The 288,358-nt window shown below is 41.1% G+C and overlaps 1 protein-coding gene across 1 annotated transcript; it reads right to left on the bottom strand.

The window, feature by feature from the left end:
* Nucleotides 1–1,549: 1,549 nt before the first annotated feature.
* On the bottom strand, nucleotides 1,550–166,810 carry F13A1 (coagulation factor XIII A chain). The gene is made up of 15 exons (XM_026511433.4): nucleotides 165,713–166,810; nucleotides 163,626–163,773; nucleotides 151,880–152,068; nucleotides 118,274–118,525; nucleotides 97,730–97,848; nucleotides 88,671–88,778; nucleotides 68,107–68,281; nucleotides 64,925–65,063; nucleotides 46,159–46,262; nucleotides 44,689–44,777; nucleotides 36,723–36,876; nucleotides 28,939–29,226; nucleotides 22,920–23,080; nucleotides 9,354–9,490; nucleotides 1,550–3,274 (listed from the first exon to the last, which is right to left on the bottom strand). Exons 2-15 carry the CDS (start codon nucleotides 163,753–163,755, stop codon nucleotides 3,121–3,123), a joined length of 2,199 nt encoding a protein of 732 aa, XP_026367218.2. The 5' UTR covers nucleotides 163,756–163,773; nucleotides 165,713–166,810; the 3' UTR covers nucleotides 1,550–3,120.
* Nucleotides 166,811–288,358: the final 121,548 nt, after the last annotated feature.

Consider the following 288,358-nt stretch of genomic DNA (forward strand, 5'->3'; position numbering starts at 1 on the left):
ATATATCTGGTTCCCTCCTCTGGATGTGAGTTCTTTCTGGGTAGGAACCATGGGACTTTTCGTTGTTGAATTCCCAGGCTCTAGGATGATGCCTAATGTTCAATAAATACTAGTTGAATTTGTGCTTGCACAATTAATTAGTGCATGAATGGTTAAATAGATGGTTGGAATAAAGAATGGATAGGTGGTTGGAAGGCTGGCTGGCTGGTTAGCTGGCAGGAGGATGGCTGCACAGTAGAAAAGATGAATGAATGGATGGCTGGGTTGGTTGACAATTAACTTTATAGTAATTTTGGAAGGATGTTCATAAATGACAACCTTACATCTAGAATTTTGTGACTTTTGATTTCACAAACTCCATTTCCTTCTATAATATTGTAAATTTGTACAATTTCTTGTATAAAATTTATACAAATTCTTGTTATACTGCAGCTCTATGAAAAGCCTTGGAGTTGATTTTGACTCAATATTCTTAAAAACTTTGAGAGACAAAAGATTTAAATAAACTAGTAAACTAGGGGTTGATGTCACTGCTTGTTCCCATCTGTAGCTTGATTTGCCATGATGTGTGGTTTCCTAGACTTTTTTAGGTTCTTTATCAACAGGCTTGAAGTAATTACATTTACTTGTTTTACATGATTGATGTAGTGAAATTACTTGGGGATAAAAATGTATTCATACAATCTCTCTCTCTCTTTGTCTCTTTCTCCCTATCGACCTCTCATCTATCTATCTATCTCCCTATCTCATTGTCTATGATCTATCTATCTCTAGGTTTGCATGTGCTGTTGTTCAGTTTTGCTTCACATATCCCCAGAAGAATCTTGTGGAAATGTAAGTATTCTTACTCCTCTTTGGTCACTGAAGCAAATTTGTTCAGAAGCATAGAGGACTAGCCGAGGCAGACACTAGAATTCAGCGTCTCTGGTGCTATCTGAAATTCATTGCTTGTTACCACTGCTAAAATGATTTTTAGAGCTGCAGCATTATTATACAGTGTAGAATCCCAGCTGTCAGAGGGGATGGGCTGGCTCTTAGGCATGATGAATAGGTTTTATTTTGAGTGCCAACTCTAAATCAGTTGGTAATAGCTGCCTGGAGTACTGCGTTGAGGACAATTCTGAGGCCCTCTCTGAGCAGCAATTGTTCAGTGATATTGCCATGAGTGTAGGGTCTCCATACACACTTGCCATATATTTTCTATCTCTATTCTAAGACCACAAAAGGTGTTCATTATGATAGCTGTCCATGCTGGTTTGTCCACTGATTCACTAAGAGATCATTCATGAAAAAGTATCTACAGAGATTCTGCAGTTTCTGGAAGCTGATTTTGAACTGCATACGTACACTTCCTCCTTTGATGACTGTGGTTAATACAATGCAAAAACAGCAGTGAGGAAAGCTAACTATGCATGAATACCTATTAAAGTCATTTCCTTTAAAGGGGAAATGCTTGTTTTCCTAGCCAGGGTAGGTCATCTACTAAGGAAGGGTGGCTTCTTGACCACTTGTGGTTAGTAGTGTTGTATTGAAAATTAAAACTGTTCACTTTTATGCAGATGCAAACATAATCACATTAACTTTATTTGAAGCTTTGATTACATTCTAGTTAATAAGCATATACTACATTAAGCCAATTTAACCATACAGCAAAATGCATTTCATTTCAAAATTGAGTATTGGAAGGCTTAGCAAATGCTGGGATTATTAATTACTTAATACAATTAGGTATGATGCACATACGGAGGTGACCACTAACCCTCATGGATCCCTGGTGCCCAGAACAGTCTCAGAGGCTTAGAAATGTGGTTATAGAGATCAAAAAATTTCATTCTGGCTTTTCCACTTTGTTTTTGCTAAGAATCATGCCCTAGGCATATCGATGGATAATTTTGATCATAAATCAGCCTTGCAAATAAATAGCAGGTAGCCTTGCCTATTGGAACCTTGGAGCATAATACAAATGATGTCAGCATCCTCTATCATTGGGTCTGCTTTAGTATTGGCTACTTGCAAGATGGAGTCTGTATTACCTTTTAGTATCTGAGTCCTGAGCTGAGGTCTCGACATGAGTGATATGAAGGACAACAGGGAATTAGTGGCTGCCCATCCTTCTACATGCCTGGCCACTAAATCTGCCAGATTCTGCAACTCATAGGGCTTATTCTATCTCTAAAAATGTACCTGGGCTTGCACTACTGTGTGAAAGAGAGGATCCCAGAGAGACAGATGAAGTATAATTACTAATAAAAGAGACTAATTCCTCATTTTTCCTGTCCCAAGTCAGTCTTGTTACTTTCTAGTCCTGTGGCCCCAAAAGACTTAAAGTAAAGGATATTGGTTCCTGCTGATGAGGCCACAGTGTGACACCTCCTACAGAATGCACCATAAAACTACATTATTTCATAGATCTGAGTATTGCACCTGCTATGTTATCTCCTCTTAGGTGATTAAGTTTCCCACAAATGCAATTTGTTAATATGGGGCCACATCTTCTCACAAGGTAAATCTGTGAAATTTGGCAGGCAGTTGCTTTGCCACAGGTGCAAGATGAAAGACCTTGCCCTGGCTTTGCCAAGAAGAAAAATGATGCTGTTCTCAATACCTGGGAAAAATATTCTGCACAGAGAGTAGAACCTGATTCCAAAAAAGGGGAATAGAATTCTAGGGCCCAAATCATGTTCTTCTCTCCCTTTGGGGGAGTATATTACCTCCAAAAGGCTGAGTGGGAGATCAGAATCTTATTTTACATGAGGCCAGGTATTGAGCAAATCCCCTTGTTAAGGGAAGTCCTCTGATATTTGGAGCTGCAGCCATTTGTGATGATAAATGATGACTTTTACTCTTATGAGCTATGAGAACTTAATTAGAGCTTAATTAAAGCTAATGCTCAGAATCCTTTGAAAGGTGGAGTGATTAAAAACTAACTTCCACATTGAATAGTCACACTGAAAAGTAGTCTTTGAAACACATAGCATTTCCACTCTGGGGCCCCATGTAGTCCTGGCTGGGTCTTCACATCTAAGTTAAAGCAAGAGCTGACTATTTTTTGCATTAGAATTTCCCTAGCCAAGACTACAAGAGGCCCCGTACCCAGGTCCATCTCAGCCCGCTGAGCATTTATGCAGAAGGTCGTCTCTGAATCTGCAAATCCAGCTCGCCGTACACGTGTCTCAGGGAGTCACTGGTCAAGCTGGCTATCAGCTTCCGATGGCCAGACACCCAGGGTCGACACACTTCTTCCCATTGCACGGTGGAGTTGGGCCGGATTTCCCTGAAAGGACGGAAAAGAGAGGAAAGGTTGTACTCTCCAGAGAGGCATATCCAGTTCCCTACCTTGATCAGGAAGCAGTGAGAACACGTGCCTGAGTCACATGCTCTCTTTCTCTCAGTTGATGATAGTAGAACACAGAAGGGCTGATTTGACCTATTCCAACCCAGATGAGGTCCCTGGATGGGGATGTGCCACTGACAGACCCAATGGGTCATGGTTCCTTCCACTTGGATGCATCAACTGGCATCTACTGCATGGTGAGGAAGGGCTGAGTCTCCTACCGGCCATGAGTCAACTGAAGTCTAGTTTGTCCCCCAGCCACCACAGTAGCCTCATGGATGTGACTGATCTTCCTTGGCTCATTTTGGGCCACTCTAGTTCCCTCCTGAATTAGACTCCTGTCTGAATCCCCAGCTGCCTTTGCTAAGGTCCTGATACCCTAATTAGTTCTTGCCAATCCCTTTGGGATTGTTCCCAGGCCCAAAATCTGGAACGTAACCCTACCTGCTGCCAACTGATGGAGAACTTGCATGCTCTATCATTCATAATCCTGTTTAACCACCAAATTGGGGCTCTTTGCCCATGCACCTCTCTGCTACTCCTTTGTATCCATCCTGATAATGGGAACGACCTTCAATGGTTCTGATATCCACCTCTTCTTCTGCAGCCTATGCTTTGAGGTTTTCCTAAGTTCATGGCCAAGCTCACTCCAGTGAATGACTGAGGTCAATCAGGGTTGGGGAGATTAAGGCTTCTCTGGGGTGTTTCACATATATTACCCTACGGAAGCCTCAGGAGGAAGTTACATGCAGGTTTTACATGCATGATAGTCCCTCGAGGTAGGTACTACATGACACACTGTATAGTTAAGAAAAATGGAGGGATAAACAAATGAAGCAGTTTTTCCAAGATCACACAGCTTTGAATGGACAGAGATGAGGTTTGGATGCAAGTTGTTCTGATTCCCAAAGCCATGCTCTTTCGAGCATGTATTTCATATTATAGCCTCAATGAAGATGACTTTTCTGGCCACTATGCTAGTTTTTTTTTTTTTTTTTAAATAAACAAGACAGATGTCCTTTTATTCTGTACTAAGAGCTTCTTGCAGTATTGTTCATAGAAGATTCCTGGTCTCTGCTCTCTGATCCTCAGGGAGAGCAGGTACTGGGCGGCCTTGCAGGGGATCCCGGGCCAGCACTTCTTGGGGAGATGAAGGGAGACCACCATGAGTGCCTTAGACAGAAAAGGGACCTGTTTTCATGGGATTACTGAAGCCCAGCATGTCAGAATTGGAAAGAACTTAGAAATCACTTAGTCTAGCTACCTCATCTACAGGCGAGGAGGATGGGATCCTAGGAGTCCTTTGGAATCTTCCACAGTCCTTGCCTGATGGCCCAGACCATGGACAAAGAAAAACGTGCTGGGGGACATGAAGAGTGTGCTCGCGCTCAGAAGTGAGGAACATCCTTGTAGAGGAGCTCTGCGAATACTTCCCTAGTGGAGCGTGCTTCCTACTAGCACCATGGAGGGACTGAGGGACCAAAGGAACTGGGGATGATGTGGCTTCAGACTGGGTGGTGATAGGAGGGGTTACAAGGAAGGGGAACTGCCAAAGAAAGTCTGGAGTGGTTCAAAGGCCTCAGCTACATGATCCCCTATTTACCCTTGGGGGCCGGGGCCATAGAACACCACTTTAAACACAGTCAAAGTGCAGGGGGAAATACGGGGACACATACCTGTGCTTGACCTACTCTATGTAAAGTTAGAACCCCCAAATTTCCTCAAATAGAGCTAAAACAATATGTATTTTAGATGGCGGTGGGTGTACATCCTCTGGGATAGAAAGGGGGAAATGCCCCCAAATCTTGGAAATCTAGACACTAAATAAGAAATCCCTTTCAAACTCTCATACCTGTGCTCAGTGAATTAGGACAGGCATCTGAGGCCTTGGGAATGCCTCTCTTTGGAACTGTTCCAGGCATTGACTCTGCCACTACTGGTCTAAATGTCTCAATTAACTTGGTATTTGCTAATTCTTTTCTTTATTTTTGTTCTTTATAAATGTAGTTCTATAAAGTATTTTCACCCATTATATAAAACCCAAATTGGGTGTAAAATGCACACACACCACCTATATAGGTATTTTGCAAACTCAGTAAATTGATTTTATGATTCAAGGTTTGAACAACATTGACCTGACCATGGGTTTCCTCACCTCTAAAAGGCAGACACTGTAGAATATTGACTAGAGTGTGGGGGCGCCTGGGAGGCTCAGTTGGTTAAGAGTCTGCCTTTGCCTCAGGTCATGATCCCAGAGTCCTGGGATCCGGCCATGCATCAGGCTCTCGGCTCAGTGGGGAGCCTGCTTCTCCTCTCCCTCTGCCTGTCACTCTGACTATTTGTGCTCTCTCTCTCTCTCAAATAAATAAATAAATAAAATGCTTTAAAAAATGAATAGAGTGTGGACAGAGTGAGGTGAATTGCTATTTGTACTGCACTTAGAAGCATGGCAAATATGGCAATCGCCAAGTATACTCGTGGGTGATTGGCATTACTGTTGTTGTTGCTATAATTATTAGTATTACCACAATCACCCTTACGGTTGTTGCTTACTCTGCCTGAACTCTCTGCAAAACAACTAGGAAAGTGAGTTCCTCCTGCCTGTATGCAGAGAAACAGTTCTCTATCCTTAATTTACAGTGATTAATTAAATATGAATACATGTTTTAAGATATTTATTTCTCAAGAGCTGGGCTATTTTTACCTTGATCCATTCGTTCTTTCTTTTCTGGTTTCCCCGAGTGATCAATCAGAAACACTTTGCAAAATAGTCGTCTTGCTTGTGGATCTGGCCTGGGGCCATGTAATGCAGGTGACTACATCCATAGAAACTATAATCCCTGAGCTTCACTTGGTAATTGGCTCTTACTCATAAACCTGGCCCCATAATGATATTCAAATATGTATCTCATACATGTATAGATGTCTCCTCAAGACTATCATACAAAGATATTCATACACGAAGATACACATGTGTGTCTAAGTATGCATTTATGTGTAGATAAATATGTACAGAAAGAAAAGAATCACTCACCCACATTGGTAAGTGGAGTAATATTGGAATAATCCTATTTGCCTGGGGTATAGATGTTGTGATAAATGGTTCTCAGTTAATGTGCTGAGCTATCAAGATATGCTGGCCATTTATCATCTTGAACGCATACAGGCAAATGGGATTATTATTACAATAAACTGCGACTATCTATGGGTTGTTCTCAATGTGTCTAGCCCTCAGCTTCTGTCCTACTTGGGAAACTCAAAATTTAAAACAAAATCACAAAGTCAGGGAACTTTTCTCTTGAAATAACTTACTGAACCTGATCATTTTTTAAAGAGAAAAATGAATCTGGAAGATGAATTATTTGATGTTCTGGAAGTATCAAGTGCAGAAACTTGAAAGCTGAGAGTCTGTGGGGGCAGTACTTTCAAGCATCTAAGGTAGGTGGGCGGTGGTGGCAGAAGGCAGGAAGGTAAAGCATCTCGGAGCACAGTTGGCTCATACCCTGAGCAAGGAGTGAAACACCACTGCTTTCCATGTTCCTAGTTCAATTCCCTGTTCTCTAGCTCCTGCCTTCCAGGCCCCTGCTTTGAGCTTGACATCCCTTGCCTTCTAGGGCCCTGGCAGGACTGTGGGTGGGTAGGTGGGGGTAGTGATTCCCTTGACTATTCAAGATGTGTATCCTAGAAAAGAATACAGTCTTGTGAACGATTCTGCTTCTACACAATTGCTCTTTTTAAGGGTCCAAGTTGTTACATGGTCTGCCACTCTTAGATCAGATCTTGGCAGCATAGGGTACCCTGAAGTGCTTGTAATTATCTGACAATATGGATGTGGGTGCTGGCTGGCTCAGGTCTTCGTTGTGAATGTGTGTGCTGGAGTCAGGAGGAGACAGAGAAAGTAGTGCTCTCTCCAAAGTCCCAAACCCTAGACCGTAAATATTTTCCCTCTCAAGTTCTTTCCAATTTTTGACAGTCTCAGAGAAATAAAGCTACTCTTGTGTTGGGGAGATCCACCCCTTGGATCTGGATTCCCACAAGAGATTGAGGACCTCGCTTTCTGTCTGTTACCTATCTGCCATAGACCAATGTGTTGGAATTAACGACCAATAGGACCTTAAGGAAGAGTGTGGGCAGGGCATTTGCCTTGTGTCCATGTAAGGACTGGACTTTTCCATCCCTTCCAAGATTCACTCCACTTTGCCCTACCCCAGTGTCAGATATTAACAATAAGTGCCTGGACACTCAACACACCTAGGGCCTCATGCCTCCCAAATGGTGGGTCATTGCACCGTGTGAGGATTAATCTTTCTTCTAACACACAGATTGCCTCTTTTCATGCGTTGGCCTGTAATCAAGGTGGGATTTTTGGCACAGCCGGGGTGTGTAGGTAGCAGGACGTTCCAGTACCCTGAGATGAGGCTTCCAGGGTTACCGTTTGAAAAGGAAAAATTGGATGCAGCGGGGGGTTGTTTTGAAGAAGAAACGTGTTTCACTTTGCCTGAGTGATTCTTGCATCTGATTCGAGTGGGAAGGTGCGAGAAGGGGTGAGTGAGGCTGTCGTTTCTGACGAAAGCAGGGCTATCACTGCTGACCTCTCTCTCTCGCTAAGGATGATTTCTAATTTAATTCTTTTTTTCCTGCAACTTTCCTATTAGCACAGGAAGGGTTGTTATGTTTTGTGCTTGCATTTTTACAAGAGCACTCAAATTATTTTCCCGGTTGTTTATTGCATTCACGGGCCACAGGAGTCTCTTAGACAATGGGATTGCAGAAGCTGTGAGCATTGTAATTTGAAAGAAATGCAGAGAGCACTTAGTGGGCATCCCAGAAGGGGTGAAGGAGACCCTTGGCCTGGTCCCACAGATTCAGAAGAGGTAGTTTCTAGAAAGGGTGTTAGGGAGATTCCTAACATATCTTGTCACCAGGCACTTTCTGCAGCCCTCCACCTCCCCTTCTGTGCTTCAGAAGTTCACCCCACAGGAAATACGCTAGATTGACTGATGCTGACAGAGACTTATTTGTGGTAGAAATGAAAGTATTAAGCCTCAAAGATTGAGATCCATTCTGGGCATCACACTTTAAGAGGAGCACTGACAGGGAGCCTGGGTAGCGCAGTCGTTAAGCGTCTGCCTTCGGCTCAGGGCGTGATCCCGGCATTCCAGGATCGAGTCCCACATCGGGCTCCTCCGCTGGGAGCCTGCTTCTTCCTCTCCCACTCCCCTGCTGTGTTCCCTCTCTCGCTGGCTGTCTCTCTGTCACATAAATAAATTAAAAAATCTTAAAAAAAAAAAAAAAAAAAAAAAGAGGAGCACTGACAAACTGGAGTATGGGGGAAAGGGTGGCAAGCTAAAGCCACGTTAGGGGTCAGGAGAGGTATAGAGAAGATGCGACAGTTGTTTGCAAACATTTGGAAGGCACCAGATGGAAGAAAGATGGGCTTTATTCTGTGCGGATCCAAATGACAGAATTAGGATCACCGGGTAGGACCGAAAGGTAGAATTGTTTTCTAACAATGAGAGCTACCTGAGTGTGGAATGGGCTGTCTTGTTGGCTGACACTCTGTCAGCAAAAGTAACAGAAGCCGAGAAACTATAGGGCACAATCTGATGGTGTTAGGTGTGAATGAAGCAGTCTCATTCATATTATCACAGAGCTGGAGGTAGTCGTTTGTGCCCTAAATAGAGAATCAAGTCTGCAATTCTTTAGGCTCCCCTTGATTCTACAGAAAGCAACAGTTCTAGAGTGCTTGTGACAGGGAAATCTGGAAGGTGGGCTGGGAAGAAAGATGATAATAGTACCCATCTCGTTAAGGTGGTTTTAAGGATTACATGATGGAAATGCCAGTCAAACTGACCCTACTTGTAGCCTGTGACTCCTAGACATGGCCAAGAAGAAGGTGGCAGCTTCTCAGACATGCTCAGTGGGTGCTAGATGTGAGTTTGGAAAAGACAGAGAACACTAAGCCTTCCCACAGTCCCATGTCACTTGTCACCTTCTCAGTTCCCACCCCACACCTTACCGGAACATCTTCCTCTTTGGCTTCATCACTCCGGGACCATCCAGGTGTATCCACACATTCCGCAGAGTCTCTTTTAGAGGATTGGTGAACTCAACTGTTACCACCATGTCAGAACCAACCATCTTGGCACCCCGGACCTAAGACAGGAGTTGGGGGAGAATGCAGCTTATTAGCAGCACATAGAACCTTTTTGCTCTCCCGTGTCCTTAGCCATCTTCACTTTTGCTGGTTTTACAGAATGGTTATTTTTTTGGCAATGGAACTAGTGTGATGAGGATAGCTGATTGCTTTAACTGGGGGATACCTATTGAGACAAAGATGGAAAATTACTAATTAGGATCACACTCTTTTCCTCATTATAAAAACCACCTAATTAGAGCTCAGGTTAATAGCCGTGACCACCAGCTGCTCTTTCTCAGCAGGAGGTGGAAGTGTATCTGGTGTAGCAACACATTTCCATGGTGAGGGTGGCCAGGCAAACTCTGCTTCTGGACAGGACTCAAGTTTCCTGCCAGTGCACGGGGGATTCCCGAGTTCAAGAGGAAGAAAACGCTCCAGGGGGCCTAAGCCTTCTTCCTTTTAGGCACACTAGAAAGAAATATGGCCAAAGAGGGAGTCATTACTGTGGAACTTGAAGAAAAAGAATCTGGATACTAAAATAGGCCAAAAAAAAAAAAAAAAAAAAAAAGACTTTTTGTCTGCTGTTACAACATCTGAGTCCAGGAGAGTCTAAGGCCCTTTGTTGGCAAGTTGTGTGTGACAAGTCTCAGAAGTATCCAGTATTTGGCAAAGCACCTCATGAGGCAGCCAGAGTTCAATGTCCGTTCAGCACTTACTAGTTGTGGGGCCTTGGGTGACTTAGTTGTGGGGCCTTGGGTGACTTACTCAACCTTTTTGAGACTCAGTTTTCCTGTCTCTAAGACTGGGCTGACATTCCTATGGGGTCATCGATATGAAATGCTCTTAGTATTTGCTCTTAGGCTATGTTTATTGGGTTCCAGGAATGGTATTCTTTCCCAACACCAACACAATGAGCTGGAAAATGGCCACATGGCTCTGGGGTTTGTTTGTTCATTCGTTTGTTTAGGAGATACGTGCGCCGAATGGATGGATCTGAATAAGCTCTACGTAACTTGGGAACAAGATAATCATATAGTTCTTACCTCATAAGAAAAGCATAGAATGGGATAACGCATATAAAGCAACAAACACACGTAGGACACAACGCAAAAGCTCTGTACTTTACAGCTCACACTGGTTTCGGAATAGCGATGCTCAACGTAGTTAGTTTCATTTGTCTTTTTTTTTTTTTTTTTTTAAGATTTCATCTTACAGGCGCCTGGGTGGCACAGCGGTTAAGCGTCTGCCTTCGGCTCAGGGCGTGATCCCGGTGTCATGGGATTGAGCCCCACATCAGGCTCCTCCGCTATGAGCCTGCTTCTTCCTCTCCCACTCCCCCTGCTTGTGTTCCCTCTCTCGCTGGCTGTCTCTATCTCTGTCGAATAAATAAATAAAATCTTTAAAAAAAAAGAAAGAAAGATTTCATCTTAAATTTTAGTGTACTTTCAACTCCAGTATCTACCAGTGCCGAGCAAATATTTGTGAAATTAGATTAACTGCTTAACAATGGAATTTATTGACTGAGTTTCCAATGTAACAACTCGGCCATTATTATACACTATTTCTTTAAGTGGCATATACTAAAGAAAAAATTATATGGAATTGAGCCTTTTTTATGAACAGAGGGAAGGAAGAAGGACAATTTCCAGGGAAAAAGACTCTCACTTACTAACTCTGCAGTAAAGAACAAATCTTCATGGACTTTACTCTTAAGACACAGTTTGTGTCTAAATTTATGTCTATGGAATTTTAAAAATCTATGAGAAAAATGAAAATTGCAGCCAATTCTCCATGTTTCTTACATTCAAATCAACATCTGTAGGTGGGATGGGGGGAGTGCTGGGGTCGGGGGGTCAGGGGTGGAACAGACAATGATCAAGGTGCAGACCACAGCAGGTGTCATCAAGAGAGCACGGATCATATGCCAAACAGTGTGTCTAGCACTTCGCCAGTGGTCTTCGGCCTGCCATGCATACAGAGTCACCTGGGGAACCTTAAAATCATGGAGGTCTAGGCCCACTCCCAAGCAATTAGCTCAGAATATCAGTCAGAGCTTGTCATAAGTTTATTTTAAGCACCCCTATTGATTTCTGAGAGTCAACTTAGAAAACTTCTCCCCAGGTGAAAATCTCTGATGCAGACAAAACATTCAGAAGACAGGCTGAAATCTTCACTTTCTTCCCAGATGTCCTGACTCGATCAGTATATATGTTGAACTACAGAAGTGCATTACTAGAATACTCTAAGTACTCTTGGTTTAATTCTCAAGGGTGGCCAACATATTTTTCCTAAGTTAGAAAAAAATTTCCGAACACTTTTGGATTTTTAAAAATATTAGATAAAAATAATGTTTACAGAAACTTTCTGAATTAGAGAAAGTGAGGCTGCTTCAGAAATGCTATTGGTAAAAGTCTGATCATTTTAATTTTGGGGGGAGGTGAGTATTTTGGAGCCATCTGCTGTCTTCATGGCATGCTATTGCAGGTATGGACAGAAGCCCCTTAACAAAAAATCTGGTAATAGCTATTGGCCCTTCCTCAACAGACACACAGTGACAAATACAAGATACATCTCACATGTGGTTTTAGGGGATTCATTACAGACCCAGAAGATCTACCCATGGACCTCCCCGGGCTCAAGGGCTCCAGGTGAAGAATCATTTCCATATGGCGAGGCTAGCTCTACAGGAAGATTCCTGCACTGTGGAAAGCAACGTGTACCCTTCCAGGTCACTTTTAACAGTGTTGGGGAAATTTAGTGTTTGAAAGACTGGCCCTGTGCTTGGGCCCTCAAGGACAGTCTTTAGATCTGGCCATGATTTGAAGATTAAGACTTCTCACATTAACTTCATGCATCATGCCTAACCAGTTTCCCTTCAGATGTTATCTTTGTAGCCAGCTGCTTCCATGGGCGTGTAAATACTCTCCAGGCTTCCCCCGTCCTGAGTGGGCAGGAGGCCATTGATCCCCTGATCCAGGCCTGGGAGAGGTGGGGAATGAAAGGAGAGGTCTCTTCTCAGGTTGCAGAGTGTTTCTTTTGCAATTAACAAAGACACAGCGTTCCTTTGCAGACATTCATCTCCTGCACCCAGAATGTAAACCTCCTTTGCCTGACTACTGAGATGCTAATGAACCCTAGAGACTCAACCCAAGCCAAATATAAAAGCCTGCCTAACATTTAATATCACTGTTTTCTGTGTAGGGAAACTAAGTGGAGATATTTTCCTCCCTTCCTTTGAGGAAAATGAACATAGTATTTTCACAGGATGTGTTAATTTAAGTGAGGTGCCAGGCTATGATATCTGCCAAATGCTGAGAAGACCATTGTGGATGAAAACGTCCAAATTGAATTCCTTAAGGAATCTGCACTGTTCCCTTTTCTTTAATGCTGTAAAAGTAATTCCATAGCATTGTCATTATATTTCTTATTTGCTTGCTTTTATAAAAAGTTAAATAAAGGGAGCCTTGAGCAATCCAGAGAAGGTTTGGTCAGGAAGGAACTTTTATGTGTACTCACTTCCGAGAAGAGTAACCATTACTCAGGCCAGAGGAAAGGATAAAGTGTATGTCATTTTTCATGACACCAAAGTCTCTTCTGTGTTTGATGGTCCTGATTGTTTTCAATATTCCATTTAAAAGACGCGTTTTTAAATATTGACATCAACTATGATGCTTTCCACGTTAAACATTCACCAATACTGCCATACTGAGTTCTTGTCTTTTGTATGACTTCATGATAACGAGCAACTGTTTTGATTCTTTGGTGAACGATAAAGTTACTGATACACACACACACAGAGGTAAACTTTTGGAAGCAATTACTTTTCGGGAAATCATAAGATCTCTTCGTGGGGTGTACGCTTTGTAATATGCATACCCGTGTTCAAAACTGAAACTGAAATGAAGGAAAAAAGTTGGAGAAAGAATGAATTTCGGTGGCAATATAGTTCACACGACTTACTAGTTCACCTCACAGCCCTTACTTTAAGTGCCATCAATAACGTATTACATGTATTACTGGAAAATAAATTTGTTTCTCCTCTCTGGCCTTGCTGGGAAGAAGTAGTTTCTTATTTGTGAACCGTGCTCACGTACCAGCACCACCACTGCTTCTGGCTAACTCACTAGTGCAGCATTTACTAGGTAATACTAATGGTTTTACCGTAGTCAGGCAATGCTCTCGTCTGCACTGTCCCGCGTGGTAGCCATTGGCCACATGTGGCTACTTAAATTCAAATTAATTAAATTAAATTAAAAATGCAGTCCTTAATTGCAGTAGCTACATCGCAGGTATGCAATAACGACCGGCGGCTGACGGCTATCACGTTGGACAGTGCAGATGTTGAGTGTTGCCATCGTCAGAGGCCATTCTACCGGACAATGCTGTTAAGTGATTTACTGAGATTGACTATTTAATCCTCACACCGTATGAGGTAGATACTATGAGTCTTTGTTTTCCAGAGGAAACTGAGGCACAGGGAAGTAAAGTAACTTGTTCAAGTTCCCAAGGAAAATAAGTAGGGGAAGTAAGATTGAACGCAGACCATGTGGTGACAGGGTCATTGCTTAACCACACCCCCTACGCAGACTCTGATTGGTAGCCGCGATAATAACACCTGGAATTATTTTTAGCGTTTCCTTAGTAATGCAGGCACCCTGCTCCTGTTTTACTTACATTATCTTGTTTCATCCTCCCCACAGCCCTCCTTACGCGCTTGGGGGCGAACATTACCATTATCTTCGTTCAACTGATGTCAATGTGACACTTAGAAGACAATCAAAAGACTCAAGTTAGAGAACTAGTAAACTGGCAGAACCCAGAGAGGAATCTAGGTCTTTCTGACTCCAACAAAACATTCCTATTTCAACACTAGATACACTGTCATCTCTGACAGCAGAGAGGCAAAAATAGTAACCTTTTTCTGATGGAAATAGCTTCTTTATTTTCTGAAATCCACTGATGAAATCATTCGCAGTATTACCTTATGTTACCACTAAACTTCCAGGTAAGCACAATGATTATAACTTGACCCTGAACTAAATTTGAAAATGTATGTATAACCCAACTTTGTTTTTGACTTCATGGGGGAAAGAATCCGATTCCTATGCCAGAGTAAAATGTGACAAGGTAGCCTTGGGGCCTTTATATTACTTGACAATAATAGGATTTTTCTATTTAAGGTAAAGATAGAAATATCATTTAAGAAAATAACCAGTAGCCTAAACAGAGTGGGATTACATGAAGGCAGATAAGATTCATTATTCTTGATGTTTTACTTTGTGTATGTGGTTTATTTTTTTAGGATTAAAAATAGCAAACGGGAAATACATAGATAAAATGATGTTTTAGGCACCCCAGTTAGCGGTGGTTTCTCATTTTCATTCTCAAATACAGATTGTTCGGCAGCTGTGCTGAGCAGGGAGATGCAAACGCACACTTTATAGTGGCAGGGCTCACTCAGAGACATCGTCTAGGACGTGCTGTCCTGGCTGATGGAGCATATCCACTGTCTGCTCCTCTGTGACGAACCGCCATGAACGGGCAGAGACTCAGCTCCCCGAACATGTAAAGCCTTGGCTGGTAATGATCCACCAGGGACCCTTTGGGGATACACAGGCTACCCCTGCTCAGAGCCCCTCAGGATGGGATCCCATAGACTGATGTCTTTGTTTTTCTCCACAGATTGAGAAGACGTGCCAAAGGGGACAATTGCAGTAGGTGGGACACAGAAAGTGACCATAGTCGGGGGGAGGTGAGGGAGTGCTGGACTCAGGATGTAAAGACCAGGGGCTGCCACTGTGTTTCCTCGGACCAAGTCCGTTAAAATCTCTGGGCCTTGGTTCCCCATGTGGTTATTGGGAGGATATGTGAAATCATCTGGCAGAGCTTCTGAAACGTAGCATTTATTGAATCTAAAGGCAACTGATGTTTAAAGGGAGAATCTTATGTTGCCAGCATGACCATGAGAACTCCTCACTCATTAAGTTCTCTTCTGCAGATGACATGGATATGGTTTCTCAGGTACTGGAGTAAAGAGCCATAAGGAGAGAAGCTGCCAGCCTCCACCCACACTTGAAAAAGAAGTGGAGAAGCCCAGGTCCCCATGGCCCTGTCTCAGCCTCCCTGGTGACCCATGGTCCTGGTGGTCCAGACATGCGACAGAGTCATGGAGAACCCAAGGGAGGCTGGAAGGGACAAATGTGCTCGGTTGAAGACATGGGAGGGCTCTATGGGTCAGGGTTCAGAGACGGTTAGAACACAGAGTCTTCGTTTTCATTTTTTGCCTGGCTGGAAAGTTCCAGATGTTTAGGCTGTCACAGAACAAAATAGTTTACCCAGTTGCTGTCACGGGGACACTCATTCCTCAGGTGGTCTCCTAGTGTCTCCTCCCCTCCAGGATAGAGGCATATGAATTAGGATGTTGGAGGAGCAAGGCTCAGGCACTCCTCACGGCAACCCTCTGCTTTGCTCTACTATGGTTAGAATAGGGGCTTTGGGGGCTCGAGCAGAGGGGGAATGAAGAGGATTCTACGCTTAACCTCAGTAAGACCGATGAGCTCCAGTAAAGAACTGCTAGTGTTTCAAGTCAGAGGAGATGTGGATATGGAGCCAGCGCTGGGGTTAATCTGTGCAAGTTAGGCAAGGGCACCCCTTTTTCCAGGGTGGATGCTGCTCCCTACATGGTGTGGCAGGTGGTGAGTGGGCTGGATCTGGTCCCTTCCCTGTCTCCCCCATCCCCAGGCTGGGTGCCATCTGCACCAGTGCAGGTGTTGGCCTGGAGTGGGGCCTGCCCAGAGGAAGGTCCCGGTACCCTCCCGCGGTGGGGGTGGGGGATAGCAGGAACATTTCCCGTGTGACCTGTGTGGTCTTCAAGGCTGCAAGTCCGGAGGACATTCTGCCTGTTGATTTCTATGAATCACCTCCCTTCGTAGGCCCTGCATGCACTGTAGCCAACCCATGCTAGAATAGAGAGACAGCACTTCTGGAGCTGACCGAGGGCAGCCACTGCTAGAAGGGAAATCAGCGGTCTCCCCCCATTTCAGAGAAAAAGTCAATAAAAATGTTCTCAGTGTTGAGTTTTTCTCTGGTATTTTTTTTTTAAAGCATTTGCTACAACATATTTGCGGAGTAGGCACCAAATATCTGTTGAATGAATTGAATACATGAATGTATAAATGAGTGAGTGGCTAAAAGGAAGGAATCAAAGAGAAGAAAACGCTTTCAGCCAACAGAACAAAGAAGCAAGGGGCACATGTATGGTATCATCTTGGCCGACGCCTAGTGGGGACTGCGCCCAACTCGGGGTGAGAGGAGGCAGTGACGCATGTCAAAATACTATATAAAAAAAGCTGGGAAACTGTCAATTCTTCCCATTTTAAATGTTTAAATGCCTTTTTTTTTTTTTAATTTGGGGACACCTGTGTGTTCATGGTTGTAATTAAAATTTTTTAATTTTAAGTTTTTATTCTAATTCCAGTTAGTTAACCTACAGCATGGTATTAGTTTCAGGTGTACAATATAGTGATTCGACACTTCGGTGCATCACCCAGTGCTCATCACGACAAGTGCCCTCCTTAATCCCCATCCCGTTTCACCCATCCCCCCACGTCCCCTCTGATAACCAGCAGTTTGTTCTCTAGAGCTAAGACCCTGTTTCTAGGTTTGTCTCTCCTTCTCTCTCTTATTTTTTTCTTTGCTTGTTTGTTTTGTTTCCTAAATTTGTTTCCTAAATATGAGTGAAATCATGTTATTTGTTTTTCTCTGATTTATTTCCCTTGTATTCTCTAGCTCCATCCATGTCGTTGCCAATGGCAAGACTTCCTTCTTCTTACGGCTGAATAATATTCCATGACACACACACACACACACACACACACACACACACACACACACACACATCTTCTTTATCCATTCATCAGTTGATGGATACTCGGGCTGCTTCCATATTTTGACTATTGTAAATCATGCTTCTATAAACATCGGGATCATGGTTGTAATTTTTTTTAAGCACACACATAGAGGTGGTTATGTTTTCTTCTAGCAAAATTGTCCCTGGTTCATATGAGAAAATTAGATCTGTTGCTGTCTCGTGGTTCTCTGTAAAGGCTGCAGGACATGTTCCACATGCCAATACTACAGAGCTGTTTTAGAATGGCACTGGGAAGAGTTTATCTCCCAGATCCTGAATGGCGGTCATCTGAGGAACACGTGAATGCCTCTTCTCTCTCAGTCTCACACCAGGTACTTATAGAGTGGCCTCCCTCCCATGAAGGTTCCACAGTGAACAGTGCACACACTGCATACCCAGTCGTCAGAGTCGATTCCATCAGGTGAGGTTACGTTTGCTATAGACCAGAGGGCCATGTGCTACCCTAAATAATTCTCCGGATTTGCAGGCACAGATGGGGCCAGGCAGGGAGGGAGGAAGGGGACATTTATCAGCAACTACCAGGTCCTGGCGTGGGCTAAGCATTCTCACGAGCATCCCTGATGTTAATGCTCACAACTTTGAGTTTTGCATATGGTTGTATTGAATATTAAGAGTAATAATTATTAGTGTGTTATTCATTCTGCAAAAGGGGATGCAGAAGTTCAGAGAGAGGATGTGTGTGAGACAGACGGAGAGAAAGAAAGAGGAGGGAGAGGAGGAGGAGGAGAGAAAGATGGTGGCCAGGTATGAGTGGGTGAGTACATACTATGATTACCATAGGTTCTTGCTAGGTTCTTTATGACGATTATTTCAATGATCCCTCCCAGACACCCAACCAGGCCAGTACTCTTACTGGATCCACTTTACATAGGAGGAGGTTGAGTAGTTTGCCCAAAGCAGCTCACATAGGATTATGAACACAGAGGTCCGGCTCTCTACAGAAGGGACTGCCAGTGTCCCCTCCTGATGTTCTCACTCTAGTTGGCCAGAGAACCTGAAACCTGAAGCCTTAACTGCCAACTGGGACTGAGAGAAACCCAGAACGCTGCTTCTATGTTACACACCACGGACTGCAAGCAAACCAGTCTCTAGCCTGGAGACCAGCCAGATTCCCTCCACATCCCCATCCTCTCCAAAAAGTAGCTGTTCACTAAAAATCAAAATGGTGAAGTCTTTTCTTGACTTACGGCATCTTACAACGATCAACACATGAGAAAAACTCAATGTCTGATTTTAATAAAACGTACTTTTCTCATCAAAATATTTTGATAGCACAGATAAAGAGATGTGTGCTTATTAAAGTTTAATGAGTATCTCTCCCTGCCATTTTCCACATGAAGATCATACACTATGACTCACGCATGGTGGGTGCTGGGAATAGTTAACTGGGAGCACAATTTAACCCAGTCCCAATCTTTATTTTCACGGGAACAAATGCAGCCCCAGACAGGGTCCATTAGGGTGCAAGTACATGTCCCCTGACCTAACTGCTTTGGTTGACAGTGACATGGGTTCAGACAGGTGGGTCCAATATTGCTCCTGGTTGATCTTTCTTTGCTTTAAAAAGGAGAGAGAGGTAAGGACGGGGCACACTGGCTGCCAGGCCACTCCAGTCCCAAGGCTAAGGTGGGGACTCCCAGAAGAGGGCAGTGCCTTGAACTAGTCTCTGGTTTCCTGCCTCAACTCCAGCCAAGGAAGGCTTTCTAGCTCTTTCTGCAGGCTGTCTACCTCTCTCCTTGCCTTTGCTCCCGCTTTCTCCTGGTCTCTGCACCCATGTCTGCAACTCGAGATGTCATCCATTCATGGAGGATCGTCTACTGTTCTGACGCCTTGAGTTTGGTGCCTCAACCTCATGTGATCTCTCCTCCCATCAACAGCACACACCCTCTGTTAAGGCTGGCACTTTCCATGGAAGTTCCCATGTGAGAGCAATGTAGCTTAGGGGTTATCTGCACCGACTTCCAGTCAGAAAGCCTCCACTCTTGCCCTGACCAGCACGTGATCACAAGCAAGTCCCTCATGGACAGAACAGCGACCATACTAACAATGGCCACCCGACGCTCAGTGTTTAGTGTGTATTGGGCATTAGGTACCCACCAGCTCATCATATACTCACAACAACCTATGAAATGAGTATGGCGATTTTGTAGACGAGAAAACAGAAGCTACGAGAGGTTCAGTGATGTGTCCAGGCTCACACGCATGAGAAAGCAGGCTTTGATCTCAGAGCGTTTGTTCCCAGAGCCCATGTTTTTGATTGTGATATTACCACGCACTCAGGGCCTCTGTTTTCTCATCTGTAAAATGGGGACTGCAACAATACCCACCTCTAGGATGGTCATAAGGACTAGCCAAGGTAATACAAGAGAAGTACAATAATCTAGAGCTCAGTGGCTCCTAGCTGCTGTCATTGTCATCACCACGTGCTGGTCTCATCCCTCTCCTGCCCCCCAGTGAAGGGTGGGATGGTCACGTCCTCCTAACCCTTTATCTCTCACACAGGGTCACCCTGTGCCCAGCACATTCCTTACAGTGACCTTGAGAGGGTCTGTCTGCTGTGGGCTTGACCAAGGCTCAAAGAGATTGACAAAGGGTTCTAGCATCTTCCTAGAATTTGGGGACATGCATCCCAGGTAACTGTGGACCCCTGAGCCATTGTGCTTTTGTGCTTTCATGGCCTTTACCCCCTTGCCAACTCCTGCTTTAGACAAGTTATTCAACCCTTCTCCCTGAGGTCTCCTGAACCAAGGTTCATCATAAACTTCTCTTTCTCTACTCCTCTAGCTTTCCCCTTCCCTTCCCTTCCCTTCCCTTCTCTTCCCTTCCCTTCCCTTCCCTTCCCTTCCCTTCCCTTCCCTTCCCTCCTCTCCCCTCTGTTCCTCCCTTCCCTCTCCCCTTCTACTTCTTCCTCCTCTCCTCTCCTCCCTCCCCTGCTCCTCTCTCCTCCCTCCTCTTCTCTCCTCTCCCCTTCCTTCCCCCCTTCTCTACCCTTCCCCTCTCTTTTCCTTCCCTTCCCACTTCCCTTCCCTTCTCTCCCTCCCTCCTCTTCCCTCCTCTCGCTCCCTCTTCTTCCCTCCTCTCCTCCACTCTCTTCTCTCCTCCCTCCATCCCTCCCCACTCCTCCCCTCCATTTCCTTCCTCTCCTCTCCTTCTCCTTCTCCTTCTCCTTCTCCTTCTCCTTCTCCTTCTCCTTCTCCTTCTCCTTCTCCTTCTCCTCCTCCTTCTCCTCCTTTTCCTCTCCCCTGTTCCTCCCTTCCATCTTTTTTCTGTGTCCTCTTTCTCTCTCTCAGTCACTGTCAGTATGATCATGTCTCCAGTAGGCCAAGCAGCATCCCAGGTCCCCAGCCCCGAGCCAGAGTTTCTGGAACCAGGGTCCCTCACAGCTCAGTGACATCTGGGTGGTTTTTAGGGTGTGAGGTGCTTTATCCAGGAGCACCTCTTCCCTTGCTTGGATTTAGTTCATCCGACATTAGTGATTTAGGGGCCGCTGAGGTGGGGATGCTCCTGTCTCCGTTCCTGAACAAACAGCACTGAGCAGAAGCCAGGATTTCCATCTCACTTAGGCTGCAGTCCTGGTCAAATGGCCCTACCTCTAAATAAGTTTCTGCCAGGAACAGCATCCCCCATACCTTCATGGAAATAAAACAAAAACAAAAACAAAAACAAAAACAAAAACAAAAAACCTGTAACTCTTTTAAAGGACACTTGCCCTGACCAGGCCACTCAACTTACGGCAGAGGGCATTTATATTCTGCCCCGTGGGAATTTCACTGCTCTTTAAGTAAACCCAGAAGACAACCAACAAATAATCCTTCACATTAATAATGTCTAAAAGGTGAAAGGTATCCGTTTCCTTTATACATCTGGTTTATTATCAGTGGTGCAATTAAATTCTATCTTATGCCGTGGCTGGAGCACCTGCAGCTTGCAGGGGGCTCTCTCCTGAGCCCTTCACAGGGACAGGGCATCAGTTCACCCCCACCCCTGGAGGGAGCGGTCTCCCAGGGAGCACCTGCCATTGTGGAGGGGCTCTGGTTCTGCTACAGCACTTAGGCTGCCGAACGCACATTCTCGCAGCCCTGATGGCCCTACTGGAGGAGCCCTATGCCACCCCCCATTTGCAGCTCTTTCCTGTTCTGCCTACAGACCCCGCACGACCTCATTTTTCGATTATCTTCTCAGGCCTCTTGTGTGGATGGTGCTGTGATGGGCCGTGGGCGGGGCCTGAGGGGGAAGGCCTCGTGATGACTTCAGCCTTTCTCAAAATGAAGGACCTGGGCTCTCTGTCTCGGCAGACACGACCTGTCTGTTTGGGTGAACCTCAGCCTCGGGTGACTCATCACGTGGCAGTCCTCAAGTGCCATGTGCACAGCCCTAGACCCATTGACAGCTGCCCTGCTGAATGCGACAGGACAGTCATTAGCTTTACAAATGATTCACAGCAAATGATTCAGAAGACCCAAGGCTTACAGTCCCCCACCCCTGTCACCTCTAGGGGCATTTAAAATATGCGCACCTTGGTAAACTTTGATCATCACTTTAGAAGAATGAAGCTTAAGATCTGGACTGATACTTCTAATCACTTCTGGAAAAAAAGTTCTCCAGCAACTTGGGAAGGCCTCTAATCCCTGGGTAAGGCTGACGTAAGTTGTCAGACCCTAAGGACCTGGACGGAGGCCTGGGTGTCTGCTGATAGGACAGGAAGGTGTCTCAGGATGTGGCTACAGATGCTGTCAGTGTTCCTGAAAAGAGGCAGCGAACAGGTTGCCATATTTGTCTGCCATTTCCATCCATCCTCAGCCTTCCTCTGCCAAGTTTCTTTGAACCATTTGGGCAGAGAATTCTGGTGGTAAATGGAAAGAGAACATAAAAACTACTAGCCAAATGGGCAAAATAGCCCTATGGTGATAGAAATCAGAAAGGCGGTTTTTGGTGATGGGGGAAGGGATTACTGACTGGAAAAAGCATGAGGGACCTTTCTGGAGTGTTGGGAATCCTCTATGTCTTCATCTGGCTTGTGGTTGCAAGATGTCTACATATATACAAACTCACTGTCACCAAGCTGACATCTCAGGGAGTGCATCCTACTGTATACAGTTATGTCTCAATGACCCACAGTACAGTCCCAAATGCAGGCAGGAGATGATTCCAGTGGTTTCCATTTCATGCCATGCCTGACCCACTTTACTCTGGAGACACTGAATTCTATCTGTATCCATTACACATCTTTATCTTCCTCCACAAGTATGTTTATACCCACAGGTTATATTTATATCTGCAGCCACATCTATATATTTAAATCTGGAGAGGAGAGAAAAGTGTTATATGTGTGTGTCTATATATAGGGCAGTTTACTTCTTTCAAAGAACAGGAGGATCTTAGCTCCCCCGCCCCTTTTTTGTTGAGCAGGACACACACACACACACACACACACACACACACACACACACAAAGTATGGCTGGGTGCCTAATTAACAACCTTGCCTTTCTCCCTTGTCTGAGATGGTAAGACTAACCTTGATGATGAGCTGGGGGATGGTCAGCATGGTGGACTTCTGCTTGGCCAGAACATCCTTGGTCTCGTTGACACGCGCCGTGACAAAGAAGTGCAGGTACGCTTGCTCCAGCAGCTGGCCCATGTACTCTCCCGCTCTGATCAGTACCTCCTCTTTCTTGACTGGCAGGAGGAGAAACAAACATGCAGGGCGTCAGGACCTGAGTCAGATCTGCTTGACTTTGCCCAAGGGCCCCACCCACTTCTCCAACAGGATTTAAGGGAGGAACAGGACCTCAGCATCCGCCAGAAGAGCAGCCAAGACGAAGGGTGAAGACTCAATCAAGGACAAAGTCTCCTGCTTCTTGGATAAAACAAGAATGTGCTAGAAATTTAATATTCCATAAAGCCTTACTAGAGAACATGTGTCAATTTTTCCAAACGGTGCTTTTGCTGTTGTAAAAATGCAAAGCCATGACAAGGATGTTTTAGATCAAGGACCAAGGGGTTTTAACTGTGGCTGTTTTGAGTTGACCAGGGACAATCCCAAGATGACAGATAACAGAGCCGTGAAACCCAAGGCCATCAGTCCATGTACTACCCCCTTGTGCAACAATAAACTTCTCTCCCAGGCCATAGGCCACCCTTGAACAGAACTGTCAACTATCTAAATCTTTTCCTTATAGCACTTCACATTTTCTTTCCAGCTTTTTCTGTACCAATCTTACATGATTTTTCTATTTAAGAGAAAGAAGCCTTTGAAACCAGTTTTTACCCTAGGCATTCAGCTCTCTCCCACCCTGTTCCTATTTGCAACTTAAACGACCTCTGTGCCAAATGCCTGTTTTCTCAAGTCACTGATGTTAGCTTTTAGGTGTTGAGGACAGGCCAGTGAGGCTGGCATTTGGAGGCTGGGGAGTGGTCCGGCTCCCCTCCGTTCACCATCTGGGCTCAAGGTGGGGATGCTATCTTGTGGCTTTGAGTATAACAACAAGGTTCTGTTCAGCTGCACTGCCCACTTTCTCTGTCACTCTCATTTCCCACTGCTCAGGATTCAAGAGAACAAAGGGCACTTCTGTCGGCTGAGCCCGGGCCATGGTGTAGACTCTGCCGCACCTGTTCAGAGCCAGGTGCTAGTGCTGCATTGGCAACCGGCCTGACGGGGAAATGGGTGGCGATGCCTCCATCCCCATGCTCAGAACACAGGCTCTGCAAATGCTCATGGAATGGAATATCTCCACCACTGCTCCCCTGACCAATGTCTGTCTTTTGCCAGGGATTCCTCCTCCCTGTGGAAGTTATTGGAGGGGATGATTCTCAGGGTCCGTCGCTTTACGTGCAGGGGATAGCCAGTCCCCAGTGAGCAGCTCCTGAAATGAGCACGGGATACTGTGTAAGGCAAGCTAGGGCACGAGGGAGGCCCCCTGACTTGTCGGCCCCCAAACAAAGGTGCATCAGGCCACGCTCGTCACCTTCACAGATGATTGGGTGCCGTGACCTCCTCTAACCCTCTGACTGAAGAGTTCTTAATCCTGGTTGTATGTCATAATCACTCAGGGACATTTAAAAACCATCCCTGTTGAATCCCACCACAGACCAATGAAATCAGAGTTTTGGAGCTCGGGGCCCAGACATTATTTTACAGGCTCCTGGCTGACTTTAATGTGTAGCTGGGGTGGAGGGCATTGCTCCAACAACCAGGAGGATCCCCACAGGATCAGCTCTGTAGAAGCCTCGGGTCATGTGGAAGGCATGGCGCTTCCGGTCCAGGTGCCTGCCGCTCAGGGTGTGGTCTGCAGGCCATCACCTGTGAGCTCATAAGAGACGCAGGTTCTCAGACCTCCCCACCTCCACCCCACCCCCAACTTACTGAATTAAGATCTGTTTTTGAATAAGATGCCCACATGATGCATATTCAACTTTGAGAAGCTTCCAGAGTTAGGAGGACCTTGGCTTGATCTTGGCCCTTGAATTCTGCTTTTTTGAACGACCCACTTATGCTGTTTCTTTGGGCCCAAGCCTGGACCCTACTTCCTCCATGGCTCCCCTGGAAATTAATTGTCCAGACACATAAGACTCCATCGCTTGACTGGCTACAAACTCAGATGAGCCCAAGGGGCCTGTTTTTCACACTCCCAGCTCTGGATGGATGGAGTGGCAAAGGGTATGCCTTGAAGAACATGTGTTTTGTCTCTAACTGCCTCCAGCAATAATAAAAAAACAGACTTCCTCTGGTTATTGCTGGGGGGGGGGTGGGCTGTGTGTGAGGGTTCCTTGAGGCCAGCGAGAAATGCCTGACTTCTTTCTACCAATCTTAACGGAGGCTTTTGCTACCTTTATAATGTTGGCACCAGGACATTATTCTCTGGGGTGGAACATTCTCTAAATCATAGCACTAAGGAAACTGGGCTGTGCTTCCAAGCCCAAGAGAACAGTGCTCCTGAAATAGTATGTTATGTAAGTGCTGTGTTTTGCCACTGCACAAGAAATTGTTCTAGATAAAGTTTATTAAACGTGGCAAGAGAAAGAAGAATAGGTTTTCACTCTGTGAGTGGTGGAGCTGGGCTCCTGCCAACATCATTCACTGTGTCTGGGGAAAGCCGAGGGAGACACGGACAGGAGCTGCCTCATCTCTTTTTCCAAAAAGCAAAGAAAACTAAATATAGCCAAGTGGAAACGATAGCACCTTTGACGGTACTGGAAGGTTTAAGTTATTCAAATCTTCCAAGCTGATTCTAGCCCACACATTCTCTTTAATCATCAATCTGGAAAGTGTGCCTCCCATTCTATTTGGAAAACTTCCTTTGCAATCGAGCCTCTTAGGAGTGTACTCTGACCTACTTGATCAAGGTCTAGAATCAAGTGGCTTTTTGCAACACGCTGCAATGTATTTTATTTCATTTTATTTTATTTTTTGCGATGTATTTTAGATTGCAGTTTGCAATCTATTGCATACAGTTGATCCACCTGGTCAGCTGTCCCTAGATCAGTGACCTGGAGGGTTAATGTATCATGCCATTCCAGCCCACTAACTCACAGAAGCTCATTTTCTTATTGGATTAGGGAGAAAAGGGGAAGGAGATGGAGGGATGGGACTCTTGTGAGGTGGGAAAGGATGGTGCGTAGTTAAACCTAAGTTAGATCATGCCTCATTTCTGCTCAAAATCCTCTAATGGCTCCTCTGCTCACTTGGAATCAAAGCCGAAGTCCTTACAAGGGCTCACAGTTCTTTATGTGGTGTACACCATCCACTCTCCCTTGCCACCTTTGCTCCCCGCTCTGGTTTCCTTGCTACTCATTGAACACACCAAACATGCTCTGGCCTCAGGGCCTTTGCATTTCATTTCTCCTGGCTGCAAAGGTTGCTCCTTTCCTTCTGTCAGGTTTCTGTTAAATGTCACCCTGTTAGAGAGGTTTTCCCTGATCACCCCACCCCCACAACATTCCCTCCCTCCCTTACCCTATTTTATATTTTCTTATTATGTGCATAACTGTACTATACTAAATATACTTTATTGTCCAGCCCCCGCCCCTTAAGACCACAAACCCCATGAGGGTTGGCACCTCTGTTGTGTTCATTGCTGTGTCTCCAGCACAAAACAGCATCTAGACATTCAGCATGAAATAAAGGTTTGGGGAACAAATCTACAACCCTGTGATGTGGGTGGTATCACTCCCATGTACGGAAGAGCTCAGATTACTTAAGTAACTTGCCTAGGGACACACAGCTGGTGGGTGACTTAGTCACACCTAAAATCCCCATTTGTTTAATTCTAAGGCTCAGTTTCTTTAAACTCCACTGTGTCTGCCTGTTCCCTTGAGTCCTTTATACCAACTACTCTTGTCTTTAAGAATTACCTTTCCTACCTTAAGGGATAGGACAAGTGGTAGATCTCTCAGTTTCCAAAAAAAAATATACCATGACGATTTCCTAATTGTTAGTCACATTACTACATCTCTGGAGATTTGTTCCCCTAAGGTTGGGTAGGTTTCTTAGAATTAGGACTTTAGGAATATTCCCCATTTTTCTGGGAATATCTTCCTAAAGCCTCACAAGGGTACTCACTGTGGCTTGGGACAGCCACCGAATCCAGAAATCTTGAAAACAACTGGGACGTGTGAGTTGGTCAACCCCGTGGGGCATATTAGTCTTGCTTGCCTTCATGCTGTAAAGCTTATTATTTGTACATCTTTAAAATTTTTTTCTTTTTCTTTGCCACATGTCAGGCCAACAGAAATCCAGCGCCCTGAAGGGTTCAGGTCCTTTCCAACCTGCTCTCACTCAACATGCTTGGCCTGGAGACCGGTTTCTCCCGGTTAACTCATTTTACCAGTTATGTGACCAACCTTTGTGCACCCTAAATACTAGCACCCCAAGAAACGAGATTGCTCAAAACTGCAATCCCCAGTGTAAGCTGAAGCCTGTGGAGCCCAAGCCTGTTTAAAATATTCTGAATTTTTATAGTGAAGGAGATGCTTTGGAAGGGCATGTATTCGAGGGAGGCTGGGCTGGATCAAGGCTGAGAAAGAGGTGGAAGAGAGAACAAAGCCCTTCTGAGGCTCCTGGACAGCACATTTCCGAGTCTCCAGTCTCCTCTCCCAAGGGCGGGCTCTCCCCTGTCCCAATGTATCAGCAGATGAGTTTTCAGAAACAGCCTGTCTGCAGAGCTTAGATCTCTTACCTTCTAAATGGTAAAGCAAAACACATCATTCCTGCTAGGGCAGTCCCCCAAAATGTTACCTGACTTGGGGAGAGAGATACCAATGAGGGGAGGGGTTGCTTTCTGACAATGTGCTTCACAAACTTTCCTGGGCACTAAAATTCCCTTAGGATCTTGTTACAATGTAGATCCTTGTTCAACAGCTCTGGGGTGGGGCCTGACAGTCTGCATTCCTACCAGCTCCCTGGGGATGCTGATACTTCAGGTCCTTGTGATGAGGGAACAGAAGGCAAGCTGAGGGCAAAGCAGAAACTGACACCCCAGGACCGCCCTCCCCCCCCCACCATGGGATGTACGTGACATTCCTCAGGCCTTCCTGGCTGCCCTAAAGGACAAAGAAATAGTTAACCTTAGAGAAACCACAATCCTGCAAGACCTGAGTCTCCCTCAGTTTGCAAATGTCTTAGCAATTTACAAGAACAAAGCATTTCTATCAATAACCTAGCTTCCGGAAGGGAATGTAGATACAAGTAAATGTCCTTATAATCTGCAGCCTCTGGGAAGTTCCCAACCATCTTCATGTTAACGCCTTGCTAGAGGGAAAAACAACCTTAACTTGACAATGGCAAGGCCTCCCTTATCCTGTGAATCTTCTTTAACATATGAAAGTACTTTCTCAACCTCCCTTTTTCCTTACCTCCCCCAACCCCATGGTATATAATCAGCCACCCCTCACAACCCGGGGCAGCAGATCTTTCTGCCCACGGGTCCTATCCCTGTGCTTTAAGAAACCACCAATTTTGCGCCAAAGACGCCTCAAGAATTCTTTCTTGGTCGTCAGCTCCGGACTCCACCCTACTGAACCTCACCTATATCCCACAACCTCATCACTTGGCCCACACTTTGAGTAGCAAGAAGTTACATTTTATTTTCATGACTCATGGGGCTCTAGGCTTTGAAAATTTCAGTGTTCACTTCTATGCATGAGAGGTGAGGCCGAAATCTGAGGCCCCTCTGGAAGAAGGGGGTTCTCCAATGGGGTTCACGCTCCTGAGCTCTGCAGCAGAAATTTAACTTTGACAGGAAGTTATTCTTTTTTTTTTTTTTTAAGATTTACTTATTTATTTGAGGGGGGAAGGGGCAGAGGGAGAGGGATTGAGAATCTCAAGCAGACTCCCCGCTGAGCACAAAACCCGACATGGGGCTCCATCCCAGGACCCTGAGATCATGACCTAATCTGAAATCAAGAGTCAGATGCTTAACCAACTGAGCCACCCAGGCACCCCTAAAGTTATTAATGAGTAACAGCACCAAGCCAGACAGGGAGGTAGAGAACAAGTCCCGAAGAGAAGAGCCCCCCCCCCCCCCCAGTTGGCTTACAAGACAAGGGCTCCAGCGTCACTTCGAATGTCTCCTTCTTGAATTCTGTCTTGGAGACCCCCGTGTAGAAGACAATGTTGCCCGAGAGATAGGCTGAGAGGGTGTAACGATTGGGGCTGTTGTTCTGGAAGGTGATGGTGAGCTTGAAGTCTCTTCCCAGCACGGCATTTTCCACTTCAAAATTCATGACCACGTCAGACCTGGGTTTAAGGATGCCCTCCGTGTTGATGGGCTTTTTAGCCCCATACATCAGGGCAGTTTCCAGGGCCAGCCTCTCTTCTTCTTGGCCTGGGAGAGATGCAGAGATCATGACAGGGGAAAAGAAATGCAATCCATCAAAGAGAAATTAATAAACACGCTGAGTTCTGGGCACTGTACTTGTCCAGTTGTCTCTGTAAGCCGCACAACTGCCCTTCGAGACAGGTGCGATCATTATTCCGGTGTTACCACATCTGCAAAATCAGGTTTCCGGAGAGCTATGACCTTCCTGGGCTGCCGAGTTAGGTGGCATTGCTGGGGCTTATCTGAAAGAGGGGTGCTAAGGGGCTTGCTCTCAGGGCTGTTTCTCCAGTGCTGCTACTTCAGGGTTCTTCGGGCAGAGTTGGCCCAGTCAAACTCTTCTCAAATAGTGGCGCCAATTTGTTTCCATTCGCCCCACCCACCAAATCCTAGCTTGAATTGGAGGATCTCTAAGCAAATATTTTGGTGATAATTGCATCTTGCTATTCTGCACCTTGTGCTGAGTTTTCCCCTATTCACTGATCTTTCTGATAAGACCTGTCTTCCTCCTCTTTCTTTCCACGTAGGCTTGTCCCACTTTCTCCTGCTGAGCTGACCCCTGGGCAGCTGCCATCTTGCCCTCTACTCCTTCCTCTGTTGCCATATCCCCCCCGGCATCGTGCAGAGATCATCTTTTTCACAAATAGTGCGCAGCCCCATACACTCAGATCTAGCAAGTCATTAACAAGCCTTCCCTGCCAAAGGGCTCTAAGGCCGAACTCCCTTGGGGAGCACCGGGTTGTCTAGGGCCTCCAGATGTTCATTGTTTTGATTGCAGCCTATCACAGGTTCTGAGCTTGAGTCCTACAGTGAGGAGACGTAGTTAACATAAGACTTCCCAAACTCATCTGACACCAAAACATTTTTTTCTGAGGGATACCTATTGACATCTGGGGGTACACCAAAGTTCTAATGCAGTTGGAGATGTGTGTGCTGTTTTTAGGAAAACGTCTTCTGTGGGATGGTGCTGGAGGAGATGACGGTAGGGACAGGAGGAGAAGGGGTGAGCTCTGGAAGTATCAAACAATAGCTTTGTGCAGGCGTGGAAGCAAGAAATACAGGTACAAGTCAGACCTCAGAGCTGGCCCCTCCTGGCTCCGAGCTGGGCTGACGTTCCTTACAGAGCCCTGGACAAAATGCTCAGCTTGAGGGGACAGGGCTGCGGGAGGTGCGGAGTGGTAGTCTCTATTCTCTTTACCACCCAAATACCTTTGGGTACATCTTAGTGCATGGAAGGTACAGAGGCAAATTCTTTGACTTGTAAAAACTAGTTATGGGCATGGCTAGCAATAAATAAATAAATAAATAAATAAATAAATAAATAAATCGCGAGCTTTTAAATTCATTACTTTTAAGATAATGTCTTCTACTTAGCGATGAAATGCAACGCCGATGAAGTCAATAGCAACAGCTATCGCTGAGAGCCAACTCTGTGGCAGGTATTGTGGTGAAGTGTGTACTGGGCATTGTCTCATTTAGTCCTCAGAGAACTCTACAAGGCAGGCGCTATTGTTCCCATCCATGTCCTTGCTTGTAAATAAAGGGGCAGGGCACCGACATCAGAGGGTTGTTCGGAGGTTTGGAGGCATGCGTAAGAACTGGCAGCTACTAGTACTTTGCAAAGCCAGAAAATGCCAGTAGGTGTTGTAAGCAAACGTGAACTGCGTGCACGTGTGCTAACGATTTCTCTGATTGTCAAGATTGCAAGAACGTGCCAGGAAGTATTGGTCCAGGACAAGCATTGGAGAGAGCACATGTTTACAGATCAATAGGGGAGATGTCATCTCCCTACAAAAGGAAGAAGGGGCTATGACAAGGAAAGTTTAGTGAAATACTTTAGCAGAAAGCACCTGGCTGACAGCTCCTCGGGAGAGCATTACTGCTGATCGCTTTGGATGGACACCAGATATGCATTTAGACAAAATGCAGGAGGAGAACACCAGCAGTAGGGACCTACCTGTTAGAGAGGTGCCGTCTGGGGGGAGAGAGGCTGAACTGGCCCAGATGAGGGGAAGGGGCAGTGGAAGGCTTGTGGCGAGCCACGCGAGACTTAATGTGACATTATAGACAGAGAAGCCTCTGGCTCCCCTCTGGGGATCAGCCTGCCTGTGAGCGGGAGCTGCAGGGCAGTCATTCCAGGAAACACAGGCCCAGGTAGGAGGCAGGACATCAGGGTTTCCCCAGAGCTCTGCAGAATTCCGGTCTCTCTGCAGCTGTGCTTTATGCTGACATCTTACATAATTCAGGGCCATGAATTTAGTGCTGTGGGAGAATGATCTAAAGCCAGATTATATTTTCTGAGATTCCTCTGTGGCCTCCAGGGGCAAGGGCAAAAGCATCTTTCCGTTAACTCGGATGTAATGAAAGTGCCCTTCTATGCTTGTTAAGCTTCTTCTCATTGTTCAGGTGTTAGCTCAAATGTCACCTTCTCAGAGAGCACCCCCTTCCATCACCCTGTGTAATGTGTCCTCAAGCCCAGTCCTCTCATCTCTCACTAACTCATTACCTGGTTTTCTGTGCTTTTCCCAGCACTCGATGCTGCATAACACTATTTTCCCCACTGGAGCCCATCTCCCCATCCCCAGGACCTACTACGACCCAGCCTGGCACAGAGGCGTTGAAGGATCAAGGTTTGGAAAAGCACTTTGCTTTCATCCAGAGACAAAACTTTCATCTTTATAATAGATACTAAATAGTCCAGTTTGGGATATGTGATGTGCATTTAAATTCACCTGTGAAAGTGTTACCTGTGTTACCATTTATTTGACTATTTGGTGCTACTTGAACCACTGATATCCAGGCACTGTGCTAGGCTCAGATGAGAAGCACAGCCCTTCCTTCAGGGGTCTCAGGGACAAGTGCAGAAGGATCACTATACGTATGTCCATCACAGACACTGGGGAGACGTTTGCATGTACGGCAGGGAATGGGGGAGAGACTCAACACTACCTGGGGGCAGGGAAGACTTCTTGGAGAGGTTTTCTCTCTGCAGCGAGAGCAAAGGCATGAAGAAAGTGGCAGCCTGACTCTGTGGAGGTCTGTCAGCAGCTCTCCTGGCTGCCACCTGGGATGCCTGTTGGTGTGGTCAGAAGGTGCAGCGAGGGGGCCCAAAAGTCAAATAGCAGAGGCTTGGTGAACTCTGATTGAAATGCCCTTCAAGGCAACAGAGGAGAGCAAGGGCTTTTAAGCAGTGTCATGACAGGCTCGAATATATATTTTAAATATGTCGCTTTGGCAGTAATGCACAGGTTAGACAAAGGGAAAGAGAGGATGTGGTAGGAAGATGGAATTGGGAAGTGACAGCAGGTAGCCAGGAGAAAAATGCTCATGCCCTGACTAATAGTAGTAGTATTGTAGTAAGAACAGAATTACTATCGGGAGCAGAAACTAACTTTATTGGACACTTATTCTGTATCAGGCATTATGCTAAGGGCTTTCCACATTTGATACCACTGATTTCTCAGAGAGTGGCCACAATGTAGACGAGAGATAAATTTGAACTATTCCAAAGGGAACATTTAGAGGGTTTGCTGCTCGATTGAGTCTCGAGTTGCTAAATTTGGCGGGACTGTGGTTCCCTTCAGTGGGGTGTGAAGTGAGGGAAACATCCAGGGAAGAGAGGGAGTGAGAGAAGACAGCATTCTGGAAGGGTCGGTTTCAGGTTTCTATGGGAGACTTAGGGGAATGTGGAGCTGAACAGAGAATTTGGCCCAGAGACACCGACTGAGGGGTGATCAGTAGATGTGTGAATATAATGCCAGCCATGGAGAAAGAACATACAGTGGGTAGGAATGAAGCCTGAGGATTGAGCCGAAAATAAGTGCCATTCAGAGGTGAGGGGGGATAAAGGAGCTTAGAGTTGCAGAGGAGATAGAGAAAAGAATCAAGTAGGTTCGGATGGAACCAGGAGAAATGGTGTCATAGGAACAAAGAGGAGAGAGAATTTCAAGATTCGGGGCTGAGCAGTACCATCAGAAGGCGTGGGAAGCTCAGGCACGCGGAGATCTGCAAACATTTATTCCACATGGCAATCAGGTGGTCCTGGTTGAGAAGAGGAGCTTCAAGGGGCACCTGGGTGGCTCAGTCGTTAAGCGTCTGCCTACGGCTCAGGTCATGATCCCAGGGTCCCAGGATCAAGGTCCTATTGGGCTCCCTGGTCAGTGGGGAGTCTGCTTCTCCCTCTGCTCTTCACCCCACTTGTGCACTCTCTCTCTGTCTCTCTCAAATAATGAAAATAAATAAAATCTTCCAAAAAAAAAAAAAAAAGAGGAGCTTCAAGAATCTGTGGCTGGCAGCAGAACTCAGTGGATGGTAAGTGAGAAAGGAAAGGAAAAGGTGATGGGACACCAAGGACAGGCAATTCTTTCAAGATGCCTGGCTGCGGAGGCCAGTGGGAAGAAAGAACGGGACATGTTTGGTGGGGCATATATTGCTGAAAAAAGAGCTCTGTAATTTTTTTTTAAACACAGGTGACACTGGATCCTGCTTAAATGCGAATGGGAAGGAGATAATAGAGAAGGAGGGATGGAAATACAAGTGACAGAGGGAATGATTGATGGAACAAAGAGGAAATGGAATCCAGACACCATCATAAAAGAAGACAGATGGCCACAGAAGTTTTAAGAATTCTGGTTTTCAAAATTTTATAGTTTCCTAATCTTACATATTTGAAAAAAGTTATAAAATTAATATTAAGCTTTAGTTCATCCATGTGAAAAATGATCTTTCCACAATTTAGTTAATTAAAATAGTTAATTCCTGAATCTGGTAATAATTCCTTCTCTATGTTTTTATTCATCTCTACATTTTAGTGGCCACATTTTAGCATTTATGGATAGAGAAATTACATGGGAGATTCAATAATGAGAATCAGAGTGACAAATGCATGACCACGGATGCCAGCAGCCTCTCCTAGAGGCCCGTGGCACGTCTATAATCACTCAGTCGGTCCCGCTAGATTCAGGCGCGGTCTCTGCCACCTTCCGTAAATAACACCCCACTTGGTCATTCCTAAAGTCAGAATTTAACATGCAGCTGCCATTCTTGATTAAGAGGCTAATTAACCTCCTGGGATCAAACTCCAGCCCAGAAGCCAGATGGGGTGTCTCATAACCATGCAGATTTAGGGGTTCTTCTGCTTGGATCAGACCCTCACACTGTCCACCTCCCTGAGCCTTGACTTCTGGAAGACTGAACCTCAGCTATCTTCCTCATCCAGAATTGGCACATTTTATTTTTTTTAATCTGGTGTCCACCTCTGGTCAGGCTCCGACTCTTCTGTTGGACTGGCTTTTGGTCCTTCCTCTTTTGACATCCGGCCCTGATTTGGCCTTCACTGCCACCTCCATGGATGGCAGCTAATGACAATGGCGTTCTGCTGTGTGGTTTAGAAGAGACAGCTGGTTGTCTGGATGGCTCCCTGTAGGGTCACTGCTTTTCCTCTACACTGTCTGTTCAGGACTTCTTCCACAATCCCTGGTGGGCTGCCTTTTCCTGGAGAACTCTCTCCTCATGCTTCACCTGGCCAATTCCGGTTTCTCTGTCTGTCTCAGTGAGACCATCACTAATGTCCTTCAGGATCCTGAGTCTGATTTGGAAGTCCCTTCTCTGTGCTCTGTTCTGGGCACCTGCTGCACAGCGTGGGGAGGGCTTGCTTCCTGGCTCATCTCCCCAGCTAGACTCCGGGAAGACAGGACTGTGCATCTCATCCCTATGCAACAGTGCTGGGAATGTGGTGGGCGGTTAAGAGCAAGTTGTTGAATGGATGAATGAATAAATGAGTGAGTGTTGCAGCTAGGTCCTTTTCTTTCTTTCTTTCTTTCTTTCTTTCTTTCTTTCTTTCTTTCTTTCTTTCTTTCTTTCTTCTTTAAAAGATTTTATTTGTTTATTTGTCAGAGAGAGACAGAGAGTACTCGCACAAACAGGGAGAGCAGCAGGCAGAGGGAGAAGCAGACTCCCCGCTGACCAGGGAGCCCAATGTGGGACTCGATCCCAGGACCCTGAGATCATGACCTGAGCCAAAGGCAGATGCTTAACTGACTGAGCCACCCAGGTGTCCCTCTTTCTCTTTCTCTATGGACTTTTATTTTTCCTTTGCAAACCTTTTTGCCTATAACTCTGTGACAAGAGGGCATTACTTGTTTGTTTTGTTTTATTGTACTTTCGGTTTTTTAAAACTCTCCCTTTAGGAAAAAGCCAAAAAGAAAAAAAAACCACATTTGTTTCTATGTTGTGCAAGGGATGATAACTAACAGAAAAAAAGAATGAACCATTTCAGAATATAGCAAAAATTCCCTACTGCAGGTGACAAAAATCCTGAATTTCTAATACAATGCATGAGAATTCTCAATTCAGCAAACTTTCTCTTTATAGTGCAAATTGCTTTTTTAAATAAGAGCAGAGAGACTGTCTAAAATACTTAAAACAAATTCTGCACTCCTTAGCACTTCAGGAATACTGATGAATATTTAGGTATATGCTAATGACTTGTCATTTCTCTCCATTCACTAGAATAAATGCCACTCCTAAGAACCTCCGCTGGTGAATCATTTGCAAAATATACTCCACGTTCCCCATCAAGAAACCCAAGCTCCTCTACCTCCTGTCCACTACTGACCTTGGGCAGCTTTGTCTCTAGCCACCGGCACTCTGAGCTTGATGTGTTCAGGACCCTAAACACACTGACTAACTCACACCTCCAGGATGCCTTTGGTCATGTTCCCACTGCCCGAAAGCCCCTATTTAGATTTCTTTAACTGTGGTCTGTGACTTAAGAGAAGACTCTACTTTTTCTGAATCTCCTGGTTGGACTGACTGTCTTTCTTCTTTGTTCCCCAAACCCTCTGCGTGATGATCCTACCACTTTTCCAGGAACAGAAACTGGGTCCTGCTCACCGTGGGGATGCCTGGCACCAAATGCAATCCCAGACATAGAGTAGGCACCTGGTACTGACCGAAATGGGCTTGAACTCAACAGCTCCATTTGAAACTGTCCCCACAATAAACATGATTAACATTAACATTATTTTATAATTGAAATAGGCCTTCAACCTAATTGGCCTGAATTAGTGAGAACGCACTGTCCCGTTAATATTGTATTCTCTCTCTCAAGGGACTTCCGTGATAATTCAGTGGAACGATGTATGTGAAAATAGTTTGTAAAGCACTAACCAACTGTGAACAGTTGTTTAAATTTCTACTATTGAACTAAAATTACATTAGTTATACAGTGTTTTCTGTTATTGAAAGGTAAGATTCTTCCATATTTTTGTGAGCAAGAACTATATTGTGTTAAAATAGACATGACTTTAAACCAAATCATTTTCACAAGAGATGTGAAGGGGAATTCTACTCAAAGCAAAAAAGAAAACTACAAGGAGAAATTGTGGGTGTGAGGTGTCTCCGTCATGAGAATTTATGGTGTATTCTCTGGAACACGTTTCATAGTGACAGCCAGTAAGTACTAAACAAACTTGGGCAAATCTTCTTTGGTGGCAGTAAGTTACCTTCTTGGAATTTGTAGGTATCGGTAATATCCTTTATACCATCTCCTCCAACTTCTTTGGTCACAATCAATTTCCCAATGTGGGTGGTATCAACATTTTCAACCACATGCGTGCCATCTTTCTTGGCTGTAATGTAAATGAGATCACTGTTGACCTAAAAACAGGAGAAGAGAGCATTAGCTACTATCTGAAGTCCTTGTCATCAGAATCTCTCTCAGTGATGTAGCCATCTGGGATCCCTAGTGCTGACATATTCCTTTCTTCAACAACGTTGGATTCATATGGCTGAACTTGTTTTAAAACAAATTTGAAGGATTACCTACCTTATTTTAATCATCAGGTGTTATAAATGAAGAGTATTTGGACTACTGATTGTTTAAACATCAACCACATCTTTCTCCCCTTTTCCTTGCTGGTGAATTCTACCTCCTCAGAAAGAGCCCAAACCATCACACCTGTTACTCACTTTCCCAGGCTGCTTTTAATCCAGCAGTGGCTGTGTGACCTACTTCTGGGAAGAAGAGGAAGTCTGCTGGGTAGCTTCTGGGAAGGATTCTTTTCTGTTAAAAAAGGAGAGAGTTTGCCCTTCTCTTCCTGCTTTTGAATGTTTTCACGAAAGTGAGGTGATGCTTGGAGCTTCTGTAGCCACCCTGGGACAGTGAATAGAAACGCTGCCAACAACACAAAGATGACCAAGTAGAGAGATAAGAAGTACGAGAGGACTTAACAATGCTGTTAAACGGCTGAGTCAGCCTTGGGAGCACCTACTTTGGATTATCTACTTGAGAAAAATTATAGGTAAACTCTTCATGTTTAAGTCATCTTAATTCTGTTACTTGCAGCCAAAAGCATTTTAATTGAAAAATTATATTAGACTATCAGGAAAAATTCAGGCAATTTTGTGGTGGTTCAGCAATGAAACCATGTTCTTTGTGATATTTGGAAACAGCATCTTGGGGCCATGCTGGCTGATTCCAAGCTCTTCTGACATTCTGCCTTATCATTCTACTTTCTAGAGACAATGTCTAAATCTGTACCTGAAGGCTGACTTCCCCAGTCTCTTATTATACGCTTTACGACAACTTTCTTGGGATCCCATTTATTAGCAAGGGAGCAGGTAGGAAACATGAACTACAGTGCATCATCAGAAGCTCCAGCTGAAAACAGTCTCTGATGTGTTCATGAATTGTTTTCCGAACTACACATCCCGACTCTTTCAAATAAGGTGATAATAGTGTCTTCCTCGTGGTGGTTGGCAGAATTAACTGAAATAGATGTCTGTCAATTACCTATCATAGTGCCTGGCATAGATCAAACATTCAATAAACAATAATAATATCATAAATTAATAGTATTGCGAAGACGCTGTAGTGCGATAGTCCTAAAGATGGACAAGATGCATTTGGTGATGGCTCTTGTAGGATTTACACTCTAGTAAGGGAGATTCTGTGCATGAAAATCACCTGGGGAACTTAAAAAAAAAATATGCCCAATCAATGAGGTCTTGGGTGGGACCCTAAGTCTATTATTTTTAAAAGAAGGTCTCAAATAGTTCTATCGGATACCCAGACCTGAGACCCTGGCAATACAGTACAATAAGTACCCAAGGTGGGGGGCATGCTTAAGATACCATGAGAGCACCTGGGACGGGTGGGTAGGGCAGGGTGGGGCAGGAGGGTGGCTAGGAAAATAGCCAAGTTGAAAGCTGGAAGATGTATAGGAGTTAGTGCACTAAACGATCTCATATTACATGTTCTCACCAACCAACCAGCCCACCAACAAAAGCTCACAAGAGAACACAAGGAAATTTTTGGAGGCCATGGCCATGTATTTCCTTCATTGTGGGGAAGATGTCGCAGGTACGTATGCATATGTCCAAACTCATCAAGATGTATCTATTAAATGTGTACAATATTTTAAGCTTATCATACCCCAATAAAGCTAAAAAGAATAAAGCAAAAAAAAAAAAAAAAAATGGAGAGAGGAAGGCTATGACAGGCAGAGGGACTGCCATGGCCACAGTTCTGAGAGGGTGGGTCAGAGACACTCTGGATTAGCTGCAAGAATTTTGAGTTCTGATCTTAAATGTGTACTTTTGGAAAGCTACCTTATCCTCTCTGAACTTCAGTTCCCGTTTCTATAAAATGAAAATAGTCATACTTGTTTTGCCAATTTCATAGTAACGCTTTAGTGAGACAGCACTGAGTGAGATCGGATCTATGTGAGTATGACTTGTAAACTTTAAAACTGAGTAAAAATGTAATGGATTTTATTAGGTAATGGGGGAACTTGATGATAAAGCCCTAACTTTCAAAGTTAAGGTTAAACAGAGCAACTTTTCTCTACCTTCTCACAAAATGTTCTGAATTTACATGGACTCTGACCTCTACTAAGGTGAAAGCAAGTAGCCAGCATTTGTTCAACAGCCACAAGGTTTCAAGGACGCTTACAAATTATTTAATCTAAACCTCACAACAACCACCACCTGTGAGGTCTGTATTCTTCTCCCTATTTTACAGATGAGGGTGCCAAGTGGGTTAAGAAGGGTCGGCAAAGTGTTTGTGGTCACATAGCCAGGAGCTGCTAGAGAATGAAACCCTGGGCTGGCCCATAGCCCACTCCCTGACCTTCACCTTGGGCTGGTCCGTAGCCTGTTCCTTGACCTTCACCCTGGGCTGACCCACAGACCATTCCCCGACCTTCACCCTGTGCTGCCCCATAGCCTGTTCCCTGACCTTCACCCTGGGCTGGCCCATTTCCCGACCTTCACCTGCATTGCCTCTCTCACACAACCCTGCCACACCCCGAGAACCGCCATGAGGGGGTGAGATGGTTTCATGCTTGGGATGCAAGTGGTTCCAGGCACTAGCCTCAGATATCTGAGGGGTGATAAATGGTGACCTCATTCTTTAGCAGAATAATCACAGCTTTGTGGCACTAGCCATAAGATGTGCAAGACCAAAATATGAATTCAGGAATCAGGATAGGCCATGACAGGGCAGACACCAGGGATATTTGTCATTTTGGCAAAAAAAAAAAAAAAAAAAAAAAAAAAAGTTAAGGAAATTTTAAATGAGTTTCCTAAGAATTTTGGCTTTCCCTTTGGAGGAGGCTATGAGAACATAAACAGCCTCCTTCTCCACTTGCAAATTATAGCAACAATGCCAATAAATAACCTCTTAATAACAGCCCTTATTACAACAGTTTTCAGTTTTCCAGGGAGACAAGGCTAAATATGAAAGTGGCTAAATCATTGTCTCCTCTTGAGCATAGAGCTTAGGAAATTTATGTGGCCTAAAATCTCAGGCCAGCCCAACGGCTCTGTCCCTTGTGGAGAGAGGAGAGGAGAAACCCACATATGAAATGGCTATTGCATATGTATGTTGTGGGGGTGTAGAGAGAAAGTATTCTTATCAATCAACATTAGCAAGCTTTCTTTTCGGTTTCAGCCATCAGGGCGATGGTCCACCATCCTGGCTGCATATGAGCCACTGAGGGCTTAAAAGAGTAATGGTGATAGGTCTCCACCCAAGGCCAACTGCGTGTCTATGGTAGACAGTTGTAAGTGCAGGTGATGCTGGAAAGAATATTGGATCTATACTGTGTGACTTTGGGCAAGTTACTCACTGTCTCTCAGATCAGGTTTAATAATGCCATTCTTGCAGGGGAGAAAGCTAGATCAGTACTGCTGGAGAAAGCCCTATGTCGAAAGTTAATTTCTTTTGAATGAAAAGGAGTCTCAGTGGCCATCTAGTCCTACCCCCACATCTGATGGCTCAGTGGTCGCACAGAGCCTGCGCATCCCAACGTGAAATCTGGTGCTGGTTCAGCACACCACACCTTTGCCTCTTTGTCAGACACGGGCACTTCTACTCAGCCTCTGCTGAGGTGCTTACTGAGCCCCAGGAGCTCAGCAAATGGGGGCTGGGGCTGCAAGCTGAGGGTCCCCCCTCTACAAAGTTCTGCATGTGCCGCTGGAATGTGAGCATATGTCTACTGCTGGCAGAAGCTACGCTCTTTACCACTAAGGATGGAAACTCTTCTTTTTTTTTTTTTTTTAAAGATTTTATTTATTTATTTGACAGAGAGACAGCCAGCGAGAGAGGGAACACAGGCAGGGGGAGTGGGAGAGGAAGAAGCAGGCTCCTAGCGGAGGAGCCCGACGTGGGGCTCGATCCCAGAACGACTGGGATCACGCCCTGAGCCCAAGGCAGATGCTTAATGACTGCGCCACCCAGGCGCCCCAGGATGTAAACTCTTTTTTTCAGGATGCAGGAAGACTTCTTTTGTTCATTGGTTCCTAAGTAGAGATAACTACAAAACAGGCTATGCAGAGAAAGTGGCCCAGAGCAAGGGAAAGTATATGTAGCTTCTGAGCAATGGACCAGTTACTGTGGTCCTGGGGGACCAGTCATCATTGCTGCAAAAATCAGCTCAGTGACAGGGAGGGAAGGAGGAGTGGGCATGTGTGTGAATACACATTGTGTATGAATACACATTGTGTGTGCAGGTTTGGGGTGTGCTGGTATGAAGGGGAGGACAGAGCCAACGAGAGGAAGCTAAGATGGAAGAGAAGCAGCAGCTCCCAAGTGCTCAGTGAACACGGGAACTCAGGAGACGACTCCAGACCTTAGTGCTGTTCTGTTCTCTCCTCCCCCCTTTAGAAGCCGTAGGTCACCATTAGTTGAGGAGAGAAAAGGCAGATGGGCTTCCAGAATGGAGGTCCTCACCATGGCACTGAGGGCATGAGAAGGGAGGAGGGTAGAGAAATAAGCTTCAAGCCCTGGAAGCAATCTAGAAATGTGAAGAATACATTTCTAAAATGGAGGAGAAGAGGAAAAGGGGCAGAGTTAGGGTGCTTCCCATGTACATGCCTCTTTTTTAAATTTTTTAATTTGAGTCTAGTTGATACACAATGTTACATAAGTTTCAGGTGCACAACAGTGATTTAACTTCTCTATGCTATGCTCACGGCCAGTGTAGCTCCCATCTGTCACCATACAGCACTATTACAACATCATTGACTATATTCCCTATGCTGTGCCTTTCATCCCCGTGGCTTATTCTATAACTGGAAGCCTGTATCCTCTGCTCCCCTTCACTTCTTATTTTGGATTCTGCTTTCACTAGAGGAGACCACGGCTCTGAGATCAAAAAACGTCAGTGAACATGATGTTTAATCCAGCCCGGAAATGAGTAAGGAATGACCAAGAAAGTCAGTGAGAGGCAAGAAAAGGCACACTGGGCTGCCTGTCTGGGGTGCGATAGGCAGGCTTACACAGCCAGGGGATGGAGAAGGAAAGGGAGGGTGCAGTCTGAACCTGAGTCATGGACACTCTCATTAAAGTTAAATACGATGCCCCCATGTGGTCCTACTTTGGGCACCCTTGAGAAAAGATTCCTCATACACTTTCAACAGCCTGAGCATCTCTTATAAATGGCTCAGCCCTGGGGCTCAGCCCGTGCCAAAGCAGCAAATCGTAGGCTCTGTCAGACAAGTCTGCAGTGGCTGAGAGAGGAGTAATTATAATCTGCGAATCCCAATGACACGCATAACACCCCGATCTATATTTAATAATAGCAAAAAGCGTTTGCATTAACAGCTATTAGGCAATTCGCTCTTGGAGGGAGGTTGCTCCCTCTGTCTTTCTTTGCAGCAACAAAGCATAATAAAAATATAAAAACAAGGCTCTGTGAATATTAGAGTGATTTCCCATTAAGAGGTTCTCCTAGCATCCTAAACTATCGTTGGCAGCTGGGGGGGGGGGGGTTCGGATAAATCTCCAAATCTCGAAGTGACATCGAGGGGGATGAAATCCGAAATGCACTCTGCCTGTTTCCCCCAGGCTTCTAGAACTGTAATGGTAGTCTCGTGGAAGAAATACTGTCCCCTTTGTATATTTCAAATTCCGGATGATCTTGCTGCCTGAATATTCACGCTTATTTTACTTCCTAAACATTTCCGGATGCTCCCTCTTCCTTCCTGCTTCTTGCCACTTGGGGAGCTCAGGCCCCGCCCTTTCGGGGAGGGTGTGGAGCAAACACAGCCTTCCCGCTGACCTCCCCTTTCCGGGGCCACCCCTTTCAAGTCCCAGCTCCATGGGGCTCAAGTCTCCCCTATGGAGACTCCTTTACAGGAGGCAGTGCCCATTTCTCAGGACATAAAGTCCCTATGTGCATTTCCTTCGGCCCTCATCTTCTACACTCTCCACAGGTCACTTTTGGCGAGCCTGCACAGCTTGTAATTTCCCACACACACCATTCTGATGCTCAGATTGTCCCCTCTGCCTAAGATTCTTTCCTTCCTCTATCCCTCAAGACGCAGCTCAGGCGCTAATCCCTCCAGGGAGCCTCCCTGCCCCTCCCTCCGTGTGCTCCCGCGATGCGCTGCCCATCCCCTGTGGCTATCACACAGGTGTCATTATCTTCTGTCCTCATGTCACCCCCCCCCCCCGACAGCATCTTATGGCCTTTACTGCCCTACTCAGTTCCTGACCCGTGTTTCTCAATGAACGAATCTGTATGCATTAAATGCAGATCATTTATCACCCACATTGCTCATCTGACAATTAGTTCCACAGTCTCTTGCAGTACCGCTATTTGACTTTTGATGTACTATGTATCGCCACCTCCATCAAGAACCAATTTTTTTTTTAAGATTTATTTATTTATTTTTTTGAGAGAAAGAAGCATGCACATTTGAAAGCATGAGTGGGAGGGGCAGAGGGAGAGAGAGACTCTCAAGCAGACTCCTGTTGAGCAGGGAGCCTACCCAGGGGCTCCATCTCAGGACCCTGAGATCCCGACCTGAACCAAAAGCAAGAGTCGGAGGTTTAACGGACTAGGCCACCCAGGCGCCCCAAGAATCTAGTTTCGTAAGGGCATAGGCTTCTGAGTTCTACACAGGACAGTGCCTGCCACATATTTATCCCAGAATAGTCATAGAGTGTGCTGGTTACTGGCATGAGCTCCAGGACCTGCCTGGCTTTAGATCTTAGCATGACTGTTCGTAGTTCAATGAACGTGGAAAGGTTATTAACCACGCTGCCTCAATTTTCCTTTCTGTAAAATGAGAAGAATCATAATACCGATCTTAAAGGGTGGCCAAGAGCCTCAAATGGTAGCCACAGTGATTACCTAGTAAGAACTGTGTATACAAAGCACATTTCTTCAGTGTGCTTATTGGTGAAACTATACCCTGGATAAATCCTGCCTCTTAGCCTCTCATAGATTTCTCTGCTCTCCATCCCCTGCCTCCAGCCTCCCAGCCTTCTCCTTTAACATTACCTTTTATATTTAATTTGATTTTTAGAGATCTCCTTGGAGGATTCTCTAACAGCGTCATCTGCTCCTAGTCCCCATGCAAATCTTTCAGAATTTCAGACCCTGCACCAAAGTGTCCCCATCAACCCATGAAGCGTGCTGCCTTCTGGCTGCCATTCCCTCCCCTCCCTATTTCAGCAGCTCTGCTTTCCCTCCCCGATGACGGATGATGGCCTGGAGTGGCAGGAAATGGTTTGCAGTTCCCAGACTAAGACCATGGCTGGGGTGTGTCTGGATCCTGTTTTACGTGAACTGCAAGGTTAGTGTCGGAGTAAGTAGTCTGCTCTGAAATTTCAATTCATGGACTGTCTCCACCAATTTTTAGTTGAGGAATTCATTTAGTCACTTAATTTCTCAGGAGCAGTTGATACCTATTTCATGGGTGCGAAGAACTCAACTAAGGTTAGTAACACAATTGCTTTTCAAGGAGAAAAATCTCAAAACATCAAGGAAAGAAAAATGTTAAGTAAGAACTACATTTAGAATTAAGAGCTAGAGGTTGGAATGATGTTTAGTCGACTTTGTAGACAAGAAACACATGCCACGGACTTGGGAAATTTAGAAGCAACAGCCTGGTGTCTTATTTTTCAAGTGTTGAGAGGTTGGGGAAGAAAGCGGAACTGCTCTCCCGCTTACTACTTACCTCTGCAAAAACAAAGGGTGCATCGAACTGGAAGCAAATATGGCCATGCTTAATGGCTTGCACGGAGGCCGGGCCGCACCGATACATCCCTGCATCACAAGGAGGAAAGGGAAGCATGAGTTTGTCGTCTTCAACTCTGTCCAGATACAGATACAGGCTCTGTGGAGGGTAAGTGTTTTCAACTTGATCATTGATTTAGCCCAAATGCTTCTCATGGCCAGAGACGGCGAATGACCAACGTGTGTGATCAAGAAGGCTTTGTTGGAAACGCCTTCTCAAAACAAAATCTGAAGCCGGGAGAAGAATACAGGGCGTCACTATGTCTGTGTCTGTTCTCCCGCTGAGAACACATACTCCAGAGGTTTGTGTTGAGACTGAGCTGTTTGCTTACAGGGGATGGATCCATTTACAGCCGGTCTCCGGAATGTTGGAGATGGTAACGTGTCCCCAGTGGTTGTGTCGTTGTTTGTTTTGACTTTTGTGTTTTGTTTTTGGACATCATGGATGTATGTCAAGGGTTCAGTTAGGGAATCTGGACATTAACCACACATTGATCAATGCCCAGCATGCATTCTGGAAGTCAGTAGGCACATGATTACTTTTACAAACTTCCTTACGTTTTAACCAGCTATCTTTGGTTAATAAGAAATTAACTGCCATTAGTCATCTCTGACGTCTCCTCATGATACATAATTGAGAACACCAGAAAATGTTGAACATTCTCCCTCAAAATCCAGCATAAATAAAGCATGAGTCTCTTATGAATAAGTTATGAATGTTTATGGATATATGCATATATATACACACACACACACGTCAATATCTCATATCAATACCTGAGGAAGTAAACATAATGTCCCCAGGCCACCGATTTTTATCATCATATTAAAGAGAAATAGAGGCCTACGATGTGATTTTATAAAAATCTGGGGGAGGTCATAGCTGCCACTCATCGCTTAGCATAGATGGCAAGTTGGATGATAAATACCCACATACTTAGATTTTGGAAGAAATCATACAATGTGAAAAGAAATCAGGTTCTGGGAAAACAACATTTTAAAGGATGATCTGTAACTATTTTTTGAGTTCTTTATTTTCTCTACTGCCTTATATCTTATCACTGTGTATCACAGAGGGCAGAGGTATATTTTAGAGCCTAGTAAAAGTGCCTACACAGATATTTTTTCTCTTGTCTTCAAAACTACTTATCAAAGCAAGAGTAGATGAATTATATATGTTAAGTTTTATGCCTTTTTTTTTTTTTTTACCAGTTGTAGAATAATCAGGGGAAAGCCGACCATTGAACTGAATTTAAACTGATTGACAGGCCGTTAATACTGTACATGGGCCCAGGAAGCACACTTTTGATGTTGGTTCCCAGTGGGAGTGTTGCCCACACATCAAATGCAACCCTAACAGCAAAATAAAGATCGCAGTGAAACGAGTCCCTGAGGGAGGATGCAGTTTTACCATCGCTGTTTTCTTGGGGGGTGCTGTCCACGGCTTGCCACCCTCCAAAGCCAACGGGAAGATCAGGCCTTTTCATCCAGGCTTCATTCCAGCAGTGGTAGTTCCTGAGAAAACACCACCCCAGTAAGATTAAACTTCCCATTCCATTCGACGTCCCAAGAAATCAAAAGGTGTCCAGAATTCCTGTGAGTATGGTATCTACAAGATGCTGGAATGGAATAAACCAAATTGAAGACTCCCAAGAGATACCCTGGACTTGAGTTCGCTGGGCAGATGCATTCCCATTGGCACCCCTGGGGGGCCATCAGGTGGCTGGCCATTTCTCTTCCCTGTTAATATCAGTTTCAAGGCCACCCAGTGCATGAAACAGTTTTGGTCTTAACCATCCTCTGCTGCCTAATGAAACAGAATGTACTATGTGCTAAAAGGGTAGGGAAAAAAAGATAATTGAAACTGAGATACATATATCTTTGAATTTCTTTTATATTTATGTTTACATTTATGCATATTAGATTTATAAGAAGCAGATCTCTTGTAACAATTAAGCAATAAAATGCTTGTGTTTATGGGCTTAGGCCGTTGCCATAGAAACTATAACATTAACTCCTGACTATAATTGTCTCTAATATGTGGCAATTTTCCATTTCGTGTCCAACGAGAAGAAAAGGGTGTCAGGGTGAGTGTCTCTTTACCCTTTATCAAAGGTGGGCAACCCATGAGCTGAGGGCCACGCAAAACTTTTCAGAACTTTGCATATGACCCTTGAGGCAAGAGCATGGAATAAAATGTCATTATGAATTGTATTACTATGTCCTTGGAAAGACCTGAAATTATATGACAGTACAGAAACCAATGAGAGCACATTAACCCGTCTGTGCTATAGAAAATATTCATGCAGTAATAACGATTTAACAGTGGGGGGAGGTAGTCATAGCAGTCTTTGTTTATAGCACTGATGAATTTCAGATCCAACTACCATTCATCCTTTGCTTAAATGTCCTTCAATGTCAGGAATTCGTACATGTTCCCATCTCTGAGTTTGGCTCATCTTTGATTGGCTCAATTTGGAAGTATTAATTTCACTATGTACCCTTTGCACACCAGGCTAGGTGCTGGGGACACGGCGATGACCAGCACATAGGTTCTTGCCCACAGAGCCCCTCATGATCTAGGAGGAATGATGAACAGGTAAACCCATTGTTACAATATTTTATAGGTTTGCTGTGAGGCTTAAACAAGATAATGGGTGTAAAGCACTTAGAATAGGGCCTGACATGTGATAAGTGCTCAAAAACAGTAAGTCTGGGACTTTTGAAAATAATTCATAGACGTGATGCAGTGGAAATTCATTTGGGGTACAGTGGGGTCTCAGTGGGGAGACCCTTAGGGTATGAAGAAAAGTTTCACAGCAGAAGTGATATTTGAGCTAAGTGCTGAGAAATGTGGGAGTTTAGAAAGTCAATACGAGAAGTAAGAACAAAATTGTGGAGGCATGAAATAGCCCACACAGTGTGTTTGGGGGACTGCATGCTGTTTGTTGTGGCGTGAGGGCAGCATGCTTGCGTATTTGTGTGTATGGGGGAGAGGGATGGCATGTGAGGGTAGGCAGGGAATCACAAAACTGACAAATACTCACAGCACTTACTGTGTGCCAGGCTCTGTTCTAAAAATTTATGTATATTAGCACATCTGATGTTTCCATCCCCTATTAGGAAGGTACTACTATCTCCAGTTTTCACAGGAAGCACAGAGAGGTTAAGAATCTTGCTTGAGGTCACACAGCTGGTTAGTGATAGAGCTCCAGAGTCCATGCTCTTAAACAAAGAGCTACGCTGTAGGGAAGAATGAGACTGTGAGATCCTTTTATCCCAAACCAAATGATTGAGCTCTATTCTTGGGCAAGTTAAATTTGCAAATCTGTCTTTGTGGAAGATGGGTGGGGAGGCAGGATGGGCCATGGAGCTGAGTTGACCTCCATCCCTGTGGGGAGGACCAGGAGCCATTGGTGGATACGGGCTTCTGGAGGTGAGACAGCTGGATGAGTGGACGAAGACTTTCATGTTTCCAGAGAGTATGATGGTTCCATTTACCAAGACTGAACGAAGGAGGAAGAAAAGATGGTTTGTGTTGGGGGGTGTGTGTTGGGTGGCTGACAAGTTCAATATCGGATGTGATGAACTTGAGAGCCTGTGAGAAACCCAGGAGACAAAACCCTAGAGACATTTTTATATACACATGAGACACTCAGAATTGGACGAGTTGCTGGCATCTTCACGGACTGTGGAGGAGAATGGGAGCAGAGCCAGACAAGGAGAATATGGAAACAGAGGGTTGCAGTGTAGGTTTCTCTCCTCAGAGTGATCTAGGTTATGAAGGGAAAAAGAGAAGATAGGGCCGTGGCTAGAAGGTAATGCAACACAGGCAAGAGTGTTTTGATTATTTTCACATTAGGAGAGATTGTCACACTTACAGAGGAAGAACCAGTGCAGGGAGTGGGAATAGAGAATAGGGAGATGGAGTGAAAGGACACTCAACTCCCAAGATTGCAGGAGGATGAGGCTGACAGCCACACCATGCCTGGGTGTGGGGAGTAGGCACTGTTTTCAGGGGCAGGGAGTTGTAGGTGTAGATCAGGGTCAAGGTAGGAAGGTGTTGGACAGGAACATGAGTTTGCTTCCCGCGTGAGAGCCTGTATCTTTCCTCTGAAGCTGGAAAGGTCACTGTGAGTTTAAACATGACTGCTAGCCTCCCCCCCGAACAGTGAAAGTTGCATCATTAGGCAGAGAGATCCAGGAAAACAGCAAGGAAACATCTGCAATCCAAATGGACATAGTCCTGCTTCCTACACAATCTGTGTAGGCAACTGTGGTTAGCAATCCTGGCTCTAGCTAGGATTTCACTGTTATGCCACCACCCTAGATTAATAGGCACCAGAACCTCCTTATTTAAATTCAAATATCCTGGACAAGGTTAGCCTCTTACAAGATAAACAAGCTTTGCGTTTCAGATCTCAGAGGGAGAACCAAGGTTGGGGTTGGGCCTTAGTCAACGGGTAGAAAGCCAATGGCTGGGCTCCCAGGCTCGTCGTGAATAGAGTGGGAGGATGCCATAGGTTTTTTTTTTTTTTTTTTTTTAAATCATGCTATTCTCTCTGCTCAAGAATGGCCAGATAAAATGTGTCCTGGACCACTCATGCCATGAGGCTTCCCTTTTGGCTGGGTGTTAAGTATTTCTGGGTACACATGCTTGTCTTTGATTTCAAGGTCCCCTGTGAAAGGGGCTAGTATTTACAGACATTACTGAATACCATTTACCACAAGGTTGTCTGCAGGTTGGGAAATATATATGCTTCCTGAAAGGTTATTTCAAAGTTTCTTTATCTAGATCTGTCATAGTCTTTCTGTTTTCATCTTGTAATTTTATTATGAAATTTGTCGAGGGAGTGATTCACTTCTGGGGCCCTGTCTTGTTCACCATCATATTCCCAGCACTACAGCTAGGCCTTAGGAAGTGCTCAGAAAGTATTGCTCGATTGAAAGGCAAGGACAACTCCTTGCAAGTGTAGGACCTCTCCTCGGCAGGTGTAATTAAACTTTCGTTTGTTTGTTTGTTATTAAGATTCACGGTTTTATATTTTCTCAGAGCCTTCATTTGAAACTTGACTTCCCACTCTACAATCAACATGTACAGTGTCACTTTAAAGGTAAAAGAAAGTTAGAAACCTTCAAAGTGATCTAGTTTTCTTGTTGCCTCTTTTTAAAGAAGTAGTGTAGAAATGAAAATAAAGCCCCCATTTCATTGAGAGTTATTTAATCAAGTCGAAAATAACTTTTTTGCGGGAGAATAACGATGGAATGACAAGTGAAGAACCCATCTTTGCTTTATGTTACTTTTTGTAGGTTTCGTGCAGTGACAGCTAGTGATGTCTAGAACTCCTTTCAAGGATGCTAATAACTCAGCAGAACTGGTACAAAGGATCTTCAGAATCTTCGCCAAACGCAGAGCCTCCCTAGAAAAATAGCCCCATGCATTGCTAAGGGACCTTGGGAGGAACGTCACAGCATTGATTTGGTTTATCCTTTGAATAACCTCTTTCCTTGGAATTTATGTGCAGCAAATGAACACAGATGCAAAGACAAGTACTCAGAGTATTCATCCTTGCATAATTTGCAAGAAGGAAAAATCAGAAACAGTCTGTCCAATACGTGATTGTTTTGAAACACAAAACAGAATATTATTCAGCCATAAAAATGCAGATCTACATTTATTTGGCAGGAAAGATACTTATGGAATATTACATTTTAAAGATCATACTACAGAACACACACAGTGTATGTGTTCATTGTGTCTGTAGATATGTGTGGAACGCAGAATTTTAAATGGCCTTCAACTTTGTATAATTTCCTCCCCTTGAATGTGGGTGAAATCAATGAATAGGATGGTGTATCACTCCTGTGATTATGTTACTTTACGTGGCCAAGAGGATTTTGCACATGTAATTAAGATAATTAATCCGTGGACTCTGATTTGATTAAAAGAGAGCTAGGAAGGTGGGCCTGACCTAATCAGGTAAGCCATTTACATGGAGCAAGCTGGAAACTGGAAGCAGCAGAGACATTCTCCTACTGGGCCTGAAAAGATGGAAGGTTCCACGAGTTCTACAGCTGTAAGGAACGGAATCCCTGCAAGAACGTAAATGAGTTTCAAAGAGAGCCCTGAACGTCAGATGGGGCCACAGCCTCAGCTAACATTTTGATTGCCATTATTTGAGACCCTGAGCAGAGGACCCACTTAACCTGTGCCCAAACTTCTGACCCAGAGAAATTGATAATAAACTTGCATTGTTCTAGCTTGCTAAGCGTTTAGTAATTTCTTATGCAGGAATAAAAAATGAGTACAATATGCAAAGAGACATATGAAAGGAAACTTAAGGAGATGTTGGAAATGTTCTGAGCAGTTAGAAGATGGGTAACTCTGACTTTTGTATTTTTTTCTGCAAAGTTTGCAATTTTTATAATAAACATGCACTAATTTCTATGTAAGTGGACTATTTTTTATTAAAAGAAAATACAGCACAGTTGAAAATCTGCCCTGGTTTTAACCACTGGCTAAAGTCACATCTGGAGTAGCAAGGGCCTGTGGGACGATGGAGAAGTGGACAGAGAACACAGCTGAGATCAAGATGGGCTTTGGGGCTCTGCGCGCTAGATGTTCAAAGACAATAAAGTGGACAAGTTAAGCAAGGAGTCCTTTACTGCCTTTAACCCGGCTAACTGCTTAAATGCTCCATGGGGTCATCTCATTTACAATTTTTCCAGGAATGTTTCCTACAAGGGAAGAAAGAGATGTGGGCTTGTAACCCTGATTCTGCAGCTTTATTATGGCTCAAGGGAAAGCACAAATAAGACTGAGTGAACGCCCTCAAGGAGATGTGTTGGACCAGCTTCGAGTGTAAACAAATCTTTGAATTCGTTTATTTTAAAAATGGCAGGGGGTGGAAGAAATGTACTTAGCTACCTTGCAAATTGTGTATTTGTGGCAAATGGGCGCAGCCCCATTTCCTGGGGTCTTTTGATATACTCTTAATACAGGCGATGCTATTGGTGACAAAAATGACAGCACACCTTGAAATTGTTGAGTTTTGGCCATTCCAATGATGACAGGTATGGGATGGGGTGGGCGCTGTTGAAAGAAGTGGAGACACGTTGGTGGATTTTGATGCTTGCCTAGCAAGACATTCCAAAGCGGAAATGAAAGCTTGGACCAAGAAAAAATTTGTCAGTTAGGAAAGGTAATAAAGCAAAACAACAAAAAGGAATTATTCAGAGAAAGGGAGGCATGCTGGAGGAATCTTTTATGGAGCTGGGAGCCAGTTGTGGGAGCACTAGACTACTTCAGAATGCAGCTGTTCATTGTTAGGGGCTGTTGGAATGCTAAAACCAGGAAGGAGCATTTAAAGTCTCTTTGGGGTTCTCAGAGGTTGGAAGTCCAATCAGGTGGAGACCAGGCCCCGCTGTAGAAACCAGCTGCCCACCAAGAAAAAAGAGAAGTAATGAAGGTGTTTGTTTTTGCTTGTCCTTTGCAGGGAAGGGGTCCTCCAATGCTAGTTGAGGAATCAGCTTAAGCACGGTCTTCTGTAGCATGAGAGACCACAGTCAGTGGGGTTGAAGATAAGGGAGTGGGTTTGGGGATGTGCTGTTATTTCCAGAACGAAACTATGAGGTGCATTTATAGAAGGGATGATAATCAAAATAATTAATAACTGCTCAGACACAGTCATGAGCCAATTGGAAATCATGACCAATCAGAAAGGATACTCAGTCTAAATGCTATATGTTCCGACCAGTAGGTACTGGATAAATGCCAGCCCAGATGTATTCAATTACATATACTATACTATAATACCTAAGAAGTTTGTTTCTATTTATAAAATTTTCCGGAAGTGTGTCTTTCCTTAGTCCTGAGCCTTTCTACTCTCTTCTTAAGCTTCCACGTACTGATTTCTTGAATATTTATTAAGATCATTTTATAGCAGCTTTATTACAATGATTTTTTTTAATTTTATTTTTTTCTCTTCCTTTGATAACTTCACCTCTTTTGATTATCTGTTTTACTTTTTTATTGTGGCACCAGGAAATGGATAAGATAGAGAATGAAACTAAATTTGACAAAAGCAAAGCAAAAACAAAACAAATAATCCTTAACATGCTCAGGAAGTAGATACCACCCATCCATATGAACCACATCTGCCATTACTTCTTAGCAGAAAGCTCTCTGTAACTCTTCTGGGTTCCCTGTGCTAGATTCATTTGAAAAATAAGACCCTGTCCCCCTTTACTACTCTCTCTGGCATAGCAAATTAGGGATTGATCTCATACCTGAAAATGAAGAAAAAGTCAGATTTTGAGAATATTTGTTTTGGATAACTCTAACGTATTAAAAAATGTCTATAAAAAATTCTGGCCAAGTTTATCCATAATTATTGAAGGGATTTAAAAAATATATAGCCAATAGTTTAAATAGTTACCAAAATCACCATTTTGTATTATAAAGCTATTTATGAGTATAATATTCTAAGGTTGATAGCTCTTATTTATATAAGGTTTTTCTAGAGGTCTTATTAATCATCAAAAGAAATTAATACATTCAATATAGCCTATGTGGTGTATATTTTATTAGCTTCTAATTATTCAAAAACTGGCAAATTTTGAATGGTATATATCATGACACTTAGGCAGAGCTTATGATTAACCAAAACACGATAATTTTCTTATTATGGAAAATACCTTGGTATTTTCTGTGTGGTTTATCAGATGGCTCCCACTTTCTTTTCCATTTTAATTTCCTGAGAGGTATTTGTAGTAACCTCTGATTTTTTTTTTAACCTCTCAAACTCCCTCTCTGTTTTCTTTCAAGTGGGTCTTGAGTAGAATAGGGACTTCAGGCCCTCTTTGGAGATATTCTCTTATAGGACTATGATAGGAATGGGAAGAGAGTCAGTAAAGGGAGTTTCAACCTTCAAAAAACAATGCCCCTTCCTAGTTTTAAAACAAATATTTGATAACATCCCTTTATTGGGTTGAAATGAAATCCACAGGAAGCTTTTTATACACAATTTCTAAAAGAGCAATATAATGCCCTACAACATACAAAAGAAATAGAGAAGTAAAAGGATATACATAAAATAATATGTTTTTCAACAGGATGTCAGAAAGATGATACTATGTACTAAAATATTACTACAAAATGTAAAACTGTCAAGGAGTGTGGTAGACTCCGAATTTGGAACTACTTGTGTACCGGTAAAGAGCGTGCTCTAAGGAAACATTTCTAAAATGACAGAATAAGGACTTCCAAGAAACTTTTCCTTCATAAAAACAATGAGAATTCTAGCAAACATGATCAAAACCAACTTATCGACAAAAACAAATGGATCTCATTAAGAAGAGTGAGTTTTGTAGCATTGGAATTTGCCTTATTCTCACTCCCCCTCTCCACAGCTCCATGATAGTCATGAAAGCCAAGAGCCTCACAACTATGGTATAAAAACTTGCAACCTAGCAACCAATAAAGGGGAGAAAATTGGGTTTGGAACTCTCTAAAAGCCCCATCTCCAAAGAATTACTACTAACTTGTTGGCAGTTCTCTGAAAACTCTATTCTCAGGATATCTTTTTATTTGCTTTGATTCAGAATTCACTCTGTGCAAATAGCCTTTCCCAAAGGATGTTTTTCAAAAATAATTAGAAGTGACTGCTTAACATCACAGGGATGCTAAGGGATGACACCAACTGGTGATAATAAAAGGCTGTCCACCAAAAAAAACTTAAAAGGAAAACCTAAGGACTGAGATGTCCATAGGGGTTTTGAACAATTCTGACATATTCTTGAGTGTCTAGATGGCCACACAGATGTGCAGGGTTGTAAGCACGGCCAGGAAGGCCCTAAGAGGGTTCTAATCTCTCACCTCTGAACTTGAGATACCGTGCATACTTTTGATACTGTGGGATACTTTTACTTCCTAGTTAAAGCTATAGCAGAATTGCAAATTTACTGGTGGAGCATTGAAGACATTCCCCCCAACACACAGAGAGCTCCTGGGTAAGGCTGAGGACTTGTTAGTTCAAGGTACTTAAGGAAATTTCTGTCCCATTGTTAACTGGACCATTAAACTAACCCAGCAGAGACTTCAGTGGCCACACATGATAAAAAATATAAACCTTACAGAATTAGTTCAGGAAAGTCACTAAACAAACAGTAAGCAGCAGCAACAACACAAACATCTACAACAGACTCTGGGGAGCAGGAAATCTGATTTACAGTGTTGTCACATCATATAATTTAAAATGTCTAGCACTTTTTTAAAATGGAAGACACACAAAGAAACAGAAAAGTATGGCCCATATGCAAAAAAAAAAAAAAAAAAAGCAGTCAAGAGAAATTGTCACTAAGGAAGACAAGACCCTGGTTTTACTAGACAAAGATTATAAATCAGGTATTATAAACATGTTCAAATAACTAAAGAAAACCATGTGAGTAATGTCTAATCAAACAGGATATCAATGAAAAGGAATCAAACGGAAATTCTGGAGCTGAAATATACAATAACTAGAATGAAAAACTCAAAAATTTCACTAGTGGGTCTCAAAAGCAGATTGGAGTAGATGCAGAGAAGAAAGAATTAGTGAACTTGAAGATAAGTAAATTGAAATAAAAAAAAAAAGAAAAAGAAGAAGAAGAAGAAAAATGAACAGAGCCCCAGAGACATGTGGGATACAATCAAGAGTACCAACATACTCATGTGAAGGTCCCTGAGAAAAAGGAAAGAGAGAAAGGATCAGAAAGAATATCTGAAAATCATAATAGCTAAAAACTTTCCAAAGTTGATGAGACATTGATATATACATCTGAGAAGTTAAATTTCAAAAAGGATAAACTCAAAGAGATATATGTACATCTAAATACCTCAGAGCCAAACTGTCGAAAGCTGAAAACAAAGAGGGAATTATGAATACAGTATGAGAAAAGTGATTGATTATGTACAGGAGTTCATCAATAGGATTAAAACTGACTACTCATCAGAAACCATGGAAGCCAGAAGCCAGTGGGATGAGGTTTTCAAATTGCTGAAAGGAAAAGTTAAATAAGAACTGTGTATCTAGCAAAAACTAACCTTCAAAAAAGAAGGCAAAGGTAACTTACATAGAGAAATAGGCAAAACAGTATAAATGTATATTTGTTTGAATTCTTTTCCTCTCTGATTTTAAAGACAACTTCATAAAGCAGTAATTTAGAATTGTATTGATGGGCTTATAATGTAGAGAGATGCAATCTGTATTATAGTAACAGAACAAAGGCAAGGGGAATGGGATGTTTTTGTATGCTATTGAAATTACTTGGTATTAATTTGAAACAACTAAGTTGTTTCAAATGATGGTTTTAAATTATAATCTGCAGGGAAACTACTAAGGAAAAACCTGAAAAATATATTGTCAAAAGAAACAGAAAAAGAATTAAAATAGTATACTACAAAATATCTTTTTATACTAATGGAGGAATGGGGGAGAAAAAAGGCATAATGCATACAGAAAGGAAATAGCAAAATTGTGGATATAAACCCTATTTATCAGTAATTACATTAAACATTAGTAGACTAAACACTAAAATCAAAAGGCAGAGGTCGGATAGATGGATAACAAAACTGTATGTTGCATCTAAGAGATACACTTTATATTCAAAGGTGCAAATAGGTTGAAAGTAAAAAGATGGAAAAACATAAACTGTGCAAATAGAACCAAAGATAGCTGGAGCAGCCATATTTATATCAGACAAAATAGACTTCATGACAAATATTGTCACTAGAGACAAAGGACTTTTTAAATTTAAATTCAATCAGCAAAGATATAGTACATCATTAGTTTTTGATATAATGTTTGATCGTTCATTAGTTGAGTATATCACCCAGAAGGACATTTTATAATGGTTAAAAGGTAATGCTATTAGGAAAACAATAATCATTAACATACCTGTATCTAATAAGAGAACCCCAAAATACACAAAAGGCAAAACTGACAAAATTAAAGGGAAAAATAGATGATTTAACAATTCAACCAGAGGTGGGGAGTAGGAGTTAAGTAAAATGGGTGAAGGGGGTCAAAAGGTACAAATTTCTAGTTATTTGGAAGTTGGTAGGTGAGATCTTAAAAGTCCTCATCATAAACACACACACACACACACACACGCACACACACACACACACACACATTTTGTAACTATGTATGGCAACCAATATTAGCTAGACTTACTGTGGTGATTATTTTGCAATATCCACAAATAATCATTATAGTGCACACCTGAAATTAATATAATATGTCAAGTATACTCAATAAAAACAAACAAGCAAGCAAACAAAAATAATTTGACAAATAAAAGTTGGAGACTTCAATACTGTGCTTTCAATAACAGACAGAAGAAGCAGGTGGAAGATTAGCAAAGAAATAGAAGACTAGAACAACACAATAAACTAACCAGACCTAATGGATGTGTATAAAATATCCCACCCAACAACAACAAAATACTCATCTCTCAAGGGGAAATGGAACATTCTTTGGAACAGACTATATGTTAGGCCATAAAACAAATCTTAATATTTGCTCCATTAACATTCAATGTTAATTAATTGTTAATGTAATTAATTAACTCCATTAATTACCAATGGAGTAATTAATCTAATTACTGATAAGTAGGACTTACATCTGCCATTTTGCAAATTCCTTGCTATACATGTTTTTTTTTTTATTCTTCTATTCCTCATTACTTCCTTTAATGTAATTACTGATAAGATATTTTAATGTAATTACTGATAAGATATTTTCTAATATACCATTTTAATTCTTTTTCTGTTTCTTTTTACTATATATTTTTCAGTTCTTCCTTAGTGGTTTCTCTGGCGATTATAACTAACATTCTAACTGAGAACTCTAGTTCAGATTAACACAAACTTATTTTCAACTGGATGCAAAAACTTTGTTCCATCCCCCGCCCTTTGTGCTATTATTGTAATCCAGATTGCATCATTCTACCTTATTAGCCCAGCCACACAATTTTATAATTAGTGCTATATGAATTATATATCAATAAAGGTGTTATAACAAAAGTGAGCTCTTGGGTCAGCCTCCCTGGGTTGTAAGTCAGGCTCTACCACTTATTGGCTGGAGACTATGGTTAGGTTACTGTGTGCCTCAGTTTCTTCATCTATAAATGAGGACAATAATAGTAAGTACCCGAACAGGTTGTTGAAAAGGTTAAATGAGTTACTACACGTCACCCACTTAGATCAGGACCTGGCACAATGAAAGCATTCCATAAGCATGAGCTATTTTGATTCTTTGGCGGCGGCAAATAACTTTTCCCATCCTTTCTTCAAGACTCTGGTGTACATTCAGAGTGTACATTCTTAGTTCTCTAGCGGCAGGGCTCATGACCTTGTTCTAGGGGATTTCGTCAAAAACAATTTGGCTGACAGTAATGCGGTTAACAAGATAATCTACTGGTAACCTAGATGCAGCACTGGTTAAGTTTACAAGCCCTTAAACATCTTCAAGCAGTTGGGTTTATATTCGGAAAATTTTCTCTACCTTTTTCTTTGGAATTTATTTTTGTATAATTCTTTCTTGCACTATGTGCAGTAATTAAAACTTAGTATAATATAAGGCACATGAAAGTCTAACTAGTCGAAACACACTGAGCATTTACAGCAAGGCACAAGATAGATGGATCTAAATTTCAAAAACACGCCTACGGTGGTCAAACCCCTATGCCGAGTGCAGAGACTGCAGTGAGAATTAGGATCAGTATTGTACCCAGCACTGGCTTCTAGGTGTGAAGGCTGTTTAATTTCTGCTCTAAAACTTGCTTCAAAAGAGCTTTGTTTATAGATTCAATACTACCCATTGCAGCAGAGTTTTTTGCATTTGGAATGAAGAAAATAAAACAATAACAACTGTACTCTTTCCAACAAGGACTGAAGGAAGTTGGATTTTCTTTTTTTTTTTTAAAGAACCAGATCCACGGAGGCCAGAAATTACAACTACAAAAGTTTTCTGTGGTGTGTGTTTGTTTTTTGGGTTTTTGTTTGTTTGTTTGTTTTTGTTCTTTCCTTGGGAGCTGATGTGAAGTCAATTTGCAAAGCAACACCTGTATGTAAGTGGGTGGCTCCTAGCTGGCCCTGTGCAGGTGAGCAGATCTTCACACAGAGCATGGGAGGACCTGCTGCAGATGGCAAGAAAGGCCTGGAAGAACAGTGAAATGTATTTAAAAAATTTTTGGGAGCTAGAAATGACCCTGGAGCTCATTAAGACCGAACTCATACATTTACATAAGAGAAAATTAAGGTCCAGAGAAATCAAGCAACTTGCCCAAAGTGACCCAGCTAATTAGTGGCAGAACTAATCACACTGCCTTGCACCATGGAGAGAGGGAGGGCAAAATTACAAGATAGTTTGACTTGATTGAGTGTTTTTTCCATGATGCCCCGGGGAAAAACAAAATAAAATGGTGATTACTTTCCAGGGGATCACTGACTAATTCTTAGATTGTTGCAACATTGAGCTGAAAGTGAGAAATACAAATCTGCTAGTTCCCAATTATTTTAAAAAATTAAATTGTAAAAGCCAGTTTAATCAACCCTACTTAATCTCAAATGAAAAGGCAATAAAAGGAAATAAAGACTTGTTAATTGTTGCAGTACGCACGGTTTTTACAATTATCTTTGATACCATATAAAATGTCTAAAACTCTGAGTTAGGATGTATTCTACATCTGCCAATTGGCTAATCAACCAGAATCTGAGAAGCAGACCAGTCAGCTATGGGCCTGGGTGTACACATATGTGTTCAGCCCCCTTTTCTTCACATCCTGAGTGCATGGACAGCACATGCCTCTGCCCACCCCACTTGAAGTTCCATTGTCAGGAGATGAACAACTTCCCTGGGAGTGTGAGCAGGATGGAAAGGGACACAGGAGGGAGGGGCTTAGAAGCTGGACAAAAAGGAGTCACAGGGTCTCAAAGCTGTTGGCTCCAAGAGGAAATCTGGAGCACTGTTGGCTGTTGGACCCACTAAAACTAAGAGAGGGGTGGGTTTGTCGTAAAGGACTCAGGGATTAGACAATGCCTAGAGGGTAGAGAAGTAGGAGAGGTGGTGATAGGTGGGGAACACAGAAGGACCGAAGGATGCATCCCCACCCCTAAATAGTATTAACTCTGTCTGCTTCTCATTGAATGCACAGCCTGGGGATATTAGCTCCTTCTGGAAGGCGGGCAAAGAGCCAGGTGTTCTTGATGTTGTAAAGGAAGGAGTGGAAAGGGGCTGAAAGGTGCATTAGAACGAGTTTTGATATCCAACAACTGTGGTCGTAAGAATACAGGCTAACTTTGCATGAGCTTTCATTCCTTCCTGCCGGGTCCTTGAAGCAGACTGATCTCTGGTTGTCTCATCTCAGTGCTTTTGACTTTTATAGACATATCCCTGAGTTTCATCTGTGGGCTAAGGTCATTTCCTGGGCATTCCATCTGTGAACAGCACAGCCAGAAGATTGCAGGGGGGATAATGGCTTTGAGTCCATGGCCACTCCCATGTGAACAGCCTTTCCCTTTGCTCCCCTGGGCTTAGGATGGAAGCCCCTTCCCCTCATCTCCGTGTCTCCTGGCTCATGTTACAACCTACCTTACATTTTTTATAGAGTTCTATATGTCATTGTCTCACCTGCAAACATTGGATCAAGCTCCTCGGGGGTAGTGACTCTAATTTCTCTCTGAATCCTCAGAATCTGGTATTTGGACGTAACAGTGCACAATGGTGTTTGTTGAATGAATTAAATGACATTTATGCAGTTAAATGAGCATGAGAAATTTCCTCCAACCAATTCTACGTATGAAGTCCTTGCGCCATGCCCTGCACCCTGTTACACGCTGGCAAAACGAAGGAAAACAAATTAGATCAGACGTTGTTCTCCCCCATGGAGGTTGCAATCTGGTGGGCGCCAGCCAAGAGGTGGGCATACTTCTTTCACCCAGAATCATCACATCTGACTACATCCTCTCCAGCAAATAGGACACAGGATAATGCTTTCATTTAGAAGGAGAAGAGCCTTTCACTGAAATGCCTTCATGACACTAATAAGTGCCACCATCCCACCTTCCCTTTAAAATTGTTTCCATTTCCACGGTGATAGTCCTATAACGAGGTGATCAAACTGAGCTGTCGCAAGGTGAGGCCACACCGTCACGGCCCATGGCGTGAGCCCTGTTCTCCCTCCTCAGGGAACCTTCGTCTCCCTAGTCACTGTTTGCACTGCAGCTAAACACTGTGCACGCGTCTTCATTAAACTGTCCGCAGTGATTCATAGTTGCCTTCCTCCAGAGGTTACGCATCATTCAAAACCCATCGGCACGCGGGGGACAGGCGGCTTAAATTGCTCCTTCCAGGATATGTTACCTTGCGTTGGTCCACTCAGAATTTCATTTGCTACGGAGAGGTCCAATTACTCTGCCCAGCGGTGCCCTTCTAGGGTTCCTTGGGCCCTCCCTCTCCTGAATTGCCAAGAAGCAGACTGCTGCCTCTGTGGGCATCGACAGTGTGTCCACTGCAGAACTGCGGCTCTCGGTGTGGGGAGGCACTCTCGGAGGGGAAATCCACCACGGAGGGAGCTGAGGTGCCAGACCAGGAAGCAGGCACATAGTCAGCCCTCCATGGTCTGTGGTGCTAAAGGGAGAAGCAGGAGTTGGAGAATGGGCTGAAATCCATGCTTTGGCCTGCCCCCCTTGGCCTGGGGGAGTGCCACGCATAATATGCCCTTGACTGTATTCTTGTGCTGGCTCTCTGAGCCCTTTGTACTGACTTTGGCCACGCTGGACCTGGCTGAGTCATGGGGAAGAGGACACCTTTGGTCATGGAGACCCAGTTGGACAAATTAATTCGCCACAAACTGTGTATCATCAGCATACCTCAGTGTTAAAGAGAAGGTGGAGGCACAAGACAGAGAAACCAGAAGTCATTCTCACGGTTGCCTTTAGAAAGAGGAGGAAAAAGAGGAGGAGGAAGAGAGGAGGGGGCAGGGCAGGGAGGGCAAGAGCCATGCACAAACCAGGAGGGGGTTGGGGCGAGTTTGTCTGACTGGAGCCTCTGTAGGGAAGTGAGTCTGGGGGTTTGGGGGAGGCCACTTGTTCCTGAGACCCCTGCTAAGAAATTCATTAAGCCATGTGTTACCAGCCATGCTGTGCTGGCTTCTCAATGGTCAGCTGATGCCCTCCAAATCCTCCCTGCCCTCATCTCAGCCTCTGTCAGCCTTCTGCCCCGCCCCCTCCCTTGTTCACCAACCTACAGCTCAGGCTGCTCCTGCTTCTTACCAGGGACCCTTACTAATCTGATTAGCAGGCAAGGAGGAGCGCTCCCTCTGGGCCTAGCACTACGGCAAACACTTTACCTGTGTTACCTCATTTAATTGTCACAGCTACCCCATCAAGAAATGGTTACCCTCATTCTACTGATGAAGAAACCAAAGCTCAGAGAGGTGAAGTCATTTTCTCAAGGTCCCACAGCAAGTAACTGTCAAAGCCAGAGCTTGTGTGGCAGTGTGGCTGTGGTGACCACGTACTGATTGATATATCCAGGGAAGACACCGCCGGTTTTCTCAATCAGGGAGGGTCCTAGAGATTCTTTGGGTTTCATGGAACATCTATAGTTTGTAGGGTCCACTAGTGTTTGCACTGTGTGTGGGGGAGACACAAATTTCTGCTTTTGTTTTAAAAATACCCCAAAGGTACAGAAATGGCACAGTCATCTTAGGACATGGGACACCCCCCCTTATTTTTGTGACTGCTTCAATGTGCTTAGGCTGATAGCAACATATTGCCTCCAAGAAATTCCAGCTGTGTGACTAATAATGAAGACAATGACAGCTAACATTCATTAGGCACCTGTTATGCTCTACTCTGAGCTGAGTGAAATAGGAAGTTCTGTCATCTCTACTTTAGAAGAGGAAAGAGGCACAGAGAGATGGTGCCTTGCCCAAGGTCACACAGCTGGTCAGTGGCAGAGCCAGGCTTTAGACTCAGACCTGACTGAGCCCTTTAATCTTTTTGCTCCATGGTCAGATGTGTCCTTAGTTGGGTTCACATCGGCCAGTTAGTGAGACATCACTCACCATATGTTGAAAACCCACCATGAGCCAAGCAAGGGGAAGGAAAACGAGCATAAGGCAGTCGTCTGGTGGTGGAGGATGGGCGAGGTTCCCAGACCAGGGAACATAGTCCCAGGGTGATGGGACATTTGTGGAAGGCAATGAGGGAGCAAAGGTTGACAGGGACAGGGAAAGGAATTCAGAGGAGGAAGCCGAAAGAGGAGAGGGTTACCAAGAGCAAGATCTATCAGCTTCAATTTGGTATCAATTTTGTTTAGGGCCTTATGGGGTTATCTGTTAGGGTGCCCATGAGGATTCATGGTGGAGGCATTTAGATCAAGGAATAGGGAGGAATAATTTTGACCTGCAGTTGGCTACCAAGGCATAAAGTGTGTGTGTGTGTGTGTGTGTGTGTGTGTAAGGAAAGGTGCACAGTACAGAATACCAAATAATTCTCATTTTGCCATTTTCTACTGTCACAAACAGGCTTTTGGGGCAGCTATTTTGGTCTGTTTTTGTTCTTCCATATACATGCAGGGCTGCTATACTGTAATTCCAAGGGCTTAAATGATGCTTTAAATTGCTGTTCAATTTGCAGAGGTGAGGTTTTGTCTTGCCTGTACACTCTCGCTTACCATCGCTCAGCTCATTCCCTTCAAATGAACTGCACTATTTTTTATTCATAGTACCACTCTGCTACTAGTTCCCCGACTTCCTTCTTTCCACATCCTCCAACGAGTGCTTACCAGTACTGACAAGTTAATACTGCTCCTACCACCGTGATCCATTCCTGTAACACAGGGGAGTTAAGGCACTTCTAACTTTTAATTTCTCTTCAAATGAGCTCATAACTTCCTCCCACCCCCATTTGGATGCTTTTACAACTGACAGTGTTTTCGTTTTATTACTTGTAAAGAAAAACCATAGGAGACACATTTTTGGCTTGGGTATTCCAACTGGTTCAATGCCAGCAATTTCCCCCATACACACCTTCATAAATATCCTTTACGTTTGGGTTTTCCCCCTCTTTTTAGAATATTGTTTTGGACTGAGTGGGTCCCAGGGACCTAGGAAATTTCTTTGGGATCTTAAACCCCCCGTAGCCAGCTTGTGGTGCGGCTGCTTGGGGCAGTGAAAGAAAGATGTGGTTGGTATTAGTGACAATTTCAACTTTACTCTCATTCCTATTCTGTTTGAAAGATGAGGTCACAAATCACGGAGAACCACATCTTTACATGCAAAGACTAATCCCAAGGGCACTTGGTGTCTCACTCGGTTGAGCATCTGACTCTTGACTTTGGCTCAGGTCGTGATCTCAGGTTTGTGAGATGGAGCCCCAGGTCAGGCTCCACGCTCAGCAGGGAGTCTGCTTGAGATTCTCTCTTCCGCTGCCCCTCCCCTCACTTGTGCACTCTCTCTCTCCCTCTCTTTCTAAGATAAATAAGTAAATCTTAAAAAAAAAAAAAAAGAGCAATCTCATACTGCAAAGGCAAAAAAAATCATGGTTAAGGGTCAGATGCACTTGGATTTTATTCTCAGCTTATCGGATGTGTGAACTTGAGCAAATTACTTTAACCTCTCTGGGCCTCAGTTTCCTCCTCTCTAAGTGGAGATACTAATAAGCACCCACACGATACAGCTGTTAAAAGAATAAGATGCAATCACATACACGCAGACACTGGTACATAGCAAGTGCTTAATAAATGTTAGCTGTATTACTCCTGGAGTATTGACTTAGAGAATACTCGGCTCCAATCTCTCTGCCATTCACCATAATATTCTCATACTAAAGTTGAGAGGAACTAATGGGTTTTAGCCTAAAGGCATAGCAAAACTATGACCTTTTTCAGTGGTTACTGTTGTAATGCAATGATTGATCTTTATTACTAGAAAAGCAAACTGCCTGTTCAGTAACAATTCTCATTCATTAGCTAAAAACAATCTCTACCAATCAGACATTTCTGCGTATGGTATTGAACAGTCCTTAAAATAGAAGGGAAGAAACATTAGACCCGGTCTGTCTTGTGGTTAATGTGTAACGTCACTCTAATTTGATATCAGCAAGTGCCCTTGTAAGTCAAACTCACCACACTGAATCCTTGGTGAGTTTGGAGTTCACGTTCCCATCTTCTTCCAGGAAGATGTCCATTTGCAAATTGGCATCATTATCATGGGCTGAGAAGTAATTTGTAACGACTCTTGCAGGTATCCCAAGGCATCGCAAAACTGCAGGAAAGGACAGACCACAACTAAACTCATCACCAAAATTTAATAAATACATAGTGAACAATTCCTTCTCATAAGGGACTTCCTTCTTTACCAAAAAGAAAAGCCCTTTGCACGTATTAACCTCAAACGTTCATACTGAAGAAGGGGGACTATTTTCAAGCTTCGAGACTATGGAGAGAAACCTTGCTATGTGATTATTCAGAATAAATGGAATAAAAGGAATAAAATCCCAATAATGGGGTTCTAATTGGTTAGTTGCTAATAATACAATCATTAAAGTAGTATTATTTTAGTCCATTTAATAGGATTATGTTCCTGATAATAATTTTTTTTTTAAAAACTTGCCTAGATTTTATTTACTTATTTGAGAGAGAGACAAAGCACAAACAGGGGGAGGGACAGAGGGAGAAAGAGAGGGACAAGCAGACTCCCTGCTGAGTGGGGAGCCTGATGCGGGGCTTGATCCCAGGACCCTGAGATCATGACCTGAGCCAAAGTCAGAGGCTTAACTGACTAAGCCACCCAGTTGCCCCGGAGTAGGACAAATACCATATGATTTCACTCATATATGGAATTTAAGAAATAAAGCAGATGAACATAGGGGAAGGGAAGGAAAAATAAAATAAGATGAAATCAGACAGGGAGACAAGCCATAAGAAACACTGAACTCTAGGAAACAAACTGAGGGCTGCTGGAGGGGAGGTGGGTGGGGGGAAGGGATAACTGAGTGCTGGGCATTACGGAGGACACCTGATGTCATGAGCACTGGGTGTTACATGCAACTGATGAATCACTAAATTCTACCTCTGAAACTAATAAAAAAAATTTTTAACTGGAAATAAACAACAACAACAACAAAGCCCTCAGCTGATAGGACCTTATAACAGAGGTCCTCAGCGGGGTTTGCTCTCCTGGCTAGAATTTGTTCTTGTGACACTTGGTGGAGGGTGACACCACAGATTCATTTTAATTGCTAGAAAATAAATTACCTGGATGCATCTCTTGCCATATGTACCTATTGATTAAACTCAATCCAAATGCCCTCCCTGGTTCCCAGGATGCCAGACATCAGGGCTCATTGAAAATAATTCAGCTGACAATTTTAAGATTAATGGCTTGGCTTGCCTTTTTTTCTCAGAATAGTTTAGCATTTTTAACCAAATGCTATCCACCTCCTTCAACAGAACAACCTTGAAAGTCCAAACTTGAGTCTGGTAGCATTCAAGTGTCCTCATCAACTGACTTAATCTTAATACGCCAAACAAAAATGATGGCAGCCACCACCTGCTTCCTGCTTCCATCTTCCTGTATCGATTCACAGACCCTATTCAAGCTCCAGTTTTATCAGTAAGATGACTGGCACTCTAGCTCTATTTCAGGCTTAAACACTAATTCACAGAATAAGAATTGTTTCAGAGTTTGCCTGACCTTTTAATTTTAATACAGGTGAAGAATGACACTGGGACACCTGTGCCTCCTTCCTTCCAACTTCCTTCTTGGGGTTTATTCTTACTTGTGACTTCCCCACATGTGCTTCTGTCTTTCCTTAGCTTACCACCAAAGCCTGTTTTCAGGAATAGATCTGATGACCCTTTCATACAAAAGGCATAAATGGATGGAAGGTGTTCACTATTTTATCTGGTTCTAAGCCCAGAGAAATTACACTAGGATAGTAAAATCGTAGACAGCAGGAAGAAAGGCAGAGGGTCCTTTCTGTTTTCCTGGAAACCTTTCCTAAGAGTGGTTGCTCCCATCGGGCACCCTTTACATAGTCTGGGCTTGGGAACAGCGAGGGTGGGGGGCTACCTCTAATCATTAGCCCATCATGAAGTTCAGCTTCTATCTAGAATCTTAGAGACCAGCACACCTAGGAAACTGATACACTGGCCTTTATTGCTCTCAGGAAATATATTCCTTTAGCCTTTGGGTATACTTAACTGGCTAGGAAAATAATATTATTCCGTTTAACACCATAGAAAAACAAAAGCACGAGATGAACACTTTCTTCCCACTTGATCACTGACTCATCTTGGACGGTCACAACTTTGAGATAAGACTGCGAGGCTTCGTGATCATTTATAAAAAAATGGCCTCATCCTGGCTTCCAGCCTCCAGCCCCTCCTTGACTTTTCTGATTAAAAGAAAAATGCTAACTAGGTAAAACATTCTTTATTAACGAGCAAGCAGAAAAAACACTCCAACTTGAGCTTAATGTTTTCTCCAAGGCTGTAGAAATGGCAAGTGAATGAAAATCATTACTAATGATGAAGACATGCTGCAATAAATGTATTTTTAAAAATATTCACTGAATTAACAATCATATTGTCTGGGCCTAGACAGGCAAATGGCATTTCAAAAAATGATGTGTGAAGCTGAAGAGAATAATTCTGCTCCCATATGTTTTCCTCTATAGATTAGATGTTGGGTAGATTAAAAACCAGAAGGGAAAGTGGGGAGTAAAGGCTGTTCATGAAGTTCTGATATCTAATTGCTCAGGGGCATTGAGATTCCCATGTAAAAATGGGGATGAGATCACCTATCACAATCTCTCCCACAGCTAGGGCAAAAATTAAGTGCATATATTTATAAAACTTCTCAGTGGTAAACAAGAAGCTAATAAACATATTTATAACACTTTTCAATAACAAAGAAGCAGTATATATCTATTATTATTTACCATTTAAAATTTCGTTAATATAATCTTTTTAAAATGTGGGGGGTTACAAAAAAGAAAATAGCATATCCTTTCCCTCGCATCATTTCTTGGCCCCTGGGACCCCCATCTCTCTGGGTGTTGAATGATGGATTATGTAGGAAATAGTCTGTCATTCTTTCTATAAAGATTCTGCAGTCAAAGAGAAACTATGAGCATATTTGGCCCAGTACAATTTAATTATGCATTGACTACATCCCAGAATAGCCATCTATAAAATCTAGAGAGCTAACAGGGTTGCTAGGTCTCTTTGCCAGTTTATAGATAAAATGTCTTGAAGTAAAATTCCCTTTACATTAAAAAAATGTTACTCAATTGGCTACTTACATGTGTTAAAGACACCAGCAAAAACCCAGCACTGACCATACCGGACTGGACTCTTTGTACTCTGGTATTCCAACAGAATGTCAACACTTCCAGTCCAGGCTGATGGGGGGACACCATAGGCATAGATATTGTCCCAGGATCCAACAAGGACACCTTCATCATCTTTGGCATTAACCTAAATGAGACCATGAGCGGTAAGAAGGAAGAAAGAACATTTAGAATAGTTCTCTTCAGACTCTGACATCAAGCAAGCTAAGGCATCCAGTGCCTTCCAAATGTCCTGTATGACAAAAATAATTCTACTTCTGTTTCATTTACTGTTGTGTTGTCAGGGAAAGTGATGCAATAACTAACTATGTAAGAGAAAACCAAATAACCAAGACTGCTTCTCAAATAACATATTATTGTAGTTAAGGTGATGTTGAATAGCAGCTAAGAAGAGTTGTGATGTCTTCTCTACACGCTTAGGAAAACATGTGCACAGGACACTTGGTCTGGTTGGAGTCGTGAGGAAAAGAGGAAGGACACCTGCAAAAGAAGATAGCTCAAGCTGCAATCAAATAGGGATCTCGCCTTTGTGGAAGAATTCAAAACTGACACATGATAAAAATGTATAGGTGGGGGGGGCAAAGTCTCATGGTCTAGTGAGTTTCGACTGTGATGATGAATTGCAGGTTCTGACAAACTGAAAAAGTAAATAGGTGTCATAGGAAACGTTAAGAGTTAATAAGAAACTAGATTTCCATGGATACCTCACAATGCTTATTTTAAGCAAGTTGCATTAAAAAAATGTTTCCTTTACGGTTGTTGAAGGTGATTAAGGTTTTGTAGTTTTGTTAAAAGGTATCTCCATTTACAGGACGGGCCTGGGTGTTATAGTGTAAGTATGGGGGAGATTTAAAAACGGCAATTTTGAAGATTTGGGAAAATCTTGCTACACATTCAGACCATGGTCTTCTGGTAGCAACAGACCTCAAGTGCAGGAACAAAGACCTCTTGTGTTTAGACATTAAAAAAACCATTTCAAGCCATCAGTTTTTGGGAGTGGGGCACTATTGAATCTTGCCTCTCTTGGTGTAACATTCATCATGTTTAATTATACTTAGAAGACAGTCTAGGTAAGAAACAGTGGGAGCTTTTCCAAAAACTGGTGCCACTTCAACAATGTTTATATGCTGACATGACAAGGGTTTAGGAGCCTTGATCCTCAAAAATGTGGTCTATGGACCAGGAGCAGTGGCATCCCCTGGGAGCTTGTTAGGAATGCAGAATCCCAGTCCCTGCCACAGCATACTGAATCAGAGGCTGCATTTTAACAAAATCCCGGGGTGATTTCTGTGAATGTTAATTTGAGAAGCATAGGTTTAGACTATGCCAAGAAGACATTAGCAAGCAATGTGAAACATATGATTGAAGCAGGTGTGTTTGGATTATGAAAACCATAGAAGATATATTAAAACATGGGACTTGATGTGTTCACTGTCTAGCCAATTAACAGCTCAGCCTCAGCACCTGCCCAGACCCTTCATTCTTAGGCTTGTTGTGTTTAGTTGTATAGGAGTCTATTCTCCCCCACTGGGTCATGAATTCATTGAGAATGGAGATTTTTAAAAATCTATGTCTTTTTTACTTCTCCCAAGTATGGGCAAAGAGCAGGTGCTCAATAGTGGTTGAATAATCACTTGTGTATTCAACAAGCATATAGTTATTGTTTATCTGAATAGGAATAAAACCTTCTCCCTGGGGAGAGAAGAACAAGAAACCAATCAAGAGGAAGTGAAGGTTACTAATGGTAAGACAGAAAGATGTACAGGTAAGGTGGAGGCTCAAAGGAGGTGGTAATCCATTTCGTCAGGTTGGAGGGTGGTGATGGTAGTGGGCTGAATAGGGGAAATTGCATGAAAGCTGGGTCTTGAGTGGTTGAGGGCCAGACAAGGCCATCTACATAGTGGAAACAGTTTGAATAAATGCTTGGTGCCATGAAACAATATGGCAGGTTCAGGGACCTGCCAGGAGCTCTGCATGGGTATCATGTAAGTAGACCATATTGGGTGAAATAGAAAATACCAAAAGGAAACACTTAAAATGTGCTTCTACTGTGAATGACAAATCCTCCACTGAAATATGAGATTTACTCTAGCACTGAGTGGCATTTCCCAAAGAGGGTCCTTCTGGAAAGTGTTCTCTAGATCACCCTTCAATTTGATTTAGACTATTTCTCCCCCTTGATTCTGTCCATTCAGGTTAAAGTAAAATTAACTATTCAGTTGATTTGTTTAATGTAGAAAAAGTAATTCTTTGGAGATTTCTGAAGGATCTTGTTCAGCTAATTGAAAACTCATGCTTTTGATGTAAACTTCAACTTTATCCTGTAACTATATGAAAATGACTGGAGTGCAACAGGGTTTAGTCAACCATTTTGGCTCTATTCATGATTAATACTTCTCCTTGCAGTTGAATTGATTATTTAAAAATCAGAATCTGTTATAATGAAGCCTGAAGAGCACCCTGGTAGGCTATAATGTGGTTTGGTCTTTGTGGGTAGATAGATTCAGTGTTAACTCACATCACCATCGCCTTATCCTTACCATTGAGAAATAGAATAGAGCCTATGAATCTCAGAGGTAAAAGTTCCTAATCTATGGTTCTAATGACTGACTTTCAACAGAGAGCCATTAACTAGAAGGCTATTTATAGCATCTGGCTGAACCCAATCATCTAAGGAGAAGAGAAAAAAAAAAAGCTCTCTTCTCTACAGACCTTTTAATTGTTAATGCTGAGCTGTTGCCCTGTTGCTAGATAAATCACAACTCTCATTTATTAGCATTTGGTCGGATTAGCTACTGTTTTCTAATTAGAATATTGATTTCTGAGGGGCCCAGACACTGAAAGAGGTTAAGTCTTTAGTGACACATGTAAAGGGTTAAAGTAACATCTTCCTCCGTAGACAACAAGGTATGTTTGGGGGACACTTCAAGGGCATGCTGGTTCTTTTTCATGCCACAACGGACTGTTTTAATACCCTGTCATGAACTCAGAGTTTGACCAGTGTCAGAATGAAATGTTTTGGACTTGCTTCACTGACCAGTGAGTGTCTAGGAGACAATATGAGCCCAGAACTTTGGACAGGGGGTGATATTCAACTACATTAAGTTTGCACTAAATTTTCTTCCCATAATACCTACAATATGGGAAAAGTGAAAAACCAGGTCCCCCAAAAGTCATTAACAGCAACCTCAATGGCATAATATAATTCAGCAAACTTCAAAATCTGGTTCCAAGAAAAAAATGGGATTACAGATTAGAATAGAGAGGTAGCATGGCTCGGCTCCTGACCCTCATCACTAGTTCTCAGAAGCCCTACTGTCAAGTCCACAAAATCATAAGACTTCTCATTTGTATTTCAAAATCTGGAAAGAAACTAATGGAATTAAAAATGCCAATGTTATTCTTGTTTTGACAAGAAGAGTGGAAACAATGACTGTGGAGAAATGGGTGAGAATGGGTCTGCATCTCTAAAGAGGTAGACATTCTGGGACTAGAGTAGGGAAGTGACGTAAAGTTTGAGAGTTACCCACCCACCCCCATGGAAATGAGATACAACACCTCCAATTAGGTGGGGTGGATTATTAGATGAGAAATTTAGTAGAACCTTAAAAGAAAGAGCAGAGCCAGAGTATTCTAACAGACATTGCCATCTCTTCAACTCCCCCCCCCCAACCTTTCTTAGGGTACTTAAGAGTAGATGGAATGAAAAACATTGTCTCAAACTGTAGTTCAGAGGAAAAAACAAACTAATCTTAATTGGAAAGTGTCAAGATGTCACCTACACTATATTAGAGTAAACAGGACACTTAGAGAAGAATTATGCAAGTATGAACATGAATAAAAAGAAAAGAAGCAGTGAGGAGGGAGGGACAAAGAGAGAGAGAGGGAGGGAGAGGGAAAGGAAGAGAAGGAGGGGAAAGAGAGGGAGACAGAATATGAAAAAGTAATACTTAGAAGAATATAAAATTAAGAAACATAAGGAATTTTCTCACAATCTCTTAGGAGATCACAGACTTAAAGGACCAAATTGAGGACCAAATCACATGATCATGGAACTAAAAATAAAGTATGAACTATAAGAAACAGAGTAGATATTGGTAAAAAATAAAATCAATGACATGTACTAGGTGTTGGCTAATTGAATTTAAATAATAATAAAAAAAATTAATGACATAGAAGAAAAGCTTGAGATAAAGGAAATACTATGAAAATATAAAGAGATGAAATTATTTGGAGATGAGGTAATGGTTATGGAAAAAAGGATGATACAACATAAGGCTAATTAGTATCCTTAAAATAGAGAACCCAACAATGCGGTAGCTGATGGTTCAGTCAGTTAAATGTCAGGCTCTTGATTTCTGCCCAAGTCAGGATCTCAGCGTCGTGGGATCAAGCCCTGCATCGGGCTCTGTGCTTAGCGGGGAGTCTGCTTGAGATTCTCTCTCTTTTCCTCTGCCCCTCCCCCTGTTCATATGCTAAATAAATAAATAATAAAATCTTTAAAAAATTGAGAACCTAACAAATGAGGCAGAAGATATATTTATGACATAATATAAGAAAATTTTACCTAACTGTGGAAAAATTGAATCTATACTTTGAAGGAACAATCTGTGCTCCAGCGTGATTTCATGCAGAATTCTCATTACTTAGGAACTTTAATTAGTTAAGCTATTTGAACTTAAGAATAAAGAAATAATTGTTCAGTCATGCAGGCAGAAAGTGCAAATTAGCAGCAAGGAAGGAAATAAGGCTGCCTTTAGACTATTCCGCAGCACCATTCAATGGCAAAACACAGTCGATCAATATTTGCACAGTCCTGAGAAAAAGAAAGGTTGACCAAAGAATCTTATGCACGGCTAAGAGGTTCTGCAAGTATAAAGGCAGCCAGCACTCATTCTCAAACATGAAGAATATCAGGGAATTTAGTACCCATTAAAACCAAACTACTTAAAAGTGATATCAAGGGGCGCCTGGGTGGCACAGCGGTTAAGCGTCTGCCTTTGGCTCAGGGCGTGATCCCGGCGTTATGGGATCGAGTCCCACATCAGGCTCCTCCGCTATGAGCCTGCTTCTTCCTCTCCCACTCCCCCTGCTTGTGTTCCCTCTCTCGCTGGCTGTCTCTATCTCTGTCGAATAAATAAATAAAATCTTTAAAAAAAAAGTGATATCAAGATAATTCTGGGCTGAATCAAACCAAGAACCCATGAACAAAGACACTGCGGCAAAATGATGAGAGAAAGTGATGAGAAAAACCCATATAAGTTTAAAGACCTTTGGGAATTATAGTATCAGAATGACTATGAATTTTAAAACTTGATAATATGATAAGAACAATCTTAAAAAAATTAGACATGAAGGGGGAGAAAAGAGAGGGAGAATGGAAGCGCTGATGTTTTAATGTGTTGGGCACTCTTAGTTAATTGGCATCATCTAAAATTAAAATGTAATCTAAAAATATATAATTAATCTATTCTTTTAATGGTTTTTAAATAATCTTGGAAGGATCTGTTAAGAAATAGTATTTCTTGTAGTGAAGAAACATTTATTTGACATTTAACAATGTCTTCTGAGGCAATTCAGATTTTTATTTCTGTGAAAGCAAAATTTAATAAGATTAAATAAAACTTAAAATTAAATAGAATTTGAGTACAAGTAAACATAATGCTTTTGAATTAAGTAGCATGACACCATTTGGCATAAAGGCAAACAAACAGACCAATGGAACACAATAGAGAACACAGAAATAGATTCCAGAAATATAGTTAACTAATTTTTGACAAAATCCTAAAGATAATTTTACGATCAAAAGATAATTTTTACAACAAATGGTGTTGGAATCATTGGATATTCATACACAGAAATGAACTTTGATTCATACTTTATGCCATATAAAATACCTCAAAATGGATCATATGCCTCAATATAAAACCTAAAACTATAAAACTTCCAGGAGAAAACAGGAAAAAATTTGTATACCCTTTGGTTAGGCAAAGATGTCTTAGATATAATACCGAAAAGAAAAGAAAAGAAAAAAATGATTCATAAGGAATATATCTATAAATTGGAATTCATCAAGTTATGAACTCTGCTCTTTAAAAGCCATCATTAAGAGAGTGCAAAGTTAAGTCCAGAGTGAGGGAAAAGGTTTGCAAATCACGTGATAAAGGACTTATATTCAGAATATGTAAAGAACACTAGAAAACTCAGTAATAAGAAAATGAGAAGAATTTAAAATCATAGGCAAAACAGACACCACATCAAAGAAGATACATGGATGGCAAACAGAATGAAAGATGCTCAACATCATTAGTCAGAGGGAGATGCAGGTTAAAGCTATAATGAGATAACATTATACACCCATTAAAAAGTCAAAAATTAAAAAGACTGACCATATCAAGTGTTGGGGAAGATGTGAATATGTGGGACTTTCACATGCTCCTGGTGGTGGGTGGTGATGTAAAATGGTACAACTGGCAGTTAAACATTCTGCCAAAATTCTTAAAAATTAAACATACACCTATCATATGACCCAGCTGTCCCACTCCTAGGTATTTCAGAAAAATAAAAGCTTATGTCTATACAACGGCTTTTGCACGAATAATCCTAGCTTTATTTGTAAGAGGGAAAAAAACCTGGAAACAGCCCAAATGTCCATCAACAAGTAAGTGGGTAAACAAATTGTGATTCTTCTATATAATGGAACACTACTCAGCAATAAGAACAAATACAAACAATAATATGAATGAAGCTCAAAATGAGATAAAGAAGACTGAAAGAAGCTAAACAAAAAAGAGTACATACTGCATGATTCCATTTACGTAAAATTCTAGAAAATATAAATCAATGTGTAATGATGGAAAGCAGGGCAATGATTGCCTGGGGATGGTGGACAAAGCAGAGACTAGTCAAAAGGAGAAATTACAAAGGAAACTTCTGGGGAATGATAGATATGTTCATTATTTTCATTTTGGTGATTGTTTCAGAGGTGCATTAAACTTATTAAAACATATTCTTTCAATATGTGTGTTTTATTGTATGTTAATTATATCTTAACAAAGCTGTAAAAAGTAAGTGTAATACTTTAAAAATTAGCATCTATAGTATAATATCATTTATGATTTTAAAACAACATTTACGTACTTAAGTATCTATGTATCCAGTTGAAATGATGTACATCAAATATTAATAATAGTTGTCGCTTGGTGGTACAATTTGGGTTGATTTTTTTTTGAGGAAAGATTTTTTTAAAGGTTTTCATCTTTTAATTTTTCTGAATTGTCTAAATTCTTTTTAGAGAGCATTATCATTTTTTGAAAGATTTTATTTATTTATTTGAGAGAGAGAGTGAGGGAGAGAGCATGAACAGGGGGAGAGGCAGAGGGATTGGGAGAAGCAGACTCCACGCTGAGCAGGGATCCTGATGAAGGGCTCGATCCCAGAACCCCAGGATCATGACCTGAGCTGAAGGCAGACGCTTAACCAGCTGAGCCATCCAGGAGCTCCAAGCATTATAATTTTTTTAACCAAAACATAGAAAAAGATCTTTCATAAAAAGAGACTGGAAGCATATATGAAAGATGCTACTGTGTTCAATTCTTGAAGCAGGGCTATATATATATATTTTTTTTTCTTTATAGTTTTTTAAATGTTTAGGAATTTCTCGCATAGGTACCTTAGGGGAGAGAAGAGTTAAAATTTATTCTGTGCTCAGTGGGGTGGGGTATCTCTGAATTCCAGGCTTAGGCCCTTGGGGAGTGATTCTACTGGGTTTGTTCAGATATGGGGAAAGGCAGAGGCAATGCTCTTTGAGGACAATGATTCAGGAATTGAGCAATTATGGACTGTGGGAAGTCCAGTCAGGATATAGCGCTTTTGGGGTGAGAAGCCCTTTGAATGGGATGACTGTAGGAGGACTAGCCTGTGCTTGGTTCTGTGATGTTAGGGTCTGGTGCTGGGGTCATGCTGGGTAGACCTCCACCCCAGGGTCAGAATAAGGCCCGGGTTCCTGTACAGTTCAAAGGACAGGGAGGGCCTTAAAGCATAACCAATACTGGACCTCTCTCCAATTTTGGTATTGGGGAATTGGACAGATTTTCACCTGATATTGAAAAATAGAGAAAAGTGACATTTCTTGATTCTCCAATTTCCTGAAACATATATGTTTACATTTTATATAATTACAGTTTTTTCCTGCTTCTTTAAGTATGTAAAGGTATTTTTCTTATACTGTGTGCACATTGTATATGACTATGATGAAATAACTTTTGTTATATTCTGTTAAATTTCATTGTTAAAAGTTATGTTCTCATAAAGGCTAGGATTTCTGTAACTCTTGTAGAATTTAATTTTATGTCTAACCCTGTTTATAATAGTGTCTTGAAGACCACTGGATATAAATTTTGGGTAACGTGAACTAGCCTCAAAGATGGAGAGTTAAATTTGGGAAGGAAAATAATTATTTCTTGAGTAAAATTCTTTCCAGGTTTTATGAACCACAAGCCCCCAGCTACAATCTGGAGGTGATCAATCTTAGCTGTAGATGGAACTGGTGTAGTGGTGTCAAATTGTGCCATGACACTCTAGGGATTTGCAAAAGCAGCTCAGCCGTCACTGTGTTGGGGGGTGGAGGAAATGATTGAGTGGTGGTGGTCGTAGCTTCAGGCACCAAGTCCCTTCAATGACAACAGCTTTTTCTTTCTTTCTTTCTTTCTTTCTTTCTTTCTTTCTTTCTTTCTTTCTTTCTTTCTTTCGTATTTGGGCTCAAGTGATATTTGCTTGGAAAAAATGGTTCCAAAAAGTAAAATGTGAAAATGCATTGATCTGGGAATGTAGAGATCTGTTTCTTGTGTCTTCCCCGTCATTTGTCAAGTGATGTGGCAAGTACAAGGGAGATGAACAAATGCATGGGAGGAAGAAATAGGGTAGCAAGAGCTCTATTTCCTCCCTTGCCTGGATCCTCATCTTTGATCCTTTTGGGGCTTTCATAACACCTCTAACAGTTAGGATTTTGATCCAAAGAGTAAGAAAGCCATGTATTATCTCGTAGGCTTTTCATAGTGGTGGGCTTAACAAGCTTTTTTCTGCCTTGATGCTTTTAGAAATATCATTCTCTCTTCCTGGAATGCCCTTCCATACTCAAACCCTTTCTTTATATGGTGCATGCCTACTGATTCTTTGCAACTCAGCTGATTTCATTCTGGAAATCTTTACCTATCACTTTGATTTGGATGTCCTCTCTGCTCACATAGTATTCTTTGCTTTGTAATGCTCTCCTATTTACCATATTGTTTGTGTCATTGGTTGATTGTCTTTGCTCTCATTGTGAGGAAGGAAGATACAATGCTGTTTGGCTTTGTAACCTCAGTACCAGCACAGAGTAAACAGTCAATAAGTTCTACCTAATGAATGAATATGGTATCAGTGGAAGGTGGGTGTATGTCACTTTTTAATATTTCTTAGACATAGGCAAATGGGTTAATCAGAATGTAACAGACATTTTGTTGAAACTGAGAAGTTGTTTCTAGAATTTATACAGAAATGCAAAGGATATAGAATGACCAAAACAAAGTTGAAAATGAAGAACAAAGTAGAAGTACTGCCTGATTTGAAGATTTACTGTAACACTACGGGAATCTAGATAGTATGGGACAGTATAGTATAGTGTAGTATAGTATATACAGTATATATAAGGACAGACAAATAGACCAATGGTAGACCAGTGTCTAGAAATAGATCCACATTTATATAGTTATTTGATTTTCAACGGTCATCAAAGCAATTCAATGGGAGAAAAGATAGTCTTTTCAACAAATGAAAGTTTTCCCAACAGGCTTTTCAACAAATGGTACTGGAATAAATGGACAAACCAGGAAACAAATTAAACCTTGACCCCTACCTCACCCCACACCGAATGGTAACTCAAGATGGATCATAGACCTAAATGTAAAGCTAAAACTATAAAGTTCCCCCCAAAATATAGAATTTCTTCATGACCTTGTGGAAATAACATTATTTCCTAGGGAAGATTCTTTTTAAAAAAAGTTTAAAATTGAATTTCATAAAATTTTAAAACTTCTGTTCCTTAAAATATACTATTAAGAAAATTTAATGACAAATCATATTCTGGGGCAAATATCTTCCGTACTATCTGAGAAAGGACATGTATTCAGATTATATAGACAGCAACTACAAGTCCATAATAAAAAGACAAACAATCCAATTAAGAAATTGGGCAAAGACTTGAAAAGATACCACACCAAAAAAGATAAATGAATAGTCAATAAATGCATGGAAAGGTGCTCAATATCATTAGTCGTCAGAAAAATAAAAATTAAAACCCCAAAGAGATACTACTATATACCCAGCTTAAGAAAGCTGAAACACCAAGAAAAGGTGAAACTATAGAAAAACTGAAACTCTCATGTATTTCTGCCAGGAATGTAAATGGTCCAGTTACTTTGGCGAACTGGCAGATTCTGATAAAGTTAAGCATATAGACCCCATGACCTAAACATGCCACCTTTAGCTACTTGCCCCAGAGATATGAAAACATATGCGTAAAACTTGTATAAGAATGTTCATAGCAGCTTTATTCATAATAACCCCAAATTGGAAATATTCTAAATGGCCATCAACAGGTAGATGGATGGACAAATTATGATAGAGAATACAATGAAATGCTACTTAGCAATAAAAAGGAACGCATTAAAGACACATGCAACAACTGATTGAATAAAATAAGCCAGCCCCCAAAGGTATATACTGTATGAATCCATTTGCAAAATTTAAGAACAGGCGAATATAATGTGTTGCAAGAAATCAGAATAGTGGTTGCCTATGGGGGTGTGGATTGACTACAAGAAAGCACAAGGGAAATTTCTGGGCTGAAGATCGTGTCTATATTTTGGTGATAGTTATTACCTCAGTCAAAACTCACTGAAATTTGCATTTAATATCCATGCATTTCACTGTATGTAAATTTTACTTCAAGAAAGAAACAACCCATGAATCAACCCTAACCTATATTGTGAAGCATATAACCACTGTTATGCAAATAGCCTTTGGTATATACACTCGACACAAGCTCTGACAGGGGTGGGTAATTAGATTCATTTTTCATGGAAACCATTACAACTAGAGATTATTAACCTTGTTCCCTTAGTAACTGAGGATTCTTATTTGGCCAAAACATATTTTACTAATTGATAATCATGAGAGCAAGAACCAAACATGGACCGAGAGAGAGAGAGGCTGGGATTTTAAGCTCTTCAAGTGTCTGCTTTTTTCATTGTTATACCACTGCTGCATGGTATAGGGCTGGTATTAGACAGGCCTCCAAAAATACCTGAATGAAAGGAATAGATGGATGAGAAAGACAAAAAAAAAGCAGGGTAGGAAGAGGAAAGGAGAAGCTTGTCAGGGAGAAGGGAGGGGAAGGAAAGGGCACGAAGGGAATAAAGTGCATAACATTGTGTGGCATTTCCTAAAGGCTTTGCTGCATTGTAGCCGTCTATCCTGGGGTGGCTCTCCCCGAAGAGCACAGCAGCCCCAACTGCACAGCTTGGTGGGGGAGGGTTGCTGAAAAGCATCCCCGTGTTTCAGAAATAGCCTATGTGATTATAAAATAGATGCAGCATTGAAACCTCATTCCGGGAAAGCAATTCAGGGAGAGCAGACATGTAGATTGACTACGATTATCACATTTGAGAGATGGTTGGTAATAAACGTCTGTTTTCCTCCAAAAATATGCGGACAACAGGGATAAGAAATGCAACCTTAATAATTGAGAAATCAAGCTGTTTGCCCACAAATGGAAACTTCATTACATTGCTGACTTTTACCATTAGAGAAAAAAATGATGTCAGTTCATTGTCCTCTTCCCACCACCCCCAGATCTAAAAGAGAAGGACTGAATCAGACAGGGCTTGTAAAAGGCATTATATTTGTATCTGAGGAGCTTATGTGATATAGAAAGAGGACAGGTGGAGAGGACAAATCCAAGGAAATATAACATTGTGTATGGAAGGTTGAGTTTAGGCAACCTGAGATCCTTTTCCAGTTCTCCCAGTGACCTTGGGCAAGTCATTTAACTTCCCGATAGCCAGTCTCTTCATTTGCATGTTGTTTGTTTATGGAATGAATACAATTTATCAGAAGTGGCTATGAAAACAATTCTGCTGGGTAAATTCTATATTCCTGCTGGCTTCCAATGTATTTGTTAACTGTAAAAAATTCTTCAAAAAACAAAAATGATAATCCCTAGTGATTAAGGTGACATTATGGTAGCATGTTTAGTTTAACATCATGATTGGCTTGCTTCGATCATTCCTGAACTATAGAAATGTCTCCCATGCTTAGGGAAAACTGGACTCCAATTTAAAGGGTTTAATTTAGAATTGGTATTTTAGTATTTTATGCTGTTGGACTACAATAACATTTTTCATTAATCCTAATCTGTAGATTCTCCAAAGTCGCCACCACTGATCGAGGTGTGTCATCACTGGAAAAGCTATAACGAGTAGCAGAGGCCTCTTTTTCTGCTGTACCAAAGTGAGGAATGCCATGCCTGACATTCCTGGGCCTGACTCATAGAGAAAGAAAAAAAAATACGAAAGCCAAATCAATTGTCAACCCAGAAACTCCAGGTGGGGACTCAAAGCCATCATGAAGCCTACTTCTGGCAATGGTCACAGCCTGGAAATTTTAACCCCTAAGCATCGGTAAAGTTAGTAATGCAGGTGTGTATGTCATTGCCACTTTTCTAAAACACCAAAAGGAAGTGGTATCTTTACCTTTATAAAGGTGGCACCAATTCGCATTCGGTGAGCTCGTACTGAGTAACATCTGCTGATGGTTATCAGCACTATGGCCACCATTCGGAGTTCTGGTTGGCAATTATAAAAATTTTTGACACGAGAATGGGGAAACAAATTACTATTACATATTCATGCTTTTTTGATAGATGAAAAGTTTCCAAAAATAAGATCCATATGGGGAAATGTGAAAAAGCTTCACAGTGGTGGCATCACTGGGGACAATGGCCATTGAGCACCTGGGTCCTCAGTTCACTCCAATATAATTTTAGTTGCTTATAAACCAAAGGCTTAGCTAGATGGTGCTTTTTAAATTTTTATTTTATCTTTTAAAAATAAAACTGCTAGGGAACTACGCTGTGGTTGGTCTGCATAATTAGGAAATAGACTTCATGTTTTTATCTCTGTCTTCGCAGTTTATTTGGGATGAATGAGGGTGGAATTTCTAACCCAGGTGAATTTTTAAATGTAATCTGAGTACTCATACTAGTTTGCTGCTTGAAGAAGTTTGCTTGATGTGAAGCTTCCAGTAAGATGCCAAAGTCAACAACTGGAGGAAAATAAAAGAGTGGTTTCGTAATAAGTCTCTTATGGAACTGCTTGGCAAGCTATCAAAGGAGTGATGTCAGTACTTTTTTTTTTTTCTTTTTTTCATGCATGGAAAGAAAAAAAAAAACCTTTCTAAATACTAGGACAAAGAGAAGTGGAAGCAAATGGATAAGGTAAAAAAATAGCTCTATTTTCAGTTTATCCATGAGATCGTAGATGCTGGGGGATCAGAAGCCCTGGAGTCCATCTTTTCTGCAAGTTCTGCAGTCATTCATCGTGTATTGGGCCCTACAAATCTCCGGGACCTACCTCCAGCTGTGGTCAGTTTGATTTACTAGCTGGAGTTCAAGATTTTTGTATAACGCTAAAGAGTACACCAAACATCGATCGGTTAAAAAAAGTTCAATCTTGAGTTAGTTCCCAAAAGGCACAGTCAGAACAGGGTATTAATGGGGATTAATGATGGCACTGTGGTTCGATATTAGCAAAAGACCAGGGTTAAAAATAAATGTGCCTATCTCAAGGGAAGCAGGAAAGTCCAGGCTGGCAACAGTATAAAGACTGGAATTTTAAAATATGAAACTATATTGACATTTTTTCTCCTCTCCCTCCTTCCAAAATTTCCTAATAATGTCACATTATTAATATAAATGTTATGAATATTATTATTGAATTAAGGCCCTAGAGGAACAAATTCCCCCAAACTACATTTTCCTGCAGTTCTTTGGGCAACTGGATCTTTGGGTATAATTTCTACCACCGAGAGGGGGTTTCCATGAATAACGGCATAGTTTATTAATGCTATGGGCCCTCGTCAGCCATTCTTCTACCTCTTTGTCCAATATCCTAACACTTGTGAGATCAGTGCTTAGTCCCAGGGAAACTCCATGCAAAGCTGGAGAGATGTGGTTTCCCATACAACCCTATGCTTATTTCATCCGGGAATATGTTGTGCCGTGTTGACATATTTTACTCATCAGCCTATCTTTTCTATTAGACTGTAAGGTCTTGGAAGGCAGAAATTATGTTTTGTCTACACTGTACCCAAGTATCTAGACTGGTAGATTCTCAACAAATACTTGTTGAATGAGTGAGTTAATATTAAGTGTTTTACTACCATCAGCATCATCATAGCAATCACTACCACCATCACCACCATCACGGTTACCCCCGTGACTGTAATCATCACCACTGCCACCACTAGCACCACCGCCAACTGCCGGTACCACCGTCGAACCATATTTGGTGCCTCATCCTCTTTGGGAACTCTTTCCTCAGGGACCCAATGCCTCTAGCTATTTAGAATTCTCTGATTTACACTTTTTTCCCCCCACTTATTCCGTATTTCAAAATTCACCTGTTCTGGACGCCATTCTCTTGTTTTTGTGTGTGTGTTTTTTTTGTTTTCTCCAGTAGACAGCTACTTAACTTGGTGTCATCATTACGTTATTAGCACTAATGCGCGGGCAGTGATCTTCTAAGATAATATGATCTGACAGCAAGAACACTATCTTCTTCCAGTTCAGCCATTTATTTGCCACATGACTTCAAGTGACATCATTTTCAAGGGCTTCTTCCCCAAAAGACCCCTGGAGAGTCTGGCAGATTTCCTATGCTGGTTCTGTGTGCATTTCACCATAGACTTTCTGATGATAAAGTCTCAACCCAGAAGACGGAACCTACACGGAGGTGAAATATCAGGAGTTTCACAGGGAATAAGTACGTGGTACCCACAACACTGGCCACTCAAGCAGCAGTGTGTATCCCCAGAGAACTTCTCTGCCCAGAGTTGCTGCCAGATCCAATCAGTCATGGGACAGGTAACCACCCAGCTGCCAGGCTATATTGTCATCACCTTTCCCCTGTCCCAGTACCGTGCTGTCTTTGTCACAGATGGCACAGCACAACTGTTCTGATAGTCTGACAGAGGCTCAGATCCGTGCCTGGTTTCTTCACAGTGATTCAGGGCCAGCAATGGAATGCTTTATTGATGCCCTGTGAGCAAAATGGATTTTCAGATGGCACAAAGCATCCTTCTACAAGTTTCCTGGCCCGTTTCCTGGCAATTGTCCTGGTGGGGACTGTCACATCAGATATGAGGTAGAAAGAAAACAACAATCAAGGGATGTAATTTAAAGGAGAAAGTATAACTTTGGGCAAGTTTCTCCTTTTTTCTGATTTCCTCTATTTAAAATCTTTCTCTCTTACATCAGTCTGCAGTGTGGCTTTGGCAAAATGCACCACTCAGTATTTAGAAGAGCCTAAGTAAAGTCAGCTTATGTAAGGGTATAACTTCTCAGACCCGATACCCCAACAATGAGATTACAGGGTTTTTAGACTTTCTTTCTCTTGGGAAAATCCAATAGCCCAGGGCTGCCCGGATTGTCATAAACTTTTCCGGTTTTCACATCAAAGTGAAGAAACAGCAACTCAAAATGAGGACAAAATAAGCTACTGAATTTATAAAGGAAAAAAACAGAAGAAAGAAGAACATTGATCTAAAGAATAAAAGGATATATGTGTTACCACGGGAGTAACAAATGTGGTTTGAGCAGAGAGACAAAATTTTGTTTTAAGGATGAAATGAGGTGTGGAGAGGTTGAGGGATTTGTCCTGAGTCACACAGTAAGTTAGTGGTAGAATCAGAGCTGAGGGATCTGATCTGACAGGGGCCAGAGCTCTTCCCATATGATGCCGTCTCCACTTTTGCTTCAGTAGAGAAATGAAAACCAGCAGGTGTTATTTTTTTTAAGATTTTATTCATTTATTTGAGAGAGAGAGAGAGCATGAGCGGGGGGGAGGTGCAGAGTGAGAGGGAGAAGCAGACTCCCCACCAAGGAGGAAGCCGGATGTGGAGCTCGATACCAGGATTCCAGAATCATGACCTGAGCCGAAGGCAGACACTTAACTGACTGAGCCACTTAGGTGCCCTGAAAACCAGTAGGTTTTGAATGACGTAAGAAGACAGATTCTCTGTGCAGGTGAGAAGAGAGGGTTGTGTCCATTGCAAAAGCTGGGAAACTGAACCACAGAGGGGTTTATTGCTGTGGTCCTCACTGAGGATGTTTTGACCCCCAGGGAGCATTTGGAAATATTTGAAGCCATTCCTGGTTGTCACAACAGGTGGGTGGAAGGTGCTACTGTCATCTCCAGGGTAGAAGCCAGGGATGCTGCTAAAATCCTCTTGTGCACAGACCAGTCCCCACGACAAGGAACCATCCAAGGTCATCGACACCGGACAATAAAGATTTTTATCTGGGGATTATGCACTTAACATCTGGATTTATATTACTATTATTATCATTAGAAAGTTTGCACACCTGAATTATTGCCTGTACACATTTAGCATTGTGCTCCCACCAACTCCCTGTAAATTCCCTGCCAATTTTCAGTGTTAGACTTTGTCATGACCACAGTAGGCAAATTTGTCTCAATCATCTGCTCTTGCCTCTTATAGCTACTGGGCCCTCTTCAGGCTGCTCATTCCCACTCCCTCATGGCAATATTTGATCCCAGGAAATTGAACTGAAGTCAATACATTGCCTCTCCCAGAGAATTTGCATGTCACCATGTCTGGCTGTTCTAGTACTGGTATCCTGTGAAAGGAATTTCCAGCTTTGGTGACCAGGCTGGGGAGATACATAAGAAGAATTCCTAAAACACCCAGCAGCAACCTCTGTTCTTCCCGCCAACGAGGCCAGCCCCCTGAGAAACCAGGCACAGGCATCTCTGCCTCGGGATCAACATTTTGGCTAGACTCATGCAACTTCAGAACATTTTCTTTCTGGGCTTTCTAAATACATCTTCTCATATTTTAAGGCAAATTTTTGAGAAATTTGGGGGGGTGTCTTTGTTTTGTTTTTCTTTTAGTCTCTGTTTAACTTCACTCAACAATTTCAGGATAGATATCCAGAATTTGTGAATAGGAGAGGAACTGCCTCAATGATCAGAAAACAGTTGATGTTTTTTTAAAGTATCATGTTTTTCTGTATGGTGACTAACATAACATAATAAAAAATTTAAAAAAAAGGGTTAAAGTGTCATGTTTTTTATTGATTTTCAGAGGCTCAATATTTCAGTTTCTAAAATCATTATAACTGAATAGATTTTGAAAAGATGTATAGAGCTCTTTTAAGGATTAAAGGAGAAAATAGATATGAAAGGGTTTTGAAAACCATCAAACATATATTTTGTGTATGTAAACAATGGTGGGGGTGAAACCAGAAATAGCGTCCAAAACGACCCAGGGTGAAACAAACAAAAAAATTAAAAGAAACCTTCAGAATGGGAGAAGATATTTTCAAATGACATATCTGATAAAGGACTAGTATCCAAAACCTATAAAGAACTTATGAGACCGAAGAGCCCAAAAAATAATCCAGTTAAGAAATGGGCAGAAGACATGAACAGACGTTTTTCCAAAGAAGACATCCAGATGGCCAACAGACACATGAAAAGATGCTCAACATCACTCATCATCAGGGAAATGCAAATCAAAACTACAATGAGATATCACCTCACACCTGTCAGAATGGCTAAAATCAACAATACAGGAAACAACAGATGTTGGTGAGGATTTGGAGAAAGAGTAACACTCTCACAGTATTGGTGGAAATTCAAACTGGTGCAGTCACTGTGGATAACAGTATGGAGGTTCCTCAAAAGGTTAAAAATAGAACTACCTTATGATCCAGCAATTGTACTACTAGGTATTTATGCAAAGGATACAAAAATACTGATTTGAAGGGACACATGTACCCAGATGTTTACAGCAACATTGTCAACAATAATTGAATTATGGAAAGAGCCCAAATGTCCATTGTCCATTGACTGATAAATCGATACAGAAGTTATATATATATATATATATATATATATATATATATATATATATAATGGAATATTACTCAGTCATCTAAAAGAATGAAATCTTTCCATTTGCAATGACACTGATGGAGCTAGAGTGTATTATGCTAAGGGAAATAAGTCAGTCAGAGAAAGACAAATACCATATGATTTAACTCATATGTGGTATTTAAGAAAAAAAACAGATGAACATAGGGAAAGGAGGAAAAAAAAGAGGGAGGCAAACCATAACAGACTCTTAACTATAGAGAAACAAACTGAGGGTTGATGGAGGGGAGGTAGGAGGGGGATGGGCTAAACGGGTGGTGGGTATTAAAGAGGGCATTTGATGTGATGAACACTGGGTGTTATATGTAAGTAATGAATCATTAAATTCTACTCCTGAAACCAATATTACACGATATATTAACTAACTATAATTTAAATAAAAACTTGAAACAAAAACAAAAACAAAACAAAAATAAATAGCCCAGGGTATGGCCTCTGTCCCCTAATGCCCAAGACCTCTCCCTTCAAGGTAAAGCCAACCCAAACCAAACTATCCCATCCCACCCTTCCCCATAGGTTCTGTCTAGCTCTAAGTCTTATAATTGGGTTATGGATTTTCAAAATTAGAACTCCATAGGCTTTTTGTGACTAATAACACTCAAGGCAATTTGCATTAGGATTGTGTGCTTAACACAGGATTCCACCACTTCCACTTGGCCAGATGCCACTACAGAAAGTATTGGGTTAGCTGCTTCATGTTTACTTCCCTCTTGCATTGGCTTGTGTTAGGCAGTGATTTTTAGATTAGCAAAAATATGCACAATGTGTGAGTAAGCTTAGGCTGGTGAGCATGCCATTTCAGAATGAGCAAGAAGGCATTAGTTCATATTCAACCACTGAGGGTTGTTGCTTCCTTCTCACTGCAAACCTGCAATGGTAACTTCAAAGGAAAAGAAAAATGGGAATCTTGTCTGGGAAACAGGAATAGCAGTGATCACCTACAGGTCTAATATATATTGTTATAAATAGTTGTAAGGAAATTTCTAAGTTCTTTAGAATTAACCATCTTTTCAGTATGCAATATGAACTAACAACAGAAAACAAAACAACCTTAAGAGATTGGTTTTGCCTTCTTTTTATGCCCATGATCTTCTAAATTTACATGTAGCTTAGGTACTAATGAAAAATAACCCTTCTTCTTAAAAGCTAACCAGAAATTATATTTCACATCACTCTCATTCTAATATGTTTACATGAGCAATATTGATTTTATTTAACTCAAACCAAACTCGAAGACAAAACTCTTCCAGAGAGAGAATTTGTTTTTTGGAAAACTTAAGGAAATTGATAAGATAGATTTTTTTTCTCAGTCTTTGTATGAAATAGCACCTCGCTTAATGTTTCTTCAGGAATATTCTGCTCATGAACCAGATTTGGTATGCTTTAATGCACCAAAGGCAGAATCTATGTGCTGTATTTATTAGGACAGTCCAAGACTGCACAGGACCTGGGCATTACATTTAATCCCCTTCACCACCTGACCCCCAACCTTCCTATTCATGATAATTCTATCTCCTCTCCTAGAAGCTGTTCCATTGCAGGATCTCTGCATTCTTGAAGATGTTTCAGGATGTCCTATAGAGAGCAACATGGGAGGAAGAAAATGTCTAGATTGGGAGTCTGCAGACCTGAATTCCAGCTATGGCTCTGTCACTGACAAACTATTATCACCCTGTTTCCTAATTTGTAAAATGGCATGCATAATGTCTGCCCTACTTATCTCATGCAGTTAATGTGATGAATTAACTACAAACTATAAGCTAAACTAACTTTCATAAACTATAAAGCCCTATGGTGAGGTATCATTATAATAAAAGCTAGGATTTAGAGTCATTTATTTCTTTACTCTTACTATGGGTGTGAAAATAGAGAAAAGATGTGTCCTGCTCTTTTTTTCTTTCTTTTTTTGGTGCTCCTTGATGTTTGTTTGTTTGATTGATAGATTATAGTCATTGACATTTTGTCATGGTCACTCCTTAGTCCCTATGCAAGAGATTCTAAGAATAAGTGGTCTATAGTATCATATCATGTTACCTATCACCACTTGTTTGAAGCTAAAGAAACATATAGTACTGACATAAGATTTTGTTTTATAGCACTTGAAAAGTTCAGGGAATTCAAGACTCTTACAAATAAAAGCTTACAAATAAAAATCATCATTTCAACAGCTCTTAATGAACTGGCATCTCTACCAAGGCAAATGACATATGTAATCAACCTAAGTAATCAGTAGTTGCTTACCATTGCAGACCCAACACGGCCGACTTTGATGGGATTCCCTCTACCAGAAAGGTCCATTTCTGCTTTGTCCATCACATACAGGCAAGCGTCAAGGATGCCATCCTCAAACTATATGGGAAAAATTAAAAAATAAAATGAAAAAGATGAAAAAAAGAGAAACGACTTAATGTCTTCTCTGCAAGCCCAATATTCTCTGCCAAAAAACAAAAATGAAAGCACAACCTAATGTTTAGGATCTGTATTTCCTATATAATAATCATCCATAATCTTTAGTATGAAATATTAAAGTAGAAGGAAGAAGACATCCTCTTTTGTTTTTCAGTAAAATGGATAAAAACTTACAAGCAAGCTAGAAACATAAACAGAACTACTGGAGAGCTGGTACACTCAAGGACGATGAACTTACTTGAAGCTCTTCAGAAAACTATATAAGTTAATTTAGAAGATTTCTCCAACATGTGGGCTCTAGTGCCCAAGGCAAAGGGATAAATGATGTACCAAAGTCAGACCAAAGTACTGAGACCTCAAAAGTAACACGAATCCTTGTGCATCTCAAAAATAAATGGCTCTCAGGTGTATCACAGGGAGGTATTTCAGGCCTGTATACCTTGCACTGATATAGGAGGACAAACCTTATCATGAATCCTTGTCCAAGGTTTCCCCTCTTTTAAAACAAGGTAGACTCCAGGGTCAAAGAGAGGACAGGAAGGCCTACAGAAAAATTATATTATCAAGGGAACAACCTGGATGTCAGTTCCATTGTAGGCTCTCTCTGTTCTTAAAGATGTTTCAGGATCTTTTACAGAGAGCAGCACGGGAGGCTGTTCACAGTGCAATTCCCTTAGAAAGAACTCTGGGAGGCCTGGGGAAAAGATGGTGGACGAGTAGGGGACCCTTTCTTCAGCTGGTCCCCTGAGTCGAGCTGGATAGGTACCAGACCATCCTGAACACCCACGAAATCAGCCTGAGACGCAGGAAGATACATCTGGATCTCTACAAACGAACATCTCCAGCCACTAAGTATTGAGGTACGAAGTGGGGAGCCGTGAATCTGCGCACAGATATCGGAAGATAAACGGAAGTGGGAGGGAGCTGCCGAGCTCGGGTGCTGGGAAGCGGTAGCCACTTGAGCTGGGGAGCGGGCGGACTCACAGACCAGCATCCTCGGGAGAGAGATCAGACTGAGACCATGACCCTGGGAACGTGCGCGACCAGTCTGAAAACCGGAGCTCCGGAGCGTTCACTGGGACCGGACTGAAACCAGGTTGCTCGGGAGCACGCAGGCATCCAAACTGAAAACCGGAGCTCCACAGCACACCCTGGAACAAGACTGAAACCGGGAGTTCGGGAGAGCATGCACGACCAGACTGACAACCGGAGCTCTGGAGCACGCGTGAACCGCCCTGAAACAGAGAGCTCAGGAGCACTGGCGGGAATGGAGGTGGCTGGCGGTGTTAGAAACACAAAGGACAGAGAAGTGCCTGCCCGGGAAGTGAGGGCTGGGAGAGTGGCTGTGGGGCCCACAACCCTGGATGCTGCGGGGTTTTTAGCAGCACCGAGGGAAACAGAGTTAGAGTGGCCAGAAGAACTCAGTGGAGAATAGTCTGCGATCTCTCTGTTCTGAGACAGAGGCTGGGATTTGGCCACTGCTGCTCTGACTCTCAGAAGAGTCACAGAAAACCACCAGGGAAAGCCACCAGAGAACAAAAGCCTGGAAATACCGGCTCACGGTGTGCCCATCCCCATCCCCCCTCGCAGGGGACATGGAGACTCTACCCAACCAGGGTTGCCTGAATATCAGTGTGGCAGGCTCCTCCCCCAGAAGGCAGGCTGAAAAAATCAAGAAGCCCACATCCCTAAGGTCCCTATAAAACAAGTGCACACTGCCTGGGTCCTGGTCAATAATTTGGGCTCTGTACATCCCCACAACCTCTCCTCATCAGAATGACAAGGAGGAGAAACCCTCAGCAAAGAAAGGAGACAGAGACTGTGGCCTCTGCCACAGAACTGATGGATACGGATATAACCAAATTGTCAGAAATGGAGTTCAGAGTAACAATGGTCAAGATGGTGTGTAGGCTTGAAAAAAAATATTAAAAATATGAATGAGAATATAGAATCTCTAAGGGTGGAAATGAGAGTGAATCTGGCAGAAATTAAAAATGCTATGAATCAAATGCAGTCTAAACTAAATGCTCTGATGGCCAGGGTAAATGAGGCAGAAGAACGAATTAGTGAATTGGAAGATGGGATGATAGAAGAGAAAGTTAAAACAGAAACTTGCCTCAAAAAAATCCAATCTCAAGAATGTAGATTACGGGAGATTACTGACTTAATGAGATGTTCCAATGTCAGAATCATTGGCATCCCTGAGGGGGTGAAGAAAGAGAGAGATCTAGAAGAGATATTTGAACAAATTGTAGCTGAGAATTTCCCTAATCTGGCAAAGGAAACAAGCATTCATGTCCAAGAGGCAGAGAGGACCCTGCCCAAGATTAATGAGAACAGGCCTACACCACGTCACGTCATAGTACAATTCACAAATATTAGACCCAAGGATACAGTATTGAAAGGGCAAGGGGGAAGAAAATCCCTCTGTATGTAAATACAGAGGGAAAAATATTAGAATAATGTCAGACTTGTCTACAGAGACCTGGCAGGCCAGGAAGGGTTGGCAGGGTATTTTCAAAGCTCTATCTGAGAAGAACATGCAGCCAAGGATCTTTTATCCAGCAAGGCTGTCATTCAGAATGGATGGAGAGATAAGGACCTTCCAAGATTGGCAGAAACTGAAGGAATTCATAACCACCAAACCAGCCCTACATGAGATATTAAGGGGGGGTTCTATAAAAGTAAAAAGGCCCAAGAGTGATACAGAAGAGAAATTTACAATCTACAGAAACAAAGACTTCACAGGCAACATGACATCATTAAAATCATATCTCTCAATAATCACTCTCAATGTGAATGGCCTAAATGCTCCCATTAAATGCCACAGGGTTGCAGATTGGATAAAAAGCCATGACCCATCCATTTGCTGTCTACAAGAGACTCATTTTGAACTGAAGGATACATCCAGACTGAAAGTGAAGGGATGGAAAGCCAGTTTTCAAGCCAATTGACATCAAAAGAAAGTTGGGGTAACAATTCTCATATCAGACAGATTAGATTTTCAACTAAATACTGTAGTTAGAGATACAGAAGGACACTATATTATTCTTAAAGGATGTATCCAACAAGTGGATATGACAGTTATAAATATCTATGCCCCCAACAGGGGAGCAGCTAGATACACAAGCCAACTCTTTTTTTTTTTTTTCACAAGCCAACTCTTAACCAGAATAAAGAGACACATAGATAATAATACGTTAATAGTAGGGGATGTCAACACTCCACTCTCAGCAATAGACAGATCACCTAAGCAGAAAATCAACAAAGAAACAAGAGCTTTGAACGACATCCTGGACCAGATGGACCTCATAGATATATACAGAACACTACACCTCAGAACAACAGAATGGTCATTCTTTTCAAATGCACATGGAACTTTCACCAGAATAGACCATATACTGGGTCACAAAACAGGTCTCAACCAATACCAAAAGACTGAGATTATTCCCTGCATATTCTCAGACCACAATGCTTTGAAACTCAAACTCAATCACAAGGAAAAATTTGGAAGAAATTCAAACACTTGGAAACTAAGAATGGTCCTGCTCAAGAATGATTGGGTAAACCAGGAAATTAAGAAGGAGATCAAACAATTTTTGGAGACCAACGAAAATGAAAACACATCAGTCCCAAACCTATGGGATACTGCAAAGGCGAAGGCAGTCCTAAGGGGAAAATACATAGCCATCCAAGTCTCCCTCAAAAAAATAGAAAAATCTAAAATGCAGTTTTTATATTCTCACCTCAAGAAGCTGGAGCTGGAACAGAACAGGCCTAACTCATGCATGAGAAGGCAGGTGATCAAGATTAGAGCAAGGATCAATGAATTAGACACCAGGAGCACAGTAGAGCAGATCAACAGAACTAGAAGCTGGTTCTTTGAAAGAATAAACAAGATTGATAAGCCACTGGCCAGACTTATTCAAAAGAATAGAGAAAGGACCCAAATTAATAAAATTATGAATGAAAGGGGAGAGATCACAACCAACACCAATGAAATAGGAAGGATCATTAGAAACTTTTATCAACAGCTTTATGCCAATAAATTAAACAACTGGAAGAAATGGATGCCTTCCTGGACATCTATAAACTACCAAGACTGAAACAGGAAGAAATTGATTATTTAAACAGACCGATTAATTATGAAGAGATTGAAGCAGTGATCAAAAACCTCCACAAAAACAAGACTCCAGGGCCTGACGGATTCCCCGGGGAATTCTACCAAACATTCAAAGAAGAAATAATACCTATTCTCCTGAAGCTGCTTCAAAAAATAGAAACAGAAGGAAAACTACCAAGCTCATTCTATGAGGCCAGTATGACCTTGATCCCCAAACCAGGCAAAGACCCCATCAAAAAGGAGAATTACAGACCGATATCCCTGATGAATATGGATGTCAAAATTCTCAACAAGATCCTAGCTAATAGGATCCAACAGTACATTAAAAGGATTATCCATCATGACCAAGTGGGATCATCCCTGGGATGCAAGGGTGGTTCAAAATTTGCAAATCGATCAGTGTGATAGATCATATCAACAAGAACAGAGTCACGAACCATATGATCCTTTCAATTGATGCAGAAAAAGCATTTGACAAAATACAGCCTCCTTTCCTGATTAAAACACTTCAGAGTGTAGGGATAGAGGGTACAATCCTCAATTTCATAAAAACCATGTATGAAAAGCCTACAGTGAGTATCATTCTCAATGGGGAAAAGCTGAAAGCCTTTCCCTTAAGATCAGGAACACGACAAGGATGTCCACTCTCTCCATTATCATCCAAATAGTACTAGAAGTCCTTGCAACAGCAATCAGACAACAAAAAGGGATAAAAGGTATCCAATTTGGCAAAGAAGAAGTCAAACTGTCTCTCTTCACAGATGACATGATACTCTATATGGAAAACCCAAAACACTCCACCCCCAAATTACTAGAACTTATAGAGCAATTCAGTAATGTGGCAGGGTACAAAATCAATGCTCAGAAATCAGTTGCATTTCTATACACAAACAATAAGACTGAAAAAAGAGAAATTAGGGAGTCCGTTCCGTTTACAATAGCACCAAAAATCATGTTATCTCAAAATTAGCTTAACCAGAGACATAAAGGATCAATATTCTAGAAACTACAAATCACTCTTGAAAGACATTGAAGAAGACACAAAAAGATGGAAAAATATTCCATGCTCATGGATCGGAAGAATAAACATAGTTAAAATGTCTATGCTACCCAGAGCAATCTACACTTTCAATGCCATCCCGATCAAAAAATGACATTTTTCAAAAAACTGGAACAAACAGCCCTTAAATTTGTGTGGAACCAGAAAAGGCCCCGAATCGCCAAGGAACTGTTGAAAAGGAAAAACAAAGCTGGGGCATCACATTGCTGGATTCCAAGCTGTACTACAAAGCTGTGATCACAAAGACAGCATGGTACTGGCACAAAAATAGACACATAGACCAATGGGACAGAATAGAGAACCCAATAATGGACCTTCGGCTCTTTGGGCAACTAATCTTTGACAAAGCAGGAAAAAACATCCGGTGGAAAAAAGACAGTCTTTTCAATAAATGGTGCTGGGAAAATTGGACAGCTATATGCAAAAGAATGAAACTTGACCACTCTCTCACACCATACACAAAGATAAACTCCAAATGGATGAAAGACCTCTATGTGAGACAGGAATCCATCAAAATCCTAGAGGAGAACATAGGCTGCAACCTCTTTGACATTGGCCACAGCAACTTTTTTCATGACACATCTCCTAAGGCAAAAGAAACAAAAGAAAAAACGAACTTGTGGGACTTCATCAAGATAAAAATGTTCTGCACAGCCAAGGAAACAGTCAAAAAAACTAAGAGGAAGCCCACAGAATGGGAGAAGATATTTGCAAATGACACTATAGGTAAAAGACTGGTATCCAAGATCTACAAAGAACTTCTCAAACTCAATACGTGAGAAACAAATAATCCAATCAAAAATGGGCAGAAGATATGAACAGACACTTATCCAATGATGACATACAAATGGCTAATAGACATGTGAAAAAATGTTCAAAATCATTAGCTATCAGGGAAATTCAAATCAAAACCACATTGAGATACCACCTTACGCCAGTTAGAATGGCAAAAATGTACAAGGCAAGAAACAACAAATGTTGGAAAGGATATGGAGAAAGGGGATCTCTCTTACACTGTTGGTGAGAATGTAAGTTGGTACAGCCACTTTGGAAAACAGTGTGGAGGTCCTTCAAAAAGTTAAAAATAGAGCTACCCTATGATCCAGCCATTGCACTACTGGGTATTTACCTCAAAGATACAGATGTAGTGAAGAGAAGGGCCATATGCACCCCAATGTTCATAGCAGCATTGCCCACAATAGCTAAATCGTGGAAGGAGCCAAGATGCCCTTCAACAGATGACTGGATTAAGAAGATGTGGTCCATATATACAATGGAATATTACTCAGCCATCAGAAAGAACGATTACCCAACATTTGCAGCAACCTGGACAGGACTGGAGGAGATTATGCTAAGTGAAATAAGTCAAGCAGAGAAAGACAACTATCATACGGTGTTACTCATTTATGGAACATAAGAAATAGGAGGAAGATCAGTAGGAGAAGGAAGGGAAGAATGAAGGAGGGGTAAACAGAAGGAGGATGAACCATGAGAGACTACGGACTCTGGGAAACAAACTGATGGCTTCAGAGGGGAGGGGGATGGGGGACTGGGATAGGCGGGTGATGGGTAGTAAGGAGGGCACATATTGCATGGAGCACTGGGTGTTATAAGCAAACAATGAATCATGGAACACTAAAAAAAAAAAAAAAAAAAAAAAAAAAAAAAAAAAAAAAAAAGAACTCTGGAGCCATGCAACACCAGAATTTTTTTTAAAGAAAGGAACAAGGGCAAAATAGTAATAAAATGGCAAAATGGGGAAATTTCACCTATACTGCACCTCACTGAACAAGAGATTTCCCTGAATACAAACACCTTGTATACCCACCGAAGTACTTGTGAGAGAAACCAGAATCTTAATGGTTAATTACTGTGTATTTCTTTATTAAATCCCGTTAAAATACCAACCTTTTGGGAACCCTAAACTGAAAGGACAGATGCTGTAAAGGAAGGGCACTAGTTCTTCGGATATGTAAAGAACTCATTATTCTGGTTCTCATTAAGCACCATCTCTCAGTCTGTGGGACATGAAAGAGTGAACTGAAGAGGTAAAGAAATAGTCACAGAACTAACTGTTTCCCTGCACCAGTGCAAACTACTGGCTTGGCTGGTTGTTTGGACTGAAAGACCCATATCAATGGACTCTGAATGACAACAGAGACAGATGGTGGCTGTGCTCAAGGGTATCTACCCAAAGGCTATTCAGCATGCTGGCTGAGGAGTACCCTGACCATGCTTGGGACTCTTTCCCACGCCTTCCTGTTACCCACGTTGGTGACTTTTTTCCTTATTAGCTCTCTACATAATGTCACTTTGGGGACATAAATAGAATTACACCTATACATTAGGAATTAGGGCACTGGACTATGAGAAACAAACTGAGGGCCTCAGAGAGGAGGGGGTGGGGGAATGGGATAGACCGGTGATGGGTAGTAAGGAGGGCACATATTGCACGGTGCACTGGGTGTTATACACAACTAATGAATCATCGAAATTTACATCGGAAACTGGGGATGTACTGTATGGTGACTAACATAATATAATAAAAAATCATTTAAAAAAAAAGGAATTAGGGCACTAGACAATAGGCAATATCATGGGTTGTATGTTACTCAGGAAGGGAGGGCTTATAACCAGGGAGCCAGGTGGGGATCCAAAAACAGAAGAGCTCACAGATGATTAGCTTGGCAGGACATCAGATGTATAGATGAGCAAGGCTGAGCACTGGGCACACAATTCTCAGGAGTCCAGGTGAAACAGTGGGTCATAAAGTCAGGCAGACAAGACAAGAACTAGTGATGACATTTGTCCCAACGGCCAGGCTGGAGCAGGGAAAGCTCACATGGAAGTCAAAAGAAGGCATCAGAAACCAAGAAAGTGTCATATGACCTGGTCAGGCCAGATTCCATGAAATCTACCCTCCTGGATACCCAGAACAATGGTGCAAATTCTAATCATCTCAGCCAAACTCTCTGAGAAATGACACACTTATCTTTTCTCATGTTGCTAATGAAGGGTCTTTGCTGACCCAAAGGACATGCATTCTTATGGGAATATGGTAGAAATATCAGTCACTTTTTCCATTGTTAAAGTTATCAAACTGAAATAGTTTGAATTATTGAATATCTTAAATGGAATACCATTTGCTATTTTAAATCCAGACAGTAATGTAAGATTGCATTTGATAAAATGTCTCGAGGTGAAAGTTCAGTGGGCCCTCCTTTGATGAAATGGTGACAGTCTTTTCTAATTCTAATTTCTAATTTTCTAGTATCTTATACTAACAAAAAGGGTGATTTCTTTGAGTTGAGCACACACCTTATGATATCCTTTGCAGCATTATCAAAACACTTTTCCTTATAAGAAAAGGAAAACTTTAGTCCATTCCATGTTGAGGAAAAATGTCGGAGCTAATGAGATTTCACTGTACTGGATGCCAAGCATTTCTCACTAGAATGCCATGTTATCCATAGAATCTCTGATCTCCGTAACCTTGTAATACCCGAAGATACGTGCTTTCAGCAGATAAATGATGTAGTTGCCTTTCTAAGTCTCTGCTCCTGGGCTGTCTGTCTTGGAGTCTCAGATCCTGAAAAGCAGGAAATTGTGCATGTCTAATATCGACATATGGCACCTTGTAGTGATACATGTGACAAAAAAATATTAAGGAAAAATGTCCTTGACAATGACAAATGTTAAATGGCTCACCTGACCATAGCTCCAGCTTCTAGTCTTGATGTCATTGAAGTCTCCATAAAAAATAACCCCGATGTCATTCAGGACATACTCTTCTCTTTCTTTATCATCATCCAGGTACACAGCATCCTCTGCATCAGAATTTAAACATAATGACCATTACCAACCAGACCGTTTTCGTATACTTGCAAGTTTGCTCTGGTCCTAAGCTGCATTTTAATCAACTGAATGAAAAAAATGCCTTTTGTTTCACTAAAGAGAGCTCATTTCCTGATACGTAATTTCAGCAATGGTGAACCTAATCGGTAGCCAAGATAAGCACGCAAAGGATGACGTTTGTCAGCAAAATGACGACAAACTCTGGCTCTTTAAGTTTCAAGTAGCACAATTAAATTGACATGTCTCATTAAACAATTTTAGGATTCTGGGACATCAGTAGTTTCAGAATCAGAATTCTGTGATACACATACAAATCTGTAACAAATCATTTCCAAGCTTTTACCATTAGTAGAAAACTAGCCAAACTGAAATGATTTTTAAAAACAAGTCTGGGATATATTAGAAGAATACGGCATGGTCTGTCCTGCCTGGTGTGTGGCCCATCTCAGACAGGAGGAGGCGGGTTGGGGGTCGTCTCCTATCAATGCACAGTCCTTGCGGATGGGCCGGTAAGTACGGGTGTCCAACCAGCCTCCTGAGTCAGCTTCCTCCACGGCAAGGACTTTTCTTCCCTGTGGCTATAATCTCAGGAAGGCCACGCTCCCCATCTGCCTGCTTAGTAATTAGTCTGATACTTATTCCCAGGCCAGCAAAAGCATTACTAACGAAGGCAGGACCGTACAGGTATAAATCACACTCAGGTAAATTTGCATGTTTGGAACAGGGACACGTTTGATTTTGAGTGGGGACATGGTTTATCATGTTTCTCTGGCTCCCTGTTACCTTTTCAGGGTCATTCCTCATTCCATGATAAAACTCTGACCACTCTCTTTGGAGTAGCTGTCAACCTTGGATGCACGGTAGAATCTTCTGGGTAGATTTAAAAACTTCTGATTTCGCCTGGACTGAACTCTAGATTGATTAAATCAGAATTTCTGGGGCTAGGGACAAGATCCAGATATCAAGTGTTTGTTTTTTCCTTTTTAATTGTAGTTATTTATTTATTTATTTATTTATTTATATTTATTTATTTATAGCTCTCCAGTGATTCTGATATGCAACATTTATTTATTTATATTTATTTATTTATAGCTCTCCAGTGATTCTGATATGCAACCAAAACTGAGAACAAATGCTCTAGCCCTTTGCTATTCAAAAGAATCACTGAAAGACCAGTGGCATCAACATTACCTGGGGATTAGTGAGAAATGCAGAGTCTCAGGCCCCAGCTTAAGACCTTCTGAATCACACTCTGCATGTTAATAAGATCTGCAGGGGATTTATGTATACATTAAGGTTTGCAAAGCACGGCTCAGTCCAACCAGTTTAGATCCCCATTCTGGGCTATTATAGCTGTGATTGAATCGTTTGGAGAGTCCTTGGTCTTTTCTCCTGCCTGGTACTTTGTTATATCTTCCTCTTTCTCTACCTCTTGCCTACTATTTGCCTGGTTTTCTGCAACTGTAAACACACACACACACATACACACACACACACACATTTACATAGATATTAATGTCCAATACACTACACACATTTAAAGTGTGCAATTTCACAGTCAAAATAATAAACATACCCATCACTGCAAAAATTTCTGTGTCCCTTTGTAATTCCTCCCCCTGGATTCTCTCTCTGACCTCCCATTCTTGCCAAGGAACCATTAATCTGCTTTCTGTCACTGTAAATTCATTTGCATTTCCTAGAATTTTAAATAAAAAGAATCCTCCAGCGTGTACTTTTTTGGGGGTCTAGCTTCTTTCACTCGGGCTAGTTACTTGAAACTCATCCATGTCATATCAATATGAGCTCATTCATCCCAAAGCCATTTCATGTTTCCAGGAAAATCAGATGCATGACAAATGTGCGGCAGCCCCCCCTCTGCCCTTGCAGACGTGAGCTCTGATGCTTCTCACTGGCCTTTCAGGGTCCGAGGGCAGAATGTCATAGTTTTACCGGCAGTCTGTGCATAGGCATATGGCCCCTAAACTGAACTGAGAACTTCATTTCCAAGTGGAACAAACCAGAGAAGTGACACTGAGTTCGAGGTCGATGTTTCTGAGTTCTGAGAAAAGAAAATCACACGAGGGTGTATGTGAAGGGGCATGGACCATTTATACGCGTGGTCCTCCACCAGATACAATCAAACATCCTGGGAAGTAAAGGCCACTTTTGTTTTCATCTTTTTATAATAGTGGCTTAACTACTGTGACCATTGTGATAATAAACATCTTAGTCAAGTGGGCTTCAGATGGCTGTTACTGAGATAGAAATCTCCTCTTAAGACCAATGAGGTCTAGAAGTGCCGTTTGGCAATGTGTTTTTAACACGTTTTCATTATAATATGAGATGTTTATAGCCTTGTCCTATAAGATGTTAGAAATTGGATTGCATTATAGAGCTACTATAATTTAAACGATTGGTATAAAAATAGATTAATGGGTCAAAATAGAGAGCTTAGAAATAGATGTTACTGTATGCATGTTTCTATGAAATGAATATACGATAAAGAAAATAAATCAAAGAAGATGGCTGGAGTGTTTATTAAATTCAGCTGAGAAAATTGGCTGTTTGTGAAAAGTAAATTCTCTGTACATCAAAATAAATTGAAAATTAATTTAAAACCTGAATTAAAAACAGAAAGCGTAAGAAATTTAAAATAAAAATAAAAAAATGAATATTTGGTCTCTAGATGGAAAAGTTTTATCTAAACAAAAATAATAGAAAAATTAAAAGTCTTTTAAAAATATTTATGTATGTATATATATATGTATGTATTTTAGAGGAAGAGAGAGAGAGTGAGTCTGAATCGGGGGGTGGTGGTGGATGAGACAGAGAGAGAAGGAGAGAAATAGTCTTAAGCAGGCTCCACACTCAGCGCAGAGCCCAAGGTGGGGCTCAATCCCACAACCCTGAGATCATGACTTGAACTGAACTAAAGAATTCGATGCCCAACCGACTGAGCCACCCAGGTGCCCCACAGTGTTTTTAAAAATACAAACATACAACTTGAATTTCAGATATAATACAATTTAAAAGTGCATAACAAACTAGAGATATATTTGCAACAACAACCTTAGCAAATTTTCCTCATATATATAAAGAATTACAATAAATTGATGAGAAAATCATAAAGTGTATTTAAAAAATCAACAAAAGGAAAACCTGTTCACAGAAAGGAAATGTGAACAGAAAATAAATTTATAAAAACTATTTTAACTGAGCAGTAACCTAAGAACTGCAAAGGTTTACAAGTAAATTTTTACCCACAAAAATACAATTTTTATCTATTTTTATTCTTTTATGGATAATATTTTTTAACTTGACTTTAAGGTTCGGGTTTTTCTTTGAAGTTTTGACATTTAAACAGTTTGCACCTAGGTATGGGTCTTTCTTTCATTTACCAGGTTTGATACACTGTGATCCTTTACAGCTTGACAGTGTGAGTCTTTCTTCAGCTCTGGGAATTTCTTTCTCTTTTGGACGAAATTGTCCAAGTTATTTTTTTCTGTATTTTTCTCTGTATTTTCTTATAATAAAATGCCTTTTAGGCAGATGTTGAACTTTCCAGATGTCCTCCATGTCTCTTATCATACTTTCCTTTCTGTTTCTCTCCCTCTGTCTCTTCATCTCTCTCTCTATATATGTACTATATAAGAAAGTATGTTAAGAAAGAATACCATCAACATCTCCAGAAGAATTGAGGAATTCCTGGAACAAAAAAATGGTTGAACGAAGTATGGTATATAATGAACAGCTGTATAATAGCATTGGGAAGATCTCTGCATACTGCTATGGAAGGATATCCAGGATCTCTTATTGGGCAAAAAAAAAAAAAAAGGGTGCACAAAAAAATGTATATAGTTTACTACCTTTTATTTAAGAAATAAGGGAAGTAAATAGGTAGGCAGATACATATTTATATACATTCACATATATGCTTATATTTTTAAATGTAGAGATAAGCCAAAAATTAATGAAATTATTATCTAAAGTGTAGGAGGGATAGGTGGGAGTTAGACTTTCTCTCTTAAGTATCTTTATTGTTTTGTAATTTGACTTTGGGGTTACATAAATGTTTTGCAAAGTCATAAAACAAAACTAAATAGAAATAAAAGACAAAGCAATTTCTAAATAAATGAAGCCAAAATGAAACAAATGAACATGACTGTATAAATAGATTAGCAGCTTAACCACAGAAAACTATTTCAAGTTACTTTAAAACAGAGTAATTTCACTACATATCCCCAGTAGAATATAATATAAAAAAACTGTAAAATAAACAAACAAAATGAAAGACAAAGTAAACTGTTTTAGTTACCATATTGCTACTAATAATATTGATATTGCTATTTTGAAATGAATATAACATAAGCAATCATGTTAATGACATTAGAAACCAAGATTTGCAGGATAAGAAAAAAGTGCATAAGCAAAATCAAAGGAATAAAATTTGAAACCTTGTATTTTAACTTCAGGCCACTTATTACATAATGTTCCTTTGCAAATCATTTTAGATTTAGTGCTATTTTTCCTCAATATTTTATTATTATTCTTTTAACTGGAGGGAAAGCCATTCTTTCATTTTGCTTTTCCTAATGGCTTGCAGGCATAATATGATAGTACTGTAGCTGCCAGAAATTGGTATTGTAACTCCTGCTGCTACAGACTGAGAGCTGGACTGATTTTGAATAAGAATGAAAACATTTAAAAATCTGACTTCAAAAAGACATTTTTCTTTAAAATTTTTGTAAAATGGGGACATCTGGGAGGCACAATCAGTTAAGAGTCTGACTCTTAACTCTTGATTTTGCCTCAGTTCATGACCTCAGGATTGTGAGATCAAGCCCCACGTCAGGCTCTGCACTGGGTATGGAGCCTGCTTAAGATTCTCTCCCTCCCTCTCCCTCTGCCCCTCCCCTCCAACCCCTCCTCTTCTAAAAATAATAAATAAATAAATAAATAAATAAATAAATAAATAAATAAATAAAATCTTTGTAAAATGGCTGTAAGACTGACTCATCCTTGGAAAGCATCATAACTGAGTGAGGTTTGCATGGTTGCTAGCCCTCCCAGCCCCATACATTTCTGCAAGTTACTTGTGTGCCTGTGATTCCTTTCTTAGTATTATATGCACGCTCGTTTTCTTACTCAAGAGAAAGAAAAACGTATTTAAAAAAAGAAAAATATATTGAATAAATAAACATAATACATAAAATTATTAATTACTTCTTCAAATAGTGTAACTTAGTCATTTATAGCATGTCAAGGATAAATTCAAAGAACTTTTTTTTTTTTTCCTGTGAATGCTGCCTGGAGCCTATTGTGTAAATGTAGGTGTTTTGTAAAATAATCTTGAAACTGTACATTGACGTGTTTTTGGTCAGATTGCATCAGACTTAATTTGTTTGGTTTTGTTTTTTATTTAAAAATGACTTTAGTATTAACTAATTCCATGAGTGCTATATTCTGACATTAAGAGATGTATATCAGTGCAGTAATACTGCAGAAGTCTTAATGAGTATAAACTTTGGGGATAGGCGGCTTCTTTGTTTCTTCTCTATCCTTGTCAATTAAGGTATTTTTTTCTTGACTCACAAATCCTTCGATGCTGTTAGCCAGAAATCAGTCTTATGAAGCTATTTTTGAGTATGGTTCATGTGAAATAAAAATATTTGGCTTTGGTAATAACTTTTCCGAGCTGACCTCACTCTAACAAGATATTTTTCAGTCCTTTTATTTTACTAGACTATGCACTTTTTCTGAAATATTTTGTAACACTTAACTTTTTTGTATTTTTGCCATTTGAAAAGTTGGTATAGTTGGTCTGTAATTAAGTTGCAAATTTCAAACCACTGTTAGTTTCGTAATTCAAAATAGAGTAATTGTTGTCCTACTACATGTCATTCCACCTGCAGCTGTACCTGGAATCCTATTGACCTTCTAGCTACCATTCATTTCTTCGCAGTTCACAAATGAAGAATGTGAGATTCTGTGAATGCAGTTACTAATCTTATTGGGGGATGAATCTCATTTCACCAAAATTAAATTGTATCTGCACTAAAACGATGATACAAGTTGATGATACACTCTGGAGTTGGAAGACCTCCTCACTTAAAACTCCAAACTGGCTTATTCAGCTAAATTCTAGGTTACTACTCTTTATTTTGTTCACCCACTGGGGAGGGTGATTTTTTAAATGTTGAAAGATGACCATTCTAACTATTGTCAGATATCTTTGTTTTAGGAAGATATAACATGAAAAATTTTAAAAACATGTATGAAGCAAGGGACTGGTTATCTCCTCCCATATTATTGTGTTTATTCTCTTACGGCCTACAAATACATTTTTGGAGGTTTGCTTTCACAATGATTTTTCATCAACAAATATTATTAAGAGATTTTTTTTTCCATTTATACTAGTCCTTGCAATACTATGAAGTGTTTCAGTTGGAGCATACTATGATAATCAGAAATCTAATTCCATTATAAGAAAATAAAAACAAAAGAATTTTAGAAAAAATAAATTAAAGTTGAAAATATCAGTAATAGCTTATGATGCATTTTCTTTTTAGGAACCACATTTTCAAGTTCTATCCACTGAAAAGAACTAGAAGAAATAACCAATGTAGTAGCAATGAGTCTCTTGAGCCTGGATTACGGTCTCTAAGTACCATTCCTTTCCCTCCCCCTCCCTTACTAGAAGGTACCCAGGTTTCCTAAGAGAAATGACTCATTACAAATCTGGGTAAGGAAATGTATAAGACCAGCCTGAAATACTTCTTCCTACCAGAAAATAAAAAGACTTAAAGATTCTAGGAGTTATGGCAAAGGAATTAGAAATAAACTTGAAAGGGTCCCCACTGTCCAAGATTAAGACAATTCAAATATCAAAAAAATAAGGCACTGCTAAGGATTAAAACACAAACATTTTGATATTCATACATTTATAGTAATTTTAAAAATTCATTGGTTATCTTTGCAGGGTGCTAAAAACTAACTCATTATTCTGATAACTTAGAAATAAGGAAAGAGACACACATCTAGACTTCTTCTATGAATACGACCTCAAGGCAACAAAATAATTGATGCTGATAAATGCAGAAGGAATGGTAGATTAGAATATCGCCATTTTGCAATCCCTAATGAAATAATGAATCTAGGCTGAAATCATTTGTTAAAAGGCTAGTAGGAAATTTCATAATGGATATAAGACTGACAAAACCTGATCCTATTGATAAAGCTAAACATCACTAAAAGAGTGACAACCAGACATCGTGTATCTCCTGATAGATGCCCTAGGAGGTGTACAACATGACTTACATAGTATTCTCGCTCTACCTTCCCGTGCCTACCACAGAAAGAAAATGATTCTCTTGAAGATAAATCTGATTGAGTCTCAGATCAAACTAACTGCTTAATAGAAAATATAGGGGCTAGAGAAATGTTACACGACATCAGGAGATAGCATAGATGTAGCAAAATCTTGATAACTATTGAATCTGGGAGATACGTAAGTAGAAACTCATTGTACTACTCTTTCTACTTTTGAGTTTGTCTGAAAGTTTTAATAATAAAAATGAACCTTGCCAAAGGACATGAAAGAACTTGAATAAATAAAAACATCCAAAATGTTTCTAATTGCATGTGAAGATTCAATACTGTAAAAATATGAATCCTACCCGAATTAGTTTCTATAGTCAATGAAAACCCAATCAAAATTCCACTCAGATTTTTTTTTCAGAATTCTGCATCCTGATTTAAAAGTGTATCTGAAAAGACAATGTGAAAAATAGCCAAAAAATAAAATATTGAAAATGAAGAAAAATGGAGGGACTTTTCCTATGGTAAATTGAACTTTGGTCCCAATTTATCTGTTCCTGTATCCATGCCTTTGCCATGTAACTCCTCATCCTTCTTTATAAAGGTAGAACATCCCCCTCTTGACTTTGGGGCTTACTTTGGCTAAGAGGGTGTTAGTTGAAGTGATGCAGGCAGGGGTTTGAGATGTGCTTGCACGCTGAGCACATGCTCTTGCATTTCTGCCATCCCCATGAGAAAAACATGCCGTAGCCAGCCCAGTAGTCACAGGAGGATGAGACACACATGGAGCAGAGCATCTCTATAGTTGGTTGGTAAGGGATGGGGCCTCTCTGGCTATTCTCATTCAAAGCAGAGCTGGACAGTCCAGCCCAGTCTACATTAGCCCAATCACAGACAAGCCCCAGATTCATGAGTAACACGCTTGTTGTTGTAGACCAGTGACATTTTCTGGTTCTTTCTTATGTAGCATTACTGTGATTATAGCCAACTAAAACAAAGCTATAATGAAAACTGATTTTGACACAGTAATAGATAAATATATGCATAGAGCTAAATGTATATTAGATCTTAGTAGATGATAAAGATGGCATTTAAACTCAGCAGGAAATGATATATCTGATCAATAAATAATGTTCTGACAACTGGCTATTCCTGTGGGAAAAAATTTTCAGTAAGATGTTTTTCTCCCACTAACACAAAATTTATCAATAGATTTAAAAAGATTCATGTGTGTCTCTTCCTGCCAACACTTAATTCACCTAAATTGTCCCGAATATGAACAGGTCAAGAAATGCAATGCTCAATAAATATATAAAAAATGTTCAACTTCACTAATAATTAGAGATACATGAACTAGACCATGAAATGGTAATGTAATATCATATTTGGCCCATCATATTAGCAAATATTAAAACAAATGGTAATACCTGGTGTCAATGAAGGCATGAAGATATGAATATTCTCCTGTACTGTGGCTGTATTATAAACTACAGCAGCATTTTTAAAAAAGTAATTTGGCAGTACCTATGCAAATTTAAAATGTGAATTGACTTTGACCAAGTATTGCATTTCCAGGTATTCATTCTACAGAAATACATTTGTTTAACATCTATGTGAAATATTTAATATAGCATGGTATGCTATAGTGAAAATGCGAGGCAGTCAAAATATTTGTAAGCAAAAGACCAAATCAGTTATGGTACAACCACACCCAGTAGTCATTAAAAAGAATATGTATGTACTGATACAAACCTCTCCAAGACATATTATGTAAAGAAGTATAGAGTAACATGCATAAACAATGCCACCTATATTTTAGAAAAATCCAAACTCATAGAACTATATATGGAAAATTATAGCAAAGTATCCAGAACAATACACACAGCTAAGGTTTTCTATGGAGGTTCTCAAGGATCAAAGGGTAGGTGAGAAGGAAAGTTCACTTTTTACCATATATATGACTACACGTATTATTTGAAAAGGTCAATGTATTCAATTAATTGTCAGTTAAAAATTAAAACCATTCAAAAATGCATTAAGGGGTGCTGTGGCTTAGTCAGTTAAGCGACCAACTCTTGGTTTCCACTTAGGATAGTGAGATCAAGCCCCACAATGGGGTCCATGCTCAGCATGGAGTCTGCTTGACATTCTCTCCCTCTCCCTCCCCCTCTGCCCTACCCTCTCTGGCCATGCATGTGTGTATGCACTCTCTCTCTCAAATAAATAGACAAATATTTTAAAAAACTTATTAAGTGGATGGAAATACACCATAATGGGAACAGTGTCTGTGATTTGTAGATCTCTGAGTTCCTTTTATGCTTTCATTATTTTCATTCTGTAAGGCTTTCATCATTAGACAAGAGTTAGCTTTAAAATGTTTTTTAAAAGTTTTTAAAAAGTTAGTTTTTTTTTTAAAAAGATTTTATTTATTTACTCGACAGAGAGAGAGACAGCCAGCGAGAGAGGGAACACAAGCAGGGGGAGTGGGAGAGGAAGAAGCAGGCTCATAACGGAAGAGCCTGATGTGGGGCTCGATCCCATAACTCTGGGATCACGCCCTGAGCCGAAGGCAGACGCTTAACCGCTGTGCCACCCAGGCATCCCTAAAAAGTTAGTTTTAAATGTTGCATTTCAGTGAAGCTATCTATCTAATAAGAGGTTATATTCAGCTCTTAAATTTCATTTTTCCCTCCTTAGTAGACATTATCATATAACTGTGCCTTTTAAACATCCTTCAGGTTTCCCTGCACCCTTTTTCCCAGCACAGGTTGGATTAAACCTTGTTTCCTTAGTGTCCTATGGATGCTGTGGTCACATCCATCCATGTGGAGATTGTTCCGTAATTTAGTTATTAATCAAAAATGCATGTTTTTATATATACCATGTGCCAGGAAATTTCTGAGTATGCTAAAAGAAACCCCAATAAACTCATTTAAACTCATAACATCTCTAAGAGGAAGGCATTTATTTCCCTCATTTTATAGATGAGGAAATTAAGGAAAACACAAGTAAAGTATCTTTCCCAAGTCCATAGTGCTAGTAAAACCAGGACTTGAATACTAAGCTGTCTCCCAAGTAGACTGCGACTCTTGAGTCCAAGGGATCAGGTCTCTGTATCCCCAGCACCCAGCACAGAGTGCCTGGAACATGGCACAATAAATGCCTACTGCAGATTGAGAAGAGGGGATGGATGTCTGGAGTTTGGAGAGTGAGAGAAGAAGAAAGTGAAGGATTTACTTTTGGGCTTTGGGTTATTATTGAGGGGAACTTACAAATTTAAATGGCAAACTATGAATAAGGAGGAGTTCTGAGCTTGAGACTAGGCCACCCTTTTCCTTCCAGCAGCTGAATTAAATCTCACTTCACAACCAGCGGGCATAATCATGAATCCACAACAAGGCAAGGAAGTCAAATGGGAAGCCTTGATTTTAATTTTAAATTTATTTATGATTTTAAAAGAAGATTGAGGGTGGAAAGCAGTGCTTTCTTTCTCCTGTTTTTATTCAGATCTGTCACTTTAAAATATAGTTGTCCAAAGCAAGGATAAAAAAAAAAATTATATCACCATGGAAACTCCAAAAAACTCCCTATGTTTGATAGGCTAACAAAGATAGGAAAACTTAATCATTTGCCTCTGGAGATTTTTATTGTTGGTGTTCTGGTGTTTTTGCTTGTTTGTTTGTTTTAATTTTTGGTTTGTGTCAGAGGCATATTGAGGTTTTACTAGATCCGGGGGCAAAAATTGGTTCTCCACCTTAGTAAAATAGAGGAAGTTACTAAAAGTAAAAACAGTGACAAATAACCCACTGCTCTAGATACCCATTAGTTTGGACTGTTAGAATATGTGTGTGTGTGTGTGTGTGTGTGTGTGTGTGTGTGTGTGTGTATAAGTGTAGGGATTGGGAGCTACACCTCTCAAACCCGTGGGAGCTGGTAGGAGGAGCTAAGTCTAAAGAGCTCATTGAGTTAGCAGCAGACCAAGGACCTACTGACAACTTCCTGATACTAAGTGACCTCTGGCATATTGAACTCAAGAGGAAAACAGATTTCACGTGGTGTGGTTGGTGAATGTGGCATGACACCTCCATCTGATTTGCCCACAGCTCTGTCACCAGAACAGACCTTCAACATGTCTTGTAAAGAACTACCTTTTCAGGGTGACTAACAGGAGGCAAGTAGTAAAGAATTATCTCATTATCTTACTATTCCTCTGGTGGCAATAATGGGGTAGTTTAAACAACAACAACAACATTGTGGGCTAAGAATTTTGGGATTCACTTATAGACCTGATTTCAGCCCCCTTGGAAATTACCGCTCGTCTCCCCACACATAAAGAAAGTAAGAATTTATGACAAACATGTAAAAATGAATGCTGAGCCTATTGATTTTAGTATCTGTATAACTTCTTTGGGAGAAGGAGCGCTATTCATCACTGCCTGGGCTGAAAATTTCCTCTTGCTTATTTCCATGCTATTTTAAAGTTAAAGCAAGTCCCATGTCCAAAGTTATTAAAGTCAAGCTCTGCAAAGCAAACCCAGGGATCAAAGAAAACTACAGTGCCAGGAATGCTATCATGTAAGTTCTCTCCATAGAGACTGCCTACCTGCCTAAATCAGAATCTGGTTTTGCTTCTAATCCTTCAAGAGAAATAATAGCTTGATCCCTTCAAAAAGGCAAAATGTGTCACCTCTTTAGAGAAGGGAGAAATTCTGAGTGAGGGGATTAGGAATCACTTTTACTTGCCTCCCCTTTCTATAAAAGCTGAGCATCACTGAAGAAAGAGGGAAGACATGTTGGGTGAATGTAATCACTCTTCAAAAGAGTGGCTTCACATGCAGAGCAAATGTGACCCTGGGTTGATGCCATCATGGTACCGTTTCCATCTCAAAGTAGATCAGAGCGGGTGGTGAACCCCAGTAGGCTATGTGTGCTATAGATATGTTAGGAATCACTTCGTGCCTCTGGGAGTTGGAAAATGGTAGAGCATAGGAAAGACTGGCATTTCTGGAGTCTGTGCTTTTGAGTATTTTCTTTGGAAGGGCCCAAAGCCACTGTCTTCCTAAAATGGTTTAATACAGCCAATCTTGAGGCCCGCCTTTGCACCCATTAACTCTGGAATGAAATGAATCCAAGAAACACAAGCAAGGAGTTCCTCAACAATTGGGTCCATTTCATTCCTTGCAAGCATTGTATTACATTACAGCTCAGACCAGCTTAGGAAGTTCATTTGATTTGTGCTAATTTGCTAGTTTTGCTGGTTAAGGACTTTTCAGGTACTTAAATATCTTCAGAAGATACACTATTATTCATAAGGCAATTCTACAAAGAAAATGCCAGAGATTCTTTACTTAGTACATATCTTCAAAGGGAGCCTGCGCCCTTGTTGGCATGCTTATTATTTTTTTCTTTTTTGCAAAGAAAACTGTTGTTTGATCTTATAGCTATCAACCTGGTTTTATTTTATTTATTTATTTATTTATTTATTTATTTATTTATTTATTTTTAATGGCAGAACTTTCCAATGTTGTAGAACATTATAGAAGCCTCTCAGCTGGCACTTACTTCTTGTTTCTCTAATTACACAAGATGGGATACCAATGGTTCTGGCTTTAAAAATACAAGAGCTTATCTTAACCGAATCAGAATATTCAAGTTTTAGCCCCCACTTGTTTCCTAATTTTCTATATGACCTCGGGAAGTTTATCTAACACCACAGAGCCTGTTTTTTCTCTTGGAATGTGAGGCTCATATTCTCTCTCTGACTCTCAGAGTGATGGTTATCAATTCAATTCAGCATACATTAAATGAGCATTAACTTGGTGCCTGACACCATGCTAGGCTGAATGAGAGAAGAATCCTGCTTTCCAAAATACACAATGCAGAGAGATGCTGGCTTTGAGCATTCTTTGAAGAGTATAAACAACTACACACAGAAGCACACCACATGAATTGGCCGATGAATGTGATTCCAGACCAGACCCTCTCAACTCTGCTCCTACCAGAGCATCTCATAAACAGCTTCGGACCTTGATTCTGGGGTCATCTTCATGTCATTGGAAAGAATGTCTATTGCGAGCTCTCTGAGCTCCCTTCTGATTGCAGTGCCATAGTGAATAATACTCACTTGGTGTGAAAAGAATGAATGAGCCTCTAATGTTTCAGACACTTGTAAGAGTGATATACACTCTTTTACTAAACAGAAGTTTTGAATAAATAAGGGCTTAAAATTTTCACATAAGCTTTTTTAAAACTTCATAAAAATTCAATTAACCAGCTATCTGATTGTTATTTTATGCAAATACTATTCTAGGGGCTGGAGATGGTACGAAGATAAGCCACTGACTCATCTCTCTCCACCCCTTCTCCCCCCAACCCTGGCTAGGCCAAGTGACCCTATTATATGTTCTTGTTGTGTCGTGACTTATTTTAATACTTTTTACAATCGTAATTCAGGTTCATTAGTAATTCATTTGTGAAATCTTTGTGGAAGCTCTATGAGGGCAAACATTGTTTGTCTTTTTCAGTGCCATATTCCCAGTGCCTAATTCAATGCTGACCCTTATTATTTGTGGGTGAATAAGTAATACTGTCATACTACCCATGAGTACTTATGTTGTCACTTGGGGAGATATACCATCAATATTTGTGGATTGATAGATGAATGGCTCTAGTCTGAGGGTATAAATTCTGGCCTGAGCACAAGGGTCTTCAAAAGAAAGGGGTATTGGTCATTGTTACCCCAGACCTGGTACATTACTCCATTCTGTATGAAGGGTCTAAAAGACCGTGTATAATTATAAAGCAAATAGTTTAGAAATGAATGCCATAATAAAAGACAAGCTAATCGTATTTATTTACTGTCTATTAAAGGTATCCAGATATTGGAAACATTGATTTCTTTACATCAAATTTAATTGATTTCTTTGTTTAAAGGAAAATACAAAAGTCATATCGAATAAAAAGTTAGAAATACCAGATGCTAATTTGGTGTCGGATGCTAAGAGAGAGAAATCTACATACAATTTGCCCACAAATTCACTCCCCCACATACCATATATGTTTTTGACTTTTTTCAAGATGGTAAGGTGTGAGATTACATTTACAACTTATCAGTGATGGTAGGTGCAGGGAGCCTAAAAAGCATTTACTTAGAATTATTAAATCAATGCAATAAACATTTATTAAACATTAAGTATGTACCAGGCGCTGTGCTAGGTGCTGGGATACAAGTCTGAATAAGGTAAGGGGAAACCAGCAATGGGGAATGTGGGGGAAACAAGTTAGGAAGAGAAGAAAGACCCCCTGAAAATGATTGATGTCCAACCAAACAGAACAATCAAATATGGACCCAGAGTACTAAGTGCAGGTATGAGACATCTAAATCTTTCAGAATACATTATCTGACACTAATGCTAGACTAACAACCTGGAACACTCTGAATTTAGACAAGGAAATATATTCAATAATCTAGAACTCCTGAGCAGTTAAAAAAATAGGAGGAATTCTCAATAAATGCCCAACTCCTTCCTGCTACCTTTGTGGGTACAGTTTTCTCTCCAACACCCCAGAGAAGGGCTCCCTCATGGAATGCGCCTGAAGCCCAGTTAGCGCTATTAAATTAAAAAACTGACCAATAATTCTCACTGCTTCCACCGCTGCCGTCACTAGTGTGGTATTGCTATTGATCCCCATTAATGATTTAGTGATTAAGGAGGATAAATTGCCTATGAATGCAAAGCAAGCTGAAGGGCTCCCAGGAACCCAGCTGAACATTCTTCCATCAGTAAGCACCGTACATGCCTGTGTAATTTCCAACCCAGTGTCCTAAGCCACCTTGGATGTCACTTACACATCAAGTGTGCAGTATTTTCAGCATCTTGCTCACCTGGCTCTATTCTGGCAACTTCTGATTTCCTCTTTGTTATCTTTTCTGCTTGGGCAATGACTCTCTTTTTACCTGCTATCCAATTACCAGACCGTATCTCTGTGAGTCCCTTGTTATGAATTAGCATAACAGTTGTCAGGCTACAGTGTACTGGGCTGTGTGGGGGGGTCCATCACACAGATTCTGTTTTTGGATTTTATGTCTTAACTTCCAGGCTGGGAAAACCACACAGTGAATGAAATGAGGAGGTGATGTCTTTCTCCCATTTCATAAATGTTCTCTCAGAGATCTCAGTGAGCATTTTTAAAAAGATTTTATTATTTATTTTATTTTAGAGAGAAAGAGTGACAGAGAGTGGGGGGAGGGACAGAGGGAGAGGGAAAGAATCTCAAGCAGACTCCACACTGAGTTCAGAGCCCGATGCAGGGCTCAACTCACAACCCTGAGATCATGATCTGAGCCAAAATCAAGAGTCAGACACTGAACCAACTGAGCCACCCAGGTGCCCCTCAGTGAGTATTTTTTTTTTTTAAGATTTTATTTTATTTATGTGACAGAGACAGCCAGCGAGAGAGGGAACACAAGCAGGGGGAGTGGGAGAGGAAGAAGCAGGCTCCCAGCAGAGGAGCCTGATGTGGGGCTCGATCCCAGAACACCAGGATCACGCCCTGAGACGAAGGCAGATGCTTAACGACTGCGCCACCCAGGCGCCCCTCCTCAGTGAGCATTAATAGAGGAATATAAAAGGGTCTTATACTGAAAACTGGCACCAGCATTTTTCTGGAGGGAATGGTCTTAGAAAAGTGTGTGGTCCCCAAAAGTCTCATTATTGGAGGAAACCGAACAGCAAAATAAAAAAAAAGCTTGCTGAACTGCTCTGCATGAGAGAATAAAGACAGTCTGCTCCTAAGAGAGGTTGCAAGAGGAGCATGGGAACAAGGAGGAATGAAAAGGCTCAGAGAACAGGCATTAAGGTGGAGAGAGACGGGGATTGGGTTTAGGGAGGAGTTGGTGAAATTTGAAGCAAAGTATACTCTCCTATGTTTTGTCAATCCGTTTTTTTGTGTGATTATTATGTAAACCAGTGGTTCTCTAAGTGTGGTCACTGACAGCAGCAGCAGCAGCCCCTGGGAACTGGTTAGAAATGCAATTTCAGGCTCTATCAGACCTACTCCATCTGGGGGTGCTGCCTAGAAATGCTTTCACAGGCCCTCCAGGCCATTCCGACCTGCTCCAAGTTTGAGAAATGGAGTCAGTCTTTCCTCCCCTCACCCTCCACGCCAAATTGCAGCCAATGTCTAGACCACAGATGTTCTGTGTGATCTTTTTTGGTGTTTCAGAGGCAGCACAGCTGTAAGCACTGGAAGAAATTGGATTATGAGAGGTGGAGATGACCATGAAGATATCCCCGAGAAATTGGTAGAAATGTTTGGGACACTCACAGCCCAAGGAATTAGGGGGACTGTGGTGGTTTTCCCTGAGTTCTGGGGAGCAGGGAGGACCCACCTACCATGTTCCTGGAATAAGCCCGCTTCCCACCTCCAAACTTTCAGTCCTCCAACACTCCCCTCCTTGTTTCTGGTTCTCAAGGCTCTCAACAGATGACTTTGCTTTTCACCTCACTGGGAAAAAGAGAATCACAAAATTGAAACAACCTTGTCCTCCTTCCACTGAATCTAGAAAAGCTGCACACTTCACCCATCTTCCACATTGCTCTTCTCACAGTGGACGGTGGACAGCACCACCCATCAAGGGCTCTTCAACTGCTCCCTGAATTCCACCCGCTCAAGGATTTCACTCCCTAAGTCAGTTCTTCCCAACCATGGCTTTAAAAATCACCTGCAGACATTTTAAAAAACCCTAAAGCCCAAGGGCACCTTGGTGGCTCAGTCAGTTAAGAGTCTGACTCCAGATTTTGGCCCAGGTCATGATCTCAGGGTGGTGGAACTCGAGCTCCGCTCCGTGTCGGGCTCTGCACTAGGTGTGGAGCCTGCTTCGGATTGTCTCTCTCCCTCTCCATCTGCCCCTCCCTTCCCGCCCCACGCATGTTATCTCTCTCTCTAAAAAACAAAACAAAACAAAACAAAACAGACAAACCCTAAAGCCCAGGCTACACAGCAGACCAACCAGAATGTCTGAGACAGAAGGGGTTAACTCCCTGGGTGATTCTAATGTGCAGCCAAGTCTGTGGACCACTACCCTCTCTCCGGGCAGTAAACTCACCTTTTCCTGGTTTGTCTCCATCTCCATAAAATCATGCCTACTTTACTCTGTCTTTAAAAAATTCTTCTTTGACCTTCATATCACCATCTCTGTTTTGCAGAAAGTCTTCTTGCAGAAGATGGCAATAGCTGTTATCTCCACGTTCTTATTTCCCATTACACTGTAACTCATGCCCATCTCTCTGGCTTCTGTTGCCATCACTGTGGTAAAACAATCTTTCCAAGTTCCCCAGTGACTTCCATATTTACAGTTTATGGCTGCTTTCTTTCCCTACCCTATTTAACTCATCTGCAGCATTCCAAAGAACCAGTTGCTGTCCTCTTGAATCAATCAACTATCCAGCTCTGTGACACCATGCTCTTCTGATTTCCTTTAACTCCTTCTTCAGTTTCCTTCTCCTTTGTCTAGACTCTAATTGTTGATGATCCTAAATCTATGCTTATTCTTTCTTTAAACTTCCCTGTTAGCTCCTGATGGTGTCCATATTTACATCCCAAACTCAGCCATCTCCTTGGAGCTCTAGAGTCACTGATTCAAGTGACTACTTGATGTTTTCACTTGGAGAGCCCACAGATATCACCAAATTAACATTTCTAAATGTAATTCTTAGTTCTACCCCTAGATCTTCTCCTCCACTTACCCCAGTCTTCCTAGCTCTGAAAATGGCACCACCACCAACCTAGTTGGTCAGATACCAGCCATCTAGTTATTCTTGACTCCTCTCTTTTCTTCACCTCCCATGATCAACCCCTTTGCAATTTCTGTTCTAAATCCAAAGTAGATCTCCAATCCATCCCCTCCTCCTCATCTCCACTGCCATCACCATAGTCCAGTCCATCATCATCTTTGTCCTGGGCCACAGCTTCCAAACTGATCTGTCTAGTTTTACTCTCACCTTCTTCCATTCAGTGATACCTAGGGGAGGGCCCTCTGCTCCCTTTCTGTAATGCAGCTTCAAGTGCCGGGGCCATGTTATCTCTAGACCAGGCCACTCCTGAACAGGGAAACCTGGAAGCTACTCACCATGGATACAAATGAAGACCACAGCAGGGATCAGGTAGTAGAAAGTTATTAGATTATCCACCTCCTGAATGAGTCTCCTATAAGCTCAATATGTCAGACAACATGACTAACCCTTTTCACCTCTGGAAAACTGGCAACATAAGTTGAAATGCATGTAGACACATACCCCATGATATATGATATAATCTTTTTTTGGGATTATACCAAATTTGGGGTAAACCATATCATTTTCTAAATCCCTTGGAGTGCTGGATAGTTACATGAAATTATATTATATGATTTTCTTTTTGTAATGCAAAGAAAGTCAATAACAAATCCCTAGTTTCTTTATTTTACAAATATGAATTTTTAAAATACAATTTTTAATAATAGGCCATGTCCTATGTACTCTTCCTTTTTATTTCTTTGCTAATTCTTTCATTATTAGACCTCCAAATGCTGGTGTTCCTTAGGGTTTGATGCTGTATTTTCTTTCCTCTTTATATTTTCTCTCTAGGTGCAGATGACTCCCAAGTTTACAACCCTGATTCTCATCTCCAGATTCACAGAGTGGAATACCTACTTGTCATCTGTGCTTGGGTATCCATAGTTATCTCCAACTTAACAAATTTAAAATCACAGTGTGTCTCTACGCCTTCATTCCCCTCCGTCTTTCCCACCTCTGTAAATAGCACTGCATCCCCTCAGTCACAGAATGCTTTATGTCTGGTTGACAAGATTATTGTACACAGGAGTGTACCTTTGAACAGCACATGGCCCCATTAACATCTCCTATTACCATCAACCTTGGACATCTGTCTCAGAGATAGGATTATCAGGTGTAAGAGGATGGGGTGGTGAGAGGGGAGTATAGGATTAGCTCAGTGCCATCTGCCAACACTACTGGAACTGATCATTCAAAGAAAAGGTCAGTAGGATCCAGGTTTATGTTATACATGAGTAGACAACATTGTTGTTCACTTATTATCAACATGAGAGTGCAGTTCAACCCTGACTCGAATGCAACTCACAAGCAATGGTCTTTCAAAATCAACAAAAAATGCAGACTCATTTTGGAAGATACTGGAGAGCAATACACAGGAATTAAGATGATGTGAGATATCTCCTGTCCTATGCCAACTTTTATAAGTCTCATTACCTTATTTTTTAAGATCTAAAAGTGCACCCTCTCCCATTAATGCTGTTGCAATGTTTGCTTCTGCCTCCGGAACTGAAAATCAACTCCATACCAAGTATGGGAGCACTGGGCAGATAAAGAAAGGCAGAGATGGGGATGGGGAAAATACTGTGTGTGACTAAGTTTTTAAATGGAGTTGAGAGAAATCCCAGGACTTGACCTATTTTATTTGAATATAACTAGATTAAGCTTCTGTAACAGACAGAAAGGAAAGCCTAGAATAGCAGTGGAGATTAAGTTGTATTATATTAAACTAATGTTACATGTTTGTACATCCAGAGTTACGGCTTATGAAATTTGCACCTACTCGGCTTACACACAAGTTTATGAGATTCTTTCAGCATTCTGTTTTTGAATTAGGGAGATAGAGAAGTTAGTTTTACTATGGGCAGGATCAACTTTATCCTATTTTTCTGAAGCCAGATTATGGAACCTAATAGTCTTGAAAGCCCATTTTGTTTACAGAGTAAGAGCACACACAGAAGTGACGCCGTCAACACCTAGCTCCACAATTAACTAATTGTGCAACTTCAGGCATTCTTCAATTATATCCTGGAATGAATGTATAGCAACATTAACTTCATACACACAGGCTTTGTCCTCATACACATTAAGGACAAATTTCACATTTTTTCCTTTCAACCATGGGAAACAGTGTAGATAGAAAAGGGACATATCTTCTAGAATAATTCTGCTATCCCTCAAAAAGAGATGCATTGGAAAAATATGAACTATTTTTCTTTTAATAAGAAAAATGCTCACTCTTTACCTTCACACCAAGGATTGAAGAGAATGTACGTGTCCGTTTCTGGGTTTCGGCTGGTGCGGAGTATGCCGTAGGGGGTCCAGACAGCAACATACATGCGGAATTTCCCCACAATGCACTCCGGAGAAGACTGGATGGACAGCCGGACAGACCTGTCCTCTCTCACGACAACTTTGGCCCCCCACTTGCCTCTCTGCAACTCCGGGACGACAGGAACTGGAATGTAGGTTCCCTTGTTCTCCTGAGGGTAGCGACCTTTGAGAAGAAAGAAGTATTGAGTCGATTTCACAAACCATTTTTGTTCTCACTCTGTCATCTTGTAGCTGAAGGTTAACATAATGAATTAGACTTGAAATCATAAGACTTGGGTTTGAATTTCATTTCTGCTACCGTATTGATACGTGATGTTAGTTGACTTTCTTCTTTGAAGCTCATATTTGCCATGTCTAGATTTAAAAAATGAATAACCATACTTACAGGAGTGTTTGTTGGTTAGTTAATGAACTCAGATAAGATGTAGAAATCGTAATCTGGTATGCAAAACAAAACAGAGCTTATAGGGTACCGTGAAGTTATCATTCCCCCTGAAATTCTGCTCTCTAAAAGTTAGAATTGCTCTTTTAGGGAGTTAGGCAAATGTGGTTTTGCTTATTCTGAATATGGTTTGTTATATTACCTATAATAGGATTATATTTATAGGTTGTATATGTGACCATTTTCATATTCAACTGAAACACGTGTTTAGTGCCAGTCTCATCAGGGACTTAGGATTATGTCCTGGGCAAGAATTCAGGCTCCAGGGGCGCCTGGGTGGCACAGCGGTTAAGCGTCTGCCTTCGGCTCAGGGTGTGATCCCGGCGATCTGGGATCGAGCCCCACATCAGGCTCTTCTGCTATGAGCCTGCTTCTTCCTCTCCCACTCCCCTGCTTGTGTTCCCTCTCTCGCTGGCTGTCTCTCTCTCTGTCAAATAAGTAAATAAAATCTTAAAAAAAAAAAAAAAAAAAAAAGAATTCAGGCTCCAGAGGCATATTCTCTAGATTTAAATCTTGGCCCTGCTTCTCCCTTACCCTGGCAACTTCTGGCAAATTACTTGAACTTTACAAATCCCTATTTCTTCCTCTTTTTCTTCATCAGTAAATGAGGATAATAATATTACCTGAGGAGGAAATAAAATAACACGTGTAAGATGTTTTGCCTATAATCTTTCATGCATAACAAATTTTAGCTGTTATTTCAATAGAAGATTAAGCAACAGGGAATTTTACCGCATTTCCAGGCTTAGCACACTTTATGTATAAGCTATCTCAGGGTATATTATACTTGCCTTTGTTGCAGTCATTCTAGACCAAATTCTTAATTCATGGGGTTAACCTCAAAACTAAATTTTACCAGTGGGTTCCTGAAAAATAGTCCTCACAGTATCTGTCACTTTCTCTCTCTCTCTCTCTCTCTCTAGATAAATAGATAGATGATAGATAGTTAGATAGATAGATAGATAGATAGATATCTCAAGTCAACCTCATGACATTCTTTTTTGTTTTAAGACTTATTTATTTATTAGAGAGAAAGCATGAGAGCAGGGGCGGGAGGGGCAGAGGGAGACAGAGAATCCCAAGCAGACTCCTTGATGAGCAAGGAGCCTGCTGTGGGGCTTAATCCTAGGACCCCGAGATCACACCTAAACTGAAATCAAGATTCGGACTCTCAACCAACTAAGCCACCCAGGTGACCCTCAACATCACAGAATTCTTTAACGTTTTAGCTTACAGTTTATAGTTTAGTTTACAGGATCATCAAATGTATAGATATTTTTAAATGGAGCAGATCTTTCATTTACAAACTTTTCCAAAATGTGTTAGACATTTAATTCTTCTTGACTTGAGGGCTAATAAGTCTGCAAATTATTCTGACTGCAAGCAGAAGAAACTTCAAGGGAAAAACTTATCTAATTGTTTTATAGAAAACATGTAGAGGATTCTTCATTAAAACTAACAAAAACAATGCTTCATTTGGGCCTCCAATTACATAGTATGTGCTATGAGGTCTTAAAGAATTCTTTGGTAGGCATATTTTCAAAGACAGAGCATTCTAAGGAGGTGGTTGCATAAGTTAACTGCTGTGTAATTTTGTGAGATGCTTAATCTTAATGAAAATAATAATTTACGCAGTGCAAGCCAGGGAGAAAGATTAGAACCCCAGTGCTTTGCTATGTGTTAGGGGTATCAGTTAATCACCACTCAGGATGAATATTATCATAAATCCAATAAAGCCTTAAAAATGGTTTGCTGCCAAGGTGCAACGTTGTCTAGGTGGTGTTTTTGGGAATGCATGGAGCTTAGTCTCTGTGAAAGCTGCACATAAATCCTGCAAGAGCTATTTGTTCCAAAGGCACCTCCATATTTCCTGTGTGTGCTCCTCTTTGTGCTTGTTCAAATTACGCAATGAGGCTGCCCTTTTCTCTGGAGCCCCTGTTGCTCTCTGGAGCCCCCATCACTACTGGAGTGTAGACATCAAACACGATCTCACCGGCTAAATGGGACCATAATTCATTCTTTACAGGGCTCCTGACAGCTGTTGCCACTAAATACTAGCTTGGATTTAGAATACACAGTATTAAATATAATACAAGCTTAGTAAAAATAAATTTTCAGAGATAAAATCTATGTGATAATGACAGATTAGATTTTTTTCAAAAAGGATAAAAGGAATTTTAGAATGCATTGCATAAGAATGCTCCTTTAGGAGCAAGGAAGTAAGAGATTATCTCTGAAGTTACATGTGTGCTATGAGCCTCAGCTTCACCTTTGCACCGACATCCACTTTTGTTAGGACACTGAAATATCTAAGACAATCATTAGTTTCCATTATTACACTCGAAATTATGATTACAAAGACTTATAATAAATTTTACCTATCAAATTCATGGTATACTGTAGAAAGGAAAGAAAAAGGAGAGCCATGTTTATTCATTCTGGCTTTGAGCACAGTCACAACCTAATCTAAAGACTAGTTTGAACATTTTTCATTCACGCAACAATATTGCCTACTACGTGCTAGACATTATTCCAAGTGAACAACAGTGAACAAAATAGTGAACAAAACAGACTCCTGTGCTCATAGAGCTTGGAGTCTGTGGAAAAAGCCAATGCTTGTGCTGTTTATTATGTGCCCGTTACTGCTTTATTCCTTATATTAAACTGTGAGAAGGAAATTATTATCATTGCCCTAAATTTGACAAAACAAGAAACTAACACACATGGCCATTAAGCAATTTGTCCAAAGCGATGCAACTAGTAAGTAGGAAAGTTGAGATCTGAACGCCATCAGTCTGGCTGGAGAGCCTGGCAGTTTAATCACTAAGCTCTATGGCAGTTGTATGTGTAGAAAATGCTTTGGAATTGGTGAGAACTATGTTCAAATTCCAACTCAACAATTCACTATAGTTGTCACTTTGCACAAATTGCTTAGTTGTTTGAGCTTTCATTTCTTTGTTTCTGCAGTTCCAGAAGTGGAAAGAAAATAGGTTTTATACCATACTAAAAGCTTTACACTTGGTGCATGGTAGGGGGTAACTCAGGAGACATTTATTGTTTGTGTTTAAACATAACAGCTATTGGAAAGTAAAGCCAGAAGGAAGAAGAGGTGATTCCTCCCCTCCCCTCGCCCTGAAAGGTCTGGTTCTAAATCTGAAGAAATGTGAGTGTCCCAGTGAAAGCTGGTTACTTTTGTGGAGGGAAGTGTTGTGGCCACAGGGAGAGCAATTCAGTTGGCTCAGACCGTGTGATCATGGTACTTACTTGTTCTCTCTCATTTATTCTGTAAAATGGGATAGTAGTGGTCATGGTTGGTGATGGGGAGGGCAGGTCAATAAATGGCAGTGATTGTTATAATATTTCCCCCATTGTCTTAGGCTTTCTGATTTCTCTAAGTGATACTCTTTCTCTGAGCCAAGAGCAGGAAGCCAGGATGGGTTCCCTGACAAGCCAACTTATAGAACCCAAATCTACTTCAAAGGCCAAGTTCATTCCTGAGTCAAATATATTGAGCTGACAAATTTTTCTGTCAAGAGAACGCACATAGCCCACTTCCACAATCAATAAAAAACATGACATCATTCATTATTAACCCCAAAGCCTTAATAATTCCAGAATTATCATGTAAGAATCACCTGAAACATGTCCCTCACTCATAACTTGTGATTTTCTGCATCATTTATGGTGACTGTCATCTTCATTCATTCATGCCTTAATCAAGAGTTGGCAAGCAATGATCTACAGGCCAAAGGTAGCTTACTGCCTGTTTGTGTAAATAAAGTTTGATTGGCACACACTCATCCACTCAAGTATGATTGTGCTACAACAGCAGAGTAGAGTAGCTGTGACAGGGACCATATGGTCTGCAATGCCTAAAATATTTACTATCTGGAACTTACAGTAATGTTTGCCAACCTGTGCCTTAGAGAATTTTACATTTTATTTATTTAAGGGGTGATTTATTATGGTAACTCCACATCTAAGACTGGGACGTAAGAAGAAAATATTATCACCTGGTTTTTCCTTCCAAAGAGAAATATGTCACTAGACTAAGAACAAGCATCTAAACTACTATTAGGTCAACATTGGTTCCCTTAACACCTCCGAGTTAAATTCCTCACAGTCTTAGATGGAGTTGAAGACATAGGAGGCTGGTTGTAATTTTTTATCGATTTCACTAGACACAGCTAAAATATTCAATTTTATTACTGTACAAGGTGTTTAGAGTTGCCAAGGCAGTTCATATAGCTAGAGATGGAAATAAAGTGGCAGGAATGAAGGGTTATTTCTGGGGTCCTTTCCTGTGAGGAAATTTTTGCAGATGGGAAACAGGCTCCGTGAGGTTGTCGCATGAAGAGCACCCAGATAGCTGGGCAGAGGTAGAGACAGGGCTTAGATCAAGATCTCTGTACTGTGATACCCGTTCTCCTGTTTCTGCATCATGCAGCCTACATGGAGCTATGGGGAAGGATACTGAAGGCATTACAAAATAATAATAATAATAATAATAATAATAATAATAATAATAATGTATCGATGTTTTCATCAGTTATGACAAATGTACCATATCAGCGTATAATGTTAATACTGGGGAAAACTAGATGCAGGGTTTATTTATTTATTTTTTAAAATTTATTTATTTATTTTAGAGAGAGAGAGAGTGCACATACAAGTGGGGGGGGGGAAGAGGGAGAGAGAGAGAGGACCCTATGGTCATGACCTGAGCCCAGGTTAAGAGTTGGATGCTCAACCGACTGAGCCACCCAGGTGTCCCTAAACTGAAAGTACTCTAAAATAAAGTGTTTATTTAAAAACAAAGACGAGGAAAAGAGAAGAACACGGCTGGAACACCTAAGGGGATAATCCTTGGTGGATGAAAGAGGCGTGAAACAAGCATGGATGCGAGAGCTTAATAACCAGTAGTGAGAAAGAAGACCTGCAGGGGGAGCTTGAAAAGCGGAGCTGCGGGCTACAATGGATTTGAGTTGGGAAGTTTTCTAAGGCTGTGTCAATGACTGAAGGGAGAAGGGGAAGCAGCACTGCTGATATGGTCAGGCCACACAGCGCCAGCCCAGTGTATGGAAGCAAATCAAGAGCAGGTAGTGAGTACATTCATTCCAAAGGGAGGAAAAAGAACCCAGATCCACAGATCTTTTCATATTCACCGTATGGAAAAGCTGATTATTAATGGGGAACCTGACATGTCAATAGTACCGCAGGGTCTTGTCGGCTGCTCTGTACACCATGTTTAATTCTGAATGTAATGATTTCAATGACAGCTCTGGGGAAGAATTTTCTATGATTGAGTTGTGAGTGAGGAAGTTGTGACAGAGTAGTATTTCATTTCGCTAAATAGCCCTTCTCACCCCCAGGGGGTAGCATGGGTAAGAGACCACGATCAGGCCGCACTCCAGAACACCCATCCATCAACATCCATGACTGTCCATCAACTATCCTTGGCTGAATCGGGATGTGAACCTCAGCCTTACACAGGGGATCACCATGCACACATTTGCTGAAAGTGTGAAATGCGCAGATAATTGTTTTCCACCCCCTCCAAATTGCGTGACTTTTGTGTTAAAAAATCTGAGCAAGAAAAATAGCAGCAGAAAATATAATATCTCAGAAAGGATTCTTATTTAGTTTTTAATAGCGTGGTCTTTGAATTGGACTACCAACCACGAAAAAATATAATTACTGATTGCATTCTTTCACACTTATCTAAAATTGGTGCCAACTTCCCAACTGATCTAGAAATTAACACATGCTCTTAGTTTAAGTGCTTGTTTTCATTTGTAAATTAGTTTTGAGGCCACAGAAAGACTATTTTTAAGGCAAAATTCACTTGGACCATATGCCTACATTGGGACACCCCTGTGTCTTCTTTAACCTCAGTCTCTCCTTACACATACATGGGTGAATACGGAGATGCACCAACCCTAATACCCTCAGCCTGCAACCAGGAGGAAGTGGATGAACATATTTAGCTGCATAAGATTTTATTTTTTACTAACATTGGCTTGTTGAGCCTGAGCTTTTTACATGGCTTCATCATATTTGTGTCGTTCACATGATAGACAAGAGAAATCCACCTCCAGCTCATACTCTGCCCTGTGTGTCCTTGGAGAAAATTAGCTCTCAACTATTCATTGCACAGACTGGAGAACCCTCTTCATGCAAAGTGCTGCTTAGGTAAAACTCTACAGAGGAACATGTTGCATTTTAAAAATTCATGTTTTTAGTAAGTTGATGGCCTGGGATATTTTTATATCGAAAACACAATGTCCGAAAAAAGGAAAAAGGAAACACAATGTCCTATGTGCTAATTAGGTTCCCAGGTAGTCCAGAAAGGCCACGAATGAGCATATAGTATGGTCAGTATGGTTGAATATTGTTACTAATAGAATTATTCTGACTTCACTTTGCTCATACCTAGAACCTGGAAGGAAATACTCAGCAAGGAGGAGGAGTAAGTAGATACCTGCAACTGAAGAAGACATGCCTGCCAGTCCCTTTTCCTTGGTGCTCTGAAATGAAGACGCTTGTACCTCAGGACACCCTTATTTCCCTCATTTCTTGGGCACGTCATCTGTCAGTCAAGTGATTACAGTTGTGCTCCATGTATGGTAGACTTAGTAACAGTAAGTAGCAAGACACCTCTGGTCGTTCAAGTCTTGATTAATCACCTGAAAAGCCCAAACAAAACTGTTCCTTCTTACTCACTTACATCTCCATTTTTCTTATTAAACTGAAATAAAGATATTATCTCACTTGTCTTTATAGTCCCATAGAATGTCACAATGCCATGCACCAAATATGTGCACAGTAACTGGCAATGGGACTTCACTGTGCTTTTTGCAGATGTCAAGTCCCATTAAGAACATCACAGAGGTTTTAGAAGCTCTGGAATGAGATGTCTGTAGCAAGCCAGTTGTCAATTCCAAGCATCCTTCCTTCACAAGAAATGAAAATTTCCAGTTTGAAACCTTTTCCTTCAGAGGGGTGTTTTCCATTCACATATAAATATGTTTTAAGCTAAGCTCTGACTCCACCTAACTGCAGACTTTGTTTAATAGTGAATTCTTAGAAGAAGATCATCTCTAGGGAACTCATGAATATATCATGTCTCCAGCTGGGAAGGTAAATTTCATGATGTTAATTCATTTTTCCATTTGTTTCATTTGTTTTTCCCAAGACGCACCTTTCATGCTCAAAATAATCAATCTATTGCCAAATGGGCCCTGGAAGTGTTGCTGTGGTAACATGGTGCATGTGGCAGAGCTGGAAGCAGGGGTATGTAGCTTCACAGAGGGAAGCAAACCTGGTTTTACCAGCCTTGGGATGGAACGGGAGTGCACGGGGACCAGGATGCAGTAAGTCCCTGCATAACTTTTAGAAACATCAGGTTACCGACTATAAAAACAAAACACTATCAAAAAACTAAACAAAACAAAACAAGAGGCACAGGAATCTTGGATGCTAACAGCGAAGAGGAGAGAAACCCAAATGTTCAAAAGCAAATCATTTCATCGAGGACCTCAGGAATTTGCCCTATTTCATATCTTGCCAGTGGGAGAGTTTAGACACTTATCTTCAGATGTTTCCTAAGGGAAGAAAGCTTCCTGGCAATGTTTATTCTGTGGCTCCAGCAAACCGGGGAAGGAAAAGGAAGTTTCTTGAGGACAGAGACTGAGTTGTGTTTAATGTTGCATATGCAGTGATGAACAAGATGCTTGGAACATACTAGGTGCTCAATAAATTGAAGATAGAGGGGCGCCTGGATGGCACAGTGGTTGGGCGTCTGCCTTTGGCTCAGGGCGTGATCCCGGCGTTGTGGGATCGAGCCCCATATAGGGCTCCTCTGCTGTGGGCCTGCTTCTTCCTCTCCCACTCCCCCTGCTTGTGTTCCCTCTCTCGCTGGCTGTCTCTGTCAACTAAGTGAATAAAATCTTTAAAAAAAAAATAAATTGAAGATAGAGATACTCTTTAAGGAGTCTTTTTTACCTTAATTTTATTTCACTTTTCTTTCAATCTTTCCTACATCTTTTAAAATCTTTTTTGGAGTAAGGTGAAATTTTGTGAAATAACCAGCACTGTACTAGGCTCTTTGAGTGACTCAAAAAAAAAAATTAATAAAGCTACCTCTTGATGACCATCACATTAAGAAGCACACACCTTCAATAGCCAAGCAAGGCGGTAATCTGGACATGAGGAGACCAGAGCCTGGCCCAGGCTGCTGCTAACAACATAGAGAGGAGGAAAAGGACATGAGGGAAAAAAATCACAGATAATCTCAATGGCATGAGATATAAGAATTTCCTCACCCATGAAGCAGAGCTCCTGCAACAACATTGACACTCATTGCATACATGTGGACAGTTCGCCAGGATAGCTGGGATGATTAGCCCTGAGGAGCAGGGTGTGGCAGGGCTTCTGAAACACAATCGCCACAGTTGTTGGGTGCATTGGAAACCCAGAGGAGGAAGGGTCTAAAGGTGCTATGGAAAGGAGAGAGGATTCCTCAGAGCAGGTGGCTTTGGGATATAATTTTAAAGACGGACAAGGTGGGGAAGAGCCTTCCCAGCAGAGGGAATATAGAAAGCGTGGGGCATAAGGGAACGATGAAATCCCTGTGGCAGTAGAAGCAGTTGGCTTGGGCAGGGTAAAAGCCAAAGGGACCTTTGATGCTGTGCAAAGGCATTAGACTGTGTTCCAGAAGGAGCTGGAGATGGGGCAGGTGCCAGTGAGAGGCTTTAGGTGGCCTTATGAGATTTGCACTTTAGAAAGATCACTTTGGTGGCAGGATTGGAGAATGGTTTGGTGGGGACAAGCATAGAGGAAAGGAGGCAGAGGGCTGCTGAAGTACTCAGGTGAGACATGAGAGTTTGCTCAGAGTGAAAATGACTGGCTCTGGATAATGACCTAAGAGGGAAGGTAAGTGGACAGTTTAGGGTAGAAGCAATAGAGACTTAGATGTGAGATGCTGGTTCTGAGTGAGAAGGGCAGAACCAAGCTAACCCTATGTTTGGTTTATTCTTCACCCATGAGCTTTTGAGTGCCTACTAGGTGCCAGGTACCATATTAGTTGTTAGGTATCCAGCCACAAGTAAGACATCACCCCCATGATCCCTGAGTCGTGACTAAGCTGCAAGCCTTCTTGAGCACGCTGATCTCTAAGGGGTCTGCTCCAAAAATCAGGTCTGGTGTGGTTAGCTGCCATGCAGATTTACTCAATGAAGCTAGTTTTCTGGAAATTCCCTTAACCACATGTATGTGTTGCCTCGTTTGAGAGAAGACAGAATATTTTTAGTTTTTAAAATCTCTATGATTTAGGTGAAGTTGGTTATAGAACATAACACTACACCATAGATTTGTTCATATCGCTTATCCAATTTCTAAGGAACAGGAATAGTAGAAGTCAGAGAATTTGGATTTGAATTCCAGGTTGTCCACTTGGGAAAGCCAACTACTGTTTGTGCTTATCTAATGTGCCTGTTGACCACCTGGTTTTCTCAGACCCAGGGTCCATACCTCTGAGAACCCTCATCCTGGTTCTACGGAATACCCTATGCCCTTTGCCGTCTAGCTTCCAGGTAGGTTTGACCCATGAGAGGCTTTGGAGGCAGATGGGGTACACGCCAGAGTCTGTCTCCTGCTCTCTCTCTGCTTCTGGAGATGCTGAATCTCCTCTAAGGCTCTCAACTCCCACTGGGAACTGGACAGTCCCTGCCATGGCTCCAGCTCTCAGGGATTACTTCTGGGTTCTCGTAAAACCTCCTCCTCCACCATGTGCCTTCAGCTCCAGGTGTGGTAGCAATTTTCTGCTGTGACTAATTCCTGAGTTGCCTCACTGTGGCTTCTTAGTGCACTTCTCAGCAGTGCAACCAATTCCTTTGACTACACTTCCATTGCTTATCCAACCTAGAGAAGTTGTACCCTCTGGACGCTGACTCTGCAGTGTCAGACAGTACTAATACTCTGTATCAGCTCTAACAGTTATATCCATGTAAGATCTGGGGAAACTGGGGCTCAGAGAACTTAAGTAATTAGGTACCAACTGCAGAACAATGATTGGAACCCAGGTCTGTTTGGTCTAGCACTCATGTCTGGGAAAGCCAATCAGCCTCTCAGTCTGTTTTCCACCTGTAAATTGACCTTATAAAGGAAGAGGTTTAAATAATAATGTGTGTGAAGGGCATGGCATGAGCTGAACATATCATTATAATTCTCATTATTATATGGTGTCTGATGGTCACAACGGCAAATAAAACTCATTAAACCTATTTTATTTTTATTTCTGAGCATGACCACATGGGTAGTGAAGAAGGTGGCTGCTGATGTGATATGGTTCAGAGATTTATTCAGCAGGCATTTACCAAGCACCATTTAAATGCTAGGCACTGCTCTAGGTACTGACAATACAGTGACGTCAACACAGATAGGTTTGTGGAGCATACAATTCAGTTGGGATAAACAGACAATAAACAAATAAATATATACATATTAATGGAAGTTAATGCCATGAAAAAGTAAATAAAGCAGCTTAAGGGGACAGAGAATAATGAGGTGGGGGTGCTGATTTGGAGAGAGCGACTAGGTAGGACTCCCTGGTAAGGTGACATTTGTGCAGAGATGTAAAAGAAGATTAAGAAATGAGCCATGCAAACATCGGTAGAAGAGCATTGCAGTAAGTGCAAAGGTCCTGAGGAAGGTGATACCTAGTATACTTGAGGAAGCTGCTGTGTTTGGAGCAGAGGGTACATTGGAGATAGCTGTAGGAGGTGGGGTAAGAGAGAGTCAGGAGATCAAGTAGGGCTTTGTAGGCTGTTGTCAGGACTCTGGAATTTATTCTGACTGAGAAAAGAAATCACTAGAAAAGACACATTGTCTGCCTTAAGTTATTCTTAAAAATCACGTTGGCTGCTGTGTGAAGACTATTAGAGAAAAATCAAGATGACTAGGAGGAACTCTTGATGTCCCAAAATATTCCCACTTTGCTTTTTGATAATAGAAATCCTTCCAATGGAGGATGAATTAGAGATAATGCTAAAATGTTTATATCCCTGGGAAGTTTGCTTAAATTCATTACTCTGTGATATGAAACCTGATTACCATAACTTTCCTAAAAGCTGGTTTCACAGCTGGAAGACAAGTGGACATCAAACACAGGGAAACTTGCTCATGGAAGATGGTACAAAAAATGTGGCCATTTGAAATACAAAGTTTGTCTATGTCATAATTGTTTCTAGAGCAATTTCTAGTTCTTCCTTAGCATGAATTTAAAGGAAGCTCTGTTGTTTTACCAAGTCACTGAAGTTCAAATCCTCCAGATTCCAGCAATGTTAAGGAGAGAGCTAGGATGTTGACGTAACAATGACTAGTTTATTGTATTTTGATGGATTTCATGATTATAAACCAAACTGCATGTCAGTTTTTTGTTGCCTTTCACTCCAACTGTTAGCAACACTTTCAATGGACAGAGGATGATTCCACCTTTCTTGTGGTTCTGCCACCCTCAAGCTGGGCTCTGAAACCCAAGGCAGATTAGGAGAGGGCAGGAAAACACACTTTGGACTGAAAGTGGGCATCACTGCCTGGAGGCATGACAGCTAGCAGCTTTGGTGCCTACCTCCTTCATGTTCTCAATGAGCCTCAGGAAGCATGACATAAGAAATTCCCTCTTACAATAACTTAATTTCCCCAGCAAATGGTAATTGTATGGAGCCAAAGCTCCATTTGTTTGAGTTGTATCCATCATGTAAGCAGACTGAGGCTTGTGGGTCTTATGAGAAAGACTCATTTAGTTAAAATAATAACAACTGGCTTAAAAAGCAGTGTCATTAGCCAACAAGAATAGGATCAAAAGTTTAGCTGAATATCTTCCAAGCAAAGCAGACCTCTGATGAAATTGTCACTGAAACATCCAATTCTTGCTAATAATTTAATGGCAACGCTGATGGGAATAAGGATAAATCATTGGTAATCTAACAAAAATATTTGTCTGTCTTTGGAATGGAAACATATGAATACAATTCATAACAGCAACTATTAAATGAGTTTGTATTGCCAGGAGTTAAACCAATTGCTGATAGAGCAAAAATTAGCATAGAAATACTCTAGGCAATGAGAGGCAGTCCATTTGGTATTAGTCTGTAGGTGGATATCAACAATACATACTCAATAAAGATTTATTTAAACAGATATTTATAAATTGCTGACTATGAGCAAAGTAATATCACTTTACCTGGAAGTGACAAAGGTAATAGATGAGATGTATATGATATGCTTCCTCCATTCAGTAAGTTTATAATCAAACATCAACTTTACACTGTAATTCATGTCAGAAATCTAACGCCACATGAGAATAACAGATCTCTCTGTTCAATGGTGGTCAATGGTGGAATCAGGAATGACTTTATTAAAGACATAACAAAAAACAGAACTTGAGGGGTGGGCAAAAAGAATGAGATGCATGTTGCATTTTATTAGCTTATATGTGCATTTAAGTGTGGATGGCTGTTCACTTGCTTACTATAGATATTCATACTTGCATCATGAGCTATCAGTGCTTACATATAAACGCATCACAAAAAGTACTCAAGCCTGATTTTCATGACAATGACATAATCGACTACATAAGTGACCACGGAGAAGACCCTGTGTACATCCAAGGATGTAAAGGAACCATATCCCAGGTTGGACCAGTGGAGCCCTGCCTAGAGATGCCTGTGGAAGAAGGTGATTATTCTTCTTCGCATCTCCCCAGGGCTCAAGATATTCCAATCTTCTCTCATGTCCTCTGCAAACTTGTTGCTCACTGATGTGCCTAAAATTTTTAAAATAAAGGTAACTTTCATGTATCTCTTTATTTGTGGACTAAAGGTGTACAAGTTGGCCTTCCATGAATGACACCCAACTCCCGTCCTTTGGAAAATGGCACAATGAGGAAATTTTGTTGAAAAAATCTGTCACTACTCTTGAACTCCAAAGTTTAACCCCAAAATGAGGGCCGATGCTCTGAAGTTTCACACTACTGAGTGGCCAAAGAATCTTCACTTTGGGACTTCCTCTGGGCTTGCCTCCTCACCAGCTCTTGGTGACCAAACACCTCCATGCTATACCCAATAAAAAGAGCCATTTGGCTACTCATTCTAAAGGAACTGGTCTCAGCTAACAGTAAATAGCAAGAGTCTAATACATCCACTTTTGCTAAAATTTTAATATCTGGTAAGACTAATACTTCCTTTCACCTCCAAATCCACTCTTTATGGAAATAATTCCCTAACATTTTAAATGAATAAATTGTCATAGCTGAATTCCATTCATGGCACACAATTTGGAGAGAGGGATGGGTTCCTGTCTTCACCTCCCGTTTCGTAGATGCTGTATCCTTCTAAGACCTTTCCAGACACCAGGCCTGGCCTGATCCCTCCCTGAGGGAAGAGACTAGGTATAAGAAACTTGGTTAAAGTATCCTTACACATTGATTGGTCATTATCATTATACCTAATGTCAAAATAATACATTTGTATTATTTTAAGCCACTAAGATTATAATCATTTGTTACAGCAGCAATAGAAATCTAACACAAACACAAAACACACAGTTGTCATGTTGTGAAGATTCGTAAAGTGTCGGTTTATGAGTGATATTATTATCTGTCCTGTATCATACTCACTCAAGTCTCTTTGGGTATAAATTAGAAAAAACCTCAAGGATGAGAAATGCTATGAAGGTCATGGATCAGGGGTCAGGAGTCATCATAGATATAACATGGAAGCAAAAACAATAAGTGAGATAAACCTAGATTAGATTGGGAAATACTGACAGGAGGTAAAATAGCAGTAAGCATATAGGACTCAGATCACGATTTCTAAATATTACTTTCTATTAAAAGGAAGCAGGGCTCCTCAGATAAATGGTTGCTTTCAGGGCTGGAGCAGGGAAAATACAAGAATGAGCATGAAACAACTTGTTGTGCCAGAAAACAAGGAAGGAAGGATACTAAAGCCAGTTGGAGAAGCTTCCAACTGGCAAAATCTAGGATGATTTGAACATCAAAATAATTAATGATAGTAACAGATTTAGGTAACCCATTTAATTAAAAGAGGAAATCATGAATTCATGCAGACATCAATCAATCATTCTATCAGTAAAAATTTTGATGATGAATAGAAAAACTTTCATAGTCTCAAGGTACTTTCTTTTAAAGTACTTATTAACTACAAAGTGAACAAAGAAGAACTCTGCAGTAAGGAACCCTGACAGACACCACTGTGTTGGGTTCTGAGATGTGCTGCCCAGAGTTGCTGGGAGTGATGCCAGAAAATGGTCCTTGGTGATGGGGTGCCTGGGTGGCGCAGTCGTTAAGCATCTGCCTTCGGCTCAGGGCATGATCCTGGAGTTCTGGGTTCCAGCCCCACATCAAACTTCTCCGCTAAGAGCCTGCTTCTTCCTCTCCCACTCCCCCTGCTTGTGTTCCCTCTCTCGCTGGCTGTCTCTCTCTCTGTCAAATAAATAAAATAAAATCTTAAAAAAAAAAAAGAAAAGAAAATTGTCCTTGGTGGGTCAGGTCTCTTAGGAAATTGCCTGAGCTGAAGAAAACTGCCTCTGAAGACCTATTTCGGCTCCATAACTCCCCATGAGATGAGCCACGGCCTTTGTTAGGACTGCTCACAGCTCATCCTCTCCCTCTGCCCAAGTATTCTCAGGAACACTCTGTATTCAACTTCTTTCATACTAATTTCAAAGTCCACTTCCTGTGGAACCCAACTGCTATACATGGAATGCTGGTATCCCCATCAACTCTTCAGTTGAAATCTAACCCCCGATTAGAGGGGGACCTTGGGGAGGTGACTAGTCCATGAAGATGGAGCCTTCATGAATGGGAATAGTGCCCCTATGAAAGAGATCCTGGAGAGCTCCCTTACCCTTTCCACCATGTCAGGACACAGTGAGAAGACAGCTGCCTATGCACCAGGAAGTAGGTTCTCAACGAACACTAAATCTGTTGGCACCTTGATTTTGGACTTTTCAGCCCTCCAGCATTGCGAGAAATAAATGTATATTGTTTATAAGCCACCCAGTCTATGGCATTCTGTAGAGGAGCCTGAACAGACTAAAACACCAACCTATGACACTGCTTTCATCAAGTGATCAAAGTTAATATCATCAGTAACGGGATCTGTAAAAAATATGTGCAACCAGATAAGATTCACTGAGAAGAACACAAACCACCTTTGTGTATTACACCAAGGATACAGAACCAGATTGCAGTCATGAGGAAACATTAGACACATCCAAATTGAGAGGCATTTTACAAAATTAACTGCCTTTGTATGTTTCATAGGTGCCAAGTAATGAAAGTCAAGGAAAGACCAAGAAAGTGTTTCAAATTGAAAAAACATGACAACAAAATGCAACATGTGATTTTGCACTGGACCCTCTTGCTATAAGGGACATTACTGGGACAATTGGTGACACTCAAATAGGCTCTAAAGATTAGATGATCATAAGTTCACAATGTTAATTTCCCAATTTTGACGGTTATATAAGAGAATGTCTTTGCTCATGGGACATCAGATTGACAGCTCTCTAACGGTTCTGAAAAAAAAGCGTTTTGTACTATTCTTGTAAATTTTCTGTACAGTGTAGTTTGTTCCAAAATAAAAAAAAACAAACAAACTTTTGTGGGGCACCTGGGCAGCTCATTTTGTTAAGCGTCTGACTTCTTGATCTCAGTCATGGAATTGAGCCCCAGCTCAGCGCGGAGTCTGCATCTCCCTCTCCCTCTCCCTCGGCCCCTTCCCCTGCTCGTGCACATGTTCTCTCTCTCTCTCAAATAAATAAAGTCTTAAAAAAAAAAAAAAAAAACTTTTGCAACAACAGAACAACATGTGTACCCACAGTTTGTACAATTATCCATGTTCTTCCTTTTTTTTTTTTTTAAATACCATCAATGATGTAGGCCTTCCAGTCTCCTAAGGAGACGTGTGGAGCGCTCTCTCTTTGGAACACCAATATCAAGTCTCCGAAAGTATGTACTGAAGGGCTACCCTCCTGGTTGCCCTGCACTAGGCAACAGTCTATCTTTATCAACAGGCAAAATACAACCTTTCTTTTTTTTTTTTTTAAGATTTTATTTATTTATTTGACAGAGATAGAGACAGCCAGCGAGAGAGGGAACACAAGCAGGGGGAGTGGGGGAGGAAGAAGCAGGCTCATAGCGGGGGAGCCTGATGTGGGGCTCGATCCCATAACGCCGGGATCACGCCCTGAGCTGAAGGCAGACGCTTAACCTCTGTGCCATCCAGTCGCCCCAAAATACAGCCTTTCTCCTCAAGAAGCATCAGCTCTAGGAGAATGCACAACTCAGTGATGAGGAGCAAAATGTCAATGAAGGGCTCAGCCTGTTGCATAATAACGCAAACAGAGTCCAAGTCTGAAGAAATCAATAGGGGGGTGGTTACTTAGTAAATCAATGAAATAAGGATGGTGGAGCACCCAGAAGGCCAGGGTTACAGTGTCATGTAAATCTGGGGGAAATGAAGAAGAGAGAGAAAAAAAAAAAAAAGACTTCTTTCTAACTTCTGAAGATGATTACCTTATAGTTGTGCCCTAAATAATCAGGACTGTGATTTTTTTTTCCTGAAATTTTATCTCGGTGGTTATAAACACAAGTGCTGTCTTTATGAATCATCTTTATTTTTAAAATTTGGCTAACACTCCACTCAAGTGTCTTTGACATGTTTAAAGCAATTTGTTTCACAAATATGAAAGTTAGAAAAAAATGAAATGACGGAAATGAAGTGTAATGGAGACAGTGTGTCATTTTCTATCACTTAGAAATATGTTGCACAAATAAAAAAGTTGTTTGATGGAATATGCCAAACTAGCTGTCTCCACTACTTCATGTCCATCATTTTAGTCATAGAAACTTTGTTTTTGTCTCTTTCTGTGGAATTAATTGCCTCAAATACTAAGGGTTCTTGTCTACCCTGTGCACTGTAAGTTCTGGTGAACTTACAGCATATATGTCAACTCAACTTTGAGATGCTGGACTTCAAACATGGCTTCTCTCTTTGGGAGCCAGTTAGGAGATGGAGAGGGAAAGACATATTGCCTTTGTATTTTCCCAGTCAAGGAAACAGGACTTGAAATAGCATTCATTCTTGTAAGTCCAAATGGAAAGCATAACACCTTTAATGGAAGAGCTGATAGCATTGTGCTGACAGCTGCTTTCCAAAACAATTTTCTGCACATGTGTTTCTCTCTGGACCAATACCACAGCACACACTTCATTAGCCCCTGGACGGCAAGAAGGAGTAGGCCCCAAGGATTTTCATTTGCAACAACAGAACAACATGCGTGTCTGTCTCAGCTGGCTGGGGCTGCTGTAACAAAATGGCGTAGACTAGCTGGCTTAAACAATAGACATTCATTTCTCACTGTTCTGGAAGCTGGAAAGTCCAAGATCAAGGCACAGGCAGATTTGGTTCCTGGTGAGAACCCTCCTCTTACTTTGCAGATGGCATCTGTGTCTTTACATAGCGGTGGGGAGATATAGTTCTGATCTCTCCTCTTCTTCTTAAAAGGGTACAGATCCCATCATGGGGCCCCACCCTCATGACCTCATCTAATCCTAATTATCTCCCAAAGGCCCCAGCTACAAAGACCACCCCATTGGGGGTTAGGGTTTCAATATAGGAATTTGGTGAATGGATGGGGGAACACAAACATTCAGCCTATAGTAATGTCTCACCTCTCTTCTCTATCTCCTCTCCCTTACCAACCCCCTTTGGACTGTCCTGCCAGGACTATACCTTAACCAAGTTCCTCATACCTAGTCTCTTCCCTGAAGGAGGAATCAGTAGAATTCAGATTCTGAATATTGGGTGGTCCTAGCATTTCTCACCTGATGCTGGACCTGGGATCTGGAAAGATCATGGAAGGGTACAGGGTCCACTGAATGGCAAGCAAAGACAGGAATCCATCCCCATCTCCAAACTGTGTGCAATGAATGGAATTCAACCATGGCAATTTTTTCACTTAAAATGATAGGAAATTATTTCCATGAAGAATAAATACAGAGGTGAAAGGAAATATGATTAGTCTTAATGGATATTTGAATTTTATCAAGAATGGATTAATTAAATCTTGTCACTAGCTATTAGCTGGGACCGGTTCCTTCAGAATCAGTTGCCAAAAACTGATTTCGTGGGGTGCAGTGTGGCAATTTTTGATGACCATGTGCTGCCAGGGAAGGCAGGTGCAAAGGAAATGCCAGCATAGAGACTTCTGAGCTGCCCAATGGGCAGTGCAAAATTGTTGATACATTTGCAAGACTACTGTCTCAGTTTCCTCACATGCAAAAGGTAGATTATAATTGTAACTACCTTTTATAACTAGATCACATGCACAGAGAATGATCACAGACCTGACCTGGGATTCCACACTGGTTGAACCACACTCATAGACTTGAACATGTTTATTCCCCTATTTATTCCAAATTTCCATTAATGCTGTTCCTGTCCAGTCTTAGTACTCTCCCAGGTGATCTGATTAAACGTCCAGAGAATTCAAGGTTGCCATCGCCACCCAGAACCCTGAGGGATTATAGAGGACTGTAGCAATACCTTGTACAGCTCCAAAAGAGGTCTGGAGAGAGGTTTAGCTCTCATCTCCTGGGGTGCAAAAGTGGTTGCCTTCCCCCTCAGCTCCCTGGGTAGCTTGGGTCTCTTTGCTCCTACAGTGAGGAAGTGCAAAGGAGCCCACACTATGCCTCAGATGGCTCGCTGGGGCCTGCTCCCAGCGCTGTGCCTGTTTGCCCATCTCCTGTTGTTGGGTCTCCTTTCCTTTCCTCTGCCTCATCTTGAATGGATGTCTCTGCTTGACCTCACCTATGCTGGAGGAACTCACGATCCCAAGTCTGCACTTCCAAAGCCAGGTCAACAGGGCACCACACACAAACCGATGCTCTTGGCTCGTCATGTCTTCCCTATCTGAAATGGTTTTTCTGGGCCCTGTTTGGACACTTATTCCAATTTTTTAACATCACAAGATTGTTCTCTTTTCCTCTCTACATCCCTTTAGTTTTCTAGTAGCTTCCTCTTGCCTCAGCTCTGATTTGGCAATCATATATCCAAGATTTGCCAAGGACAGCCCCAGATTATGCCTATTTTCTTAGCATCTCATTTATTTAGTCGCTCCTTCCCTCTCAAAAGTGTCCTGGCTTGGAGGATCATTATAGGGCCACCCTAGCTGTGTTCCACTGAGCTCTATCAGGCCCTGGGTTGACCTTGTGCAAGAATGTGTTTGAACACTTTATTGGTCATGGGTAGTTTCCAGACCTATAAGACAGTTGGGCAAAGCGATGGCTATGATACTTTCCAGTGCCCAAGTATTTATGATTCTGTGATTCTATGAAAAGCACCAAGCTTTGGACTGCTTCACCTTTAGCAATGAGCAGACACACAGAGTAAAACATTAGAGAGACATGCTTTTCAGAGCAGTCGATCCTGACTGTGTGGTGGGCAGTACTCCTGGGCTCTTCTCCTCCTCCTTCAGCTACTTGCTTCTGCCTTGAATACCAGCTCAGCCCTCCGTCTCTTTCATTCCACACACTTTCAACTTATGGTACCCTATTCTCCGGCATCTCTTCATACCTGATTCCTGATGCTTTTCATCTTTTTCCTCAATATTTATTGTTGGAATATCTTGTTTCCTCAGGACATTGCTCTCTGCAGAGTGTCAGCTAGTTACTCTGCAGAGCCAATTTGTGCAAATTTACAAATGGGTCAGTTGGACAGTATTATCTGTCCTGACAAAGCATTTTCAGTTTTCTAGGGAAGCTTCAGATATTATGCATTAATTTGAAGGAGTAACTACAATGGAGGAATTCAACATGCTGTTGCTGGAATGCCTTTCATGGCTCATCATATAGGTAGCTGCCTCTCTACCTGACTATAGATCTGTCAGGTGGGAGTCATATGTTGGTGAACATAATGCATGAATTAATGAATGAGATTGAAAATCTATTTTTACTATAATCCATTTTATTATCATTCTACACATTCCTCCCTGGAAACCTTGATTTTTAAAGTATATTTGGTTTCCCAGTTCAGAGTGTGAGAAATCAATCATCTCTAGGCTATCAGGAAAACATGGATTACAGATATCACTCTCTCTCCTCCCCCTACAGGCAAATTGGGTGAGTAAAGTAAAGGGACGTGAATATCATTCAAGTCTCTCTTGAGCCTTCATGTGCACAGAGACCTACACCATTTATTGAGCCCCTTTTAAAATGCTCCTGAAAGCTAATGGTGACTTAATTGCATTCGACCATGTTAATGAGATTCTGCTCTTTGACAGAAGATAGTTTTTCAGGGCTCGTGTTTTAATCTGACATGATGAAGTGGATTGCTTAGGGGCGATAATGATTCTGCTGTGTGGAGAATCCAGACGCCCCAGCTCACCTCTACAAACCCTGGGGAAGACCCAGCAGAAGGGCTCTGAATTCTAGTTAGTGCAAACATTCACTAAGCAAATAATAACTGGAGGCTGACTCCATAAAGTGAGCACATCTCTAATGGCTTGTCAGGATGGGTCTCCAGACCACAGCAAGCTTCACGAAACTCCAGGAGCGTCAAGAACCAGTGGTACCCAAGCTAAATATAGCCATGAGATCTGATTCAGTTCAGGATTCCTTTTCTCATTAGAAATATGTGTACATCAGCAGAAAATACATGCTTAGGTTTCCAATAATACCTTCCTCCCAGCCTGGAGGGTACACACTTCCTGTTCCTCTTGTGATACTCCCAATTCCTCAAAATCCATCTCAAGACTTAGTTGCCTTGTCCCAAGACTTCATCCTTCACCTCTAGCCTATGTCCCTCCTATCTGCCCGCCTCTGTCACACATTTCTGGTAAAGAATTGTGTCAGTTCAGCGCTTGATTTATACCACCTGGTTGTGTTTATTGTGGAATTCTCATCCCAACCGTAGTAAGCTCTTTAAGGACAGGGATGGTGTCTTAAAACCCCCATGGCATCTCACACAGTGCCGGACACAGTGGAGGTTTCTGCATCAGAAATTCACTGCACTAGTCATGACATGAGATATTATAAAGACACTTAAACAGAAATGGAAAGGAAATAGGGAGATGAAAGAAGCCGCATCAAGACCCCCTGATGAGCCTCCAACAGTGCAGCCGACCAACCTCTAGGTGGTTATGCTACACTTGAGCCAGAGTTAGGCAAGTGCATTCAGAGCATCCAACCTGACCTCCTGAAGGCTGAAGAAAACCCTATGAACCCCTACACAAATTGCTATACTCACCTCCTGAGGATAACTCTTATTACTCCCTTACTCCCCTAATGGGTAAATACAAAAACATCTACCCACAGGACTATGTGTAGGTGTATACGAGAGAAAGAACAAGAGTGAGAGCAAAAGAAAAACAGAGAGAGACAGAGATGAAAGAGAAATGACAGAAAGGATAGAAAGCATCAGAAGGGCTGAGATATTGAGAAAAAATAAAAGGTGAAAAGGATAGCAAAGGAGAGGTGCAGCTATTTATAGCTTGCCTGTGGTCATCTAACACCTGTCTGGCTCTGGCTGCTGTTATAGTAATGCTTTATGAAGGTTATACTGCCTTAAGGAATACTGTAAGGATTTAGCTTTCCTATGTAGTTGCAATATTCAAAATAAGCCTGGTAATTGGGTCATCTTATTAGCAAGCAACTATCACTAAGGAGTTCCAAGAGCTTTCTAGTCAGTCCCTCGTCGGTCCATGTAACACACTCACAGAGTAATGAGAGGGCATGGATTATGAATAATTAGTCCATTTTTATCCATTCTTCAGTGGGTTTTCATTCCACTTGGACACTGTCTCTCTTTTCACAGATTGGAGACTTAAGAGCAAGGTGTTCACAGTGGACACATTCATTTTCATTAAATGTTTTGCCCCTCCTTTTTTAACTTCACACACTGCAAGAATGTCTTAGAATTTATGTGGAAAAGCCAGGTAATGCCCATGCTGAATAATCCCTGAGTTCAGACCATAGGTTTCTAGTCATGTACAATTTCAATTATGTGGGTGCTAATTAGTCAAGGTTATGAATTCCCACAGGTGAAAGAGGTCAATGTAAGACACAGCATGAAGACAGAAAGAGAGGGCAGTGAGGGCAATGGCAAATTAGGAGAATAAAAAAGAGGGAGAAAGGGGAGGAGAAAGTCAGGCATCTATGTAGGATTCTCATTCTAACCTCCACAGTGTCTTATGAATGTGCCACACAGCATACTTAATGTTACAAAACACACTGGCTTCACTTAGAAACTCGGCTCTGCAGGATGGGATGTGGGTCACAAGGCAGGGCCAAGAGGACTCCCCGCAGGTCTCTCACACTAGAATATGGATGTTGATTTCTACTACTTTGAGACTAAACAGCTTCTGTCACTTCAGCTAGAACTGTAGGCAAATAATTCCCGGCAGAACTTGGCCTGTGGGTTGTCAGGGTTCCTATTTGATTAATTAAGCTGTCAGCATGGATGTTGCAAACATTGGATATTTTTGTTTGGAGGTTCAATGGTCATTATCTTTGTTTTGCTAGCAGGAGAGAAAAGAGAGAGCCATGGCTTCCTAGTTGCCTTTTTGACAGCACGTTCTTACTTAGTAATAGTTCTTCATTGGAGAACCTCACTCAGTGCCACTGGTCCCGACTACAAAGTCTTTGAGGGTTCACCTTGCCATCTTCTCTCTCACTGCCCTCTCTTCAGGCCCAGGGTGGAGGTGGGGCATCACCAGGGAAATAGACAATAGTGGGGAAATTGATCCCATAAAAAGTTGGAGTCATTCATATCTACACTCAGGCTAAGCCAGTGCCTCAGCCAGTCTCCATTTACAGGTAGACAATCAAGGAGCTTAGAGGAGAATAAATGGATTAATCTTCCAAAAAGTGTAACGAGGATTAATTTTACTATTTGATTACAATCTTTGTACTGTGTCTGCCTTCTTTAAAAGATTATTTATTTATTTATTAGAGAGAGAGAGAAAGAGAGTGGGGGGGGCAGAGGGAGAGGGAGAGAGAGAATCTAAAGCAGACTCCAAGCCTAGGGTGGAGCCTGACATGGGGTTGGATCTCACGACCCTGAGGTCATGACCTGAGCCGAAATCAAGAGTTGGATGCTTAACTGACTGAGCCACTCAGGCACCCTGTGTCTGCCTTCCTTTGTAGGTCCAAAGTGGACAGACCACGCTGCTAAGATTCTGATCATCTAAGAGGAAGTTGGGGACAGGGGACTTCCCTTTCCCTGCACAATCCTGGGTCAATCACTCAACCTCTATGCACTCTGGTTTTCAGATTTTCAGTGAAGCTTATTCCTACCCTCCCTGCTTCCCAGTGTTGTTGTGAGAATAAGAAGGCAAGAAGGCGCTTTCTTATACATCATCTCCTTTAATCCGTAAATAGCTGCTAGAAGTAAATATTTTCAGGTGAGGAAATGTAACTCAGGGATCTGTGATTCTATTGGTGCTCTGAGTGGTGGAATGAGGACTCTCACTGGGTCTGCCGGACTCCAAACCCTCCCCATCCACTGCGTTGCTTCCTGGATCCTTTATCAGAGGAGCTGTCATCCCTGAAATGTCTACACGCATGGCAAAGTGTCAGTCACCGTGGCATAAGACTTTTCCTCAGACTATACTGCATTACTTTACTATAAGTGAGTCTTATTTGACCATGGGGAAAAAAAAACCAACAAAAAACAAACCACAATTTCACTACTTCTTGTTGTAAAGGTAAATTTTTTTAAAAAGGGGAAAAATCATACAGAATGATGTATTGCACATTTACCCTGTCATCTATTAGTAAGATTCCTTTCCCTCCCCAACTCTCTTACTGATGTCCCTGACAAGAATCTCAGCCCTCCAATTTATCTTCCATGCTCTGCCACAGTAATCTAAAAAGAAAACACTTAGAGCTTTTTAATATACTCCTTTTAAAAACTCTTCCAGTAGACGCTCCTGGCTGTTTATAGAATAAGACATAAACTTTGAATCAGGGTGTATGAAGCCATCAATATGTTTCCAAGTTTTTTTTCTCCACTGAAATTCACATTCTTTTCTATGACATATATTTTTCCCATTCCATTGGGTCAACTCCTACTTGTTTTCTTCGAGATCCAGCTCTTCCTGGGGGACTCTTCCAACTAGTCGTACAGTCGATCTCTCTCCCCAATATGTTTCCAAGCACTCCACCCAAGAGATTGGCATTCAGCTTAACTTCTAGTGTGCAGGCTGTCTCTTCCAGACTCTTTGAGAGCAGAGGATGAACATATATTAATACTCTAATCCCAATATAGTGCTCTGCCCATGAAAGGTGTTCGGTAAGAGTCTAATAAACACATTCAAAAAAGGAAAGTAAATCGACTTTATGATAATAGAAGCCAAACAAAAATCTGGCAAATAAATACATAAATGTAAAAAAAAAATAATCCTTTATGAAGAGAAAAGTTACTGAGTATAAGTGCCAAATTTATAGTTATTTTAGTGTTGGCACAAAATCTAAAGTATCAAAAAAGAAAAAAAACCCACATAATATACTAAGTTACCATAACACAGAGACTACAGTATTCTGCAGAATTAAAGTAATTTGTAACAGTAATTCAGCATCTCCTAGAGTGAGTTGTGTATTTTACTAAAGAATACAATGAAAATAAAAATATGGTAGAGTAATGTTTGTAGTAAAACAATTTTGAGAAGCATTAGGCTAAAGTTGATTCACTTTTTGACACTGTGCATCCTCAGAGCCTTTAATATACTAAGGTGTGTTGAGATTCTCCAAGAAAAGACACAAAAAACAGCATGACCTAAATGCATTTGACCATGGAACTTTTTTTTTAAGGAGTCTTTCACATGACACGTGTTCATAGAGAACACACTCTGGGAAACACTGTCCTAGTTTCTTAGATGCCATTATTTGTCACTTCACAGAGGCTTAAAAATGAACACACTTATCGTTGATGCAGAAACACACAGAAGGAAAAATTTGAAATGACATCCCATATAAATGCTGCTTCAAAATGATGGAATGGGTAGCCTAGTTTTATTAAAACACAGCATGAAATAGTGGAGAGAGCATAGGCTAAGAAATGTTTTTCTACATCTTACAAGCTGCACAATTTGGGGCAAGAAAGATCTCGGCAGACAAATTGCGCTCTGTCCATGAAAATCACGGGTGGTGATTTTATCTGGACATTCTGAACCAAAAATCTATAGGGGAACAGAAATCTTAAAGGGTCTGGGCTATGCTCTCAGATATAAGAAATGTTTCTTTGCCCTCCTCAGCTCGTGCCACACCTGCTACGTCTTTGAGAAACTTGAGGTCATCAGGCAGGCATGACCTCTCTCTCTACCTAACACATTCACATTCTCTCTTACCTTCTTCCCAGCACCCTCAGAGGACAGGGATTCTTCTCCCTAGACAATCTCTCATCCATGCCTCTTCACTTCCTCCAGGATTCTGCCTCAGCCACCCAATATTTCTCCTGCATCTTCAGGATTCTTCGTCTACTGGCTCCATCCCCCATGCCTCCATACACGTTAAAGTACCTTCAATTCTAAAAAAAACACCCAAACCAAAACACCACCCTTTCTAACCTACGTTCTTCCCACGTTACTATCCAAATTGTCTTTTCTTCTGTTCCAAAAAGATTAGTCCACATTTACTATGTTCACTTTTCATATCTCATTTACCTTCAAACCATTAAAATTTGGTTTCTCCCTGAGTAACCAGTGTCCCCATAACTCCTGAGTCCAGTGGGAAGTCTTACATCACTGCATCTCTTTGTTGTAGTTGAGAAAGCTGGTCACCCTTTCTACTTTAAACACCCAACTCGCTTGGACTTAGTGTCACTGCACTCCCTGATTTCCCTTCTGTGTAACCGACCATGTGCTCTTTGTCTCCTCCAGGGGCTCCAGCTCCTGGACTGATTCCTTAAAAGTTGTTTGCTCTCAGGATTTGAGCCTCAGTCTGCTTCTTACCTGATTTACTTTGTCTGAATGATTACTTTGCCTGTCTATGATGTATGAACTCCAAGCTGATTCCCTAAACTTCAGAGGTTGTCTACTGGACATGTTTATCTGGAAGTCCCTCAAGTACTTCAAACTCAGAAGGCACAAACGAAATCACACGTATGCCTCCACTATTTCACTGGCGGAAGTAGTGTGCACTGTGATTAGGAATGTCCGGTTCAAATTGGAGCCCCAGCACTCTCCAGATGTGACTTCAGGCAAGTCACTTATACCCCTCCAATTTGCATCTCATCTGAAAAATGGAGATGACCATAGTCCCATTCCCAGAGGGGTGGGCAAAGAATTAAACGGGAAGTACCCAGAAGCTCCGCACAGTAATCAGTGCTGGTGAGATAGTGGGAGCCACTAGCATCATTATCATTTCCCACACTCATCTCCCCCCCCCATTTCCCTGCATTCTTTATCTCATTTGGAGTTGCCAGCCTCTATCATCATAGGTATACGACCCAGCAATCTCGAAGCTACCTGACTCTCCTCCCCTCTACCTTCACAGACTATGAATCACAAGTCCTGTGGATTTTGCCATCCAAATGTTCCCCAAATCCCACCCGTCTTCTCCATTGATACAAGAGCTGCCCTCGTCCAGGCTCTAACTCTCTCCAATCTTGAACCTCCAACTGAGAATTGTTAATGTCACTTTCATCCTTAAAACACATCAGAGTCTGACACCCCAGCTGGCTTTTGAGAAATGCTATTCAAGAAATGAGTGAAATAGAAATATTGAAGTGTTGAGGATAATTCAATGTTTTATGTGGTTAAGAATGCAGAATATGTGCAACTGATATCACCCTGTAAATGGCTGGACTCAGGTTGAACGACCTCAGTGTGCCATCAGTAAGGGCTGCCCTTTCAGGCTCACAGGATGGCCAAGCTGGAAGGGATTTCTAGCACACAGCACTGGGTGTCTACCAACATCTGCTCTTAATGCTCCCTCCTCCCCTCCTCTGAAAAGACTGGAAAGATGAAATAATTTCATAGTTTCTCTTATAGATAAGGGTGGCAAGTGAGACGTGAATAGTTTGCTGGGAGCTTCCAGAAACGCTTTTGTTGTCCTGATGGGAGGAGCAGGCTTTGCTGATGCCATCCCTCCCCTTTGCTTTCTGCTATAACCAGAAATGTGAAGCCTGGAGCCATGGGAGCCACGGCAAGACTGAGGAAAAGGCAAGAGAAGCTGCGAGGTGCTGTCCTGCACACGTTGGGTTCCTGAGACTGGGCCCAGGGAGCAAGGAAGTTGCTCATGAACCCTGTCATTTTCTTGGAGGGATCACCGGGTAAGGCTGTGTTGAGGGGGATGGCTGGTAAGGAATCCAGCTCAGAAGTCTCTCCTCAGAATGACTTTCCCTCAACAGAGTTTCAGGTAAGTAGGGGGCCCACGTCAAAGCAGAACAAAGTAACACCACAAACTTCCTGTTTTCACAGCCGCAGCTCCAGGTCAGCAAAACCTATAACGAACACTGCTCCAAATTCCTTCCGTGATTTGTCATGGCTTTAAGCGCAGAGGTACAAAGACAGAAAAGGCCCCACAGAGCACCAGGCACATTTTTCAGCCACACCCACCTACTCAAATTCATGAACAGAGATGTCTGTGCTCTGCCAGCAACTAATGAACGCAGCTATCAAAGCATGGGGACAATCTGTAGCTCATGCGTGGGAAGTCATGGCCGAGGAAATGCACTCATTCCCCTGTTCACCTTCTCTACTGGGAGGACCCAGCAAACAAAGGATAAATCTGGGACCATCTGAGAGTCTATTTACTAAATGTTTAAAAAGAAAGAAAGAAAGAAAAAAACTTGATTTAAAGGCAGGATACCTTGTAAATAAATGCTTTGGTTCTGAAGATAGTAATAAAGGTAACTGCAGTGTTTAGCACATCCCGTCTCATCTGACATGAAGTCACAGGGAAAGAGAAAGGAACAATAACAGAGAACCGAATGCAAACTGCAAACAAGAAGTGGAAAGTGACTTTTTCCCTGTGTTTTAATATGATGATAGCTTGCTCCATGCAATAGTTATATTCTTTAAATTAGTGCGTAAATTGATATTTGTTGATAAATCTATAAACACTTCAAAAGAAATATTTGAAGAGATTCTTTATGTGTTCTTTAGTTTTTACAAAGCATTCTCTTTCCCGTGTTTTAAATCACTCCTACTTTCTAGGTTTGCTGAAATTGAGGTGCACCTGCATGTCTGTATAAGACTTTGTGCTTCATTTCATTTCCATTGCACATTTGATACTCTTGTCTCTTCTCATTATAACAATTACTTTTAAAATCCAATTTTCATGGCTTTAGTCAATCCTATTGAAACACATATTGCATTTTTTCATTTTCTTTTTTTTCTTTTCCTTTTTTTATTTTATTTATTTATTTATTTATTTATTTATTTATTTATTTATTTATTTATTTTTGAGTAGACTCCATGCTGGGCAGGGAGCCCAAGGTGGGGCTTGAACTCAAGACCCTGAGATCAAGACCTGAGCTGAGATCAAGAATCAGAATTAACTGACTGAGCCACCCGTTGCATTTTAAGAGAAAAATCTCTGAGCCCCATGAGTGTCCCATGTGTTCTTCTTCTTCGGCCCTGGTCCTACCACCATCATGAAACCTCAGGCAGTCAAGGCACCCCCTGAATGACATAGATGCACAAAGGACACCAAGTGGGATCAATCCTCTATCATTGGTCTTTTAAAGCCCTTTACAAATGTGTTTGATTTCTCATACACTAAAGAGTAGAATGTGGAATTTTGGTTTTTTTTTTTTTTTCTTTCCTAGTTTCTGCGGGAAATTTGGAAATACAAAATCCTCAAATGTAATAACACCTATTACAGGCTACACATATTGGAATACAGCTTAACTCTAAAAGTACACATCGTGGGCTCTGAGAAGGATTTAGAATACGTGTTGGTTTTTAAAATATACAGATTTTTATCTCAGAGGTAAATTTGCTATGTTTCCCCTCTCCCACCTTTTTACTGGAGGAACAAAGGTAATACAATGCCTTTTGTGGAAAAGAAGGGAGGACTTCACATGCTCTCTGTGGTGATGCTGTGTTCATGGCCCTGACCTTACCGCTCAGGACAAGGCATCCTGCCCCAGGGGCTCACAGCTCTCACTGGGGACCCGATCTGACACTCATCTTGTCCTCTTCCCTAAGACTTCCATTCTTATAACTGTTTTCTGAGTGGTCTGTGGGAAAGAGCCTCAGACCTCAGTCAAGTCCACTTCAGGGACAAATCTTTCCTCCCTCTTCACCACCCTAAATATTTGACTATAAAGGAGATAAAAAAGTTCCTGTGTAGGGGCGCCTGGGTGGCACAGCAGTTAAGCGTCTGCCTTCGGCTCAGGGCGTGATCCTGGCATTCCGGGATCAAGTCCCACGTCCGGCTCCTCTGCTGGGAGCCTGCCTCTTCCTCTCCCACTCCCCCTGCTTGTGTTCCCTCTCTCGCTGGCTGTCTCTATCTCTGTCGAATAAATAAATAAAATCTTTAAAAAAAAAAAAAGTTCCTGTGTAGTTGCAGCAAAACCAGGGACAGAGCCTCAAACACGTATTTGTTGACACACAGGTAGTGATCATTGCACTACAAAGGTGCGAAGGGCAGTTTAATCAAATCTAGTCCAAACAAGTGTGCGTGTATACACACACACACACACACACACCCCACACACATATACACCCAAAAGTGATAAATGAACTTAGGGAAAAAACAAAAGTAAATGTTGATCAGATTTTAAAGTACTCTGAAAAATATTGGCTGTGGGTTCCTTTCTCACCTGAAGTACTCATTATTAAAAAATATCAATAATAATAGTCTGCTCCCTAATATGTAATGAAATCATGGTTATTACATTTCGCCTAACACACAGGAATGGTAGTTTAGTGTTTCTCATCCCACAATTCGGATGGCAAACAGTTCTGTGCAGAACCCCACATTGTCCTGATGCTGTTTATTCTCTCAGTGATCTCTTTCCTCCTCTCCCATTTCCACTCTGGCTTCAACCGATTTTCCCACACTTATGTACAAATTTGTAAATGAAAGGGAATGCACACCATATACCTGAAGTAGTTAGGGGTCAGACATTTTTTTCTAAGGAACTGTTGTTTATTTTTAGCTCTGATGTTATTACTTTTAATTTCTCATGTATAAATATATATATATATACACACATATATATATCCCCACAGAGATCAATAATTTCACCTAGATGCCTACATATAATCATATCATCATGCTTGCTTTTTGTCTCTTCTCGTTGCTAGCTTCCCCTTTCCTTTTGCTTCTCCCTCCCTCATTCTGGCTACTCTCCCACAGAGGAATGCGTGTCATCCCCTATGTTTGCTCTTCTACGCTTTTCTCCACTCACAATATTCTACAGACCTAGGCACAGATACAGTTGCACCATGTAGAGAAGATCATATGTACTCCTCCACTTTTTGTTTCCTCACCACTACTGCACTTGAAATCATCCTGAATAGGTCTAATTCATTCTTTTCTTAAAGTAACCATCCATAATGTGACTATATCACAATATAGTCCACCATTCCACTCCTGAGGGGTGTTTATTTTTATGTCACGATAAACAATGCTGCAGTAAATAATACCCATCTTTATAAACTAGACTTTAAATATCTTTGGCGTAGATTTCCGAGAATGGAGTTACTGGGTCAAAGGCATATGTCTTTTTAATATTAACAGATACTGCCAAACTGGTTTCTAAAAAGGTTATGAAATTGTACACTTATACTGGCAACATATGTCTTTCCCAACATACGTGCCAGCAACAGATATTACAGTTTTTTTTTTTTAACTTTTGTCTGTTGGATAGAAATGACTTTGCTTGGCTTTCCCAGTCTGCTAGTGAATTTGGGCATGTTTTCATAAGGTTACAATTTATTTGGATTTTCTTTATTGTGAATTGTCTCCTCATATACTTGGTCTATTTTTCTATTGCTTGTCTTCAGATTGTCAGTTTGTAAGAGTTTTTTTTCCTACGTTAACCTTTATTTCTGATGTATGTCCTGAATATTTTTCCAGCTCTGTCTTTTATCCATTGACCTCATATGTGATATTTTGTCATATACTTGTATTTTGGTCATTTGATCATATATATGGTCATCTGTAGTATTTTGGCATATATAAACTAAATACATATACATGTAAAATAATATATATATAATTATACATGTACAGATAAATATATGTTAAATACAAGAATATGTTAAATGCACATACTTACATGTAACATACATATACTAAAGTACCAAGATGTAAACTACTAGTTACGTCAACATCATTTAATTTATTAAAACAACAAACAAAAAACCAAAAGCCCACAGATTTTTCTAACTCCATGAAACCAATAACTGTATTAAGTAATCTACATACTGACATCAATTTCTGGATTCTCTATTTTTCACAAAACACTTCTTACAGTATGTTCTGATAGATGCTTCTGATAGAAAATGTTCTATTATTTATTTTCTTTGTATTATTTTCTTGATTATTGCCAAGTGATTACTCTTACAAATGAACTCTGTTATTTTATTCAAGACAAAAAAAAATCCTCCATTGGGATTCCAATTGGAAATGCATTATATTTACATACTAATTTTGGGAGACTTTAAAAAATTAAGATATCATATCCAAAAACATACTTGCCTTTTCAAAGTTTTTTTCAAGTCTTTTATTAAGATTTAGTAGCTGCTTTATCCGTGTTATGCATCTTGTTTTTTAGAATTTATTTTTACATTTCATAGTTTTAGTAAGTTTTATATCTGGAATATTTTTTTTCTAATTTCTATTTCTAGGTTTTCAATGCTAAAGAGAAAGACTATTGACTTTATTTATCTTCTAAATAGCCATCTTACAAAGTTTTATTAATACCGTGCTTTTGTCCTTGAATCTGTTGGGTTTTCTATATATATAATCATAGCATTAGCAAAATATAGGATTTTATTTTCTCAGTATTTATGAGATATTTGCCTTAAATTGTTCATTTGCTAAAATCTTTGAAGCAATGTCTAAAAGAAAGTAATGGTGATAGTAGCCATCTCTGTCTAATTTCTCATTATAGTTAAATTAACTTTTTGTCACTTAGGATATCAAAAGTTGTTGGTTTGGGGTAAATAATTTTTACTGTAATTGAGATTTCTTTTTTGATTTATTTAAAGTCTTTAAAAAAAACAGTTGCTGAATTTCGTCATGCTCCTTTCATTGACTATTGATTTGATTGCCTGATTTTTTCTTTTCCTTTATTTATATATAGGATTATATAGATAGTTTTTCTGATATTGAGCCACCTTTGCTTTTTTTGTGCATGTGTTTACTTGTTATATTTGTAAATTTCCAGGGAAATATTTGCTAAAATGTGTTAAATGATAATGACTATAATTTAAAGGGTTCCAGGATCAAATTAATTTGGGAAACACCCAACCCAACAGAGTTAAATGTAATTCCCAGAACTGTTAAGTTAATGTGTACTATCAACCTACAAAAGGAGATTAGAGTACAAAGTGTTTAGTGAACTGTACCTGACTATTATCATCATGAGCCATCCCACGGAAGTAGATTAGAGCAGAACGAAGTTTGGGAAATGCTTGTATGGAGATTGTATACTAAGAATTGAAAATAGTTTTAGCACATAATACCAATGAAATCATGAAAGTAGAATTGATAAATTAAAAGCCACACGATAGGATGGGGAAAAATAATTAACTAACATTTTGTACCAATTATACTCACTTTTATTATGCAAGATTTTTACCTGGCTAGGCCCAAATTATTGATGTTTGGCATTATACAGACCCATCTTAGAGCATAGGGTTGTCCCGGGGCTGGATGTAGCCCCACCTCCAGCCAATTGTCAAAGTATAATTCTAGGAAATAAACAATTGCACCTGTATCCCTCTCTACTATGCCACCCATGGTATCATGACTATCATGACATGATGACACAGGCAATCATGACATGGCTTGCGCATGGCACTCACCAATGACGTATTCCACTCTGAAGAGATCCCTTCTGGGGTCATATGGGCGATTGAAGTCAATCTGGATGAAGAAAGACTGTCCTCTTCGTATAATCAACTTGTTGTTTTCATACTTGTCAGTGTGGTGGTCCATTTTATTGGTGTCCCATCTCTCCTTGAACAGGTGAACATTTGTGACATGAAGGTAGTCTACACATAAAGAAAATGATTGAGGGACACCACTGAGTAATTTTGATACAACCTCAAACTCAAAAAACAAGATTGTTTTTTCTGATTCTTTAGGTATTGAGGTAAGGTCTGTTGGATAAAACTCTCTACAGGGGGCTGATATATTTAAGAGTCATTCTCTTGTAACATTTTGCCTTCAAAGAGGATTTTAAAGGCTTCCCCCCCCGCCTCTGATCTCACTTCATACCACAGGGCACTCACTTGGGATAGACAGAGCAGTGCTGATGATGCCTCCCTATAGGTCTAGGTACGGAGAAACTAGCACCAGCGTTCAAGTCTTCACATTCCCAGGCTCATGCTGGCTTTCATCATGACTACCACCTCACTATGTCACTAATTAGGAATAAGCAGGGAATAGCCACTTCAATTTTCTTATCTTTAAAAAGGGAGGAGTTAAATCTGACAAAGCCTCAAGAGGATGTTTCAAGGTCCAAAGTTGACCTTTAATCCAAAATTCTCCTCTTACTTCGGGGAGGGTCAAATACCCCTCCTTCTATAATTCTAAAAGTAGATCTGGTCCCTCAAAGTAGGAAAGAAAAGAACAGGTGTGGAGACAGAACACTGACATTTCATTGAGGTAGATACAACTGCTTCCACTTTGAACATGCAGAAAGAAGCTTCACATTCCCACCAATCTGGACGTCAAACCCTGGTCTGATGCAAAAATCTATAGGTTTTTGGAATTGGTAGGGCAAATGTTAGTTATACATTTATTTGAGACATGACAGTACTGGATAAAGGTTAGATTCCCTTTCTCCCATCCCTCTGCAAATGATCGCTGAATATAGAGGTAACTCTACCCATCTACACTGTAGTTTGCAAGACCTAGTCTAGAGATAGATTGCTATATGCACACTTGGAGTTGTAAAGGGGAATTAAGGAGAGAGGCTGGTGGGGGTACACTAAACTTCTGCCTACCCTGACCCAGTGTGCTGCATGGTTTGCCCTCAGAGCTGTGAATACTAAGTGTACGCAGAGCACAGCTGCTGAGCCTGTACCCACACTGCAGCATCACCCTGAAAGACTCCAGTGCCCTCCTTTGTGTTTACACAGGAATCCTGGGCAGGACCCTCTGTCCCCTCTGGTCTCATTTTTTTTCATAGGCAAAACCAAGAAGTTGACTCATTAAGATACTCTCTAGTACTAAAGACCAGGAGTTCCTGAAACACTCTTGATTAATTCAAAGTCCAGGTAATCCTGAGTTTGAATCTCAGATCTCTTAATTACATCGGTAAAGTACGTTGCCTCACAGAAGCTGAGTTTTCTCACCTTTCAAATGAGGAGAATAATACTTTGAGAATTTCTACAAAAATTCAATTATGTAACAAGACAACGGCTCTGGCATGATGCCTGGCACATAGCGGGGCCATAGGCTTACTTATGGCTAGCTTAACTATAAACTCTGATGGAGCCATGGCGTATTTTACATGATGTGGTGGACTATTCCAACTGCAACATTACAGCACACAGAAAGTGCAAGATACAGTTTTATTTTTACCCCATTGCAGAACCCTGAACATGGTCCCCTAAAGGGCACTTTCCTTCCATTATGCTGTGGGCAGAAGACGTTTAATTCTCTAGACCTCTCTCTTCCAAGCTGCCTTTCCCCTAAGTTCTCTGGCCTTATTAAGCTCACAACCCCTAATGTGAAGCCAGCTTCACAAAGAGCTGGAGACTCATAAATATCTTAGTTGAAAAGGACCTTAGTGATCAACTCATCTGGTTCCCTTTGAGCGGTGTGCCTTTCAAAAATGTTTTTGTTTTGTTTAAATGTTTAAAAACAGAATCCTCATAAGTGGTTTTAATCAGGTCTCCTTTCATCGGCACCAGTGGAAGGAATGCACTGATATTATAGCCTCACAGAATCTATAAGGGCAAAGGCACTTTCTAGACCATGTGGTAGACCTGCTATGTACTGCATGAAACATCTTGAAAGTCCAAATGCTTAAGCTTTTTGTCTTCATCTGAACAGGAAACCCACTATCTCACAAGGCAAACAGTCCATTTTTAAACAATTTTAATTATTTGAAAAGCCGTCTTAAGATGAACTGACATCTGCTTCCTTGTAATTTTTCTAACCATGGACCCTGGTTCTGATTTCTGGGTAACTATAGACTACATTCTATTCATTTCATCTGGTACTCCTTAGGTATATAAAGGCTTCTATTCCTTTGACTAAAACATTCTCCATTTCCTCAACTGTTCTTTTCCAGAAATTTAACCCTCTACTCTTTTCTGGAATATATTTCATTTTATAAATTTCTCTCTTGTTGCATTTTTCCTAGAATTAAGTACATTATTCTAGCTATGGTTTTTCCAATGAAAAACAGAGACTGCTACATCTTTCAAAACAAATAGTATATTTCTATTATTTCAGTCAAAGATATCATCAGTATTTTGAACAGATTTACCTTATTATTGATTTAAATTAAACATCCGTTAAAGCAAAACCTTTAAAGATACATTCTGGTGTCATTCCTACCAGTAATGCATAATGATTCAATCAAGACCCCTAGAAGCCAGCCATATCTATGTAAAGCCCAATTTTAAGGCTTTACATGTATTCATATTAATTTTCATCTTATTGAGTTTGGTTAATTTGTTCCAAGCTCTTAATATAATTTTAGACCCTAAGCATATATTCAGTATATTTAATATTCTCCCCAACTTCTTGTCCTCCAGGAATTTTATGTATGTCATTTTATGTTGCCTTTCAAGATGTGAATATAAATGTTGATTAGGTCACTGCCTAATAAATACAAGCTAGATTAATACACAATGGTAGATACTAAAATGTGAACAGGTAGTTATGACATAGCACCATAAATATTCTGATAAAGCAGTATAGGGTATTGGGTGGAGGACGGTAGCTGGGAGGTATAAGGAGCCTATAACTCAGGTTGGGGGAGTGGAATTAAGGAAGTTTTTTGGAGGAAGTGAGGTATATAAACAATGGTCAGAAAGATGAACAGGTTATCCAGCTAGAAAAAGGGGTGGGGAAGGATGTTTCAGGGAGAGGGGAGTGAAGACTGAGGCAAGAGAGTGTGTGGTTTACTTAAGAAATTGAAAGATGATTGGTTGGCTGGAGTGTAGTAGTGGGACCAAAAAGGAGTAGGCGGGAGCTGCTCCTGAAAGCCCTGTAGACCATATTAGGGAATTTGGACTTTAACTGCATTGGGGATCCTGTGAAAAATGTGAAATAGCAAACTGACATGTCTATATGTATGTGTGTGTGTGTGTGCGTGTGTATGTATATATATAAATTTCAACTGCTTCTGGGAACAGAGTAAGAAAGGAATAGATGGTGGCAGCATCGGAGGTGGGAAGGTCAGCTAGGAGGCTGCTACAACATTCCGGGTGAAGGATGGGGTGAGTCTAGTCTGCCTGCCGGTAATGAATGCACTGCTCCTGGAGCACTGCCAGGATTTGTCTCATGTCATCCCACCTCTGCTCCCATGATAATGTGAGCCTGAAAACGAGTATATTAGTTTTATGCTTTGGCTTCCCAAGCAGCTTTGACAAAGGGAAAAATAAAGCTGGAAGGAGAAAGTCAAGTATTTTTTAGTATCTGGTTCTCATTGGTTTTATTCTTATTGCAAATGGAAACTCTGGCTTTCTAGATCCATGAGTGTGTCCAATGAACCTGGTTAATGTCCAGTGAGTCTGGTTAAAGTCAGTCTATCCTCAAAGTAGTGTAATGCAGTGCTACTTTGGAGGAATATTGATATGCACTGCGAGAATAAGAGTTCCATGTTTATTTTTATTTTTTAAGATTTTAATTTATTTGACAGAGAGAGACAGCCAGCGAGAGAGGGAGCACAGGCAGGGGGAGTGGGAGAGGAAGAAGCAGGCTCCCAGTGGAGGAGCCTGATGTGGGGCCAGATCCCAGTACGCCGGGATCACGCGCTGAGCCGAAGGCAGACGCTTAACGACTGAGCCACCCAGGCGCCCCAAGAGTTCCATTTTTAAGCCAGTTTGGGAAAGGCTGACTTAACCAAACTCGGGATTCTTGCAAGATTTATGGGAGACTTTTATTGATGTAGACTATAAATCTTCTACAGGTGCCATGTTTTCCAAACTTAAATGACCATGGGAACTATTTTTTGTAGAGATCAGTGTTTTGCAGAATATGTTCCAAGAGATGCTTCACTATTTACTAATTGTGCAACCTCAGGGAAAGTTATTTAATCTCTCTTCCGTTCTTTATCTTTAAAAAGACGATGAAACACTTGCCTTATAGGGTTAGTGTAAGGATTAGATGAAAAAATACATATGTAAAGTGCCTTAGTACAGTGTCTGGCACCTAGTAAATTCTCACAAATTATTTTTATTATATTAGCATTGTTATTATTAAAAGAGGAAATAGCATAGTGGATGAGAGCATGGATTTCGGAGCCAGACTGCCTGGACTCACATCCCAGCTCTGGCTCTCACTATCACTGTGACTTTGGACAAGTTAAACAAACTTGCTGTGCCTCAGTTTTATCATCTGCAAAATGGCGGTGGTGTGGGGATTAAATGAGAGAATGCTGCATTTCTGGGGTGCCTGGGTGGCTCAGTCAGTTAGGTGTTCCACTCTTGATTTTGGCTCAGGTCATGATCTCAGGGTCATGAGACTGAGTCCCGCCTTGCGCTCCATGGTCAGCTTGGAGCCTGCTTGAGATTCTCTCTTCCCTTTCCCTCTGCTCACCTCCAGTGCCTTCTCTCGAAAGAAAGAAAGAAAGAAAGAAAGAAAGAAAGAAAGAAAGAAAGAAAGAAGAGAAGGAAAGGAAAGGAAAGGAAAGAAAGAAAAGAAAAGAAAAGAAAAGAAAAGAAAAGAAAAGAAAAGAAAAGAAAAGAAAAGAAAAAAGAAAAATGCTGCATTCCCTGTATTCTGGGAAGACAGGCTTGCTTTTCTTTTCTTACATTTCCATAGATGGATGAAAAATTTTCTCCTCTTCATTCCCAAAATATATTTTTCCTTTTTTAAATAAAAATTTATTATAAGTAAGCACTTTGTGTCGTGTTAATATAGGTGATTTTATTTGTGGAACTGTAAGCCCTTTGAGGATAAAACCTCACCTTCACTGTACCCGGGACAATGTGAAAAGAAGCCATAGTAAATATGCCACTTTTCACTTTAAACAAATGTAATGCCTGAATTGGAGCTTGAAGTTGGCTATCCACCATAAAATGGATACTCTATTTATCATAGGATTAACCATACAATCTTTAAATGTCATTTATCAGACAATTTCATTCTTAACGTATACCAGTTTCAGAACCATATATAGTATATTGTTGTGCAGTGTTGAAGACAATGATCTGGGGTTTTATAACATGAGGCCTCCAGACCAGCACTTTTCCAGACTGGAATAAAAATGCCATGCTCTGATAGCACATAACTCATATATTGCTTAATAACAAAAGGTAAGCAAGAGTACTAATAAATTCTTTTGAGTATATAAAACCCAAGCCAAAAAAAAAAAACAACAAAACCAATGGTTCCATAGTGAAAACAAATATATATATGTATGTATATATATTTATATTTTTCACACAAATATATATTAAATAATAATATTATTATATATTACGCAATGATAATATATAAAATAAACATATGTTAATATATACATGAGGAATTTGTTTTAAAATAAGGCAGTCTACAATGTTATCATTTTGATAACACTTCATTCCAAGTATGGAGTTTTTAAAAATGTTATTTTTTTCTAAGTGATCTTTTCATTCTCTACTGCAGTATCTCTCTAACAGGTCAGTGCCTTCAGAAAAAAAGAAAAAAATACATGGAAAGTTACAGTGGTGCCCTATGTAGGGAAAAACCAAGGCGGTGATAAGCAAAATTGCCCTGTGTAATTTCTTAAAATGAAAATCCATATTAAATAATTTAAACCAAGGAAAACATTTCATTTAAAAAAATAAAACTTGAGGGATGCCTGGGTGGCTCAGTCGGTTAAACATCTGACTCTTGGTTTTGGCTCAGGTCACGATCTCGGGGTCGTGAGTTCGAGCCCTTCATTGGGCTCTGCACTCAGCATGGAGTCTGCTTGAGATTTCCCCTCTCTTTGTGCACCTCCTCCTGCTTGTGCTCTCTCTCTCTTTCTAAATAAAGAAAATCTTAAAAAAAAAAAATAAAAACTTGACCAAAATATGGAAGATTAAAAGCAGTGCTTGAGAGTTTGAAGAGCTAATGTTCTAGACTGTAGTCAAATGGACAAGACATATGGAAGGGTAATAGGCAGGGTGCTTTATCCTTTAAAGGTAGAAGGAAATGACAGCCCTATTGCCCTCCTCCTAGTGTAATCTGATAGCTCTCCAGATCTGCTAGGGGGGTGAGTACTAAGGAACAAGGTGAGGTCCTAATACCACTAATTAAACATTTCTTTCATTGCTCAGGGACAGTCACCCACACAGCAACCTTTGTATTTGGTGTTTACAATACCTAATAATAACAAGGGCTCTACAGATGTTGGTCATAAAATATAAGCATAGATATACAAATATCATAGTTCTTTCTATTGTCCATTTTGCTTAGAGTTATCCCTCTTCATGCAGTAAACACTCAGTAAACATTTATTAAGCTGGCATATTGATTTCTGGTTTTTTTTTTATTGGATTAACAAGACATAGTTTAGATTGAAAGAGGCCTTCTCATCATCCAGGCTCCATTTGACACAAACAGGAAATGAATTTGCTTCTCCCTGTCCAAGCCCAGTTCCTGGCAAAATGGAGCCACTCATTGCTAAGCTACTTTTTGTTTTTTGTTTTTTTAGAGATATTGTAGCTGGAAGTTGGCAGCTTGCTCTTTCAAAGTGACAGCTTTCAAAAAGTCTACCTAACACAATTTAGCCTAGTTCCAAACACACCAGAAAATGGACTGTTAAAAAAAAAAATCTCTCCTCATGAGCCAGCTGCCTCCCTGTCCTCCTACCCTTTCCCTAATAGGAAAAAAAGTAGATTATTTTCTCCTTAGGTTGTAAAAATATTCTTCCGAGAATGATTATACCTGTCACAGATGGAATCTTGAAATAAGTTAAATGTTTAGGTTCATATCCTAGGAATTCCCTAGTGAATTGAAATCTCCATGCAATCTTTGGTAATATTATTACCAAACTGTAGGCATACTGTCCATGAGGAAGTAGGTCTGTTTATTGCTAAAACAACAGGATAAAAGTTCCTCTCTCATATTTCCTTTGGATACCCCAAATTTCAAAGTACCATTAATTAGAATGATTAAAAACATTTTCCTAAGCAGCTTATTGTTTTTTAACTGTTGCTATTCAAATGTCCTGTACCGTAAAATGTATAAGAAATGCTCAGCTGTTCAGAGGAAACTAGAATAAGAAGTGAGACCAGCATCTTCTCCAGGGATGGAAATCTGCCTGGTCTACTTCTCCTCTCACCGGAAGTATCTCAACAGCCTCCAAATGTATTTCCTTCTCTCCATTTGCTCCTCATCATTGGAATTACCTTCACAAAACATAATTCTGATTACATCATTTCGCTATTTAGAATCCTTTGCAAGTCCTCCTTTATCTGCAGGAGAAAACTTAAGGTCTCAGGGTACCTGCTATAACAGGTACCTGCCTACTTTTCCCAGGCTAATCCCCTCCTTGTCCCCATTACCTGATATGTACTGTTCCCTCTGCTAGAAATGCTGTTCCCATGCACTTGTCTGCCTGGAAGACTCCTCTTCATCCTCTAAGATGCAAATCAGATGGCTTTTCATCATAAAGCCTTCCTCACCCTCTTTCCCACTGTCCCCAAACCATGTCATTCCTTTCTCTGTTCTTTCACTGCAATTGGCATAATTTCTGTGACAGTATTTGTTGCACTGAATTGCAATTATATTTTCCGTGTCTATTTCATCTAGTAGATGGAGAGCCGCTTGAAGCCAGGGATTGGCTTACTCATCTTTGTGTCCTCAGAGAGAACGTAGCATACTTCCTGACACATAGGTGGCAATCATTAAATGCTTTTACACAAACCAAATGAAAGAATGAATTGGTTCTATACAATATCATTTCTTTGTCATACATTAAATGCCTTTCTAATTCTTTCAAAAACCCTTAATCCAGAGAGGTTAACTCTGCACAAAGGAGAGAGTGATAATTAACTAGTTAATTAGTTGCTTTGGCTCCGACAGGGTTGGAAGGAGGAGAGATGTTCAGAAAGGAACAAGACCTCATTAGGCTGAACGATTCTAGATCTCTCCTGCATTTGACTTTTTTAGAGATCCAGAATTGCTTTCCAGTTTGAATTCATCACATTAGATCTGCCAAATAAGGATTATAATCACTACTGCAAAGGCTCACCTGTGGTTAATAATGCAGACTCAAACCAGACCGAGAATATAAGACTATCTTCCAGAACATTGTGTCTCCTGCTAAAATAACCTTTGAGACCAGGAAAGCTGTAGAGAGATTTCCAGAAACAACCACTGAACATTCAGAACAGTCTATCAGGAAGAGATGCAAATCCAGCAATCTAAGGAGATTGTCACATACTTTAATTGGCTACAGCTGAGTTCAGAAGGAGGCATTAAGACCCTTAAAACACATGAGGATGTCAAACATCACCACTGACTGGCTGGTCCCATTTCTGGGGTCTCATTGTCATCTTAAATATTTCCTTTTTCTTTTTTAATATCATGCTTCTGTATGGGAAGAGCCTTATGTGAGTTTATACATTTGAAATGCAGGCTAAAGTCATTCTTAACCAAATATTTACAAAAGCTGTGAATTAAGGGTACCATACACACTCAGTGTACACTATATATATTGACCGCCACAGGACTATTGGAAATGAAAAATCTGTCATTTATTCTTTTCCTCCTCTTGCCTCCCTGCCTTAATAATTTTGGCAAGAGCAGCTTGCTGAAGGGACACTTTTGGGAAAAGCTTCCATTGAAACAAATGAGGAGAGCTTGACTTAGGGTTTTGTGAGCCAAAGCTGTCCTTAGACAAGGGCTCCAGGAGCTTCAAGCCCTCTTGGACCCCCCCTAGGGGTCACTGCATAAACTGCCAGAAGACAGCAGCTAATCACACGTGACAGCCTTGGCAGGGAATGACTTGGGAGAAACGCATGTATTTTGTGTCAGAAAACCAGCTTTTGGCACAAGTAAAGAGAAATATGAAATGTAAAGGATAAATAGGAGACAGTTCTTGATCACGTGGTTTGTATACTGGTATTTTTCTTCTGTTCTACTCATCTAGGACTTTCTCCATGAGCCTGGGTTCAGAGACCCTATCCTCACGGTGTGTAGTACTTAGCTCACCTGTGGGAGACAGATTAAATAAAGGCATGTTTTTAAAACCTGGAACTGGCTATTAATAATAAGATTATGATGACTCTAGTCCTGATGAGTCATTCAATTCTCAAGTGATTGTTCATTCATTCTACAAATAATCATTGGACACTCACGTTCCTCTGCCAGCGCCTGTAATAGGTATCCCAGAATGTCACTTGGGCTGCGGACACAATGATTGCCAAGCAAATGATGACTGATTTTTCAAAATAATTCCCCACCCGTGCCTCCAAAAATAAATACACAGAATACAGTAATCCTAGATTTTTTAAAAATCAAACTACCTACTGAAGTTCTCTGGTAGTTTTGATTTCTTATTAGCAACATTTTGTTCAGATTTCGGATATACAGCCCCTGTAGGCTGTTATGTGTTCCCCTTAGAAACAAGTGTTCACTGGGGGTGGGCTCCTAACCTTTGTAGGGTATGATAACTTGCACATTCTGAATCAATGAGCATTTGTGGGTGAAATCAGGTGTCTCATAGGTACTAGTCATTTCATCATCACGGCAACTGTGAAGTAAGTATTGATTCCATTTTCTTGATGGAGAAACTGAGGCTCCCCTGGGTGGCAAAGTGAGTAAGGGACAAATCTGGAACAAGAACCCAGTTCTTATGAGTCCTGAACCAAGGGGCTTTTTGTTACATCTCACTGCCTCTGTTCATATTTCTTCTCACTGATCCTATGTCCCTTTCTCTTTCTGTTCTTCCTGCCCACTTTTTCCTAACCTTGGCCCCCATTCCCCAGGGTCAAGAGTCTTCTCTGCCAGAGGGGATTTTGCTAAAAAACTGAATACACCAAGGTATAGTAATTTGCTTATAATTGATAATTTGACGTCTGCATGCTTTCCCATTCTATTTGCATTCTTAGAAAGAAAAGAAAAGGAAAGGAAAGAAAAGAAAGGAAAGGAAAAGAAAAGAAAAGGATAAACCCAAGATTGGGCAGTGAAGGAATGAACATCAACTACTTGCTTTGACCTCAGTTTCCCCACCTTATAACATGGGGATTTAGATGAGTTGATTCGCAAGTCCGTTTTAACTCAGTTCTGTGGCTCTAATGGCAGCGTTGTAAGGAGGGCAGCACCGCAATGGGAGAGAGAGCTCAGAACTACGAGTTCACAAGTCTGTCTGGACCCTTCCACCCAACTGAAGAAGCCCTGCTGTGAGCTCCCCCCTCCAAATTTGGATGGTCCTTAATGCATGGTACTAGATACCTCTCTGTTTTCACAGTTGAATATCAAATCATCTAGACATGATAGTAACACAATCAAACCTGTCCACAAGTTGCAGGCAGTTCTCTGATTTGCTGAACTTGTTAATAATCAGCATTGTTCTTTCCCTTTGCTTTCAACTGCTGATGTCTTTCTGAGGAGGCAGATTAACCATGCACCACAGGGCGATCTGGGCACCTACTCCCAGCAAGTGGGTGTTTACCTCCCAGGGAAACTGAAGGCACAGTACCTTCAGGAGCAGAAGTGGGCTTGCTGCATGAGTGCTACCAGCGAAAAGTGGTCCCTGCAAGATGCCATTCAGGGACATGACTCTGAATGTCCCTGCTGTGGCCCAAGGGAATGGCGTCTGTGTCACCAAGCCATTGCTGGCACCTGGGCCCCATCACAGTTGACAGGGCTGAGTGGAGGTCAGCTGCTGGCTGCTCCTCCCAGAGCAGGTCTCTTGGGATCAGTGGAGGCGAGAGCAGAGAAAGCAGCTCGCCTCACCTGCTCACCAGGCTGCTCTGGAGAGAAATAGAGGGCTTCCATCTCCATTACTGTCAGAGTCTGGCATCTTTTGCCAGCTCTGAAATTCACAGCAATGGAGAGAGGAGGGAGGAGGGAGAGGGAAAGAGGCACAAGCCAGACAATCAAAACAGCCACAATATTTTGGAAGTGGAAACTTCCAGCTAGAGAATATTTTTAAAAACAGAACAGTAGCTCTGGAAGAGGCATCCACTGAGCCAATGCCCTTGTTTTATACAGGAAATAGCTAAGAGGTAGAAAGACAAAGTTACTTCCCTGGGATCACAAAGCTATCAAGTGGCAGAACTGGGACAAGAGTCTGGATCTTGGGGCTTTTTACCACTCAAAAGAAGGCTTGGGAGGCTTTTCTTTAAAACCAGACACTGGCAGGGGAGCCGCTTTTGTGGGAGCCTGCGGAGACAAAGGGTGCTGACCCAGCCAGCACCTGCAGGGAGAAGCAGGTGGCGGACCCTGTACCTTGCAGGTTGACGCCTCGGGGCACCAGCCCCTGCAGCTCCACAGTGGGAAGGTCATCCTCTGCCGCATTGGAGGCATTGCGGGGCAGGGCTCTCCTGCCTCCAAATGCAGGCTCGGAGGTCTCGGACATTCTCAGCTTCACAAGCTCCTTGTGGGGGAGAAAGGGAGACACAGAAAAGGAATGGGAGGCGAGTTACATTTGAGACAAGGATTCAAAAATAGAGAGGCAGACATATCTGTGTGGGATACAACACATTTTGAGTCTCACATAAATAAAACTTGAGAAGTGGCAGTAAGGATTAGTCTAATGATGGAGTATAGTTCCCCAAGGATCTCGGGGAGATTTCTTGTTTGTCAAAACATATGGAAAGCAGAAGAAAAGGGGCTTATGTGAAGAAATGAAAAATGTGAAAGATTTTAGAGAGCAAGGTTTTTTTCCCCCTCATTACCCCTAAAGGCAGTCTCTTTGTAAGAAACGTTTAACGTTGTATGCCTGTGCATATGTCTCTTTCATATAGATTTAGGAAGCCCTAAGTCACTTTTAGGAATAAAGTCATCCAACCACGTCCAGATAAGTGGCATCCTCCAAAGCATTCATTTTTGCAATTTCATTCGACCAATATTTAATGAGGGCCTACTATGTGCCAGGCTGAGATCTGGGTACTCAGGATACATCAGAGAACAAAACAGGGGATTATTGACCTAGAGAGCTTCCAGTCCAGTGAGGGTTAGGGTGGAGGCCACACTTTGCAGAAGTAAACAAAAAAGGGTGTAAGAGTGTGGCAAGTGCTTTGGAGCCAGGACCACACAGAGGAGGAATCTGGGCGGGTGAAGGGGGTACATTGCAATTTTAAATTAGGGCTATAAATAGCCTTTCTCTAAATGTGCCTAGTCAGTGGTGCTTACACTGCCTTTGCTCCAAGCCTGCTTCCCCTTCCTCTGGAGTTTGTGCAGGCGAGGAGCCAGCTTAAACACCACATACCTCACTGTCAGACCCCAATCAGTACTTGTTGACCAACTGACCAAATAAAGGGAGCCCTTGTTTCTGGCCCAAATGGAGCTTTCCCCTTGATCACCTGGGTCACCCAGTCATGACTCTTGGATATTTGGCTCTTTTCAAAAACCAAGCACACCCTCAAAAGATGAAGAGCCTCTACCATAGAGGCAACCAGAGTGCTCAGACTGTTCCAGAAACATGTTGAGCAAAGGCAACACAGCTGGAGACAAGAGAAGCACTTTCTAGGGTATTTGGTCTGGGGAGGAGACAGCAATGTTTGCAAGTATAGAGTCTGAACAGGTTTCCATAAATACCTACAGACATATTTACACAAAGTCTCTAGGGGGCTGAGGGGACAGGGAGAGAGGGTTAATGATGGAGGGAAGGTAAGAGAAAGGAGTCCCCTGAAGATAAATAACCAGGGTGGGCTTAGGACCCCTAAGGGAGGGGAGGGTTTGGGAGAGAACAGAGTAGAGCACTGCGGTAGCCTGTTGGGAGAGAGAACCAGAAAGCAGAGAGCTGGGGAGCCCCAGGTGCTTGCCAAGCAAGACAAGCCTGTTCAGGTGAATGCAGGTGGGCAGAAGCACCCCCTTCTTCACCGGTCTGGGCGGGGGGAGCAAGGGCTCAAGTTCAGCTCTTGCATCAGGGGAGAGGGAAAGGGGTGCACAGGGATGCAGAGCCAAGCCAAGCAGGTATTCTTACCTGGCCCTATATCCCTCTCTCTCTCTAAACTTTTGTCTCATCCCTCCACAGTTTGCTCCCCAGAGGAGAGGGGAACTCCCTTGGGGGAGCACTCCCAAGTCTCTCATTCCTAGCTGGTGGCTTTCTTGCAAGCAGCGGCCATCAGGGAAGCTGGAAGGAGTACCTGAGAAGTCCCCGCTTGGACGGCAGTGGGGCTGGTAGGCGTGGAGATGGGGGCCCTGAAGGGCAGTGGGCAAGTGCGGGCGCCTCTGACCCCTGTCTCCGTACCCGGAGCAGCCGCCTGAGGGATCGCTGGAAAACTCTAGTGCAGGGGGGCGGGCGCAGCGGGGCCCCTCGGCTCCCGGGTGCGGGTTTGCGGCGAGGCCCGGCAGGAGGGGCGGCTGCTTACCTGTGGTCCCCGCAGGAGGGGCCCTATCGCAGGCTGGCTCTGTGCGGCTCAGGGGTACTTCCTCAAAAGGACTCAGGAAAAACGACAGGAAAGTTGGCTCTTAAATAACTTCCTAACAGCCCCCACCCTCCTCCCCGTCCCACAGGGTTTTCTCCTCCCCCTTCTTGACAGCTGGAGCAAACAGAGCAGCTTCTAGGACTTTCTACTTATTTCTGCCATCCTGCCCTGTTATTCTGGCACGAGCCTCTCCTCCCACCCACGCCCCCCCTTACTCCCAAGTTACCAGCCCTGCTTCTCCTCACCATCCCCACCTCCAGTTCTGCCGCCCTTCTCCAGCACCCGCGCACCCTGCCCCCCTCCCTTTCCTCAGAGGGGCTGGAAGGGTCTTCCTCCGCAGGGCAGTGTCCCCCCTGGGGATTCTGAGGTTGACCGCTTGGATGAAGGGTGGGTCTGCCCTCTGGCAGACAGGTCCACAGACAGCTGTGACCATGCATAAAGCAAGAGCAACGTGTCCTTCTTGTGTCAATAAGGCTGAGGGGGGATGGTCTGCGTTCTTGAAACATCCGTGGGAGCGTCAGCCACCACCTAACTGCAAGACTTCCCACAGGAGGGGAGGCCCAGCCCTGGGGAAGATGAGTAAATCACTTTAAGTGTCACAAAAATTAGAAAATAATCACCTTTTCCCCCCCTGAAAACCATTTTGGTTTATCTCCAAATAACTGGAGAAATAGAAAAGAAAATTTTTCTTCTATGTATATATATTTTTTTGAGTCTTTGTATTTCTAAATACTCCTATTTTCAGACATGGCTATTTTTAACCTTCTTTACTATCTTCAAATTTCTAACCTTGCCCCTTGATCTAATTTCATGGCGTGGTGGGGGGGGGGGGAGACACCATTGGTTAGGAATTCTCTAAATTTTCTTCTACCAATCTATGAACTTGTCTGCAAACTTACCCATCTTTTCCCTCTTTCTTCCTCTTACTAAAGTGGAAAAGGCTTCCAGCCACCCCTTGTCCATGGCCAAGTGCACAGGGCCCTGCCTTTCTGCCTGTGGTCCGTGTCACCTTGCTCTCCAGGGCCTTGCCATAGTGCATATCCATTCTTTCTCCTCCGTCTTCACGCTCCCATTCAGGCAGCTGCTCCCCCCACAACATTAACACAACTTCAAGGCAAGTCTCTTCAATACTTGTTAAAACCTTCCCCGAGCCCACATGCTCCCGGCTATTGCTCCCCTCTCTCCTCTTCAGTTCAAGTTTCTGCCATCTGGCATCTGCCCCCATCATTCTATTGAAACTAGCTCAAGGTCACCAATGGCTTGTGCTAAATCCAAAGGACAGGATTCTGTTTTAATTTACTTAGCCTTTGGAGACATTGAACTTGCCCACTCTTGCTTTGAAGGTCTGTCCCCCCAGATTCTGGGGCATTACACTTCTTGGGGGTCTCCTCCAGTGCTGCAAACACCCCCTCGGATAAACTTGGCATTCCCATTGTTCTCATTTCCCATCTGTATCCTGACATGTCCCAAATCTAGGTCTTTAGCCATGATCTTTTCTAGAACTTCAGATTCCCCAATTTAACTGCCTCCCAACCGTCTTCACTTGGCATGTCCCAGTGATAACTCACACTCAACATGTCTAAAATGAGATGTGTAATTTCCCATGAAAACCCGGTCCATCTCAAAAGTTCCCTGTCTCAGTGAATGCCACCACCCTGCATTCTGTTGCCAAGTCAGACATGTGGTGTTGTTCTCGACACTTCCTTCTTTCCCCCCCCCAACCCCCAAATCCAATCCCTCAACATTCTTCCCTTTCTATTCTAATCCCTTTCTATTCTTCCTCTTAAATATCTCTTCAATCTACCCATCCTCCCCCACTCCCACTGTGGAGGTTCAGACCACCACATCATCCTCTATCGTCAAAATCCCCAGAACCACCTACCACTTCCGATCTTGACTCCTCCAATCCGTTCTCCACATTGCAATGAGAAAGAGCTTTGAGGGGCTCAAATCTGAAATCAAATTCATTGCAGAAGCTCTTCTATCACCACTTCCCTTTGCTCTTAGGATACATTCCAAACCTTGGTTGACTGGGTCTCTGCAACGTCAGTCCGACTTTACCCTCCATCCCCATCTCTTTCGCTCTCTCTTGTCTTCTGCCCGGGACCCCCACTCTACCCACCTCCTGCCCCCCAACACCTTGTGCTACACTCCAGCCCCAGTCATTTCCCTACTTGTACCACTTGTACTACTGCTAGCAACACCCTCCTCTCCTCTCGCCTTTTCTCACCACAAGACTATTTCTTATTCGCTCTCCAGATCTCAGCCTAAAGGGCACACATGCCCTGCAGGGAGTTGGCCTTGTCCTGGTGCTTCTCAGGCAATGCAGCCACACTCTGTCTCCTTGTCTGTACTCCCACTAAACTTCCTGAGGGTAGAGACCTGTTAGGGGAACTGGAGTTCCCCAGGGAGAGTCTGCCGACCATTCAATTACTCAAAGTCCATTCTTTCCATATTCCTTGCTGAGCGCTACAGAAGGACCATCCTACTCTAGTCTACTCTAGTAGTTCTCCTGGCAAAAATCCAGCCTGAGTGTCCAAGATTCCTAGAGACCCCTTTGCCCATGTGGGTCTGGGGAAGAGCCGGGCAGCTTTGCACTCTTCGGATTAGGTGGCTCAGCTTCCAGGCCCCCTGGGATTCCTGGCTCTGTTGTGCATTCAGGACAGGTTTGTCACCCTCACAACCACCACCGCAGTGCCACATTTCGCCTGAGACTCCCTGATTATTGTGTGACTATGCACACATATAGTTTAACTTTCTAACTTCCCCAAACCACTGACCCAGAAGTGTTAAAAATGCAATGGCTTTCCTTGTCCCTAAAAACTAGTGTCGACAAGAGGGTGTCTGAGGGCACCAGCACAGCACGTGGTTGAAGCCTGGAGATGTTACAGAGCCTTTCCTCACAGCACTGAGGCTTAGAAGTCAGGACGAAGTTTTCTGACTATACCGTGAACCTTGAGCTGTGTCCAAAAAATGTGACTCTTGTAGAAGCAGCTGGATGAAGAGACTCTGAACTCTGTGGTGTCCTTTGTTTCTGAATGTTTCTTGCCTGGCATGGAGGTGGCACAATATAGGTATTTAAGGAACGTTGCATGTGGGGTCCAGCTGGGACAACAAAAACCACCTTGGATATTTTTAAAAAGAAGGTATTGAACACAGGGGTTTGGTTACACAGGTGACAGAAGAGACCAGAAGCCAAAGAGGGGAAAGCAAGTCAACTTAGCAACAGCAGGGGGGAGTGGCGTCATCACAGCACAAGTGTTGGGGTTATGTGGTGGGGATTAGAACTGCTAGAGATCTGGTCATCACCAGAAACAACTGCCTGTCTGAGGTCAGGAGGGAGGGAAGAATGACCCTGGCTCCTCTCTTCCTTCCCTTTCCACTCTCCCTCCTTTGTCTCTCATTTGCTCATTTAGTGAAAATCAGTTGAGGAAGGAGTCAGGGCAACACAGTCCCCAAAGCTGGCACCACCACACCTGTGTCAAGAGGACTTCCCAAGACCACCCCCAGGTTTGATGATTCACCAGGATGTCATCCTCACAGCTGTGATTTATTATGGTGAAAAGATAAAAATCAAAATCAGCAAAGGAAAAAGCTCATGAAGTGAAGTCCAAAGAAAGCCAGGAGCAAGCTTCCAAGAGTCCCCTCCCAGTGGAGTCAGACACATGCTTACATCCCCCAGCTATGAGTGTGACAACACGTGTGAAATGTTGTCTACCAGAGAAGCTCATTAGAGACCCAGTGCCCAGGGTTGTTATTGGAGGCTGGGCACACAGGTGCTCTGCTGAGCATGTACCAACCTCCAGACTCACAGAAGGAAAGCAGGTGCTCAGCATAAAACCGCACTGTCTGTCCAAACAGCGTGGGCACAGAGAGCCAGGCTCGTCAGTTAGGGAACAGTGGGACTCCCGAATTCCAAGTTCCCAGTTGCCAGCCAAGGGCTAGCCATGCAAAGAAGCCTTTCTGAGGAGAGTACTCTCAGGTGTGCTATGTTGAAACCTTTCTCCATACCCTCCCTGCTTCTCACCCACCCCGCCCCCCCCCACACCCAAAACTGAGTAAAGCAAGGACAAAGTGAGGAGTGGATCTCAGGGCAAACAGTTCCAGTGAGGCTAGTGCCTCACTCTCCCTTCTAGACATTGCTGTCAGGGCCATAGCCATGGCTTGGAGCAAGAGGAAACTCCAAGCGGAAGGTCCTTGACTGGGGTAATACAGGTGCCGCCCCCTCCCCCCAAAACACACACTTTCCTTGCCTAACTGGCTCAGGATAGGACTTCTGAAGAGGCATGCGTTCTCTCGGGGTGCGTGCCTTCTCACTTTCCTGCCACTGAAGGGGCCATGATCCCAGTGCCCTGTTGATTGAAACAGAGCTGTAATTAACCCCTCATTGCCTACTCAAGGGTCAGGACAAGAATACCTACAGCCGTCACTTAGGGATCCTGGCTCCCATCAGAAATATGTAGCAACCTCTGGAAGCTGTAGGTGAACAGAAGGTGGATGGGATGGGAGGAAAGATTCCAAGTTGTCTTGCTTCGACTTCTTCAGTCTGAGTTTTCATTTCTAGGGTAGGGACACTCTTCTCTCTAGATAAAATACCATCTCTCTCCTACTTGGCAATGCCCAGAAGCAGACTATTTGCTCAGGGGATGACTTTTCCAGCAAACTCAATTTGATTTATATGCAAAACATCACATCTCAAACAAACAAACAAACAAACAAACAAACAAACTCACATCTGGACCCTGCTGTTTTTTTCCAGTTGAAACAGGACCTGGATTTTGTTGGTTATAGATGTAATTGCACAGGGAGTGGACATAAATAACAGTGAAGTTGCCAAACCCTCCAACATAAATGATCAAAGTCCATCTCTTGGGGAAGCCTTTCTCCTCCAGTGACCTTGAGTCTTAGGAATTGTTGGGTGGGGGGACCTCTTCTGGATGGGAGGGGGAGTGGGCAGAAAGTTTATAATCACGTTCCAGCCATGGGAGTGAGATGTCGGTAAAGGAGAGTGGGCCTCTGTATCCATTCACGTCTTTATAGAAGCCTCAGGGAGTCTTCACGAAGTCTGACAATGACATTTAAAGCCAGGAGAAGGAATTTATAAAGCACCATCACAGCTGCCTCTGCAACAGGGCTTGGTTCTGAGAAAGGACCGTTCCTCCAAAGGCTCTTTTCCCTCTTCTTCTTTTAGGAGAGATGTAAATCCACACCAGTGACAGTTCCAGATGGCAGATGCTTCTTGTTGTTTCAGCTTCCCTAGGCATGACCCTCTCTTGCCAGCACTCTGCCATCATCCTTAATCTACTTTCCCAGGAACAGCAGATTGCTGGGCTCCATCTCTTCATGGCAGGGTGCTCCAGGAGGACAAATGGAGGAATGCAAGATTTAACTAATGCACTTGTGAGCTTACAGTGAATATCTCCATCTTTATTATTATTGTTATTTTTAATTTTGGTAAAATACATATAACATAAAATTTACTATCTTAACCATTTTCAAGTGTGCAGTTCAATAGTGTTAAGTATATTCACAGTGTTGTGCAACCAACCTTCAGAATTTCTTCATCTTGCAAAACTGAAAAACTCTATACCCAGTAAATAATTGTGTGTGAGTGTGTGTGTAAGGGTATTTGTGAGTGTGTGCCTGTGTGAGTGGGTATGTGTCTGAGAAGACAGCAGTTCTCAGCAGTTCTCAGCTATGTGACTCTTGGAGGTGGGGTTAGCTTCAGGAAACTCTCCATTGGCTTCCTAGTGCCTCCTGAGTTCTGGCTGGACTTAGGGAGACTCTAAGAGCTTTCTACCCTTTAAAAGACTATAAAATATGACAAAAGTTACCTAGAACTACATCTCTTACAGATGAAGCCTTTTAAACTTAAAGGGAGATTTTGTAAAATGTTGATTAATTAGAAACATCCAGAGTGGGGAAGAGATGCCCTTACAAACTATAACCAATCTCACCGGCATACAGCAAGGACACTTGGCAAGACCTTCTTGGTTTTTGTGATTCCTTTCCCCACCCTGGTGGTGACCAGACTCTACTGACCAGAGAAGAAAAGCAAAACACCCCATATTCACCTATCCTGCTTACCTTGCTTTTCAGGAAAAAAAGCATTCAGTAATAACAAAGCATTATGAAAAAAATAGCAATTAAAATGGAAATATAACAATACATATGAACAAAACGACCAGCAGAAGTGAAACCCACAGTAATGCCACAAATTTGTTATAAATGTATTGATTAAAAGAAGTGTTTACCCCAAAGATACAGACGTAGTGAAGAGAAGGGCCATATGCACCCCAATGTTCATAGCAGCATTGTCCACAATAGCTAAATCGTGGAAGGAGCCGAGATGCCCTTCAACAGATGACTGGATTAAGAAGTTGTGGTCCATATATACAATGGAATATTACTCAGCTATCAGAAAGAACGATTTCTTAACATTTGCTGCATCATGGACGGCACTGGAGGAGATAATGCTAAGTGAAATAGTCAAGCAGAGAAAGACAATTATCATATGGTTTCTCTCATCTATGGAACATAAGAACTAGGAAGATCAGTAGGGGAAGAAAGGGATAAAGAAAGGGGGGTAATCAGAAGGGGGAATGAAGCATGAGAGACTATGGACTCTGAGAAACAAACTAAGGGCTTCAGAGGGGAGAGGGGGATTGGGATAGGTTGTGAGGGGTAGTAAGGAGGGCACGTATTGCATGGTGCACTGGGTGTTATACGCAACTAATGAATCATCGAACTTTACATCGGAAACCGGGGATGTACTGTATGGTGACTAACATAATAGAATGAAAAAACATCAAAATTAAAAAAAAAAAAGATGAGTTAAGGTCATCTCTGCTTAGGTTAGTGGTTCTCAAAAGTGTGACCCTTGGCCCAGCAGCATTGGGGAGACTCAGGATCTTGTTAGATACTGTATGGTGACTAACACAACACGATAAAAAACTAAAAAAAGAAAAAAGAAAAAAAGAAACTGGGATTGAGCCCCGCATCGGGCTCCCTGCTCAGCGGGGCTCTTTCCCTCTGCTGTTCTCCCTGCTTGCGTTCTCTCACTCTCTCATGTCAAATAAATAAATAAATAAATAAATAAAATCAAACTGAGGGCTTCAGAGGGGAGCGGGGTGGGGGAATGGGATAGACTGGTGGTGGGTAGTAAGGAGGGCACGTATTGCATGGTGCACTGGGTGTTATACGCAACTAATGAATCATCGAACTTTACATCGGAAACCAGGGATGTACTGTATGGTGACCAACATGATATAATAAAAAAAACATGAAAATAAAAAGAAGAAGAGTAGCAATTGAAAACCACCACCAACCCCCGGATAATAGGAAGACACGACAAACAACCCTTGCTGCATTAAAATTGCCAGAAAGCCAACTACCCGTGTGTGCATGTAAGTTCAGCAGGAACCTTGCAAGTGTCCCCAAGTGTAACATGGCAGCTGGAGTTAAATCTAGGCTTCCTGTCCTGCTATCTATACGACCTTGGCCAAATTACTTCCTTAATATCTCTGTACCTCCGTTCCCTCACCTGTAGAGTGTGATCATAGTAGTGTTTACCTCACAGATTATGAAGGTCAAAGAAGAGGGTACGTGTGAAACACTGTGCAGCCTCTGGCACACAGCCAACATATTACTAATGGTGGCAGGTGTGACCTGAGCAAACCCATCCCATTCATGATGAATATTTTAACTTTTCCTAATAATTGATAGCATCTGTACCTTCTCATTATCTGGCAAGTGAATATATAACTTGCTAATAATTTCAGATATTTGGGAGGAGGTCATAATCAGCACTTATCGAAGCAATTTTCAGTCCAGAAGTTCTTCAGGAGTTTTAGGAGATTGATAATTGGCAGGTTGCAATTTTGTATGCAAGGATACAAGTGGGTCTATTTCTAACTGAAGCGAATGAAAAACCTTCCAACATAGGGAAGATGTCAGGGGAGCAGGTGTTTGTTACAAGTAGTAGATAGCTGAGACACGTTAGTCCAATAAGTATTTATCTAACACCTGCTATTGATGGACTGTGTGATGAATAAGAGAAGGATTTTGGATGGTGTATGCCAAACCAATGAACCAGATTTTGTGTGGTCCCCAGCTCTCCTTGGAAGCTGGCATCCAACTTGGTCAAAGGGCAGACTGGCTGGGCATCTCACCAAACTCTTCTAATGGGGCCCATGGTCGCCAGCGGGCAGGGCCCCAGTCTAGGCAGTCACTATGCCCACGGCCCTGCTGTTCCCTATCATGGTCACACAACAGCATCTTTTTGCTGCTGAGATAAAGCATTAGAACTAGGCAAGCAAGACTATTCTGAAGGGGAGCAAAAGCAGAGATAAACACTGAAACTTGGAAACCGGAAGAGGACCTTCAAGTAAGGGCAGGCCGGAAGTGGAGAGGACGTGGTGTTCTGCAGGGTATTCCCAGCAGCAGAACTTCTGGATAATGATTTATGAATTTCCAAGCAAGCCAAAGCCCATTGCATAATCACATGTGTGGGTGCCAAGATCCAGCCAAAGAAGGGGGCAAGTTCTCTTTTCTTTGGTGCTCACTCGGCAATTTCTGCAGGGAGCCTTGCAGTGAGGTGCAGAGTCCTTCCTGTGAATGTCTTCCTTGTTAATGCATTTCTGCGATCACAATGGTAATGCAAAGTTGTTGAAGTATCATCTGAAATACTAGCTCTACCATAAGGACGTATATCATGATCCACCGAAAATATTTCCCACAGCTTATTTTTAACTTAAATAAAAGCAGTTTATATATATATATGTATATACATATTCATGCAGTCCAGCCACCACGTGGAGGGATCATTTGGAGAGGCCACATGGAGAGGTAGAGGTCCTGAGACTACGTGGACAGAAAGAGGAGCCCGGCTGTCCCGGTGTCCTGAGTCCAGCCTTCACCTGTCCCTGACAGTTCACCACCTGCAGGAGTGAGCCATCTTGAAAATACATCCTCTGGCCCCAGGCAAGCCATTCCAGTGGATACCATGTGGAACAGAGACAAGCTACTCCACTAAGCCCTGCCAAAATCATAAAATTTTGAGCAATTAAGTGAAGTGGCTGTTATTTCAATCCACTAAGCTTTGGGACAGTTTGTTGGTTTTTAACATGGCAATAGATAACTGAGACACGTTAGTCCAACAAGTATTTATCTAACACCTGCTGTTGGCGGACTGTGTGATGAATAAGAAATGTCGCCTTTAAGGCATACACTCCAGACGGGGAAAGTATATTAAAAGCTAGTCTTTTGGAGTTTAGTCAACAAGTCTGTTTCAACAATTTCATAGACTTCCAAATTTCATAGACTTTTTCTTTTGCACTCCCGTGACAAATGTCTTTCATGTGGACCTAGTCTGCCCTATAATATATATTCTCAATTTGTGTTGATTAACTAATGGATTAAAGTCAGTAGACTATCTGATCGATGAAAGCAATATGGGATGCTGACAAAAAATGGGAAGTAAGGGCTTTCAGTAAATTATGTGTGAAGAGCCAGTTTTACTTTGTTTCTTGCCTGAAACAGTCAGCCACTCATTGAAAGTTGGGTTTCCACAGAGAGGCACATAAAAGGAAACGCCAAATAACCGTAAGGGTAAATAATGATTTGTGTTTCCTAAAGAGCTTCACTCATACATAGTAATCCTTATTTAAGTGATAGGTGCCCAATCCCTTCCCCCATAACCAGCTGCCCATTTACATTCTAACCCACAGGGTTTCTCCCCCCCCCCCACACCACTTTTTTAGGGCCATTTATCCCATGTTTTTTATGTTCATCCGATCAAAGTTGCTTTAGTCATGGAAAGAGGACTGAAGGAAGCATAGGGGAGTCCTAGACCACCAGACCTGGGAACCCGTTATGCCTACCATGGCAACAACTGCCATCCTTAGCCTGAGGACATATAGAAAGGGTACCATATACCTTCTGGAGGCCGAGTTTGGAAATATTGGCACAGACACTTGGTATCCATGAATGGTGATAAATCTACTCAGTACCCTGACCCACTTCTGCCAACCTCTTCCCTCCCCACTTGCATTGCTATCAATCGTATGCACTTGAAAACTTCAGGCAAGATCTCATTTTGAGAGGGAGATGGTGCTATAGGAAAAGAAAAATAAAGTATGTCACAGACGAACACAATCAAGCTAATTAAATCAACTTGAGACTAACATAATATGATTTCTTTCAAGTCTTTTGTCCTGTGAGAGTACTAATTTACATAGTTTTCCATAGTACTAAGTTCTCTCTCTATATATGTGTATATATGCACACACATATATAATTTATTGTTACTGAACATATTTTAATTTCCATATCAATGTAATCCTTTTATTATGCAGGAATTCTATGATATATATGTGCATATAATTGCATACATAAAAAGCATGTATGTTTATATATACATAAAACATATATATATGCATTTATGTATAGGCATAATGGGTGTCATAGGGTCAAACAGCCTAGAGAAAGATATAGAAATTAGAAATTATTTTGATTTTTAACATTTGCCTGCAAATTTTTTTTAAAGATTTATTTATTTATTTTGGAGAGAGAGGGTAGCAGAGGGGCAGAAGAAGTGGGAGAGAGAATCCCAAGCAGACTCCACGCTGAACATGGAGCCCAACTCGGGGCTCAATCTCATGACCCTCAGATCATGACTTGAGCCAAAACCAAGAGCTGGGCACTCAACCAACTCCACCACCTGGCACCCCACCTTCAAAATGTCTTCAACTAAAAAGGCAATTGTATCTTCTGTCACTCCTTAAATTGGGATTGATTATAGAAAACACAGTTGTGATATATTGCACAATATTAATGCCTTCTAGTTGCCAGTAACTTATACCATACAAATCATTTCCATGACTGCTATTTCAGTCTCAAAACAACCCTCTGCAGTATCTCTGAACACAAATAAGGAAATCGAGGCTTGACAAGGCAAAGGGACTTGTTCATAATCACACAGCTTGTAAGTTACACATCTGAGATTTGAATGAAAGTTTTGGGGTTTTTTGAGTCAAAATACAATCTCAGCTAAAATACACTTTTGCCAAGCCACTCCCTCTCAGTCAAAATTTCCCTTCAAACCTGCATGTTCCAAGGTCCCTATGGAGTTGGACTCCTGCTACTCCTGGAAGACAACTGCTTACATCTCTCCAAGTCCTCTGAGTGGAGACATAGGCAAGTAGACACCTGCCCAGTGGTTTTTAAGAAGAGTGAGTAGAAGACAATACAGTGAGGCATCTAGCCTGTACCTAGTGGATGCCAACCTGTGGGTGGGGTGCCTCTGAGACACTGCAGGGACTAGACTTGGGTTCCCTCAACCTTGACCACAAAGTGTAGAGTTTGCTGATAACTGAAACTCTATGCCTCTTGAGTAACATTTCCTGCAGAAATGCAGAAGTGGAATGCTTACCTGAAGGAAGGACTCCACTAGAAAGACTGGCGAAAATGGAACCAAACCAAGTCTGCACCAAGGGGGACCCCAGCACGGACCTTTCACCAACTTTCTCCCTCATTATATTAAAAATCATGCCCAGACGTGGAGATTTAACATGATAATGAGACATGCAATGCAAAGAAACATGACCTTTAAGTGCACAAGGCTCCAAGAAATCGCCACCTCCGCACCCTTAAACGTGACTTCTTTCCCACTTCGGTCCCTTTAAAAACTTTCCCAGCCTGTGTTCTGAGAGCCAGCCTGAAGGACAGTTTGCTCTGTGCTGTCTCCCTAAAGCCTCATTGAACTCCCATTTGGCCTCTAGTCAATCTCTATTGCTTAGAATGCCCATGGACCCGAGCTGGTCACACCTCTGCCCACCCTTGTCATTCAACACACTACAATACACTATGGCTTTTATTGGACGTCTGAATGGGCCAGGGATTCCGCGAGTTGCTGTAGGGGATTCAGTGGCGAGCAAGAGAGATTGGCCTTTTCCTCAAGGGCTTACAGTCAGCCCCTATACTCATCAATGAAGGAAAAGAGCAACATATATTATCCATCCTGGACACTTCAACCCTGATGCTCCCACCCTTGAGAGCTCTTTCCCATGGCTCAGCTTTAAGAAATCATGTTCATTGTATTCTGGACCACCTTGGTTCCCCAGAGCAGGTTAGAACCACCCAGTACATCAACCATTATGATCCTTGCTCCAACCCTCACTGCTTCTTCTCTAAGCTAACGATGCCTTCCGGCACAGGCAGGAAATATGACAGAACTTTCCAGTCTAACAAATGATAACGGAAAATGCTTCTGTGGCTGGGATTGGCAATCAAAGTGCATCACACGTGTTCATCAGCTGTAGTTCAGATGGTTTCTATTTTACTCTGCATGAATTTTTTATGAAATCTCTCTAGGACCCGGGGGACCCGTAATTGGCTTTTAGTTCTTTATTCTGTGCGTCGTGTCTAATTGCTGAGATGGTTCCATGATAAGACCCACATTTTAAGGTGGCTTTATATTTACCAGACTTCCCATCTGCAGGCAAGCTCACATCGCTGTGTGGAATGTTAATCACGTTTTTCTCTTGGCGGTGGGATGGAGGAATTATTGGCTATTAATATATTTTCTTTTTATTATCATTTTTTCCCATCAATGGCATTATGTACAGAGCATTGCCAACAACAAACCTCAGACTCTATCTTCTAATTTCAGTTTGATTTTTTAAAAAGATTTTATTTATTTATTTGAGAGAGAGAGCGAGCGAGCATGAGCTGGGGGAGGGGCAGAGGAAGAGGGAGAAGCAGACTCTCCACTGAGCAAGGAGCCCAACGATGCAGGGCTCGATCCCAGGACCCTAGGATCATGACCTGAGCTGAAGGCAGATGCTTAACTGACTGAGCCACCCGGGGGACCCTGTAGTGTGATTCTTAATGAGAGAGTGTGAAATCTGTGTAGTAGAAGCAATGTCTGTTTCAAAGGAAGCCTGTTCTTCATGGGAATACGCTCGTATGGTTAGATGTGTATGATATGAGACCCGTGGGGCCCGAGGGGCATCTTCATACCCCTTCAGAGCAGCAGTCCTGATTTTGTATTAGATTGTCTCTGGATCCTTTAGTACAGCCAGCTAGTGGCTCTCATGGCCCATTCCTGGTCCCCCTTTGCACCTCCATTATGAAAGGACCTCATAGACTATTTAGAAAACACTATCCTATAAAAATGAGAAGAGAGGCCTGGGGAGTTGCTTGTTGCCCAGTGTCTCCATGCAAGGCCAGGACTACAATCTCTTTCTCTAATTTCAGATATTCTTTTTCTTATCGATTTCATATACTTTTAGAAAACCAAGAAGAAAAAAAGTGGTCATCTGGCCTTTCTTCCTTAAAGCAAAGCTACCAGAGGTATACAAGATCTGACTCCTGCCACTGGTTTTCTTCCAGTCGTGATTATAGCTACATGCCCTGGCAGACCGTACGCAAGAGTCCCCTGAAATGCAGTTTCACATCCTTGACTTCTCCCATCGGTTTCAACTTTTTACGAAGTCTAGAGTTTGCATTAGGAGTGATGTTTGCAGAGAAAGAATAAGATTTCATTTTTGGCAATTTTGACTTGATGGTAATTTTCCCGGTTTCCTGACCGCTTCACATGCAAGGGTACCTTGGATTTGTGTGGAAGAGATCCCCTGTCTTGTGCGCTGGCTGCTCCAAGCTCCCGAGACTTCATTCGCTGGAGTGTCTGGCTTTTGATCTGGCCCCTGGTTAGAAATCGCACTCTCCATGGTCATTAGCCTCCTTTCTTCTGCAAAACTTCCCATCTAGGAGGCAGCTTCAGCACCACTGTTAAGTCTGAATTTGCTAGTATTTAACTCACTCATCACAGACCATAAAAACCTCTGCTCCTGGAAGTGTCTCAAGTGTGTGAAAGCCAAATGTGTGGGGAGGAGCTGCCTTTTAATGTGTGTTTTGCCCTGTGTTCTCAGGACAAAGAGGTATCGTTCAGCGGCATTGTTCAGTTCTGGAAGGCGGAAGGCAGTGCCTCCATTAGAAGCTTTGGTTCATTCAAAGGGAAGCAATCAATTCCATTCTGTAAGTATTCTTTAAATTCTTCCTATGACCTAAGAACAGTGCCATAGGCTGTAGGGCAGTGCCCCTCAAATGCTGGTGCAGGAGAATGATCTGGAGAGCTTCTGATTTGATAGGTCTGGGGCAGGTTCCAATTCATTTGCATTTCTAAAAAATACCAAGGGAGGCTGATGTGGTCTGTGGACCCTACTTTGAATAGCCCTGCTGTGAGAGACCCCTTAATGAATTTGTAAGGTTTTGTGGGAAGACAGTCAAATATTTAAATTAGATAATGAGACAATACATAATGCAGGACAAAATAATCCAAGTTCCCAAATGCACACCAGAGAGAGAGAATGCCAAGGACCTTCAGGAAGTGATGGAAACAGGGTGGACCAAAACCATCAAACTAGTTAGTTTCCACTAGCCTGTGGTAGGAGTTGGGAGGTGGCAGGGTTTTGAAGAAAGGGCATGATGTGGATAGGTGGAGAAAGGAGAAGTCTCTCTGGGAGAGAAAAATGAAAGTGGTGTTTGGGGCTTCTGGGTGGCTTAGTTCTTTGAGCATCTGACTCTTGGTTTCGGCTCAGGTCATGATCTCATGGGTCATGATCCCATGGGTTGTGAGATCTAGCCCTGTGTTGGGCTTGCAGCTCAGCAGGGAGTCTTCTTAAGGATTCTCTCTGCCCTCTTCTCTCAAATAAATAAATAAACCTTTTTTTTTAATGATATTTAGTGATAATAAAGGTGATTTTTTAATTGGGAGTTTGCACTGAGAGCTAATGAGATTAGTTTTGAAGAGTACATAGTGTTAAAAAGAAGACCACAAACCCAAAATGGCGTGACTTAGATTAAGGGCCCAAGCCAGTAAACCAAGACTTAATACCTAACCTGACTGCAATCTCACCCCCACACCCCCGAAATGGAACCTTTAACCAGCTAACATGGGAATTTTCTGGGCAGCATAGGAAATTTACTGATAGACCCTTTTCTCCCCTTAGGAGGGAGACCTTGCCTAAAACAATGGATTCTTTGCTAATAATTTCCTTTTTTCCACTCCCTCTCTACCTATAAAAACCTTTCCTTTTCTGTAGCCCTTTAGAGGTCCCCTCTACTTATTTGCTAGTTGGGATGATGCTAGATTCATGAATTGATTAATAAGGCCAACTAGATCTTTAAAATTTACTTGGTTGAATTTGTGTTATTTAACAGATTTGGTGGCAGCAACGGGATTCAAAGTGAACTTCCAACAGCATTTGGGGACAACAAGAAACACAGGCAGGGTACTCCTGAACCCTTTGAGTTCACTGCCTCTCTCGCCATTTCTGAGGGTTGTGGGTGAGTTCCTCTAGGTTCTGAGCTCTGCTCTTTTTGCATTCAAGGTCCCAATTTAATCAGCTTTCCTTAATAGGGCAGGTTAGTGGAGTTGACAGACGGTTATGTCTGGAGCCCAATAGAGCTGGTGTGTTTGCCCCAAGTCCACTCAAACTGGAAGTTTTTCCCAGAGCCCAACCGAGCTGGCAGAAGGGTCTGCCCAGAGCCAAGCCCCTAGCTTTTCAGACCACAATTCCCCAGGTGGAAAACCTCAGCAAGTTTCCACGGGAATTGGTGGTGGTATATGCAGACCCTTCCTGTGGCCAGAGTGCAGTAACATTGCTTGGTTATTGCCGATACATGAAAGTACACTTGTTCATTTGTCTTGTTTTGTATAGACTATTGCTGGGAGGATCTCAGAGGCCAAAAAGCCATGAAAAATTGTGGGCATGGGTAGAATATTTAAAGGATATTAGAGTGCTTGCTACCTCAAGTGTCAAGGTTAGATTGACACTAGGTCACCACCAACCTCAAGAAAGCTTCCGTGCAATGGAGTTCACTATAAAACATGCACCGTCCCCTACCCTGTGGCATTTCCCTTTTAGGTATTAGTTCAGCTCTTAGAAACTCAAAGTCTTAGCTAATGGGATCCTTAAACTCTAGAGTCAAGCAAGCCATCTTATTGCACACCTGCTTATTTTATGTCTAAAGAATATATACAGTCTCAGAAGTTATACAGTTCTAACAAAACCAGCACAAACCCTACTAAGCTTGTTTTGTGTCCTAAGGAACTTGGCTTGGTAACTACCAGGTTGGGGGCCCCAAAATGAGGCCAGACAGAAATGTGAGTTACACCCCATTTGTGGCTAGTTATAGCTGGAAAGACATGTGGGTTCACTCTATTTGTGGCCAAGGTCCTACCAAACCGCTGCCAGCCCTCAGGAGAATTACAACCTAGCAATACAGGTGGCCATTATAGGGAATGTTCCAATTAGATAAGATCACTTAAGAAACGCACTTGAAAGCAAGAATTCCCAAATTAAACAGAATGGGATACCTGTTTTAATTGGCAAGCTGAAGCTTCCAAAAGGTTTCAAAGTTTCAAAGTAGTTTTCCTGCAAAAGGCTAACAAAAAATTAAAGATGTAAAAGGTACCAAAACCAGAAGACTATAAGGCTGGCATACCTCCTACTGTTCCCTTTTCCTTGAGTACTCATTCTGCTGATCCTCTGTCTCAATTATTTTTCCACTCTGAAAAGACTACACAACTGCAAATCAAAGTCTGCCAAGTTAATGGCCTTACAGATACCCCCCATATCTACCTTTAAAAGAGGACTCCCATATGGGCCCCTCCCAGAGTTGTAGAAAGAGAGGGATTTTCCGGGAAACTGCTATGCGATTCTCTTAAACAGCCAAGGGGAACTTGGCAAATACCAGAGCCTCCAGAAGAGATCCTGGAGAAACTGGCAGAAGCAAGCAAAGAGTGAAAAATCTTACCAGAATCAGCGCTTCCAAATCTCTGTCTGTAGTGCCCAGTGGAGAGAGGAAAATAAAATTTAACATTGCCCTTTCCTTTTCAAATCCAGACCCCATGGTTATAGATCCTTCGTCTCCCAGAGATAGCTATTGTCTTCTTGTTTGTCTTGATTGTGTAACTGGGCTTGGCTTTCTACCTGCCTGGGATGTGCAGGTTGTTGGTTCTTTCTTTTGGCTATCACTGCAAGTGACCCTGGATTTGGAGATTATACCCTTTGCACCCTCTTCAAGGACCCCTCTTACACCAGATGGGGTGTTATTCAATACTGCCAGAAATACTTAAAATTAGAACTATGTACTCAGAGGGAAAAAGGCAATTGAATAATGTAGTTGCATAGGTAACTTAACCTGTGATGTCATTTAAGTTACAACCCAATTCTTTCGGGAATTAAAAGCAACTGTCCTTATCTTACAAATCTCTACAAAACTAAATACGGAGCTCTAGAGACAGTTCAAAGATCACCTATTCCTTTACCAATCCCGAAACTTTCCCTATTTATCTCAAATGACTTGTAAATTATTGGCTCTAGGAAACCGTTTTGGAAGGACTTTCTCTGCCCCTTAAAGTCATGTATCTTATCGTGTCTTTAAAATGTAAACATGATGAAGTCCCAAAAGTTCATTTTTGCTTTTGTTTCCCTTGCCTTTGGGGACGTGTCTTGAAAGAAGTTGCTATGGCTGATGTCGAAGAGGTTACTGCCTATGTTCTCTAGGATTTTGATGGATTCCTGTCACATTGAAGTTTTTTATCCATTAAGAGTTTATCTTTGTGTATGGTGTAAGAGAGTGGTTGAGTTTCATTCTTCTGTATGAAGCTGTCCGATTTTCCCAGCACCATTTATTGAAGAGACTGTCTTTTTTCCATTGGATATTTTTTCCTGTTTTGTCAAAGATTAGTTGACCATAGAGTTGAGGGTCCATTTCTGGAGTCTCTATTCTGTTCCCTTGATCTATGCATCTGTTTTTGTGCCAGTACCATGCTGTCTTGGTGATCACAGCTTTGTAATACAGCTTGAAATCAGGCAATGTGATGCCCCCAGCTTTGCTTTTCTTTTTCAACATGTCCTTGGCGATTCGGGGTCTTCTCTGGTTCCATACAAATTTTAGGATTGTTTGTTCCAGCTCTTTGAAAAATGCTATTGGTATTTTGATCGGGATGGCGTTGAAAGTATAGATTGCTCTGGGAAGCATAGGCATTTTAACAATGTTCATTCTTCCAATCCATGAACATGGAACATTTTTCTATCTTTTTGTGTCTTCTTCAACTTCTTTCATAAGTGTTCTGTAGTTTCTAGAGTATAGATCTTTTATGTTTTTGGTTGGGTCTATTCCAAGGTATCTTATGCTTTTTGGTGCTATTGTAAATGGAATCAATTCCCTAATTTCTCTTTCTACAGTTACATTGTTAGTGTATAGAAAAGCAACTGATTTCTGTGCATCGATTGTCTATCCTGCCACATTACTGAGTTCTAGTAATTTGGGGGTGGAGTCTTCTGAGTTTTCCACATAAAGTATCACATCATCTGTGAAGAGAGAGATTTTGACTTCTTCTTTGCCAATTTGAATACCTTTTATTTCTTTTTGTTGTCTGATTTCTGATGAAAAGCTTCTGCATAGCAAATGAAATAGTCAACAAAAGAGGCAACCCACAGAATGGGAGAAGATATTTGCAAATGACATTACAGATAAAGGGATGGTATCTAATATCTATAAAGAACTTCTCAAACTCAACACCCAAAAAACAAATACTCCAGTCAAAAAATGGGCAGAAGACATGAACAGACACTTCACCAAAGAAGACATACAAATGGCTAACAGACACATGAAAAAATGTGCAACACCATTAGCCATCAGGGAAATTCGAATCAAAACCACATTGAGATACCACCTTACACCAGTTAGAATGGCAAAAATTAACAAGGCAGGAAACAACAAATGTTGGAGAGGATGTGGAGACAGGGGAACCCTCTTACACTTACTCCCACTGCTGGTGGGAATGCAAGTTGGTACAGCCACTTTGGAAAACAGTATGGAGGTTCCTCAAACAGTTAAAAATAGAGCTACCCTAAGACCCAGCAATTGCACTATTGGGTATTTACCCCAAAGATACAGATGTAGTGAAAAGAAGGGCCACATGCACCCCAGTGTTCATAGCAGCAACATCCACAATAACCAAACTGTGGAAGAAGCCAAGATGTCCTTCAACAGACAAATGGATAAAGAAGATGTGGTCCATATATACAATGGAATATTACTCAGCCATCAGAAAGGATGAATACCCACCATTTGCATCGACATGGATGGAATAGGAGGGGATTATGCTAAGTGAAAAAAGTCAAGCAGAGAAAGACAATTATCATATGGTTTCACCTACATGTGGAGCATAAGGGATAGCATGGAGGACATTAAGAGAAGGAAGAGAAAAATGAAGAGGAGGAAATCAGAGGGGGAGACAAACCATGAAAGACTATGGACTCCAGGAAACAAACTGAGGGTTTCAGAGGGGAGGGAGGTGGAGGGATGGGTTAGCCTGGTGATGGGTGTTAAGGAGGGCACAAATTGCTCGGAGCACTGGGTGTTATACACAAACAATGAATCATGTCACACTACATGAAAAACTAATGAAATACTGTATGGTGACTAACATAACATAATAAAAAAAAAAAATGTAAACCTGACTCACAATCACCTAAGACTGAAAGGAGAAAAAAAAAGGATAGAAACCTTTTTAAAATGCAAACTGTTCAAAGGGCCCCTATGCCCAAGCTCTAGCACTTTCTCCTTGAGATTAATTTCAGGAACAAATAAAGATCTTAAAAATCTTCTCCACAAATATTGGCAACTATAATAAGGTCTTCCCATCTTTGTGTTTATGTGTATGTTATCAGTGTGAGATATTGTTCTGCCTCTGGGTGGTATTGCCGAAATTAATTTGTTCAGTTGGTTTAAAGAGAAGCACTTGTAAGGAGTGAGCATTCTAAAACTCTTACAAAGATAGAAACTAACTCAATTGTTTTTCAAGTTCAGGTAATCTGGGAGAATGTTTGATTGTTGGTTTAATTTACATAGACGTGTCTCCAGAGTTATTAGCATTAAAGTTTAAACTTTTATCCCACTTAGGCTTCCTAAAGTAAAGTAAGTTGATGTGATCTCTGTCACAAGCTTTTTTATTTATTTATTTATTTATTTATTTATTTATTTATTTATTTATTTATCTATTTATTTATTTTTAAAGCTTGGGAGATTAACTTTGATGTTTTATAAAGTTTTTAGTGGGTAACATAAGAATAATCGTTAAGAACAAGTAAATTAAATAGGTGTAAATAATTTTAAAAATTTTAGGTAAATTTTTGTCTCCCCAATCTATTTGGTAACCTAAAACCTTACGGTTTTGCTGAGTTAGGTTAAATGATAAATTAAGTTAAATTTATTCAGTATTAAGATCATTTCCAAATAAGATAAAATACTGAAACATTAATTACTGAACATGGGTTTATCTACTTTTGCCTTTCTTATTATAGAAAACTGAAGATAAATTTGCATCTGTTAGTAAACATGTTTTGTGCTTTATTAAAAGATTGCCCTTCATAGTTTTTAGAACTTATGGAATGTGTCCATAAATTTGCCAAGCTAAAGAGTGCTGGTGTAACAGACAGTTCACAATAGCTTACTTATTATTTTTCACAAGAAATTAAGGTTTCTAAGAGTTAAGAATTCTAGTAAATTCTGTAATTAAGACTACTGGAAATAATAAGAGAAACAACTCTGTATGCAAGGGATGTAAGATGTGTGTTTTGGTAAGAAATAGTATGAGAAATGGAAATAAATTTTTTGAGGGAAAATAAAGTAATTTTGTCCTAAAGTGAGGCCAGTTATTTAAAGATGGAAAAGAAGTCAGGACAAAATCTGAGAAAAGAAAGAAAGAAGGAAGGAAGGAAGGAAGGAAGGAAGGAAGGAAGGAAGGAAGGAAGGAAGGAAGGGAGAGAAGGAAAGAAAGAGGAGGAAAGAAAGAGAGAAGTAAAGTTGTAGAAGGTTTGTGAAAAAGGAAACTTTGGAAAGGAATTTTGACCTGGAACATTCCAAAGGATTTGTTAAACTAATTAGGCTTATTTGATATGTTAATTACATGGAAAGTATTATCAAATAAGAAGTAATACTATGTTTTCTTCATATTGTATTGTACGATTGTGGCACATATGGATAAAGACTATTCTGATTTTGCAAAAAAATGGCCCCGCATTGACAGGATTTTGCTATCCTGATGTCCCTTGTAACATGGTAACAGTCTGCTCCTGAATCAGAGAAATTAAGATGGGCAAACAATAGTTGAAAATTTAACGAATAGTCCTGGCTATGGGAAGCCCAAAATGGCTACTTGGTTCTTCCCAGCTTCCTGGTAAGTCCCATTTTTTTTTTTTAAGATTATTTATTTATTTATTTGACAGACAGAGACAGCCAGCGAGAGAGGGAACACAAGCAGGGGGAGTGGGAGAGGAAGAAGCAGGCTCCTAGCAGAGGAGCCTGATGTGGGGCTCGATCCCAGAACGCTGGGATCAGGCCCTGAGCCAAAGGCAGACGCTTAACAACTGCACCACCCAGGCATCCCCCATTTTTAAGTTTTTACCTTCCTTCACCCACCACAGTGCATTTAAGATAACTCAGCTTATAAATAACATTGGTGGGGAGACATCCATAATATTGCAAAAATAGTGTACTATCAATGTCTAACCTGTTAGGTCCATAATCCTGGAAAAATTGTTTTTGTCCCCAGAGGCTTCACACCTTCTCCCTCTGGACCCTTTGAACTCCTGCAGCTGGACGTCCTTCAACTCCCAGTCAGCATGAGTTATCAATATATTTTTTTAAGTTTTTATTCAAATTCCAGTTAATATACAGTGTGATATTAGTTTCAGGTGTACAATATAGTGATTCAACACTTCCATACATCACCTGGTGCTCATCGCAACAAGTGCCCTCCCATCACATATTTAACCCATCCCCCCTCCCACCTCCTGCCTGGTAACCATCAGTTTGTTCTCTATAGTTCAGAGTCTGTTACTTGGGGAGCCAGGATGGTTCAGTCAGTTAAGCATCTGCTTTTAACTCAGGTCATGATCCTAGGGTCCTGGGTTGGGGGTCCTGGGATAGAGCCCCACATAGGGCCCCCTGCTTAGAAGGGAGCCTGCTTCTCCCTCTCCCTCTGCAGCTCCTCCTGCTTGTGCTCTCTCTGTCTCTCTCTCTGTGTCAAATAAATAAATAAAATCTTAAAAAAAGAAAGGAAGAGTCTGTTTCTTGGTTCATCTCTCTATCTGTCTTTTTTCCCCTTTGCTTGTTTGTTTTGTTTCTTAAATTCCACATATGAATGAAATCATATAGTTTCTGTCTTTCTCTGACTGACTTACTTCACTTAGCATAATACCCTCTAGTTCCATCCATGCCATTGCAGATGGCAAGAGTTCATTCTTTTATGGCTGATATATATATATATATATATATATATATATATATATATATATATATATATATATATATCTCAAAACAAACAACAACTATATATGTATATATATATGTATATATATAGTTGTTGTTGTTGTTGTTTGTTTTTTTCCTTATGCATTCATCAGTTGATGGACACGTGGGCTGTTTCCATTATTTGGCTATTGTAGATAATGTTGCACTAAACATTGGGGTGCATGTATTCTTTTGAATTAACACTTTCGTATTCTTTGGATAAATACCCAGTAGCGCAATTGCTGGGTCATAGGGTAGCTCTATTTTTAACTTTCTAAGGAAACCCCATACTGTTTGGCAGAGTGACTGCACCAGCACATCATCGCCAGCACTTGTGGTTTCTTGTGTTGTTGATTTTAGCCATTCTGACACGTGTGAGGTGAGATCTCATTGTGCTTTTGAGTTGTATTTCCCTGATGTTTCGTGATGTTGAGCACCTGTTCCTGTGTCTGTTAACCATCTGTATGTCTTCTTTGGAAAAATGTCTATTCATGCATTCTGCCCATTTTTAAATTGGATTCATTTTTGGGATATTGAATTTTTGAAGTTCTTTATCTATCTTGGATACTAACTCTCCATCAGATATGTCATTTGAAAATATCTTCTCCCAATTCCATAGGTTGCCTTTTAGTTTTGTTGATTTTTTCCTTTGCTACGAAGAAGCTTCTTGTTTTAATGAAGTCCCAATACTTAATTTTTGCTTTTGTTTCCATTGCCTTAGGAGACATATCTAGAAAGAAGGGTTATCAATATATTTTTGTTATTTTTCATATGTTTTCCTGATGGGTTAAAGCCTTTTCCTGCCATAAGGATAGTGCCCTCACAATGGAAAAAAAAATGTTAAAAATGTTTTTCCCACTTGGGGTATACCTTTGATAATCTCTGGTGAATAGGACACCCATTTCACTGGGCAAATAACATGAGCCTTAACAAAAACCTTGCAGATTTTTTGGAATTCTACCAGTATATAGCCATCTGCTGATCTTTTGTTGTCTGGTGGTGGTCTAACCAGCTACTATAAGTCTCTATTGTCTTATGCTCAAGCCTACCATCAACAGGCCTACCATCAACAGGCTAATTTGTATCCCCAGATACAAATTCAAAGGATCCTGGTGGTCACAGTGTAGTGTCTATGACTGGGTATTGTGGGAATGTCATCAGAGGAAGACAGCCCTCAAGCTCAGTTGAAAGGAACCTTACCAAGTACCCCTAATGACTAATACTTCTGCAAGACTAGAAGGCATTGAGCCTTGGGTATACATCACACAGCTTAGGTAATCCCAGCCTGACACTTAGTCCTCTATAAATACTGGAGATCTCTGAATCAAATTGGTAAAAAGAGAAGCAGCTTACATCAAAGTAGACTGCTTCCTCCCAAGACAACAGATCAAGACTTCATACATTAACTAAACATGAAAATTTTCTCCTTTTCCTTTCCTTTACTTTGGCATTGGCCTGGAAAGATAACACCCTCGTCTCTATCTCCCAGGCTAAGGAGGATAACCTCTGGAATTTAGAGCAACCTTTTATTTCAGGCTAGGAGAAAATCTAATCGTGCCTTTAACTTTTCATATAAAAATAAGACATCTCGGGGCACCTGGATGGCTCAGTTGGTTAAACGACCTCCTCTTGATTTCAGCTTAGGTGTTGATCTGAGGTTTGTGAGTTCAAACCCCATTTGGGATCCAGGCTGGGTGTGGAGCCTACTTAAAATGAAAAGAAAAGACATTTCTTTGGTCAACTCCCCTAAGTTTACATCATTGATTTAGAAAGGACCTACCAGAAAGCTTTCATGATTTGGGATTCACTCCTTTTGGTAAATTCCTACTTCCCTGGTTAGGAATAAATGTAAATGATGCTTTGATCAGGAACTTTTCTTTAATTCTTGAAATTATTGCAGAATCTACTGCTAAAGCAATAGCTGTCCCACAAAGATCCTTAGACACTCTGGCCAGAATTGTTCTTGATAATAAGATAGTCGTCGATGATCTTTAAGTTGAGTAAAGAGGTGTCTGCTGTGGCCAATACCACCTGCTATACCTGGATTAACACTTCTGGGCAAGTTAAAACTCAATTGCATAAGATCACCAAGCAAGCCACTTGGCTTAAAAAGATGTCTCCATGGGGCTCCTGGGTAGCTCAGTCAGTTAAGTACCAGATTCTTGATTTTGGCTCAGGTCATGATCTCAGGGTCATGAAATCAAGCCCCACACATGGCACACACTGGGTGTGGAGCCTGCTTAAGACTCTCTCCCAGGGGGGCGCCTGGGTGGCGCAGTCATTAAGCGTCTGCCTTCGGCTCAGGGCGTGATCCCAGCGTTCTGGGATCGAGCCCCACATCAGGCTCCTCCGCTAGGAGCCTGCTTCTTCCTCTCCCACTCCCCCTGTTTGTGTTCCCTCTCTCGCTGGTTGTCTCTGTCAAATAAATAAATAAAATCTTAAAAAAAAAAAAAAAAGATTCTCTCCCAGGGCACCTGGGTTAAGTGTTTGACTCTTGGTTTCGGCTCAGGTCATGATCTCAGGGGTGTGAGATCGAGCTCTGCATTGGGCTCCATGCTGAGCACGGAGTCTGCTTGAGATTCTTTCCCCCTCCCTCTCCTTCCCCATCTGCTCCTCTCCCCCACCAAAATAAATAAATAAATAAGCAAATAAATAAATAAACAAACAAAATACGAAAAAAAATATTCTCTTCCTTTCCCTTTCCCCCTCCCCCATCTTGAAAAATGGTGACTCCTTCAGCAGGGTCTTTCTTTGACTCATTTGATTTGATTGGTTTGGGTGTTGGAGATCATGGCTACACAGTGCATTCCAAACACTGAAAATTATCCTGTTTATAGTAACCATGATAATCCCCCTGGTGCATTACAGCCTCTCAAAAACTTTAAATGCATCTTGCAGCCACTAACCACCAAGTAAATGACCTTTCTTACACCAGAACATCCCAGAAAAACAACAACAGCAGCAGCAACAACAACAAAACACCAACTCAAACTATGTGCACCTGACGTCGTAACCTGTGATTATCACAGAGATTAAGCAAACACTTCATGATCTGTGACTACCACACAGAGGAGCAAAAAGAGCTGCAAAACTGCTGAGCATAGCTGAGAGTAGCTCTAATGCCTTGAATTTTGATCACATCTCTCAGTTAAGGTGAGAGTCTGATCAAGAGAGGGGAATTGTTAAAAAGAAAACCACAAACCCGAAATGGTGTCATTTAGGTTAAGGCCCCAAGTCAGTAAACCAAGACTTAATACCTAATTTAACTGCAGTTAGAACCCCCCAGAAATGGAACCTTTAACCAGTCAACACAGGAATTTCCTGGTCAGTACAGGAAATTTGCTGATAGATCCCTTCCATTTCCCTTAGGAGGATGCCTTTGCCCAAACAATGGATTCTTTGCTAATAATTTCCTTTTTTCCCCACTCCTTTTCTCCCTTTAACAATCTTTTCTTCTCTGTAGCCCTTTGGAGCTCCCCTTTATTTGATTACTAGATGGGATGCTGTCTGATACATGCATTGATTAATAAAGTTAGATCTTTAAAATGTAGTCGGTTGAATTTTTATTATTTAACAATAGTTTCTGTGAAAATAAACGAAGACCAACCAAATAAGAACTAGAAAAGTCCACTTATTCTAAAGTTGCTATAATGAGAGAGTCAGCCACAAAGAGACCCAAAGCAGGCAGAGGAGGGGGACAGCTTTATTTTATTTTATTTTTTGGAGGGTAGCTTTATTGTGGAATAAAGGGAAGCTAGCAGGTGTGCCCTGTTTGGAGGTGTTGGCATAAGGAAGTGGTAGGCTAACAAAGTGGTACAGCCTATGTGATTTGTTAGGGGTGCATATTTGGTTTTCCTTTGTTAGTCTTAAATTGGAGGTGGGGACAAAAATTAAAGAAGCTATTGTTATTTAAGTCCTGACCATTTAGGGCTGATTGTTAAAATCATTGCTTTGTGTTCTGGATTATTACTCAAGGCAGCAATCAAAGGGGGAGGGGGGCATCTGGGTGGCTCTGTAGGTTAAGTGTCTGCCTTCTGCTAAGATATGTTCTCAGGATCCTGGGATTGAGACCTGCTTGGGTTCCCCACTTAGTGGGGAGCCTGTTTCTCCCTCTCCCTCTGCAGTTTCCCCTGTTTGTGCTCTCTCTCTCTCTCTCAAATAAATAAATAAATAATCTTAAAAAGAAAAAAAGATAGCAATCAAGTTTCCTGCAAGTTTGACATACAGCAGGCTGGCTTCCTGGACTGGTTACAGGCAGCCCTCATTTTATTGCATTTGGCAGGTATTCGATTTTTTACAAATTAAAGGTATGTGGCGGCCATGCACCGACTAAGTCTTTGGGCACCATTCTTCCACAGCATGTGTTCACTTTATGTCTCTGTGTCACATTTTGGTAATTCTCACTCTTTCATTATTATTATATTTGTTATGATGATCTGTGATCCATGATCTTTGACGTTACCATTGTAATCATTTGGGGGCACCAAGGACCACACCCATATAAGATAAAATTCAATCTATAAATGTGCGTGGTCTGTCTGTTCCACCAACTACTGTTCTTGTTTCCCTCCCTATTTCCTGAGACACAACAAAAATTGAACTTAGGACGATTAATAGCACTGTAGTGGCCCCTAAGTGTTTAAATGAAAGGAAAAGTCACCCATCCTTCACTTTAAATCAAAAGCTAGAAATGATTAAGCTTACTGAGGAAGACATATAAAGGCTGAAAGAGGTCACAATCTAGGCCTCTAGCATGAAACAGTTAGCCAAGTTGTGAATGCAAAGGTAAAGTTCTTGAAGGACATTAAAAGTGCTACTCCGGGGAGAACATGAATAATAAGAAAGCAGCACAGCCCTATTATTGATACAGAGAAAGTTTTAGTGGTCCGGATAGAAGATCACAGCAACCACAATATCCCCTTATGCCAAAGCCTAGTCCAGAGCAAAGCCCTAACTCATTCCAATTCTGTGATGGCTAATAGAGGTGAGGAAGCTGCAGAGAAGAGCCTGAAGCTAGCAGAGGTGGGGTCATGAGGTTTAAAGCAAGAAGCCGTCTCCATAACATCAAAGTGTAAGGTGATGTAAGTGCTGATGCAGAAGCTTCAGCAAATTATCCGGACAATCTAGCTAAGGTCGCTAATGAAGGCAGCTGCACTAAACAACAAATTCTCAACGTGCCCCAACCAGCCTTTCACTGGAAGAAGATGCCATCGAAGACTTGCATAGCTAGAGGGAAGTCAATGCCTACCTCCAAACCTTCGAAGGACAAGTTGACTCTTAATGAAGGGCTAATGCAGCTGGTGACTTTAAGTTGAAGCCAATGCTCATTTACCATCACAAAAATCCTAGGACCTTAAGAATTATGCTAAACCTACTCTGCCTGTGCTCTCTAAATGGAACAATAAAACCTAGATGACAGCACATCTATTTACATCATGGTTTACTGAATATTTTAAACCCACTGTTGAGACTTACTGCTCGGAAAAAAAGATTCTTTTCAAAATATCCCTGCTCATTGACAATGCATCTGGTCACCCAAGAGTTTTGACGGAGATGTACAATGAGATTAATGTTGTTTTTATGCCTGCTAACAGAACATCCATTCTGTGGTTAATGGATCAAGGAGTGATTTCAACTTTCAAGTCTTATTGTTTAAGAAATACATCTTGTAAGGCTAGAACTGCCATAGACTGTGATTCCTCTGATGGATCCTGGCAAAGTAAATTGAAAACCTTCTGGAAAGATTTCACCACGCTAGATGATATTCAGAACATTGGCAACTCATGGGAAAAGGTCAAAATGTCCACATGAGCGGAGTTTGGAAGAAGTTGTTTCCCACTCTCATGAATGACTTTGAAGGGTTTAAAACTTTCATAGAGGAAGTAACTGCAGATGTGGTAGAAACAGCAAGAGAACTAGAATTAGAAATGGAGCCTAAAGATGTGACTGAACTGCTGCTATCTCATGATAAACTTGAACAGATGAGCAATTGCTTCTTATGGACGAGCAAAGAAAGTGGTTTCCTGGGATGGCAACTACTCCTGGTAAAGATGCCATGAAGACCGTTGAAATGACAACAGAGGATTTAGAATATGACAAGACTTAGTTGATAAAGCAGAGGCAGGTTTGAGAGGATGGACTCCAATTTTAAAAGAAGTTCTACTGTGGGCAAAATGTTATCAAGCAACATCACACGCTACAGAAAAATTGCTCATGAAAGGAAGAGTTCATCAACGTGGCAAATTTCATTGTTGTCTTAGCTGGCCCACCCTCAGCAACCACCATCGTGATCAGTCAGCGCCAGCAACATGAAGTTAAGACCCTCCACTAACAAAAAGATTATGCTCACTGGAAGCTCAGATGATTTATTTTTTTGCAATAAAGTATTTTTAAGTAAGGTATGCATATAACTTTTAGACATAATATTATTGCACACTAAATAGACCACAGTATTGTGTAAACATAACTTATATATGCACTAGGAAGCCAAAAAATGAATTTGACTCACTTTACTGCCATATTTGCTTTATTGTGGTGATATGAAACCAAACCTGCCATATCTTTGAGGTATGCCTATACTGCACATAAGACATTGGTCTCCTGGGTAGGTTGCTGATGGCTGTGTCAGAACTCTCTTTTTATATGTGGTCTGGCCATTGTTTGTATATTCAGTCTCTCATTTCTGGTTTAGAGAGAGAGATAGATACTTTTGCGTTTTGTGGGTTGTCCTGATATCATCCATCCCTTCATCTTTTTTTTTTTTTTTTCATTCTTCTTTTGGGAATGTGGGCTTGTAGCCTCAGCCCATTTCATTGTGAATTTTGAGAGCCATTATTCCATAATGCCTCAGATAGATAATGAGTAAACTTCTGAGGGAGAAGATACTGGTCCAGTGGCCCCTAAGTAAAGCCCAAACCTTGGGCTGCATTGCTGTTCATTGGGTGAAAGCTATGACTTATATCACTAAAGAGATGCCAGGGCTGCTGGGGAGGCATCAAGGACTAAAGGTCACAGTTGTCTCCTTGACCTCATGTGAAAGGACAATTGAGTGCTTTCTGCAGAAGTTTCCAAGTCTCCAGCTAGAGGGGAGTCTTGCAGATTCTTGTTAGATACATGTGGCCACAGGCCCCAGTTCCTCTGCTGTTGGAGGGAAATGGAAATTCTGCAGGTGGTGTCCTTTGTTGCCAAAGCTAACATCCTATAGGCCCACAGGCCCCAAGCAATGGGGCGAGGTCCTCTCTTTCTTTGGCAAGCATTTTAAAAGGCTCCACAGCAGCGGTTCCTAGAAACCATGCTGAGGTTTTACGGGAATACCCTCTGCTCTCACCATCTGCCTGCTGCTTTTTTAACCTCAGAATTGGGCTACTAATTTAAATATTCCAGCAGAGATGTCCTTCCTTTAGGTTTCTTGACCAGCTCCGTGATGATGGTCCGTAACCTTTCAGCCATCTCCCTGCTCTGCAGATGGCTCAACACTGGTTTTTTTATCCCATTTTGTTTTACTCTCTGAAACATCTCTTGATGGGATCCCAGGATGTCTAGTGAGCTGTGAGCACCTAATTACATTCCTTAAGTTAAGCACGTGTGTTGGGCCTTCCTTTCTCTTTTTCTCCAAATTGCTAATTTGCTGCTCTTAAATTCATTACTCATGGAAAAATTCAACAGGTAAATCCATCACAAATTAAATTAATTCAGTAAACTAAAATGACCATAAGCACTCAATGTAAAATATTTTAGCACTTAAAAAATCCATAGCAAAAATTTATCATTTATAATAAATATAGATATTATTAATAAAAAATACACCTAGAAATTAGGATTTTTCATCTTTGACTTCAGATATGTTGAGTATATTTGGGCATGTGTGTTTTTTTCTCAACTTCTCTTATAGCTACTTATGGCCAGGTGATAGCACCCTGGAAATGGGAAAGAAATGGAGATGTGTGTAAAATTTCTGCTGTGAGTCCTTAAAGGTGGGGCATGCCCTTTCTTGTTCTAATTTCCCTCATGTTGGCTGGAATGTGAACGTGATGGCTGGAGCTACAGCAGCCTCATGAATCATAAGGCAGAAGGATACTAATAGTGAAAGAAGCAGCAAAAAGCCTGAGCTCCTATGGTTCCTATTCTAGTCCTGGACCACCTTATCAGATCCTAAAGTAAGAGCAAAATAAACAGGTGTCCAGTTCAAAGTACTGTTATTTTTATTGTTTTTTTTAATCACTTGCAACCAAACCCAATTCTAATATACACACCAAAATAATCAAAGAGCAAAGAATAATTTGCACATTGTTCTTTAAAGGATGGGAAGAACATTTATGCCATACAGGACTGCTCTTGCTTTTGTCACTCTAAATCTATCCAGAAACATATTCATTGGAGTTGCAAACAGTAATTCATCATGCTCACAATTTTTAGTGTTAAAGCTGTTTATATACACAAGATGAAACAGAGTTCGTTATATCCAACCACGGATGTTTGCCTTTACGTTATCACCAAGAATAAAATAATGTCATGTCGAGTATGGAAACAGTAATAGTAATAGTATCAGGAAAGCTTCAGGTTAGAAATAATGGAAGGATGAGTTTTCATTAAGAAAAAAAAAAAAAAAAAAAACCCAACCAAGCAACCAAACAAACATACAAATAGAACAGGGTTGACATAAAACATGTGGATGGTAGAAGGCAGGCTTTACAATCCCAATTTCAAATACCTTCAGGAACAAGCCATTTATTTAAACATGGTGTGATTTAAGACGACTGGAGTGGCAGGACTTACTCAAAACCTGAAAGTCCATGTCCTGCCTGAACACATTCAGCTTTTTCTAAAACATGCTTCTGGCCAAATAAAACACACTGGTGAGCTGGTCTTATGTCTGTACCAGCAGTTTGTGCCCCTGGTAAACTTTGATCAGCATTTGCATTAGGATAGCGGCATAGTATATAGCATCTGCATCTGCTATAGTATGGTAGATAGATTTCATTGTTGGGGCAGGACATGCGCAGGCAACAACGGGTTTACAATCAAGGGAAGGAAGGCAAGATGGATCGACACAATTTCTGTCTGCACGATGACGTTTAGAGACTGAAGATTAGGAGTTATAATCTGCGAAGGTTACATTTGAACTATGTATAAGGTATGGAGGCTAAGGAAGTGATCCAGATAAGAAACCAAAACTCCAGTACTAGATAGAAAGGAAAGAAGTGCACAGCCAGGGTTGGGATCCAGAGATATCTAATTTTTCAGAACTAGGGCTTCAAATCCAAACAGTAAACCATCAGTCTTTTTCTTCCTTTCCAGTTTCATTGAGCTATAATACTGTGCAAATTCAAGGTGTACAGTGTACATAGCCATCAGTCTTTGAAACACGTGGCAAAAAGTAACCTGTATTACATACCACAATCAGGGTTAAGTTCAGGAAGGACAATATGCAGAAAACAAAGACTGATAGGCTGATAGTCATTCTTCTCATCTACCCATTCAAAAATACAAGGCTCAAAACTAATTACATAAAATTAGGATTTATTAACAAAGCCTTGAGTTAATGACCTACTTGGTTCAAATCCCCTTTAATTTAAGTAAATGATATGATCTTAGAAATTATTAAAAGTACATCTGTTCCCTTCAATTTCTACTTTGATTATTGACAAATACACAACATTATTTCATAGACTGTGGTTAAGACAGGCTGCATGGTCCACCCCCCCATACGAAAAAAACTGACAGTTCAGAAAATTAAAACACATTTTCCTATAATATTATTTTTTCCAGGCATAACGCTGTACCTGAATTAATTACCGAGCTAGAAAAAAAAATACATAATTTCATTTGAGTTAGTGAAAGAACCAGAATATTAGAGGAAACGATGAGAAATGTGCACTAAAAAAAGAAAGAGAGTGAGCTAGGAATGAATTACAAATCTTAGACTTTACCTTCGTTGTGAGAGATCCTTACTTGAGTGAAGGGAAATAGCACATATGAAAAATTGCCAAAGAAGCTCAGTATACAGGAATCAACACATTGACATCTAAAAGGAGGAAAGCATGGTTCAACAGCATCAGTCCAATTCCTCACATCTACAATGTGGGACAGATGGAGAAACAAATTGACATATAAAAGGTCACTGATTTTGATATTCCTAGGACAGAAATGATTCCAACTGGGAGTAAATCCACAAGTCACTGAAGTGTGAAGGGCTAATCCACTTTATTGCCTTCATCAAATATTTAGAAATGGTACAATACTCACTGAAAAGAACTGAAAGAAGAAGAAAGGAATTTTTCAGTTCTATGGTTTAAACATGCGCAAGTTTGGTCTGCTGGCCCAGTGACTGATTTTTTACATTAAGAATTTGATGTTAAAGATTTACATTGAAGATTCAGTTGCTGGCCTGAAACGGAATACCAGTGAGGCTTCCCACATGCATTGCTTCCTTCCCCAAATTGTTCCAGAGATACGGATTTTAAAATGTCCACTAAACGTATGTGGTTATTTTTAGAATAATTAAGGATAAAACTTTCACTTTATGAGGTTGATCACTAGACTAAGAGTCACCTTGGGATCCCTCCCAAATACGATGAAATAATGCACTAAGCAAAACTTCAACATCAGAAACTTCTTTCTAATATTCTTAAAATTCTGTGCAATGAAACAATGAAACTCGAAGAATCTGCCAGGATAAAACTGGTTCAATAGGATACAAGAGGTTATGAGACAGAACAGTAGTCATCACAAATTACTACAGCTATGCTCGTCAGGTGCTATAGTTCTTTGTAAGAACATTGGATGTCATTTTAAGATTTTATTGATAGGGGTGCCTGGGTGGCACAGCGGTTAAGCGTCTGCCTTCGGTTCAGGGCGTGATCCTGGCGTTATGGGATCGAGCCCCACATCAGGCTCCTCCGCTATGAGCCTGCTTCTATCTCTCTGTCAAATAAATAAATAAAATCTTTAAAAAAAAAGATTTTATTGATAAGGGGCAAAATAACTACACAAGATGGGACTTGTTGAAAGACAATCTATATTCTCCAAAGAAACTAAAAGTTATCGTAAACAAGTTACAGCACATAAACGGTTACCTTTCTCCTCAATCCAAGTTACGGTTCCCACCAGCTGCTGGAATCCCTAAGCAATGGGCAAATAATCAGAATTACGTGCTTTGTTTTTGTTTTTATTAGTTAAGATGGCAGAAAAATAGGCTGGTGTTGAAAGCACGATAGATTTGAAATAATAATGCCTAAATTAGAGTCACAACTGGGCCACCTTTGGCTGGGCAGCCTTGGACAATTCACTTTATTTATTTTGTCTGGAGTTCCTTTTCCAAAGGCTGAGGAATTTAAATAGATTACCTCTAAATGCTTTTCAAGCTCTGACATTTAGTATGTAGTGTGGCTATGTGCATCTATTTTTTTCCTTTAGGAATTCCTGGAAGGTTTTGTTGTGCTTTCTTATGACACCTATTGGAAACACCACTGCTTTCTCCTTCAGTATCTCTCCTAAGTAGATCAGACCTAAGAGTAATCAGATTCCTCTGCTAGTGATTCGTTTGGAAGAGGGCATGAAACTCATGCTGGAAACATTGAAATCAGGAACTCTGAGAAAGTTCATTTTTGTTTTTCTGGTAAAACTGCTTTCTTTCTCTGGACCTGCTGGGCTGAAGAATGTCAAATCTGAGCTGTCATTATCTTTCTACCACTCTAGAGATGACACCAATGTTTTGAGGAAGGCTGAGTCCAAGGATTGTCAGGAAAAATGGACACAGAACCCAGGATGAAGTTTTCCCTGAAGCTGACCCTACTCTGCACTTCCAGTTATGTAAGTCAACACGTTTCCCATTGCTTGAGCCAGTTGGAGTTGGTGCTCTCTGGTTCCTGCTGACAGACATTGGAAATTTTCATTTCATTGTACTTGAAATATTCATTCATGCTAGTCTTTCCTCTGCACTCACACAGCATGCTGTGGAAGAAGTATTAAGAGTGACGCACCCACAATATGTCCATTTGGTCTAGAATCACAGCAGTGGAAAGAACTTAGGCTGTGGGGTTGTTATGTAGAGAAATAGCATTTAATACATATATCATGAATAAATAAGTAAAAAATAATATTGGCAGCTAACATTTACTGAGTGCTTACTACTTGCCAAAACACACAAAGGAATTGTTCCTTTCAGATGTTCACAACCCAATCAGATGCCACTGTGATTATTCCCAATGATCAAATTAAGTGAGAAATTAAGTAACTTGCCCAGGAGCACTCATAGGATTTCAATCAACTCACCCAATTTCAGGGCCCAAGCTCTCCATTTTTATTTTTTTACTGATTTAGGTTTATTTGTGCAAATAGCACAGGAGGACACCAGCCCCATGCAGCAGAAGTCGGGGGTCACAGCAGTACTTCTGTCCCCACATTGGCTAACAGAGGCCTCTACACTGAAGCCTTCATGGGACCCAAAGGCGGAGTGGCAGCTGCAGCCTGGGCTTTGGTCTGAGCCTTGCCCTAGGCCTTTGGCTGGCGGAGCCCGAGGCCCTTGGCAATGTGGCATGAAAAGATGTCTCAAGCTTGGGGTGAGTGAGGTAGGCAAGTTGTTGGAACTGGTGGCTGCCACCCTTTGGGATCTTCGGCTTGAACTCATTGGGCTTGACAAGGGGCCTGGACAGCCTCAGCACGTGCACTTGTGGCCTTGGCGTTGTTGGTCTGCAGCTTCTTCAGGCCCTTCCTGTTGTGCTTCTTGGCAAAGTGCATGTTCCTCAGGAACGTGGGGTCTACCCCCTTAACAGTCTACCCCACCTTTGTGACTGGGCATTCTTGATGCTGTTTTTGTGCATTTTTATGACTGATCATGTGTGGTATGGTCCTTGACCTTGGTCATGTCTATACCAAAACCCACAGTTCTCGAGTACCTAGGACCAGCTAAGTTCTGTATTTTTTATTTCAGCTACTTTAGACGTTTTCTAGTTCAGAGCTACTCGATATGTGGTCCAGGTTCAGCTACAAGTCTGCACCATTTAATTCAGCTGATTTTTTTTTTAATAGTAAGGCTTTCCCAGGGAAGAAAGCATACATTCTATCTGAATAAAGGTTGGTCTTCCTCAAGAAATAAGTTGCCACCATCTCACCAACAATGCAATGTTTGGAATAGTGTGCTGGTTTAGTTCATTACCCAAAAGGAAACTCTCTTCCCATGTGATAATCATATATATGGAGAGTTGGTATAATGGTGTACAACTTTTTTCTTGCTACTCCTTTGAAGTTGCTATCAGCTTATAAAGAACTTCTTTGTGATATGCCCCCTCTCTCTGATATTGCTTCCCCTTCACTCCTCACTTCACCACCCCAAACACTCCGCAGTGCTTCTTCACCTCTGCTCACCTTTCCCAGGCTCCAGCTCCACCCCAGGTGAGCCTCACTAGGTCTCCAAGGTTCTGAACATTGCTTCTGGCTCCAAGGCTAAGTCCTTACTGTGCTTTGAGCGAGGAGGCCTTAGGTCTTTCAGATTCCTCAGAGCGGAGCATCTGCAGAAAAAAATAAATAAAACGCATCAAAACCATCCCTTTTGGGGCGCCTGGGTGGCACAGCGGTTAAGCGTCTGCCTTCGGCTCAGGGTGTGATCCCGGCGTTATGGGATCGAGCCCCACATCAGGCTCCTCCACTATGAGCCTGCTTCTTCCTCTCCCACTCCCCCTGCTTGTGTTCCCTCTCTAGCTGGCTGTCTCTATCCTGTCAAATAAATAAAAAAAGATCTTTAAAAAAAAAAAATCCCTTTTAGCCAATATTGGTCAGCTTCCTATGGAATAGCTTCAGGTGTTATTTTATTAATTAAGAACATCCTGTTCTTTCACAAGGGAAAAAGAAGAGGATGAGAAAGAATAAAAAGTCTACCCTACCAAACATACACCCTCTGGTTGTGCTCAGATTTTTTCTCACATGTTGAGGCATATGGAAAATGATATCCTCTTTGAATGGCATTTGGGACCCACTGGTCTTGATCAAGCACCCATCTGTCAGACACTAGTGCAAAATTGATCTTTCATGCACACAGTATGCACACGGTAAGAGGAGAACATAATGGGTCTTTTTAAAAATGAAGAGAAGATGTTGCCTTCCTCGCTCTTTAGGGTTTCTGACTCTGAGGTCAATTGCTATCTGGTGGATCCATCTATGGAATGAAAAACTTTGTATATTTGTGCATTTTTTTCTGAAGAAAGAGTCTGTGACTCCAGGTAGATTGACTACACGTTCCTGATCTGTTTGCCCAATGCAGGGAGAGCAGTCAACTACATGGCTAACATACTTTTCTTCTTCCCCTTATGGTAGATGGAAATATATATATTTAATCACATTTTTATGAAAATAAGACAAATTAATAAAACTTGTGTGGCATAACCATGAAAATCTATGCCATGGCTTCAGACCATAACATGCTCATGCTTTTTCCATTCATCTCACAAGTACCCTTCATACCTAATGGAGAAAAAAGTAAATGTATGTCTTATTCTATGTAAGTCAGTAAAGGAAGGGGACAGATTTGAATTGCATTTGGAGATGGCTAAGTGGAGAGGACGTGTAATTTAAAACAAAATAAAGCTTGAAGACAATGTCAATTTCGAATTTAGCTTTTTCTGTCATGAGACAATTTGGAGATCTGCAGGAGATGAGTTTTTTTCTACAAAGTGAAAGAAATCTCTTAATTCTTCAGTAATAATGGACACGTTGTCACATGTCTATTCTTAACTTCCAACTTTTACTTTGCTTCTCCTTTGGAACTTAGATCACTCATGAAAATCCAGTAGCATAGACCTTTATCTGTACTTTGCAAACAAATAAGAAAATTATCTTGTTCTACAGTCAACCATACTTTCCAAGAGAGAAAAAGGAAAGTATATAACAAATCTTAATTGAATTAAAAGCCACACTATTTTTGTAGATGTGAGTTAGGTAATTATCATTTAAGAATTTTTATATTCATTTGGAAAGTCTTGTATCTTAATAGAGACTTTTGCAAATAAGCACATTGGATTAAACTCCAATTGGCTCATAAATTAAGCTCTAAACAGTTAAAACCATCTGCCTTCTTTGCTGCAAGTCTTAGATACCAAGAGCTCAACTAAGTCACTCTGAATGCTTCTCAGTGGTCACCCCTGACATTTTCTGACATGCTTCCCAGAACTCAGGGACCAAGGAACATCTGGTACCACATTTATGATTTATCATTACATAAACCAAAGATGCTGAGAATGCCCACATGAAAGAAGCACACTGTAAATAAATTTAGTTTCAATAATAATCAGTCTTTGATTTGTGCTGTTAACTTTTCAAAGAACTTTCATAAACAAATAACATGGAACAACATTTAAATATCACTTTATCGCCTCCAGAACCCCTTTACATGCATTATTTCATTTGTCTTTCACAAGAATTCTGTAGAATAGATGGGCCAAGAACTTATATCCATATTCTTCAGATGAGAAAACCTAGATGAGAAAACCAAGGACTCATATCCACATTCTTCAGTTGAAGGGATCTGATGTGTCACACAACTAGCAAGGAGTAATGTTACAAGTTCTCTAGTGCTCTTTTCACTGTACCTTGACGTAAGTCTCATTTAATGCCTCCTGTTGATCTTACCATTGTCTTTTCAGGCAATTAGAGGTGATACTATGTTAAGTATCATAATTATATCAATATGATAGTTATAATGTTGTCTCAGGTTGGGTAGTAGTTTCTTTGAGGAGTCGCTTCTGTATTCCAAAGAAAAAGAAGTCAGGTCTCATTTGAGCTTTCTGGATACACTATGCCCCTAGACCCTAAGGACAAAACAAAACAAAACAAAAACCACCACACAACAAAGGACAAAACAAAACAAAACAGAAAACCAAAAGAAGCTTTTAAGAGTGTGGAATGTGGAGAGGAAGAGCACTGAATGGTAGAGTCTAAGACCTGCTGGGGCTGGGTCCATTCCCAACTAATTACGTGGCCTTGGTAAAATCACTAAGGATGGGTGCTAGTTTTGTGGACAAGGCACCAAATACTGGTAGATACAATTCCTCATACAGTGCTCTTAAAAATCTGTTTCCTAAATTAGAAAAAAATAACTAACTCTTTCCTAAATGAGAAAAAAATAACTAACTTGCAGGGTAACAAAACAGAAAAGTAGAATTGGGATTTATGGCTCCAAGACCTGCACTGGCCTCAACATCCTCTGATTTTGTTGACTGAAATGACCATTAACAGTCCTGCCATCTCTTAGATTCCAAGTCTATGTTGATATTACAGAGGTTCATTAACAAATCAAACTCTCCCAGTTGACTTCATTCTCCTATGGTTCTTGGACAATAATTTGAAATTTAAACCAGTAAATTGTGATGTACCTTAAAAGGCCATTATGGTTCTATAGTACTAGTTTGCTGTTGTTATTGTCAGTGTTGTTGTTACTATTTTGGTTTTGGGTTTCTCTAATTGTTTACTGACATCTGGTTTAAATTTTATTTATTGCACCAAATCATGTATCTTCCAAGACTACTCATACCTTTCCTGTTTTTCTGCTACCCAAATAAAGCATCGTCTGGCAAGCAGAATAACATTTTTTTATCAAAGTCTAATCTGACAAGGTAGCTTTTCAATACACTTTTTCTCTTATAAAGAAGCAACTGAGTATAGTCTCCAGTAGGAAACATAGTTAAATATTTTGTGATTTTTACCAAATTTAGGGAATTCGAAGTCTCTTTTTCTTCAAAAAAATTTTTTTTATGACTCTTTCTTTCCTTTCCTTTAGGGTTTTCAATTACATGTGTGTTAGGACTTTGAAAGTTATTCCATTGAGGCTCTGTTCATTTTTCCCCAATCTGTTTTCTCTCTGCTCTTTAGACTGGATAATATCAATAGATATTATAATCTGTTTCTGTTGATCTCTTTCTTATGTCATCTCCAATCCATTGTTAAAACTGTCCGTGAATTTATACTTCAGGAAACTTATTTATTTAACAAAACTTTCATTAGGTTTTTTAAATTTAAATTCAAGTTTGTTAACATACAGTGTAGTGGTTTCAGGGGTAAAATTGTGTGATTCATCACTTACATATAACACCCAGTACTCATCACAGCCAGGGGCCCTTCTTAATGCTCATTACCCATCCCCCGCCCACCTCCCCTCCAGCAACCCTCAGTTTGTTCTCTATAGTTAAGAGTCTCTTTTGGTTTTTCTCTCTCTCTGTTTTTATCTTATTTTATTTTTTATTCCTTTCCCCTGTGTTCATCTGTTTGTTTCTTAAATTCCACATATGAGTGAAATTATATGGTGTCTTTCTTTGACTCCCTTTTCTTAGCATAATACACTCTAGTTCCATCTAGTTCATATAAATATATGGTGTGTGTGTGTGTGTATACACACCACATCTTTATCTATGGACATTTGGGCTCTTTCCATAATTTAGCTATTGTTGATAGTGCTGCTATAAACATTGGGGTTAATGTGCCCCTTTGAATCAGCATTTTTGTATCCTTTGGGCAAATACCTAGTAGTGCAATTACTGGGTTGTAGGGTAGTTCTATTTTTAGCTTTTTGAGGAATATCCATACTGTTTTCCACAGTGGCTGTACCAGTTTGCATTCCCACCAACCATGCAAGAAGGTTCCCCTTTCTCTGCATCCTCTCCAACATCCGTTGTTTCCTAATTTTAGCCATTCTGGCAGGTGTGAGGTGGTATTTCATTGTGGTTTTGATTTGTATCTCCCTGATAAACAGTGATGTTGAGTATGTTTTCATGTCTGTTAGCCATCTGGATGTCTTCTTGGAGAAATGTCTGTTCATGTCTTCTGCCCATTTTTAGTTGTATAATTTATTTTTTCTGTGTTGAATCATATGAATTATTCGTAGTTTCTGGATACTAGCCCTTTATCTGACATGCCATTTGCAAATATCTTCTCCCATTCTATAGGCTGCCCTTTAGTTTTGTTGATTGTTTCCTTTGCTGTGCAGAAGCTTTTTATCTTGATGAGGTCCTAATAGTTCATTTTTGCTTCTGTTTCCCTTGCCTCAGGAAACATAGCTAGGAAAATGTTGCTATGGTCAATGTTAGAGAAATTACTGCCTGTGCTCTCTTCTCTCTCTTCTAGGATTTTTGTGGTTTCATGTTCACATTTAGGTCCTTAATCCATTTGAGTTTATTTTTGTGTATGGTTTAAGAAAGTGGTCCAATTTTATTCTTTTGGATGTAGCTGTCTAGTTTTCCCATCATTTGTTGAAGAAACTTTTAATCTATCTTTCTATTCTGACTGATAGCCTTGCTAGATAATTTTTGGCTGCAGGGCTTTTTTTTCTTTCAGCACTTTGAATATACCATGCCATTTTCTTCTAGCTGGCAAAGTTTCTGCTAAAAAATCAACTGATAGCCTTATGAGGTTCCTTTGTGTGTAACTGTTTTCTTTTCTCTTGCTGATTTAAAATTCTCTCTTTATCACTACCTTTTGCCATTTTAGTTACATTGGGTTGATTTTGTTGAGGACTCTCTGCACCTCCTGGATTGGGATTTCTGTTTCCTTCCCCAGATTCAGGAAGTTTTCAGCTATCATTTATTCAAATGAATTTTCTTCCTTCTTTTGTGTCTCTCCTACTGGTATCCCTGTAATGTAAATGTTAGTATGCTAGCTGGTGTTGCTGAGTTTCCTAAGTCTATTTTCATTTTTTTAAATTACTTTTCTCTCTCCTGTTCAGATCGATTGCTTCCCATTACTCTATCCTCCAGGTCACTGATCTTCCACTTCCCCTAGCTTATTATTTATTCCCTCTAGAGTATTTTAAGTTTCAGTTATTGAGCTCTTCATCTCTGACTGGTTCTTTTTTATGATTCCTATCTCTTTGTTAAGGGTCTCACTGAGGTCCTCTACTTTTTTCTCAATTCCAATGAGTATCTTTATGATCATTACTTTAATGATCAGGCATATTGCTTATCTTCATTTCCTTGAGGTGTCTTGCTGTGATTTTGTCCAGTTTTTTCATTTGGAACATATTCCTCTGTCTTTTTATTTTGTCTAACACTCTGTGTCTCTTTCTATGTGTTAGGAAAGTCAGCTATGCCTCCTGCTTTTGAAAGTAGTGGCCCTATGAAGAAGAGGTCCTGTAGTGCCCTGCAATGCAATGTCCCTTGTTCACGGGAACCTGGCCCTTTTGGAGTGTTTCCTATGTGTGTTGTGTGCATCCTACTATTCTGGTTGAGCTGTGTTTGCCTTCAGTCCAGTCATCTGAATGGCTCTCTTTGCATGTTGTGGGCAGGGCTTAGTCCCTGTGTCATTAATGGGCCAGTTTGGGGCCACACTGGGCTTGCATTGAGTCAGAACAGGCATTTGCCAGAGATGCAGTGGTACCAAACTACAGTGCACTTTTGCTGTGCTGTGCCCTGCGAAGCTTTTGTTAGTGGGTGGGGCCTGCAGTCAGACTAGTTGATTGCCACCAGTCCACTGCTGGAGCCTCAGCCTGGTGGTTTTTATCTTTCCCTCTCCATGGGGCAGGGGTCACTGTGGAGTGGTGCTGGCCCCTGTCAGAGCCGTTTGCTCACTACCAGGCTTGTGGCACTGCTTTGGATAGGCTCCAGCCAAGAGCATATTGATAGGGCAGGGCATGTGGTGTTAGCAAGGTTTTTGCTGGTCCACTGCAGGAGGGGACCTGCAGCCACTGGGACCCAGGCAGTCTAGGTTGGAAGGGGCAAATCTGTAGAAGCACATGGGGGTGGGACAGCAGGTAACAATTTTAACAAGTTTTGGTGGGACTGCTGTGGGAAGGTAACTGGAGTGCAGACCTGGCTGGGGGCAGGGGGCAGGTCCACAGGAGAATGTGGGAATAGGGCACACCATTAGTAAGTTAGGTAGTGAGTGTTGGCACTGTGCTGGTTCCTGCAGGTGTCTACGTGTTTATGCTGGGGAGGGAAACAGCATCTGCCAACTCCTTGTTCACGGAGGTCTCCCAATATTCTTGTCCTTCCAGGGCTAAGAATAGTTAACAAATCTCCATCACATATACCTTAGGGACTTTTAAAACTATTGTTTCTAAGCTCTATCTCTGTAGGGCTGTTTGTTGTGTTGTCTCTCTCTTTTTTTATTTTCCATCTTCTGAGAAATATTCAATGATTTCACAATAACATGAATTTAACTAAAGAGAAAACCTCTACAAGTTTGAACATAGAAAGATTTGATTTCACAGCTTCTGACTCATTATGGTATTACTTAGAAAACTCTGTCTTTTGGTCATCAAACTGAAGAATGTATAAATTGATCCTAATAGACTTAAAGGCTAATGATTTTATTTTTAAAAATTTTTAGGCATATCATAATTTTATAGCATAATAAATTGCCACAACCTGAACACCCCAATATAACCACTATCCCAGGAAACAAACTGAGGGTTTCAGAGGGGAGGGGGTGAAGGGATGGGGTAACAAGGTAAAGGGTTTTAAGGAGGGCATGCGTTGTGATGAGCACTGGGTGTTATACGCAACTAACGAATCATTGAACACTACATCAAAAACTAATGGTGTACTGTACAGTGGCTAACTGAACACAATGAAAAAATAAAATTAAAAAAAAGAAAAAGTAAACAGCAGAAAAATGTGTCTTATGATTGTACTTACGTGCAAAAATTATTGAGAAGAGACAGTTGGGAGACCTCTGAGGTGCTGCCAGTGTTTTATTCCTCGATTTGAATGTTGTGTTTCTCTTTAAGGGGAGGGAGGATTCAGTTTTCTCTTGCCCTCCTAGTTCTTCCAGAGCCAAGCTTGCTGAGTTTTAAAGTTCCAGGTGTTAAGCTCCACTGACTGTAAGAATTCATGAGACTCATCCCCTTTGGTTTCCAAAGTCAAATATTATGGGGATTCGTCTCTCCTGTTTGGGTCCCCCATGTGCATTCCATGGTGTGAGAGCCTGTTTCTCTCCCTTCTCTATGCCTGCCTGTGCCATCCGTCCCTCCTATCAACAGTTCCACTGGTCCATTTAGCTCCCAACCGTCTCTCTGCCCTTCCTACACTTTGCAGTGTGCCTCTTCTATACATTTAGCTGTAGAGATTTCACAATAACATGAATTTAACTAAAGAGAAATTCTGTTCTGCCAGTCTTTGGGTCATTTGGGGGGTTATTTACCCTGTTGTGGGTGTTATCTAGTTGTATCCATAGGACAAGGTGAGCTTAGGGTCCTCCTACTCTTCCATTTTCCCCAGAAGTCTCACAAGTCACTTTTATAAAAGCTTTTTTGGCTGGCATACAGTCAGTAAGAATTGTAATTAACCCACACTTAATTTTGCTGGAAATCAAGTAGTTTGGCCTCTTTATAGAGAAGTTTCTACTCATCAGTGCCAGGAAGAATGTAAAATCTCCATGGAAAGGAATTTATACCTCTAAGAATCACTACTCCAGAAACTGATAAAATTTAAACCACTGAACTTGACAGATTACCTAAAGTGTTCTCATCTAACCATTATGTCATTTTATATAAAATCTGGATGTGCAGTATTTAGAACTAAAGAAGAATTTAGTCATCTTCTATCATGTAGTCAAGCCCCTATATCTCCAGACCTGAAACAGAGGTCCAAAGCAGAGATTTGTTTCAACATCTAACTAAACAAGGAGTCCTCAAATCATAGCATAGAGCCTGTGGGAGCCTGTTGTTTTTTGTGTCTCTGTGCAGAGATAGTCAGGATGGAAATTTCCAGATCTTAGTCATCATACCAAGAATAATCCGTGAAAACACATACTCTGCATACTTGAGGCTTGGGTCTCAAATTCCTGTTTGGTTTTCTATCCTGGGAAACTAAGCTAAATAATAGGTAAGCCTCAAAAACTATATTTACCCCATCATCCTAAGGCATAGATTGGAAGCTAGCCGAATAATCTGTTCCTTGTTCCCTCTCCTTGAAACTACACCTTGGGCTTGCCTTCTGGATCTTATTTTTTCTACTGTGGAGAAAGAAGGATGCAAAAAGACAAGACCAGTGATGGAAAATGAGCCCTTCTTTTTCAAACTAGAGACAAGCTGGCCTAAGTTCCTACACCATTTTCACTTTATCTGGGTACCACTTTAATTTGGTTTCTAAGTGTAATGATACTTATTAAGGTAAAGACCCATGCAGGATGGTGGTATCACATAAACTCTATGGGCAAAAATGGAGGGGGGAATAGATATGTAGAAATACCATCACTATTGTCCAGAAATTATGTCCTATAGGGTACAGCTGGGATAGATGATGCCAATGACCAAAGACCTGTAGGAATCCTACTTCTCATAGAAACTTGTGTTATATGCTCATGACTACAGATCAGGTAATTGATGCCCACATGGTGAATAAGCTCCATCTATGGGGAGAAAGAAAGACAAAGAGAGAAGGAAAAACTATAAATCCACTGAATGCTCACCAGAAATAAACTGAATTTATTTTGGAACCCTCCAACTGAATTTGAATTGACTATTTTTTTTCCATTCATAAAAACTGAAGCTCCTTAGCTTAGTAATAGAGAATATTTTTCACTTTTTTGCACACTCATGTGTCTAAAAATGAAATGAATCCCCCTAAACAATCAACCTTTTTGAGTGCCCATTATGTGCTAACCATTAGGTGTTCTGCTGTGTGCTTAAAATTAGCTCACAAAGCAAATTTTTCTGAAATAGATACTGAAAAGAGAAAGTGTAGGATCATGGAGAATAAATATTTCTCACTTTAATAGATTATTTCCATGAAATGGAAATGGCCATGAAAATAACCACACTGACTTATGTTCCAACAGCATTTTATAAGAATACTGGTTTCTCCACAATTTCATCAGAACATATTATCAAACTTAAATTGATTTTAAATCTGAGCAAATTTTAATGTGTTTAATTAAACTTTCTTCCATGAATTATATATTAATATTCTATCCATATCTAACCATCTATTATTGGTCGTTTGTATTTTACCTACTAAGCAATGCAACTCTGTATTTATTGTAGTTATTAATTCCTTAACTGTTATTTATGTTCATCTAATTATGATTTGTCATTTTACTTTTAAATTGCCTTTTTAATAGAGGAGATATTAATTTATGGGTTTGTATCTACAAATCTTTTGTGTTTTGTTTTAAAGGTTTTTACCATTTCCATTACAAAAAAAATTCTCTAATAATTTATGATTTTGATTTTAACAATCAGGACTTTGCATCTGAAATTTACTTTGGCTATGGTGTGAGATGGAATTTTTTTTTCACCAAATGTATGGCCAAGTGTCCCAACATAATTTGTTGAATTTCTTTTCTTCTTTCTCTGTTGATTTGAAGTGACACTGCTCTCACACACCAAATTTCCAGATAGATATGGGGCTGTGCTTCCATTTCATGCTGTTTTTCTTTTCCATTGACCTATTTGCATGTCTCATGTCACATGAGCAGTTCTCATTGTTCTTCTCTTTTAAAATTATTATAGTTATTCCTGTTTCTTTACTTTCACAGGTGACTTTGTTTTAGCATCTAGGTGATTTTTATTTTCTTATTTACATTTTCTCTGTCTTTTTAAAATGACTGTGTGTAATTTTTATAACCTAAAAAATTAGAGTTTGTATTTTTTGTTTTTATAAGGGATATTTTAAAAACAAAATAAAGAGAACATTTCTGGATCCAGCTTTGCTTTCTTTAATTACCTAGTTTGGTGCACATACCCTGATGTTAATTTCAGAGGCTTTCTTTTAACAACTTCTATACCAGTGACATAAAAATAATACTCAGGGGCACAGCAAGACAGCATAGCATAGTGGGAAACACTTGAGCTTTAATATACAAGACCTAGGATCTAGTTTATTTGATAACGGATAGACCAAATGGATTTTTTTATTTGCCTTTAAGACGTTAGATGTATGAATGTATGTATTTTTAGTGAAGTAGAATTGACATATAATGTATTAGTTTCAGGTATACATACAAATGATTTGATATTTGTGTACATTGCAAAATGATCACCACAATAAGCCTAGTCAGCATCTACCACCATGCATAATTACCATTATTTTCTTATGATAAGGACTTTTAAGATTTACTCTTTTAACATCTTCTGAATATACAAACAGTATTTTTAACTAAGTCACCAGGCTGTACATTGCACCCCCGTGACATTATTTTATAGCTGGAACTTTGTACCTATTGACTCCCATTGCCCATTTTAGCCCCTGCCCCAGCAACCCCAAATTTGTTTTCTGTATCTATAAGCTTGGTTTTTTGTTTCTTTGCTTATTTTGCTTGTTTATTTAGTTAGTTAGTTAGTTTTAACGTATAAGTGGGGATATATGGGAGTTGTCTTCCTCTGTCTGACTTATTTCATTTAGTATAATGCCCTTAAGGTCCATTCATGTTTTTACAAAATGGCAAGATTTTATACTTTTTTATGGCTGAATAGATATTCCATTGTGTGGAATTCCAAATGTTTTATCCATTCATCCATCAATGGAGACAGGTTACTTTCATATCTTGGCTACTTTAAATAATGCTGCAATGAACATGGGGTGCATGTATCTTTTCAAATTGCAATCGGTCCTTCAACAAACATGAAAATCCATGTATAACTTTTAACCACCCCCCAAATTAACCAACAATAGCCTACTGTTGACCAGAAGCCTTAGTGATAATACGGTTTTTTAACACATATTTTGTATAAGTATTATACACTGTATTCTTTTTTTTTCTTCAAATTTTCATTTAAATTCTGGTTAGTACAATGTTGGTTTCAGGACTAGAATTGTATTATAATAAGCTAGAGAAGAGAAAATGTTATGAAGAAAATCATAAAATACATTTACAATACTGTATTATAAAAAATCTGTGTGTAAGGGCACCCACACAGTTCAAACCTGTGCTGTTCAAGAACCAACTGTAGAGTTCCATTTTCTTTGGATAAATACCCAGAAGTGAAATTTCTGGATCAAATGATAATTTTATTTTTCATTTTTTGAGGAACCCCCTTCCTGTTTTCCATAGTGGCTGCACCAGTTTGCATTCCTACAGCAGTTGAGAGGGTCCCTTTTTCTCCACATCCTTGCCAACACTTGTTGTTTCTTGTGTTTTTGAAGATAGCCATTCTAGCAAGTAGGAAATGATGTCTCACTGTGGTTTTAATTTGCATTTCCCTGATAATTAGTGAGGCTAAGCATTTTTTCATCTTCCTAGTGTTTATCTGTATGTCTTCTTAGGAAAAATGTCTATTTAGATCCTCTAACCATTTTTGTTTGTTTACTTGTTTTGTTTTGTTTTTTTGAGAGAGAGAGAAAGAGAGAGAGTTGGGAGGTGGAGGGGCAGAGGGAGAGGCAGAGAGAGAGAATCTTAAGCAGGCCCCAACCCCCAGGGCAGAGCCTGACCTGGGGCTGATCTCACGACCCTGAGATCATGACCCGAGCTGAAATCAAGGGTTGGATGCTTAACCAACTGAGCCACCCAGGTGCCCCTGACCATTCTTAATCAGATGGTGATGATGATGATGATGATGATGATGATTTTGCTGTTGAGTTGTATGAATTCTTTATACATTTTGGCTCTTTGCCCCTTACCAGATATATGATTTGCAAACATTTTCTCCCATTCAGTAGATTGTCTTCATTTTATTGATGGTTTAATTTCCTGTAGAGAGGCTTTTAGGTGAATGTAGTCCCATTTGTTTATTTTTACTTTTATTTCCTTTGCATTTGGAGTCAGATCCAAAAACTCATTGCCAAGACTGATGTCAAATGCTTACCACCTATTTTTTTTTCTAGGAATTATATGGTTTTGGGCCTTATATTCAAGTCTTTAATCCATTTTGAGTTAATTTTTGTGTAAATGCAAATACTCGTCTAGTTTTATTCTTTTGTATGTGGCTGTCCTGTCCACATAGTATATTCCTGTCTATTTTGTCATAAACTAATTGGGCATATATGCATGGGTTTATATCTGGGCCCTTCATTTTGTTCTTTGGGTCTATGTGTCTGTTTTTGTATCAATAGAATATTGCTTTGATTACTATAGATTTGTAATATTTTTTGAAATAAGGGAGTGTGATGCCACCAGCTTAGTTTTCTTAAGATTGTTTGGCTATTCTGGATCTTTTGTGGTTCTATACACATTTTAGGAGTGTGTATGTCCTATTTCTCTGAAAAATGTCCTTGAAATTTTGAGAGCATTGAATCTGTAAATTGGACATTTTAACTATTAATTCTTCCAATCTGTGAGCATGAAATAACTTTCCATTCATTTGTGCTTTCTTCAATTTCTTTCATTAATGTCATAGTTTTCAATGTACAGATTTTTTTACCTCTTTAAATGTATTTCTGAATATTCTTTTTGATGCAATTGTGAATGGGATTGTTTTCTTAATTTCTCTTTCTGATAATTATTAGTATATAAAAATGCAACAAATTTTTGTACATTGATTTTATATCCTACTATTCTACTTAATATATTTATTAGTTTTAACATTTTTATTTGGGTTGAGTCTTTAGGATTTTTCTATACATATCATGTCATCTGCACAAAGTGATAGTTTTGCTCCTTTCTTTCCAATTTGGATGTCTTTCATTTCTTTTTCTTGCCTAATTGCTCTGACTGGCACTTCCAGTACTATGTTCAATAATAGTAGTGAGAATGGGCATCTTTGTCTTGTTCCTGACCTTAGAGGAAAAGCTCTCAGCTTTAGCTGAGAGACTTGTTATACTTGGTCTTTGTTACGGTGATGCGGTTCCCTCTATACCCACTTTGTTGAAAGTTTCCTTTTTATCATAAATGGATGTTGAATTTTGTCAAGAGCTTTTTGTGCGTCTATTGAGATGACTATATAATTTGTATCCCTCATTTTGTTAAAGTGGTATATCACATTAATTGGTTTGCAGATGTTGAACTATCCTTGCATCCTTGGAGTAAGTCCTTCTTGATCATGGTATATGATCCTTTTAATATATTGTTGAATTCAGTTTGCTAATATTTTGTAGAAGATTTTTGCATTTATCTTCACCAGGGATACTGTAATTATCTTTTCTTGTGATCCCCTTGTCTGGTTTTGGTTTCAGGGTAATTCTAGCCTCATCAAATAAGTTTAAGAGCTTTCTCTTCTCTTTTATTTTTTTTTTTGAAAAGTCTTTTCCTAGGTTTCTCAGCAACGCATTTTTTAATTGAAGTACAGTTGACACACCATGTTACATTACATTAGTTTCAGGGGTACAACATGGTGATTCCACAAGTCTACATGTAATGCTGTGCTCACCACAGGTGTAGCTCCCATCTGTCACCATACAGCACTATTACAACACCATTGTCTATATTCTCTACGCTGTACCTTTTATCCTCAAGACTTATTCATTCCATAACTGGAAGTCTGTATCTCCTATTTCCCTTCACCCATTTTGCCTATCTCCTCACTCCTGTCCCTTCTGGCAACCATCAGTTTGTTCTCTGTATTTTGGGGTCTCTTTTCTGCTTTTTGTTTGTTTATTCATTTGTTTGTTTTTTAAGTTCCACATATAAATGAAATCATATGGTATTTGTCTTTCTCTCTCTGACTTATTTCACTTAGCATCATACTTTCTAGGTCCATCCACAATGTCACAAATGGCAAGATCTCATCCTATTTATTTATGTATTCATTATGATTTTTTTAATTCCATTATAACTAACATACAGTGTGGTATTAGTTTCAGGTGGCCAATATAGTGATTCAACAATTCTATACATTACTCAGTGCTCATGATAATAAATGTATTCTTAATCCTCTTCATCTATTTCATCCATCCCTCACCCACCACCCGTCTTTCACTTATTATATATATTTTAGCTCCGAGATTTCTGTTTGGCATTTTATTATTTTTTCTATCTCTTCATTGAAGTTTGTACCTTATTCATCCATTCTTCTTCCAAGTCTGGTAAGCAATTCTATGACTATTACCTTGAACTCTTTATTAGGCAAATTACTTATCTCTGTTTCATTAAGCTTTTTTTCTGAAGTTTTATTTTATCTTTTTGTTTGGAACATATTCCTCTGTTTCCTCATTTTGCTTGGCTCTCTCTGTTTGTTTCTATGTATTAGCTAAAACGGTCACCTCTCCCAGCCTTGAAGGAGTGGCCTTGTTTAAAAGATGAACTTTATCATTCAACTTTACCTCAACCATTGGTTGTCTCTTGAACCTTTGTGATTGTCCAAACAGCCTATTTTATTTTGAATAGCTTCCAGTTTTGAGTGTTTGTCAAGATCTGTCAGTGTCCCAAAGTGAGGGGGGAGGAATCTCAGTCAGCACCTAATTTCAGGTTGAAAGGAAGCCAGACCCTCAGGCTGCCACTTTTAAAGTATGCAAATATACACAGTCTTGTGGGACCATAATTATAAACCCTGCTGACCTCTAGATCAGGACATCTAAAGGTGTCTCCTTGGCAAGAATTGAAAAAATCGGCTCCAGGTGAGTGTATAATCTTTCTGGGAGACACCAGCAAGCTGAAATAAGGCACATGGAGAACTCAGAGATGGCATTCCCCAGGCTATGTTCCCTAGAGTGGTTCCATAGGCAAACCTGAAACCTGCCTTTCATGCCAAAGCTCCAGGACAAGTAAATAGGCTTTTTTTTTTTTTTTTTTACAGAAAGACTGGGGGGTATGTTTTGTCCTGCTGTTTTTGCAGTGCCTTGGGGGGCTGTAGCCTGCCAAGAACTCACTTTCCAATTGTCATGGGACCCAGGAACACAAGCCCACTAGAACTAGGAGATCAAGGTGTGTCCCCTGAGTGACAGCCACAAAAACTATGGTACCAGATGTGCACAAAAGTGCCCCTCTGAGAGGATATTAGCACTGTGGTGCATGGCAAAGAGAGAATATGAAGATGACACACTTCACCATCACCAAGGGAAGGAAAAGATGGTGGCTGCCAGCTTAAGCAAGACAGAAGGAAAGCATCAAGATGGTGTCCATATGTTGGAGGGTAAAGATGGTATCCACCAGAAAAAAAAAAAAAAAAAGGTGCCTACCCAATTTAGCAAGGCAGAGGGAGAGCACAAAAGAGCTATCCATCAGTGCCTCTATTTCCAGAGAGTATCCCAATCGGCCCCTTCCCCTCTGGTGAATGCTTTTAGATGAGCAAATAAGTATCCTTCACATAGAGTTTGGACACTTTTCAAACTGCCATTTCTTCACTGGGCTCTAGGATGAATAAGTGCACATAAGTCCTTTAAAAGCAGTTTCTCTGTTCACTACAACCCTTTCATCTTATGGATGGAACCCTATTGATTTCAAAGCTTATTGTTCAGGTCTCAGGTGCAGGTCCTAAAGGTTGAGATGCCTGATGTGGGGTGTGAACATTTTGCTTCTCAGAAGCTCCAAATGTGTGAGTTCCCTCCCAATTGTGAGTTGCCATGCAGGCGGAAGGGTTTATGGCAAGACCACATCTCAGCCTCTGCCACCCACCTTGATGCCACCCTTTTCTTCTTTGCGATGTGAAGGAGCTATTCAGCTACGTTTCAGGTCTTTTTAGAGGAAATTGTTCCATATGTACCTGTAGATTCACTGAGTCCCTGGGAAGAGGTGAGTTCAGGATCTTCCTACATTGCCACCTTGAACCACCTCCCCAGGTGATTTTCTTTCTTTCTTTTTTTTTTTAAAGATTTTATTTATTTATTCGACAGAGATAGAGACAGCCAGCGAGAGAGGGAACACAAGCAGGGGGAGTGGGAGAGGAAGAAGCAGGCTCATAGCGGAGGAGCCTGATGTGGGGCTCGATCCCATAACACCGGGATCACGCCCCGAGCTGAAGGCAGACGCTTAACCGCTGTGCCACCCAGGCGCCCCTCCCAGGTGATTTTCTAAAGCAACTAACCACTTTCCATCAAATAGCCTGCTGTTATGTTAACTAATGTTACATTGTTTATATATTGATTTTGGGAAAATCGCTCTTTAAGATATTGAGTATTCCCTTAAACAAACATAAGCTATCCTTAAATTTGTTAAGATTTTTTTCTGTATTTCATTAAGCTTTATACTTCTTTTGATAAAGATTTTTTATTAGGTTTATTTCTCAGAAGTTTTTTTTTTTTTTTTTTTGCTTCCTCATTTTTATTATTTTTTTATTCTTACTGATAATTTTTTATTTTTTATTCTTATTAATTTAAATTCAGTTAATTAACATATAGTATTTAACAGGTAGTATTTCTTTCAGGGGTACAAATCTGGGTACTATACTAACATATAGTATTTAACATACCGTATTTGTTTCAGGGGTACAAGTCTGTGATTCATCAGTCTTATATAATACCCAGTTCTCATTACAGCACATACCCTCCCCAATGTCCATCACCAAGTTATGCTATCCCTCCACACCCCTCCCCTCTAGCAATCCTCAGTTTGTTTCCTATGACTAAGAGTCTCTTATGGTTTATCTCCCTCTCTGGTTTCATCTATCCACAAAACCAAAAGACAACCAATGGAATGGGAGAAGATATTTGCAAATGACAGCAGGTAAAGGGCTAGTATCCAAAATCTATAAAGAACTTATCAAACTCAACACCCAAAGAACAAATATTCCAATCAAGAAATGGGCAGAGGACATGAACAGATATTTCTCAGGATTTCATTGTTTTTATGTTTACAATAAATTCCTCTGTCTCTTTACATGGTCCATTGGTTATTGGTTATAGAAAATATACTGATTTTTTAATATTGTTCTTATAAGTGATTGATAACTTTGCTAATTCTTTCGTTAGGTCAGATCATTTTTCAGTTGGCTTTCGTACATTTAGATTTTCAAATATACTGGCTTACCATCTGGGAAAAAAACCCTAAATATCTTTATCTTTTTTCCAATATTTAAAACTCATATTTTTTTCTTATTTTATTGTATTGTCCAGAACCTCCAGAACAATGTTGAATAATAACAATAACGACGGGAATCCTTTTCTTATTAGAATAAAGTTCAAGAAGCAGAAATATAGCATCAGTAGGCATGAAAATCTTAAAGACTGTTGTTTCGTATTACTAAGTTCTCATCTGAAAAAAAATGTGGCAAATCTCACTTCGGCCAGTAGTGTATGAAAGTACCTGACCAATTAATCATTAGGCCACATTTTTGCATCCAGTAATTATAAGAAATGGGCCTAATCATCTAAACAATGGCCTGATGTCGAAATGACTATAAAGACATGAAGCACACCTAGTAACTTAGCACATCTTTTTAAATATATTGATCCAAAGTCTATCTTAGTTTTGAAAGATCATACCAGCAAAACATATCTTTGATTGTGGTAGATAAATATGCTCTCAAAATGGCCTAAAAATGCATCTCTTTCTTTTTTTTTCTTTTCTTTTTTTTTTTTTTTTTTTTTTTTTTTTTGCTGTTCACCATTCTGGCTTATTTTTTTTTAAATGTTTTTTTATTATATTATGTTAGTCACCATACAGTACATCCCTGGTTTCTGATGTAAAGTTTGATGATTCATTAGTTGTGTATAACACCCAGTGCACCATGCAATACGTGCCCTCCTTACTACCCATCACCGGTCTATCCCATTCCCCCACCCCCCTCCCCTCTGAAGCCCTCAGTTTGTTTCTCAGAGTCCATAGTCTCTCATGTTTCATTCCCCCTTCTGATTACCCCCTCTTTCTTTATCCCTTTCTTCCCCTACCGATCTTCCTAGTTCTTATGTTCCATAGATGAGAGAAATCATATGATAATTATCTTTCTCTGCATCTCTTTCTAATACAAAATGTACTTTGACAATCACTGTTCTTGTCCAGCTATTGCTACACTTGGGTTTCATTGCTCTATTGTTTTGGACAGTGCATTTTTTTTGCATTCGCATCAGTTAGGTTTGTGAAATTTATGAATTTCATATTTACTGAACTTTTTAAACTTCTCGTCATTTTTGAATAACTGGCTAGGCTAAAGTTGCTGCAGACTACAAAAGGATCTGTGCAGTACAATGCTGGCAGAGGTCTACTAAATGGACATGCCTGATATATTTCATCACTGTATCCCATGATCTGCCACAGGAGTCAGACTTGCTGGATTATAAATGGAGTAACATTTCTCATTTGCTTCTGTCTCTTCCCTCACTTAGATGAAGGATTTACAAATAAAAGCACCTTCTGGGCACCGTTTCCTGCACGAGCTCTACCCATTTTAATCGCAAGGGTTACCCAGTTTTTAGAATCAAGAGCTGGATTCTTATGGGTTCTTTTCACCCTAATGGGTTTTGGGTCTTAAAAGTTTCAGAGCTGACAGAGTCAGAATGTAAAAAGCACTAAGTCATTACTGGACATAATGTTATTCCTCAAGTATTTCTACACCCACTTGTACTCCAGGCAAGCTCCCGCCAAGTGCCTTTTTGACCCAGTAAGATAAAGAAGTGGGTACAGTACGTATTATTAATTTTGATCTTTGGATTATTGTATCATCCTCTTATAATTGCTTCTCTACTATTTCTGCACATCTATGTCGCATCACCTGGTGCACAGTTAGCTCAGATTAGTTTTTGTGAAAATAAAGAGCTGTTTAGTGAGGGTCTGTTGGCTTTTGCTTGTTTTATTACTGCCAGCAGCACAGCATTAAAAAGGACTATTTAACAAAGTAGCCAAGGTCTTTATTCTTTTTAATTAAATATTTTATTTATTTATGTGACAGAGCAACAACCAGCGAGAGAAGGAACACAGCAGGGGAGTGGGAGAGGAAGAAGCAGGCTCCCAGCAGAGGAGCCCGATGTGGGGCTCGATGTGGGGCTCGATGTGGGGCTCGATGTGGGGCTCGATGTGGGGCTCGATCCCAGAACGCGGGATCACGCCCTGAGCCGAAGGCAGAAGCTTAACGACTGCGCCACCCAGGCGCCCCTAGCCAAGGTCTTTAAATGATTGCTCAACAACTATTCAAGTTGATCTAACAGAGCCTCACAGAGTAAACTATCTTTGCATGTTCCCTTCTTTATTATTTGTTGGTCATTAAAAAAGGAACAGCTGCACAGACAAGCCCCCAATAGCAGCAGCTATAAAATGATAAAAGTGGAAAAATAGTAACTGTATAGGGGAGAAATCTGGCAGACACCTCTTTAATCAAGAGATCAAAGTAAATCCAATAATGGAACAAATCAACAGCCTGTGCCTCTTGATATGCTACACTGAGAACACAACACCATTTTTGAGGTATTGCTGCCCCATACGCACAATGTGAATTTCCTTGTGAGGAAACACCAAACAAACCCAAATTGAAGGACATCCTACAAAAACACCTGGCCCATTCTTCAAAAATGTCAAGATCATAAAAATCAAGCAAAGACTAAGGAACCAACTATTGTAGATTAAAGAAGACTACAAGGACAGACAACGGAATATAATACACGATCTGAAATTTTCTTTTGTCGTAAAGCACGACATTGGGACAATTTGCAAAATAGGAGAGTCTGTAGATTAGAATGGATGATAAAATGGCACCAGTGTTACCTTGTTAATTGTAATATTTGTCCTGAAGTTATATAAAAGAATGTCTTTGTTTTACCTTTCCTTATAGCTATAGGGAAAAATGGAAAATTCAGCATATATGCAAGTATAAATGGGCTGGTTAAGAATCAGGGTTCTACTCTGCAAGAAGAGGGAGAGAATAGGTACTAGAATAAAACTAGTGGTCTTAGTCATAAAGACCATGTTCTTGGGAAAGTTGATTGTAAAAAAGACAAGGTCACAGAAAAGGACGACTTACTTTAAGACTATTACAGGTGATCTCACGGATGAGAATGAAACTATACCCTGGTGTGGCCTCATGTAGTGTGCAATGGAAGGATCAAGGGTTGAGCTTCCTCACTATCCTGCTCTCTCATGGGTCACACAATCTCCTTCACCTCCACTTTCACTTTCCTTTTCCCCCACCTACCTGCCTCACATATGATTCCAAATGGCATTCCCAATTCCCAAGTCTATATTACATGGCAGGTCCAGCTTTTACTACCAACTATCGGTGCCCATTATACCCCATTCACATCTGATTGGTCCCACTCATACTCTTGTGAAAGGACAGAAGTTGGCCATAATGTGCATGAAGTGCTTTAGGACAGGTGTTCATCCCAATCTAATCATAGGTAGCTTAAGAGAGAAGAGATAATGTCACATGGTCTCCTGGACTCTCAGATAGGGTCACAGTCAGAGAGTCCCCGAGAAGAATAAATAGTCTGGGGGAGAAATGATTGTGACCTCTCATATAGTACTTTAGATGGACAGGCCGCAAACTGGAATGTACTTCCGAATACTGCCCACCCAGAAAAAAAAAAAAAAAAAGGCCAAAATGGAGATGAAGTAGCCCATTTATTTCCAGAAGTAAAAAAACCTGCTAGGATCCATCGTGAGAACAGCAAATCAAGTAGCCAAAGTGGAAATGTACAGTAAACATGATGACAGAAAATTACTCTCAATAAAAACCGTTATTGGCCTTTTTCAAAGACCCTTCCCCAAGAGCATATGCCTAGATTGGACTGGGCACAGGAGGGGCACCAGGCAGTAAATCCAGGCAATCTGCAGTCAGATGAAAAGAGAACTGAAACCTAAGAGCACCCCCACCCACCCCCAGTAAGCTTTCTGCCTTTACTTGAATCTTTTTCCTAGGCCCAGAAGGTCTTGGCAAATCTGGCAGCTGTCACGAAATACCATCTGTCCTAAGAAAAGGGGTGCAGAGGTGGCTGTAACCCAGGGGATTTTCCAAGCGCTGTCAGCATGCATTTTTGCTGGTAGAGGAGTACAGTCAAGTCCCTGACAAGACAGTAAAAACCCTACAAAGCAAATCCCGGAAGTTGTGCTCACACAGGACTGGATGCAGGTTTGGGTATATGGGGTGGAGGCCACCCGCTCGTGGAAGAAGGGGGAAGTGAGGAGGAGTCCACTGAAGACTGCACACATTCAAGAGAGGCTGAGAGAGAAGGAGGGAATGGCATGGGGACTATATAAAGTGGGTAAAGGGCTGGCCCTCTGAGAATCCCTCAGTATCTGGGTAAGTGCATGGATTCATCAGTATTTCCTGTAACTGCAGCCTACAGTGTAGAGCTGGCTCCTAACTGGAGGCCATGTTGACATTTCAATGCCGTAAGCTCATCAGCTGACAGATTCAAAACCGTCCCCATGAGCTCTCTTTAAGAAAATTAGCCACGCATTTGAAAGGGAACTCTTTGGGTCCTGCGCTGCCAACATTGATAAGAGGAGGTTTTCTCCAAGTCGCTGGGGAAACCACCTCCCTACATTTAGGACAACCCCCCGGGGTGCTGGTTCTTTCAGGTGGGGAGGCACGTATTTGGTTCTGGCACCTCGATTTTCCAGGAGGCTCAGAGCACTGCAATTGTTATCTATCTCCCAGTAAAGCTGTGGCTGTGGGTCCTGTTTGCTTTGCGACCACCCCCTAATGCTTTTTAACTAAGTTCCTGGCCATTGTTCTGAGCCAGTGCTAAGAGGAGAGCAGAGACTCTCAGAGGAATACTTCAAAGCCTGCTATGCGTGCAGTGCAGGGGAGTTTCTCCAAACATGCAGCAATGGTCTGACTGGACCAGATGTTTGAGAGGAATCTGGGAGATGCCTCTGAAAACTAGAACTTCAGCTAGGCAAGAGCCAGATGCAGGCAGATGAGAAAAGCACAGAAATACGTGCAAAGGAAACACACACACACACACACACACGAACGCACACTTTTCAATTCCACAGTAAACCCCAAGCAGCAGTTTGTCAATACTTCTTTCTCACTCATACGAGACAGCATGAAATACATTTCTGGAAAGATGTCTGAGCCATGGGTGGAGTATCGATTTCCCCATTAATGATGAAAGGATTTGCAGACTCCTTAAGTGTCAGGGTCTCAGGGCTTTCCTGCATGGAGGGTGCTGCTGTGACCTCTGGGGGTGGGAGCATGGCCCTTTGCAGAAGTTGCAGAAGCTGTTCATTTGCCTGGAAAGAAAGACAAAGGCTAAGCCGCAGCCTGGTGTTCACTGTGAACGGTACACCTGAGACCCAGCAGGTATGTGCCAGCCTGCGAGGGAGGTTGGCCGTGCCCTGCCTGTGGCATAAGCTTACGTTCGACCATAGTGTGAGGCATTTAGGCTTCACGTCTAGGTAGGTGCTTTGCCCTTCTGGCAATTTTTCCTTATCTTTGTCTGTGTCTACAGTTAGAGGGGTTTCTTTTATAGGCGTTCCAAAAGCCAAAATGCATAGGAATACAGGAATCTCCCTTGTGACACTGGGTTCTGGGTCTCATTAAAACAATTTATAATATATATATACATACTGTATACTGTATATACATACATGTTTATATTGTTTATTTAACTAACACTTATACACCAGTTCCTACCTACACTTATATACCGGCTACCATGTTTAAAACACTCTTTCAAGACCTTCACAAATGAGAATTCATTTAATCTTCAAAACAACTCCAGCACTACAGCTCCTTTTCTTTTTTTTTTTTTTTTAAAGATTTTTATTTATTTATTTGACATAGAGACAGCCAGCGAGAGAGGGAACACAAGCAGGGGAGTGGGAGAGGAAGCAGCAGGCTCCCAGCGGAGGAGTCTGATGCGGGGCTCGAACCCATAACGCCGGGATCACGCCCCGAGCCGAAGGCAGACGCTTAACGACTGAGCCACCCAGGCACCCCTACAGCCCCTTTTCTTACCCCCACTGTATAGCTGGGGAAACTGAGGCATGAGTAGGTTAAGTTCCATGTCCAAGGTTGCACAACTTGCATGTGATGAATCCTGTGTTCAAAGAGACCCTCCGACCCCAGAATCTTGGCATTACTGTTATATTCCACCAACTTGTCCCGCACTAGCTCTGCATTCTCTCTGCTGGTCAAAGACCTGTGAGGGAGAATTTGATAACACCTAGTTACTTGGGCAGTCTGGTGGTAATAGGATTTTTACATGGCTATTTTTTCCAGGCTACAAACTCTCTGGGATGATTTGGGGGGGGGTGTGCATCTACACTTCTGATCATTCAAATTCAGCTTTGCAAAGACTTAGACGTTGTATAAAGAGAGTTCTAGATGATGAATTTGTTCACACTGCAAACAATTGTTAATTGTGGTGCAATTCATAGTAAAGCATGTAAAACGAGGCAAAGTCAGCTTTAACAAAATACCAGTTAAACTATATGTTTATTTATCTCAGAAAAAAATAGGAATAGTCTAAATGCAGTTAAAATAAAACATGCTACGAAATGGTGCAAAGAACAAAATGGAACTATTATAAGCGGAAATGTCTGGCTATTTACCCATTGTAAAATCCTGGACCTTCATTTTATTAGTCCCATTAATTGGTTATTACTAATTGCCACTGGCTTTTTACACTGTTTATACTTGCTTTTATTTTATTCTCATTTTTAGTAAGTTTTACTCATACCTTCAGTTCTACATTGAAACTGTTTCTTAACATTTTTTGAATGTAATCATTGCTTGAACGTAGAAGGTAATCAGAGATATTCAAGCATTAAAGTATTTTTTCATAGCAATAACGGTTGCTTGGGGAGTGTCTTAAGGACATTCTGAGATAAGTAAGAATATGATTTTGAAGCTGAAGACAGGAATTTAGACCCAGTGCTCCTATCACCTTCCCTCGGAGCAAAAATGCCAGTGTGGGAATCAGATGGCACACTGTGCTAAAGGCTTTTAAAGATTACAAACCCCCTCATCCATATAGTGCCTATCACAGACCCCAGAAAAGCCACTAGCCTAATAATGTCTACTATTTCCCTGAAAGATATCAGGAGAACAGACACCAATGTCCAAAGTAGCCCAGGGGCAGGCAGAGTCCAGAACCCCGTGGAGTAGTGTTGCCCAATTGGCAAATAAAAATATAGGAAGGCCAGTTTCTATGAATTCAAATTTTAGATAAACAACAAATAAATTATTTATGGTAAGTGTATCTCAAATATGGCATGGGACATACTATACTAAAAAAAGTCATTCAAATTTAACTGGGCATCCTGTATTTTATCAGGTAACTCTACCAGGGGGGGCAGTGAGACCATAGATGCATCGAGACCATTTACCTCTATCAACAGATGATTGCAATAATCTTTGCATCTGCTTTGCCCAGATGAGTAGTATAAACTGTTTCTGGGCAATCAGGATATGAGTCTAGTTGGGGGAGTCTCTGCCCAGCCACGAAAGAGAAGGAAATGTTAGCAGCAAGTGGATAACACCAGAAGTCAGAGGCACTGAACTCACACCCTTCCTCTGGCACTCTGTGTGTGCCCTCGGACAAGCCAGGGAATCTGTAGGGAAGGGAGAAGGAAGTAAGAAGTTTTTAAGTACAAACTATGGTTCAGCTTCATCTATCAATTGGGATGATATCTACTAACTGGTTATGGTTTGGGGGAGGCTTAAATAATATCACCAACCATAAAAGTGCTTTTTGGACACAAAAATTGTACAGCTAAATATTACACAAAGATGAGATATCATGAGCACATTTACCAACTTTACCTGTTTGGAGAAAAAGAAGGGAGGAGAAGGGGGAGGAGAAACCCTCTTCCTCCTCTAGTCTCTGTCTCCGTCATCTAGAGCCTCTGATGGGTCTTTCATATATTAAGGGTTGTAAAATCATATGACCACCCCAACTCCTAGAAAGTGATTCAATTCAAGCTGTCACCATGGCAATGACTCAGCAAAATTTGGTATTTGTTAAACTTCTTAGCCGAGAGCAGCCAGGCTATTTCACAACTAACCAAATACATGTCAAAAGAGTTAAGGCCTTCCATGCCACAGATCTAGCACAGGTTTCTTGACAAAATAAAGATGTAGGATCCATTGTCACGGAAGCAAAAGGCTGACATACAGAAATTGCTATCTGGTATGAAGCGTGGTTATCCAGTGAACATTCTTGGGAGTCCAAAGGTCTGGATCTGAGGACAAACTGCTTCATACTGTGTGATCTAGGGCCATTTAACCTCTCTGAGCCTCGATGTTGTTATTTATACCATAAAAATAGTAACTATGTCCTATAGACTGCTGTGAGGATTAAGTGAGGCTTACATATGTATGTAACACTTTGGGAAGTGCATTATGTAATAAAATGCAAGTCATAATTCTTATTTATCTATGTTGTGTTTGTGTTATCCTAACTGAAATAGAAGTAAAACCTTCAGAAAACACTGCAAAGTGTCAAAATCCTGGCATTATTTTTGTCATCTAGCTCCTCCATTGATTTTTTTGGACTATATACCTCTCTGAAATAAAATTGTCCTTGGTTTCTTTCAACTAAAATTTGAAGTATTTGGGAGACTTATACACAATTTAGTTCAGCAGTTTGGAAGGATGTTGAATATTTAAAATGTGTCTTCTTAATCTGAGGCTATGAGAACCTCAAGATCATTTTGGTGTCTGCAGATATGCCCTCTGACAACTCAAAGTCAGCTTTATAAAGCTCTCCACCTTTCATACCCAGACAAACTTGTTAACGGTGCCAACAAATGAGAATTACAGTGCAATTCAGACAAAGGGGTGTAATAAGTCAGAGGAAATCTGCTCTGGCAAGAATCATAGTGAATGCAGTGCAGATAGCTCTGAGCTGTAAATGTCACTCCCTACTATGTATAGGTCTCAGCTGAGCAGGTAGGGGTCCGCCTTACCTCGAACCACTGAGCAATTGGGAGCCTGACTAATAGTTATTATTCATAAGAAATGGAGCCAGTGCATTTCAGACATTTGCAAAACGTTGCAGCTGTTAATGAGGTGGGGGAAGCGATCTGTTCCCCAGTGGCCCCCAACTGTGTTTATTTGAATGTGTGATCATTAGACTGCACAAGTCTCTCTGGGGCTCAATGCCCAGAGTGCATTACACCCTGGAGAATGGGAAAATACTTTAATTAACAACAGGAGTGGGCAGGCCTGCTGGGCTCCTTCTGTTCCCATCCTCAGGACCTGAAAAGTCAGCACTCAGTCCTCACCTCCACCATTTTCATTACCAACATAAAACATTAAGCAACAATTTCATTTTGATTTGGAAAGACCACTAAAGATATTTCTCCTCCTTCCTTCCTCTGATTCGATGTTATTAGTAACCAACATACCAACACACCAACGCATATACACATCCACTAGCATTCTCATACACACACACACACACACACACACACGCATGCATGCATGCACAAGGCATGAACTTGATATTCCTGGATATTCCATATGCTCTGCGAACCGTACGGTACCCCAGGGTGCATAGATGGATAACGTGCCAAATTGGCTTTGAGTACGCATTCATTTGAACGTTCAAATTTATGTTAGTCAATTACTCAGATAAATGATTTGGTTTATTAATTTAAATAAAAGCGTGGCAAATTCCTAACACATTATCTAGCTGAGAGATGATATGTGTTTGTTTGTTTGTTTGTTTTTTAAATGTTGAATCAGTGATTTCTCCAGGGTGCCTGCGTGGCTCAGTTGGTTAAGCATCTGCCTTCGGCTCAGGGCATGATCCCAGGGTCCTAGGATCAAACCCCACATTGGGTTCTCTGCTTAGTGGGGAGCCTGGTTCACCTTCTCCCTCTGCCTGCTGCTCCCCCTGCTTGTGCTGTCAAATAAATAAATAAAATCTTTAAGAAAAAAAAAAAAAAAAAAGAACAGTGATTTCTGCCTGAACTGGTTATATCTAAAACCATGTTATACCCAACCAAAATTTGTAGGAGAGAAGCTGCCATGTTCACTGTTTAAAGACAAACTCTCATAATTGAATCTTGTGCTCTATGTCCCAGGCTGATTTCTCACCACATGTGATTATGAGTGTGAGCACAGCTACGCTAACCACTCATGTTGCCCACATGGCTCAGTCTGTGAGCTGACTTCCTGCAGAATAGTTATTTTATGGCAGGAACTCTAGGTTGACCAGAACTCAGAATTCACTCAATGAAGACTCACTCTATCTCAATTGATAAGTATTGATTGAGCATCCATTGGTGTGCCTCATTTATATAGGCCCAAAAAACAGTGGGTAATCCAGGTGGAGAGGCATCAGTGTCTGACACATATTTGGAGAATATTAAATGTTGGTGTATCCAGGTTGGGCTTTTAGCCTTCTGGAAAGCATGCTATTTTCCCCAGGCATGTTAAGGAAGTTTGATCGCTTTTTAGGGTAGTAAGCAGGAATGGAATGGACGGCAATCCAAGGAAACTTAAAAAAAAATAAGCTTACTATTTTAGAATAATTTTAAATATACAGAAAAATTGGGAAAGCAATGCAGAGAATTCCTATATATCTTACAACTAGTTTTCCCTATTACTAACATTTTACATTGGCTTAGTACATGTGTTACAATTAATGAATCAATAATGATACATTATTATTAAAGTTCATACTTAATTTCTTTCCTTTTTGCCTTAGGTCCCCATTTCTCTTCAAGGCTCAAGAGACTATGTTTCACTACAAGATACTGCTCTCAGTCTTCATGTCTCCTGAGGCTTCTCTGGGATGTGACAGTTCCTCAGACTTTATTTTTGATGACCTTGCATGTTTGAGGAGATGATTTTGTAGAATTGGGATTTGTCTAAAGCTGTTCTCATGATTAGATAGAGGTTGTGTTTTTTTCGGGGGAGGGCCACAGAGATAAAGTGCCCCCTTCATCACATGATACCAAGAGTACATGCTATCAACGCGACTTCTTGCAGACGCCATTATCTCCTCCCCCAATAGACTAGTGCCCAAAAATATTTAAGACTCTTCTTGCAAAAGTGGCCCTACAAGGAATCTATTATATCCACAGGCTCCCTGGTCCACTTCCTGGATCATGACTGGCCTCTTATTTCACTTACATGGGTTATAGACCCTCATATTTATCATGCAGCGTGTTCTTTCCCACCATCATCTTCAACATTGACATTAAATATGTAAGATGCACAGAGGCTGTTAACTCTTACATAGAAAATATTGTTTTAATTTCATTCTAGAAAATCAAGTAAATCTTGTATACTTATGCGTGAAAAATTGAGTGTTTGGCAATTGAGTGTTTGGCAATTGAATGTTTCAAGAAAAAGATGAGCCTTTACATTTATTGACTTGTTGGTGATCTTTTTATTTTAAATGTTCCTATCACAGCCGAGTATTTTTGGTATAATTTTTCTTTAACAAAGCTTATGGAGTTAGGAACATGAGTATTTACTAATTATCTACTCTGCATAAGTATTTTACATATTGTACCTAATTTAATATCGCAATAGCCCTATAAGTCAGGTATAATCATGTTCATTTTACAAATGAAGAAGTGGCTCTGGGAGACCAGGTCACATGATTGATAAATGATGAGCCAGAGTGTCTGAATGACCTAGGTTCTTTCTATGATACACAACATTCCTGCTGGAGCTGATAATGGTGTGTGTTGAGAGAGGACAAAGTGGCCTCTCTTACATACCTGAAATGTTCCCATTAGAGTTGTAAGACTTTCTGTCTTGGAGAATTTCCATACTGCGAGAAACTTCTGGGAAAGTGTAAGTTTTTATTCTTATAGACATTTTCACATCCTTTGCATGCTTGCTAAAAAATAGTCTTTATACTTCATTTATTCTATATTTAGGCAATCGTTCTTGTTCCTTTTTGATCTTAATGCAAAAATAAATGTGTTTATTATAACTTCTTATAAAAATTTGGAGGAGTTTCCCAGAAAGTCAAGCAAGGGTGACTTTAATAATAGAGAAGAACAGATAAATACTTCATTGTAACCAATAACTGATCACTATGAAAATAGTTGCAACAATGTAACAAAGCACACTTTCTATGATGTATAAGGAACCCAAATAACTTAATGAGCAAAAGAGCAAGCCAATGGAACTGTGAACAAAACTCATGAAGAGGCAGTTTTCAAACAGATGCAGATTTAAACAATATGTTTTTTCTTTTTTAAAGATTTTATTTATTTATTTGACAGAGATAGAGACAGCCAGCGAGAGAGGGAACACAGCAGGGGGGGTGGGAGAGGAAGAAGCAGGCTCATAGCGGAAGAGTCTGATGTGGGGCTCGATCCCATAACGTCGGGATCATGCCCTGAGCCGAAGGCAGACGCTTAACCACTGTGCCACCCAGGCGCCCCTAAACAATATGGTTTTGACACATCAAACTGGCAAAGATTAAAAATGCTAATACCTAAGAGTTGGCAAGAATGTTAAAAGGAATGATTTTTTTAACAATCATAGCGTTAATGTATGGTTCCTTTGAGCCAAAGATTATAATTATAGAAATTTATCCTATAGAAACATTTGTTCAACTATGCAAACATTCATTTCCCAGTACATTAACTGCATCATTGTTTGCAAATTACAAGAAAGAGGAAACAACTCAAATGTCAATTAATGGGAGAATGTTGAAATAAATTATAGCACATTGGAAAGCTATGCTGTCATTAAAAAGGATGAGATAGAGCTCTGTATATCCACCTTATGTTTGCAAGTGAAAAAAATCAGGTTGCTGAAGAGTTTGTATTTCTTACCCATTTATGTCAACATAGATGGCTTTACCATATATGTTACATACATTTTCACACGTCTTTTGAATGTTGTAGTGACAGGGCTTTACAAAAAAAGAGAATCCAAAGCTCAGCATGCTCTTAGTCCTTGGAATGGGACTGTATCTGCGTCTGCCAACAAAACAGCAATTTAAGAAAACATCTGTAAGTAGAGTGAGGATGTTATAAGCAGGAAGCTCATAAATTCATTGAAAACATGTTAGATTGAAGTCATTGTGTATTATTAACAGAGTCTATGGTGACTAGGAAACAGCTAAATCATGGAAGTTATATAAAGTGACTCTTTAAACATGCAGATTGCATTAATTGAATGGTCACAAATTTAATTAACATTTTCTCTGATTTCCTTATCATGCTATTATAAAATGAAAAAATAAACATGAATATAACATAAAATATTCCTATATTCTTCAACTTTATGTATTTGCTATTCAACTCTAATTAACCCATTTAAGAAAAAAACAAAACAAAAAACATTAGTCTGAAATGTCTACTGCCTTTTTCCCCCCTGCTTAGGGAGAGTCCATTTAAGGAGAGGCTTATCATAGCAATACTCAAATATTTTGATCCCCTAAAATATTTTACTTACGTTACACCAGTGAAGGTAATGAGCTGAATGCAATAACAGCGCCCAGCCCAAGAGGTAAATACACCATCCAGAAAAACATTAATTGACAAAGAAGTAAGAATTCACCCTGCCATGTATAGGCAGACCCACTGGGGGCTTCTGAGGCTTTCAGTGGAAAATGAAGCTTCTTATGGCAAAGGTGGAAGCCACCTGCTTGATGTCTGCAAAACCTAGATAAACTTGCCATGTCTGATACATTTTGAACTGAACCTAGCACAGTGATACCCTCTGGATGTTCTTGTGTAGTTCTAAGGCTTTAAATACATATCATAGGGGGTGCCTGGGTGGCACAGCGGTTAAGCGTCTGCCTTCGGCTCAGGGCGTGATCCCAGCATTATGGGATCAAGCCCCACATCAGGCTCCTCCGCTATGAGCCTGTTTCTTCCTCTCCCACTCCCCCTGCTTGTGTTCCCTCTCTCGCTGGCTGTCTCTATCTCTGTCAAATAAATAAATAAAATCTTTAAAAAAATAAAAATAAATAAATACATATCATATTTTATTGATACTCAGCCTGAGTTTGGCTCAGAAAGTGGTCTGTCCAGCCACTTCTAACATGAAATGGGGAAGACAATTACACAGATCTGGGAAGCTGTCAAAAGGATACCTGGTCATCATCACAAGTGGTGTAGATTCAGGCACAAAAGTGCTCCAGTGTGAATGCATAGAAAGGCCACCTCAAACGACTGCCAATAAAGAACAATAAATGAAACAGCTGAAGGAAATAAATCAAAGAAAGTATGGCGGACTGGTTGGACCCAAGGAGTGCTTTGAATAGCAGCAAGCTCTGTAAAGAATAGCAGAATTTAGGAAAAAAAGATGGCGGAGGAGTAGGGGACCTCATTTTCAGCCGGTCCCCTGAGTCGAGTTGGATAGCTACCAGACCATCCTGAACACCCACGGAATCAGCCTGAGATGCAGGAAGATACATTTGGATCTCTACAAATGAATATCTCCAGCACTGAGTATTGAGGTGCGAAGCGGGGAGCCATGAAACCGTGCACAGATATCGGAAGATAAACAGAAGGGGGAGGGAGCCGCCGCATTAAGGCACTGGGAAGTGGTAGCCACCTGCACAGGGGAGCGGGCGGACTCATGGATGGCACCCGCGAGAGAACAGACTGAGACCGTGAGCCGGGAACGTGTGCCCCCAGACTCCTCATGGAGCTCCGGTGTGCTCACTGGAACCAGACTGAGACCGGGAGCTCCGGGAGCGTGGGGGCGGCTGGTGGTGTTAGAAACACAAAGGACAGAGACGCACCGGACCTGGAAGTGAGGGCTGGGACACCGGGTGTGGGGCGCACATCCCGGGTCGCTGCAGGGTTGAGCAGCACCAACAGAAACAGAGTTAAAGTGGCCAGAACATCAGTGGAGAACAGTCCGCGATCCTTCTGTTCTGAGACAGAGGCTGAGATTTGGCCACTGCTCCTCTGACTCTCAGTAGAGGCACAGCAAACCACCAGAGAAAGCCACCAGAGAACAAAAGCCTGGAAAGACCAGCTCACGGTGTGCCCAGCCCCATCCCCCCTCGCAGGGGACACAGAGACTCTACCCAAACGGGGTTGCCTGAGTATCGGCACAGCAGGCCCCTCCCCCAGAAGGCAGGCTGAAAAATCAAGAAGCCCACATCCCTAAGATCCCTATAAAACAAGGGTGCACGGCCTGGGTCCCGGTCAATAATTTGGGCTCTGGACAACCCCGTAACCTCTCCTCATCAGAATGATGAGAAGGAGAAATCTACCCCAGCAGAGAAAAGACAATGAGTCTGTGGCCTCTGCCACAGATCTAATGGATATGGATATAACCAAATTATCAGAAATGGAACTCAGAGTAACAATGGTCAAGATGATGTGTAGACTTAAAAAAAGTATTAACAAAAATGTTAATGAGAATATAGAATCTCTAAGGGTGGAAATGAGAGTGAATCTGGCAGAAATTAAAAATTCTATGAGCCAAATGCAGTCAAAACTAGAGGCTCTGATGGCCAGGGTGAATGAGGCAGAAGAACGTATCATCGAATTGGAGGATGGGTTAGTAGAAGGAAAAGCTAAAATAGAATCTGGACTTAAAAAAATCCACACTCAGGAATGTAGGCTACGGGAGATTACTGACTCAATGAAACGTTCCAATGTCAGAATCATTGGCATCCCCAAGGGGGTGGAGAAAAACAGAGGTCTAGAAGAGATATTTGAACAAATTGTAGCTGAAAACTTCCCTAATCTAGTGAGGGAAACAAACATTCGTGTCCAAGAGGCAGAGAGGACCCCTCCCAAGCTCAACCACGACAAACCTACACCACGTCATGTCATAGTGCATTTTGCAAATATTAGATCCAAGGATACAGTATTGAAAGCGGCCAGGGCAAAGGAATTTCTCACATACCAAGGCAAAGGTATCAGAATTACATCAGACCTGTCTACACAGACCTGGAATGAGAGAAAGGGTTGGGGGGCATTTTAAAGCTCTTTCAGAGAAAAACATGCAGCCAAGGATCCTTTATCCAGCAAGGCTGTCATTCAGAATTGATGGAGAAATAAAGACCTTCCAGAATCACCAGTCATTGACCAATTTCGTAACCACGAAACCAGCCCTACAGGAGATATTAAGGGGGGTTCTATAAAAGTAAAAAGGCCCCAAGAGTGATACAGAACAGAAAGTCATAATCTATAGAAACAAAGACTTTACTGTCAACATGGCATCATTAAAATCATATCTCTCAATAATCAGTCTCAATGTAAATGGCCTAAATGCTCCCATAAAGTGCCACAGGGTTGCAGAGTGGATAAAAAGACATGACCCATCCATTTGCCGTCTACAAGAGACTCATTTTGAACCTAAAGATACATTCAGACTGAAAGTAAGGGGATGGAATACCATCTTTCATGTCAATGGACCTCAAAAGAAAGCTGGGATAGCAATTCTCATATCATACAGATTGGATTTTAAACTAAAGGCTATAGTTAGAGACACAGAAGGGCACTATATTATTCTTAAAGGATGTATCCAACAAGTGGATATGACAATTATAAATATCTATGCCCCCAACAGGGGAGCAGCAAGATACACAAACCAACTCTCAACTACAATAAAGAGACATATAGATAAAAATACACTAATAGTAGGGGACCTCAACACTCCACTATCAGCAATAGACAGATCACCTAAGCAGAAAATCAACAAAGAAACAAGAGCTTTGAATGCCGTACTCAACAAGTTGGACCTCATAGATATATATAGAACACTACACCCCAGAACCAAAGAATACTCATTCTATTCTAATGCCCATGGAACATTCTCAAGAATAGACCATGTTCCGGGTCACAAAACAGGTCTCAACTGATACCAAAAGACTGAAATTATTCCCTGCATATTCTCAGACCACAACGCTCTGAAATTGGAACTCAACCACAAGGAAAAATTTGGAAGAAACTCAAACACTTGTAGACTAAGAACCATCCTGCTCAGGAATGATTCGATAAACCAGGAAATCAAAAATCAATTTAAACAATTTATGGAGACCAACGAGAATAAAAGCACCACGGTCCAAAACCTATGGGATACTGCAAAGGCAGTCCTAAGGGGGAAATACATAGCCATCCAAGCCTCACTCAAAAGAATAGAAAAATCTAAAATGCAGTTTTTATATTCTCACCTCAAGAAGCTGGAACAGCAACAGAGGGACAGGCCTAATCCATGCACAAGGAAGCAGTTGACGAAGATTAGAGCAGAAATCAATGAATTAGAAACCAGGAGTACAGTAGAGCAGATCAACAGAACTAGAAGCTGGTTCTTTAAGAGAATCAATAAAATTGACAGACCACTGGCAAGACTTATCCAAAAGAATAGAGAAAGGACCCAAATTAATAAAATTATGAATGAAAACGGAGAGGTCACAACCAACACCTATGAAATTGGAAGGATTATTAGAAACTTTTATCAACAGCTATATGCCAATAAATTAAGCAATCTGGAAGAGATGGAGGCCTTCCTGGAAACCTATAACTACCAAGACTGAAACAGGAAGAAAATGATTTTTTAAACAGGCCAATTAATTATGAAGAGATTGAGTCAGTGATAAACAACCTTTCAAAAAACAAAACTCCAGGCCCGGACGGTTTTCCTGGGGAAATCTACCAAACACTCAAAGAAAAAATAGTACCTATTCTCCTAAAGCTATTTCAAAAAATAGAAACAGAAGGAAAGCTACCAGACTCATTCTATGAGGCCAATATTATCTTGATCCCAAAACCAGGCAAAGACCCCATCAAAAAGGAGAATTACAGACCGATTTCCCTAATGAATATGGACACCAAAATCCTCAACAAGTTCCTGGCTGATAGAATCCAACAGTACATTAAAAGGATTATCCATCATGACCAAGTGGGATTCATCCCTGGGATGCAAGGGTGGTTCAACATTCGCAAATCAATCAGTGTCATAGAATTTATTCAGAAAAAAAAATTCAAAAATTATATGATTCTCTCAATAGATGCAGAAAAAGCATTTGACAAAATACAGCATCCTTTCCTGATTAAAACACTTCAGAGTGTAGGGATAGAGGGTACACTCCTCAATCTCATAAAAACCATCTATGAAAAGCCTACAGCAAATATCATTCTCAATGGGGAAAAGCTGGAAGCCTTTCCCTTAAGATCAGGAACACGACAAGGATGCCCACTCTCGCCATTATTATTCAACATAGTACTAGAAGTCCTTGCAACAGCAATCAGACAACAAAAGGTGATAAAAAGTATCCAAGTTGGCAAAGAAGTCAAACTGCCCTCTTCGCAGATGACATGATACTCTATTTGGAAAATCCAAAAGACTCCACCCCCAAATTACTAGAAGTTATAGAGCAATTCAGTAATGTGGTGGGATACAAAATCAATGCTCAGAAACCAGTTGCAATTCTATATACGAATAATAAGACTGAAGAAAGAGAAATTAGGGAATCCATCCCATTTACAACAGCACCAAAAATCATACGTTACCTTGGAATTAACTTAACCAGAGACGTAAAGGATCTATACTCTAGAAACTATAAATCACTCTTGAAAGACATTGAAGAAGACACAAAAAGATGGAAAAATATTCCATGCTCATGGATCAGAAGAATTAACATAGTTAAAATGTCCATGCTACCCAGAGCAATCTACATTTTCAATGCTATCCCGATCAAAATACCAAGGACATTTTTCAAAGAACTGGAACAAACAGTCCTTAAATTTGTATGGAATCAGAAAAGGCCCCAAATCGCCAAGGAACTGTTGAAAAGGAAAAACAAAGTTGGGGACATCGCAATGCCAGATTTCGTGCTGTACTACAAAGCTGTGATCACAAAGACAGCACGGTACTGGCACAAAAACAGACACATAGACCAATGGAACAGAATAGAGAACCCAGAAATGGACCCTCAGCTCTTTGGGCAACTAATCTGACAAAGCCGGAAAAAACATCTGGTGGAAAAAAGAGTCTCTTGAATAAATGGTGCTGGGAAAATTGGACAGCTACATGCAAAAGAATGAAACTTGACCACTCTCTCACACCATACACAAAGATAAACTCCAAATGGATGAAAGACCTCTATGTGAGACAGGAATCCATCAAAATCATAGAGGAAAATATAGGCAGCAACCTCTACGACATCGGCCAAAGCAACTTTTTTCATGACACAACTCCAAAGGCAAGAGAAACAAAAGAAAAATGAATTTGTGGGACTTCATCAAGATAAAAAGCTTCTGCACAGCCAAGGAAACAGTCAAAAAAACTAAGAGGCAGCCCACAGAATGGAAGAATATATTTAAAAATGATACTACAGATAAAAGACTGGTATCCAAGATTTACAAAGAACTTCTCAAACTCAATACACGAGAAACAAATAAACAAATCATAAAATGGGCAGAAGATATGAACAGACACTTTTCCAATGAAGACATACAAATGGCTAAAAGACACATGAAAAAATGTTCAAAATCATTAGCCATCAGGGAAATTGAAATCAAAACCACACTAAGATACCACCTTACGCCAGTTAGAATGGCAAAAATTGACAAGGCAAGAAACAAAATTGCTGGAGAAGATGTGGAGAAAGGGGATCCCTCCTACATTGTTGGTGGGAATGCAAGTTGGTACAGCCACTCTGGAAAACAGTGTGGAGGTCCCTTAAAAAGTTAAAAATTGAGCTACCCTATGACCCAGCCATTGCACTACTGGATATTTACCCCAAAGATACAGACATAGTGAAGAGAAGGGCCATATGCACCCCAGTGTTCATAGCAGCATTGTCCACAATAGCTAAATCGTGGAAGGAACCAGGATGCCCTTCAACAGATGACTGGATTAAGAAGTTGTGGTCCATATATACAATGGAATATTATTCAGCTATCAGAAAGAATGAGCTCTCAACATTTGCTGCAACATGGACAGCACTGGAGGAGATAATGCTAAGTGAAATAAGTCAAGCAGAGAAAGACAATTATCATATGATTTCTCTCATCTATGGAACATAAAAACTAGGAAGATCGGTAGGGGAAGAAAGGGATAAAGAAAGGGGGGTAATCAGAAGGGGGAATGAAGCATGAGAGACTATGGACTCTGAGAAACAAACTGAGGGCTTCAGAGGGGAGAGGGGTGGGGGAATGGGATAGGCTGGTGATGGGTAGTAAGGAGGGCACGTATTGCATGGTGCACTGGGTGTTATACGCAACTAATGAATCATCGAGCCTTACATCAAAAACCAGGGATGTACTGTATGGTGACTAACATAATATAATAAAAAAACATTAAAAAGAAAAGAATAGCAGAATTTAGCTCCATCATACATGCAGTCTGCTCTGCAGGCAGCTGCTCATTCACTGTGGGTTTTGTTTTGTTTTTTTTGTTTTATTTTATTTTTTTTGTAATCACTCCTCACAAAGGTGGGGCTCAGTGGTAAAAGACGCTGTTATTACATCGCTCAATCTGGTCTTCATTTTCAAATTATGACACAATATTTATACAAATTAACACATACCAAGTTTTTAATGGTTACAGACAAGCTTCAAAGGCACCAAGACTTGGATAGGCTTTCAGAAGTCCAGCTCCTTGGTGAATGAATCATAATCCCTTTGATCTAACATCTGGATGGCATCCTCTTGAAGGATCTAATTCCCTACACATTCACTTATCTTCCTCATATCACAAGATCCAGCCTTAGGCATGCAGGCTAAAAGCAGGGAAATGTTTCAGAGTCTAAGCTAAAACAACAATTTGTATTTCTTCCAGCATCATGGTTCAGTCTTTTTTTTTTTCTTACTTAAAAAAATTTAAAACAAATTAGGTATCTTTTATCCTTGTGGTCTCAATATATCACCCAGTGCTTAGCACAGTGTTGACAACAAATAGCTAAGGAATAAGAAAAAAGGAGGAGTTTATTTGAGAGAACTGGGACATAATTATGCAGTTATATCTTCAGTTTCCAGATTTCCTGTAGCATGAGTCAACTACTGGACCAGCAAACACGAGGCAACTTCACAGTATTTAAAGAAAGGAGGTGGGCCAGCACTATTTCTATGGCCAGCAAAACCCAGGGATGGCAAAAGCAGAGAAAGGAATAAAAGTTCCAAGGCTAAGAGTAACCAGTGAAATAAGCTAGAACCCCTAGCTTCAGGGTTGGGAAAGTAGCTCCACAAAGTTTGGCACCAGGTCTGAAATTCCACAGTGCATGGATTTTCAAAGGGAGAAATTTTACATTGAAAGGACATTTTATACATATTTTCCTAGGGTACATGTATGACCCTAACCAAAGCAATCTGGACGTAAAAATATAACTTAAACAGTTGTATGCCCATATTGCTGGGTCTCCATCCCTGCATTCTTGTTGGAATTCTGGCCACCCTAGGACTCTTCATAAAGAGTCACTGATTAATTCAACAAATATCTATTGAGACACAAATATGTACCAGTCATGATATGGAGATACAACTGCAAGCAGGATAATCATGAACCTCACCCTAAGCAGCTGATGACCTTGTGAAAGGTTCTGGGTCTCCTAGGATTTGTCTAACTTGTTTTCTGAGTGTCAGTTATGTTGAATCCCACAACATCCACTGTTCTCCTTTCCCCGTCTCATTTGCCTTGGAGATGACTGCTACCACTAGCTATACCCATCCAACTGTACTGTCAGTGCTCTGCAGAGGGCTCCTCTGATGGTGCCCATTTAATTGCTCTACAGCTGGTAGTGTCCCTGTTAAAGATGGGGGGGACCATGCCTAGGCTGCCATGGGCTGAGGATGCTGAAGCCACTGGTGCCATTTCCCACCATGTTAGAAATTGCTTGCATCCATGTTTCTGACATCTTAAAATCCATTAGGTGATGGTGACCATTGCAAAGAGGAAAACCAAAGTAAGGTAACAAGACAGAGAAATGGTAGGGATATCCTTTTATATAAAGTGATCAGCAAGGGCCACAATGACAAGGTGAGCTTTGAGCTGAGACAGAATAGAGTGAAGGAGGTAATCACATGGATATCTGGAGAAAGAATATCACAGGCAGAGGGACCAAAAAGTGCAAAGGTCCTGAGGAAATATTGCACCTGGTATTTTCAAGCAATCCCAAGGAAGAGTATGTGGTTGGAGCAGAGTGAATAAGGAGGAAATGAGGTCAGGGAGTAGAGGAGTCAGATCACATAGAGTCTTGTAGGCCTTGGGAAGGACTTTGGATTTTCTTCTGAGGTACACAAGAAGCCATTGTGAGGAGTTGCCAAGAAAAGTGGCATGATGTGACTTGGGTTTGAGAATCATCACACTCTGTCTGGGGTGTGGCAAATAGACTGAAAGGAGCCAAAAGGGGAAGGAGGGAGATCATTTGGGGGCTTTGAAATAATACAAGTGAAAAATGATGGTAACTTGGATTGGGGTTGGAGAACATGGTGGACTCTACATTTACCATATATTGGCTGTGAGGCGGGAGGGAAAGAGGATTAGGATGATTCCAGGTTTCTTAGCCTCAGGAACTTGAGAACGATGTTAGTTGATTGGGATGGGAAGTCTAAGGGAGAAGCAGGCTGGTGGGGTAAGGTTCAAACATTAGTTATGGATATGTTGATTTCAAGATGCCTGTTAAATATCCAGGGGAGATTTTGATTAGGAAGCTGAATATACAAGATTAGAATATAGGAAGAGATCTGAATTTGTGATTTAAAATTGGGGGTCTTCATCATATAAATCAGTGGAACTAAGTGAGATCAAATACATTCTAAGCATTAATAGATGAGAGATAAGGTCTAAGGACTAGTTCTGAAGGATTCTGGAGACCTGCAACATCCAGAAGTAAAGAAACAACAAGCAGACAGCAAAAACACTGGAGCAAGGGGCGCCTGGGTGGCACAGCGGTTAAGCGTCTGCCTTCGGCTCAGGGCGTGATCCCGGCGTTATGGGATCAAGCCCCACATCAGGCTCTTCCGCTATGAGCCTGCTTCTTTCTCTCCCACTCCCCCTGCTTGTGTTCCCTCTCTCGCTGGCTGTTTCTATCTCTGTTGAATAAATAAATAAAATCTTTAAAAAAAAAACAAAACACTGGAGCAAGAGCTGCGGTGAGAGTGGTGCCCCAAAGACTCAGTAAAGAAAGCCTATCGGGGGGTGATAGGTATCGAATGTTGTTAACACAAGGAGCAAAATGAGTCTAAGGACTGACTGAGAACATTAAGGTGTCAGTATAGAGGTCCTTTTTAGAGTGAATGAACATTTATTTCCCAAACGGAGACACGTTTGAGAATGAAAAATGATGTGTATTACTAATGTACTACTGTGTAACAAGTTATCTCCAAAACTTAATGACTTAACAGCAAACATTTATTATCTTATATAGTTTATGTGGGTCTAGAATTTGAGAGTATCTTTGCTGTACAGTTCTATCTCAGAACCTCTCAAGAGATGGCACTCACCTATTGGCCAGATCTACAGTCATCTGAAGGCTTGAGTGGGGCTGTAAGATCTGCTTCCAAAATGGCTCACTCACATGGCAAGTTAGTGCCGGTTGTTGCCAGAAGCCCCAGTGTCCTAACAACATGGAATCTGATTTCCTTCAGAGCAAGTGGTCCAAGAAAGCAAGGCTGAAATGATTACACGGTCAGCCCTACTCAGTCTGGGAGGGGCCACAAAACAGTGGGAGTACTTGGAGGCTAGGAAGATTGGGGGTCATCTTAGAGGATGGCTACAACAGGGTGTTACTAATATTTAGGCCCAGATGGGTGCCTGGGTGGCTCAGGCAGTTAGGCATCTGCGTCTTGGTTTTCAGCTCCGGTCATGATCTCAGGGTCACGAGATCGAGCCCTTCATTGGCCTTCGCACTCAGTGCAGAGTCTGCTTGAGACTCTCTCACTCTCCCTCTGCCTCTCCCCTCACTTGCACACATGTGCTCTCTCTCTCTCTCTCTCAGATAAATATATAAATCTTTAAAAAATATATTTTTTTTTAGTTGCCCAGGTAACAGATGTGAGTAGGGACCATCTCAGGCAAACTGAGATGTGTGGTCTCCGTAATCTGGTGATTTTGAGTAGAATGGTTCTGGGAGTGGAGTGATAGAGGTGAGAACCACACTAATGAAATTCAGTCTCAAAACTTTTGCTCTATTACTGGATGAAAAATGAGTTCTTTTTCCATCTCTTTCCATCAGGCTTGAACTAGAGTTGTAAATATGACTGATAGCCAATTTGCCATTAACTTGGTGTCAAAGAATAAAGCCAACAGAAAACCTTCTGTCAAGAGACGGAAATTCTCTGGGCCCCTGGGTGGCTTAGTCAGTCAATCGTCTGCCTTCAGCTCAGGTCATGATCCCAGAGTCTTGGGATTGAGCCCCAAATGGGGCTCCCTGCTCAGTGGGGAGCCTGTTTCTCCCTCTCCCTCTGCTGCTTCCCTGCTTGTGCACTCTCTCTCTCTCTCTCTGTCAAATAAGTAAATAAATAAAATCTTTAAAAAAAGAGTGATGGAAATTCTCAGCAACATTGTCTGAGGACCTGGATCAAGTCAAGCCTAAAGCTCACAGTAGCTGGAACAGTCATCACACTTTCCCCCATCCACTTTTAAAAAAAACAGATTTCTCAAATTTATAACCAAACGAATCCAAATGAATGCCTCTCTTATTTAAGCAAATTCTTGTGGGCCACAATCTACAAGTGTCCCAAACACATCCAGGCATGTCTGAGTGCAGGTAAACATAGCTTAAACTCAGTCTGGTCTCCCTGCCACTCCAAGAAGGTTGTTCAGATCATCTCCTTTAAGGACTTTTACTCATATCAGCATCTTAATTGGCTGCTGGGATTGTATAATGGATTTTATATGTAGGAGTATACATTGACATTGATTTCATATTGGTACTTAAACAACCCATAAAAGTCCATCCTCAAAGACAGGCAATGCCACAAGTCCTTCTTTACAGACAATGTTACTCTATGAAACACTGAGGACTCTTCCTTAAATCTATCCAATAACAAAAGTCTTGCCTAGGAAAATGCTTCCAGCAGAATGGCTGGACCGTCCATCCAAAACCAAACTGAAGTCCATCTCTATATAGGAAAAGAAAATATCTGGGTTTAGATTATACGCTAGTTACTTTCTCTTCTCTTTCTTTCTAACTAACCTCCCTTCAAGATCTTGATTCTTTCAGTCATCCAGCAACAACAAAATTGGATTTTTATATAGCCTATCAGAAATTATTTTGAATTTGAAAAAACAAACAAACAAAAAACCTCTATAGGTAAAAGGACATAGAAGAGAGGTTTAGAGGTGAACAGAAAAAGATGGCCGTGGCTGAAATCAGCCTGCAGGCTCTCCCTTGCAGAAGAGCTGTCCTGGAGCTGCGGAGTAAGGACTTGCAGCCACCTGGAGGTTCCCTAGACCACTGCCTCTTTGGAATGCACTTTGAGAGACAAGAACAGAACAGAGCCGTGCATGCAGAAAATTGAATGTGTCCATTGATCCAGCAAGTCTAAACAAATCCTCATTCTTGTTAGCACAGCAATTAGTCCTCATGGTCACTAGAGCATTGAAACACGGCAGTTTGGGTACCACTTGTCTTAGCTCCCTTGTTTACCCAAACATGGAACACATTCAGATTGAGACAGAACAAACCTCCTTAACTTTCAATCACCATCTGCTTCAATTTAGGCCATGGTTTGAGGAGAGGGAGTGGTATGGAGGTGACATTTAATTTCAAGAGCTCCCCATTGCTGCCACTCAGCATCAACTTGCTCCTTTCAGAGAACACAAACATTTCCTGAGCATCTGCTTTACGTGAGATACTTCCTTACACACCGTCTCATTTCATCTCACAAGTAGGATTTACAGCAGCCTCTCTTGGGAGGCACAGCCTACATGGAACACTGCATGTGGTAGAAACACTGGTCATGAACAATATGTGCTAATGGGTTGAACCTGGAACCAAGAACCCACAGAGCCAATTCATGATCCCAGATCCACTATTGCCCTTGGGATATGACCTCAACGATACTATCTGTACCTCAGTTTCCCTTAAAATGTGATATACAACAGAGGAGTGTTATTGCCATATTGAAAGTAGCACCCTGAACTTCTTTAAAAGTGTTCAAAATGCACGGCATGATAACTCTTGGGTAAATAGGCATTTCACACTTAGACTTACCCAGTGGGGGTGTGGAGGATGATGTGAATTGATCCCACTGCTTTCTCCATGTAGTTCAATGTTTCCAGATGGTGCATTCAATTAGAGTTTATTTCAGCATCTTAAATGAAGTCTATTGAGAAATGATAATTCACTTTAGAAGGGTACACTGTATCGGGGGGGGAAAGTATATCAACACACTATCCCTAACGCTATTTATTCCTCCACAGCTCGTGGCATGGAACCTGCTGTAACTTTCCCCAGCCGGACTTAATAGAGAAAAAGCCAATGTCATCTCCTTTGTTGAGTATCAGATTTTTCCTCTTGAACAAGGTTTCACAACTTTGGTACTACGGACATTTGAAGTTGGATAATTCCTTTTTTCTTTTTTTTTTTTTTTGAAGTAGGCTCCATGCCCAGCATGGAGCCCAATGCAGGGCTTAAATTCACATTCCTGAGATCAAGATCTGAGCTGAGATCAAGAGTTGGACACTCATCTGACTGAGCTGCCCAGGTGCCCCTGGAGTTGGATACTTCTTTATTGTGGGGACTGCCCTGTGCACTGAACGCTGTTTATTAGCATGCTTGGCCTCCACCCATAGATTTCCATAGCAACCCTCCCCACATTGTAACAACCAAAAATATTTCCAGACATTGCCAGCTGTCTCCTGGGGGGTAAAATCACTCCTGTTTGAGAACCAGGTCTTCTGACTACTTCCTGGCCACCATATCTAGTCCTTGGGAATAGCCAAGGAGTTACGTTCTTATTCACCTGATCATAGTAAGAAAGAGAAAATGAATTTCCTCTGAATGAAGTCCATTAAATCTACTAGAGCGATTCTTTCCAGAACTACAGTTATACCTAAATTATTACAGGGCTAATCCAATTTCCTCTGAGGTCTACTGATTTAGGCAAAACAGCCCTTCATCGATTTCTCTCCCACACTCTCTCTTCTGTTCTCTCCTGTGCCGGGAGAGTTTGCACTATTCCCAGAACATACAGCCATAGAGTATCTTGCAAGGTTGGATACCTTTGGATCTTCTAACACACACACACACACACACACACACACACACACACACACACACACACACGCCTAGACAACACAACACATGGCTATATGGTAATGAATAAAGTCAGTTTCCACCACCACGGTTTCCTTACTCAGCTCACCTGACTTTCCTTTCTCTGGCAGTAGAATGTCCCATCCCCTTCCACTCACCAAGCTCTTACCCACCTTCAGCCAAATCCCCCTAAAGTAATCTTCCTGTCAGGAGATCCATGCCCTCTAAGATCCAAAAATTACAACAACAACATACACACACACACACACACACTACATATGTACATACAACATATGTAATATGTTATAAACATATGTATGTAATGTGTACACATGTAATATGTTTGACATATATGTACAATTTATGTATATATTGACCATCTGAAATCTATGCAGTATTACAATAATTGTATAATTTATGGCAGTTACTTATGTAATTATAGTAATACTTATGTATTATGTATCTACAATGATTGTAATACTGCATAGATGTACTGCATAGATGTCAAATGGTCAGTTCTCGTAAATAAATAGAAAATGTTTTTTCCCTTCTGACTCAGCTAAATCTATAGCTTGTATCTATGTTGATGACTTCCCATATACTATCTAGAAATGCTCACCACAGCTGGCATTGCATGCAGGTGCTCACACACAATAAAAAAAATAGATACGCAGGGGCACCTGGGTGGCACAGCGGTTAAGCGTCTGCCTTCGGCTCAGGGCGTGATCCCAGCGTGATGGGATCGAGCCCCACATCAGGCTCTTCCGCTATGAGCCTGCTTCTTCCTCTCCCACTCCCCCTGCTTGTGTTCCCTCTCTCGCTGGCTGTCTCTATCTCTGTCGGATAAATAAATAAAATCTTTTAAAAAAAAATAGATAACGCAGATTTCCCCTGCCTCCTTCCATGTCCACCCTGCTCAGGAGAGAGTTTCCTGTGCCTCCCCACTGTACACCCACCGCTTCTCTACAGCCACGCTCTCGCACTTCCATGCTGAGAGGGCTGAGCAGCTGCTGCTGGAGGGCTGAACTCTGGGGAAACTCTCAAAGAGCGTGAGGGGAGCAAGGACCAAAGGCAGGTAAGCAAGTAATAATATAGGGCAATGTGGGCAGAACTTACAGGGCAAGCTGGCAATCCCATCTTGGGAACTGGGCTCCAAGAAACCTTCCTAAACAAAATGGCATCTAATTTAATTTTTTTCACTGAAACATATATTTTTATTTGTAACAAACAAGTATTAAGCTCTCAAGTATTTTTGTACAAATTTAATACTTTCTTAGCATGGTATTTATCATCTATGAATTGTTTTGGGGAATTCAGAATTGTTGCAAATATTTGTATGGAAAAAACAACCCTGTAACAAACAGTGATTTTAAAAAGCCAAAAAATTATGACATACAGTTTTTTTGGTGCTTTGAATGTATTTCAGTGTTTTAGACTGAGCCCTATACAATGCTTGTTGTTACAGAATTTTCTAAAGGGGAAAGGTTTTACCGTAAACTTGAAAAACAGCATGGAAGAATGGGAAGAATTTGGGTTTTAAAATCAGATCTGGGTCTGAATTTCAGCTCTGGTACTCACTGATAGTATAAAATTTAGTTACTGTGACTCAGTTTCCCTACTGATACTGAAAGTCTTCTCTACACTCCAGGACTGTTGTAAGGACAAAATCCTCCAGACTAATCAGACATTTATTTTAGGTGACAAAGATTTTAAGTCAAGGACCATGACATCTGCCCTCAGAGAACATGGCATATTTCACTGAGTGATGCAGGCCAAGAAAGGCTTGGGAGAGTGTTCTGTGTAGCAGTCTAAGTAATGAAAGATGTCAAGAAAACTCAGAGAGGGCAACTAGTCCTCCTCTGACTCAACACTTTCTATATATCAACAACAGGTTAAAATGGGTTTGCCCTTAGATAAACCTTCAGGACAACATGATTTCAGGACGAAGAGAAAGTCCCCTGAACTCCCAAAATATCTCCCTATCTGTTGAGTAGTGCCTGAAATTAACTGGAAGGAGTATTGTTTCATTCTATAATTAGAAATGAAATGCCCTAGAAGAGGCAACTTCCTAATGTTTATAAACTTTTGGCCAAAGAATACGAATAATGGTGTCAGACCTTTTATAGGCAAGGCTCTAAGGGCAATGGTTCTTACACATTAAAGGGAGTTAAGAATTACCTGGGCTGTCCATTTAAAAAGCAGGTTCGGGGGTGCACGAGTGACACAACTGGTTGAGTGTTTGATTCTCAATTTCATCTCAGGTTGTGATCTCGGAGTCATGGGATAGAGCCCCATTTCAAATGACATGCCCAGCATGGAGTCTGCTTGAGACTGTCTCTCCCTCTACCCCTCCACACCTCTGCTCTCTCTCTGTCTGAAATAAATTTTTAAAAAGAATAAATAAATAAAAAGCAGGTTCAGGTATTTGTATACTCATATACATGGCAGCGTTCAGCACCACAGCCAGAATGTGGAAGCAGCCCAAGTGTCCGTTCGCAGACAAACGGATGAACCAAAGGTGGCGAACACGTACAATTGAGTACTGTGCGGTCTCAGAAAGGAACTTCTGACATATTCCTCAACACGAGTGAACCCTGAGGACCTTATGGTAAATACTGTACGATTCCACTTCTATGACGTCTCCAATGTAGTCAAATTCACGGAGACAGAAAGTAGAAGGGTAGTTGCCAGGGGCTGAGGGTGGGAGAATGGGAAGTTAGGGTTTAATGGGTGCGGAGTTTCCATCCGGGAAGATGACAAGCTCTAGAGGTGGATGGCGGTGAGGGTACAATAATGTGCATGTACTTAATGTCACTGACCTGTACGCTTAACAATAGTTACAACGGTAAATGCCATGTTGTGCATATTGTACCACAATCTAAAATAATAATAACAACACAAAGGGGAAAAAGCAGGTTCCTGGGTCCTGCTGTCAGTAAGTCTAATTTAGTAGGCGTACTTGTTAGGGTCTCATCCATAGACAGAATTCGTCCCAGATGTCTCAGTTGAGGGGACTAAGATGAGGATGTGAACTGGGTCAAGAAGGCCACAGGAGTGTTTAGGCACCCAGAGACCAGTGACAGCAGAATGACGTCACCGCTCCCGGGACTGACTAAGCAATGGTGGAGAGGACAGAGATGACGTTACCCAAGCCCGGTGAGAGCTGGAGCCATGGCGTGGCCTGGCCAGGATGAGGGGCTGTCCAGCAGGAGCAGCCATGAGGAGGCGTGTGCTACAGAGATGTAAAGACGAAGTAGGACGGGGCCTGGAAGAAGTACGCTGAGCCCCGCCCCTCCTCTTTGCTCATCTCCAGCTGGCGCCGTCCAGTCACCAAACCCAACTCAAAGCCAGACAGCAGACTAGGAACCAGGGACCCAGTTAGCGAGGCACAGCTCGGCAGGGTGCAGAGCAAGCAGAGAAATGTGGAGAATAAGTCTGGAGGAGGCAAACAGAATAAGCCACGTAATAGGTCTGAGCGGTGCTCTGGATTCTGTTTTTATTTTTTTTTTTAATTTTTTATTTAACTTCAATTTAGTTAACATATACTATATTATTAGCTTCAGGGGTAGAATTTAGTGATTCATCAGTTGCTTATAACACCCAGGGCTCATTCCATTAAGTGCCCTCCTTAATGCCCATCACCCAGCTACCCCTTCCTCCCACTCACCTCCCCTCCAGCAACCCTCAGTTTGTTTCCTAGAGTTCAGCATCTCTTACGGTTTGCCTCCCTCTCTGTTTTCATCTTATTTTATTTTTCCTTCCTTTCCGCTGTGTGCATTCTGTGTTTTTAAAAAACACCTTAGGAAATCCTTTTGTAGGGGCTCTCAACACATCCTTAGGAGAAAGGACCGGAAGGAAAGAAAGCACTGAGTGGCCGAAGTGTTGATAAAGGTAGACATCGGGTAGACCAAGTCGATAGAAGGGGCGCAAGTCACAATGCCATGACTGTGACCCACAGACCAGTACTATTGTTCCCCTTCAGTTCCCAAACTGAGCCTGCATTGGAGGACACCATCCGTACTACGCCACCTCAGCGGGCTCTGTACCATAACGAACATAGCTATGGTTTCTGTGGACAAGCAGGCACCTGACATAGACTTGCCTGTCTGAGAGAGTGGGCAAGTTCTCGGCGGACTCGAATGTGATATAGAGCCTGCTAAAGCCACAAGCATCACTATTGTAAAGACCGCATCTCCTTTCAAGTAAACTTTCAGATTAAGTAATAAGTCTGCATAATTCTAAGAAAGTTGGATGCAGCCCAAAACACTTTGCAACAAGTGTCAATACAAATAGGTCGCTAACTATGGGCAAAGAAACAGTAGCTATTTCAAGAGATCGTAAGTTATGTAAAAGTTAAGCGTAACACTTCTAATATACAATAAGCATCAGTTATACAATTGCAGGATTCATTCTTATTTTTTTAACTTTCCCTGAATCCCTGGGGTGCAGGCGTGAATCTGAATGCGTGGAACACAACAGATGAGACCTGGTTTCTTGAGCAACTGAAGTAGCTGAAGATGTGGCAACGACTTCTACCACACCACAGATTTTGGGAGGTTAGCAAGACTGAATTACTCCTCACAGGACTTGAGTGAATGTGCTGATGTTTTCCTAAGAGCAGGTGGTAGAGTAAAATTCTAGGCTGTGTCCTATAAATTCTGTCCACCAAACTTGGCACTACAGTTTATTCATTCTCTCTCTCTCCCTTTCTCTTCCTTCCTCCCCTCCCTCCTTCCTTCCCTCCTCCCCTCTCTCCCTCCCTCCCTCTCTCTCCTCCCCCTCCCTCCCTTCCTTCTTTCCTTCCTTCCTTCCTTCCTTCCTTCCTTCCTTCCTTCCTTCCTTCCTTCCCTCCTCCCCTCTCTCCCTCCCTCCCTCCCATCCTCCCTCCCATCCTTCCTTCCTTTGCTTTTCCCCAATCATACCTAAACTGTTATACTAGTTATGCTTTAAAAATTATTACTCCAATATTCAGTCCCAGCCAAATAATTCTGGAACACAACCTTAACCTCCTCCACCACCAAATTCAAGGGGCTTTTAAACGCAAGTCAGAGAACACCCAGAATCGTTCAGTAAATACCCTATTTTGTGTTCCTACAAGCGAAACCAGAGAAAATACTCCTCCTAAGAAACTATCACATCGTTACTCGGTTGTATTTTATTGATCGCTGATGCCCAGTTCTAGCCAGGGTGACCAACTCATTCCGGTTTCAGCGGTAGAGGCTCTTTGTCCCAGGAATGTGCTCAGTCCCGGGGAAGCTGAAATAGTTGGTCATCCTTCCTCTAACACAGTAATGCCTAGCAGATTCTCAATACACGTCTTCTGTAAGAATGAATGAAGAAGCAACCTCATTAAAAAATTTGCAAAACCCACTCTCACACTCCACCAACTCAGTTCTCTCTGAGACATTTTTATGTAAAACCAGAAAAACGTGACTTTCATACAAAAGGCTATTTCCACTTATAATCCTTAAAAATCGGATGTTTTAAGTTTGAACCTTAAAATATTAAAATCCACATAAAAACTCTGTCGATATATTTATTTTAGGATTCTAGGAGAAAAATGTCATGGTCCTTATTCTAGTTAAACGCTCTAACTTTCATTCATTCAGATATAAGTGGGCCAAGCAAATGCATTTAGGAAAATAGATTTTGAAACTCTGATCTTTACAAAACACCCTGATGGCTTTGGGGCAGTCATAAACCTGAGATTATGGCTTACTTCAAGGCAGAAGCAATGAGGCGTGCAGAAATGTGGTTCTCACCTCTCCTTCCCCTAAATGGCCAAAAAGAGCCACGTTACATATGTAACGTCACCTTCGGAGGAGCTGCAGAACCCAAACAAGCTGCATTTGTGTTTCATCATTGACGGCAACCCCTGTCTCCTGACCTCACGCTTCACGAGCCCTCATCCGTACAGTGACATTTCATTGTGCACAGACACTTCCCAGGCCGGCTCATCAGGAGAGGGCTTGCTGCGGGCTCAGTCTCTCCCACTGCAAAGCTTTATTAGCCATTATCCTTTGTGACTTCAAGGTGAGATCTCAGCATGCAGTAAGAACTGCTCATTTTCCACTGTTTCTCACGTAACAGGCAAATTTATTTCCCCTATAAAACAGAAATTGCAGGTGTAAATGCCACCTACACAGCTATTTCACTGCAGGGGCCACCCCCCCCCCCAAAAGAGTTTCTTATCCATGGGATGTGCTTTTCTGTAGTTTAAACCAAGTTAAATAAGAAAGAGCCACAAATTTATTTGACGCTTTCTTTATTCTTTCTTCCCTCATTTCTCTTTTTCTTTCTTTCTTTCTTTCTTTCTTTCTTTCTTTCTTTCTTTCTTTCTTTCTTTCTTTCTTTCTTTCTTTCTTTCTTTCTTTCTTTCTTTCTTTCTTTCTTTCTTTCTTTCTTTCTTTCTTTCTTTCCTTCCCTCCCTCCTTCTTCCTTCCTTCCTTTCTCCTTCCTTCCTCCCTTCCCTTCTTTTCTTTCTTTCCTTCTTTCTTTCTTCCTTTCTTCCTTTCTTACCTTCTTTCCTTTCCTCCCTCCCTCCCCCTTCCTTCCTTCCTCCCTCTGTCTCTTTCTTTCTTTCTTTCTTTCTTTCTTTCTTTCTTTCTTTCTTTCTTCCTTCCTTCCTTCCTTCCTTCCTTCCTTCCTTTCTTTCCTTCATTTTCATTTGTTAAATGGTTTTTATATTTAAGTTGTCTGTTATGGAGCCTAATTTTTTATTGAGTTATAATCAACAAATAAAATTGTAACATATTTAAAGTGTTTAATGTGATGACTTGATATACGTATATGCGGACGTTGGGCCAGGGTTCACAGCATCAGGTTGTGATTAACACATCCATCACCTCACATGTTTACCTTTTTTTAGAGAACACGTATGTTTTACTATCTCAGCGAATTTCAGTTGTATCGTACAGCGTTATCACCTACAGCCACCATGTTATACGCTAGATCTCCAGACCTTATTCATCTTATGACTGAAAATCTGTACCCTTTGACCAACATCTCCCTATTTATCTCCCTCTCCCTAGTCCTTATCAACCATCTATTCTACTCTCTGGTTCTATGGGTTTGACTTTTCTTTCTTTCTTTCTTTTTTTTTTTTTTTTTTTAGATTCTATACATAAGTGATACTATATGTATTGGTCTTTCTTTCTCTGGCTTGTCTCACTTAGCATAATGCCTGTCAGGTGCGTCCATGTTCCCACAAATAACAGGATTTCCTTTTTTAAAAGGCCTATATTCCATTGTACGTATATAGACCACATTTCCTTTAGCCATTCACCTGTTGTCAGACGCTTAGACTGGTTCCATACCTTGGCTGCTGTGAATAACGCTGCAATGAACATGGGGGTATGAATATCTCCTGAAATAGTGATTTCATTTCCTCTGCATCTGTACCCAGAAGTGGACCTGCTGGATCATATGGTGGTTCTATTTTTAATTTCTTGAGGAATCACCATACTCTTTTTCATAGTGGCTGCACCAGTTTACAGGGATTCCCTCTTCTCCGTATCTTGGCCAACACTTGTTCTCTCTTTTTGATAATAACATCCTGGCAAATGTGGGGTAGTAGCTCATTGTGGTTTCAATTTGCATTTCTCGGATGACTGGTGATGTTGAGCATCTTTTCATGTGCTCCTTGGCCATTTGTATGTCTTCTTTGGAAAAATGTTTATTCAAGTTCTTAGCCCATTTTTAATTTTTTTATTGAATTGTATGAATTGTATGAATTCCTTGTATACTTTGGATATACCCCTCATGGCGAATATGTGGTTTGCAAATATTTTCTTCCATTCCACAGGTTGCTTTTTCTTTTTGCTGATGATTTCCTTTGTTGTGAAGAAGTTGTTAGTTTGGTGTAGTCCCGCCCATTTATTTTTCTTTTGTTGCCTTTGCTTTTAGTGTCAAATTCAAAAAATTATTGGTAAGACCAAAGTCAAGGAGCTCATCCCTTATGTTTTCTTCTAGGAATTTTACAGTGTCGAGTCTTACGCTCAAGTACTTAATCCACTTTGAGTTACCTTTCATGTATGGTATAAGATAGGGGTCTAGTTTCATTCTTTTGCATGTTGGTATCCAATTCTCCCAACACTATTTATTAAAGAGACTGCTTTTTCCCTATTGTATATTCTTGGCTCTTTTGTTGAAAGTTAATTGACCATACATGCATGGGTTTAATTTTGGGCTCTATATTCTATATTGATCTGTCTGTTTTTATGCCATCTTTCCTCCTTCTTTCTTTTCTTTTCTTTTCTTTTCTTTTCTTTTCTTTTCTTTTCTTTTCTTCCTTCCTTTTTTCTTCTCTATTTCTTTCTCCTCTCCCTGCAATTTCCTAAATTCATTTGACTGTTGAAACTTTATATCATAAAAAGGCAATCAATAGTGTGAAAGACTAAATGTCCTTTAGAGAACAGTTTAGGAAACACTATCTCAAACTCTGAGTGGACATTGATAATCTCCTGTGTCCTCATTTCCATGGAATATCCCACACCTATCTTATGAACTAAAATGTTCTCACTCTTACATCTGGAGTAGAATGTTGTATAGTGGAAATGCACTGGTCCCAGGCCCAGCTTGGGCCCTAAATCATGTCTGCAATGGGAGTTTGGAATGAGGTATTTTTTAATATCCCTTCAGTTTTAATCATTGTCCATATTAATTGGTACACACACATCCACACAAAGTACCCCTCATTATGAAGGCTGTTAAGGGCTGAATTGTGTGACCCCCAAAAGTCAGTACCTCAGAAGCCCTAACCCTTAGTACCCCATAATGTAACCATATTTGGAGATAAAATCTTTAAAGTGGTGATTAAGTTCAAATGAGGCTGTTTGGTTGGGACCTGATCCAATATGTTTGGTGTCCTTATAAGAAGGGGAAGAGACATCAGCACAGCATGTGCATAGAGACAGGACCAGGTGAGGACGCAGCGAGTCAAGGAGAGAGGCTTATCCAGGAGAAAGCAACTGTGCTGACATCTTGCCTCACGGTCCAGCCTCCAGAGTGGTGTGTTTCCTTTGTTTTGTGCTGGCTGCCCATTTTAGGGGTTTTCTCCTTGGATCCCACCTAACAACCTCCACTAATACCGCAGTGGCCAGAAATGTACCATACAAGCCCCTGTTGAAAGAGAAGGTAAGAAATGATTTTTTTTTTTTTAAACCAGGGCATCTCGCCAACAAACTTGAGAAGGAGAAAAGAAGGGGAGCATGGATTTGGGGTAGGCAGTACAAGTGTAAGGCAAAGAGAAATGCTTTCATCTAGAATGTTCTACTCAATTTTTTAGAGGATATGGGATGTGGGCTAGATTCAGAGGCAAACATGGGGGAAAGGAGAGTCTATGCAGAGGCATCATCACAGCAACGACAGAGGGTCAGAGACCGTAAATCAGGTAAGAGCTAGTGAAGCTAGGGCTTAGGGCAAATAAGCCGGTGAGGAAAGGTACTAGGAGATCAGTCAGAGCACGCGGGTCCGAGGCTAGCTGGGGAGTACATTGGTTTTCTAGGGCTGTCATAGCACATACCGAGTGGCTTAACCAGCAGCAATATATTTCCTCACATTTCTGGATGTTGGAACTTGAAGATCAAGGTGTCAGCAGGGTTGGTTTCTCCTTGGCCTTTCTCCTTGCCTGTAGATGGCTGTTTTCTCCCTGTATCTTCACATGGTCTCTCTGTGTGTCTGCATCTTAGTCTCACGTTTTTATAAGGACACCAATCCTATTGGATTAGGCCCACCCCTAAAGACCCCCCCTAATCACCTCTTTAAAGGTTCTCTCTAAAGACAGTCACAGGCTGAGGTACGGGGCGGGGGGGGGGCGGTTAGGTCTTCAACATACAAACTTGGTGGGGGGGGCACAATTCAGCTCATAACCAAGAAGACCTTAAAATCTTAGTTTAAGAGTTTCTTCTGTCTGTAATAGGGAGACAGTGAGGTTTTTTAGCTGGGAAAAATATTATCCAACTTGTTGTTTTTCAGCAAGCTAGCCTTCTTTTGGTATCATGTAGGATGTATTGGCAGGAGGGAGACTAGAGGGTGACTATTGCTTCATTGTAGGCAAGAGGTAGTAATGATCTGATTTAGGACAATAGAAATAGAAAAGCAAATAGGAGGAAATGGGGCAGGGGGTAAATTCAAGAGAATAACCAGGATCTGGTGATGAACTTAATGTAGGGGTGAGGATAAGGGAGAGGTCAAAGGCCATCTCGAGGTTTCTGAGGCCGGATGATGGAGTGGGTGAGGGCTGCGCTCACTGAGATGGGAATAGAAAAGGAGAAGCAGATGGGGCGATGAGGAGGAGGGCAAGTGCAGTTTTGGGGCCTGATGGTGATTTCGAGATGCATATATGAGACCAGAGTAGAGCTGTTGCAGAAGCAGCTGATGTATCAGTCCAGACCATGGGCCTCACCAAGAGTCATATTTTCAACAGCAGGCTGGCCTGAGGCAAACTTTTGAGAAGGAAAATTTGTCACTGAGGTCTTTCTACCTCCCATCCTATCATCTCCCCTAATCCCTGGGTCCCAGGCCCACATGCTCCCAAATTGCCTTTCTTCCTCCCAAATGCAGATGCCCCTACACTCAGATTCTGTGGATTCTGAGTCATATAGAAAGAGGACAGAATCATGATGCCCAAAGGAGCGCTCATTGGTCCTAAGATACCCACAGCTGGTGGCATTTCAGGCAGTGTCAAGGAAAGGAGGGGGATTTTAGCCCATGCCTGGGAAGTACATTGACTATAAAGACGCCTTCCCAGTGCTCCTGGAATCACAGTGTTCCCTCGGCCTTCTCAAAGGACTCTGAATCTAGAAATCGTACTTTGACTACCTACTGGTGGCCTCTTCTGACAAATCACCTTCAGCTCTAAAATTTGTATTTGAAAATCAAGAATCACATGCGTGGATTTGCATGTAAAATGGGTTTGCATCATACTTGCAAACTTGACTTTCCTGAAGTAGTAGACAGACAGATGGGCCCCTCGTTCTGGGAAAGGGTCATCGATTCCACCATTCCACTAGCTTCATTTAATGGATAAATTACCTCTCTGTTTGCTGCTGAAGAGTTCTCCAGAATGTTCTTCTTAGGATTAGCTGTGGGCCAGTGTCTGTCCAATTTTAGGTTCACGACACCACCCCGAGGAAGTGGTTACCTGTCTATTTCAAGCTTGCCAAGCCCTGTACTTTGGTGAAGAAATGCATGCCTTCTACCCAAAGATGAATTCTTTCTTTTCTCTAGGCCTCTATTCTTTTGGGTAGTGTCACATGGATCAGCCCCTGGGCTGCCCACTCCACTCTTGGTTCTGTCATTGCTGCAGTAATGCCATGCCTTCAACTAACTGAAGGTCTCTCACTGCAGCACTTTGCCCAGTGACTATGCTTGCTGACACACGGGGAACATAGTCATCTCTGCTCTCTTCCGGGTACCCCCTGAGAGATGAGCTTGCTTGAGATCAGTCATCTCTGTCCAGCACATAGCTTGGATTTGGGCCAGAAACATTTTTATTGCTTCAACCGAGAAGGAAGGGAATGAAGAAAGAGCAGGGAACAGAGCTAGAACCAGAGGAACGGGTGCACAGGGCAACCCAGGTACAACAGTGAAGGGCTAGGATGCTTAGTAGGAGGAAGACCCCCTCTTTCTCTCTAGGGCCTCTTTCTTCTTCTCTCCCAAACTGCATTTCTGACATTCTTCATTCACCTCAAACCCGTCGGAGAGACCACTCCTTCTATCATTCTAAAGTCTGACCTGCTGTCTAAGATCTGAATTTTATAAGTTCATCTCTTTTCAGCAATGGATCATCTGCAGTGAAATGATGCCAACTGCCCAGTGATTTCCAGCTGGCAATCACTGACTGGGCCCCGGGACCCACACCCTGGCAAGCAGGTCAATGTCTTAATTCCCTTTTTCTTGTTTCAGATAACATTTGAGTAACCTGGAACTATTATTTTCCCCCTTTTCATTCAGAATTGGGCATTTTAGTGTAAACAGCTCTACTCCTTTCAGCCAGAATGAGAAAAATCCTATGGCTCTGAAGCTCAGATTTGGTGCTAAATTAATATGCCAAGGTGTTTTGTTTTGTTTTGTTTTGTTTTGTTTATAATGGACAACATGATTCTGGGAAAAGATCATGGTATTCTCAGTCTCTGCGCTGTCCAGTACAGTAGCAGTTAGCCTCCTGTTTTAATTTAAATTTAAATTAATTAAAATTAAAAAAATTAAAATCCAGTTCCTCAGTCACTCTAGCCACATATCAAGTACTCAGTGGCCACAGGTGGCTAGCAGCTCCCTTGTTGAACAAGCAACATTGAATATTTCCAACTTTGCAGAAAGTTCTACTGGATTGGTTCTAAATAACCACTGTTTCAATTATTCCCTTGCTGGCCTTTGCTTGTGAAATGTAACTGTTTCTTTGCCCTATGGCCCTTGCCACACACTTGGATTTGGTCTAAGAAGATCAGTGGTTATAGGAAATGTTTCATTTGTATTACTGTCTTAATTGCTATTATTAGGTTGATTCACAGTAATATACCTGCCAGGTTTGTGACTGATTCACTTATTTATTATTTCACAGGCATAATTTGCTTGTCTGATTAATGGAATTTATTTCTAACCTGTATTCTGCTTCACCGTTCTTGATATTCATTAATTTATTCTTCATTCATTCACTGGATACTTGCAGAGGGTGTGTCCTCCATGCTTAAAGAGTGTGGTGTATCAAGTACAGACAATATAACATTACAGTTAAGATCTGGGGCTCTCGTGTCCATCCACTGTCTAATGCCATCCCTCATTTTCCCATAAAGATAATAAACATGTGGACCTTATGGAGTTAAGAAAACGAAATAGTCAAAAACATGTACTGTTATTAACACAGAGACTATCATACAGTAAATGGTCAAAAATGTTATTTTAATAATCGACCTATTTATTTTTTTTCATGGTTATTTTCTTTTTCTTTGTCATTTCTTTTTTTTTTAATTTTTATTATGTTATGTTATTTACTTTCATTATTGTTATTAAGAGGTGACATTTAAGGTTCAAAAATATGAAAGAATCCCAGTCTGACCTTATTCTCAGTGTTGTCTTGTCTTTTCTGAACAATCATTCTGCAAAGGAAATGAAGAGGCAGGACTGGGATTGTGGTTAGTGTGAATGTGTTGCTGCAGTATGGTGAAATTTCCTGTTCTTTGTTCCACGGCTTTCCCTCCATAAATAAAAACTATGAATAAGCTGAATAGTAGCAAGCAAATAAGAAATTAGATTCTGAAAATGCTTGCTCTTCTTTTATAAAAGAATGGAGCCCATGCTAGAACAACATCCCAAGATGAAGATAATTGAGTGTGCCTTGCTCTGTCAGTCTCATTCCTTACTTTTTAAAAAAAGAATTTATTTATTTACTTATTGAGAGAGAGAGCATGAGAGCAGAGAGAGGGGCAGAGGTAGAGGGAGAGAAAGAATCTCAAGCCGACTCCATGCTGAGCACAGAGCCCTATGTGGGGCTCGATCCCAGGACCCTGAGATCATGATCTGAGGAGAAATCAAGCACTGGAAACTTAAGTGGATGAGCCACTCAGGCTCCCCTCATTCCCTACTTTTTAAAGTGATTTCATTGTAACAAGAATAAAATTTATGATGAAAAATAACACCACCTTTATTAATTGGGAGTACTTGAATTTAGGAGAAATTCTTTCAAAGAATTCAAAGCACTTAGAGAACTAGCTTCTGTCTGAAGCCTATAGATATATGTGGCAGGAAGTCAGTTAATAGGGTGGGTTCACATTTAAGGAACTCTTGGGTGCACCAAGATTACCTTCACTTCATCTCTACCTGTTCTTGCCCCTACCCCCTGCAGTGTGAGCCATCTGAGCCACCCATATTCATGAAATTACTCTTTGGACCTTCCCACGCACCTCACAGGTTAACCTTCCTGCTTCCTTTGGCACTGCTAACCACCTCACTCCTTAAAATGTATCCCCAGTATTCACAGCTTTGTTTCTGAGCCTGGCCCTCAGAAGTCTCTAAATTGGAGTATATAGGAATGTAGTCTTTTTAAATTTAATAGTATTTCTGACAAGGACCTTGCTAATATGCTGTTCACATTTTTTGGATGTTGCGAAGTTGAGAAAGTTAGCTAAAGTGATGGATTACACAATGAGGACAACAAGAAATCAACAGATTGGAACAATGAACCAATTGCAAAATCTTCATCTTTGGTGCCTCCAAAACAAAGTCCAGATTGAGGACAGAGAAAAAAAGAAGTGGGTTAAGAGCAATGTAAGATGGTTGTAAGTTTATTAAGGAAAATTACATTAAGTGAAGTTGGGGGTATATTAAGAGAAGTTTGAGATATCGATAGAACAAGAGAATCTAGCTCTTTTCATTGATGATTGAGAAAATGATTAAATTAACAGTCATGAACCATCTAGGGGAGTGTGTGTCTGGCACACACTGTGCTCAATGTCAGACAATTTTCTTCTTTTCCTTCCTGGTTAGGCTAGAGCTAGAGCTTTGTGGACTCTTCTGGGGTGTATGTGTACTTTACAACGGGCATTGACATGAAGAGCTCTCAGAGGGAGGAGGGTGGAGTTAGAAATTCATATGATGTGATGTATGGAGGCACCATGTCTGTCCTCAAATGTGTGAGAACTGTCAAAGGACCATCTGATTTAGTGCCTTCTCAGAATGGGAAGGACTGCTGTTCATCTTGGAAGGGCCAGCTTACAGCTGTGCTACCACTGAGCTGTAATATTAGCGTTAAAATGAGTGGCCTTTGGGCTGTCTTCCACCCCTGGCATGTCCTGATCTTTTCAGTAAGTGTAGACCTCAATTTCCATGAGAAGTGGAGGTTATAACTTTCTTTTGCACCCTGAATCCCACATTTAACACAGCACTTGGCACATAGTTCACACTCAAAGAGTGGCATGTTGAGATGAAGACTATTTCTCTCCATAAATGTGCGTGTTCCCTATGGTTAAGCCCTGGCCCATCTCTCACTGCTCTTTCCCTCTGATATTTCTTTTTTTTTTCTTTTTTTCTTTTTTAAGGTGTATTTATTTATTTGAGAGGGAGATAGAGGGAAAGAAAGCACACACGTGGGTGGGCAAGGGGAGGGGCAAAGGGAGAGGGAGGGAGAGTCTCAAGGAGACTCCCCACTGAGTGCAGATCCCAATGTGGGGCTTGATCCCAGGACCCTGAGATCATGACCTGAGCTAAACTTAAGAGTCAGACACTTAAGCCACCCAGGTGCCCCTCCCTCTGATATTTAATTCATTCGTGGTCTCAACCTTCACTTCTCTATGGAGAAAGTGCCTAAAGGTCTGATACTCCTTGCCAGACCCATATTTCTAATTCCCTGCTGGATATTTCCAATTGGAAATCTCACTGTGTCTTCAATCGCTAAATTACTAAGTTCAAGCTCCTCATCTTACCCTCCAGACAAGCCTTCCCTCTGATTTCCCCGTTTCAGTGCTGATTCAACCATTTATTCAATCACCCAGCTTCTCAATAATGATGCAGAAGCACTTGGGATTGTAAATGAGAGATACATAGTGTAGCTTGTTATCAGCCGAAATGGGGCCAGTCAAAGCTAGTCAGTGAGACTTGTGTAGACCCAAGGCATAGGCCTAGTGTATGAGCCAACTGTTGGGGCAGTTGACCTGACCTGACCTGACATGACATGGAGAAGACATAACCATCAGTTGACCTGTGAGTTGGATGCCAGCAATTAAGGCTCCTCACCCTCTCTCCTGTCCTTGAAATGTGCATTTTGCTTGCCTTTTCCATTCCCAGAAACTACCCCAAGGACATAACCTTGAGATAGTGATGTAGTGTTGAGACCATCTAGATGCTATATATACATGACTGAACCCAGTTAAGACCTCTATGCAAACGTTTCACATTTGGCGGGCTGGTGCAGAGATCTACTCATCTTGCAGCCACCTAAGACAAGCCTCATACATAAGTTCCCTTGCTTATTAAGCCTTCCACCTACCAACCTGGAATGGCCAGCCTCTTTCTTTGGTCTCCCCCTGTCCTCCCCGCACTGAACATTTTTTCAGATTTCACCTAGGAAGCTCCTAAGGAGGTTGTGAACTAACACCATCACAGGCAAAGGAGAAGCTCATTTTGGTCAAATATGAATTTTCTATGTCAACTTAATGAATAAATTCATGATTATCACCTTCTCCTCATTAATAATAAAGAAATGAGATAAAGAAATATAAGCTAGTTCCATCAGTGAACTGGAGACCTAGGAGAGCTAATGGTCAGCTACAGTCCGAATCCAAATGGCTGAGGACCAGAAAAGCCGATGGCAGATGTTCCAATCTTCAGGCAAAAGACAGATGTTGCAGCTTAAAGGCAGTTAGGTAGGAGGAATTCCCTCCTACTCAGGGGAGACCAGTCCTTTTGTTCTATCAGGCCTTCAACAGATTGGATAAGGCCCACTCACACTGCAGAGGGCAATCTGTTTTACTTAGTCTCCAAATTCAAATGTTAATCTCATCCAGAAACACCCTCACTGGCATACCCAAAATAATGCTTGACCAAATACCTGGGCAACCTGTGACCCAGTCAAGTAGACACATAAAAGTGACCATCACACCTTCTCTGAGTGACATTTAACCCCTGTTCATATTTCAGCAATGAAGAAGGGTTCTTTGTTCCATGGGGTACCCATTCCATTGTAGGGTAGCACCCTATTTAAAAGGATATTTAGCTTTTCTATCATATCTATCCTAGGGAAATGACCTCACCTCCGTAGCTTCATTGGTCCAATGAGGCAATTGGATGATACCGAAGCTCTGTCTTTGCCTATCCATCCAGGAATCCTCTCTTTCTGCCCTGCTCCCCCTTCCACGTGGCAACCCTCCAAATCCCTGCAGGCAGCACTCAGATCTCCCCTTAGTTCCTTTACCAGCTTTTCAACAGCTCCTTGGTATCTCTGAGAGTCTTGTAAAGCATTCCCTTCACAGCACCATCATAAAATATCTAGCTGGGGCTGACTTGAGGGGGAGGCAGCTCATTAGGCTCCAGGGGAGGGCAGAGGCTGCGCCCTACCTTCGGATGTCTTTGTACCACCTCTTGCCTCCCGGGAGGCAGGGCAAGGGAGTCCCCAGCAGGGCTGCTCCCACTTCACTGCAGAGAGAATGCACAGCCAGTCAAAGAAAAAAAAGACGAACTGGTGGCTTCAAAGAGGAGAAAATAAGTATCTTGTTACAAAACAGACAACCAGGCCTGGGATGTATTGCTGAGCCCAGAACAAAGAAACCAGAGAAGCACCAACATTTTCCTTGGAGAGGACTCTCTGTCAGCCTTACCACCCTCTCCCTATAGAGTGAGGTCCCATTAAAGCCTTGCTCTTGACTGCTTATGCTCTTCTGCCTGAGTTTTCCAAATAAGGATGTGCAATAACTCTCCATCCTAGAATCATGATCTCTGAAGACTCCAGTAAGAGATTGGCTTTAATTTTGGTCATCACGAACCTCTGGATTAGTAAACTGTTAGCTGGACAGCCCCTTTGGCAGAATGACTTAGAGGATATTTGACTTAGAGGACTATAGAGGATATTTCCCATCTAAAATTCTCAAATATACAGCCTATAATTACATTTCATTGTTTGGTTCTTAAAGATTTTTTTTTTTTTTCAGTTTTCTAAGGGACCTTTTGAAAAATATCTCTTAAAGGGATCAGACTGTAAGCCATTGTCAGTGAACTCCTTAATTATCAGTGTGTGTCTTTCCTAGGGGTTAGCTGGTACTCAGCTTGGTGGTATTACATTTGTGTTGGGCTGCACATACAGAAGACAATTACCTACTCTTGGTGTGTGTTGTTTCCCTGAAAGACAGCATTTCCTGATTTTCCAATCACTTAAGGACAATTGGAACTCCCAAAGGTCAGTTGTTTGCAAACCTGTTCAATTGGTATAGACAGGACCCATATTGGATGCTCTGTAGAAGTTAGGGACCATACGTCTACTCTCCTGAGTCTTCAACCCCAAGAATTTGTTGGTACACATTTATTAAATTAAGCAGAATCAGTATATGAACCTGGATTTCTCTGTTCCTATCTTAGCCAGGGGTACGATTCAGCATGACCTATGTTCCTTTCAGTAGCTCATTTAGTATTTACTTGCCTGCAACATACAGGTACTGGACTTGGAGAATTTAAGGAGTCAAAACAAGTAAGAGGTAATCAGGACACTGAGTGAGAAGAGCTGTGTTAGGGGAGGTGTGGGCAAGGCTGACTCCTAGCACCTTGTCAAGGTCAAAGCCAGTATGGTTGTTTACAGGTAAGATTTATTCTGATTGGTCAGCAGAGGAGAATGCAAACTGGCTAGTGGGGAGGGGCAGCTGATAAGATCTGGAGGAGCCATTAGCACCTGTGGGCCAAGAGGAGTAATGAACCCAAACTTTTAGCATTTGATTTAAAGCTATGCAACCCTGCCACTAGCACCTTTTGGCTGACTCTCTGACATCTTACACACTGGGCCCATCCGCACCTTCTTGTTCCTGCCACTGCTGGCCTCCTCTCCAGGCTCTCCAAGCTTGTCCTCCCCACCCCCAATCTGTCCCAGCTCTTCCTGCCCAGCAGCCATCCATAACTATTCATATCTGGTATAGCATCCTTTGTCCTCAGAGAAATTTCAGAAGCCTGCAGCTTCTTGGCAAACTTACACTCCAGTTGGAGGGAGGTACAGAGAAAGGTCCCTGGAGTGGGGTAGGGGAGTGGGGGGGAGAGATTTTGAATTGTAACCCCATCTGTCAGAACTGTGCAAACTTGGGGAAATCATACAACATCTTTGTCTGTAAAACGAGGATAATAATGTCTGTCTTGAAAAGGGTTGAATAAGATGATGGTGTAAGTTTGTAAGTAATAAAAATCTTACTGAAATGTAAGGGTCTCACCTCGGCCCTTAGGAGGACTGTGTGGCCTGAAGCTCCACCCCTGTGCACTGGTCCTATTTCAGTTCTGTTCCTCATCAAATGACTGAAAGGTTTTGAAATGGCCAAACTCTGCCTATTGGCTGTTTGCCCAGGGATGATCCCCAGCTACCCTTTGAATCATCCTGGCTTACTCCTACTTATTGCCCAAGACTTAACAGGAGCACTAACTTCTCTTGCAAGCACTTCCTGGTATTTCCCTCTCCCTTTGCCTAATTCAAGACTGAATCCCATGCTCCTCCTGGGCATACTGATGGCACCCAGAGCGTGCCTCTATTAAAGCACACGTGTAGCACTGATTTTCTGAGCTGTTCCCCTCTATGAATTCTGTGATGGTGGAGGCCACATCTTTCACTTCTAGATCTTCAGTACACAGTAGGTCTTCAATAAATATTTCTGGAGCAAATAAATGAATGGAATTCCGGTTCATCTCTAATGCGTGCATTTCCTGCTTCCTTTGAAGACACTGTCAACATAAAATGATCGCAGGGGGGCGCCTGGGTGGCACAGCGGTTAAGCATCTGCCTTCGGCTCAGGGCGTGATCCCGGCGTTCTGGAATCGAGTCCCACATCAGGCTCCTCCGCTATGAGCCTGCTTCTTCCTCTCCCACTCCCCCTGCTTGTGTTCCCTCTCTCGCTGGCTGTCTCTATCTCTGTCGGATAAATAAATAAAATCTTTTAAAAAAATAAAATAAAATAAAATAAAATAAAATGATCGCAGGAATTCCATTCCCCAAGGTAGAACTACATATCTTTATGGTAGACGCTGGCCTGGTGATGGCTCCTGTACAATAAGATGCAGGGAAGGAAGCCCAGGCATGGGTGGTTTCCCTTACACACTCCTTTATTACAATATTGCTCTATTGAGTGCTTGGGTTCTGTGGCGATGCGGACAAATGTCATAACCAAAACTCATAAAAAATCGGTGCTATGTTACCTTAAAGGATTCACTTTCGAATGGTTGGCCAGTAGAGATCTCACAGGATGTGTATATGACGTAATATTTGAATGCCTTGTCTTTGGAGTCCAACAGACACGAACTCAAACCTTAGCTGTTTCTCATCAACTACATGGTCTTAGGCAACTTTCTCAAACTTGCCGGGCCTCATTTTCTTCATCTTTATAGGCTCTGTATGCCTCACACATTTGTGCTGAGGGTTCAAAGAGGTAATCCACATCAGCAATTAGCACAGTCTCTGGCTACCTAGGAAGTGCCCAGTATCTGCCACTTCTTGCTTTGGTGTCATTATTTTCAACATCGGGAAGTCACCCCTTTCATTCTCTTGTCAGCTGTCCCTGAACATCTCTCCAGTTCTATGAATGTCAAGGGCAGCATACTCCATAAGACTTTTAGTGTCTCTGATAGCATTTGTAGATTTGTGTTTGTCTGTGGATAGAGTTATTTAAAAAAAAAAAAAATGAGATTCTTTGCCCCTCATCAAACCAATAATGTTTCTACAAGTATTCAATCACATCTCAGTGTCTCATGAACAAAACAATTTCAAACATTTATTCTTTTCCTCTCTTCAGGGTCCAGCCACCTAACTGATGCCTCTTTCCCTCCATAGCAACATGTACTCTGCAGGAGAACCATGCTCTACTGTCTAGGTAGTTGCTATGCATATCTCTTGCCTTTCTGATCAGGTCTGTTTCCATGGAAACAGAAAAATTTACTCCCTTTTCCTGATTTCCTACTATTGCAGGACATGTGGGTCAGGGGAAGGAATTCCTATTTCATTTTTTCTTGATATGATTAGATAGCCAGGCTATGGTGCATTACCAAAGTTAAGTGGCTCTTCTGCATCTATCTCCAAAACAAACCCGTTCACAGATGTGGACCTCATCTTGCTCTCTCAACATCAGCCATAAAACCAACTATATACCCTACAGGTGCTCAGAAATGTACAGGTGAGTTAATGAATGAGTGAATGAATATACAATTAAGAAAGCCAGTTATGTGAGTTGTACTAACCATGAGTTGCGCTAGTGCTGGACATCAGGCGAAAAACCCTGAAGCTTCTCTGGAAAAATCTCTTTTTCATTCTATGTCATACCATGGAGAAGAAGAGAACGAGAAAGAAGGACTTAGGTAATTAAACAGTTTATATAATTCCATTTAGATGTGTGTTTTGCTTTACAGTTTTTGAGGTATCTTTACGTTCATTTAACACTCTATATTTTTATTAAACAACTACATAGAGTTTGTAGCAGTGTGGCTACAAACTGAATAGGGCACAGTTCCCGCCCTAGTTCACAGTAATCCTGAACAATATAAAGGGCCTATATTTGGATTATGCTCTGTGTAACGATGAGCAGACTGAAAGTTGCTCAGAATGGAAGACTACTTGTCCAAGAGCACAGAGCTGGTCAGTATGGGCACTGGGACTGGAATTCAAGCTTGCATTCCTACCTATACCAAGCTAACCTCCTTTATGCCTCAGTCAGATCAGGCAATGTTCAAGCTACTTGTGAACTGTAATAAATGTCACAAGATATGTATATGGGGCAAGAAGACTTTGTGTATATTCAGCAAATCAAATACTGTGAACTTTGTTTTTCTAATACGGTTTACTGCCCAGACTCTAGAAAGGGAGCATTAGATGACATTTCTAATCCGTATCTACACAATCAAGAATGAACAGCATTCCTCCCAGGATGCAAATAAACATTACACCAAGCTTCTTGTACATGGTTACTAACTATTTGGCTATCACATAATTATGCAAACCAATTTCAATACTAATATTTAGACTTGAACTATGAACCCTACTCAAATTAAAAAGCAACACTTCGCTGCATCCTGAACCGATAGCAAATACTGATTACTACACCAGAATGAGAAGTTAAATTCCACCGAACCGCCAGTGAGTCATTTTAAACAGGAGTTAAATTGGAAAATACTGGACTTGAAAATCAAAATAGTGTTCAGAACGAAATATCAGACAATCCAACATTATACTCAGGTACTGACCCTGTAACTGAAGAAGCAGTCAACAGAAGGAGGACGGGCGCCTGCTCACGTGCCAGTAAGTACTGGTCAACCCTGCAGCCAAGTTCAGCAAAGCCAACAAACTTGATGTTGTTATTTGGAAACTAATATGGGTTGAAAATTTTTAAATAAAAAGCAGGACACTCATTATTCAATGGGAGCCATTTTGTAAAGAACAGCTGCAAAAGCAAATTTCACGTCTCCCTCTGTTGCAATCCCAAGTAACTGAGAGTACTGCTCTGCCACTTCTATTTTTGTAATGTCACACGCCCACAGAGAGTTCACAGGCACGCTAGCTGCAGGAAAGATTGGTTCTCCCTTTTGTACCACTACCCTCGAGAGGCAGGCAGGGAATTGCTGCTAAGGAAAGCTAATAAACGTACTAACCAGAAAAAAGAACCAGAGGCAATCAATAGATCGATCAGTCAGGTTACTGCATTCATTTCACTTGTGTCAGAACTCGAACTGTTTGTTGAGGACATAGTGGGGAGACTTAGGAATTGGAACAGGAAACAAGTGGAATTTGAGATGGAGGTAGGACTGAGTGGGGTTAAGGGAGTGACCTGCTGTATTAGTTGGCAAAATCCTTCCGGTTGTTTCCTTTCTTTCATTTCCAACAGGCTTGCTACCGATCCAGTGAAACTGCTTTTTCCAGGATCCCAACTTGAAAAGTGAAATTTCCCAATTAGAAATTGGTTGAGCCTACAGCGTGTGTATATATTTGATTCTTCACTCAGGCGTACAGTGTGGCCCCTCTATACTTGTGCCCAGACTAGTTCTAAGCAGTGGGAAAATGACTAAGCATTTAAATAAGATAGACACAACCCCTCCTCTTGTAGGCCTTACATCACAGAAAGCCAATAGAAGCTAAAGCTTGTAACAACCACTTAGGTCTAAGCTCAGAACTGGAACGCTTCTGATGCATTCCACAGGGTAAAACGACTCACAAGATCGGCCCAGATTCAAAGAGTAGGGAAATAGTGCTTCTGTCTTGATGAGAGAAGCTGCAAAGTCATGTTGCAAAGGAGATACGGTGAAGAAAAAATTGCAGCCATTTTTGCCATGAATCTACCAGAGTCAGACACCCCCCCCGCCCCCACAAACAGAAGCAGATCATGAGATAAGGAATTGACTGCAAGCAGTTGATTCAAGAGGTGATTCTAAGGAGCATCAGGAAAGGAGTAGAGAAGTAAGACAGAGTAGGGAGGAGAGTCTCTGAAGGGTTTGCTCATAAGAAGTTTCTCACTGCAGAAAACTGAGCTCAAACCCACTGGAAGCCTGGGAACCTGTACAGAACCTCTGTCAGAGTCACTTCATCAGAGGGGAGGGAAGATAGGGCATGTATGCACCAGCTTTCATATCATTGGCCTGAGGGCTGTTCCTGGAGATATTGACACCTTGGAACTTCTAGCCTACCTCTAGCTAGCCAAGCTTGCTTCTTTGAGAGAGAATCCTGTGTGGTTACAGTAAAGGACCTCTGTGTACAAGTGAATGGTGAGTACCAGGGGACAGAAGCCAAGCACCGATGGGGAAGTGTGAATGGAGAAATGACCATAGGATTTGGCCATCTGATGGTTGGTGGGATCTGGACATGAGCAGTTTCATGGGAGTGGTGGAAACAGATGCTTGTTTGAATTGGGATCAAGAGAGAAGAGGGGTAGAAAGAAAGGGTGAGAATCTATTTAGCAGACTTTCACTGACATATAGTAGGACAATGAATGGGGTACAAACTGCAGGGGGCAGTAAGACCAAGGGAGGGTTTATTTTTTTATTGAGGGATTTATTGTAGGCCAATTGTATGCATATGGAACGATTCAGTAGAGAAAAATAATGAGATAATACTTGACAGAGATTGGTTATCTGTGAGATTCTGCTTGCTTTCTTGGGATCCCACCTCTGCTAATGTTAAAAATCCCAGATTAGCCTGGGAGTACATAAGGAGAAGGTCAGACCAGGGCATTGATGGAAAGGAGGTCTCCTTGAAGAAAGACCCTGCAACATGACAGTAAGAATCAGTGGCTGTTATTTTAATCCTTCCCTAAAGGACTGATGCTGTTTAGCAGAATAAATATAAAATGGGGAAAGGTGAAAGCCCAGATCTTCTGACAACTTCAGATTAAGATCTGAGCTGACATGGGTGCCATGAAACCACAAACACCACTATGATACCCTGTTATAGTTGGGATTCATGGATGCCAGGAGATTAACGGAGTCCTGGTTAAAGTCCATCTCACAGTGAGTTCAGTGGGTCTATGGATCCACCTATGGTCATTTCTTTGGTTCCTAATTGCATAATAGGGATGGGTATACATAGCATCTGGCAGAACCCTCATATTGGTTTCCTGACCTGTAGAGTAAGAGTCATAATAATAGCCAAGGCCAAACAGAAGACCCTTAAATTGCTTCCTCTTCCTCAACCAAGATAATAAGTCAGAAGTGATACTGCATCCTAAAGAGAATGTCTGATATTAGTGCCACTCTCAAAGATTTAAAAGAACGCAGAAGTGGTGGTTCTCATAATATCCCCATTTAATTCAACCATATGGCCCCTGCAAAAACCAGATGGATCATGGAGCTGATGGGGTGATATCATAAACTTAACCAAGTGATAGCCCCAAATACAATTGTTCTGGATGTGATATTTCTACTAGATTTAGAACTAGATCAGCATAGCCTCTTGTACTTTGTGTGTGGATACTAACTTGGCAAAAATCATTCTTTTCTATGTCTATCAAAAAAAATGGATCAAAGGCAGTTCCCAATAACCCTTGTAACAGATAATTTCATTCATTTACCATCTTTATTTCTTCTGAGCTGTGTACAATATAGTCCAACTAATTTTTGATGATCTGGACATTTCACAGAAAATTATGTTGGTCCGCTATATTGTTAGCATCATGTTAGTCAGACCTGGTAGCAGGAAATGGCAAGTGTTCCCTATGCTCGTGTAAGATGGTGCATTACTGGAAGATGGGGGAAATCCCACAAAGATTTAGTAAAGTTTGTAGGAGTTTTAAGGTCTGGAGATGCCAGGACATTCCTTTAAGTTAAAGGACAAGCTATTGCACTTTGCATTTCTTACCACTAAGAAAAAGGAACAGTGTTTGGTAAGCATCTTTGAAATTTGGAGATATCATATCATATGCTTAGAAATCCTGCTCTATCCTATTTATTGGGTGACTCAGACAGCTGCAAGTTTTGGGTGGATCTGGAGCAAGAAAGAGCTCTACAGCAGGTTTAGGCTGCAGTATGAGCATCCCTGGTACTTGGTTCATATGATCCATGGGCCTGATAGAGACAGAAATACCTATAGTAGAAGAGGACAGTGTGTGGAATCTCATGCAAACCTCAGTGGTAGAGACCCAGTGCAGAACCCAAGGGTTCTAGAGCAAGGTAATGCCATCTGTATTGAAGAACAATTCACTATCCAAAAAGCAGCTCTTGGCCTACTGGTGAGTCCAGATAGAGTTTGAATGCCTGACTATGGAGCAGCAAGATATTATCACATGACTGGAGCTACCCATCATGAATAGGACTTTACCAGAGCCAAGAAATTATAGGATTGGTGAGGCTCTGCAGTAATCTATCATTCAATGAAAATTGTACATTTGGGATTGAGCCTAAACAGGTCTGAAAAGCACAGGCAAGTTACATGAACACATCTAGACACTATTGCTACATATCTCCATTGCACAAATGCCTTTCCCTCACTTCACAACTATGTGAGCTAAAACATAGATTACTTACAAACTATAGCTCTGCTGAGGAGCTGTCTTGGTGTAGAGTGGAGAAGAGAAATACTTTCAGTGGACAGAGCACCATAAACACACTTGGACCTCACATTTGTGTAGAAAGCGAAGTAGGACTAGGTAAGGCTCCACATAGCTCCTTGGACTTTGATTAATGGCCTGGCAGGGACAGAGGTCAAGATGTACAAGTTTGAAAGGTAAGAGGCAAGGAGTTGTGGAAAAGAACATATTAGAAGGACCTGTGGGAATGAACACAATGAGTCTTGGGGTCAATATCAGCAGCTCAGCCACTGCATCACCCCCAGGTAGCAAAGAAAGCATGAAAATGGACACATGAATGTAGGATATATCATTCCTACACTATGTCACATCACCTAGAAACTGCCAGGCATAAGCCTGGCACAGCTGAGACACTTCATAGGATTGGAATGGAGCATGGTCATTTGGGATACAATATATGCTTTGAACCATTATATGGCCATTGTAGGATACATTATCCATGATAGCTAGACTACATGAGCCTAGGAACCAACAGTAGGAAAGAATGAGTTCTCATATAATCACTCCTGGTAGCACACTTGGGGAAATGTGTGCTTCCTAACCCTATACTTTCAGACTCATTTTGATTAGAGGTTCTGGTTTCCATGGAAGGGAACCCAGAGTTTACAGCAAGACTTCCATTAAGCCCTTTAAATACAAAGCTATCATTTTGGACTCCTACTGCCCATGTAAAAGCAGGAAAAGAAAGGAATTATATTGGTGGATTAACCAACATTGATTGTCATCAAGACTTCTGGTTGCTTCTAGATAAAGAGGGTGGAGGGGGTATATCAAAAATTCAAGGATGACTTTTTTGTGCTTCTGTGCCTAGTGATAACCACAAATGGGCAGTTGTAGCAACCATGGCATGACTAAGGCACAATAATCAGTGGTTCAAACCTCTCAAGGGTAAATGTCTGGATTACCCATTGCATAAGCAAACTAAGCTAGCGGAAGTGTTGAATGAGGGTGAAGGAAATCTAAAGTGTACAGTAGAAGAGGGAAAGGAATATCTCTTATGTCCCTTAGGACAAGCTATAGCAGCAGAGACTTTGGCTTGTTCTACTAATCCTCCTGCTGAAACTTGTTTTGCTGTAGTTTAAAGGAAATATACCTTGAAGTATTAGTTCTACCTTGAAGATTTAGTTACCAGAATAAACTTAAATGGGCCAGAAGCTGATCACAGCAGTGCAAGGGTTGATGCTTCATCTAAGTACTGCTATTGACATTCACTGTTCCCTTACATACTGGAGACTTTGTGCTGAAGCACCTGCAGCCCTCTTCCTGAGCCCTCATTCTCTAGTCACAGAAGTTTGTCTGGTCTATGTTCAGGACCAGCCCGAAGTGCGAAAAAGTTAGTTTCCTCAAAAGGAGACCTCAGCTAATGTCAGTTGTGTGTTGGTTAAATAAATAACCAATTTAGCCCACCCTCAGATGGGACAAACTGAAGCAGATTTTATATAGTCTTCTGGAGGCCCTTCACTGGAGGCAAGTCCAAGGTGCTCACAGGCAAGCCTGCTCATTAATGTCACCCATATAGGCTTTCTTCCCTTCCTCAGTCCCAGTGTTTCCTTCTATTGTTACAGAAGTCCTAACATCTAAAGAGTTGGGCGTCTTGAGCAGACTGGGACAAAGCTTGTTTCCTTGACAATGAAAAAAAAAGCATTATTATAAATTTTAAAATATTATTCCCCCAAACAGGCTTTTAATTGAGAAAATGATGACATTAAGGTTTATGTTTTTAAAGTAAAATAATGACTTCTCCATGGAAAATAATCAAAGGAGGATCAATTGTAAACTACTGTAGTAGCCCAGGATGGTAACCTGGTCCAGGGTTTTAGCAGTAGGGATACATTTGCTTATCAGTTTCAGAAATGGGTCTGGGCTCTATTTGTCCTCTTGTAAACAGAAGCCTGAAATTTTATTCTGATAAGATTGTCTCAGTGCTACAAGCTTGTGCTAAGGGAATTGGTTAAAACCAATTTGCCCAACCAGGGATGGATTTTAGAACACCGACCTCTTTAGAGCTACATTTCAACTAGTTGGATTAACATTTTATAGTACAGTAATACAAATATAAGATTATGTAAAGCCCGTGTTATCCAAACTGTTTCTTAAGTCTTTGAAATGTCATTGCCATCATTACTATGATGGCGAGAGTAGAACATGATGGTTCAGAGAGGTAGAGACCTCTGCAGGTTCCTGAGGGCCCTGTTTCTGCACACCTCACCTGGTTCTGCCCACCTGGGCCACAGCCCCCACCCACCTGGAGTAACATGTTCTGGGGTAGCAGTTCTCAACCCTGGCTGTCCACTGAAAATCACCCAGGGAGCTTTTACAATTACTGAGTGCCCCGAAGAGTTTTAGTTTAGGTGAAGTTTATCTGTCAACATTTACCATATTAGAAGTTGAAACAGAGAAATGTATTAATATGTATTTTAATTCATTTAAAAATAATAAATGCATTATGTGTTACAATAAAAAAAATGTCAAGAAAGTGGAGCCTGGCTACATGGATTCAAGTCTACAATCCATCCCTTAAACAGACAACTTAAACTCTCTGTGCCTGGGTACCTGGGTGGCTCAGTCGGTTATGCATCTGCCTTTGGCTCAGGTCATGATCCCAGGGTCCTGGGATTGATTCCCAAATCAGACTCCTTGCTCCACAGGGAGTCTGCTTCTCCCTCTACCTGCCACTCCCCCTGCTTGTGCATCCTCTCTCTCTCCGTCATATGAATAAATAAAATCTTCTAAAAAAATAAAATAAAAAATAAACTCTCTATGCCTGAGTTCCCTCATTTATAGAGTGGAGATAATAGGATCTACCTCATAGATTTATTGAGAAGATTGAGATTATCAATATCAACAATGAACAAACTAATATCATAAGATATCCTACAGATATTTAACAAAGGAGAATATTACCATCTTCAAGTCGATGTATTTAAAAATTTAGATGACAGGGCGCCTGGGTGGCTCAGTCCTTAAGTGTCTGCCTTCGGCTCAGGGCAGGGTCCCAGCGTCCTGGGATCAAGCCCCACATCGGGCTCCCTGCTCCACTGGGAGCCTGCTCCTTCCTCTCCCACTTCCCCTGCTTGTGTTCCCTCTTTCACTGGCTGTCTCTCTCTCTGTCAAATAAATAAATAAAATCTTTAAAAAATAAATAAATAAATAAATAATAAAAATAAAAATTTAGATGAAATAGAGAAAGTCCTCAAAAAATATCTCTCATCAAAACTGATTCAAGAAGGCATAAAAGGAATAAATAGTACTATAAGCATTAATAATCTTGAGTAAACCGAACTCTTCCCAGAAAGATAATTCAAGGCCACTTAGTTTTACCAGATGGTTCTACAAAACATTCAGGATAAAGAATTTACAATTTTCCCTACTCTCTAGATAAGAGAAAGAGCATATTCCCCAATTCATTTTATGATTTGAGCAAAACTTTGAAACCAAAACTCAATAAAGATAGTGAAATAAGAGAAAAAAATCACACGTTGATCTATAAACTTAATGCAAAAAGTGTAAACAAAACATTAGCAAATGTAATCTAGCAATTTTTTTAAAAAGAAGGAGAAATCATGGCCAAATGGGATTTAGCCCAGGTATTCAAGATTGTTTCAACATAAGAAAATCTATTGTTGTGATTAACCATATTCACAGATTAAAGGAAAATTCCATATAAATAATGTCACATATAAAGTGTTTGACTAGATTTTCTAGTCTTCCTTTCTTTAAGATTGCTTTCTACATGATTGCTACAATACACTCCCTGTGCTTGTAAAGTATGTTGATATCTTGCTTTATGGCAAATATACATGAACAAATTCTGTAACTGTTCTATGTGTGCCCCCAAAAAATGTGTATTCTATTTTTTTATATTCGCTACACTACTTTTTTTTTTTTAAGATTTTATTTATTTATGTGACAGAGAGGCAGCCAGCGAGAGAGGGAACACAAGCAGGGGGAGTGGGAGAGGAAGAAGCAGGCTCCCAGCGGAGGAGCCCGACGTGGGGCTCGATCCCGGAACGTCGGGATCACGCCCTGAGCCGAAGGCAGCCGCCCAATGACTGCGCTACCCAGGTGGCCCAGGTACACTACTTTTAAAAGTTTCATCTGAATACTTATATATTTTAAGTTCCTCCTTTTGCTTTTTCAAATTTACTAAGCATCGTTGTTTTATGATCTGTGTGTGATAATTATAATATCTGAAATCATTGTGGACTCTTCCTCCTTTCTGTTGTTCCCCAGCAATTGATCATGGTGTCTTATCTCCTTGTGTACCTGCCTCTCTTTGACCACAGTATTAAAAAAAAAAAAATAAAGAAATTTGTGCATATAATTTGAGGCCTGGGTTGGTTGTGCCTTCCTTCGGACTGAAGGTTTATTCTCTCTACAGCTGTGTGTGGGGCCCCCAGTGTTAGACCACCTGAATACGAGTTTAAGTCTTGAGGTTCCCCAGACCAGCCAGAGGAAGAGAACATGGGCTGTGAGTCAATGTGAATGCTGGCTTGTTTCTGGTCTGCTTTGACCCTACGGCTGAAGATCTCTGGCATTCTAGCTTTAAATATCAAACTTCTCTCCTTGGGTAGGCTCCAGACTTTGACTTTTGTTCCTCTTGCCCTGGAATTCTGATTTTCAGTTGTTCTCTCTGGATCAACAAATGCCCTCCCAGCACAAGTTTTAAAGATTTTTTTTTTCCTATTTGATCTGGCTTTTTCACTTGTTCTCAGTGGGAAGGTTTGTTCAGATTGCCTTACCATTACTGGAAACAGAAGATACCAATTGGAAAAAATAATTTATGTTCCAAATTTCAGTACTTATCACATCAGTAAAAAGGCAATAATAATGATAACAAGAATAATAATAATGTGAACCCACTCTTTTCTTATAAATATTAAGCAAGATGAAGATTGTAAAAAACATATTATTGTCATTTTTTTCACTCTACTAGCATTTAAGCTCTTTTTCAGAAACAGACTCTCAATTGAAATCACTATAAATTCTCTAACAAAAACCACAAATAATATGCTCAAGCTCTCCTTTTCTGTTTACTTTAAGGATTTGCTCTGTTTCAGGCTTCTCGAATAGTGAGAGATGTTTTCTTAACAAAAGAACTCAATTTTACTGCCATAAATAAATGAACAGAGTAGAAAGGATTTCCAAGTGATAACTGAAATATGCACTTCCCACATGAAGGGAGTAATTCTTCATTCTGTTTATGAGAGTGGCTCAAACTACATGATTTAATTTTACCTTTCTTAAAAATAAAAACAAGTCCAGTGGAATCCCAAAGTAGCAGAAATATCCTAAGTTAAAAATTCTTAAATTACTCCAAAGCTAGTGGGTCCATGAAAATAAGCTGAACTCAAAAAACTCTGAAAATGGTTCAGTTTATTCCCAAAACCTGCCTGGGAAAGAAGTGAGAACTGGATCTGTTTAATTTCAAGTCTAAAAACATACCCCCATTTTATTGAGTTTATTATACCATTAGGTTGCAGATTAGGGAGGCTAAATAACAAAATTACAAATATGCTCTGCACCTAAACCAAAGCACATGAAATTTCTCCAGATTTATCAGGTATTCCATAAGGGATGTTAATCTGAGACCCACCAAGACTCTCTCCATACTAAAATATTACGGTGATTTTGTTTAGACACATAATCACAAAACTGTGATTTCCAAGAAATATATAACACGGTCCCAAGCCTGACAACTTTCAACTTTATCAAAGCTCTTATTTTTATATGCCTTGAATGCATTCAGGTTGCTGGCTTTGGATTCATTCTGATTGTTCATGACATTGTTTTTAGTCTTTTGCTAAAATGTTGTGTCATCATTTCTTGTGAACAGTCAGAGACCAAGAGACATTCAGGCAAAACTTTCTTTCCAAACCTAGATTGGCTGCTAAGAGATCTTAATTCACCTACAATGTCAAAAACAGAACAACAAAACCAAAGTTCTCTATCACTTTAAAGTGAAGAATTATGTTAAAGAAAATTTTATTGACCGGATAAAGTGTTTCATGTGTATTCCCAACACTCTTTACCATCTTCCAGACCTGTATTTTCCACCTATCTCCTGCAGCAAATCCCAAGCTTTTGGCAGCACTAAAGGAATGATTGTGTCCGGCAAGCTTGCATTGCAATGGGAAGGTTTCACATGTAAACTGCACGTGAATATATGTGCAATAAATAACAGTTGACACTCAAGCAAGCTTGCCTAATAATACTAATCTTTTTATAATACTTTTTCTTTTGAAGAGTAAGATAAACACTCATTATGTGTAGGATATAGAAAGGGAGAGGAACACAACATCAATCAGATATCCCCCCCCCCATGTGATCTTTGGTGGTCTTTGGCCAGTCTAGAAAATCTATAAAGCAGGAGTAGTTTTGGTCATCTTCTGATTTTCCCTTGGGAGTCTTCCCATAGTCAGTGCTGCCCCCACTTCCTACTTTCCCTAACCAGGTATCTGGTATCATTTCCAATGTTGCATTTCACTTCACAGAAAGCACTTTCTGCTTTTTCATAACTGAAAGACTTTCTGATTCATAATGTAAATACAAGGAGTTCTCACTTTGCACGGTTCTAATATGTATGAATTTCAGTTCCTGCTGTGTTAAATGTGACTAATTGCCTCATGTTCAGACTTTGCTATTTGCTCTTCAGTCCAAAGATCACCACATAAAAGATGTGCATCGCGATCAGTGACCAACCATGTCACTCCCTCCAGAGGCTCCCAGTGACTGGTCACTGCATCTGTTATCAGGTCAAGCACAGACAGCACAGTGTGTGGTTGTGTGGCCTCCTTGTCTCTCCGGGATAAACCCACATGACATTTTATAGAAATGAAGAATCAAAAGAGAGAATAAGCCAACAAAGATGAAAGTATAGCTAATAATAATTGAAAAAAAGTGGAAATGCTGGAAGTGAAATTCAAATTGTAAGTAAGCGGAGTAATAGAAGAAATAGCTGACTGTGGGAAATGTGGATGCTGCCCGTACTGGAGAGACTCTAGACATGCAGCTAGATAAGCTTCAGGAAAGTGAACCTACACACAAAAATTAGGAAAGTGGCTATGATGGAAGGGATAACGATGTTCCAAGGAAGTGACACCACCACCACCGACAACAGAAATTTGTATTAAAGGAACTCTCAGAGATTTTTCATGACATTGAATGTTCAAAGGATAGGATGTTGGAGGCTGATCCAAACTTAGGAAGGAATATGTCAAGCAGCCAAGGCACAGCAAAGATGCTGGCTCCACGGAGTAAGCTCAATGGCCAAGGACAGACGCTGTTCAGATCCCTCATAATCAGTTTTTTATAAAAAATCAAATTCTTTAATTTCAATGTTTCTAATATTTATTTATTTATTTTATTACGTTCAGTTAGCCAACATATCATTATTAAATCATTAGTTTTTGATGTAGTGTTCAATGATTCATTTGTTGCATTGTCTATGGCCATACCACCCTGAACATGCCCAATTTTGTCTAATGTTTTGAATTACAGTGTACTAAATAGATACTACTTTTGCTATTTTTTGTCATTTTCCTGTATATTTATAACCAATAGTAAGAGAGTTCTTAATATTTGGATAAGTTAGTATATTATCCCTTCTACGATGGAATAGTCAGTTGCATGTTAAAAGTCCATAGTTAGGCAATGCCTGAGTGGCTCAGTCATTTAAGCATCTGACTCTTGATTTCAGTTCAGGTCATGATCTCACAGTCATGGGATCGAGCCCTGAGTCAGGCTCTGTGCTTAGCAGGGAGTCTACTTGAGGATTCTCCCGCTCCCCCTTTCTCTGCCCCTCCCCCAACTCACAAACTCTCTCTCAAATAAATAAATAATTTTTTTTTAAAAAAGGGCCATGGTTAGCACCATTACATGAGTAATAGTTTAGGCCGCCCCAAAGCAAAGACAACACAAATTACAGCTTCAGGATTGTGCAACCTGAACTAGACCACAAAACCAACCATCATACTGTTTTAATTCAGTTAAGCTGACTGATCTACACTCTTACTGATATCTTTTCTAACCCTCCAGCTTCATCTCTCTGCCATAATCTTTTGTTCTCTCTTTCCACTCAGGTTCACTGGTCTTTCTTTAAAGGAATTAATAGTTGGGCCACCTGGGTGGCTTTCGGTTGAGTGTCTGACTGGTGACTTCGGCTCAGGTTATGATCTTAGGGTTGTGGGATCGGGACCCACATGGGGCTCTGCACTCAGCAAGAAGTCTGCTTGAGATTCTCTTTCCCTCTCTTTCTGTCCCTCTCCCCACCCATGCTCTCTCTCTCTCAAATAAATAAATAAATCTTTTTAAAAAAACTAATAGTAGATGTATAAAAGTATAAGGAGTGTTATAATGAACTCCATGGACTCACTGCCCAACTTGAAACAAAAAGCAAAATTATAACACAGCTGAAACCCTTAGAGTTCTGCCCCTAGACTGCATCTCTCTCTATCCTTCCTGGCACACCAACCACAACCATGATCACATATTCTATGTTCATTGTTTCTATTAATTTTATTATTCTCATTCTTTAGCAGCTAGCCTTTTCTTTGATTCTTGAACATGTTCTGCTCCCTACCACTTTAACACAATTTCTTTAACACAAATTCTCTTCTCTGCTTAGGTGCTCCCTACCCCAGTTACCACCTGCATTTTATTTACGTTTCAACTATATCATCAATTTCTCTGGGAAGCATCCTTTGTCCTCTCACTAGGTCAGGTCTTGCATTGCAAGTTCTCAGGGCACCTCGCATCTCCCCTCTATGCCAGGTAACTCAAATGTGATTTCACTTTTATTTATGTGGTTTTCTACTAATAGATGTCTCCACTACGATCCTGATGGCAGGACTCATGCCTGTTTTCATGCAGCACTCTCTCCCCGGCACCAAGTTCAGTGGCCAGCACGGAAAAGACACTCAGTCCTGATTGAATAAATGTGGGCAAGACTTTCCTTAATGTTAGGTACTTTACGAATCTCTCATAAGTATTTGGAAGATCAAAACCCTCTGGCCACAAATTGCAGACCCCCTCCCCCAGCAAAAAAAAAAAAAAAAAAAAAAAGCTTTGTAAAACCACGTACCAGTAATGACCAACAAAAACCCTGCATACAGATCCCAGAGGTAATGGAATTTGTCCCACAGCACTGAAGAAAACTGGCAAAATTCAAGCAGCTTCTAAAGCTAATTTTCGTTCTTCTGAAGCCCACTTTATAGATTAGGAAGTTTGTTTCTATAAAAAGATGACACAGGCACCCCCACATGACCCAGGGGTGATGATGATTTCAGCAGAACTTAAAAGAAATGGAAAGGGTGCCTGGTAGAGAAAAGGAAAGTGACCTAATACACTCATCAGAGGCCTGCTGGATTAGGAAATCTTTTAGGAGATAGCAAAAATGAGGCCATGTAAAGGTTTCTTGCTCAACAGCATGCATTTTTAATGAGACTGCTTTGTACTTTCTAACCCTTCTCACCCAAGGACCTCAACTCCATACATCTCACAACTTTCTCTCCCTGCCCCTGTCACGTCTACATACATTTGCTCATTAATCAGCACTAACCCTTGCGGAAAAAGTGACTCCAAAATATTGTTACTCCGGTTCATGTTAATTACTGGGATAGTCCCACAGAATCCTGAGGGAAGTCAGAGTCCTCTGTGCACGAAAGTGCCTCTACAGAGACTAATATTAGGATTTTAAAATACCACTTTTTGAGATCTAACATGCTTGGTCTGAACAAATCCTATAAAGGATGTTTCCACATAGAGGGCAATGCATTTCTTATACAAAATTCTTTTGGGTTCCATTGGCTTAGATTTAGGGCCTTTTAGGTAGAGAGACAATTTTCCGTAGGGTTAAAGTAGGTGTTGTAAATTTCAGGTTTATGAATGAACTAGGATGGGGGAGTGAGGGAGGCAGACCTCCATGAAACTGTAGGTGTCTTTTTGCTAGTAGCATGGTAGCTAGTGCCTTTTTTTCTGTAGCAAGAATGACAACATTTATCAGACCCTTAAAGAAGTTCATAGCGTCAAAAAGAACCTTATTATTGGGCTGATGACTTAACTGCTAAGCTAATCCCTAAACTTGATTGGCCAAATCACCTTAGATATTGCCACATGCTGACGGTAAAACAGCTGTCTCATGACAGAGGAGCAAGATTGGAATTTTGAGGGAGACAAGCCACATCCCTGCCTTTATATTCCTCATCGTTACTGTAACAGGTTTCCCGAGATGGCCATAGATGTCTTACACTTGGAAATAGAGCGTGATCTTTACAGAAATGCCAAAGAAACCTGAACCTTAGAATCAACACAGACAGTGATATTAATGGGACAAGAAGCCTCTGAGATAAATTTTGCCAAAGTGGTCCCCTATCCAGGATGCCCTCTCCATTAGAAGGCAAGGAAAGCAGGCAAATTGGAACTAGCGGGGTGTTGGACTCTGCTCCCACAAGCTCAGGGGGATCAGCCACACACCTCTTCTCAGCAACGTGTTCCATGACGTCACCTTGACAACCTGACACCGCCCATGGTGGGAGTATGCACACCGTGGAAAATAGCAAACACTACAAATCAGGGCCCTTGTTCTCAGAGATCTAGACATTAAACATTTACCAACGCACCACTGATTGCACCCATTCGTGAGGGTGGACAGAGACTGTTTGTTTTGCCTACCTGTGCACTCGATGGAGGCCTTGAGAGACCCTGAGTATAGAAAAACATAAGGTTCCTTTCCGTACATAATTACAAAATAAAAGTCATACCAAATGATAAAACAAAAAAAATGCACATAAACCAAATTAAAAGGCTTTTTAATTATTTTGAATGCAAAATTATGAATATGTTTATGAAAATGGAAGTCTGCACCATTATCTGGTAACCCCATGTTGATGGTTCTCTAAGCTCATGCTTCATCTGTGTGTTAAGTATCCAGCACAGCTGTGAACGCAGATGGAATTTTATTTTGCTTTCTCAAACAAGAAGCATATTCTTTACTGCGCCAATGACCACAGGCCTACATTTTTCAAGGTTTCCCAAACAAGGTGGTGTTTTTTTTGTTTGTTTTTGTTTTTGGTTTGGTTTTTTGCTACTGTCAGAAGCTCCTGACTGGTTAGATTGCCAAACAGTAACAAAATGGCTTGGCTAATATAACCTGGATGGGCCTAAATAAGACACCTTGGCCGAATTCCTAGAGTCGGGCTCCCAAGTCTAGAGGCAGCTATGTGCTAATGTCTCCTCCTGTGATTACAACTGCCCTAGAAAATACAGGGAAAAACCGAGGGAGAATAAACCAGATTTCACTTTTCCCTGACTTCACCAGCTCACCCAGTGCTCCGAGCCACGAGGGCAGCCCAGAGGCTAGCAGATGTCTGGAGGACTGAAATACATGGATCTCCAAATTCACTTGGGTGAATTTGTAGCCAAACATCTCAGTTATTCGGTATGTTAGTTTGTGTTTGCTAAGAAGCGAATGCCAGGATAGGATTAGAAGTCTAAGAGATTTATTGGGGGAGGCATCCAGGGAAGTTAGGAACCATCTTCAGCCCCCACTGCAGGTCTGGCAAATATGGGAGAAGAGAGGAAGGGAGGAGACTTGAGCAAGGGGAGGTTTGGACTACAACACAATCCCATGTCAGGTTCAGCCCAGTGATGGTGAGGCCTCCATCCATAGGAATCATCCACAGGAGTCCTGTGTTTCACCAGAATGGACGTGCCTTAGGGCCATTGTTCTGCTCGGTCCAGCTGAGAGCAGCCCACAGCGGGCATGGCCTCGAATGAGCATGACCTCAAGCGAGCATGATGGTGGATTTGGAAGTCAGTGGCTGTGCTGTTGGCCACTTACATTCCTGCAGCAGTTCTCAGTGGTGCGTTGTTATGGCCACCACTCTCGTCATTGCCATCCTTGCATGGATGGCTTGTCAATGATTTAGCTTATTTTTTTAGTAGAGGGAACTGTGATAGAGACGAGGCTCCTGTCTATAGAAGTATGAGAAGTATGAGGTCATTCATTCATCATGAATATCATCCTAGACCTGCCAATCAGCCAAGAAAAGGTCTGCACCTAAGGCTAGAACTAAGAACTGGCTAGAAGTTCTTCTAAGGCTATCTCTTTGTCGATTTTGGCTTGGGTTCATAATGTACAAAGTATCTAAGATACAATCTACAGGGACAGGAAACTGAGGACATGTGAGGAGTTGGGAAGCCCAGAGCTTGGACAAAATGTGGATCCATCCTTGGGATTAAGAATATATAACTCTCTGCTCACATTGGAGGAGAATGGGTAGGAATGATTATGGCTTTGCCCATCAGAAACCAGTGCTCTGTATTTTACATTTCCCTTATCCAACTCCCTCTTGACCCTCTATAATGTTAAGAAAGTCTTCTAGAAAATTCTAGTTCTTAAAATTCAAGAATTCAGAAAAGTGGTCTTCATTTACTCCTGGGACAGAGTTTTAGAAAGAAAGCCAATGTAATGGTGGCCACAGTAATTAAAGAAAGAAAGCCCATGGGATAGATGAAATTTAAGAATAGAGGTAGAAGCAGTTGGCCCAAATACCTTGTCTTACTTTGGCAGTCTCCTACAAAGACTAAAACTTTGGAGAGTCTGCATTTTGCTTTAATAAAGGAGTTCAATTCCCTTAGACAGATTATAAAAACATACGCATATTAGTGAACCAAAGGCTCATTACACACCACTTTCCACACAGTGTTCCACAGCCACCATCATAGATTTAGGAACTTAACCAACCATTAACTCTTCCAACCAACCTTGTGGAGGCTTTCTCTGACATTTCCAGCAGCCCAGCCGCATTGTCCCTCAAAGGCAGCAACTACAGTTTGATATTAGAGGTCTGAGGCACTTCAGAAACTGACTGTGACCTCGTCATTTCTTAGGCACATGTGTTATCCTACCTTGCTCTGCAATAGGAATTGAAAAGGAGATTCTCTCAGTTCAATTCACAGAAGAATCAGAAGGTCAGAAAAAGCTGACTCTCTCTCTGTCTCTCTCTCTCTCTCTCATGAGTCCACTAGAAAATAAAGATTTGAATGAATGAACAAATGGATGATGCAATCAGGAGGTGAGAATTTAGACCAATTTCAATTTACCTTCTAATATCCTATATACCCAACTGAACAAAGAACTGGATTTATACCTGGGCAATGGACAGTACAGCAGAGATCTCCCCAGATCTCTTCCCAAGCCTGTTCCTGGTAGTAGGAGACATAAGGAGAGCACTTGATTTCCTCCATGCATTTGGGACTCTGATCCTTCTAACAGATGAAAGATAATTCCTTACGTTTGCTTAGTGTTTCATAGTTTTGAAAGTAACTTTATGTGTTATCTTATCTAAGATTTACAACAGACTTACTTGTAAAATCGGAACTACTCAAATTTCCATTATATCCAAAGAGGAAACTGAGGCTCAGAGAAGTGAATCAACTTGTTAAGTCAAGCAGGCAGAGAGCATTTTAGCTGGCATAACGGTAAAGCAACAACAACAGCAACTACCTATTGAGTGCTTATTTTGTACTAAATCCCAAGTACTTTACATAAATTACCTCTAATTATCAAAAGAATCCTGTAAGGCAGGTATTCATGTGTTCATTTTACATCCTTCAGAGGAAACAGCAAAGTGCTTTTCACATCTAGATCCTCAAGGACCATTAGCTGATTGACTTACTGAAGAGAGGTAATGCATAATATGTTGGCTGAGTCCAAATCCATTAAACTTTTAGGAAGTGATTCAGAATTTTACAGAACTGTAGTTGAGCAGCAAACAGAAAAGGGAGGGAATATTAACCTAATTCAGGAACATTAGTTTTCTAGCTGTTGGAGCTGTTGTTCTCAAGCATAAATTTTTGGCCTTTATTTTTACTTTTGATTAAATCCCTCTCTGTCAAAGTTGGACTAATCTTTAGGTGGAGTCATATATGCCACAATTTTCTGCAGGATCCCCAAAGCCTTAAAAATCCTTCCCAACCAATCATCTTTAATTGATATTCCACAACTTTGCCTAGCCACCATGTTTATAGTCTGAGTGCATTCAAATTAAAATAGAAGAGAATTTACAAGTGGTTCTCTTTTGACCTGCCATGTATCATTTACATCTTAGTGTGAATAAATATTTTGAGCACAGGTTTTGATTAGAGAGGCAGGCAGGAAAATAAAGTAATATGAAATGGAATGGAAGAAAGAAGGACATAGATGGCAAAAGAAGGTGGGGCTCATAGAAAATGTAATGCACACTTTTGACAGAGCCTATTGTATTTACTAGGTGTATATCAGTGCACAGTCACACACAGTCATTTCACTCATCTTTCCACGTCTACTTCACCGATTTCTCATACCTCTTCCACCAACATTCCCTCACTTTGCACACTCACACTCACACAGATAAAAGAAAAGACATTCTCCCAACTTACCCCCAGGATGTGATTCAGACACTAGGAAGTCTGTCCCCAGCATGGGTCCTTCTACAGTTTAATAAAAGAAAAATAGCAAGTATGATAATAACAATAAAGCAAAACCACTAACATCACAGGAAAAAAAAATAAGAGAAAAACATACTGACTGCAAAAATGTTTTATTGCTAATATGGTTTACTAAAGTCCCTACTGTTGTTCCTTTCCTTGGAAGGCTTAATAGTGCTGTCGACTAAACATGGGCGGTCTAAAGACAGATATAATTATTGGGAGAAGGGTCAGGGTCATAGATCACTGGAAGTGCTCTTATGTCTCCAAAACCAGAATGATTTTAAGTTGTAGAGAAAGTAAGCCAGGCATGTGAGTATATTTGTATTCATGGATTGATGGTGTGGCTCTGTGCTTTAGAACATGACCCCCAGGAGTCCTTTTCCATTCTTCCTCAAATTTCATTCTTCAAAACATAGCTCACTTTCATGTTTTCCAGATGCATTCCTGGGTCTCTGAAACCTAATATCCTTCCTTCTCAGAAATCTTAGAGCCCATTTGACTCATAGACTGTAATAGAGCAGTGGCAGTAAGACCTAGCTACTATTCAGTGAGCACTTGGTGATATGGTTTTGTTTTCCAGAGCCCAGTAAACAAGACTGGATAGGCTTAGCTACATTTTGGCAATCTCTTGGCCCTATCAGCACAGGATCTGAGCCAGGTGTTTGGAGCAGCCTCCTCTGAAGCCTTACATTTGGCAGAACTGAGTGTGACCCATTGGTTCAACACAAAAAGAAACATTCAGGAAGGACACCTGGGTGGCTCAGCTGCTTAAGTGTCTGCCTTTGATTCAGGTCATGATCCCAGGGTCCTGGGATCCAGACCCATGTCTGGTTCCTGGTTCAGCAGGGAGTCTGCTTCTCCCTCTCCCTCTACCCCTCCCCCTGTTCATGCACTCTCTCTCTCTCTCTCTCAAATAAACAAACTAATTAATTAATTAATAAAATCTTAAAAAAAAAAAAAGAAGCATTCAGGAAATGTAGCTTCATTGATAAAGAGGCAGGAGACCTGGGAGCTCTTTTAATATGATTTGGGTCCCAGTTCATTTGTCTGTCTCTTCCAACAACTAAAAAGGGTTCAGTCATCCCGAATCCTTCATAGGATTCAGCTTCCAAGGCTGGGGTGCAGCTATGGGGACCCCACCTAAGTGCAGGTTCGTAAGCCACAGATGGAGTGACCAGTCATCTCAGATTGCCTAAGACCGAAGTAGTTCCTGGGATATAGGGCTTTCAGTTTGAGACAGTCTTGGTCAAACAAGGTAAGTCAGTCGCGCTAGCCATGGAAGACCAGGGCGGAGTAGGGCCCCATAGGATTTAAGACTGATTCTTGGTCAGAAGGCACACAAAAGCCAAGCAGCCCAGTGTCAGGGTTGGGGTGAAAGGGAGGAGAGACACTTGGGTTGTAAAAGTGTCCTCCAAAAGAATGAGGTTCCTGAACAAGATATTTCCACCAGCTGGTTCAGAATGATTCTGTAGCATCAGTTCATGACCATGGAAGACTTTCTGCATACAATTCCAAAAAATGAAAGGGATGAGAATCTAATAAGAAGAGGCTCTCAGTCCCTGAGTAAGAGAAATCTAGAAACAAGCATTGGTGACTCAGCAAAAACCCATGCAATCCATACCCCTGGGGGCTCCCAACCAGCTAATAGTGCCTCTGCTTGAGCCCAAGAATGCCTCCAGTGCAGGCCGAAGAGTGTAAGGAAGGCCTCTGCCACAGACTGAATGTCCATGTCTCCCACCACCAAGAATTCATATACTGAAATCCTAACTCCCAGTGTAATCATATCTGGAGGTGGAGCTTTTGGGGTATCCTTAGTCATTAGAGTGAAGCCCAGATAATTAGACCCCAGGGAGCTCCCTGGCCCCTTTCTTTATGTGAGGACAGAGCAAGAAGACCATATCTGTGAACCAAGAAGTGGACTCCCACCAGAACCTGACCATACTGGTGCCTGATCTTGGACTTCCCAGCCTCCAGAACTGTGAAATAACTCTGGCATTTATAAGCCAACCAGTCTAAAGTATTTTTGTTATAGCAGCCCAAGCTGACTAAGACAGTCCCTAAAGACTCCCATCCTGGGAGACAGGGACATTAATGAGCACACACTGGGAAACCTAATGATCACATCTGTGGCTGGGTTTTCTCCTTCTCCTCCTTCTTCTCCTTCTCCTCCTCCTCCTCCTCCTCCTCCTCCTCCTCCTCCTCCTCCTCCTTCTTCTTCTTCTTCTTCTTCTTCAAGATTATTTATTTATTTA

The sequence above is a fragment of the Ursus arctos genome, unplaced genomic scaffold (assembly GCF_023065955.2).
Source record: "Ursus arctos isolate Adak ecotype North America unplaced genomic scaffold, UrsArc2.0 scaffold_31, whole genome shotgun sequence".
NCBI classification, from domain to species: domain Eukaryota; kingdom Metazoa; phylum Chordata; class Mammalia; order Carnivora; family Ursidae; genus Ursus; species Ursus arctos.

Coding starts and splice junctions, on each gene's coding strand:
- F13A1 (XM_026511433.4), bottom strand. CDS start 163,755: ATGTCCGAGACCTCCGAGCCTGCATTTGGAGGCAGGAGAGCCCTGCCC. Junction 68,282..88,670: donor GCCGTGTTGGGTCTGCAATG/GTAAGCAACTAC, acceptor GGTCTCATTTAG/GTTAATGCCAAAGATGATGA. Junction 9,491..22,919: donor TCCCCCAGCTCATCATCAAG/GTTAGTCTTACC, acceptor CTCCTGTCTTAG/GTCCGGGGTGCCAAGATGGT.